General features: G+C 39.4%; 5 protein-coding genes across 6 annotated transcripts; 4 read left to right on the forward strand and 1 right to left on the reverse strand.

Moving 5' to 3' along the window:
* Nucleotides 1-1029: 1029 nt before the first annotated feature.
* On the reverse strand, nt 1030-133223 carry GFRA1 (GDNF family receptor alpha 1). The gene is made up of 9 exons (XM_038140289.1): nt 132555-133223; nt 131167-131451; nt 129841-129924; nt 50882-51221; nt 32934-33043; nt 27705-27839; nt 24444-24622; nt 2807-2863; nt 1030-2092 (listed from the first exon to the last, which is right to left on the reverse strand). Exons 1-9 carry the CDS (start codon nt 132592-132594, stop codon nt 1931-1933), a joined length of 1392 nt encoding a protein of 463 aa, XP_037996217.1. The 5' UTR covers nt 132595-133223; the 3' UTR covers nt 1030-1930.
* An 18239-nt stretch (nt 133224-151462) lies between these two features.
* Nucleotides 151463-170311, forward strand: CCDC172 (coiled-coil domain containing 172). Its single transcript, XM_038141644.1, has 8 exons — nt 151463-152136; nt 152305-152390; nt 155535-155651; nt 157028-157193; nt 159102-159203; nt 159925-160027; nt 169362-169449; nt 170279-170311. The coding sequence occupies exons 1-8, from the start codon at nt 152058-152060 to the stop codon at nt 170309-170311; spliced, it is 774 nt and encodes a 257-aa protein (XP_037997572.1). The 5' UTR covers nt 151463-152057.
* Nucleotides 170312-191655: 21344 nt separating this feature from the next.
* Nucleotides 191656-204379, forward strand: LOC119702884 (pancreatic lipase-related protein 2-like). The gene is made up of 12 exons (XM_038141546.1): nt 191656-191704; nt 192827-192981; nt 193957-194082; nt 194952-195086; nt 195578-195686; nt 196418-196537; nt 196627-196749; nt 198964-199079; nt 200029-200158; nt 200773-200884; nt 201915-202079; nt 203291-204379. Exons 1-12 carry the CDS (start codon nt 191656-191658, stop codon nt 203352-203354), a joined length of 1404 nt encoding a protein of 467 aa, XP_037997474.1. The 3' UTR covers nt 203355-204379.
* A 5398-nt stretch (nt 204380-209777) lies between these two features.
* Nucleotides 209778-226839, forward strand: LOC119702845 (pancreatic lipase-related protein 2-like). Of its 2 annotated transcripts, XM_038141478.1 has the most exons (14): nt 209778-210266; nt 214014-214111; nt 216582-216630; nt 217434-217588; nt 218601-218726; nt 220278-220412; nt 222333-222441; nt 223036-223152; nt 223233-223355; nt 224249-224367; nt 225060-225189; nt 225382-225493; nt 226021-226188; nt 226680-226839. In XM_038141478.1, the coding sequence occupies exons 2-14, from the start codon at nt 214109-214111 to the stop codon at nt 226741-226743; spliced, it is 1410 nt and encodes a 469-aa protein (XP_037997406.1). In that variant the 5' UTR covers nt 209778-210266; nt 214014-214108; the 3' UTR covers nt 226744-226839. The 2 variants fall into 2 exon arrangements, with proteins under 2 accessions (XP_037997406.1, XP_037997407.1); XM_038141479.1 differs by lacking the exon at nt 216582-216630.
* A 2616-nt stretch (nt 226840-229455) lies between these two features.
* Nucleotides 229456-241009, forward strand: LOC119702753 (inactive pancreatic lipase-related protein 1-like). Its single transcript, XM_038141323.1, has 13 exons — nt 229456-229533; nt 229911-229959; nt 230705-230859; nt 231317-231442; nt 233421-233555; nt 234598-234706; nt 235801-235920; nt 236169-236288; nt 237701-237819; nt 237952-238081; nt 239050-239161; nt 239491-239658; nt 240870-241009. The coding sequence occupies exons 2-13, from the start codon at nt 229911-229913 to the stop codon at nt 240931-240933; spliced, it is 1407 nt and encodes a 468-aa protein (XP_037997251.1). The 5' UTR covers nt 229456-229533; the 3' UTR covers nt 240934-241009.
* The last annotated feature ends 7555 nt before the right edge of the window (nt 241010-248564 follow it).

Below are 248564 nucleotides of genomic sequence, written 5' to 3' on the forward strand. Positions count from 1 at the left end.
TGTATCTCTTCTCCGAAAGCAGCTCTGCTGCCTTTGAAAGTAATTTGCAGTTTCTTATCAACACAGAATTAAAAAGCAATATTGTCTAATTTGTTATGTTCAGTGGCACAGAGTATTGTAGAATTCTATCACATGCAAATCGCTTTGAAACCTGTATTATGTGACCATAATCAAGAGTACATAAATGAATTTCAAAATTTATGAAAGTGTTTATTATTAGCCAAGAAAAATCTCAAAAGACGAACTTGTCAATAGGTTTAATAGTCTCTTAGCAAGATGTGTATTTTGCACACTCAAACCTCAGTGCAGTTTATAAAATAGTAATTCGTACTTTATAGTTGTATTGCAAATAACTGGTCTGGACATTTCAGAGCAGGACAGGGCATAATTGTGTAAGTCTCAGAGTAAATCTGTACATTCAACGTGATGAACTCCTTGCTTGCAGAAGTTATCTTCTACTTCCAAGAGGAACCAAAACTGATTACTGTTGATCACTTAGACATAACTGCTTGTAACAGTCAACAAGCCATCACAGTAAGGTATAAAGACAGCCCTTAGGGGAAATGCTGCCTATCTGATGACATTTAAAGCTTTAAAGAATTCCTTCCAGATACTGCAGGAAATCATCATGAGCCAGCACAGGCTGCCAATGCCACCGAGTGGAACCAAGCCATTAAATCATGTGTACTGGTAACATTGCCATCCAAACCATTAAATTAATTTATGGAGCTGGTCTTGCAAACAGTTCATCATGTCAGCAATGCCAAGGTCTGTGGTAGGAACTACCAGGGTGAGAAAAGCCTATCACATGGGTACATGTGCATGATGGTGCCTTGCAATTGGATCAACCTTCCTTTTGTGTTGATTTTGGCAGTTCTAAGAAATAAAACATGGTTTAAATGATATCCTACTACCTCTTGTTCCTCTACAATATTTTGATAAGAGAAGTAAGGCATGAAGTTCCTGTAGCTGTTTGATCTGACATTATCAGGTGTGTATAAACAGATGATGATGTTTTAGCAGAGCAAATAAATTGTATGTCATTTTTTATTAAACAAAGAGTATAATAACTGGACTATATTATCACAATGGAAGCATAGAAGACCATAGACTGTACAGCTGAAACCCTGTAGCAATATTTGTTCCTCATATTTAAAGAAATGTATCTTTATCAAGCTTTCACAATGGCTGCATCTTGCTAATGTAAAGAATCTTCACTCTTGTTAAGGCTAGATGATTATAATTAAAAGATAAATGTACTGTTAGAAGGTTCTACGCCACACTCTATGAGAATTTAACTGAAAGATATACATTATACCTGTATGTGAATTATAATGGCTTCTCAGCAGGGAACGCAGAATCACTTACAGTACGTAAACATTTAAAGAGGAAAATGCTAACACACTGAAAGAGTTTAACATCAGTAGCGATTTATCAAATGAAGAAGTTTCATAAAGTCCACTCTCTGGGAGAACATTCACCATTAGACAAAAGCCTGGCATCCTTGGTAGTCTGAAGTTCAATCAATTTGAAAACCAAAACCATTCAATGAGATAAACAAGATTTTAAGAAAACCATCATCTTCTTTCTCAGGTAAAAGCCAGAATTAAAATAATAATTATTAAAATAATCCAACCAGGTCGCTTTACAGGCAAATTTACACACTGTCTCTTTAAAACACAGCATGCCCAAAAGCCTTTTGGGTTTGGAATGTAGCACTGCACCAAGTATTTCACAAAGCCTCTAAATATCACAAGAAGCTTTTTTTAGAGAGAAAAAAAAATAAAATTCCAGCTGACTGAGACTGTTCTAGCAGGAGTGCCTCAGCTTAGCTCCCAGACCTGGAATTCCAGATAAACAACAGAGGACAGCAAACAGATTTTTTTTTTTTTGATTTTTTTTTTTTTTAACACGTCCTTTTGTAATGCAGCTACAAGATGACTGATGAGCTTAGGGACAAAGAGAGCGAGAGTGCAAGTGCCATCAGGGTGAGCTGTGTGCTTAGATAGGAGCTGGTAGGAAGAGCCAGGGAATTCTCCGCGGATATGTGACTGGTGGAGACTCCCGCTGTGTTGTCCTTCCCCAGAGCATTCTGCAAGACACAACACCTTCCTTGGTCACCAGCACAACATTTTTATTGCAAACCATTCAAGTTCTACTTCACAAAATTCATCTTTCGTTTGCCCATGTCCCTCCCTCCACTGATACCTGTACATCCATCTCATAAATGGAATGACAGAAAGGTCATTAAAACAGATGTCACAATGACAGTATTTTCAAATTAGTTAACACCAGTACTGCACACTTCAAAAAAGAGAAGAGGATTAAAAAATTATTACTTTAGCAATGGTTCCATGTATAAATGTATGGGGTTTTTTTAGGGATCTGTGTTTGTCATGCCAATTTACTTTATAACAGCAAAAGCAAGACCCCTAGAGAAACTACAACTCCTGTACAGTCAACAGGACAAATTTGTTTGATAAGTTATTTCTGGATAACAATAAATAAAATTTAATCCGTGGGTGCAGATTATGAAGTAAGTATCCTTGCTAGGTGCAATGGTGTTTACTGTGGGATCTGCCTAAACATACACCAGACAGGTACTGAAATATCAAACCAGCAGAGGACACTTTGAGCCCAGCTCTGAACTTCTAAGTGAGATCATTCTTTATTGCACTATGATATCCAAACATAACAAAACTGACAAGACAAGCATGAGGTAGCCTATAATAATCTTGACAGACTTAGAATGTCTTTTCATATGGGGAGGCACCTATGCTGTGAAATATCCAAGATCAACACTTACCTCATTAAGACAGAGCTCTGTGTCTACAGATTCATTGGATTTTCGCTTCTTCTGTGCCTACGAAAAAATACAAATGTTATTCCCTGTACAATTTATACTTCCAGCAGCACAAAGCACTTAGATAAATTTGCATCAGTTGTCAAAATCCTATAATTTTGACAGCAATTTGCACATTATTAGCAAATAAACTCCAAATGTAACTGCATGTTTTCCAATATTCATATTCTCATTTGAATTTACAACAAAATTTCCAACAGTCAACTAAGAGTACCTAGTAATTACAATGACGAGTGCCATCAGCTGCAGAGAACATGTTATCTCTTCTATGGCCCCTTAAAAATGCTGCTGGACATTCATGAGAAGAAATGAAATATGACAGTTAATAATTACCATAGTACCACTGCATATTAACAAATAATCTATGATATACCTCAGTTTTAGGAAAATATACAACACAGGAGTATTTTATCCTTAATGATTCTTGCAATTTTCCAACTATTATGATAAAAATATAAGTATTATTTTAATATATGTCATGGTTGCCAAAGAATCTCTTCTACAAAGCTGCAAAAAGAACACTGACTCAAGCAAGAAGCATTTCAAGTGACATCATCCAAAATGGAAGCAGCAGGCTGCACTCTGTCCAGCAGCAGGAGGTGTTTAATATTTCCATTCCTCAAGTGAGCAAGTCCGGTCTGCGTGTTTTCTGCTTTTCTACAAGGGCACTACTAATCCCCACGGTGAGGAAGGTGCTCTCAATAAACAGTGCTGTGGCTGACTTGAGCCCTTCAGTGATTCTCAGTATGAGTTCTTTCTTTTGTATATTCCAGAAACAAACCAAGCACCCTTTTATGGGAGGTAACTGAGCTGAAGCAAATCAGTTCTTGTAAGAGAAGACTTGGGTTTAAAAAACTACTGACTGCACTGGGCACATCTGGTGCTTCCACCTGGGAGTTTTGTTGGACCTGCAATTTATTTACTGCAAAAAAATGAAGATCTGAATCTCAGAGAGCTGCATTCATTTTACACTGCAGAATCTCACTGGTTTAGGCAGTGATGGCCTGGACTAAAGCAGATGTGAGAAAGTGCTGAGCAGTCTGATTTTATACCCTCAAAAATTCAGTTCCACATACTGATATTTATTTCATATCTGAGTGCCACTGGTTCTGCCAATGGATACAAAACAGTCTTTGACCTAATTACTGATTTTAGAATTCAAATGAAGAAACTGAACTTCTTATTTGGAAACATATTCTCTGCTTTTGACGATACATGAACATCTTACAGACAACTGAAAAAGTGAAACAGCTGGGATTTAAGAGAAAGACAGCTCAGCTATAGTAATAATACATACGGAATATATGTTGATAGCTTTTGTATATATGACAAAATAATTGCTCCATTTATTAATAAACACTCCCCGTAAAATTTCCTTCTTGCATACCCACTCTACTAATTAGCACCATTAAAGTGGTTATGGTAGGCATATATTTACCTGTCTAAACGGAAAAAGAAATGTCTGGAAGTAAATTTACAACAAAAAGAAGCATCACAGTGAAGCCTTTGTGCCATGTTTGTAGTGGATAGAAAACTTCTTTTAATGGCAACTTGGTATCTGTCAACTCCCAAATGGCTAGCTTCAAGGAGACAGGTAAAGAAGGATATAATAGATTTAAAACCTGATTTTCTTATGTCCATAACAGCCATACTACCTTATTGGAATTAGAATGTGAGGCTTCAGATAAAGCCTCTGGATCAGAGGTTCAGATCCTGACAGTGTAGGCTGTGAGGATCATACAAGCCTCTTATTTCTCAGTCTGTCACTTATTGCTAACTTTCCTATTCCTACATGTGTTTGTTTATTTGAAACACTGCTTTGCTGCTTACACCTGCTGTGGATTGAGAGCACTGTGCTAACTACAGGTCTACGCCTGGTAGCTGGTCTCAACACCAAAGTCAGAATTTATATGCCTTTTGTACTGTGTTTATCAAATGAGTAAAGAGAAAAACATCATTATTTTGCCTATATGCAGTCTTCCTTTACTTCATTCAGCCCGAAAACAATGTTGTGCAGCAGCTAAACCATATTTACCTCTGAGAACACTATTATAAGGGTAAAATCAATGGCTAAAAAAAAAAAAACCACCATAAAAAACCTCTTTTCAATCATTTTGATAAACATTCTTTGGTTTTCATTTGGATACTTCTCAGCATCCATATACTTACTGTAGACATTGTAACATCAACAACACTTATTCACATGCATCATCTATTAAAATGTCCTCCTCTCTTAGCACTGAAAAGCAATTTTAATAATCAGGCAGGCTTTTCCCTTATCAAAACAGAAAGGACAGTATCTTCTATTTAAAAATACAACAAAAATGCAACCTTTTATTGGGAGGAAGGCAAACAGAAAGAAAAAACTGTCATTCTGAGGATGAGATGAGACATTATATGCCAAGTTTCAAATTGGAAGAGTACATTTTTAGTGTTGAGTTATAAACCTGTGAGAATGGGTTATAATGGAAATACTGGCATAGGCTGCACTACTGGAATACAACAGAGCACCGCTAAATCACAAATAATGGGGAAAAAAACCAAACCTACATGTTGAAGAGAGTGCTTTAGTGAATGTCCTTTACTTACAACCAAAGGGGAAAATTCTTCCTGTCTTGGGCAGAAACAGCTCTACACCAAGCAGAACTCTTTCTTTGTGCTACAGTGAGTGAACAACTTATCAGAGATTAAAAATAAAATCAGAGTTTAGAGGTTATGCTGATAGCCCTGGTGGAAATAGACCCAGACTGGGAGATGTGCATTTGAATTAAACAGGATACCCTCTGCTGTCAGATATTTACTTTCTAACGTCTTCCATTATCCTAAAAATTTAAACAAGAGAAATGAGTGTCCATCACGTACAGCTGCAGACAATTCTGCAATAACTACACCATCAGTTAATTTGGGAATTGAGAGTTGTTCATTATGCAAGATGCCAAAGATTCACTGCCAATCCCATCTCAGGTATCCAGCTTGCCTACCAAACAGGCAAGAAGGTGTTTTCAAATGTTCTGGAAGTACCTAACTCCACAGGAGTAAGAGAGCACACACAAATGGCTAAGTTGCCTGTATTCAAATTTGTATTCTTTTAAAATTTTAATACAAAGCTGTTTATCTGGTGATAAACAGCTTTATATTAAAATAAATCTATGGGGACTGTATCATTAAATTAAAAAACAAGCAGGGCTGGGCTGATAAAAATAATGATTTAAAAAAACAGGGAAGGAGAATCAGCTCAAAATAAGTGGCTAACAAAGATGTATGAGTTCTTTTCTACTGAGGAAAAATAGCATTTGCTAATGACTTACTTAATGACACACTGAGCTGTGACATATCTCAGTCTGTAAAACAAAGTTACATAAATGGGCTGACACTTACTCCAGCTTTGCAGGGAATTGTAATTCATTAATGTGAGCTACTCTGGCAAAGCTGCGTCCATACAGCCAACAGGCTTGACCTCACTTAAGCTTTTATGTTTTCTAAAAATGAATACCTCCTTTCCCAGAGAACCTCCTCACTGTAGCAGCACAAGCAATAAGTGGTATTTAGAGATAATTGTATTTAAGCACCTCCTGATGAGCTTCAGTATCATGTCTGCTAGTCACATACAAGCCTTGTTTTGGTCTCAAAACCCTTTAGTTTTCAATATCAGAATTATAATATTGGACTTGGTCAGGGGCTGGTGGAGTAACCAACAGCATGTCCAGGAAAGAAAAAAAAATCTCATTATGAGAAGCAAAGTTTTACTTCTTTCTTTCCCAGAAAGAGAATTAAATCAGGATCAGCAGTTGACCTAGTGGTTTTCTGAAAAGAGAAAGAAATATTGCTTACAGAGATGTTTCTCATTCAGAAGACTCTGTGAACCTCCCATGTTTCCTTCTGATCCTATATGAGTTTAATTGTATGTCCCTAATTAGTCTTCCGTTGCCCTGCACCTAATAATTATCACAAGATCCTCCTAAAACAAGTCCCTGCTTTCCATCTCCCAAATCCCTCTGGATCCGTGCTCTGTAGACACTACAGCCCTGAATTTATGCCCAGAAATGCAATCTTGCAATTATGCATCCAGCTTTTGCAAATCCCAGCACTGCATGGTTAATAAAAGCATTAAACACTGCAGCAGTGTCTCACCAGGAGTCAGCACACACACTCAGGGCTTGTCACCCAGCAGTATTTTCATATGTTCACTACAGCACCAATTTCTGTTACCCAAAGCAAGGAAAAGTTCTGACTGGGGATGTCTCCATATGGACGGGAGCTTTCATGGGAGGGAGGGAAGGGAAGGAGAAGGATGTAAAGGGAGCTGACTGCATTGCTCTGAATGCAAACAGGCACAGAGTGAGCACCCAAATATAGAAGCCAGCCCCTTTCTTTAGCTAGCCACTTTGGGCTTTATGAGCTTTATGGAACATATTACTTGGACAGGGAGAGACAACAGAAGCATCATTAGGACAGATATCTGCTAGGTAGGCTGTTTATACAGCTAATTTTAATGAGTGAGCCCTTGTCCTCTCCTGAGATCCTGGTTAGTTATGCCCATATTAACAAGCCTTTCTGAAGAAGAGGGACAAATCTCCCAGAATGCATCCTTCAAATGACCACACTTCTAAAGTAGCTATAACAAATGAGTGTTTGTTCTTTTTGTTCTTCTCCTGTGTTGATTAGAGAGATTTACTATGCAACTAACCTGCTTTCCCCAACAGCAGGACACAAACAATAACCAGAGAAATATACAGACTGTAAAAATGCAATCAGTTTAACTCTTCTGTGCTCACTAAGTGGATGGGGCATCTATCACAAGTGACAATAGTATTTTCTTATTAGCACAGGAGTACTCTGCCACACTGGAGTATAATTACTTTCAACACGGAAGATAAGAAAAGTGTGGGTCAGAGACATAGGCTAGTGAAATAAAGATCCAATTCAGCACAGGGTAATTCTGAAGCCCATACCATCCAGGCAGAGTGCAGAGCTATTCAAGCTATAAAAACAAGCAGCTCTGCACTGTCCTGTAACAAAGCAGCCAGATCTTTTTTCTGCTTTGTTTTTTTGTTGTTTTTTTTTTTTTTTTTTCTCTCTGCTGAATCAACCCTCAAGATACAAGCTCAGGGCATGAAATTATCAGTTGTCATTCTGCATAAAAGCACTACAGTTCTGTCATGACACTTTGTGGAGAGAAGAAAGTATCTTCTAGAAACAAGCATCATGAAGACATTACTGCACTACGCTCCAGAGCTACACAGATCACATCCAGCACAGAAAGAAGCAAATCACAAGATTTTCAGCTGAGACACATTGAATAAAGTAAACCAAGCATCCCCTGGTGCCCAAATATGCACTGGGAAAACACACACTGAGGGGATTTTGACAGCATTCCCCTTATCCCTCAACTTTAATAAATTCTTGCTGGATTTGAGGACTTAAACATGAGAAATGAGAAACAGAGAGTGACCTTAAAGTAGCGAAGTTTGTTTTCTGGCCAGGAAAGACAAGGTCTCTAGGAATCCTCTGGAAGAGGGGCTGGAACAAAGCTAGGGCCTTGTGCTAAAGCCAGCTTTGCAGCTCTGCAGTCACCAGGGAAGGAGAACCACCCAGTCACTCTGGACAGGGCCAGGTGGGCTGGGAACAGCATCTCCTCCCCAGACTGCAGAGGAGGAACAACTCAAATCAGCTCTGGTCTCACAGACACTGCAGACACTTGGGGCTACTGACAGATGCAGATGGAAACACACATAGCAGGAGACACCGCTTCAGAAATCTAAGAAATGGGCAGAAGAGATGATAAAGTCTGATATGGATAGAGGGAAAACTCCCTTCAAATTCTTCAATTTGCAAATTGTTAGAAAATTTGATTGAAGGGATAAGAATTGGAAGTAATCCTCCCAAAATGGGCTGAAAAGAGTGTGGAAGGAAGGAAAGATGACCTATATTAATTATTGCTAGACCATTCCCAGATCCTTATGTTAATAAACATGAGACCTCATTAAGCTCCATCTCTCACTGCACTTCTTTGGCTGGGATAACATGGCACTGAAATTGCCTAACAGCAATCTTAAAGGTTTTATAAAAAACAGATCCTATCAAAACCACCAAACTGATCAAACAGCTTACAAGGACCAGACATGGAGATCTTCAAATATTTATTTCAAGCAATTAGTTTCCCAGTGAGCACAGCACAAAATATGACATCCAGCCAAGACAACTGAGCTGACTTACCTTTCATGGCAGTACAGTAACTTGCTAACAATTTTGTTTTCGTGTTCAGTCATTCATTTAGCTGAGTAAAATGAATTTCTATAGTCCCAGATTCTTCCTTCCTATTTTTAGGGGATATTATGCAATTCTCCTAATATGGTCTTTTTATGGATTTGCTGCAAGCAAATATTTTTGCATTAAGAAAGGCAGAGGAGGAAACAGAATACTAAAAAGCAGAGGCTGAATAAGTTTTATTAGGTTAATATCTCAACATCTTGGGCTGCCTAGGTTGTTGGGTTTTTTCTCTAGTTATAAAACTAAACATCCATGTAATCCAAAGTTGAGTTGTTTTGGATTTTATTATTAAAATGCATTTCTCAAGTGATTCACCACAGAGATCAACCCAGTGCCATGGACAGCACGTACAGGTAGCATCTGGCTGCTGCACGCTGAAAGCACCTGAAGAAAAACAGCAGGAACACAAAGGCATTGTAGTCTCAGTCAGAAGAGGGGAATTTTGAGGGAAGGTAAGTAGCTGAAGCACAAAACACTCCTCCAGGCTGGAGCGTGTGGCCCCACGTGTCCGAACACAGGAACAAAGTTGTTCAGCTTGGCAGCAGGTGAAGCTGCTGCCTCCTGGATTAGCCATGGTGCCCTGGAGTGTGGCGAGAGCAGCTCTGAGCAGCTGTAAGCCAGGGCTACTGCAGGACCCCAGCAGCTCAGCCAGAGCAGCACAGCCCTGCCCGCTGCTAATGAGCCTTGAGAAGAGGCATCACACCCATGCAGGGCAGCAACACCTCCAGGTGTGCCCGGGCAGGGGCTCCAGAGCAGGCAGAATTCCCTGTGCCTGCTGCTTGCTGGAGAGTTTCCCTCTCTGCAGTCACACACCAGGACAGGGTGCAGCCAGGACTCTGCTGAGGGAGCCTCCAGAGCCAAAAGCAGAGCTGCAGGAGGGCAGCTCAGCAGGGATGCTCAGCGATGGCTCGGCCTCAGGAGGCTCCCAGCTGGGAGCTGTGAGAGGTGAAGGGACGGAGCAAACAAGGTCAGGCACTGCCTCTGTGGCCCGGCAGCAGGAGCAGGGCTGCTGCTCTGGGGTTCTGCAGCTGGAAGGGAAGATCAGGCAAGCCTGCCTGAACAGCAGGCTGAGCCTCAGCACGACAGGAAGGTTCCTTTCGTGCCACGCCAACCTTGAGCAGCCAGCATTACTGCTGCTCTTCTGAGCACTGCCCTCACTCATAAACTTTAAAAGGGAAGGCAATGGAACATCCATGAACATCTGCTTTTTGTTAAGCGCCTCAAAATGTTCAGGACTTTCTGTTAACAACACGTGTATGCACGTGTGCGTTGTGAGTACTGGCATGGTTACACAGAGACAAAAAATGCAGAAAGCCTTAAAAGGGTGAAAACACTTCAGGTAAAAAGTGACTCTTCCTGAAATTACGGAGAGGTAAAGGCTACAATAAAGTAACAGTGAAGTAGCCTTGCACAAAAAGGTAAAAGAAACCAGTTATCTGAGCACCCACCCTGCATCCATCCCTCCCTGCCTCTGTTTAGTTTGCACGTATCAAGCCCAAGGTATTAATTCCCACAGTTGTGTAGTGGGGTACCCAAGTCCCACTAAATCATAGCATGATTCAGAGGCTACTTCTCTTCTTTTAAAATAATCCACTCTTGAACAGCTGTGGTTCGGATTAATTAGTGAATTTCGCATTTTTGGCACAATCTGCTCTCCAGAAGTGCCACTGCAATAAAAAATTAAAGCATTCACTCCCTTCTCTAATCCTGTAGCTGAATTTTGCAGGTGCACAGATGCAGCCTTAGAACTGGCAGGGCTGCAATTGTAGTGAACTTGCTGCAGTACTTGTCTCAGTCCTTTCTAGCACTGACAATACCATTTAGAGTAAAAATATAGAAAACTTTTTTTTTAATAGTGGAATCAAATCTAGCAAGGTGATTATATAAAAAAACCCTCAGGTTATGGTGTATTGTGGCTTTGATAGGCAGCTATTCCTCAAGAATTTAGCTAGAACCACACACATAACGTACAAATTTTCACCCAAATAATTAATGTTTTAGATCTTTTCTAATATGAAATGTAAGACAACTTCAACTTTAAGCACAGCTTCTAGCAATGTCTATGACAACCTATTTTTATTTTCATTAGAATAAAAGCCTTTAGAAGTCTGTAGAAAGTTGCTCAAATTCACTACTATCAGTCCTGTTTAATAATTCGGGAGGCATTTTAATTTCTAAAAAAAAAGTGAATTAGTATCATACAATTTGGATTACGGGCATTTTTATTTTCTAAGACAAGCATATTTTTCAAAAGATTTAAGTCATGACTGAAAAAAAATATCCAATTGGTCTCATTCACAGATCTCCATTAGCTAAGCTAGACCTTGGTTTGTCCTGTCAGCTTCCTAAATGTTATTAAAAGGCCCCTGCAAAATGGATCTTAAAACTCAATACTTGTGAAAGACTTTGATGTAGCATCCAACATTCATTCTCCCCTTGCTGAAGTGAGTGAGGGAAAGAAAAATCACCCGTTCTCAGAAATACTATCAGTGAAACCCTGACAGTAATTCTCTTTAATGGGTTATCCTACAGTGGACCATACTTTAATGGATGGTATTAGAGTGGCCTTCTTCATATCCCTGATTTACACATGAATGATGCTCTCACAAACAGCCACACTGTAATTAATGAAGCTATTCAAAAAAGCACAGAAACTCTTGAAAGAGAATTCTGCAGAATCATGGCATTATTTGAAAGGTGCCTTATTTTTGCTGCCCTGATCCCACCACACTAACAGGAATTTTTCCACTTGTCAGGCAGCACCAACTGGAAATCAAAAGCAACTTCCCAATATCATCAGCATATATGGCCAGAAATTTGAGAAGTAATAAGCATGGAGGATTTTTTCCCATCACTGAAAAAATTCCTTACGCACAAAGAAGTGCTGTGAATGTTAGATGTTTAACAATAATAACCCCACTAAAACAAAACCGTGTCTATAATGACCAGATTATGCAAATGATTACCAGATTATGCAAAATTGTATTCACAGGATATAATCCTGCTTTGTTTCATCCCACAAATTCTTCACAGAAGGACAGAAGGCTCAAACTTATGTTTACATTTAATAAGCTGGAAAATAAAAACAGATGAATGCTCATAATGTCAGTAATGCAGATCAACATCACTTTGGGTATACTTTGAAATGTTTCCCTACTAAACTGGAAGTAGCTTTAGGAGCTCAGTTGGGAGTAGTCTGCCTCCTTTTTGAAGAATTATATTGTTGTAGACTGGATAGTTCAGGGGATTATAAATGGGATCTACAGACTTAAATTCCAAGGTAGCTTGTTTAATCTAGCTCAGGTCAATACTGACAACTATTCTGTAGCAGTTTTGAAATGAAGAGGTGGTTCTGAACCACTTCTTCTCTCAACAGGACAGGTTCAATGCACAAAAGTGGCACTAATTTGCACCTCAGGCAGTGCACATCATCAGAGACTGGGGAATTAATGGGGTATAGGTTTATAATGTTGCAAAGCATGCAGAATGTTTTCCTATGCCCTCCCCACTTCCTTTTCTGTGAGATGAGCTGCTGTGTTAAAAAGGGACAGTCCCACTCTAGCCTCAGATTTTTCTAAATTTACTGCAAACACTACAAGAAAAATCTTGAAGGTGCCTTGTGCTACCAAATTTTAATATCCTTTGGTGGAACTCAAGAGAGAGAGATTATAAGATTTCACCCAGAAAAACATCTTAGGAATGCTATCTGAAGAGAATCTTGATTGATGATGGTTGGCAGCAAATATTTCCCTGAATGTATAATGGTTTTATTAATAGCTCTGGACTGAGCTGAGGCAAGTAGAAAACAGACCACGTGAAGGGTGTTTTTTTGTGATCTACCTACTCAGATGCATCCAATCCCTCACTAGCATCAACTTTGTCTTCCTAGCAAGTTTCAGTGTCAATACATTGCCATCAAGTATCTAGAGAGGAAGCACTAAAAAGAACTACAACTGTGTGTGTGCCATGCACAGCAGCAGTCTGGTTTCTTGTGTTACTCCTACCTAAAGGTCAGAGGGTAAAAAATCACAGGATGACTGCATTGCTAGAAATGAGGGATGGGTGTGATGCAGGCAGTACCTACTGTATATTAACATATGCTGTTGTATCTGGACACCAGTGCTCATCCTGCACTACTGAGCTGTCCAGTCAGAAGTGAAGAAATGGGCTGAAATGCCATGCTCAGTGGCCAAGACAGGCTAAGCCTCTCCAGTGACTGAGAGCAGCATCCTCAGAAGGGATTTGGGGTATCACTGTGCTGCTCCCATTCAGTGACTGCAGGAGGCATGCCACTGCTGGGCTGCTGTGCCCAGATGAAGGGAGCTGCACTCCAGCAGGCTCTGCACAGAACAAAGGGCAGCAGATGATGAACGAGGGCCTGCAGAGCACATAGAAGCAGATGTGTCTCGCTGGCGTGGAGAAGATGTGGAGCTGCAGCTTTGCCATTTGCTCTCTCTAAATGTCCATGGAACACCAGAGTCCAGTCCCCCGTTACAGGGACATAAGCCAGCCTGACTGGCATTTTAGGGGCTGTCCCTGAGACATGGACCCACTTCAGCTCCCAGAGGGCAGAGCTCTCTCTCTACTGAGGGCACTTACCAAAGAACTGCACTAGTACTAAATATAACATGAGCCACCAGCCTGAAGGTGAAAAGTCTCTGCCTAATTAATTATTCTTAAGTATTCTCATTAGGCTCTTCTCTGGGTATGTGGTTTTTTATCTAAACCTGTTTAGTTGTGCCTATAACAATATGAATTTCTTCTCTGCATACGCTCATGACTGAGTCCTTAGGAACAATCAGGAAACCTTAATCAAAATTAACACGGGCTGGGAGAACTCTTGATGAGAGCAGGATTCTGCAAACAGTTGCAAAAATTTCTCAAAGTTCAAAACCAATATGAAAAAAAGGATAATTATTCTCCACTGCATTTGCATTTGGATTCTGAAACTGTAAACAAGCAGCTAGGTCCCTGCAGGAAGAGACCCCTAAATTCACCCTGAGGACCAGACAATGGCAGTGAATCTGTGACTGAGCTGTGCAGAACAGCAACACAGAAATCACTATAGACCAGCAAGACACATGCGACTGTTAACGCACTACTTTTCCTAGTGAAGATAAGCCTTTGTAAAAACCATACTGAACACTATTCATCACAATATTTCTGATCAAACAATCTTTTTTACATTTGTGAAGGCACAAATTTAAGAATGGGTTTTCACAGATTCTTGTAACTGCTTTGCTTTTGTCTGTGCACACCTGATTTACATGCCCATTTATCCAACTCTCTGCACAAATCAGGTACTTAGGGCTGCAGGTAGCTTTTTAGAGCCTGACTGGTACATGCCTTACCTGCTACAAACATAAAAAATTCAAGGATGAATTCAGAACAACCAAATGTTTAGGGTCATGTGTAACTTGCCTTGAATCAGAGGTTTCTTGAGGCTTCTGAAAATGTCAATCTGGAAAACTATAGCACCATGTCATGCAGTATTTAATTAATTACTGCCTGAATACCTAATTCTGTTTTAAGAAAGACATGAGGGAGGATAATCCTATAATTCTTTAGGAAACATGCTGAGTGAACCTATGAAAAATATTCCGTGTTATGCATATCAGTCTGTTTACCTGTGACTCATAAAAAGAGCTAAACATGCAGGAGGGGTTTAACCTGAGGTGGGATTATTGGGCCAAGTTCACTGACTGGGAACAGAATTTGGTGTGAAACAGTCAGGCTCTCCTCCAAAGTACTGACTAAAATAAACATTCTGAACTCCTATTGATTTTGACAGCAAGGAACTGAAATGGGTGACAGTGCCTCATGTTCTGGAACTCAACAGCAAATTGAAAAATGCTGTAGAGTAGATGGTTTGATGCAACATAAAGATCTATTATTCAGGTAAGACAGCTGATTAGGAGTCATGGGCATAAAAAGCAGGAGATAAAGGGTGTGATTTATTTCCAGCATTTGATTGCTAATGTACAGTGAAGACTGTAAGTAAAATGAGCAGAAAGGGTAAAAGCAGAACAAAAATTTCTCTTCAGCTGTTTTGCTGCCTTTTTTTTTATTAAGAGTACAGATTAGCCAATTTTGTTAAAAGATTGTGTTTAATTTTCTGTCCTATCAACTTGGTTTGATTACTTGAAAAATTAATGAATGCTATGGAAAAGATTCCAAATTTTAGCTCTTGAAGATTGTACTATTTTTGCAGCTATGCTGTCTCGTCAGCAATGTATGGGTTAGAATGATTACTTATTATGGCATTCTAATTTCCACTGGGCTTTTCTATATTTCATTTGCTGGTGGTAACACAGAATAATCTTTTCCTAAAAAGTCTTCTTTATTATTCCTGAAATGATTTTGATCGTATCTGCCACATGGCAACTAAGAGTCTGGGTAGTTTATTTTTTAAGAATGTTAGGTCTCTGGGTTACATAGAAATATCAAAGAATGGTGTGCATACATGTAAGGGGTAATGGATAATTACAATGTACACTTAAGGATAATTGCAATATACACAACTGTGGAGTTATTCCCTTTTTACAAGTGTATAAACAAAAGCAGAATTTGATTAGGTTGTGTGATTGCCTCTTTAAAATCAAATTACTTTATATGCATAAACATACTTCAGGTACTTGGGTTTGCTGTTGGCAGAGGAAGGCAATGCATCCTCCTTAATCAAGGATTAGGAAGCAGGGCTGATTCAGACATTCACCCAAATCAAAATGCAGACTTACTCCAATCTCAGCTGCACCCCAGTAGGGCCACAGCCCCCCTGTGCCCTTCTCCACTGTTCCTCCTAGGGCAGCCCAGCCCAGCATGGACACTGCTCCAGGATTATACAGGCTCAACACCCTTCCAGCTCAGTCTGGTGCAGATTTTGGTGGTTTTTTTTTTTCCCCCTGAATCTGCATTTAGCCAATAAATCATGAAAGGAAACACAGAAAAATAATATAAATAAGTTTCACAGCAGATTAAGTCTATGAGGCAGTTGAGTGTCCAAACCTTACAGAATGGATCTGCAAGAAGAAAGGACAAAACAACCCAAATGACAAGGAAAGAAAACAAACAAACTAAAACCACACAAAAAGGAAAAACAACAAAAAGAACAAACCAAACAAAAACAGACAGGAAAAGGATCTATTGAAGACTAATGGCAAACTGGATGTGAGGTTTCAGATGTTTCAGGTGTAGATATGCCAGTGAACATAAAACCATAAACTCCAATCAACACTCTTCTGTAGGATTACACAAAATTTGATTAACCACTTGTCCCAAAAAAGAGCACAGGTTTGCTGTGCTCTAGGATATAGACAGCCCTTCCATGGAAACAATGTGCTGATCATTAAGATAGCGTCCACTAGTGCCTGCAAGACTTCAAGAGCCACCAAGGGTGACAGTAAATGAGAAAACTACAGCACAATGTGAACGTAGTTCCCATCTCTGAGCTCTTCTCATATACCCAGGGAGTCACAGAAATCTTAGGGAACAACATTTTTGGGCAAAGACTCTGGGGCAGGCAACCCCACATCCCTACTCCGGGATCTAGGAACATTTCTCCCACCTCTGGGGATTTCAGGGAACCAGAGACAAGGCAAACCCCAGCACCAGGACTGTGCACAACTCATCAGGTCCCTCTCTGTTAGTGAGCCTTCACCCCCCAGGGAACGAGGAGGTTGTACAACAAATTGCTGTCCTGCTCTCCTAAACTTTCACCCCCTCTGCACCATCCCCTCCAAGACAGAGAAGGCAAGTAATTCATAAAACTCTATGCATCTGTGACTAAAATGCTCCATTACCCAGAATTATTCAGCCTCCACACTGTCATTTGTCCTAAGCCATCATACTACAAAACAAAATTGTCAATACCACTTCAATAGAAGTGTTTAAAAGTACATTTCAATTGTAGAAGTCTTGTGAAATCCTTCTGCTTACCTAGGAAAGAACAACGCTTTGCAAAAATGGCAGAACTGATAAAGATTTTATTTGTTAAATTTTGATCTGTTCTGGCAACTGCTGAGCTATTTTCATAACTTAGCAAGAAACATCTCCTATTGACAACTGTATTCATTATCTCATGTATTTATATCTGATAAAGCCTTTTACTTTGGTTTTCCTCATGAATCTTTGTGGATATATTTTTTTGAGGATAACCTAATGCACTAACATAGTTTATAACAGTAAAGTGTTTATTGTTTCTGAAGCACTCAAATACACTATGTGTTTTAAGAACAAGTAGAGGCTGTACGGTGATAGCTGCACTGAAGTTAACAGCAATTAATTGTGTTTTTAAGGTCAAGACTACCTTTTCATTATGAGTTTCTGGAATAACTAGTATGATGAGATTTTGGTGTATAATAAGGACTCCTTGAAAGCTATTTCTGTTAAAAAAAAAAAAAAAAGTATTCAAGATTTCAAGGCTTCTACTCTTGATTTCTGTTCCATTAAAAACCTGGTGGAAAAATCACTTTTGCCTACTCTTGCCTGGGAACAGGGTGAGCCTGCTGGCATAACCAGAGCTTCTTTCACTCCACCAAGTAGAGATGGGAGCAGAGCCATGACTAATACCTAATATTTGCTAATAGCAAACAATATGTCTTAAACAAAGCACTTTGTCAGGTCCCATAAAGGCACAATATATTCTGAACTCTACTTCCAAAGACAATATGATTAAACATGCACCATCACAATGCAATGACCTAGAATTTTTATTGGTAGTAGTTATGCCTTAAAATTAATTTATAATACTGTACTCCTTTTTATGGCTGTTTTTTGCAGACTATAGTGAGCTATCTGTTTTAAAAGGGAAATACATGATGGACTAGGTATTTGATTGAGAACTAGAGTTGGCTGACATTAGGAATACCTTCAATATGATGAAGAACCACATAAAGTCATAACAAGGGCTATGAATAGTTTGATTTGGCTTATCTGATGAGATCCAATTTTCTGATTCTGGTTTATTCTAGCACTTTTTATTTCTGTTGTATTCTTCTAAGAGGATACTCATGTGAAACACAGAAACAACTGTAGCTTAGGGGAACACTGCAAATGCAAATCTGCTTTTAGTAGCAATAATTTGCAAAATTCTTTCTGAGGATAAAAACTATAATCTCTCCAAAAAATTTTCAATTTTCTGTAAAAGTGTGTAGAGCATTTTCATAAAGCTGTATTTTTGTAAGTCGTTAAATTGGTTTTTAGTAACCTCATACTCATTTTCAATTGAACAATTATTAAACTATAAAACAAAATTGCACAATTCCTAAAACTGTAGTCTGGAGTTTTACAGTCTGCTATAAAGTGCTGTATTATTATAATACACTAAAGACACTCAGACTATTAAAACTTTTTTTTTAAATGAACCATAAAATATTTTATCATTGATGAAATAATCCTGAAGTATTATGCTTTTCAGCAGTATACAGGCACAATATTTTGGTCTCATGAAAAGTATGCTAATGAAAAACCCACAATTTAAACTGTAATTCTAATGTGCAACATAAACCATGTCACTGTCTTTCAGGAACAGGAGTTTATTGCACCCAACTTCAAGCTTTAAAAATCAGAGTATTGATCATTAAATATAAGGTCCAGTCTTACAGAGAGATCTCCATGCCAAAGAGACTGAGTGTTAAGCACTGGTGATAACAACAGAGATGTGATTACTTTCTTGTTGTAAAGTTTTAGCTTTTATTTCACTCCACAAATCTTAACTGGTTCTTGTAAGGGGGCCTGATGATCAACTCAAAAGTTCAACCAAGCCTGGTAAATGAGAACAATTTTTTCTTGCCTACTGATGGCTGATGTCTCATGGCAGCACTGCCAGTGATAGGATGTGTCTGAGCTATCGGGTTTGATCCTTGGCCACATCCTCACACTCCTCCTCTCTGCTCAAAAGAGAGGAAAAGGACTCCCTGCACTCAGACATTCATCAGCGGGATGAATCGCATCTTTAACTTCTGCAGGATTTCAACAAACTTGAAAACAACCTATCTTGTGTGGTCCTGCAATTCTTGGGCAAAGAAGAGGTGTGGTCCCCTCACCTCCTCTGGATCCGGCAAGAGTCATGCAGTAAATGACCACAGTCTCAGGGAATTGGACATCCACACTTTCTGAGGACCCACTCCAGCATGGTGCTGAAGAAAACAAGGATTAACCTCCCTGAAACCAGTGTCAATGAAATCAATGGACACAGCAGTATCTGGTGTGGCAAAACAGAACTTCATTTAGTGCTCCCTGAATCAGAAGTGTAAGAGTAAAGATGAAACTTCAAGTTAGCTCTGGCTGTCAGATCTTAATCTGTATACACAAAGCACTCCAGACTTCTTTAGGTACAAGGGACTTGCCACTAAAGCAAATTAAAGACATGGCTTTTTTAGCAGAAAAGCTGCCAATAAGTGTTCTCTAAATCACTCTTACCAGCAGGCTGACCCCATTATGTTAGCTAATCCTGGAAATACAGGAGGTAGATTTAAATCTTTTCATAGAAAACATTAGGTCTTTTTTTTTTTTTCTCCTCTTTTCTTTTGCTTCTGGCACAGCACTGGGAGTTTTATATTGTTGTCCATCTTTTGCCCCAGACTTTATCTTCCAGTGTAGCTGGAATGCCCAGAGGAAGAGGTCCAAGCAGGACTTTCCCAAGGGATGGAGCAGGCAAGGCATTTGAAAAATCAGTGCTTGTATATCACAAAAAGTCCACAGGTTGTGTGAGGGACGAAAGAGGGTGCCAGGTGTATGGGTGAGTTAACAGTGGTGCTCAGGGGATAAAACAAGCTTTGTCTCCACCCCAGGGCTCCATCTCAGCAGTTGTGCCATTCCCTCACCTACACACTGCCTGTTCTTCCTGCTTATGCTCACCCACCACCCAATTACCAGCCCGTGGAGATCCACACCTGCTGTGTCCTGATCCTCAGAATGCTGCACTGGAGCTTTTAACCCTCTCCAAACATCTACATTATGCTTTGAAGAATGTTATTTAGCACATGGGAAGCAACATTAAGCAGTTAGAGAGGGTACTTAACCCACCAGATCAGCAGCTCCCTGCACAGTGCTGCACAGATCTGCACAGACAGATCTACACGGCAAAAGCAGAGTCATTTTTAGTCTCAGTCATGTTTAAGTCCTGCTCTCCTCAGAGTAGTGTGAGCCCTCTCTCCTGTTTTTGCCCTAGGATTCATCATTATTAAGTATTTTTTTAAATCACAAGTAATGTGTGAATTTGTGGAAGAGCAGCTTGCATTATGATCCACATCTGCGATAAACACTCACTAATCTTACATGCAAATAGAAAGAATCCATATATTTAAGTATCCAGATTGCTTTTTCCAATGTTCCCCACAAAGTGCTTGATATTTTCAATTTCTATCTCATACTTTTTTAATTTTGCTCCTGAGACCACAACAACATTTACATCCTGGACTTGTTTCAGTCCAAAGGGCCATGTATCTCAATCATGTCTGTCCATTGCTACATTCTTCAAAAGCACAACAACCTTAATTTCTCTTTGAATGCTGAACATCCAAAGCAAGAGCAAGCCATCATAAATATAGAAAAACAAAGTATAGAGCTAGCCAGCAAGACTTTGATGCATATATTCACTTAAATGTCCTCAACCATCTTGACTTCTACAATTTTTGTCTTTTGCAAAACATCCTTTAAAATATTATAGAAAACACAGTGTGGAAGTCTATTTTTTAAATTTATTTATCTCTGCAATGATTCAGGAACAACTAGTCCAATCTATCACTTGAGGTTCATTTCATTATCATCCTTCAGTCTATGAATCTCTCCTAAATGCAAAGGCAGCCTTTTTTTGAAGAATACGTGGTGTGAGTGCACATCCAAACTCATTCTTTTGTCCCTTTCAAATAATCCAACATGATGGTTCAGGCCGTGGGGGTAGGACATGAGACTGGAAGACCAGAACCATTTTTTGACTGGCATACTGAATGCAAGTTATGACTGAAAATGAAGGATTAACATATATGTCAGTTAAACAGAAAACATTAGAGTGAAGCTACCAGAAAAAAAAAGACAGGGTTGGCAATTACTTAATAAAATCTGCCTATGTAAGGAACATGCTGTTGGGATTCATCTTCCTTTTTGTTCACAATATTTTATGTTATTTTTATACGGTGCTAAGGATTCTTTGCAAGATGTCAAGCACTTCAAATATACTTAAATTTAGCATTTCATATAAACCTAACTACTATTTACTGTGTTTAGCAAATTCTGTTAGAAGTCCAGTTTGTAAAAGGAGTTTAGAGGATTCTTGAATAAATTAAACATCTTCCTGGCAAAGATAGAATGCTGATTTAATTGAGGGACAGAAAAAAGAGTAATCTTAAACAATCTGTGCATATGTAAACATTAAGTAAGCAGATATCAGAAATAAACATTTTGCTGCATCAATATGAAATAAGACAATACCCCATAATAGGATGAATTGCAAATTCTCATAGCAATGATAAGTTCAAATGAAGAGCAACTTCTAAGCACCATCACTAAAATAAACATTGTTTTAAATTCCAAATCTTCAACAGGTTTTTGAAATAAATATTGAGTACAGGTAAACAAAGAAAATCTCATATTTTCTTCAAGCATTCACCACCTTTCTGATTCCCAGGTTTGCTTGTGCAGGAGAACAAGGCACGGTAACAAAACCATGGGTGTACTCCTGCTCTTCGCATGATCAGTCTGAACGAGCCACAAAGAAATGTATCAAAAATTGCTCAGTCAGTGGTGCTCTTGGCAGACTGGGTTAGTGCCCTGTATTTTACAGCCCCTGGAGGTTGGTATTTGCTCATTTCTGTGGCATATTATACTAATCAATCACTTCCTGCTCTTTCTTCCCTTGCTGTATTTCTTTCAATGGCAATTTATACTAATCAATCACTTCCTGCTCTTTCTTCCTTCACTGTATTTTTTTAACCCACTAACTAGAATATGCAGCCCTGTTGCATCCCAATGACCACTTCCTTAGCTCTCCTCTGCCACTGTCGTTTTGTGCTGAGACTGATGCTTGTAATTTGACTTTCCACAGCATTCAGGCTATACTGCCTTTTTGAAACCTTTCAGCTCAGCTGCTAAGCATATAAAAAAGCTTTTGGCTGCACTAGTTCATGTTTTGAAAACACTACAAAGGCGTATTTTCATGGGAGGAGAGGCTTGGAATGAGTACCCTTCTCCAAGTGCAATATGAATACCAGTTCTTTTATAAAATTTGCATTAGGGTTTAAGTCTTACATGCAAAGTGGCACCATACTGTCCAAAAAAACATAGGTTTCTTTTTAAAAAATTGTGGGCTTGTTTTGGCTCTGTTTGTAAGTTACTTTTTGAAAAATGCATTAAAATATTAGAGCTTTGTTCTTTGTGTTTCAGTTCTGACAGAAGGAAGTGGTAGGCATAGAATATTGTACTTCACAGGAATAAAACTCCTTGGTTCACATAACTTCGGTGACATTTTAGTGCAGACTTTATCTACAGTTTGTACCAAACACTAGAGATCATTTATTTAAGGGAACCTATTTTCCCCACCAATCTTTACTTCTTGTGCCAAGTACATGGGGGGTACCCTTGAAGTCACAGCACAGCTTTAAACCAGAGCTGATAAACTCATGTGGGATGTGACTTCAAAATACCACAGTAACAGGAGGAAGGACGGGGAAGAATTTAAGCCATTTTAAAAACACAAGAACATCTATTCAGGCTTAAGGAATATTTGCAAATTCAAGTGAATCCAATGGGATTTGTGATCACTTGCCATTTCTTCAGTTCTTTATTTATTATGTGTACTTTGGTAGCATCTGGAGGCCTGACTCTACAGGGGGCTGTGCAAGCACTGAAGGAGAAAGTGATCTCTCCCATAAAACAACTTTTTAATATAACATGAAGTGACTCAAAAATATCCCATCAAGGTCCTGTTCTAAATGCAAGATATTCCAAGTTTCAGGTTTAAAAGGCTGTGCTTCTTTCAGCATATCCTATTTATTTAAATGATTATTGCAAATAGCAATGTATGCCTCCAACTGTCTCTCTTACCAATAACTTACAAAGCTTAAATAATAATGAATGCACAGATGAGACAAACAGAATTAAAACAGAAGGACCTAAACTCAGCACCCTCTATCATTAACCCCCTACACTTTGAGACTCTGTAATGTCCCTCAAGCTGATACAGATACAACTTTCCAATGCAAAATAGATGCAGGAACTGGAAAAGGATGAAGGAGTGAAAGCGGTGCAGGAAAAATTAAGAAGCAAAACATACTTCTCAGAAATAAAATATTTCTGGTTCAGTGGACATGGAACCATTTAATATTAAGAAAAAAAAGTGATTTTTTTAATAGGAAGTGAAAAATCAATGCTTTAACAGTGAAATCCAGAAATACAGAAAAAATTATCTTAATACCAGCTGAGACCTTAAAGCTTGGACACATATTTGTGTCACATAGCAATTTTCCTTCTGTACAGACAAAAATAAACAAGACAAGCTGATCTATCCCTGCTTGACCTAATTTTGCATTTAAACCACCAGAAATTTTTACAGCCTGATTCCAATCTGGCCTAAGGATGTTTTCATTTTACATTTCCTACTACCTTCTTCCTGCCTTGATTCTGCTGTCTTCTTCTGCTCAAGTCCTTCAATCTTTGAAAGAGCTGCAAAAACTGTGTTCAGCAAGTGATGAGCCTCTAAATCCAGAATCAATGATCCACCTTCAACAGCCTAATTTAAGTGTCAAAGAAAATCACTACAGCCATTGGCCAAAATCACATCATGACCTCGACCTCAGTTCAGGAGAGTGCCTGATTCAAAACAGTTTTATCTTTGTCCCAGCTTCTTCAACATGCAACTTGCAGCACCATATGTTCTCTAATATCCAGACCTACTCAGCCAAAAAACCTTCTTGAGTTTAATGCCAATAACATAAGAAAGAAGGCAGCAGGACATGCTAGCTCACATTAAGGGTTCCCTCTGAATTAGGAGTGCTCAAGGGATTAATTTAATCTGACATATCCTGGCAGGATTTGGAGAGTGCCACATTCCTATTCAAACCTGTGATAAGAAATTAAATACCATCCCCTGTTTCTGAGACAGCGAGGCAGTAAAGTCCACTGTGAGACATGCAAGTTCCTGATTTAAAGTAAGAGTGTCTGACAGCTCACAACATATGCAGCCTGTAACTACACCATGGGAATAAACAGATATTCCACTTCAGGCAGGCATCTAGTCAGGCAGTGCGAGACTCCTCGACAGGTACCTATGAAAAACTTTCATTTATGCACACCAACAAGCACAAAACTCTCTTACCTGCAGGTTTGCACATGCTGGTGAATCATTGTGGGAGGGTATTTCGTTGTTGGTGGTCTCTGACCCTGTGTTTCTAAGTCTGGAAGCTGTCGTAGTTGTGGCTGTAGTGGTCTGTACTGGTAAGATTGGCTGCCAGACATTCACATCAGTGCCATTGCCAAAGGCCTGAATTGCATTTTCTGTGAAAATAAATTACAGGCAATTTTCTATTTCTAAAAAAAAAAAAAAAAAAAAGGCAAAAAGCAGAACTGAGTTGTTTTTTATTGCCGTTATTATTCTTATTATTACATTTTAAATGTGTATTTGTAGAAACTCAATTTCATGCTGAAACATGTGTCTTATTTTTGAACCTATGAGAAACATGAACTGAAAATCTGGGGTCACATAATTATTTGGTGCAGCCTCTTCTTGGTAATGTTTCCAGTAATTCTTGACAGAAGCTTTAAGACTTACCATAATCATATTTGTTACCATCCAAAAGACTCAAAAATTTACTTCAAAGATTAAAAATACAGTTTGAATGTCATGTCCTAATTCAGGCAGGTGAAGTTACAGAGCAAACTAAAACCAAACTAAAAACAGAGAACAGGATAAATATTTATTTCTACAGCTTGTTGTAGTAAAACTAATATGCCTGTAACTACAAAATAGTTTAACTAAGGCAATCTTTTCCTTACCATTTTCAATCAAAATCTGCATAATTGGGTGAGGGAAACATGGTTAAATGAAAACTTTAGAATATAAAAGTTAAAAAGCTTATCACAGTTTCACAGGATTAAAGAGTGTGTTTATAGCAAGAGTAAATTGGTTGGAGTTTTTTTATAAACAAATAGAAAAACAGTTCTTAATCAGGTCTTTGGGGATTCAACAAGGATTTGGGGATTTCTTATTTCAAATTCTTTGTACAAGAAATCAAACCGTTTCACTGGGGACTAATATGTGGAAGTTATTAACACTTCTTCTCAGTGCCATTCCTTGCCTTATAAAATAATTTACATGTAATTTTCTTCTGAAAGATATGTATTTTATTCTGATATTAGTTCTCAGAACTTCAAGATGCAAAGAGAAGAACTTGTAAAAAGCACCAGAATGAGCTGCATTAATGGAGACAAAGTGAGAAGACGGATATGAAAAGTTTTCTTGTGTTTCCATTAATAAGGCAATATAAAAAGCAGTATTTCCTAAAATCACAGTAACTCTTTGTTTCCACTGTTGCAAGAATGGCCACAGAAATACCTGCAATCCTTCCAGTTTTCAAAGTAACAAGTGGCCTTTACAATTAGTCTTCAATTATTTCATACAACCATATTCGATGATCCTTATGAGTCCCTTCCAACTTGAGATATTCTGTGATTCTGTGACAGAAGCACCGAATTGTTTGGGTTGAAGGAACCTTTCAAGGTCTTCCAGTCCAATCCCCCTGCAATAAGCGACTTCAACTAGATCATTGTTGTAAATGTCCCAAATAACAGGTTTATTTTCTATTTTGAGGGGGGAATACACTGAAAAACAGACTAGCAAGACATTCCTAATTTCTTCCTATGGCGGAAAAAGAAGTTTTTGTGTTGTATAAAAGAAGTGGGAGAATTTTAATGACATTTTCTCCAGGCAGTGGAAGGCTCACTAATGAAAATAAAAATTTTTTTAAATTCCAATTCGATGTAAAAGACAAAACTTTGTAGAAAATCCAGAAACACCTTTAATTTCTTCCTGAAGAAGACATTATCTTGCAGCTAGGATGACATAATTTGTCTCCCAGTAACCTCCAATGTCTTTGATTTGTCTTCATTAATGCTTTTGTACTGATGGCAAAAGAAAGGACAAGGAATCGCTCTGTCTTTATGTTCCAAAAGGAACCTGCAACACTCTAGAAATTAATACATTCACAAATGAATAAAATCTGAGGTACTGCAATAGATATAAATGGCAACTGCCATTAGGCTTGAAGGTCTGATGGCATATTGTTAAATTTTACCCCTCATAAAGTTCGAACTCTTTTCTCTTTTTCTTTTGGTAAATGATCTTGAGTAATTGATTCATTCTTCCAAAGCTTAATAAATAGTGTATCACAGAGCAACTCAGGTTTTTGTTCACAGATCTCCCTGTGCCTTCACTGCAATGCTGCCTCTTGAGAAACTACCAATAGGGATTTTCAGACCCTCTAGTAAAATCCTGAGCCCTGCCCTAGCATCAGCTCAAGTCTGTGGGGCTGGATGGGCCAGTCTGGATCACTGAGCTCGTTTACTGTTTTGGAGAGAAGCAATGATGTCTGCTTCTTTGCATAAGCTGATGAAATATGACTTTTAAAACCACTTTTAGCCTCAAAACTCCTGCTGGAAGCCTATTTCTTAACTTTAGTCTGATGGTTAAAAATTTTCCCATTTCAAGCCTAAATATATACAGCCAATATCTTCCTTTTTGATCTTATGCCAACATTGTCCTGCAGGTGAAGTAATCCCTTCTCCTCCTTGGGTTTGCCCTGCTAATGCAATTTCAGAGGACAATCACGTATCCTTTCAACTTCTGTTCTGCTAGGCTAGGGAAGCCAAGCTCTTTTGGTCTCCTCATTTATCTGAAATTAAAACTCTGATGCACACTCCACATCATCCAATTATGCTGCTCCAGGCAGACAGGAAATTTGAAAAGAGAACCTGCCAAAATCGACTCCACTGAGCCATTCTGAAATTTATAATAGTCCCTAATTTGGAAGTGAGTCCGACAGAAAAAAAAAAAAATCAATAATTTAACAAAATCTTTACAATAGTTACTATCCAGGCTTGTGTTAAAAACCAGGCATCTGAGATCCAATATCCTAAAAAAAATGAAGCTGGCTGTAAACTGCAAGCACAATCCAATTTATACTTACTTACGGCAAATCCTTCATATCCTAAACTACATGTCTTTTTTATATGAACTTCCTAAATTATACAGAAACCCCTCAGGTGCTGCAATTCCATGGTAAAGATGCTGCCTGACTGTTAGGCTCCACATATGACCTGTGATGTAAACATATTTCAATATCATACAACTTTGAGTTCTAATTTTTTTCCCTTTTCCAAGAGCTTCTTGTGTTTGAAATCGTAGCCATAAACCACAGTATCAGGCATGTTTGCTCATTCTTTTAATTTTTAGACCTACAACAGAAGCCCGGTCGACAAAGCGCAAAGTGACGGCCTCGATGTGTCGTAACACACTTAAGCAGCAAAGGAATTCCAGCAAACACTCTGCAACACGTTAAAAGACACCTAATTTTGTACTCACTAAGGCATGTGTTGTCCTGGAAGAAATTCAGGAATTTCTTGCACTCCTCTTCATCGTTGCCACTGTTGCTGCAGTCGCACCACGGGGCCACACTGAGGCTGCTGGAGTCGATGTAGTTTGGTGTCATCACAGTGCCTGTCACCAGAGAGAAGCACAGCACTGTCAGCAACCTCTGCACTGGAACATTCCTTCCACCCCAAGATGGCAAACAGCCCTTGGGAAGTCATGCATTTGGGGCTGGATTCACCACACAGACCCACAGCAGGGCTCTGAGCTGCAGATTTGACACCTCCTGGCTCCTCTCAGCCTCTGACACCCAGCCCTGTGCTGTATTTCACGCCCTCTGAGGTTTGAATGCAATCACTTTAGGGGCTGTAACACAACTCACACGCTGAAGACACATTTCTTCCCTCCAAAAAGGATTCCCACAGAGAGCTGCATCAGCAGAACTGACAGGTAGAAAACAGTGGCAGAGGGAGGGATGGGCTGGGAGAAGGTGAGCACCACTTTGAAGGACTTTCCTGCCAAATCAAACACTGTGTCCTTAGAGCTGCACTTAAAAATCTTTCAGGATTTTCCTTCCTCGGTTGTGTTTTTTCTCATTTTAATTCTAGCTGCAAATAAATGGCTGAAATGGTACCCAGACCTGTGCTTCCTCCTTGAGTCTGCAGCAAGACTGGAAAAACATTTCTGAAATGCATGAGCAAGGAGAATGCTGGTGATGCTGAAGGGAGCCCTACCACTTCTTGGAGCAGTGTTAACCCCAGTGTGCTCATGAGGGACCTGCCAGCAGAGTGGGTTAGGGTGATGAACAGAGCAAAAACCAGCATGCATAAAAAGGTACAGGAGATTCTTTGAAGGTAATAAATTATTATTGATCCCGCTGTTTCACTACTTCTTCAGTAAAGTGATTATTTCGTAAAAATTGTCAACAATTTTCCAACCACAGGGTCATTCTAATTCTGTTACAAACTCTCGGGTAAATATTCTCCCATTTACATGCCAGCTCAAGGCAACCAAGAATTAAATGAAACCAAAGCAGGCATTTTGTGTCCTCAAAGATGTACAGCAAGTGTTCATCACTCATCTGGATCAGGAAACTGTTGTATGATGAGCACTTGCTGAAGCCAGGAGTGTCACTGAATGCATACCCCAGCAGGTCAGGTATTTCAAACTTTCCTATGGATTGAGAAGTTCCAATCTTTATTTTATTTATCTGACCAAAATGGAAAAATTAAATAAAAAGGGGAAGGTATTCCAGACCTGAACAGCTGCCAGCTGCTTCAGGGAACATGTTCCTCACTGGATAATTTGCAACTCTAGGACAGGTCATATATTGTGAGGAAATGTGATCACATCTCCTCAAAACTGACATCAAAGTAGTCATTAAGAAGATGGAATAGATGAAGGACAAATGTTAGAGACCCAAAGTGTACACTAGGAGAGAAAATTTGGTCCATAGGTCCAGGGTCCAACAGTCTGCAATAACAAATGGGAAAGGGCTATCAAACATTAAGCTAAAAAAAGGAACATTAGAAATAACACAAATCACAGAGTGATGTCTAATAGCCTTTCAGTCACCAGGCAGTGCTGGGAAATGAACAAATCAACATGCAAACTGCCTCATATGTGACGTGGGAGACAAAGGACAACAGGCACTAGGGCTGGCCTGAGGAAGATGGTAATGGATGTGAAAATAATGTGGTACCATTGTGAGAGTCACAAAAAGCATCTTTTCTCTTGTTTTGGGATATTCTTAAATTTGACTATAATCCCATACTTTTGGCATCCTGCAGCTTTTAACATATAGTTGCACTAATAACTGCCTGAATTCTACATGAGATTGGTACATGAGTAAACAGCATGGTTCAAAATTCATTAAATGGAGACAGAGAATTTAACAAAATAGGCAAATTTAATTTGCATTGTTAATGGAAACTGGACAGTAGATAAATAAGAAGAGGAATGATGATAAATTAAAATAAAACACATTAAAATGTCTCTCCCTCATCCACGTGGTGGTTCAGAACACTATTTCAGCCTTGCAACATGATCTGAAAAAAAGTGTGAAAGAGCGAAAATCAAGAGGGTTTTGCAAATGGAAAGAAAATAGTAGGCTGGAAAAAAATTCTAATTAGCAAATGCATAGTGAAGGGTTGAAAAAACAGAAAGGTACTGAGGAAATTAAAAAGGTCACTGAGGTAAGACTTTCTTATCACAAAGAGGTAATAAGGTAATTAAAATGGGTTAAGATAGGGGTTAAAAGTGTAACAGACACCAAGGTACAATTAGGGTTGATGAATACAGGAAAGACAGGACAAGGAAAGTGTGTACACAGCACACAAACTGTGCATCCAGCAAAAACAGAGTGGCTGAAAGAGCAGCTAGTAGAAAATCAGTCTGTCATTTAAACCTGGGGGCAGATGTGAACCCAAGCAGATTATATGCTTGGCTTCCTGGGGTGGATTTTCTTTTTTTCCCTGCAACGTGTGTGCCTTTCCCTTCCCCCCCTCTCCACTAGCTGGCATCTTGGAAATTCTGCTGATGGACACTAAGGGATCAGAGAAACCATGGTAAAATAGGACATGCTTGGCGTCCCGAGCTCTAGGTATCAAACAGCTCTGGGATGGTCTCAAAAACCAGCAGTGAGACCTCCACATTTTAGACAAAAGCAGAGTTGGCCTGAACACAGCCCAGAGGTTGCTCAAATTAAGGGTGAATTAACAAGGAGATGGATGGTGAGTCTAGGAGAAGGGAAAAGGGGCTAAAGAAGCTTTTGGGCTTCTTTGGCCCAAATGCAAGTCCAGCTCGTTCACACAAACTCTCATGGAATTCCTGGGAATAACAGGGAACTTGGATGGATTTTGCTTGAGACAAGAGAAAATGTGTCAGAAAGTGAATGCTAAAGCAGATCTTTAAGTCAGCACTTAGAGCAAAACTTAATTCATATGGGAGTGCAGAAGGTTGAGATGGCTTAGCCAGGCTTTAACCAATGCACTGACTCAAACATGGCTATCCACAGTCTCCTTTTACATTGATTTTCTTGTATTTTTCTGATAATTAAAAAAAAATAACTTATCCTTATGTTACACTACAACAAGGACCCTAAAGCAATGAATTGAGGTTTTTCAACTTCCTGTAAAGTGTACACATCTTTAAAATGATATAAATAACACCCTGATGCAAATATTCAGGCAGTGTCTACAGAACGTTTTCCATTTTGTTGATAAAGCACCTTATACAAAAGCTGTGACTGCTCTATTTCCATTTAAGGTCATTAATTTTAGGTGGGATTCCACTAATTTCAGTGAAGTTATCCTCATTTACAATCCCTGTATTTGAGGGAAGACTCACATTCACTGTACCTTCCATAGAGAAGCCTCAGTTTCCTGCACAAACTCTGTGGAGGTGCAATTTTTGCTACATTTAATGAAATGGCTATATGAAATAATATTTTATTTTAATGAGCAATAGTTCATCTTAATTAAACAGAGAACCTGAAGCTCTGATGGACGAATAGATCTGTACAGCTTCTTACCAGTCTAACTCTTCTTCCTGTGTTTTATATCTGTTAAGCAGACATTTGAAAGATTATACTGCTGATTTCTGCCTTACTCCACTTTCACAGCAGATTGATATCAGAAGCAGGAATTTACTGCTTCAGCACAAGAAACGTTTTGGTCATTTCTTGATTTAACAGAATTACTACTAAGAAGCAGTAACACCAGTCAGCTCCTCTTTTGCAAGTCTCCAGGGGATAGCAGGAAGGAAGGAAATGTGCCTTTTTCCCTTTGAAAAGTAGATCTCCTTTTGATTTGAACTCCTTAGGCCCCCATTCCCCATTTCTGATGTGTGACAGTGTTTTGCAGCATGGTCATCCCCAGTAACACAAGAACACCTCACAAGAAGAACTGGGTCATCTTTGGGGTTAAACTGAAAAATGAAACCAACAAAACTGCCAGCAAAACTCTCTAGGTCCAGCAAGAACTTGGCAGCTCTTAGCCAGAAGTATCTGCGAGTTACAGTTGCTCCTTGCCAGCAGCCAGACTTCTTAATCTCATTGACAAGATCAGATTTCAAGGCTGTTCAATTCTGTGTTTGAGAGTCAAATGACAGTCTGTCATAACTGCTCAGATGTTATAGCCTTTGCATACTGTCTTAATCTCTTCAGTGGTAGAAGAATATCCTTTGAAGCCATCACATCTCATTTTACCCATTGCCACATGGACTTACCTCACTTGTTAGCTGCTAGGGTAATAAGAATGGTAACAATAAGCCACTGAGGATAGCTTTCAGTCATTTTTCAGCAAACCCAACCTATTCTAGAAATATTTTCATTTTGATCTTATCTCCAGAGACATTCATTTAACAGCAGGATCAGCTTCAGGGCCTCAGCTGGCACCCTAATGCCCAACAGAAGGGGATATTACTGCACTGCAGCAGGTGCAGGCTGTAAGCTTAAAAACATTTTATCTGGTGGCCTTTCAAATTTATTTGTTTCAGAGTTTTGACATTCACTTATTATTTCTTGCCCAACTATGATATTTCTACTACACATTCAGCTTCTTGACATGATCTCTCTCTTTCAGGAATCAAATACTGAGGGTGGCATGTGGAATCTGGCTTCCATAAAGGCATCCTTGTGCCTCTCGACACTCAGGAAGGTGACAACAAACGACAATAACTACGTTGGGGAGGGAAGAGGATTTCAGATTTGGTCTCAGCTCATCTCACTGACAGGCATCTCTGAAAACACTTAGAGTGGACAGAAGGATATAATGGAAAGAATAGCAGCTGGAATTGATAAAAGGCTGGATTGATCTATTGTTTCATGCCTCAGATTCAGGTGCCTTTCTCTGAAAGTGTTTACCCAAACTTGTGATGACAGCTGCAATAACAACCAAGCTGCACTTCCACTTGTTAACTTCCTACTCCTCACTCCTGTCTACATTCAACCCTCTAAATAAGCTTTACTTTTCAACCTTGCACTTATTTCAAATTCTAGCACCTTTCTCTCCTTACCTTCCATCCTTAATTTTCTTGTCATGTACGAGCTTACCCCAAGAATCTCTGTAAAGCAAAGCAGGGCCACTCCATGTAGGTGGAGAAACTGGCCTAATATCATACCATACAGTATTATATTCCAGCTTTTACTTCACACAGCCCTTCCAAATGCAGTTTGGGGTTTTCTTCTCATGAGCAAGCCCCCACCCTTCCCTGCCCTCTTACCAATGAGCCCCGAGTAGGCAAGCAGGCAGTCAGCATAGTTCTCCTTCAGACAGCCACTAACAGAGCGTGACTCAGGCTGGCAGTTTGTGAAGAAATCTGCAAGGCGAGATCTGCAACAGGAAGAAAAATGCGTATCTTTAAAAGTCAAGCCTGAAGGCATTCTCACCTTTTACACACTCTGTTTTTGGGAAAAGGCTTAATACTCTTTAACTAAAATGCATATTGGACACATTTTAGCTATTGAGAGTCTCTTTCTAAGACACATCTCTTTCCAGAATCTGTTTTTGAAGTTGGAACAAAAAAGTGTAACAAAACAGTAAAAAAGGAACAGAACAACAGGGAAATGCCTGCCCTTTACTAAAAGAAATGTTCTGCATTTTCATGCCAAGAAAAAAATACAAAGACTGATTTTATCATATGAGGAGTCATTTTGACTGGATCTGAACTCTAACTGGAGTCTTTTATTCAGAGTTCAGCACAGTTTCTCCTGTTTTACTGATTACACAAAGCTGTATGTTTGTGCTCACAGAGCAAGCAAAACTCTTACTGCAAGACTGGAAGCAGGACCTGCTTTGGTGGTGTCCCATGTTTCCAGAGTGGGCTCACCCTGCTCTGGCCTGGCCTGCAGCAGCAGCAGCTGGGGCAGAGGTAGGACCAGCTGGCACAGCCTCCTCACCCCCAGAACCACAGCACTGAGATCTATTTGTTCTTGTAAAACCTGCATTTATCCAAACTCCAGAGTACTGACTCCAGGGCTGAGATGAAAGGGAAGTGTGCTCTGCATGGAGTTCTGCAGCTGAGGGGCCACTTTATCTTCACTCACTTCAGCCAGCCCATGGCCAAGGAGGGGAGAGCACTGACTCCATGCAGGAGGTGCTTTAAGACCAGGAGTGAAGCTGTATTGTGATCAACTGATCACTACCAAGTTGGAAATTAAAAGGACTAACAGGATCCCTTCTGGTTATTTGTGGTTTAAAGGCCACATCATGCTCCCATACAGGACTGTAAAATTTGCAAGGCGTTGATGAGGTGGGTCAAGGTCAAACATCCTATAATCACTCCTCTGCCCATCTTAGCCTTATAATCTTGGAGTAGTGATTTTGTTTATTTACGAAGTGTTATTTACTCCTTCATCTATGAAAAAAAAATCACCTCCCTACTTCAATCTTCTCTTCTGTGAAATAGGTATAAAAATGTTCTTTTGCATCTGACAACCCACAGTAATGTCTCAGGATAAGATGCTTAATCTTTGCAAAGCCCTCTCAAAATCAGAATAGTATAATCTATGAATTTTCATTACTGCTCCAGCATTATGCAGATTTGCAATATAAATGCTCTTTTTCATTTTGCAACAACCCCACAAAAGTTAGCAGAAACAAGTGATTTGCAAGTGATTTACTTTATTTGTTTACATGCTCCAGAGACTAATTATCTTTGTTTGCTTTATTGTTTTACCTACCCCAGAATGGGACTGGATACACATCATTAATTGGCCTGAAAGTAACGATGGGCAAACATCAAAAGGTTTAGAGGCTTAGTTTGAGAAAGCATCCTATAAATAAACTCCACACAACCTATACCTGAATTTATGAGAGCTGTTCTCATGGCCTTATTTTAGTTCCATCTCTAACTGTACTGACACCAGCAAATCCATGGTTGCCTTCAAGCCACAGTCAACCCACAGTCCCTCTCTTGCCTTATTTAACCAGTTAACCTTGAGATGGAAATCTGTACCCAGTTGCCTTAAATAGCTTTAAAAAGTCAATCTCTCTACCAAACCTTCATACATACATGCATACATATTTATACAAATATATGTGTCTGTGTATATATGTATGCATACATATATTTCTAAATTTGCATAAAATCCCTACTTAGCTGGTGAATAGATGCTGTACCTGCCAGGAGACAGGCTGAGAGGAAATGGGTCTCAAGATATGAAAAGAGATAAATGGCAGCACCATGAAGAAAATCTGGGAAAGGAAACCCTCTGTCACCGCAGTGATTCCTCTCCCAGTCAGTAATTAAGATAGTGGCTCAAGTCCAGCTTTTGGATCAATTGGGAACCAAGGGAGTTGACAGTTTCCAAGGATTTTTCTAATTCTACTAAGACCTAGATGAAGTCAGGTTTAGAACAGAATAGAGCCTATTACATCTATCTAGTATGAAAAACCTCTGCCATGGTAGAAAGGGCAAGCCTTCTGCATACACAGTATTCTTGTATTTCTAAAACAAAGTAGCTCCTCAGATCTAAATTTCATTATTTATGTGATAACAATTAAATCTTTTTGGCAATGGATTATACAATCAGCATCTTGATAATCCTGAAAACACTTCTTGCATTCATTTCATCCTTCTTCAATGTCCAGTTCTCCCTTAGGTTATTAGGTGCACTGGTCCAGAGATCATTTAATACATTCCTCTTCTCTAAATGTTTTTAAGGACTGATAACCATGGAATAAACCCAGTCATTTACTACCCAGCCTGCTTAAAGAACTTATTTGTTGTACACCCTAAAGGAGGCTAAAGATAGCTCTGCTGATCTCTTTTGCATACACCTTGATTTCCATGTGAATTTCTGAAGAATTTTTGTGGTCATAAAAAGTAATGATGTGACAACATTGCACATTTAAGTTTTCATAAGTCAAATACAGTTCAGATAGCTCTGGTCTGAACATTACTGGACATTATCACACAACCCTTCCCTAGCCAGTCATCCAAACATCACACAACCCAAGCTCTCACCTCTCCTGAGCTGTTAACTCCACCTGATACTTATGTGGATTCATTTGCACTGGAGATGAAGTTAAGGCCAGAAATAAAAGCAGAGACCTCCATCTGCCATAAAATACTGCAATACTTTCAGTGAAGATCTGCTGATTAACACCCACTGAAGATCTACCCCCCAACATTTCCAGCAGACTGGCAGTGATGAAAGTGTGCTCGTCAGTGAACACCAAAACAGTGGTACTGCTATTTATCTGGAGAGAGAGACAAATTAGCCTAATGAGAACCATTAATCCCAAAGTATTGCACATGAATATTAAGAACTGTTTGGGTAAAAGAGACAATCCTTTTAGGGATAGAGAACCAGAGCAATCTGACAATAGCAGTCCTATAAAAAAATATGCACCATGTTGAATTAGTGCTCCTTCAGCAGGAGGCAACTTGGAGGTGGCAACTTGAGGGTTTCTAACCCATGGCTGAGCAGTTTTGTTACCCAGAGAACAAATAGAATTTGCCACATGTACCTTCAAGTGTGCACAGTTTTACATGTGCAATGTACACAGATGTATCTCACTGAGGGAGAGAGACAGACAGTTTTCTATTTTTCATAACATGTAGCAGGACCTCATCTAAAAGGAACTATTAATTTCTTCTTCTGTCACAAAATCCTCATTGTGCACAGCCACATTTATGATATGTTCCCTTTTCCTTGCATAAATAAGGGGTACTGCTCAGAAATCTTCCTCCCAGGAAGAGGAAAAAACCAGAAACAAAACAAAAAAAAAATCATCTCTTTGTAGGGCAAAAACCCCACAAATTAAATTAGTCTTATCTTAGCCCTGGTAAACCTGCAGATGTTCTGAAAAGCCTACTTTAAATATTTTGTATACCACTAGATGGAAAAGTAAGAATAATCCCATCAGCAAATTCAAAGAAAATCTGTTCAAACAACAAACAGCCTTTCTGAAAAGAACAGAAAAAAAACCCCAAACCTGCTATTCTCTAATGCTTTGTATTAGTACCAGTAAAATAATTTGTAACAGTTAAAAATACAAAGGAAGCAAAGTTAATTTGCTCTCCTTATGATAGTGGCTTTTCAAATACTCAGTTGGATAATTCAAAACTTTCACATTTGCTTACAAATAAGCTTTTTTAATAGCAGTATTGTATTGAATCTGCATATAATTTTTGAAGCAATTTGATTTTATATTAGCACAACCCGTTGCATAGGCAACATTGATTACGTTTTCACTACTTTTTGTTCTCAAGGTTCCGTAAAAGTTCTTTGATGTCCTGAAGTTATCTTTGATATTTATCAGTTCTCCCTCTTTAAGATTGGTAAATTCAGCTTTAGCATTGGTGCAATATTTAAAAGTATGATAAGAATTGTGAAGTTGCAGAAAATTTTTAGAATTTTTAGTCTGGATCTGATGCAAATAATGACCTACTAGAAAGCAACGCTCTGAACCAGATTCCTCCTCAACAAGCACCCACCTCACTGGGTGGTGTTGATGGCAGGTGTTTATTTCTCTTCTATTTTTCTCTCTGACTGTATTGTTGGTACACAAGGGCTGAGCCCTGAGGAGAGAAACCTCCCTCAGCCTTGCCTTGGCACTGGTGATGTTCACACCAAACACGACACTGAACTCAGGTCTCCTGCTGGCTGCCCACACACAGGTTGTGATGTCCAAGTGAGTGGTTACAGCCACTTGCCCTGTCAGGAATGCAGAGAGCGCCAGCGCTCCCGTGCCACACCTCAGGGATGTCAGGTGAGGTCTGGACATGCTCACTGCCACCTCTCCTTGCATTGCTGCTTGCGTTTAGGTGCCTATTTATAGCAGTAACATAAAGAGTAGGTAAATGCCAGAGCTGAGAGACTGAGGTGACTACACTAATTAGTCAGAGCTGCTCGAGCGTCTAGACACCATTTGGCAGTGCAGTCACGTAAGGGAAGTGCTGCATCAATATTCAAAACAGAGAAGAGGTATAAATCCCACACTGAAAAAAGCCAGACTAAGTCAATGAATGTGTGTCACAGTGATGAATGGCACCATTACAGAAAAAAACAACAAGTCAAAATACTTGTTCTTCTTTCGTGGGGGTCAACTGCAGTGTCCTACTCTGGCTACAAACAGCTTCCCTATGGCCAGAGTGGTGCTGCTTCTGCTGGGATGCAAGAGTTGGTCGCAAGGGCTGGTATGTGGCCAAACTAATGTTGGAGGAGCATTTCATTTTCTCTTTCTTTCATAAACAGTGAGAAAATGAGGCAAAGGCCACATAAGCAACCCCATCAACCAGTGGGATGAAAAAAGCCTCAGAGGAACTCCATAACGAAGAGATGACTCTCCCTCCACGTAGTAAAGTAGCTTTGATCCATCTTTTTTCATTAAAGGGCACTAGAGCTGTGTAATATTAATACATCTTACACCTCCTTAGCTATCTAAACACACTGTTGAGCACCTGTGTGCAACTACAAATTTTGACACTTTTATTTAAGAGGTCACTTTCCCAGGTATTTGTTAAACAGCAACCCCCCTAAATTTTTACAATCAAAAGGCTGCTTTGTGTTTGGTTGCTACCTTCCTTCTCAAAAAATGACAGTGTCCAGGCCCTGAGTCACTGATGATCCTGCCCTGCCCAGCCATGGGCCCCACAGAGCCAGCTATGCCCATGGGCTGATGTCCCATCCTGTCCCCATGCCCAAGCTGGGCTGGTGGGATGAGCCCAGCCTAAAAGGTTCTGTCCTGCCTGCTCCTGGAGGCCCCAGGAAGCCCCCATCCCATGCTGCCTCCTGACATTCAGCTCAGCCTTTGTACCTTCTGGGGAGTGGGAAGGGTAAAAAAGTAAATTTCTGCTGGCAAACATTTTCCTCCCAAGACCTGAATATTGAAGGGAGTTTCTCTCACAAGAGCTGATCCAAATACTTTCTAACAGTGGCAGAAACCATTACATGCTTTTAAGACCCAAATACCAGCTACTAACTGAAAGAAGATGGTTTTTATCTGTTTTTGCTGCTGTTTTGTTACTTTAAATGTCTGGCAGCCTAAACTCAAGCAAATATTTGATTCTGGGTTCAACTTGCCTCTCAAAACTGTGTTGTTCATCTGGAAGCAAAATATGGACAATGCCCAGTTACACAGAGGCCGCCTGTTTGCATTGTGGGATAACTAGACCCAGGAACAAACACCAGGGACCACGCAGGATTCACTGAGATGCCTTCCAGCAGCAGGAGTGCTTGCTCAGAGCATCAGGCACAGGCACAAAGCCACCAAGGCTGGTCCCTCCAGAGGAGCACCCACACTTGACCCAGCTCTCTGCCTGAACCATGTCCCCACCACATCTGCCAGCATTTATGTCACTACTCAGGCTTTTTATTTACCAGAGGCCTCCTGGACATTTAACACCCCAGAAAATGGAGATCTAAGTCTTTGAAATTCAGTCATGCAAAATGAAAAGCATTTCCACCTATGCACATCTGTATTTTAAAATGAAAAGTACAAACATTGTATTCTTTCTAGTCTTCTATTAAGAAATTATTACCCTACACCCATGTTCTTTTGCTGTGCTTTGTGGAAAGCAAAATAAAATAAGTTCTATACCATTTTCTGTTAATATTATCCTTCCCCTTTGCTCTTAACATCTGCTGGAGACCAGTTAGATCTTTTTACACAGTATCTGCTACAGAAAATCAAAAGAACTTAACTAAACACTAATGCCATAGTTTATCAATGTTAATTAAATCCTCTAAGTGACTCAAGATCATGCATGAGAGTAATTTTAATTTAATATATTAGGTCTCCTTTGGGTTTAAGGGAAACTACTAAGCTCAAATGTGATTCTAAACAAGTATGATTTATTTGAAATTGGGTTATATAAATATTTATATACTACTGACCTTTTGTGTAATAAAACCAATTTTGAAAAATATGGTGAAAATCCTGAGTGCAAGGTAATGTAATAAAGAATTAGAACACTGATTCTCAGATGCTGTGACACAAAACAGAATTTTCTCTTTCTGTTTGCAAAAAAAAAAAAAATTACCTCACATCATTTTTTAGAGGCCTGTTGGAGAGAACATCTGGAAAACATTCCACAGGAAATCAAACCTATATTAAATATGTTTTGCAGGGCTCTGTTTCCTTGCATCGACCTTAAGCATTCATAATGTGTTTCTGTCTTCCCAGCTGCAAAGAAAACACTTCTGTCAGAGCCCTCTACAAAATGACAGGCTGAATTGTCAGCCAGTGATTTTATCAGGAGATGCTGGTAAGATTTCTATTTAGTCTACCTGTCTCTGTACCAAAGCTCTCCATAATATGAACAAATCCACCAGCTGCTTTCCAACTATCATGAATTTGTATAATGTTTAATTTCCTTTATGCTGTTTAATTTGAAGTTTCAAAATAAAAATGACTGGCATTTTAAAAGATGCCCAAGCCTCAGTGTCTCCTGACAGGATGTTACTCAGGAAAGAACTACTGCTTTATGGGGAGAGCTGTTCTCACTTCATTAGCTGGGCAAGCAGAATAGGCTTTGAATTACAGGCTGGTAACCTAAGAAAATCACTGTCACTCTCAAAAAGCAAGCCAAGGAAAAGTAGTGCCACTGCAAGTCCTTGAGCGTGCCACTGGACGCTTCAATGTTTATGAATAACTATTTTGTGAGTGCACACTGAAAGGATGTGCTTCCAAGTACCTGAGAAAGACATCCATGGCAATAATGTTCCCTGTAACCACTTGAATAAACTATAATAGACCATTACTAGCTCAAGCATGAAACTGATGGGAGTTTGGAGATGGAAAATAATCTAGAAAGTACAATACAAGTTCTCTCTTCACCAGGAAAGTTTCTGTTGGTAGATGTGCTGGAACATCAGGTTTCCTGGGGTTATGCAGGGATGCTCTTTGCCTCAGAAAATCTCTCAGTGGTACGTGTGGTGACATTCCTGAAGGAAACAACTCCGGGTCCCCTTGTCAGAGGGGTGGCTCAAGGAAAGAAAGAGTGTCCAGAGTATCCTTGCACTCAGCTGAGCAGGATCTATGGGCAGCCAGCATGGCTGGAACCCATCCTGGAGCTACTCTAAATACTGCTCTGACCTTGGAGTAAGACAACAAATACAAAATCAGAAATACAGCAGATAAAAGCAGAGTAGAGTCTTTTTTATGTGGATCCATTTTTTCATGCACAAAACAGCCCCACCAAACAGCAAGTCGAGAAGTTCTGGAAGCAGCAAGACAAGAGAGCATTGATCTTATTCAGCATGTTTTACTTGCTTTTAGAAGCAATATGGGTATATAATGACAGTAAAGAAAGCACTGATTTGTAGTGTAAGAGTGCAAAACAAATAATTTTCACCAGTTAAGGATGATGTGCTGTATTAAGAACTTTTTTTTTTGACTCCACTCTCAAAAAAAAAATGTGAACACACAAGACAGAAAAAAAAATGTGAGGCCAGGAGTTGACAGCCTGTGATACACCCAGACATTTACAGAGGCTGTTCTGAAATGAACTGTCCATTCTGAAAAATATTTTGCAATGCTGCATGATGGCCAGTTACTGAGATGTATCTCCAGCATTTGAGAATGACTAATTGGCAAAGGGAGCATCATAACTGAGGACAACCACTGTGATTTATGTTTGAACTGGAACAAAAGGAAGTTAACTAAATATTCAAATAATACAGCTTGAGTTTAACAGAGTTCTTAGTTGTTATATGCTTTATAATAAAAAGCTTCCTTTAATGATTTATAGAATGTACTTGGAAAAAATTAATGTAAGCACAAACATTATCTTTTGATGTAAGGTCATCTCTCAATAACCTTAGACAAGGGTCACAGCCAGCTCACACAGAAAATCTATCATCAACAGTAAACACACACCAGAAAACCCTTCTGTGTCACTTGTTTTAAAGCCAGCAGATCATTAAAGCATAGGAAACAACCACAGGAAACAACCAGCACCTCTGCTGAGAAGTCTTTGCAGGCACTGCCACACTTACATCTCGCTTCCACTTAGAGGAGTTACTTCAGTAACACTGTAGTGATTATTAACATAAATAAAGCAATGTAATTTCTATTCACTAAACATGAGGATGCTAAAATTTGAAGATATGCATGTGGCTGTCACTTGCTCTGTTGAGAAACAAAGTTTTATTTTTAGCTCCAGTGCTTACATTTTCTTGCAGCTATTTTAACAGATGAACTGCCACCAGAAATATTCTCTCACTGGGCCCTGATGTAGAATGATATAAATAACCTTTACAAAGTCCAGCATAACAGAATGGTAAAATCAGTTGACATTCTCCTAATTAGCACTGCCTGAAGATTTACCTACACAGAACAGGAAGAGCCAAAATCACCCCTGGAATAAATCCACTGAAGTCACTGATGTCAGAGGAAGTACACTGGGAATGGACTGGATAGAACAGATCTGTTATTTACATTAAACACAGAGCAGCTTCTTGCCTGTAGCATATACATGGCTTGAGGTAAATGAAAAAAGCATTTTGATTTATTAAAGAAAATGCTATCGCATTATATATACATCCTTTCTTTGCCCCAGAAACAGCAAGTTAGCCAAATGTGACTGGGTGTACATGACAGATCTTCTCTAGACTACATCTAACAGATCAGGGGGTAGAAACTACTCATCAAACCAGTGGATGCTAAACTCCTTTCTACAGAAATCTCTCAACTAACAATTCAAAAAATCAGTACTCCTAGTGGAACCCCATCCAGCAAAGCAATTAAGTGCTTGCATAACTGTAAGGACATGAGTAGCTTCAAATTTAGATCTCTATTAAAGTTTAATGCCAAATTTAACTGTCTAGGATTTCAGTATTTTTGACTAAACACATGTGAAACTGCTTAATTAGCATATGTAGCTTAATCTCTCCCCCCTGCCCTGATAAATCTACTGTCGTGGTTTGAGAGGAAATGAGTTTTTGGGAGGTGGTAGTGGTCAAACCAATAGGTGCCCAGATGTGGATATTGGCACCTGGTTTGACCATTGAGGATATGGATCCGCCTCTGAGAACACAGGGGTTAAAGCGAGGAGCTCCCAGGGGATCGTCCTCTTTTGGTTCCGGTCGGAGGAGAGTTCAGACCTCCCCTGCCCAGCTTCGGGCTGGGCGGGGGAGGGGAAAGCCACGCGGCCGAGAGAGGTGGGCCGGAGCCTTGGCAGAGGACGGGAGGCGATGGTTCAGTCAAGAGTGAGTTCCCCACAGAGATGGAAGAACTCAGAGAGGCAGCGGGCAGCCCCCCTTTCTCAAGAGAGAGAGAGAAGGAGAGAGGTGCCAGTGCTATCTTGAAACTTGATAAGCACCGGCCTGGCCGAGGAAGAGAAGGGGGGGGGGGCAACAAGGGAAAAGTGCTGAGCGGTGTGGGAGTTCGAGACGAGCAGAGACTGTGATTTTAACCCTTCTGTGGGACGGTGGAAACCTGGCAAATGCTGAACCTCCGGGAGTCGAAGGAGGAAAGAGACGGATGAGAGGAAATATGGAAGTGTGATGCAGAGTTGTGCAAGTGAAGAAGGACTAGGAGAAGTTGAGAAAATCCTAGGTGGAAAAGATGATGGAGTGGCTTTTGGCTGGACTTTTTCTTGTATAGCCATGAATAGAACCTTTCCTGTAATACAGAGACTGCATTTTAGGGGGAGGCGGCGCCAAAGGAGTGATGTGAGTGGAGACGACAGGTGATGAAATGATGGTGAGACCCCTCAGCCCCAGGGGGTGAAATATTGGGGGGGACTAGTGTCCCGAAAAGGTGAGAGACTGTCGTTCTCTTCTGGAACTGGGCAAGGCATCCTTAAAAGGGGAAACCCTAAAAGCAGCTCTGGTCCATGTGCAGTGGTGAGAGCACTAAACGAAAGGAAGAAGTCACGACGTGTAGTTGCTGAGTGACGGAGATTTACCTGTAGTGGCACAAGAAGGGCTCCTTCTCTCCTTAATGAAATGAGAGGCGATTGTTGAAAGGGTGGAGATGGACTGTGTTGATTATTGGAAGAGTGACAGACTGGATAAAGAACTAAGGTTTTGTGTTATTCTATGAGAAATTGAGTGGGGGGAGGAGAAATGTTTGAAAGGTTTCCATTCTGCTCTGTGTGTTAATTTTATTGTAATTGTGTGATAATAAAGGTTTTTTTTTCCTTTTGTTTGCAAGTGGAGGCCTACTTTGCTCTGTCTCTGATCACATCTCACAGCAGACACCAGAGAAGATGGGTTTTCATGGGGGCACTGGCATTGAGCCAGCGTCAAACCATGACATCTACAAAACAAAATGGGTCACATTAGCCCTGCTGCAACCCCCACCCTGGCTCATGTTCCTAACCTGTAGTCTTCTTATTTCTTAAATTATACAGGCTGCTTTTCTTTTCCCCTTAAATTAACAAAATAAGAGTTCTCAGACAAAAGGAACACTCAGGGCAGTGTTCCTTATCGCTCTCTACAACTACCTGAGGAGGCTGTAGCAAGGTCTTCTTCCAAGTAACACATAACAGGATGAGATGAAATGGCCTCAAGTTGTGCCAGAGAAGGTTTAAATTGGGTGTTAGGAAAATCTTCTTCATAGAATGAGTTTTTAAGCATTGGAACAGCTGCCCAGGGAAGTGGTAGAGTCACCACCCCTGGAAGTAGTTAACAGACCTGCAGATGTGGCACTTGGGGACATGGTTTAGTGGTGGGCTTGGCGGTGTTGGGTTTATGGCTGGATTTGATGTTCTCAATGGTTTTCTCCAACCTAAGTAACTCTCTGAAGGATCACATACAGATACAAGTGACCCAAGTTTCTGGAGCTGAAATGGTCACAAGGACCTCACTCAGCTCACTGAGTCATTTTCTTAGAAAGAGACTAACACAGAAGCAGAGTATCTAAATACAGCCAATAAAACCTGAATCACTGGCATCCAAGTTTATTTTGTGATTGTTGCATGCTCAGACATTCACTCTTTATTCCCACTTCCACTTCTTCAGCCCTGCAGAGAGGTAATATGGAATATTCAGTGCCACAGGTTATTTTTAACCTGATCAGCAGAGGATCTACCTGACTGCAGGGATGCTGCCTGGAGAGTTTGAGCTTGCCTGACAAGGGACCTCAGCGTGAAATACTATCTAGTTACTGCTTCTTGGAGCATGAACTCTCTGCACTGCTACAGCACAAAGCCAAGGGAAAGCTGGGTGCAGGACTAAAACTGAGCCATTTTTCTAATTACTGTATCCTTGTGTCTCTCTTGCTTTTGGAGAAATGTCAATCACCCAGCAAGCTTTTAATCTGCAAGCTCCTCCTAAGCTGACCAGAGAGAGTATAAATGAGAGCCAGCCAGACAGTTCTGGGCACTGCAGAATGAGATCCATGCCCACTTCAAAAGGGACAAAGCAGTCTTGTTTTGCAGGATGTTTGGATTTTTCTGATTCCAAAGGGATTCATGGATATCTTATAAGGAAGAACTGCTTGATTCATTTTGAGTTTTATTCAGCTGGAAGAAATTTAAAGTTACCTTTGTTTCTGAGAGGGAAGGGAGAGCAATATTATGTCTATTTGCTCTGCTAACAGAAGACATCAAAGTAATGAATCATCTAAAGAAAGGGAAGAAAATAATACAATATTGCAGAATTTTCTATCTTTACTTTGCCTTTCTTGAAAGGTTTTTGCTTATTTTGCAGAGACTGCATTAATATTTTTTCCAGGCTAGCAGTTCCACACACACATATTCCACTACACCATCAAGTTTCCCCTGCAGAATACACCAGCTTCTCTCCCACCTCCCCTCAGACCCCATTTTTTGAATTTTCTGAACTGTCACCATGCCTCACTATTAGTTCATTAAAATGAATGAACACCTGTTTTGTCTTTTTTTTCCCACTTAAATAAATAAACCTCTAGCAATATAGAAATGTATGCATACATTTACATGCCTGTATATACAAACATGTATAAAAATCACTCTTCAAATTCAGGCTATGTGAGGTGAGCTGGTTGGCATGGGCCAAAAAGCAGACTTACAATTCTTCTGCCCCACTTGGTATTCTAGAGACACAGGAGCTCTCCTGAGTGCAGGGGCAGAGAGCTCAGGCTCACCTTTCTACACTGCAAGCATCCTCCACCTTCTGCAGGGTGAGTCAGGTTTTGCACCCACTCCCTGACTCAGTCTCCAAACACACAATGCAGGCACACCCTGCACTTCCCTAGAAATCAAGAGTGTCCTTTTCTTAATGTCCTTAACAGCATTACAGAAACCACACTGCTCCCCTGGTTTTGTAGAACCACAGTAAACTGATCATCTCAAGGAGCTGCCAGAGTGCTCCAAGCGCCAAATTGATATAAATGCCCCAGAGGGACTCAAACCCAGCTCTGTTCTCCCAAACTGTGCAATGCTACTGTGTCCTTCACAAAAACACCCACCAAGTGCCCTTTTAACATGCACAACTAGAGTCAGGCTGAGAGGGAGCACTCAGGCTTTTATCTGACCAACTGAATTGTCACCTAGATCAGCTCCAGGGCTCAGAAAGGGAGGCAGCACCTCTGTTTTCCCTCTCATTTGCTGAATTACAGATGATCACTGGACCGTGGCAGGATATTGAGGGAGGAAAAGCACAACATGCAGAGAAGCAGGTGAGGAGGCACCATAAGTGGCTGTAATGGAATTCAAACGTGTCAGAGAGGCGGTGAAAGTCAGATAATTGCAGGAAGATCTGGGAAGAGGAGATGAAAGGAGACTAAGCAAGGGGAAGAGGTAGGAGCGGAAAAAAAAGCAAGGGAAAAAAGAGAGAAATGAAGGAGAACTATAAAGAATAGAAAATGTGAAGAAAAGGGCAAATTTCTTTTTCACCTCTTCCATCTCCTCCTGCACATCCTTCCAGTGCACTGCTCCCTGTTAATCCTGGAACTGAGGATTGCTATCCTGGAACTGAGGATTGCTCCCTCCTAGAACAAGGTTGTGGGCTCCCCCCATCCTGGAGCAGGACAAAAAGGGCTGCCTGCACATTTCTAACATCTCACCACAGGCCTGTCACTAGTGCTGAAGCACGAGGGTGCAGGGTTTGCAGTCAGCAGTGGCTTTTGCTGCAGGAGCAGTCCACAGGACTCACACAGAGAAGCCACTTTTACCAACAGGTCCCAGGTGTAAAGCACCTGCAGATTTTCACATGCCTCACTGAAAAGGAGCACAGACACAGTGACTCCCTTCCCAAAGTAAATTATCATTAAACGTGTCTAACAGACTATCAAAAGGAAAATTATCTCCTTGGCAAGTTTCTGATGTTTTCAGGAAATGCAGCAAGCAGCTGAGCTTGTTCCAACTCCTCTCTGCACTGACAACAGTGCTTGCATATCCTCACAGAGTGCTCTGATCCCTGCAGAAGCAGACATCCTTCATGCAGAGCTGAATGGGGGGTTGCAACAAAATTGAGATTGGAAAGGACAGGTGACAAAACCTGGTCAAGAGGTAAGAACACACCAATGAAAGCACATTTATAAAGATTTGACTCTCTGAACACACAGTGCTGGAAACATTTTTCACTGTATTTTCAACGAGATGACCCATGTACTAGAACCTAATTGGATATTTCATTATTATCCTTCCCCTATCCCACATGAGGAACTTATTTAAGATTGTTAAGCATATTTTTCTGGGCTTTTTTCAGTGTCAAACATCTTCAGACAGTAATATGTACCTTTTGCAGAATTAAGGCAAAAAAATTAAGAAGACAACTGTCCTCTGAAATTAGTTAAGAACTAGTTTATGGCTATTTGAGCTTCAAAAATGGACCTCAGAGATCTGACCAGATTTTTTGAGTATAATTATTGTGAAGGACAAGAAACATGCTCCCACCAGTTTCTTTTATTAGCAAAAAGTTGCTGCCCTTCTTTTCTGATCTTTGTTGCACATGAATGGATTGACAGCATTATTTCAATAAATAATGTGTCTATATCATTATCATTCTGGTCAGTGTCTTCTGAATATATCCAGGAAAAAATCCTAAGTATTCAAATTCAAGACACAGTTTATTAAAAAGACCAAACTAATGACTCACACTTTCATTACTCAAGCAAAATAGTATTTGCAGTACTGTCAAATGTGATAGTGGCAAATATGAAGCACCCTGCCCTGCATTTACAGCAGGATGATATTCTTAAAACATGCCAGTCAACTTTCTGAAGACTAACTGTTAGCTGAAGTGATCAGATCACAAAGTTCTTTAGAAGTTTGTGCTATTCCAGGACATCACTGGTGAAAGTTTTCGATGGTACACTGACTTTTCTTAGAAGATTTGTTTATGCTCACAACAGAAAAGAACTCTAATGGCTTCTTCTTGGGTTTTTTTGCTTTTCTTTTCACTGAGCATTGACAGACATGCCTGAGAGACTACAATTGTTTCAAAGCTGGATATGGACTGGGGTACAAGCAGAGGCAGCAGACAAATGATAATTAAAGTGAACCATTCAGCATTCTGATGAAGTTGAAAATTAGGACTGTTTACATAAGTCAGAACTTATTTGCATTTTCTGACATTTCAGGTCTCTTTGTCCCTCAATTGAGAAATTCTTATATAACAGATTAATGAATTGAATAAAAAAATAATAAAAAAGCAAAGCATCCTGCCATTTTAGTGGTACCTGCAGTTTGGCCAGATTGTTTCCCTGTTCTTAACTCTTCTTCAAGAACAAATCTGGTGATATATACACCAGGATAAAGCTTTTAAAGAGTGTTCAAAACTGAATGTTTAAATACTTTACACAGGTCCAGCTGATATTTTATACAGAGTACAGGCAGATTCGAATCTTGCATTTCTGAGTAAGCAGCATTCATAAACCATTTTATGAACATATTTTCAGAAAACCTTTAGAACTTGTACCCCTTGTCTAAACTAGCATTATGAAAAGGCTTTAATAGGTGTAATAGGCATGCAAATAACAGCTTCTAAATTATCTGGTTTCACAGTAGGCAGACCATATTTTCAAATTATTCTGCCATTTAGATTCTCTGATTTCAAAATGAAATAGAAGCTATCAGAGTTAGAATTACATACCTATGACTACTGCTTTTAGTTATTCTAAACGTATCTGGAATTACTATAAGGACGGATATTTATCAGGGCCAGCAGTTATAATAGCAAGGAGATCTCCCATTTCTTTCCTGCCCTGCCCAAGTCCCTGTTTTCCTGCAGGACTAGGGGAACAAATCTCACCAATTTCCTGAAAGTGCACAAGTCACAGAGACAAAATGTCTTTCCCTGTCTGATAAGCTGGGACAGCTTTGGTGCCAATTCCTCCCCTCCATGAGAGCAGGGAGGGAAGGTATTAAACCACCAGCAGTTTAGGGAGCCCAGGAAGTTGTAGCACCATGTGAGGTGACCCTCAGCAACACACCAAGCTTGCTTTACCTCCACAGGACCTAAGTGCTGCTCACACTGAGTCTGCCCCAGACCCTGCAGGCATTTGCCCACCCACTCCCTTGTACCAGTGTTATCCCTCACCCTCATGGCCAAGTCTCACTGAGCCTTGGAAGAGGCTCAAAACTTTTTAATTTTGATGTTATAAAGCAAGGGAAGCCACAAATAAATCCATTTTCGTATCAGTGCTGGCTGCAACTTCAGGCAGAGATTTTACCAAGCTTTCCCCTGCAACATTGCAATGGACAAGGAGCAATACCAGACTCATGAAGTTAAATTAAACAAAATGCCATAAAAAACTTAACTGCTGAGACAACATTAGATCAAAGCTGACCAAAGAAAAACACAGTCATGAGAGAAGTAATGGCATTAATTTAACAAGTTAATCCCAGAATACTACAACCCAAATAACAGGGAGAAGTCTCTCTATAAAACTCTCCAATTTCATTGGCACTGTAACACACTGACAGTTTGGCAGAAAACACTGTAAAGATACTGTAACTCTGCTAATTAACAGGACCTGTGTACAGGGAAGGCAACACATAGAAGCAAAAATACTAATGGAGCAACATGGAAACCGAAAATACATTGTTCTGAGGCTTTCATAAACTGCAGCAGCATCAGCAACGAAGGTGCTGAATGCAAGTCAGACTGCTCTGATTACATCTGCTGCTGTTGTGGCTAGCAGGAAATGTTTCTCCAGATTCCCCCAAAGCCATGGAGGACAGGGCACTGCTCACCTCCTGCTCACCTCCTCACCTCTGAGCAACACTCAGGCACAACTGAAGTGCTACTGCAAAAAGCTTCAAACAAGCAGTGGAAATCTCATAAACAAACTTCAAAGTAAATATTTTACCAGGCATAAGTAAGTACTTATTAAGATTTAGATGGTATCTTCAGTGTCCTTGACATTTTACAATAGTGTTTATCTCCCTTGTTTGCTAATTCACAGAATTGGATAATCTACAAGAAATTTACACATTAGAAACGACCAGGATTCTCGGGCACGACTTCATAAACATGACATTAGCATAACAATGTTCTAATATAAACATACACAATGCTAAGTAGGAGCAAAGCATTTCCTGAGAGCAGAGGAGGGAGGGCCTGTTTGCCACTGAGTAAGCTCTGTGTGAGAACCTGCAGGGACCCCAGGAGGGGAAAGGACCCAGCTTGCCCCGTGGAACAGGGCTCTGCCAGAATACTCAGGGAGAGAGGCTGGGAATTGGGTCAGTGAATCAATGACCCCCAGCTGCATCAGCCCAACACTTTGCTCAGAGGAGGGGAGATGAGACAATTTCAAAGCTAAACCAGCTCTGTGAAGATAGTGGGATTCTGTCTACAATGTGAACTCATTTTTTTCCCAATTAATTAAAAACACATGAGTAGTCTGTGCATTGTGACTACTTATAAAGTCCAACATGAAGCTTGTATTCCCAATTATAAGTACTCACATGTACGATGAAAATAAATCCCATAATAACAAAAAAATTCTATTTTCACCTGGTCACTAATGGGACATTAAAATCATACTGAGACATTATTTCATAGAGACACACAACATTTCCAAAAAAAATCTGTAAAAATTAAACTGGGGGTTTGAAGACTCCTCCATAAGGAGGAGGGAGTAGCTGTGACCAGTTTTGGACACACATTGTAAGCAAATGAGGGCTTTTGTTACTCTGTTAAGGATGTCAGAGGCGTTTGCCTGTTTTCCCTGACTCATCCTTTTCCTTAGGGGGTACTCTGACCCTTAGTCCTGGCAAATCCATCAGCACCAAAAAAGTTCTCCCTGGTACCTCATTAATCACTCCCCTGCCGTGTGCTATCTTACCTGCAGATGTAATTCTTCTTGCAGGACTCTTGTAAATTCAGGCAGTTTGGTTTCTCCCTGTCCTCATATGAGCACACAGGAACAATAGTCTGCCGCCTCCTCTCAGTACAGGCTACGTCTCGACAGGAGCAGAAGAGCATCCCGTAGCTGTGCTTTGGGGGGACCTTGTCAAAAAATAGCCGGAGGGCCTTATGACACTTCCGCTTGTTACAGATCTCATTGGACGTGCTGCTGGTGCAGGGGGTTATGTAAGCAGATCTGAACCTCTTGCAGGTGTCATTTAGGTTACAAGCTTTGGCTGCATCCAAGCAATTGTTCCCCTTTGAAAGTACTGGCTCCACTAGAAAAAACAACACAACAGCAGTGAGAAAGGCGTCACATTTACACTTCGTGCTTTGCGGTTATTTCACTGTTAAGAGAGCCTGAATACATTTATTTGTTACATACAAAGCTTTCAGTGCCAGGAACTGGGACCAGTCCTTCTGTTTCTCGGGGTAATGGTTGAACAAGTGAACACGAGCATGGGCATGCTGTGAGGGCAGAATGCTGGTGAATAAATTACACTCTGGGCAGGCTGTACTTCATCTTCTTCGCAGCAGACATGCAGGGTGAGTACTGGGTAAGACTTGGTCTCACTAAACAGCTCTTAAAAACCCTGGTAAACTGGAAAGCATACGTCTGGCGTAAGAACACAGTGAGAACATGGGCTTCTAGCTCTGGTTTTGTAAAGGTTTGACATTTCCTAGTTCTTTACCTTGAACAAGTTAAATGACATGCCGTGCCTACCCCAGGTGACCACATTTAAAAGTAATCTGAGTATAGTGCAGAAAGTAGACATGCCCATTGCTACATTTTTGAGGTCTGAGGATGGTCCACCCAGAAAGGAAGGAAATCAGGTGCAGCCTCATGTCTGGGAGTTCTCTAAGGCCACTCACAAGTTCCATGCTTAGGTAAAACACTGTTATGAGATCTACAGATGCCACCTGAACCCCAGAAAATTTATCAACTTTACAAGCTTTGAAGAAGCTGACATAAAATTAAAAAGTGACTGTGAAACATTTTAAAACAAGGATGTACCTTTCTCTCTCTCTCTCTCTCACACACACACACACACACACTCTACAAGAAATTACAGGAAAAATTAAACTCAGATGTAAGTTAAGGCTATAATTACACATTTAATTTCTCAATACATTACCCAGATATTAAAACCCAATAGATGCTTTGCTTGAAAACTAAGGCAACTGGCATCAGATTGCAAAATTCAATTAAGAAAAATTGTAATGCTGCTTTGGATGTTAGGATTGCCAACATCAGAGATCCAAGAAAATACATTAATTTCCCACTGCTACAGAATTTGCAAGCTGAACAAAACATTTTGCAAGTATCTGAAATCTGCTGCAACCTCTTGTGGGGACTGGCCAAAGATAAAACATTTTAAATGATCCAAAGCTTCAAATTACTCTCACAAAAAGCTTTTTTTTACCTAGATCTTTCACCTTTACCCAGAAACTCAGTCCAAGGTCCTTCTACAACTCACTGCCACTCATCTCCATTCTCCTACCACGCTGCCTGCCATTCCCAGAGCAGGACACGAACCTTTTCTCTTTTTCCACAGCAGGAAAACATGGAGCAGCTTGGCTGAGATGCTGCACTGAGGTGCTGCAGTTGTTTGGAGCACACTGTGCCCAAGATGGGCCTTGGCTGCTTGCACACACTTCCCATTATTCAAACAGATCACCCGCAACTGTCCCATGCATCATACCTACCCAAAAATAACACAAAGCTAAGCACTATTAGATTTGTGTTTCACTCTAGCAGCGTGCTGCAGCTGTGTTCAGTGTGTTTGTACATTTAACCTTTGTAATTTAACAATCACACTCCAAGTCCTTCCCAATCTCAGCTGCTTGCACAACAAAATGGCAACTTTTGCATCTTATCTTCATAAATTACAAAACTGTAAATATGCAACATTTGACTATAAATTAAGATCCCAGCAGTTCTTATAAGAGCAGCCTACAACAGATTATGCAACCCCAGATGCAGAAGAGATGAGACACCCAAAACACAACCCTCTCATAAAATTGTAACATTTTTATATAAAATATTGTACTATATTAGCATACAACTATAATATTAACTATGAACTCTCCAAGTTTTTTTATATAGTATATAGAATTATATGTTTAGTACAAATATAATTACTATGTAATCTGCAGGGCATATAATTATGCAATATATGAATAGTATATGCTAATTACTATGTGATTGCAGAGTAATTACATGGTTATTTGTGCCTGGGAGTCAACTGCTGAATTCCACTATTTAAAACAAAATTCTGTGGAACAGCTCTGAATGGGGTACTGCAATATGAACAGACTTCAGCTTACAGTATTCATATATGCTGCTGCAGAATTAAAAAGCACTGTGAATACAAGCATCTCAAAAATCAGAAAGGACAGGTTAATCAATCTTTTTTCAAAAGGCAGAACATAAGCCAAGTCACTGACAGCGCAAACAGCAGTGAGAGTTATCTTGGGTGAAAGTTGAATTAGGTGCAAAATCTTCACAAACTACAGTTATGCATATTCATACCTGTCATTCAATTTATATCTGCCCAACACTCACATTCCTCTCTACACATCAACTCTGAACACAGCCTGATTTGGGAGGTTTTGTTTTTTAAACCGGCCCTGGCTGTAACGTGCCCCCTGCCTTTGCTGTTTTGATACATATGTCTCTAACTACTGTTTCTGGCATACCTGTAATATTATACAAATTATTTTTATCTTTTAAAAGCAAGACTAAATGTAGAAGAGGAGCATCAACTGCATCTGAATTAAACCAGACTGTCTAAACCAACTCTTCTCATTAATACCAACTTCTCTTAAGCTTATAAATCATATTTGAATGCAAAATTTACAATCTACGACACATTTAAAGCTTTACTTCTATTTCAAAAGTGTAGAATTATTCCCAAGTCCTGGGGTAACTACAAACAGTTAACAATACTGGGAGTATTCCTGAGGATTACTTATGCAGCAGTAATTTATAAGGTCAAAATTTCACCCAGCTTCTGTTCTGCAAAGCTTAAATTATTAAGACAGGCAGGAGTTTGGCTCTTACCAGGTACTGACTACTTTAAAAACAAATGGATCTTATCCAGGGCTACTTTTCATGCCAGAATCCTTTGAGAAAGGTTTGTGTAAGGAGATCCTTCTTCAGTTCTCCTCTCTCTTGGGGCATTAGGATATGGACTGGGGGCAGTCAGGGCAGGAGCCTGGGACAAGTAAAGATTTCTCTGCACCATTTCTCTGCTCTGATTTCTCAGAGCTTCCTCTCTCCCAAATGCGCTTTGCCTGGGCCCATTCTGGAAATCTCTGCCAAACCTCAGAGACCTCCACTCCTGCCAAATCACCAGAGAACCCGTGGGAAGTCACAGGTGATGAGTGGTGCCTCCTGGCTGGGAGCGAGGCGCTTTGTCCTGTCTGCAGCACGGGGCCAGGAGAGCTGAGCTGAGCTGGAAGCACCAGGATGCTGCTGCCTCCCAGCAGGAGCCTCCACCCAGCAGCTGGGGACGCTGCCCTGGTGGGGTGCAGGCAGAGGGATGGCAGAGCCAGGCGGAGGCAGGAGATGTGCCTTGGTGGCACAGCAGCAGTGCTGGGATGCCTAAACCCCCCCTCCCAGCAGGCAGCACAGCTCACACACAAACTGGGGCAGGACCAGGGGGCACTGACACTGCCTTGCCTTCACCTGCACCCCCAGCCCTTCTACTGCACATGTAAGATGAGTGGCATGTTTTCTGACCGATTTTACTGGTGAAAAAGCAGGCCTTGGACAGCAGTGCAACCACTTTGGCGTTTGTTACCTCCTGCATGCCTCCACCCTGGCCCAACATTGCTACAGCTGCAGCAGTCCTGGACTCAGCCTCCCACAGACCACGGAAAGGAGAGCCAAAAGGCCCTGTCTTTTATCCAGAGGTGCTCCTAAAGTCTTAACAGGGCTCCCTCCACCCTATCTTCCTCATGCTTCATCTTCTTTCACAGTCTCTCCACCCTCATCTTTCATTTTCCTTGCACCTCCATTTCTATTTCATTTCTACCTCCTGTGTCTCCTCCACTGCTGTTAACCAACCCCACAGTACTCAAAAAAGGATTCTCAATGGGTACTGGGAAATTCTTATTTGTGCTCCCACTAGACAGAAGGAGCACAAGGAATATTAGTTGTTCTGTAAGATTCTTATTAAGCAGCAAAATGGACATTTACTTTTCAATTTTCTTACAGCATATAAAAAACAATTTACTGAGGTTGTCATTAAAATTACCATTACTATTTGCAAGTAATTAGCATTAGTAGGTTTTCTAGTGGATATAGGGAAGGGAATGCTGTAAAGAGAGCAATAAATGCTAATGTGATGGAAGGCAAAATTACAAAGTGATAGAGGTGACCACATGGGTATGGGCCTACTCCAACACAGGTGCAGAATATGGCATTTAGGAACCAAAACCTGACCAAAATTAAGAAGAGAGCCATGATCCCACTTAAACAAAAGTAGTGCTGTGGGGTTTACCAATGTACTTTTGCTTTGTAAGAAGAGCAGATTAGAAAGTAAGGAAAGCATAGCAAATATTGTCATCTGTATGAAAATAGCATACCGTTTTCCTGGACAAATTATTTCTGATCCCAAATGGAAGAAAAAAAATAACACTGATAGTGTTATTCTGAAGCTCTACTTCTCTTCTGCTCAGCATTTACTAAACAGCTGGCCTATTTCAAACCTTTTCCATAATCTTGATAAGCAGGTGACTTAGTTTTTAAATTAAAGCTAATTTATTATCAGCTATGACCAGAGCATTCAGAATACTACCACATACAACAAGATTCTTGTTGAAATTACAGTTGATGGCAGCAGGTGACAAAGATGAGACTGATGCCTGTGAAAGGTACAACCAAAGCTACAGCAACAGAAAGATCTAAACAAACAAAACTGCCTAAAACGAGACTTCAGCTTCCTAAGACCAAAGCTGGAACATTTTACATTCCTGGTTAGTCATTAAGTCTTTGATCACACAAATTGCCTAGGTCCCTAGAATTCTTTTCTGAATACCCCCATAAATTTACTGGAGGAGGTAAATAATGTCTCCTCTCCAAGCCATTTAGAGACTGGGAACAATCATGCTGCTTAGCGTGAACCAACAGGCATGATTTGGAAGAGCTCATCTACCATGTTATGCTTGGAAGTGTTCAGCTACTGTGTTATGCACAGCTGCTGTGTCTGAAGTCTCTCCCAACACACCCTGGCCTTTGTTTTTGTGAGACTCTGCTGGTGAATCATCAGCCAGGGTCTTGCAGACTTTGGTTCAATGCCTTCCGTGGCATGAGAGACTCAGAAACACTGTTCTCATTTCCCAGAAGGGCTCTCAAACCATCTCACTGCAGAGTGTTCTCAACAAGGAAATGGTACATATTGCAAAACAAAGAGGGAGCAAGATGCTTCAGCCCAAGAATGAGAGCTCTCACTGGAAGGCAGGCTGCTGGCTGCTGGCCTGCACCCAGGAAGGAGAGTTACTTCTCTTACAAGAGCAATAACTGGAAACCTTCCCTGAAGAAGACTCTACAAGCCTGCAGAGGCATGATCCCACTTGTACTCGCTGCTTCTAATCCCTTCAAAAAATACACAACCCTTTCTACAGCACATCTCCTTGCCTTCCTTCCAGACCCAGGTACTGCGACACCCACAAGAAGGGTACCCTCCCAGGCTTTCTGAAATCCCACAGAGATGAGCAGAGAGCAAAGACATCCCACTTCCTCAAGGACTGCTCTGATCACTACCTTAGTGGCTGAAGCACCACGACCCCTTGTGCTGGGTGCCCATTCCATTTCTGGCTGCCTGCTCCCAGGAGCACACGCTGACTGCAGTGTGGGCAGATGCTCCTGCCTGAGGCTGGGAGTCTGGCTCCTCCAGCCCAAAGCCTTCCAACAAAGCTCAGTTTCTGTATTTCCAGACACCTTTCACTAGACCAGGTTGCTCAAACTTCATCCAACCTGGCCTTGAGTATTTCCAGGGATGGACCATCTGCAATCTGTTCCAGTGTCTCACCACCCTCACAGTAAAGAGCTGCTTGTTCCTTTTTTTCATTTGTTTGCTTGTTGTTAAAACTGTTTTCTCTGTGAACTTTAAAAAGATTCTGAGCTTCTTCTAAGGATTTTAGGTATCACCTCAAAGCAGAGGCTTCTGACTTACAGGTGGATACATTTATCTCTTGGTCTGCTCCTGGAAGTTTAATTCTACTAATGGGGCCAACATTCTCTAAATGCTGCATTTTTTATTGCCCAAGTTCACCACAGGATCTGAGCCCTAATACTCGACAGAGCTCTTGCCTATATTTGGACTTAGATCCTGCTTTAGTTAACCATTACCTGGTGCATTTCACAGACACTGCAAATAAAGGTTGCAGTGAAATTGCAATTCCTAAGCTGCATATGTATTGATTAAAAAGGGGGAAATTATATCTTACTATTTTCTTTAACACTTAATTTCTTTACTGGGGAGGAATGCGGAAAAGCTGAGCGGAAAACTCCAAGGTGGCTGAGCCCTGTGGGTTAGCTGAGAGACATCTGCTCAAATTACAAGTTATGTAAGAAGAAGGTCTTATAAACCTATAGTGATCTGGTTTAAATTTTAGTTCCACAAGGGCAGAGAGGGAGAGGAAACCCTGCTCCCCAGTGTTAAAAATACTGCGGCATACCCTGCTGAAATTCTGTCCTCACTCACAAATATCCTGATCTATCACCTTTCATTTCTGTAACAAATCTAATGAAAGGTGATGTCAGGGTCCCGAATTTTCTACATGGCACTGAGGACAGCAGTTCTACATTATATTTATGCCAGCACAGTTATTTTGTTCACTGCAGCCATTCTGAATTTTCAATAATTTAAGTTATGAATTTGGCTCTTTAAAGCTACAGTTAGTTCTGTCCAAAGTATCTCACTTAGGAGGCAGAAACACATTAATAAAGTCAGAGACTTGCTAAACAAAGAAATCACAGTTGTTGCAAACTGAACCAGTCACTGTTTCTCACATTACTGCACCACTGATTTCAGTTCTACCCTAAAGAGTTTTAGGGTTTATCTACACTAGGGTTTAGGGTGTATCTACACTACACTAACACCGAGGATGGATTATGCATGACTGGGGCCATGTACAGCATACAGTTTTTTCTGTGAGGGATTCAGTCATCCCACACACAATTCATGCTCTGTACTGAGTGAGAGGCTGGGTTTGTGATGTGGAAGGCTATCACCACAGTTTCAGCTGAGTTCTTCTAATTAATTTCCCCTTAAAAATAGAGTGCAAACGTGTTACTGCATGTGCTCTCATCTTATACAGTTCAGTATTTTTTTATTAGCTAAATACTAAGTCAACAGAATTAGGAAAGAACCAGCAGACACGGAAATAAAGAATAAACCTGTGAAAACATTCAAACCTACACGGTTGCCACGAGAAGTGATTTACTGCCTGCAAGTTCTGAAGACACAGTGAGGGACTGTTTTGCCAAAGTCATGCCAATTTACAGGGCAACTTTCAGCATTTCTTTTTATTACTACAGAATTGAATTCACAACTTGTTTCCTCTTTTCCTCAGACTTGATTAATTACCATGTTAACATAACTACTATTCTCCTGCTTATAATGGGCTCCCTCTAAAGTGCTGCCCCAGCAAAATAAGCCAGGAGAAAGCTTCTAGCTCTTTGCTCTAGCACTGCAATCCTTTCTAATCTCACTATTTTTCAAATTTATGTTCCATTCCAATAAAGCTTGTGTGAATATTACAGCAAATCAGATAATACAAGGTTATGACCCTTGTAATTGATCCTTCAAGGTTCTTTTTGCCTTTTTTTTCCAGTTGACGTGGTAAAAACCACATTTAGCTGTGCTTGTTGACACTTGAGAATTCACTTTGTTGGTCATATACACTGTGTCAGAGAGATCACATTACATAATGATGTATTTCTAGTGCTTCATTTCTTCTATACCTACAAGCCCATTAAGCTGTAAGCAAACCTCCCATGGGGCTGTAAGACTGCAAGTATCAAGGGGACAATGCTCCCATCCTGTTCAGAGGGAGCATGGCTGGAAGAGTGTATTATGTGAGGACACGGGGTTAAACTACTTCTTCTACTTAAATAATTTCAAATAAATAAAAGCAGCTTAAAATAAAAAGTTAAAGTTCCATTTATAGAAAAAAAAACACATTTAAATGAACACAGACCATATATCCCAGCACTAGGAATCAGTTTTCTGGGGCAATGGTTTCTGTATCACATGACCACTGGAATAAAGTGATTAATTGGACTGTCTCAGTAAATGCAATCATTACACTTTTAATTAACCTTTTCAACCTCTTACACCTTTTCATTTTGTTATGCATTAGATTTTTACAGTTTTCCAGTTATTATGCTTGACTACACTTAAAACAATGTGGAGCTCAGTGAGAAAGATAAGAAAAACAATTGAAACAGCTCTTACTGCTCGTAACAGGGAAATACCACTGATACTGTCATCATCAGAGCAGTTATAAATCAGGTGGAGGACAGACATTCTGAACTCTGTGGCTACGTTCCCACCTAATTTTTGTTTTGGCAGCTCAATGTTATTTAATGACTCTGGCTACCAGGAAACTAGCTTTTGAAAATTCTTTCTCAACCTAGTTATAATTACTCCATATAAATCATACAATGATCAATTATAATAATCTCAGCTTCATCCATTATTTAAACTTAGAGTCTGAATCTACACAGCAGGAGTGCAGGAAATTCCAAAGACCCTTCTCTGCTCTCTCACAACTGCTTTACTCCTGAAGCCATGCCAGCTACAGGAAAGAAGGGGCCAGATATGCTCTTATCTATGACATCCAAACCTGAAATGACCACAGATTCCAGACAAGCAATGGTTTCTGGCTTGGTTTTTGGCTTGGTTTTTTCTAACCACAATATCTTACACTTGGTGAAACTAAATTCAACATGAGATTTTGCTTTCTTTACAATTGGTGGACCAGAATCAGAGGAGTTCTGCAATTATATAGACTGATGCATAAAATAGTCTTACTTTAAAATGGCCTAGGTCTTCCTCACATGGATGCATACAGACACATTTGTATAGACACAGATGTACATACTAGAATGTCTCAGTACTATTTGGTTTCACGTGTCATTTCACAAGAGCTTGAGAAAAAAATCCAAATGTTTGTATCTAACTTAAGGCTGATCCTAAGATAATTGAGCTCAGTGTGATATGAACTCCCAAGTCTGACAGGAGGAGGAGAAAAACTTAAAAGAAACCAACTTTCATGAAGGATCCAGCAGAACATCCAAACCTTTTCCAGAGAAACTTCTGAACTTTAACTGGATTTTGAAATAGTAACAAGGATTTTCAGAACTATTTCATAAACTGACTATATGTTTTTGATCATGCAAAATATTTAGCTAATTGTTATTAGCTTTCTGCATCTCGTTCTAGTTCAGTCTCAGCCATAATATTTGCTATCCAATGTAAAGACAGGGTCTGTTTTGAGGTTCAACATTTTTTCATTTCCAACACATATTTTAATGTTTCAACTACATGCCAAAAATTCCTTTGTCAATAGAGCTATATTTTTCTGTGCTTCTCAGCTAAGTTTGCCCAAAGCCCCCCAAATTCTGCAGCATTTAGGCTGAAGCAGAGAAAGGAGATGGCAAGGAAGGAAACCTTGTCAGGACAGGATGGAAATTCTAGAAATACAAGGCCATACATGTGATAAAGCAAGTATTCATATCTGATATCAGAATCACAGGTTTTTAAGTAACTCCACAGCCTCTCTGAACAGCTATCCAGTATTCCCAATGCATCCCATTAAAATTTTTTCATGGTATGTTATCTAGCACTTTCTGCTAGATAATATAATTCCCCTGTTTTCTTCCTGAATTTACTCCTTGTCTCTAAACAATGGCTTTTGAATTTCTTGAAGACTCTAATTCTCCCATTACTTGTCTTTTAAGTTAGTCCCCCTCATATTCTTTCTTCACCTCATAAATACATTTTCTGGATATCCAAACTCATGCTGTTTATTCTCAGATTTGGGAAAGAAAAAAACAAAACAAGAGGTTACAAAAAATAAACCCCAAATCATTGACCAAGAATTTCTGTACAAGTTGTACTCAGGAGATTGCTACAGACAGACAAAACCTGTTAATTCAAGAGTTGCTGAAGCATAGCTTACTCCAGCCTCAAGCAATACCAGCATAGGTAGGGATGGTTTGCACACATTGACTGCTTGCTGCAGGAGTATATATTAGCTTATCTTTGACAGCAGCTTGCTCTTGATGGCTATAACCTGAAAAAAAAAGTCAAAGTATATAAAAGCTTAGTAGAAAAAGTATCCTGCTTATTCTGCAGTGTTCCTCTTTCAGAAGGAAACTGAGAAAGGACAGTGGGCTGGAGAAGTGATTGTGAATCCAGTCTGACAAGAGCAGCTGATGGGATAACTCAGGGAACAGTTAGAGGCAGAGAAAGATCCTCTCTCCAGAATAACAAGAGGAAAGCTCCACTGTTCCTAGATGGGAGAATCCCAGATGTCTCACTGGTCATGACAAAAGTCCACCAGCACAAGAGAGAGAAGAGGCTAAAACCACAGTGAAAGCAGCCGTGACAGACACAGGGCAGATGCTCAGCTAGTGACAGCAGCAGCAGCAGGGGTGGGGCAGAGGGTGCCATCATGGCATGGAGAGAGCAATACAGACAGAGAACAACAAAACCCACAGCAGCTGGGGAGGCACCAGCTCAGCCCCCCTCTCCCTGCTGCCAGTGAAAACCATTCGGGGCAATTATCTGGCCCATCGACCAAACAATATGAGCCTCATTCCATTAATCCACCACCAGCTGCTCCTCTTTTCCCTATCACTTGGTCCCAGTGAAATCCTGTTGGATACAAATAAATTCACCACAATATGAAGAGCACAGCAGTGGATACTTTTTGTTTGTGGATTTGGTTATGTGAGCTTCAGTCACTGTGCTGCTGCTGACTCCATCTGAGGTCCCACTGCTGAGCCCCAGAGGCGGTGACAAGGAGATGTGTGCACTGAGGCAGGTGTACCTAATGGATCAAGGGAAACAAGATACTTTGGAAATAAGTCACTTCAATGATACTGCCCTGGAGAGTTAATAATGGTTATGATGGTCCCCATCCTCCTGTGTGCCCAGAAGATAAAGCAGTACAAAATGAAGGTGAGGCAGCCGTGTATGATATATGTCACTTACCTACAGTGCAACTGGGGGTTTGTTAACTTGAGATCATTATGATATTTAATAGATCACACCACACTAACAATTAGACCACTACCTACTGTCTAATCTAAATTACCTGTCACTTTCATTCATGCCATGTGCAACACGGACCAATAGACAAAAAGCTCCTTTTTGCTTTGTCTTCATTGTTCTTGGCTTTCCCCTGTTCCCCACAGATCCCTCTCCTGAGCTAATCTGGTAACCTTTCCTTAGCTCTTACAAATGGCCAATATCTCTTTTTCTTTCCAAATGTAAAAATGTGTTTCTTTCTGAAAAAAAGGCAAAGAGGAAATAATTTTATTTTGACTTGTTAAGTACATTTAACGGTACTTGTGTCTCTTTTTTGAGGTGCTGCCCCTACACTGAACACAATATTTTGACTTCCATTTACTTCAAAAACATCTGAATCCAGGTTTTATGCCCAAATTTGTCTTGTCTTTGAAACCCATTTATATCAACTAACTATTGATTCTGTGCTATGGTAACCTGGGCATCAGCTTACACTCTCCTTAGCTCCATTTTTAACTCTAAAATACATACAAAATATATTGTTTTTTATTTGGCATACATGTTTGCAAATCTGTGAATGCACAGGTACACAAGACAGAAGTAAACACAGTTGGAAGAGAAAAGCAGCGTTATAACAAAATTGATTATTTTAGTGTTCAAATACTTAAGTCAAATGAATGTCTTCCTAATTAGCGAGGAGTGAGCCTCACTAAGTAAAATGACAACACTATTTACATTTAAATAGTCTGTTTTATTCAGAGTCACTTCACACACATGCACACTACTGAAATGCAGCCAATTCTGCAGTGGAGAATAATAATTATGCAGCACCAGCAGCACTGTCCAAGAGACACTGGAAGGACATGGATAAGAGATGAATCAAGAGTGTATAATGCCCCTGTAATCAAAATTATAACACTTATTTAAAATTCTTTTTTCAACATTCATACTCCTGCCTGATCAGGTAAAAAGTGTTACTGCTGCCAGGAATTCATACCTCAACACTGAGATCCCAACTCACATCCTGCTAGGATGCTTGCACAGTGTTGACTAAAATGGATGGGTTTAAAATAGTAATTGACTAGTGATGTGTGGCTTCCAAATAGGCAAATTATGTTGAACATGTCTCAGTAAGTGAAGAACCCATTTCAAGCCAGCATTAGTATTAACACTGTTAATGTTTTAACACATTCCCTTCCTGAGGGTGCAGCCAGAGCAGTGCTGCAGAGGCAGCGCAGTGCAGCTCCCAGGAGCTGAACAGTGTCACACATGACACTGCCCACTGGTCACTCTGTGACATGGGGACACGGAGCTCTGCCCCTCCTTGCCCAAACACAGCTCTAGTTCATGACTGCAGCTCCCCCTGAGCCACTGAGGCCGTGGGTGCAGAACCTTCGCATTGCTAACTTCTGCCTGCAGACCTTGATGCTTAGCAAACTGAGCAGAAAACTTTGATAACTTTCAGCTTCCCAGTCTTGTCCTACTCTTTCTCTTGAAGAATTGATTCAGTAACTCAGCTAGGAAAATGATGAGAGATGGCTGAAGTAGTTAGAGTCAATGCCCCGCACAAACAGGCTGATGAGTTTCTTAGTCCTGTTGGAGAGAGGGGATCAACACCATTCCACCGTTCCACATGTATTTGTTCTTTGTTTTTATTTACTCCTTTCTTCATCCTCATCTAAAACACAAATGGATTTGTTTGTGTACCTGATTAGTGTCAACAGCATTATTTTACTTCTGAATACACTTACAAATGCATATATTCAGTTAAAAATAGTACTCATGTTAAAGCCTGAGAGCATAACTAAACCTGCATCTTGAAGCTAGAGATGCTCTAATACTGTTGCCATGTGTTAGAGAGACATAAAATAATAAAGCCCCAATTCCAGAAAAAGCACTATATATGGAAGCACTGAGGAGAGAACAGAATCTCAAAATTCATTACACACTGGGTACACACACATTTCTCAATCAGCAGCAGCTCCTGCTCTACCACTGGGAAAACTTTCACACGTCCAACTAAGTGCACGTCCAATACAATAGCACAGCTCCCTCTGTAATTCAAGAGCATAAGAAAGAATGATTAAGAATGCTATTGAAATCAACACCAAAACTTCAAATAAAATGAATCATGATTAGCTGTTGAAACTAGAATGATGTAGAAAAGCGAAATATCCACAATACAGCAGTGCACCGGTAAATAAATAAAGCACAGAAGTCCCACATATTTGACATTCGAAGAACAAAACTATCCATCAATGTCTTGGCACAGATCGATCAAACAGAATGCTGCTGACGAAAATCTAATAGTATGATGGTAATAATGTAGCCATAAAGCCTCTACTCTGTAATTGACTGCTTCCACTTCAAGCTAACATGTCTAAAAGAGTGACTAATGTTCACCTAAAGATTTCACTTGCGTTGAATGACAATCAGCTACACCTCGTGCTCTTCTCCATAGATTGCTTGTGCTGGGTAATTGCTGAGGGAGAGGAGCCAGAGAGGAAATAGTCTTCTTAACTAAGGAAATTTATGTGAGGAATGGTATGATAATCTCAAAGGAAAAATATAGCTTCCCATCTGATTTTAAAACACAACACAATACTCCAGACACTGCGCTTCTTTCCTAGAGCAGAAGCATCAGTGCTGACTCCATAAACAGGGCAGAGTAGGTTTTATATTTAAAATGGGTATTTAAACTTTCAACAAGATATAAAAAATACAATTTTTGCTTCCCAAAATTACAGCCTAAATTCTTTGAGTAAAGAACACATTTCTGAGGGGCTACAGACAGATTGTAGTCTTTGGTCAGAATTTCCATTTCACTGAAAGTCAATACAGTTCACTAGCATTATAAACCAAACAGAACCATACCCTTCAATGACATGACTTCATAACTTACTTTTGTGATCTTACAGGGCAGACTATTTTACAAATAATCTGAATTATTACACAGTTTATGTAGTTTTAATTCAGGAGAATAAAATGAAATTAAGCACATTTTTGTACTGTCCTAAACAAAACCTGAAAAACTAAAGAAACCGTTTGATAGGTTTTCCTGATTTTTTGAGGCCCAGAATGAGAAATTTAAATTTCCTTCCTAAGTCTCACTAAAGATAAAAATAATTAAAATGTTTGGAACTCTTTAATGGACCATGATTGCTCTGTCGCCTTTGATATATACTTAAAGGTAATTGGCCAGTCTTAGTGATGTATTTTTAAAGAGCTACCTTATTGATTAATAATGTTTCAGTATTAATATAACCACTTTGTGTGGATCAAGAAACATCAATAGCAGAAACTCATATTTATCCACAAATTAACTGGATATAGATCTGTTGCTTTAAGCAAAATGGGGTGCATTCACTCATTATTTTACAAGAGTAATGAGATAACCCTAAGAGTGAAAATTAAAGCAAAATTTGGGTTTATATTTCAGTTGCACACAATAGATAAAGTTCTTTTTTTTTCTGCTCTTGCAGAATGAATGAAAAAAGGACATAAAAGCAGAACTTTCAACTGCAGGAATTGGTGACACTGTAGTTTCATACTTTTGGGGCCTCCAGGTCAAACACTGGACAAAATGAAATGTGCAGTACTGACAGAGGTGGATTTTTTTTTTTTAATCCAGTTAAAAATGGATTAAACCAGTAAATGATCTTGTAATTGATCCCTATAACCAGGTCTCTTACAGCCCCACTCATCTCACTGTCACCCAACAGGTTCCGTAAGGACTTAAGAGGTTTGATTATTTATAGAGTTATTTGAAAAGAATGCCCTGGCCTGTGCTGAAGAGCCAGCATAGAATTATAAAAACCTGCATCAGTTGATTTGCATAGGAAATGGCAGGAAAAGAGAGTGCTGTGCCTTCCTACCACAAACAAGAATAAATAAATTAGGGAATGACTCATTGTCAAGTATCTTACCAAGCAGTTCAAAACTTGTGCACGGAAATTTTAGGAAGATCAGGCAAATTCAGGTCTGAGAGTTGTAATGGCTATTCAGTTCATCCTACTGTGGCAGGCCAAAATAAATCCATCCTTTGCAAATCATCTGTCCCAGTCTCCAGTGGTTGCAATGCTACAGCCTCGACAGTATTCCATACAGTATCTGGTTATCTTTAGATTTCTTTTCTCTAATATCTAACCTAAACACCACATACTACAATTCAGAACAAATGACAATTACCCTGTCACAAAGGATATTACACTGCTTTGACATTTGTTCTTAATGAATCCACACTGACCCTCCTGATCACCTTACATCCCCTAGATACTTTTAAATCATTTCTTTTAATACCCTATTCTATCATGCTTCCAAGCACTGTGTTTGGGAAATGGATCATAATTCCCTCGGATTTTTTTCTAGGTCTGTTTTATTGATGGTGTGTATGTGTATATATATATATATATATATGTATGTGTGTGTATATACATATATATTTTTTTTTTAATGAAGTAGGTTCTATGTTAGTTTTTCAGTAGCCCCCTTGGGCTTCTTTTTCCTTCCATGAATTCTCAAATTGCTAATGGCTTAGTGAGAGCTTCAGTTTATTAAGTACATTAAAATAATTTAATCAGGCCATAAGAAGGAAAAAAACCTCACATTTCTTGAATATTCTTCTTCTTTTCTATTGAAGACAAAATTTAACTTGAAATTACAAAGGTTTTTTTTTTTTTAATGCTACATCATGTCATGACATACCACGTTACAGGTCAAACAGCTTAAAACTGCCTTCCTAAATTGCTTGCTGAGTTATGTTGCATAGTTTTAGATAGCCTTTTATCAATACAGAAAGCAGTTCTCATGGACAAAAATCCGTCTTTTCACCTCCAATACACACAGGTCACCAGGGGAAACACAGAGATGGGAGTGCGGCCTAGGGGGACTGGCAGACTCTGTCTGTCTGGGGTGGTTTTGCTACTCTGCAGAAGGAAAAAATCTTTCACTCCAACTGAGAAGTCAAGCCAGATTTCTGGTAGCTTTGTCTCACCGTAGAAGCATTTTGATAAACCAGGCCTTCATTATCATCAAGTTGGCCAAAGCTTCACTGCTGTTGTTTTCTTCATGAACAAACACAAATGTTTGTGAGACATTTCTCTTCCATGACCTTTGCGTTCATGTCAACAAAACCCTTCCATGGCAAAACCAGGATCTTTAAACGTGCACTCACACCTCCAGAGCCTGAAACCCCAAGCTCTGAGCATAATGTCCTTATTGAGAAGAGATCACAAAGCCACTGTTTTAGGACAATCCATCCACCTCCCGTGTCCTGAATGCCCTCTTAAACATGTACATGACCACCAGGAGCAATAAAAAAAGGACCTCTTGAATCTTAAATGCATGGAGCTGCTTGCTTTCCCATTTTCCTGAGCAGGAAGCTGGAATCTCTCTTTATCTCTCTCCTGGTCACCACCGTCGAGCTGGGGCAGCAGCAGCTGAGGCTCTTGCTGTAGAGAACATGATGCAGCCAAAAAAACCAGCAAATCCAGGTTGAGACAGAACAATGGGAAGCAAAACAGGACAAAGCAGAGTCCTCACTGCCCACAGCAAAGGGGGTGCCTGAGTCAGCATCCCCAGTGCTACATCCAGCAAGGGAAGGAATTCTAAAACGCATATTTGACAGTCAGATCAGCAAGGGGCTTTTTCACAGCATCTGTCCCCAGCAATGACAGTTTGTTGAGCCTGACAAACAGGGGCTGTTTTATCTGTTCAGGAAAGCAGTGAAAACTGGACTGGAAGGGCTGGTCAGCTCCCCAAAGCCCTACCCCCACAGAGCTGTCAGGCAGCCAGAGCCTGGGGAGCTCCAAGCCCACTCTCCTACCATTTCCCATTCATCTATAAAATCGCAGGGAGCCAGTGAAGGGACAGTGCCAGGAGCATCAGTTTCCATTTCTGAAGGGCTCCTGGAAGAAATGTCAGTCTGCTCAGCCTTCATTCCCCGAGTTGTAGGGAGCTGAAAAGAGATAGAACCAGGGAATACTGCACGAAATGTAATCTGTGGCCTTCAGATGAGGGCCACAGCCATTAAATGATCCCCTGAGTGTGAAACTGCAAAGCCTGGCTACAAACACAGGAGATCTAGTTCCTGGCTGAAGCACTTTGTCCATCCCTAATCAGTAATTCTTTTCAAGGCAAATTAATGAAGAATAGAGCTACTGGTATGATAGAATGACTATTAGAAGAGTTTCTTCCTCTGGGTTTGGAGAAGCTTAGAATAAGCTCTAGACCAGGCTATCAACTCCACACCTGCCATTCCCATTTCACAGAAGGACCCCTCAGGCTTCTGAAGCAGCAGGAGTAGGAATGGGACAGTAAAGGAAGCACAATTTATCACAAGCAACAATTTACTGTGAATTTGAATGCTCTAAAGTTGCAGCAACTGCAGAAACAGTGTAAGGATTATCTGCTTCAGCAAACACACAAGTTGCATAAATATTCCCATTATTATTTGTTTCCTAACAATAATTCTAAGGTAGTTTTTGTTTCATGTCTTAAAAAAATTAAATAATCAACTTTTCTAGTCTGTCTTTATCCAAACAGATCTCCAAAATTCATTAACGACTGGACTGCTTCTGAAGAAGTTTTATTTGTATGTAAAGCTTGCTGCAAAGTAAGTTGTGAAGAAGTAACACAGCACTATAACAAAGTTTGACATTTCCCTACCTTCTTTTAATCAGCCTCACACGATGCTTTACATTTTGTTATGATGTGTTCATGCAGTGCTAAATCTCAAGTAAGAATGACCCACCCAAATTTCCAACAAGTTAAGCAGATGCACAAAAAGCAATTCAGAAACAAGCAGCAACGCTAAGAAAAAAAAGCCATTAAACATGAAGAGAAAGCTTTTACCAGGGCATAGGAATAGGTCAAGTTGTGCAAAGGGGGAAATATAAGGAGCACTTTAATGGCCTTAAATGCATCAGTAATTTTACAGCATTTATTTTCTTTTTCTTTTCTTTTTTTTTTTTTAATAGTGAAAGGATGCACTCAATTCCTAAAAGCTACTATATTTAACTGGAAAAATGAGTGACCACTGTTTACTACTACAAAATCCATATACTCGGTCCACAGGAAAAAAAAAATATTAGTATTTACTTCAAGTCAAGCAGCTAAAAGGCTTTCCTATATTTCAAATACATATTTTTCTGAAATTTCATCCAAGATTCGTCACTGTCATTTTTGAGAAATTACAGCAAATTACTAAGGGTGTCTATCCATGGTTGAAAATATTTTTTGTATAACAATGAAGTCATTACTCTTTTTATTCCTGTAAATTCCATGAGAGCAAGAAACAGAAACACAATAAAAAATCTTTTTCATAACAGTTGATTAGAAAATATGGCCTGCAGAAGTCTAGCTCTCTTTGCACTTCGCACATTAAGAATCCAAATACGTTACCAAAGCTGAGATTTTAACCCCCCACAGCTTTAGCACAAAGAAGCACATTAATAAGATACAATTTAGATTTGCATTTTTTAATAAGCAAGGGGATCAAAGAAAATATGAATGCTGAAGGGATGTTAAATCATGTGCAAATTCAAACATCAAGGTATACTACAGATTGAAGACACATTTGCACTAAAGCAAATGTAGTAAGGCTTTCCAAAAGTTATGGTGAACAAAATGAACTCTTTTTGAATTGTCTGCAGGCACCCAGTGAGTCTAAGAGAGGAGGAGATACATTGAAGTTGCACCAAATATTTTGTGTATTTGATTCTGAATATGGTAATGGTTGATTGCAAATTAGCTGGGATGATAGAGGACCAGCAATGAAAGGATTTCTCTTTCTAATAACCAGTACTGTTCTCATTAAAGACTCTGAGCTGTTTCTACATGAAGATATGACTATTTTAACAGACATGTATTGTCATGCAGACTACAGGGTAGCTCCTCTCAGTGAGGTGGCCATAACCATCAGTCTGGGCAGCCTGAGCACCATGGGCTGGTACAAAACTTTGCTGAGGCCCTGTCATGAAGAAGGGCTCTGCCTGTACTTCTTCACACCCCACGAGGAGGCTGAGACACCTCCCAGCCTGCAGAACGCAAACCAGCACCAACATTTCAGCTGCTCCTACCCACCCAGGGCAGCTGACAGGTACATAAAGGGACACAGAGTTGTTGAAAAGGGCACCAAGAAAACAAGAGGGAAACAGCCTTGACAGGCTAATGACAAACATTCTTTTCTGTAAAACTGTTTTACATTTTTTGAAGAATTGAGTTCATAAGCTGAAGCTGCCTCCAGGCGTGACCAGCATTTACTCATCAGATCTCCACAGGCCTCAATGACCTTGGCAGTCTTACAAGGATCATATTTTCACATGGATGAACTGTTCCTGAACAATTTCTCCGAACAGGATTTCTATCAATGTCAGGCACACTTCTCTTTTCATTCTACTTCCCTTTCCTTCATTAAACATATCTATAGTGGACATTAAAGAAAAGAAAGCTAGTGTTCACCAACATGCAGATCAGTAAAGTTAAATCAGAACTAAACCAGTGTCTGCAGTTATCACACCCTTCACTGCAGTTATCACATCCTCACTGTTGCACACTCTGTCCCTCTGCCCATCCTGGTGATTTACTTTGGAAGTTCATCAGGACAGGGTTTATCTTGCAGCAGTGTCTGTGCACAGCAGAATGGAGCCTTGTTCCCAAACAGCTCTTGAGCATTATGTAATAAACATGATTCATGTGTGGATCATCTCCATCACTCTCACAAAGAGTGACAGAAGATAATACCTTCGGAAGGAATCACTTTCAACACTCCAGTGTCAGCATGCAGCAATGCTTATTTTAAACTTCCAGCCTAGGAGTTTCCCAAGAATTTTGAGGGAAAAATGCTTTATGTACTTGGTGTATACAATGAACTATATTCTCTGTTTGCAATTAGACTCAAAAATTCAGAGTAACTCTGTTTTTCTAAGAGATGTCAAGTTCTGTCTCATTTCATAGACTTATCCTATCTTTAGAAAAGACCAACACAGAACAAGGAATCTAATTTACAGCTCCTTAAGCATCAGACTGAGAAAATGAGGATGGTATTTATTCTTTGTCAGTATAAGCAAGGCACAACAGAAATCTATATATGAAATAGAGAAAGAAGTCTGTTCTAGTGCCCATGGAGAAGCCTCTACTCAAACCCAAATATTGAATTTATGAGCAGAATTCCAGATTTAGTTCTTAATTAGCATTGTCTGCACCTGTATCAAAAGCAAATTGATTTGATCCCATGTCACATACACATCTTGCTCCAGTGAGTTCAATGGAGAGGAAGAAAGTAAAAAATGTCCTGAAAAGCAGCTTTTATTGGTTGCTGTCAGACAGGGATAGATGGACAGCTGCTCTGATTCACTGCAGAAATCTTTAAATTCCTAACACATGCATAAATCATAAGAGGCTGAACGGAGCAATTACTCTGTCTCTGAACAATTTTTTTCTTTTTAGTGGAAAATAAACGTGGACAAAACCATCACAAGAAAAACTTTTAAAAACCTGCCCTAATGATTGCTGTTTCCAATAATATATTTATTAGGTCATGTTTTCAGTCATAAAAATACAGTAACAAATGGACAAACTTTCCACTTTGAAAGAGACAAATAAGTTAAATTTCTCAATTCAACAACAGGTCAGCTGGTGCTGTGTGCAAATTTTAAAGCTTGGCTGCCTGACTGTGAGATGTCACGGGTATCTCATGTCTGGTGTCACACGGCACAGCAATCATCTGGATACAAACTTCTATCACCCACTGGGACAGACCTGCCAAGCTTTAAGGACTTGGTACAGACAAAGCTATAAAAATCAACTTGGGTTTAGGAACTTGGCCCATAAACAGTAAGAAATATACATTTATGCAAATCAGTTTCCAGTACAATAGCTGAAAACAAGCAACAGACAAAAAAAAAATGGTGCTTGACCTAGTAGTATTAGATATATTGTCTAATTCAAGAATTGCTCCATTTAGCTGTTGAAACAATTCTGTAAATTCATGTCAGATCTTAACAAAAGCTGGTTTAGCTCAGCCAAATGGGAAAACAAAATTTGTAAAGCACTATCACTAGATATAGAGCATGAATACTGAATTGTAAACTAACTAGAATAACAAAAGCACCCTTTTAATGAATGTAATTCATCATAACAATGTCAATGTGACTCACGTAATGGGGCCACATGTCCGAAAAAAGGAAATTACAGGTCATTAGGGAAAATTAAAATTATGTAGTGGATTTGAATGATTTTCTTCATTTTTCTAGGAATTTCTCAAAATTTTCTTCTAATATTTTAAGTTTTTCTTTAAAATATCATGCCATTCTTCAAGACTCCAACCAGCTTTAGCTTGGAAAGTGACAAGCATGAGTTGTAGGGCTTTGTCTGATTATGTAACACCTGTATCAATAAGAAAATTAATGAAAAACCCTCATGAATCTACTAGGAAAAAACCCCTTCTTTTTGTTAATATAACTATACACACAAGTCGTTTTTTTTTACCATGGATTTTTAGTAAACATACTGGGTAAATTTTGTGCCTTGGAGATACAAACAAAAAATAACAAGCAAGACAAGGCACAAGAGTTTACAGGACAAAAACGAAGATTTTGTAGGCAGAGGAGGAAGCTTAGGGATAGTACAGTATAAAAGAACAAAATCAGAACACCATACAAAAATGTGATTTATCCTAAGGTCTTAGTTAACATTGCAAACAGACCTAGGCATTGTCCCAAGCCATAAAAGAATGCCCCAAATATTAGAAGAATTATTTTCTGTGGATCCCCAAATCCAAATTCTAACAAAACTTTTAAGGTAACTTTATGCATTGTTAAGAAAACTCTTTCATGCATTTTAGAGGAGAAATCCAACCAGTCTTGAATGATGTCTGAAGTAAGTTTGAAACTTTTACTTTCATCCAGTTAGTAATTCATCAGTCAAAGCCATGTCTCCAGTCTGACAGAGTTCCCAGCAACATTTGCAGAGGAAGCCAAGGTTAATTTTTTTCAAATGTGGACAGTTCAAATTAACCCCACTGAAATCTTTTCTTCTTAAAACGGCCATGACAGTTTTTTGAGGAAACAAACTCAAAAAGGCTGAACACTTCACTTGTCAGTGGTAAAACCATAAACTCATACACAACTTCATACAGCACAGCAAAGACTACTTTTAAGCCTACTATGCTGTAAGAGCAATAATTCTAAATGGGTTATAAATCAATGGCCATTGTACACTTTTTGAAAAAAATACCCATACCATCTTTAGGCCACTGTACATTTAGAAATTTCAGCATGGTATGGACCACTAGGCATTTAACCATACACAGATTTAGGCTACTCTTATGCCTACTGTTTTTAATTCGTTACTATTTCAACAGGTTCTCTTTGAAAGCGCAAAGGCATATGTCAATAACAACCATGAATGATTAATTCTGTTACAGGATCTTAATTTTCTAAGCAGGTAACATGAATTTGTGTAAATTGAGTCCTAAGAATATTATGAATGTTAATAGACGGCCAGGTCACTGTCTGCTTTTGTTTGATAAACATGGTGATGGTTTTCATTATTAAAATGTGGTTCCCTGAAGTACAGATTTTAAAAGATGAAAGAATAAAGCAAAGAGAGATAGATGAGATTCAGCTTCGTGCTGCACTGCATAGAAGTAATCTCAATGGCATGTAATCCAGGACTGCTTCAGAAAAAACAGATGAAGTATTTGAGTGGAATAGTGGAATTTGAGTAGGAATAGTGGAATAGGTAAGGTGAACTCCTCCTTCCAGGTGTGCATTGTAGTGAGAGAACTCCAGGGAGGAAGGAGTGGGGCACAGGACATCTGTAGACATCTGTGAAGCCAAACTGCAGCAATAGGTTAATCCCAGAGACAGGCAGAGCCCTGCCAAGAGGTCTGGTGGCATCAGGTCTGCTCTGTGAGTCTTTAATTATTATCTGCAGCACCTAGAGAACAGTCAGTGCTCCAATCAACCAGAGACAGAGAGTGCATGCTAAGTGAAACACGGCCTCAACAGAACAAAGATATGCAACATTCATTAGCATCCAGGAATATTATTTCACTGTCTTTGGATCCTGTAACAACTCATAAGGAGCTAATCAGATTCCTATTTGCCACTGATATTCTTCTTTTGCAATACTACTTAAGAACTCTCTTTGTATGCTCTTCAGTATTCCAGCTTGGAATGACAAGTTACTTTCAAGAATAGTCTTTCAAACAAACCTACTCTGAGAACTAAGGCAAACCACTTTGTGGCTGAGATGGGACATAAGATATTTCCATCCATGACCAAAACTCATGGCTACAGAGCTGCCCTTTTTTTGAGATTGTTCAGTTAAGCTATCCTTGTATTTGGAATAAAACAAACAAACAAACAACCCCAAAACTTTACTGGCCAGAATAGCATGTTTTTACCAAAATGATTTAACAGATCATGTTCTTGTGCATAAATGCATCAACACATGGAGACATCCACACAGACAGACACTGGGTATCCAGTGGAATGTGAAACTCAACACACTCCTCTAAGTAGCATTTTGTAACCAGGATTAAGTGCAGTGAGACTTACACTGTTCAGCTGCTACAGAAAGTGAGCTGATAATGCTGTTCCTCCACTCCCTCATGAGAATGTAAGTACCAAAGCACAGCAGTCTCTGCTGTAATGTGGAGTACAGAGGGAGACTGAGAGACAATTGGAGGGAGAGCATGGAAAATGGCAGAGGGCACTTAGTAATGAATAAAGGAAAAAAAACCAATGCTGCTAATTTCCCAAGGGTTGGGTATATTTAACTGTCACATCTGGAAACCATGTTTAAGTGTCATTAAGGGAGCTGGTTTTCAAAGAAGGTTATAAACTGAAGTGTTCTGAAATCACTCTGCAGCACTGTTTACACAGCAGAGTGGCTGCAGGTTTTACAGCTGTGAGTTGGATCCCGACAGCCACAGGAACCAGAAACCCCACAGGGATGCTCACACTGATGTTCTCCCTGCCTGAAAAAGGGATGCTCACAAAAGCAAAGCAGCTTAACACCAGCCAAGGAGATTGAAAGTCTCAGACACAGCTCTAGAGCCATTAGAACAGCCTCTCCCGGGCCAAAACATCCCCACCTCAAAGCATTGCTTTACAGATTCTCATCATGGTAACTGCACTTCAGGCAAGGGAGTGGCTGAAAGAGGCACAAAGGACAACAGGAGGAGTTTTAGATGTGGCACTTGAAACACACTTCACATACACAACAGTCTGTTTTCAGAGGTCTACCAAAACGTAGGTCTCCGTTTAGTTAAGAAAATTTTTACTCCAAAAAACATCTTCTAGAGGCATTCAAGGTTACTGGGAACTCTGAATTGGTAGAAAGCCTCAAGACTCAACGTTTACCCATCTGTGCCTATGTGCACTTCACACTGAATTCAAAAGCCCCCAAAACAAACAAACAAGCAAACCTCAGTAGGTTTTTTTTTTGTTTTTTTTTTGGAAAGGTCAAAAGCTCTTTGATTACAGACAGCATTGGTGAAGTGCTTTGGACTGCTAGTGTGAACATCTTTAGCGTTATGGTAAAGATGAAAAGACAGAGAGCGGCAGACAAGGTACAAACAAAGACACTGAATGTCTTTTGCAAATGCATATGTGAGTTCTGCATGTGCTAGTTTGCTCTCAGCTATGTTAGGTCATGCTGTGTGACACGCATTTGATTTGATACAGGATTTAGAAGGACACACCTATCAAAGTATGTTTATAAACTGCCTGCAGAATTAGTCAACTGAATTTTGCCTACATTTGAAGTACATGTGGGATGTTTATTTGTAGACCCAAAGGCTAACCTAAGCCAATGAACGTTGCTGGATTCAATTTTTTTTTTGTAGGAGAAACAACTGGTGTTCATTGTATTACCACCATATTTATCACTATTTTGTCTTAAAATGGAGCTTGGATATCAAGACTATTAACATAATACAATGCAACGTATTTGCTTAATTATTGCTTTTAAACTGTAACATGTCAGAGAAAACAAGATGAATTAAACCCCAAAATGAATTGATCTGTTTACATGTGTACACAGGAATACTGGAACGAATGACATTGCCATTATAAAACAACATTTACGCCTGAGTAAATGAGGTGCTGCACTCTATTGGAAGAACAGATGTATCTTGGAGAGCACTGTTTAAAACAGCAGCACATTGTTTGTGTTTACAGAAATTCATACTTTCATTTCCATCTAGTAGTGCATGGATCTGTACCAGCCAATTTTTACCTGATGAAAAGGTGCTCCCAATAACACCTATGAGCTTTCATCTGTTTAGAGACTTCTTTTGCATCAATGTCTTCAGAAAGGGGACAAACAAACAAACAAAAAAAAAAGTATAAGGATTGGAAGGGATTACTCCTGTATAAGGGTATTTTAACATACACTCCCATCTTCCTTTGGTGTGGTATTCTAGTCTGGATTGTGTCCATGCACCCAAGGACCCACAAACCCCATTCCCTGCAGTATTTCAAGAACGAGGTACCACACACAGCCATGCTGAAGTTGAATTTCTCAGGCTGCAAGAAGAAAACATGCTCTGCAGGTGATGTCTGATGGGTGAGGGTAATCTGTCCAATTTTAATTTAGTTGACATATCAGGTTAGATTTTTAATTCTGTGTTTATCTGCAGACAAAAGACTACATTCTTAAAAACAAGCCTGAATTGTTCAAGTGAAACAGAGATCGAAATGCTAATTGAGTCTTCTCCCAGAAAGGTTTTGCTTAGATCTGTGAGAATACAAAAGGCCAGTTAATCGAAATATATGCAGTAAATTTTGTTTATTCAGTTCAAATCATATAGACAGGTTAATTAAAAATTCACAAAGGATTTGTTTTCTCTGTATCAAGCCTAAGGGTTCTTAGTGTTGTGTTTAAACAGGTGCATATAAGAGCAATGAATATGATATGTATCCTGAAACAGGAATTTTAAAAGAAAATCAATATCCCAGGCAAGAGAATAAATGGAATTTATCACTCGTGCATGCAAATGAGAGGGTAGTTGGGATAAGAGCTAATGCAAATTTCTTATTCCTTTTGTAGTGCAGTCCATTCCGAGATTTCAAATTTCAGCGGCTCTAATGAGCTGATAAAGATCTGTATCATGATGTGCTGGGTTTGGCTCCAGAACACACCAGCAGCATGTGACAGGTTGTGCATCTCTCCCAGGGTGCAGAGAGGCTGCCTTGCCAGGGGACAGGAGGCCAAGGGCCAAACAGAGCTAGACTCAATCCCTACTGAGCCCAGAGAACAAGTAAGGCACTGCCAAGGAACAGGTAAGTTCGGGCAAATTCCTTTTGGAATTCATCTGGGATAACAGAACAGCCCAATCTGGAAGTGACCTTGAAGGATCATCTGGTCTAACCTTACTTAAGCATACAGGGGACTGCAGTGAGTGCCACAAAGGGACTGTACCTCCCAGAGGTACTACAGGTCTGACACTGAGACCAGCTCCAGGGGAACTTGGGATTTTCACACCCCGAAAACACCTTTTAAATGCAACTAAGTATTCTTATTTGAGATGTGTGGCTATAAGTAATTTTCTTTTCTTATGTCCTGATCCAAAGCATGTAGGCTCCAAAGAGGATGAAAAAGTGGGGCTGGAACTCGACTTGCAGGTACTTTGTTTGACTGAGGCCCTGGAGTTTAAGCTGATTCTCACCCAAGCCAAGGATATTACAGATTTTATCAGTAAAAACACTGATGTGCCATTGACTTATATTTTCTATTTTTCCACTGCCGTAAGAGGCTGTTTGATACTCAAATTGCTCAATCTAAGATAGGAAACACTTCTAGCTGGCAAACTTGAACAGCTCCGTCCTCCAGAGAAGGAGAGAAAGATCAGCTTTAACCACCAGAAGGCTGGTGGTCAAAACAATTTTTGGCTGACAGATGATATATTTCCATCCATGAGGGGGAAATTTCCACCCCTGACAAGGACCTCTGCAGAGGCAAATGCAGACAGCAGGGCACAGCTCACAAATGGAGCATGGAAGAAGTGTCTCCAGTGGGAACCGCCCTAAGCAAGGGGCACCATGTCAATATCTAACTGACCCTGTTAAAGCAACACTTCCTGCATCCATGCTCTGGAATTCTCTATTCCTGACAAAGTAACTTAGAAGAATGGAAAAGGATGGCTCGAATGCATTTACAAATGAGATAAACTTTGAAGAACCAAGTTTTTTGGGATGGAGTAACAGAGGAGAGCTGATGAAAGCAGTAAATGTGTAAACATGTGCTGACCTAGCACAGAAACAAATGGAAAGGAACAGGTGATGGATCACACAATATGAGTAATTTAGAAAAGTATTCAAATAATATGCAGAAGCACAGCCTAGAAGGTATCTAAAAATATTACATGACCATTTTGTTCACATAGCATGCTGAGTATGAAAATATGGTTTATGGAAGATGTAAGAAGTTTTCAAATCATACCACTTTTTCCTCCCCTTTTTCACAAGTACAAAATTTTACTCTATAGCACCCACTTTTTACAATTTCTCCAGACACCATTACAATATTTAAAGAAAGCAAGCAAGAATAATTACTATCTCAGCAAGCACAGACAATTCTGCTACTACAGGCTGAGCTGCAAGCTTTCTTTTTCAAGAGGGGAATTGTGACCATTAATTCTTTCAGAATATAAACTTTAATGAAAATTAAGAGCAAAATGGTACCAGGTTACCTTATATCATATTTCTCAATAACAGCAATGCTTTTTTTACATATATTCAACAAACCAAGCTCATCTTGAGTTAGTGGTAGCTGGGGAAATATGACAACTCTGAAAATCACTTTGTTCTGAGTACCTCGAGAGGAACTGAAATGCCTATCTTCACAAACACAGGCTTGACTAATTTGTCCACTCTTTCCCAGCCCTTTAGTTACAACAATAACCTCCCAAAAGCAAAGTGCAAGTAAAGCAAATGCAGAATTGCCTTTCTGAAGCAGCTGGGGTGGAGGTGTTTAACCCAAATCAAAACCCCAACCCAAAAAATAATAGAGGAAAGCATACAACCACCTCTCAGCTATTGCTTACAGCTTTTAACTTGGGAAAAAAACCCTAAAATTGACAACACTCCTTTCACAACATGGATGCTATTAAGAACTAAGCAGGGCTGCTGCAAAGCTTTCAGAAGCCATGCCATTTTCATGCTGCTGTAAACGGGGGAATCTCAGAACTGAAGCACAGGTTAGCACTAGCTTCACTTTTTAAAGGAAAAAACTGCCGCAGAATTGGAGCCAAAGGAGTCTGCAGTAGCTGGGACCCCTCCTTTCCAGCTCCACAAAATAAAGCAAGATTGAACATTAAACAGTAGAGGGGTTGTGATCTTTACCCAGTCCAGAAGGGCTGAGGAAAAGGCAGAAGTGTGAAGGCAGAGAAACAACTGGAGAAGGACACTTCACCTTCCATTTCAGGAGTGAGTATGCGAATCTGACAATACAGACAGAAGAAAGTGCAAAGAAGCAAAAGAGCTGCCAAAAGAGGTGTCATCTTTTAGAGATTAACACTTAGAAGTTTGTGTCAAATCTAGGCTTAGAGGGAGCTCATGAACAAAAGCTGCATAAGTTACAGATGCAAAAAAGGAAAATTACATCCCCTCTGAGGCGCTGTCAGGTCAAACTTTCGGCCCTTGGGTTTCTTTTTCAACTTCAAATGCAGTTCTCTCTCAGCAGACATCTAGAACCAGTTTTCCAGCAATCTTTGAAGCACGTCTGTGCCGGCTTTTAGCTGGAAACTAAGCACTTTATCCAGAATTACCAAGTTCCAGACCCCTGCTCAGCTGCTACTTAAGAGAGCCACAAAGTCCATAAGCACTTTATTTACAGCTCCAAAGTTTTCCAGTGTTTGAGGCTGGCTTGGGCTTTTGGTCATGGCCAGACTGCCTCTCTCATGTTGCTAAACTGCATTCCAAGTTCAATCTCTGCACTTGTCCATAACCTCACTGCTAATGGGCAAAGCAGCTTTCCATTTAGTTGATAACAATGTCCCTCAAGATCCACAAAGGAAATATTCTCTCTCTCAGACCTAAGAAGCTTAAAGTCTACTGGAATTTATTTGAACTTGCTTAATAAACTGTGCACTGTTAAAATGTGGTCATTTTAACACGGCATTGGGACGGGAAATGAGATAGTGACAGTCATCCAATTCAATTATTTCTGTTAAATGCAAAAGCAATTCTTGGAGCAGAACTGGAACTGTATTCCACTTCCCCAGGAGAAGGCTGACCACTACATTAGAGAATCATTCTCACTCTTACATCCTCTCATATTCTTTTTGTCACAGGGTCCAAGTCCTTATGTGGTCGTAGGGCCTAATTAATTTTGCTGCTTTGATGTAATATCAGTGTCCAAATATGTTTATACAGTTTCCAAGTAAGGGGAAAAAAAAAATTTAAAAAAAAAAGTATTTAAAAAAGGAGGATACTTGAACCTAGCGAAACTACCCTCCCCCTCAAGTTCTTGAACTGTATCCGTCACAGCACTGTCTCAACACTTGAGGGCACAAGAAAATCCTGATGAAATGCACAGGGCTTGGAAGAAATCCAAAACATCAAACCCCAAGCTTAGTTAAAAAGTACCTACTATTGTGTAGGACTTATTCTCAGTGCTATGCAGATCTTAAACTAAAATAAAGACAGAATTGTACACTGCTTGTTCAAAAGAAAAGACCTTACTTTTTGAGTACAAATTGTATGTGACTTTAATAGTATGAATTCTGTCAAGTTGTCCATAGAATAAATTTGCACACAGTTCAACATAACATGTGCACATTAAATAGGATTTGGCATAAAAAGACCCAACATTGAATGGAAATCGAAAATAAATGCCCACATTCTCCCCAGAAGACTATTCACCCCAAGGCCTTAGGCATTAATTTAAGTGAATGAGGAAGCCACTAGGGCAGCTGTCGGTAGCTTATTTGATTTGTGAATAAACAATGGCTTCATTTTAAATGCTATTTACTCCTACTACATACTAATGTCAGAATCGAAAACACAAAAAAGAACAGACTGTTCAAAACCACACATTTTTAAGAAATCTTTTATATTGCAAGATTCTTCACTTCAACATGGCAGGAAAATAAAAATATAAGAACTCCTGCTGCATTACTGATTTTAACTGCTGCTAATGCTAAGAAGGCCCGAGATTGTATCTTATACTTAATTGATATTGTGCATTTGGCTGTATATTAATGAGAACTTAGGGTATCATAGGTCATTCCAATAAAATCTTTGGGCTTGTCAGCTTGAATTATGTATCTTTACATCTGCAGAAAACAGTGGCAACATGATAATTACAGTAGTTGATACATGTTGTTATAACTTGTTAGTACAATCAGGTACATCATGTCCAAAGCGCAGATGCCAATCCAGTTTGGCACTAATAATCCATCAAACAGATTATTAATTAAAAACAGTTTCTATGCAAAGAAGAGCATTTAGCTGCACAATGAATTTTCAGATTGGAGCACAGCAATTTCTTCCTGATATTATGAAGACTTAATTACAACACAAAACCATCTCTCTGGCACTCCAAGATGGAAATGAAGACCTTTACCCTATACATCCATACAAACAATGCTGAATTTATGTGTAGGTGTGCCTGTGGGTTTTCAGATAATTACACACAGAACTTCATTCAACTAGTCAGGTTTCATCTCAAACATCCTCATATTACCAGGATTCTTATTTATATGTAGCTTTTGTTCTGGGCAGGGTTCAGAAAGAAACTGCCTACAAAGATGCAGTTCTATCCAGCCCTTCTTGAGCAGAACATCCACGCTAAACACTTCTAACTTTGTGATTTAAAAGACAACAAAGTCCAGCTGCCCCTTCTCAATTTCTATTTCACATATAGAAAATACATACACACATATCTTGTCCAGTGATCAGACTCTTGCTTGACATGGAGTAGAGGTATGGGAGTCTAAGTAAAGACAAGGAATTTACATAAAAGGAAAGGAACTGTTCCAAACAATAAGCAAATTGTATCTGCTCATGAATGCAAAATCTGACTACAAAGCAAAGCGAGTGCACAAGTTAAATATGCCTTTGTGCAACTGGCACTTACAAGAGCTGATAACCCAGGATGAAGCTGTCACTGAAAGCGCTGCACAGACAACCTATGGATAAATCGTTCATGAACAATTTCTCCAATATACATTACGCACTAAAAGGCTCGTTTTTAACACACACACACACACCATTCAAGTTTAGTTTTCTTAGTAAATATGAATATCAGGCTAGCAAAGAAAATGGAAAAAAAAGTCCTACTGAGCAGTTCCTATGCTGATCTCTGCTTCTAAGAGGCAAATCCAGAAAAACTGCACTCAAATCCAAAAGGTGCTCTGAATTTCCACTCTGTATAGCAGAAAAAAAGGCTATTGCCTCCAAAGGCCTGAGACCCCAGACTTACTACATAGGAGCAAACATTTTTACATTACTCATTTAAATTCACTCAGGCTGTCCAGCACAAAGTATCAGGGTCTAGAGAAAAAGAAAAACTACAAAGACAAATTGCAGGTACTCGTGTCCACGTGCAATGAACCAGCCCAGCAGCTCAGGGTATTTCCACACACAAGTCAGCTGTGCAGCACATGTGGAGGGAGGGAATCCAGCACTTCCCAGTGGCTGCTGTGCATGGCTGTACCAGACCTCATGTGCACACCAGTTCCAGCTGGGCTGCCAGATGTCTGAGATTTATGGACATATGGCAGTCCACATGGTAGCATCTAAACTTTTAGGACTTCCAAAAAACCCAGAGTAATCTTTTAAACCCCTGCAATCTATATGAACAATACCTCTGTGTGCAAAACGGAATGTGTCCAGGAGCATGCAGATGACTGGTGCCTGACATGGATTAATGGCCCAAACTATCTGCAATCTTATATCCACTGAGAAGTCATGAACCCCACTATTTTTTTCTTTCTGAGTTATGAAGCAGAGCTCACCAGGCTGTAAAATGTTGTGTTTGATATATTAACAGCGTACTGGCTGTAAGCATGTTTTCTTCCTCAGGTATTGCTCAAGTGTTTCCACATTACCTCCTACATGGGCTGATATTTAGCAAAGGAGGTGCAAAGGAGCCCCATTTCAGCAGAGCTGGTGTATTACAGGCAATAAAGTTGCTGTGTCCACAATAAAAGATGAAAACAAGGAAAGAAGGTGGAGTGAGTTGCTTGGACAATTTGCCTCTCATCTATGGCCTCAGACTTACCCTTGTGCTCACACTACACAATGTTTTTCAATGCTGGTGAGCCCCAGTCCTGTCTGGGGGCACCCTCTGGGGAGCAGCCTCAGAGCAGGGCAAATTCCATCTGTCCTTAACTTTTGAACCACAGCTTTCTGGGCCAGGCTGCAGAGAAACACAGATCACAGCTGGGGGAGGAGTTTCTGGCCACTAACAGGACTTACCAGAATGATGCTTCTAAAGCATCTGTGTTTTCATTTCCTATTTTGGTTCAAGTGTTTACAAAAAAGAATTCTGCTTCTGGGTTCTTGGATTCCAAACATTAAGCACATTAATACAGTGAGTCTGTATTTGAGTACCTAAACAGAGCTGGCCTGTTTCTCAGCATCATCAAAGCTGTACACTTTCAACCAGTGCTTTTTAAGTTCAACTCTTCTTTCCCAGTCTTCAAAAATTATTCATCATTTTCCTTGCATAAAGAATGCTCAGATTAATAAGACAAGGAAGAAATGCCCTTGTAAAAGAAAAAAGAGGGATGAACATAAAGACACCACACTCACTCAGACCCTAACAACAGACCTTTTCATTAATTATCTTCCTAATGATGCATTCTTGAACAATACTGCAAAATTTCCTCCGAAAATTGAGCTACTCGCTGGGGAAAGAGTGTATTTTATCTTGTTCCCTCAAGAACTCTGAAGCCATCTTCCTCATATTTATATTCTAATCTTTCTATGCTCACTTGTAAAAGCTCATAATTAGGAAAGCCTCTTTGATGGCCAGAAGCTGCACACTATTTCTGTGTGCATGGTAACAGCATGAATCACTGGCTGCACTAATCCTGTAAGAGTGTTAAAGGTCCCATGTGACACTTACCCTGAATGCTAAACCTGTCCTATATTATGCTATTTCACACTAATCCTGAGAAAATTAATGTTAATTTATCATGAAAAAAAGGTTAATTATACATTTACTTCTGATTTAGCCACATTACACCAGACTCACAAATAATACCGGGGGCTTTTGGTTTTTATTCTTTTCTTTTTTTTAATGGCAGTTTTCTCTTTCAGCCTGCAATCAGGGACTATATCCCAAAATCATACCAGGCTGGGAGGTAGTGTTGCAGAGGCAGGACAACGTCAACACCCACTGGTAATTCTAATGACCCCTCTGATTCAGTTTGTAGAAACTTTAGCTTTTGTTCCTTAAGCAAAACTTGCAAACAGTATCTGATTCACTGTTTCTGCTGGTGGTTTTCAAGTATACATTGAATGCCAACTCTGGTTCAGAGAACAGATTCAAGTTATTTAATTGCCTATTCATTGCTTATTAAAGTAATAACTTTTGGAATAAAATTTGCTCCTTTAAGAAATACTTCACTGTAATTAAACCACAGCATTTACTTGAAAATCAAAAACCCCAACAATGACATCCTACATTTTGAATGATTTATTAATATGAGTAGACTCTAATCCCTAAGTACAATCCTGGCGTTTTACCCAAAATCCTGCAATAGCTGCATTACACATTACTATACAAACCAACTCTGAGAGACTGCCAGGAGACACTACCAGTGGCTACCCCACTGCTTCCAGACAGAAACCCACAAGAAAAGCAATAATGTACATTACTAACACTTCTGTTACAGAAGTTAAAACTCAATTGATCATAAATGGGAGAAGTCAGACAGGCATAAAGTATGCAATTTACATATATCTCAGTGTTCTCTCTGGAAAAACTGAGCTTCTCCTACATCACTATTTATAATTAAATGCATACTTTTACCAACAGGATGTGGATGAGGTCAAACTAATATTACTAAATCAGCATTTACATTTTTCTTATTTTTATATTAGATATGCTAACATAACTAGTGGTGAAAAACCATTTCAAATTCAGCTGCTTTTCAGAAAATTTATAACAACCAATTAAAGACAGGGTCTATCCCATTTCCTGGCTCTTCCAATACCCTTTTGAAATCATTTCTCTGCTTAATACCCTATAAATTTTTCTTAGAAACATTCTTCAGTGTCTATGATAGAAAAACTGTGCTGAAAATCAATAGTCTCCATACTTATTTGCCTGCAATATGGTATATATCAAAATCCTGTTTTATAGAAGTCTAAAATGAGCTAAAAGAGATTCAATTTTAAGATTCAGAATTCAAACTAATAGGTTTTAATTTAAGAAAATATCTGACACTGTGAATAGGCAAACAAATGGATTAGATTCTCTGGTTTTATTCCTTAGGCCATAAGTGTTAATCTCTCAGCAGAACCAACATAACACACCAATATAGATTATCAAAAGTGACTATTGCTGCCATGAATTATTCATTTGAAAAGTTATGCACCAGTGATAATATGAATTATATTTGAAAAATATTCACATAACATTTTAATAAGCTTTAAAAATGATTTCTTTCCCAATGTTTAAACTAAAAATATTATTTAGTATCTCAGAAGGAATTATGGATTTACTGGATGTATTCAGCAGTCCTCCCATAAGCTATCGAAGACTTAAGGGAACTGATCATGTAAATGCTCTTTAAGATGTACTTGCTCCACAAATTAAAGGAAATATATGTGTATTTCTCTCAAAAGCCTCTAATCAAATTATCTCCATGCATGTAAATAGCTGGTCCTGTTAAAATGTATTTACAAGACATTCTAAAATTGAAATCAATATGGTTTCCTTTCCATTTCTGCATTTGGTCTGCGGCTGAGCAATGTAACACCTCCTCTTTCCTACCTTAGATGCCCACTGCAGGAGTTGACACATCCAAGTTTTCTTTTTCTTCCTTTTGCTTCCATTGATCTCCAGTGGAAAATCTCAGCCAGTCTCCTCCTCCCTGAGACTCCTGTCTCAGCAGGTTCACCTGCCCTCAGCTTCCAGCACCATTCTGACACTGATGAATCACCAATCTTCACTCGCATCTCTCATTTTCCCTATGTTGCAGGCTATCTCCCTTCTCTGCCTGCTTCTCAAACACACAATTTTGATGTCAAAGTCAGCCTCTTGAAAATTGAACTTCTTATCTTTCCTTCCAATTCTCCCCTCCTTGCCACTGCTGCTGACAACATCACTACCTTTCTCGATTCTCGAGATTTCAAATTTCATGGCCCATTCAACACTTTTCTCCATCCCTTGATCACAGCTCAAACTGTCACTGTACTTCTCTATGATATCTCCAATATGCACTCTGTCCTCTCCAATCCTTCCTCTAAAATACTTGTCCAAGGTTTTGCATCACTTGCATCAGTTACAGCAAATTCCAGTTTCAGGTCTTATTCCCAACACTCCAATACATCTAAAATACAGCTGCCAAAAAAATGACCCCCCCTTGCCTTCACTGACCATTGTAACTGGCCACTGACCATGACTTTTAATGGTCACCCATTAAAAAAAGAGTTACATAAAAGTTAACCATTACTTTCTACATTAAGCTCAAGGTTCTGACTCTTCCAAGGTTTAGTTCATCTTCCCTGTTACTTATTTTTTCTACACTTTTTCTTCTCCTGTTTCTTACAAACTCACTTACTCTTCTTGTTTTTCCCAAGGCCTCATGCATGCCACCACAACACTGAATATACAAAATTATCTTTGTTTCTTTCCTCCCAAAACAAAGCTCTCTGTTATGCTTTCTCAGGAATCTCTTTTAAAAATGCTTCCTTCAACCTGAAGTGAGCCACTGGAACATAATCCTTGCCTTTATTTTGAAAAAGGAAGTAAGCAACCTAATTCAGCCAATTCTTATTCTGTCTACAACAGTTTTGCCTGGAGTTTTTTCCTTTACAAAATATAAGCAAATCATTCCACGAGAGCGACACCTTCAAAGGTTTTTTAAAAAAATCTGCAACCAGACACAAAAACCACTCAAAACCTTCCCCGCCTAAACAGAAATAATCAGTTTAATTCACTGTGTATCTCATTGAAAAATCAATGCTTACTAACAACTAGAAATCAATATTTCTTTAGATAAATCATGAGATGGTAACATGCAAAGCAAAATTTAAATCAATTATTCAAATAGAGGCTACATTAAACTAAAATGATTTAAACCAAGATTGATTAATTAAATTAATCCACTCTGTCCCAATATATTACCATAGCAGGTTACTTCACCTCCATAGCATTGTACACATTCAAAGTCCTTTTTATGAACTTGCACACATGGTTTGTCCTGGAGGAAAGCTGAATTTATTTTATTCCCATCAAACAGATTGATAAACTGAGGCAGAGAGAGCAGCCAGTGAATCAGTGGCACATCTAAAGCTTTGAGCTCAGGTCTGCTGACCAGCCAGCTCTGCCTCCCTAAAGAACAAGGCTGATGGTCACCAGTTGAGCCACCTCAAAGATTGTGTCTTTGGTCTGCATTTCTGAGCATTGCTACTGAGCCAAAAACTAAACTTGTGAAATCTGAACAAAGACTACAGGAATGGGCCAACTTCACTATCATGTAGTCAACATTTCAGATCAGCTATTTGAGCAAGGATATACAATAGTTCCAGAAACAGAGTTCCATGCAACACATTCTCAAAAATGAGATGCTTCTCCCCCAAAAAAATTCAACTCCAGGATTTTGCAAGATGATAGAAAATATGTAAAAATAAATTTCAGTACGTTGGTCAAAATCTCTTTTCACACCACAAATGCAAGTAAGGCAATAAAACCTAAAGTGTACTGCCCTGCAAGTAACACTTTTACTATTTCATTATTTCATAGGTACAACCCCAAATTTTAATACTACAAACATTTAATTCAAAGGTTTTTCTGGCTATGAGGACTCTATTGGGCACTAAAGCAAGAAGAAAAACAGATCTAAACTAAAAGTGCAATGAAGTGATTATGATGGTTATGAATCAGCCTTCCATTATTGAGCCACTTTAGCAGCATGTAATAGATTCTGATTAAGCTCTTTAAGCTGAATTACATTGTACTATTAGAAGACTACTCAATTAGTATTTTTCAAGGCCCAGAAGCTAATTTTGCCAGCATCACTAATTTTTACCAAGGTCTGATCAGACCTCACCTCAGTAGGCTCAGCAGGAGCAATAAGCCAACTCCAGCTTTACCAGACCTGCAATGAAAAACCTCAGGCTGACGTCGAAGCTCAGAGCTCTGTCACTCTGGGAACCTTCACCCCATGTCACAGGTAGGAATCCCAAGATTCCCCGAGGACAAACAGACATCACCTGCCAGTAAGAGACAATTCACAGACTGGATTTTGCCATTTCAGAAGCCCTGTACCACTGTAAGGCTGTTAGATGCCACTACAAACATTCAGAAGCCAAAACAAGAACAACTCAGTTTTCTAAGCAGTTTATAGGTGCTCCTGGCAATGCAAGGTGTAATCACAGCATACTGCTGCTCCCTGACTGCACAATAGATTTTGAAACACTGCAATCATTCATGTTCCTGTTGTAAGACACACTATTACCTCCTGTTTTCACCGTATAAGCAGGACTATTCATATCTACTAAAAATGGCAAGAGCTGCAAAAAAGAAATAAAAATAAAAGGGGGTTAAAAAAAAAAAAAAAGCAGCACTGCAGCAGCTCCTTCTACAGAAATCCTGTGTAGGATATGACTTTGTCTACCTTAGAGACAGCAAACAGCTCCTTCTGACCTACGGATCATGTTAAAATCTGGGAGAAAAAGAGGTTTCTTCCATGAAACTCCTGAGAAGTTATCTCACTGTAACATTGTAGCTTAATTAAAAACCCAACGATTTTCATCCTAGCAAACATTATGAATTCTTAGTGTAGGTACTTCATTAATAAAAACAAGCACACTTTCCACAGAATGCTTCAAAAAGCTATTTTTTGTATTGAGAATCATGTAGCGAAGACAGCACAAGTTTAGCATTCGAGAAAGGTTTTGCTCCATGTTCCCAGATGTACTTTTGTAGTATGGAGTATTTCACATGCCAGTGAGGCTCCATGGCTCCAAATTCCAAATTTAATTCAAATGTTTGCACACTGAATGCAATGTAGACACAGGCAATCTAAGCCAAGAGGTCTCTCAGATAAATGCACGAAGGAGTGCACAGTCATGTGCCAATTCATGTGAGACAGATCATAAAATCCCTTAGCCTTGTAATAAATGGGGCTCCTCAAGGAGGTCTCTCTACACAGATTACCCATAATCATCTCTGAAAACATACTGAGGAGAGTTTACTTTTCCAATCTGCTCAACCATCATCTATTTCAGATAGTACTGTACTTATTGTTCATGAATTGTACTAAATAGAGTCTTTGGAGTCAGGTTAGCCAGGTTCTTCAGTTGGAGGGTTTCACTTCGCTGCCATCTTTTTTTTTCATCTTGTCTCTGAGAAAAGTCCATTTTAGTTTCTGCTTATTATCAGTAATTGATAAAATATGTTTCAGCATCTCCTTTGGTTTATAGCATTTTCTTTCCTGGCTTTTGTTTCACATGGAGCAATAAGTAGCAGGTGCATTTTCTCACAGTCCATAAATATTTATGGCTTGTGAATAACAAAGTGCACAGGTTTTAAAAAAAATCCTCTGTCGTATTTTACATACAACAGGCGGAAAAGGAAACTTCCCCTCCAGAGCCCAAGTGTGGGAGTGAATGTCTTGGCACTGTGTGTGAAGGAACCACCTGAGACCAAGGGTTATGTCCATATTCTTACAGCAATCCAATTATTCATTTATATATGTATGCATGTAAGTCCATTACATCATGCACCTTTAATACATTTCCTATTAATTCAGGCAGCTGGTCTTTACGTCAAGTAAAGAAATCCCACCAGCCTGGAGACAGTAGGAATCTAGAGCAGATGAGCATGCTGTCCTGGGAATTTCTGAAGTCCTACACTATTATTTCAATATTTTAAATTTCCATTAAAAAAAGAATTGGAAATAGTTATTTTACATAATAAACCCCAACTTTACTGCTGGTTTAGTGCCAGCTAAAACTTGTAGAGTCCCCAGATATTCACGGCTAAACAGTGGCTGGAATACACCTCAGGTGATCTGCACTTCCGTAGCACTGAGACTGTCTCTCTCTCAACAAGAGCTTTCTAAACATGTATCATCCACTGTGGGGTAAACCAGCGAAAAAGGAGCCCAAGATGCCTTTGGAAATAGTGCAACCTACTCCCTGAAGGTGTTACCAGTAAGTAATGTGAAGTTACCACTGAGCAATGTGCACACTTGCACTAAGGACTATCTGTGAGCTTCCAAACAGCCTCTGGAGTTACTGGTGCACTGCAATATCCTAATGTGGGCTCCATATAAATAAGCTGCTTCACAGAGAAATGGCTACAGTGAGCAGACTGAAAAACAGAGTCAACCAATTTTTTTTCAAGGCTGTTGTTTGTAAATCTGAATAGATGTAAATATCCCAAATCTGCTCTGCAGTGTCGTCTCCTCAGCATGGAGGGCTTTATGTGGCTTTACCAGATAAATGGTTTTATCTTCATTTACCAGAGTTATCTGTCACTTGGGTTTTTTGTCTTGCCTAGACTACAGACATGGAGATCTTCACCACCACCATTTTTAGTGGAGAAACAAGGCTGAGTCACCCACAAAACGTTCAGCACTCTCCACTTACACATCTCTCTGAAGGAAAAGGAAAATTCTCCCACCTACTCCAACTGAAGACCACAGGTGGGTCACTAAAATGTGGATATCACTGATACAGAGCTGCTGGGATGTTTACAGTAGCTTTGATTTTAAAATTGATCTATTTTAGTAATATTTTAGTGACTATAGTGACTATTTTAGTAATAGTTTAGTCGAGATTCTGTTCTTTATATTAAAATTATTATAAGGAACAGAATAAGCTTCTAAGCATGAAATATAAATAGTCTCATACAATGTGCCTGACCCTAAATCTGTCCATATGGATGTCCTGTCCTTCCTTTGGCTCTCAGTGGAAATGCAACTACAGAGCCAGTGAGGAGGGCCACGCACAAAGTGCTGCTGCACATAAAACACACTCTGGAGAACAGAGGAGCTGTGTCCTCAGAAAAGGTGGCCTGCAACAGCACAGGTCTGCACAGACACCCTTTTGATCTGCAAAGAAAAGGAAACTAAACCACTGCCATCTCTCAGGACTGTCCACCTTGCTTGCAGCCCAGGCTCACAGCAGTTTATGATTCCTGGGGACTGACAGACAAAACTTCCCTTTGCTCATTCTGCCTAGTGCATGAACAGCTTTGAGCTCAGAGAAGCCCGTCTGTCAAAAAGTCACCAGCAAATGGCTTTCTACTGACCTTCCAAGCAGGTTTAAATACAAACATTCCTTTCAAACAAGAAAATTTTTGGTTCTAAAATGCATGCTACCAAAACTGTATGAAAACTAATTACATTGAACACTACATGGAGGAGGCTGCTTTGCAGATGCATTACATCAAGAGCAACCCCTCCCATCTACCTACTGGATAAAAATACATGTTTGTAATTTTAAGTACAAACCCCCTTCATTTTGTAATATTTTAAAAATTCTACATAGACATCTTGAAGTGTCCAACTGTGTTTGTACTCCAGGACAGATGAAATGTGGTATGTGATGATTTCCCCCTCCCCCCAAATATCAAAATAGCAAGAGGGAGAAAAAGTGTTATTCATTTACAGACAGTGACAGTTTCTAATTATCGATGCATCACTAAGCAAGGTTTTGCTAACAGCTAAATGAGCTATTGCACTTACAAAATGAGGGCACGTGGCATATCTGATTAATTTTTCTTATGTCTGTGATATTATGTAATTCTAGAAGGTTGGTATGTCTTTATCTTTTGGAAAAATGTGCCACTTAAAGGCATTAAGTATCATATTGTTTTCAACCCAATAACGTTTTGTTTTCAACATGCAAATGGAAAAATGCTGAGTGGTCATTTAAGTCCTATGTATTATCATAATTAATTGAGAGGTAGCTTCTGCTAGTGCTTGTCATATACAGAACATAAAAGAAATTAAAAATTCTTGGCAAAAGAAGGTATAGTATTCCAAGAAATCTGCTTTTTGCAAACTAATGAAACAATTTTTAACAATTTTTATTACAAGCATCTGTGAGCTCCCACCAGGCAGGAGCACCAGAATTGTTTCTGCTTATATTGCTCAGTTCCAAGCTAATGTCCCCTAAAGCTGTTAGGCCGAATGCCAAGAGAAGATATATCCACAAAGGGACCTGACCCTTACCCCTGCAACTAATAAGGTCTCCTGGAAGTTTTAACTTAATAGTCTATGTGAGAGTCTTATTAGTGAAACTTTGTCTTTTTTTCCCAGCCATATTTAGTAAATTATACTCTTCAGACTGTAGAAATCATGGAGTCATTTAGGCAGGAGAAAACCTCTAAGATCATTGAGTCCAATCCCTAAAACAGCATCGCTAAGTCCACCACTAAACCGTGTCCTCAAATGCCACATCCACATGGCTTTTGAATCCTTCCAGTGCTTACAACCCAGCATGTGAAGAAATTTTCCCTAATATCTGGTCTAAACCTTCCCTAGGGCAACTTGATGCTGTTTCCTCTTGTTCTGTCACTGCTTTTAGGGAGATGAGGCTGAATCCCACCTGGCCAAACCTTCCTGTCAGGCTGTTGTACAGAGGGACAAGGTCCCCCTGAGCATCCTCTTCTACTGGATAAACAACCCCAGCTCCCTCAGGCACTCTTCATCAGACTCATCACTTACAAAAACCAAACACTGGCATGAAATAAATAGACTGATGGAAAATTCTCCAGCTACAGAACATTTGAAGTCTCTTAAACAAAGGACGTCAATACCCACATTTCTCTTTTCCTTTCTGTTTTTACTAAAACATGCTTTTACTTCTCTGCTTACCAAAGCTCAGAAGGTCATCTCTTGACTACTTGTGTGCCTGTGAACACTATTCTTAATTTCTTTGCTCCCACACTTCAGATACATGGCAGAATCTTTCTGGAAGCTATTAGATAACATAAGGTCTCAGTCACTGGAATACCCCACTGGCCAATGCTTTGACCCTTATCAATGCCCTTTTCCTTGAGACAATTTTGTATTTCCACTACTCCAACCACAAAAAAATGCTGGACAAAACAGCATCTGTACCCTTAGTAAGTGAACCAACTGACTGGGAGTATTTGACTTTACAGTGGGTAATGTATGTGTAGTTGAGTCTCTGAAAGCTGGAAACTAAAGAGGAAATGAAGCCAAAGAAACCACAGAGGTCAAGACTTCTAGAGAAATACATATTTAAACACTTAAGCAAATAGTTGGTTCTTCTACAACAACTTTGACCTATACTTAAAATGAAGGTAATTACAAGTTTCTGGTTGCTGAGTTAATAGATGAATTCAGAACAGAATCTGGATTGGTGACTCTGAGGCCAACATCCTATCTGTGGAAAAGCACTGCCTAACCAGGAATCATTTAATGCATGAGTGACAGTTCCTCTCACAGAAATGTTTAAAAAGAAAAAGAGGGGGGAAAAACCCAGTAGGAAAAGGAGCTGAAAATATCAGCTGCCTGAGCCATTGTGATATGACAACAATTTCAAGGAGTGGATCATTTTCTAACATAAAGCATTATTTGTAGGTAAGACTTTTCCTCTGAATACTGTCTCCAAGAAGGTCTGCAAGAAAAACTCCTTGTCCCAGTGTGCAATAAAGGGATGGAACAGCACAGCCCTCTCGGGAGTTGCTCTTTGTACCATGCTGTACTGCAGAATACCTTGCACAGGACAAGGATATTTGTCAAGAGTTTGAAAATGATGGTTTTCAGAGCTGGAGAGTAACTCAAAACTGCATTTTCAGTATGTGAAAATTAATGCAAAGGACTTCCAACAAAGTATATTACCACAGATTTCATATGTATGGGATTACATAATGTGCAAATACCCGCTCATCTCCACCTCTAAGTTATTACTGTGTTTACTGACAGAGATCACATGGGAAGATAAAACTGATGTTATGAATTTAATGCAAAATATATCTTCCAACTAGTTAATATATGGCAAGTATACTTCTAGAGATTAAATAAAATGCGCACCTGCAGTTCTAAATTACTTTGTTTGCTGGAATTTTAGGTGTGCAAGGTCTAGGAAAGTGGGATAGACAATCTGTGAGGCTCTACAGCTTGCCAGGGCTGAACAGTAGCTTATTCATTACTTGATCCTGAATAAAATCTAAATTCAGGCTTAATTTAAGGGATCATTTATGTTCTATGTTTCTTTTTAAAGAAAAGCTCTTAGCCCACACTAAAGAATTAAGAGATATGCATAAAACAACCACAAAAACACTTTTATAGAAGGCAGTAACATTACCACCTGAGTCTCTGCACAAGGCTGCATGTGAATTTTAAAACAAACCTAACTACTAAAGAGGAAACAGCTTGGATATAATGAAGGACAGTTTATTTTTATAATGATCTGATTCCAACACTAAACATTCCCAAAGGTACAAATGTCAAGTCGGCACCTGAGTCATCTGTGAGTTTTCAAATTTTTGCTCCCCTAATTAAACCGAGATCACCCCAAGGAAACAAAGGAAGATGTGGCTATTTCCCTTTTGCTACATCCTCATGAACACAGATGATAAAGATCTGATAGAACAATGGGAATGTTAAGATTTAAAGTTTGTTCTCTTCCCATACAGTAAGAGAGCAAGTGCTCTGTGCAGAACAGTTTGGCATAAATGAAATAATTTCTGGATAGTCGCCAGTGCTAAGGTTAAAATGCAGGATTACAACGCTTCCATGATGACAGCCTACAGGGAGACATTTGTTGAAAATTGCTTTACCTATCATTCAGTCAGCAGAAATAACAGGGAAAAAAAAAGCTTTGCAGTACTAGTTACATTAGGGGTATGTTGAGTCTTTATCTATAAATGATACAAATTGTAAGCTTATAAAGCCCCCATACAGGTGCAATCAACATAAAAGCCTAGCATTTCTCCTCGTTCCTTTTGTATCACAAAGCTCTATAGATTTTCACCATATGCCATTCCAGTAAGTGTGTGTAATTATAAAGGAAGCATGACCTAAGATTTAGATTCAAATTTCAAAAATTAAATTGACTTTTTTTTTTTTTTTTTGACAACAGGCAATAAAGTTTTCACCGGTTCCACAGAGAACAAGCAGAAGTCTTAAATCTTGCAGCATCATGTAGAACAACATGCTTTAACCATACTCTTTTACTCTGCAGGAAATGACAACTTAGGCAGTGCAATACTACTAAATTGTAGTATTTTAACTGCACTATACATGTCTGCCTTTGAAAGTCCACTGAATACATGAAAGTCTTCTACAACAGTTTGAAAGAAATAAGAATAAAGAACTAAGTCTCAGATTTTCAAAGAGGTCCATACAGACTGTCATTTGGCTCTCATCTAAATTAATAGGACTCAGTCAGCTGCTTCCCAGAATATTGCTTCAAAAACACAGGCCTAAGTAGTCAGAAGGTTTTTCCAATATGGTTAAAAAATTAATATTCATATTCTACAACAGCTTTTATCTTTATGTTATCTGTTACTGACAAAGAAAAATCAGAATTCTGATCTGTGTTTGGGTATTGCTAAGTGATTCAAGAATATATAATTTGTAGTTTCCTTTTTTAAGAATTAGCAGATCTGTTGGTGAAACAGAATTTAAAGTGATTCTAACCTGTTACTACTGGGCAAGTTTATGCATATACTGCATCAAAATATGGTTCATTTTGCAGCTTTTCATATTCTTCTGGACCAATTCTAAGGCAAAAAAGTGTGGTTTTGCAACAATTTCAATAATCCAACTGTTTACTTGTATCCATGGAAAGCCTCTGCAGTTGAGTGTTACCGCTGGGGACCCGAAGTGTGTGTCGATCTTTTTGTGTTTGTTTTCTTTCTTTCTTTTAATTTACTTCCTACCTCTTTCTTTAGAAATTACTATTTTTCCTAGAAAAATGAGTGTAGACAGTCTAATGATGAATTCCTAAGTCCACAGAGATTTCATAGCTCTGTCACCAGCTCCCCTCTCTCAAAGGATTACTTAGAAAGATTCTCTCCGAGACTTGACTACAGTAAAGTAAAGCAGTAAAAACTGTTATTTGGTATGAATAAAGGATTACTTTATATTAGATGGATTCATCCTTGTGACAACTGGGTAAGTGTTCAGTGTAACTCATCTAAAGCCAACAGAAAAACTATTTAGCACTTCAAGCATAAATTGGTCTCTTAAGCCAAATTATACTTGTGCATGTCGTATTTCAAATAAAGGGAAAGACAAAAATGGTTGTCTGATGCTGGTCTCAAGTTAATATCTGCTCACATGGTATAAGAGAGAGTCTGGCTCTGCGGTAGCACACACTATAAATTTCCTGTAAGAAACAGGAATCTCTAATAGTGTTGGGGGTTTTTTTACACCACTGGTAGAAACTACACTTGGAAGTTAAAGCAATTAGTTTTCTTATTACATACTTATGGAATACAAATGGTAAAGCAATTTGGTAGAATTATTGCAGTTTGAAAATAATTATTTTTCACAAGACTTTTGGGTTCTACTGAAACCTCCCATTGCTATGAATCCATACTTTCTGCATTCATAATTATGAAAAAAAAAACCAAAACCCTGCTTCTGCAATTAAAAAAATATTGGTATGGGTTATATTTGAGTTTAATTCATATTCTTTTTCAAGTGTTTCTATCTCGAATTAATTTGTATACCAAAGTCCAAATTCAACATAGTACACATAGATAAATATATGGTGGTGTTTTATTTACATTTACACAAAGTGATGTTGATCCTAAATTTGACCTCTCCTATCATACCAATCAGCCAGTGACTGTCAGCCTTTTTTACTTCCCTAAATGCCATGAAAAAACCCCAAACGTCAAATCAGTGCCACCATCCACAAGCTGACTAGAAATGGCTACAGAGATAGGGGCAGAAATGCTACATGATACTGACAAATTAAATCAAAGGGAAAAAAACAGTCCTAACATTTTATGTCGAAGAGAAAACTCTAAAATTAGTTTTGTACAAATAAACCCCAACTTGACAAGAAGTCAGCCAAATCTAGCTATAGTGGGTGACATGCAGCCATGACAAAATTCCAGCTAAGTTTATTTAAAGAGAAGTGAAAACATTTCCCTTTTTTTTTTAGTTGAGCATCATACAAATACAAGTGAGAACAACCTTTTGGGCCTTTGGGAGAATCATTCCTAGTGCTCTGTGAGGCTGTTAACTCCTTTGCGTGGATATCATCACCTTCCACTCAGAAATGTCCTTTTCCATAATCTTTTTTCCAGTTGGCTAACCTGATTTGGGTAATACCACTAATACAAAAACCCAAAGAAAGTTGTCGTATGTCCAGTTTTTTCAGTTAGTTTGGGTATGTAAGCCTTTTTTTTAGAAGGAGTACTGAGAAAGAAAAATGTGATGGAAAGAGAAAGGTAAGTAATGGGCAAAAGCAGGACTGTGGTGCCAGGGAGGTGCAAAAATAAAGGAGGGAAACAACTGCTGTCACTCAGCTTGTGGAACAGAGTTGCAGAATTATCAGATGTGACATCAGGATATTGTTGATATTAACCAAGAAACTTTATACAGAGAGGCTGTAAGGTCAGAGACCCCAGAGCTCCTCCCGTGAGGAAGCAAAGCTCAGTGCCGGGATTAGGTAGGCTTCAGTCAGCATGTGTAATGTCACAGAGGGGTGGAGCAGTTGTGGAACCATGACAAAGCTATGCCTGCTATGTAGAGACTATGCTGGGGCACTGGCCAGGGATTTGTAATGCTTGTAGGCTCCCTCACTGCTACTGCCAGCCTTCTCAGCATCCTCACCACTGGGAAAAGAGCTCCCATGGAAGTAACTAGCTCTCTACTGCCTGCACCTATCCCATACCTCCAAATGCTGCAACTGTGATATTTTCCATACTATCAACACTTGCACTTCATGGGGAAGAGGGACTGGATTTAGTCCAAAGGATGTTACATCTATATGCTTTTAGAAGGATGAAGTAGGTATCAATTTAACTCTGACCCCTAATGTCATAAAAGCTGTCACCAGAAGATATTAAAACCAGCTACATGTAGGGCAACGGGCAATGAAAAAAACTGAAAACGGAAAACCCCAAATTCACCAATTGAATACATAGGTACATACCTTTTATTACTTCAGAAAACACATTTCTGAATACATTTCTCACTGGTCTAAAACCAGAGAAGGGCAACAGGGAATGGTGTGAAAACCCAACAGCCCTTTCTCAGTGAATGCAAAATGGCATCTCTAACAAATGCAACTCTGAAACTTACGGTCCACTGGCCCCAGCATTTAAAAACCAATGGCAGGGAGTTTGAGAAGGATATGGATCATGAAAGGATCTCTGACAGCTTGGCAGAATTTCTAAACTGAAGAGACACCGGGATGTTATTTATATTCTACAGTGAAACACACACAAACACACAATTACAAGTAAATACTCTACAGGCACCATAGTTAATATAAAAATGAAAGCAAATCACTGGCAGGATAAAAACAGGCAGCAGGGAAAAAAAAGGGAGTTCACTTACTTTTTACTACTAAAATAAATACCAATGAAATAAAGTGAGAGGAGTAAAAAAAAAAAAAAAAAAAAAAATACTCCCTTTTCCAGATCCTTCAGGCCTTGTCTCAGCAAGTGTTTCCACCCCCTGTAAAGGGAACTAAGCATACACAGACTCCCCCCTCATAATGATAGTAGTAGTAGGAGACAAGACAACCCCAAGCACAGAGCCTCTCGGGGAGAAAATCGGGAAAAAAGAAAAACCAAAGTAATCACTGATATTTTCCATGCAGGCTAAGAGATACAGCTACAGCTGTAAACAGAATTTCAATGAAACAACAACAAATATTATTCAACATCTTGCTTCTCCAGCAGCGCAAAGCACAAACCCGCCAAGCCCGTCCTTTTTCACAGCAGCAGAAGCTGCTCCGGGGATGCTTTTGGCCCAGGCAGGGTTTCTTTGCAGAGTGCTCAGCACCAAGCACAGCAGCAAAGTCTGGAGCAGAGGGTACCAGGTGGCACCAGGCTGCCCGACAGCGAGGGGAGCGCAGATGCCAAGCGCCGCCGCGTGCGTCCTGTCTAGCGGCCGACGGAGAGGCATTACCAGCAGCCTCACAGCCCGCTCAGCCAGAACACTGGCCAGAGGGCGAGTGCTGGTTACGGCAGCTGTGAAGGAGTGTGTGGAAAGGGGAAATAAAAATGGGGAAACATGGAAGGCCTCGCCAGCCAAAAGAGATAAACACACACACGACACACAAATAATCGCTGCAGCTCTTCACAGCCCGCTGGAAAGCGGCACCGGGCTGTGGTTTCTGGATCTTTCTGTCATATTCGTAATACTCAGAAATGGGCATAATGGAAAAGATTAATTTCAGAGGATTTCTTAAGTTTGCAATATTAACTGGGGCGAGAAGAACGAAAAAGCCCTCACAAAGGACTACTGTAGGACTTATGCAAATATTTCCATCTGGGTTTAGAATAAAAATCAAAGCCCTGAACCAACCGGCAGACAGTTTCATGCACTGCTAATGAAGAGAGAATTCAATTCTCCTGTTTGCTGAAATGAATATTGAACTTGTATCTTAATGTTTTACGAGAATACGGTATGTGTGTCAAAACAGGAGTTTCACAGACAATTTCAGGAGCACTGGCAGCTTCTCTTAATGTTTAAGGGCTGGATCACAGCTTCAGACTGAGATGTGAGTAAAGGACATTGAGCAGCCATGCCTCTACCTTGTAATATTTGAAATTCATACAGTAGCAGATGAGATGGCTGGTCCTAGTCTGCCCTTGGCAGGGCCCCCTTCCCTACTAAATGGATGATACACACATACAGAATGGGACACATTTCACAGCAGCACAAGTTAACCTAGATGCTAACACATGCTCTGGCACCTGAACCTGCCAGCTATTTTCCTCAGAAAAAGGATGGGGAAGAAGCTGAGCTGCATGGAGCCCATCCAGCACCTAGGGAGAGTGACAAAGGGCCAAGTTCCCATCACTGGGCAGCAATGGATGAGCGGGAGCATGTTGCTCCTACAGCAGCCTGGAAACAGACAGCAAGGGCAGGATTAGAAAAAGGAGGGGAAGAAATCTGTTGTTCCATAATGGTGATAGAACAACCAGGGGGGAAAAAAATGGTAGGATGATAGATGACTCATAAAAGCGTTAGACTGGTGCCAAAAGCAGTAGATTTGGCAGCGATGCAGGACATGCTGCCTCAGGAGAGTTGAGCTCCAGTCCTTCCTGCAGTGGGGGAGCGAGACGCATGAGCTCCCATCCAGGGCAGGCTCCTTCCCTGCCACGGACTCTGCCCCACCACCCTGAGCCTGCTCCCTGGAGCACCAGGGGGATGGCACCAGCCTGCCTTCCCCTCCCTGCTCCCAGGGCTACACAACACTTCCAGCAACAATTTGACAGTAAATTAATACATGTATTCCTACACCGCTAAGCCTGAAATGGTTTATAAATTCCATTTTTTCCCCCTTGCAACATAATTAAAACTCTGCTTTCCTTCCACCCTCCTTCACTGAAATCTTTTGTCAAAAATTTTGTCATTTGTGGTATGTGAACTTGGGGTGGTTTTCTCCCCCCACTCTGCCCCATAACTGTTCAATATATATCAAAAAACAGGCATTTGGGAAATAAAGGAGATCTGAAAAACGAGAGAGCTGAACTCTTGGACATATGCCAAAAAAACCCTCAAGACAAAATTAAGGCTATAAATACGTATTGATTACTCAGGGGAAGCTTTTTACAATTTTTTTTTTCCAAAGGTTACCTGCTCCCAATCCTTTATATTCTAAACTCTGATACTGCTAAACCACCAAGTGCCTCAGCATCTGTCCACTCTTTAAATAAAAGACTACAAACCTACTCTTGCTCACCATGGGCAGGCAAACAACTCAAGCTATTGCTTTGCTTCAGATGCACATATGTTGACTGCAAGAGTCACTCACAACTTTCTCAATCCTTCCTTCCCCCATAAATGCAGGTTACTGAAGCACTGATACATTAGGAGACCCTGGAGTATCAAGTTCCAAATCTGTTATGTGTTTGGAACAGGCTAATAACAAAAATGTTCATTCATATCAAAACACATTTTACTATCTTTTTGTAACAGGCACTGCTTTGGCTACAGGGCTGCAGAAAATGCAGCAGAAGTAACATTTCCTGCTTGCATTTGAGAGCATAACTTTCCTCAGAGTCTCTTGAAACACAGTAAGCAAATGGTTTCTTCCCGGTATTCTGAAAAGGTGTTTTAAGGTAAAAACAGGCACCCAAAGTGGGTTGATTGTTCTATGTAAGTCTAAGGATATGAGGGAGACACCTCCAGGGAGTCAAGGACAAGAGAAGCTTCATGTAGCTTCCAGATTCAGGGAAAGAACAGGTTCACTTGGACTCCTTCATCCACTTGATGGCTGTTGTATAAAGGATATTAACAAAAAGTTCAGTTTACACATATATTTATGGGGTCTCCCACAGCGTTCTGGCAACAGTGCCTAATTGAAGACTTCTTACTGGCATTAGGAACATCCCCGCTTTGGCTGGATTCCTGTTTCACACTCACAATAAAGCAGAAACCAAACCAAGCCACCAGCCCAGAGAGCTCTGAATTCAGCAGCTGCAGTTAGGAAGGCTCAGCCGCTGCCTTGCCTCTGAAGTAAGAAGGAAGCAGCTACTGCAGCTGAAAGTGGCATATGCTCACCACTTTCAGGGAACATGAACATTGATATCACAGTTCTGCAGGCTAAATTCACCTTTTGTGTTGTTAAATTTTTGGTACTTCCATTTTGAGCCAAAGAAAAGTCTTCAAAGTGACCTTCATGCTCTGGGGTTTCTAGCCCTGGAAAACTCCAAAACAAACACCCTACATGCCCAAGTAAAGCAATACATAACTCCAGCAATTATGCACACGTTGACAATTACAGGCAATCTTCAAAATTCTCAAAAAGCAGTAGTCAGGGGCCTGGCGATGACCCTTTCATTAAAACACAACCCCACCTCTCTTTCTTGCTTTCCTGATATTTCGTCTCAGAATTAAGCTGTCACTACATAACAAAATTCAGATTTTATGTGATACTGCCAAACATCCAGCACACAACTGTTCAATGTGTCATTCAGAAAGCAATTGTATTTATAACTTTTCCATTACACTTGCTGAACCTAACACCAGCTTTATTTGGGTTGTTTTTTTCAATGTTCTAAGCAAAGATTGAATTAAAATAGTGAGAGCAATAAACCGTATATCAAGCCCAACAACTCTAACTGCCTTGCATCCCAAAAGAGAAGAAAACCATGACAGAATTTCTATGCTTTTATATAGCACTGCCTTGCACAGAGTAAAAATTTTTAGAATGTTTTTCTTAGTGTTTGTAGTGTTTCTTCCAATAGGAAAACTGCTGTCAGATAATCATGGGAGAACGTAACAGTATAACAACAACTGTTCCAGTGTATAAAAAAATGATACTGACTTTCCAATTATGAGAAATTTTCAGAAGATTATGCTTAACAGCGTTATCATGTTACTGACTGGCAAATCCTACCAAGAGAATGGATAATTGTACAAAGTATGGCAAGCTATTTAGTAATAAACCTAAATTTATTCTTTGCACTTCAGTGGTGCTCACAAATTACGCACTTAGATTTCATCATCGTAAGTGATAAATCTGTCTTGTGCTTTGCACACAGAAAGACTTTCACAGCACAAACAGATACTGTGGTAACATAAAAAGTACAGTCTACCCTCCTGGTTGTGGTTATTTCTAATTTATGAAACATGTACTAATCAAAGCTGACTAGATGGCTCAAGCCAATTAGAAAAAGTCCCAGCAGATATGCATTTCCACAACAGATATTTCATTAAAAAACAAGCCTCATCCCCTTTTCAGTTTTGTTTGTTCAACCTCAACTAACTTGAACTTCTAATGCACCTCACAGGATATTGGGTTATATACATTACACAGAAAGTCTCTGTTGGTAAAAAAAAGTTACTAGATAGCCTCTGGAAATAAATTATGTACAGCCTACAAACAGTAAGCACCTTCTTTCCCATGCCATATTCCCCAGTAATCATTGATACATCCTGACTTTCAAGAGACAGACAGACAACTGTGCAAATAAATAGACTCTAGGAACTGCATTTTGATAGCCATATAAATGAAGAGTACTTCCACTATTTAATTAATCCAATTAACGTACCAGCTTCCCAAATCTTTGGGAAAACATCAACATGCCTACAGCTATCCATTCCCAAAATCTGGTATTTCATTTATTAATCTTAAAAGGGTGTTAAAAAGGGATGTCACAGACCTGCAATCTTCACCACTTGCTGGGTGGATCAGTCCTTGCCACCACAGCACACCCCCTTCCTTGAGGGGTCTCTGAAACACAGCAGATCAGTGGGAAGAGGAGAACCACAAGCCATCCCATCCTTCCCTGTGCCTCTTGCCCGCAACATCCTTGGAAGGCACAATGGAAAACACTCAGGCCCAATCTGATTTGATAAAATGTTTTCTGCCCATTGTGCACAGGGACAGGGACTCCATAAAGCAGAAGGCAGCAGAGACTATGACTCATGAATTGTGAATGAGAATTCTGAACCTCCTCTCTGCGGATGGCAGGACTTGCAGTGACTTTCAGCCATGAAGAACTGGCCTTCTATTACAATCTGTTATTCATACACAGAGTGAAGCCATATCACAGCATAATGAGATCTGTATATTACACCCAGATACCATTTAGGAAAAGCAGTTTTGCCTTATTTAACAAATGCAGTATACACATATTCGCAAATGTTGTTGATTGTTTGCTCATAAAAATCATAGAGTAACTCAGCTTGGAAGGACTCTTGAGGTTTGGATACAAAGCACTGCTAAAAGCAGGATCAGCTGCAGTATCAAACCAAGTGGCTCAGGGCTTATCCAAATGTTTTGAAACTTCCAAGGAAGAAGTGCAGACTTCAGTGTGTACATTTTATAATCAGTTTGCAGGGATATAAATTAATGCACATTACTCTATATCCCTGCATCTGGCTATTTATATGTTTGTACCTATGCATCTGGCTTAGCAAACACTCTGCCAGAGAGTTTGCCAGTGAGAGTCTCCACTCAGCAGGAGATATGCTGGGCAAAACAGCCCAGGAGACAAATTTAGACCCTGGGCCATAGGACCCATTTCCTTCTTAATGGCCAAGTGCAACTTCCATCTCTGGGAGATGCTGCCTTGCCTGCTCTGTGAGCACTAAAGGGAGTCTCAATTTTCTGTGTAAAGGTGACACTGGCTATAGATTGACATGGCCTGCTCCTCAAAACCCAAAAAAGCCTTTAAAAACATCAGAGGAACAATTCATTCTACAAAAGCACATTTCTGCTTTTACAAAAATATCCCCCTGTTCACAAGAAGACCCCAAAATGTTAATTGTGACCAAATAAAAAGAGCACAGCTTTTCTCTCAGGAGCTCTCTTTAAGTGGGCACTGAAGTAACCCCAATCCATAAGAATTTCTCCTCTGTTCTCATGCAATAATAATATGGAACTAATAAATGGAACTAATAAATCAGGATTCATTTGTCCAAAGATCCATTATTGTATCAATAAAGCTGGTCTCAAACAAAGGAGACAGTACAAAAGCATGAGCACAAGCTTTTTGCACGTTGAATAAAGCTTCTGAAAATGGTTTTCTCTAAAACAAATGCTAGCAATGTGAAATTTGATGACCTTAGCAGCAAGGAATCATAGGTAACACTATATGGAACATGAACTCTAGGCCTAGGGATATGGGTCTTTTGAAGACAAAATATCCATTCCTGGACTCTTTCTCAAGTTGCTGTAGTAGTAGTTGTAGTAGTTCCCAAGTTGCTGTAGTTGCTGTATCAAGAATTCTGTCTTTACATATACCCAGCAAAACACAGACAGCTGTCTACAACACTGTTACAGGATTTTTTAGGTTTTGTGGAGTTTTTCTGGGCTTGTTTTTTTTTTTTTAATATCTGTTTTAAATTTCCTTTGTCTGTTTCAGATATATTTTATCAGTATAAGTTCACAAGTTTTTCATATTTCCATTTTCTGCAAGAACTTCCACTCTCACACCTTCACATTCTGCCTCTGGCAATTAATTTTCACTCCCTCCCAACATCTACTAATTTCTGTAACAATCAAGACAATAGCCAAACACTGCAAACTGCTTTATCTAAGAAAATTGAGATTTACCATGACAAAATTTTAGAGGTCATTCATGTTTGGGAACAGAGATGCTGTTCTCAATGAACTCCAGCCTAGATCTGGTTTTCTCTGTCCTATACAAGAATCCTCACAGTGCAGCTCAGGAGAGATGACACATGATTTCTACCAATTTGGTCGAAGAGAAAAGGATCCTCTCCAGTTTTGAAAAGATTTCAGTAAATTGAGTTGTACATCTGGATACCAAACTCTCTGCCTTAAGCCACACATGATCCAAGAAGCTGGAGTAGAAAGGGAAGAGCTCTGCTGGACAGGAACACGAAGCCAGTTCATTTGTGTGTCAGATGAGTTTGATCAGATGAACCAGGAGACTTCCTTGCTGAAGGAGTGTCTCCTCCTTCCATACTGCAACCAAGCAAAGCTCTCAAACTTCTACCCGGTAAAGAGGGGTATATAAAACAGACAAGGAAGAAAACTTTCCTCTTTCTCTAAACTGATGTGAATCCCAAACCAAGCTTTCCCCCTGCACTTTATCACTTCCAAGAATTGCCCTATTTTGAGTTTACACAACTGACATAGTTTCACATGCTCTTTTACAGGATCTACTTCATACCATGCTTTGTTGCCTCTACCACAAAATTATTCTCAATTCTCCTTTTATATAAGTCAGAGTTTAATCACATTTGCAAAGTAAGCAAGCATTAAGCTGTATCCCTGGGTGAGTTTCTAATGCTAACAGCATGCAACAAAAGGAGAATCCCATCACTTTTTTGATTGTCTCCACACAAAAGCCAAAACCTGATTTAGCATGAATGGAACCATTTCTTATGTTTAAAGGCTATATCAAAATGAATGCTTGTACTGCATCCATGCAGGATCTGGAGAAAAGAGGATCACATTGCTCAAATGCATAAAGTTAAACACAAAACACATTAAATCTATTTCAAAAGTTCCCCAAAAACTGGCTAATTATTTGACTGTAATGTGGGAAATCAACTAAAAAGATACAAAATGAGATGATAAACCATCTTCCAAAATAAACTACACTCATTAGAATATTAATTTGGTTAGTCCACTTAGGATGTTGTATCATAGAGTGCAGAGCTATAAAAGCTATAACTTCAGATAAAAAAGCCCAAGCAAACCACTTTTCTTAGAATAAACCAAAAGGTATTTCGAAAATAATAGCATAAGAGCATCAGCCTAATGCTTATTTTACACTTGGATGCTTTCTAATATCCAGACAACCTCAGTGTGAGAACTGGTGTAGTTCGCAAACTAATTAAGAAGATAGGATATAAAATCAAGACATTATAAACATTTTAGGCAACTGATCAAGCTTCTTCATCTTTTCTTAATAGGTCTGTTCAACTATTTTCCACCCACACAATCATTCTGAAGAAAGATTATGGAACAGGACACATTTAGCAACAAAATAAAGTAAAAATATGAACCCCAAAAGACAACCATGTTTTCAGTTCATTTTAGAAAACAAGATTCAGCGGGAAATAATACAAGATGACACAACGGAGGAAAGATCGCCCTTTTGCAGATCATTGCACTACGATTTTATGGGGTTCATGACAGAAATCAGTTGTATTAAATGGAATTCATTGGTGATGTAATTTAGGGATGAGAGATAAGGGGCTGTGGACAAGGGGGAGAAGTGATTTCACATAGGGGCATGGCTGATTACAATACTTAACACTATCTCACAAGAAGTGATTAGCATATTTTATCTCTGATGCAGACACCCAATTCCTGCCTGCCCTGTGCCCTCCTACTGCCCAAGCAGCAGTAAGCCAGGCAGTGTGGTTGCAGAGGTGGTCAGCTCAAACAGATGTGCTGCAGGCAAAGGGCCCTGCCTGTCACACCCCACTGCCTGCACCCTGCTCTGCTCCCAACGTGCCTGTGGCAGCTGGTTATGGATCTGCAGATGGATACAGATGAGGGGTATGTATAAATATATACACACACAAATCAGGGTGGGGAGGTGGGGGGGGAGAGAGAGACTGAAAAGCTCTGTGTGCTGAATTACTGAATACAGCACCCCACAAAGTCACAACAAGCTCTTCCCATAGACACAGAGCGTGTTATACAACACATCCCAGCTTCACTGTAACTGGCAGCCCAGGAGAAGAATCTCTGCTCCCCACAGTAGGATGCAAAGCTCTGCCAGCCTTCAAAGAAGGCCTAAACACACTTTAAAGCATTGCTCAGGATGTGTCATCTGTACAAAAATAAGTCATTAAGTAACCTTATTCCTTTTCATATCTTATTTGGAAGAAATCACATAAATTTTTATGTGCTTTTCTTTTGACACAAAATCTGTCCGAATGAAGAAAGGATGAAGTTGGATCTCTCAATGTGGATCAATGCAAAAGAAAAGAGTATCAGTGCTCAATATCACCTTACAGCTCAACGACTGGCAAAGCACTCTGCCCAGCATTTAAAGCCCCTACTGAGGGTATTCAGCCACAGGAGCACAAGGACATGCTAAAGCAAAGTCAGGACTTTTTACAAGGCCACGTAGCGATAGCACAAGAGGGAATGGCTTCAAACTGACAGAGGGCAGGTTCAGATGGGGCATTAGGAAGAAATTCTTTACTGTGAGGATGGGAAGGCCCTGGCACAGGTTGTTCAGAGAAGCTGTGGCTGCCCCATCCCTGGAATTGTTCAAGGCAAGGCTGGATGGGGCTCTGAGCAACCTGGGATAGTGGAAAGTGTCCCTGCCCATGTCAACGGGCTGGAACAAAATGAGCTTTAAGGTCCAACATTCTGTGATTCTTCCTCTGGGTACTCAGGTCTCCTTTTGTTCTGCCTCATGGAAACCAATTATGACAGTACTGCTCATTTCTTCCCTGCTGAATTATCATGTGTTTTGTTACATGTTGCTAACAGATTTGCCATTATTTTACTTTCGAACTCCTTTCATTTTCTATGATTAGGAACAAGCCTCTACCTGCCGTTTGCTTTGCTTTGGCATCCCTTCTATCTCCAAGTATCCTGTACAATGGAAGATGTTTTCCATTATCTCAGCCCAGTGCTGTCAGGACTCATTTTCTAGACATTTTGCTAGCATCCCTTGCAATTCACAAGCTTCAGAATATCAGACCCAGATCATTTCCCATTTTCAATATAATGCAATACACAATACATACATAGTTTCATCTTTTCCTTTTTCAAATCTTTACAGTATGATTCTCTATTTCAAGAGCTATAAATGCTAGCTGTGCTTTCAAAGTATTGTGGAGAAAACATATGACCAAAAAGAAATTTCACATACACTTGTTCATGTTGAATGATTGCTTTTTGTGGCAATGCTTTATAGCTATGATCTTTTAACAGATTATATATATGTAAAAACAGAGTAATAAAGATAGCAGTGAACTAGTAATACATTTACAACTTTTATGGAAGGCTTTCATTGTTATGGATCATACAAAATTTACAAGACAGCCCTATTTAGTGGTGGTGTTTTCAAATGAACACATTGGAGTGCAATGCTCTTTTCTGTTCATAAACTATAAACCAAATTCAGAACCAGGCATAATATTATTAGAATTATGAGTATACCACAATTTATATCTATTTAGAATTTCTGAAATTGAATTACTTTTTAATTACAATACATGCAATTCAGGCATAAAGAATTCAAGTATTATTAAACTCTCTGGGCAATAAAAATATATTAAACTCCATCCCTCTAGCAGCTACTGATGACTTATCTGAGTCTAGCAAAGCAATATATATTACTTTTCTTCCCAAATACCTTGGCAAGGTCACTTGTTTGAGAGTTGAAATGTAAATTACTTGTATTACAGCAGTATTCTCTAAAGTTTTTCATTTTTTGCATTAGCTCTCCCTCATTCCATCTGTGCTATTTTAGGACTATGAAGTCCAAACTGACTGTTTTCATAAAAAGACATGTTAGGGCAGCACTGAGACAACAATATGGAAAGTGAGTTTCCCTTAATGCTACCAATATTAATCCTTCTTCACCGTTCTTCACCCTTGCCCTACAGAACTCGGTATTTATGAACAGTTAATCTTCCTTTGCTCCCCGTGGCCCCTGTTCTTCTCATCTCCCAAGGTCACTGCATTTCTGGCCTGGCCACACGACCACTCCTGACCCATCTGGTTTTGTGTCACCAACAAATTTGATCATGGTTGAAACTGCATCAAAGGATCAACCAACAAAGAAGATGTGAAGCAGCTGCAGATCAGACAGAAAGGCAATAGTTTACAGTTTCCATCATGAAAAGAGTTTCTGTAAATGGAGTTCTCCAGAAGAGCCAAACACTCTTGAGAACCAGTACAAAGTTCACATGTATAACAGATGCAGCACACCAGCATGGCCTGTCATGAAATTTGTCTGCAAAAAGGCATGCATTGTGAGTCAGATCTTTCCCAAAGTCATACCACTGAAAAAAAAAAAAAAGTTTCATTAAATAATAAACAATGTGACACCCCCCATGAAGACAAAAACACATGCAAAAAAGCCAAACCAATATAAATATGCATTTATAATAAGAACATCTTCTTTAAGCACCCTGTTCTTTAAAACAGATATTCCATTTCTTTCTCCAAAACCACAGGTCATGGGCACACACTTCTGCAGCACAACTGATATGTCCCAAACCAACAATGGATTCAAGTTGCTGAACTTCACAGATGGGTTTTTTCCTAATTTTCTTTCAGCTGTATTTACAAGACAGCTGGTAATTAAATCACATCTATATATTCCCTATGGAGAATACAGGAGTTATTTCAGAGGTCCTAGTTAGTGTTTTCAGCAAGTTAGCCCTCAAATCAAATAGCATGGCAACCAAAACTGCACATCCTGTCTTAGCCAGAATTTATTTCAACACACTATTTTAAAAATAAATCTAGAAGACAGCAATCATCACTATAATAAATTGGCACCAAAATATTGCATAATCAGGATCTCTGGATGTGAAATACAATAAAGCTTAGACATTGATTCAGTTGCTAGTATTGAGTCCTTATTGCCATGCTCTGTCCCTAATCAATACCCAGAAAGTTTTACTGGTTTAAATGGTAACAGTGTTGATAATGATTTTATACTTATCTTTCACATTTCCTGCAGAAAAATTCTCAGTATTTTACCAAACACACACACATTTAATGGAAGAATCAGTTTATACATCAGATACCCAAGCATTTTTCAAGTGGATGCAGGTGATACAGTCCTGCTACATAGCAACAGGTCTAAAATTCAAACAGCTGCATGAAACAGAGGTGGAAGATTCCAAAAGACAGAATAAAAACCCACACAACTTCATTTGGATGAGACACCACATCAAAGATTTCACAGAGCAGGGAAATACAAGCTGATGGTCACTTTAGGAAGTTTAGCAGAACCAGTGAGTAGTTTAATTTTTTTTTTCTGTTGAGTAAATTCTCTGTCCAGTGCTACCACAAGATGCAGATGGTTTCAGCAAGTGTGTGGGAAGATGATCCCCACAATCTTTCATGAGACCAGCTTTCTTTTCCACACTTACACCATCACAGCCCTTCCTGAGCAAGGAAATACCAAAGACAGCAGCAGCTAAATCTGACTGCTAAGAAATCCCTTCTTTCCCCATCTGTCCAAACACTGGCATCTCAGCCAATAGTTAGGTTTCAGTGAGTTCTCCTTGCATCTTTCTTTCCTATTCTTAGATGTTTACACCCTAGAACAGATTCTCCTTCTAAAACTGGAAACTTAAGGATTTGTTAGTAACAGCAATAATGGCATTAAACTCATAATATGGCCAGTCAAGTCCCTCGGGCATTTTAATGCAGTTCTCATAAGCCTCTAAACACAAACAGCAAAATGTGCTGGCCCTGAAAACAAAACAGAAGGAAAGAACTGGAATGCAGATAATGCATGTGCCCTTCCTTTGTTTCATTTGTTTTCCAGTCTATGAGAAAGAAATATTTTTTTGTGTTAAAGTGTTTAAAAAATAAAACAGACATCCATTTTTTTAAACTTGGAAACATTTCTGTTTTTGCCTAATTCAGTCAGAAGTAAATACTAAACATGGCCATTTTACAAACCTTTAAAAGCTGTTCTTTATTCCTGAAAGCAGTAAGTTTTCCAAATCCTAGGAACTATAACATGCTCAATTTGTCCACATCAGTTACATTGCATGGCTTTATGTGGCAAGGCGTGAGACAATGTGCTCAACTACACAGCAAGCAAAATAAATGCTTGACAGAAATGGAACATCTCCAAAAGCAGAGATGAGAAAGTAAAAGCCTAAAAAATGATTTCTGAAGTTTTTTGGTTACAAACAAAGACAGCTCTGGAAGTCACCAGACAATGACTGAGAAGATCTGGTACTTTGAAAAGGGAAAGGTTTTTGAGTATCATAAATCTGATACAGTCTATAGCAGTGATTACACAAAGTAATAAGCATTGAACACATTATTGATGAGTTTTATTTAGCTTAATATGGAAGCAAACCTCCTTTGAAACAATGCAAAATACCTGAAATCTCAATAGTATTGGCAAAAATATAATAATAATTAAAAAGTCAGCAGAGGAAGGAAATGCAATTGCCAGGTACCTCAGAGAAAAGCACTGTGGTCCTTGTGCTTGGGAAGCTTGATCTGAGTCAAGCCTGGACAGAACCAGAGGTGTTGGGGACTGTGCAGTGACAGCCAGAGCTGGTGCAGGCTCACTGCAGACTGTGAACTACAGGGGAAGCATTGACTGCACCTCCTCCTCACAATTAATTCGCTCAGATCAGCGTTTCATGAAGAATCCTCATCCCACCCGTGGCACCTTTCCTCAGCCAAGGGGCTGATCACTGGAATCAGTGCCCGCTGCTGGAGGGTAATTCCTACAGTCTGCATACACCATAAACTGTGGCATACACACAAATACACACACTGTGTAGGCTCTGCTGTGCACGCTGTTCATGGCATTGTTTCAAACAATTCCTAAACAACCACGGTGCTCCTTTTCAATTAGATCCTGTAAGGGGCTACATTTAATTGCACTCAGCCCCTTTATTAAATATAAGGCCTTGGCACCATAGGGTGTGTCTATACAGTTCAAATACACATTGAGGAACTCGTTAGCATTTTTTCTACTCAAATTAATTAGCCCTGCTGAAAAGATGCATTTTTCCCCACAGCTTGTGATTCAAGTCTGACTTCTGACTACAATTTCAGTTAGAGTTGAATAAACAATAATAGGATGCTATAGGCCAGTAAACTTTTTTTCCAATACATTTTTTTAACAGAGAATTATTTTATTTAGACTCTAAATGGTAATTAACTTAGGAGTACACTCAGCAGTTGTAAAATTGATGCTGTTCTGCACTTGTAGAGGTACAAAAGGTCCCTTGTTTGCAGTACTATGCTGGTCAACTCCTGTGGTAGAGCTGTTGAGTCTCTGCATGAGTTTTCTCAGATAATACATAGCCTTTTAAATATTGGTGCACAGGGTATTTATAAAGCATATATTTTCCAAAGCTGGGCAAAGAAAGCTTATTGACTTTGATAATTTTTCAATGTTTGATTTAAACTTTGTAATTTAAATTGAATATTTTAAAATAGTCAAAGTTTTATACTACGTATTTTTCAATTATGAAGGCAGATTTTATAATTACAATAATAATTTTATAATTACAAGAATGACCTGTATCGGAGAGAAATATATTAAAAATGGCATTTATAAACCGGAAATTTGAGGTACCTAAAAAGCATATTTGGGATAAATACACTCAAAATTTGCTTTACCATGTCAAAAGTAATATTGTACTTCAGCTGACTGAAGCATCTTGAGCTGAAACAGCCATAGAGCTGTCTTAATTTTCCTTTGGGTGTGTGCCAGCATAAAGCCAGGCAAGAGTGACTTCTAAGCTGCAGTGTTTTCAGAGTGGTGGCATGAAAAGTGCCAACACTATCAATTAAACAAAGATGGGAATACTGCTCTCCCAGAGCATCAGCTCTGGATCTAGCAGCTGCTTGCTTTACAAATATGAGCAGCTTGTTCTGTTTCAGAGCCTTCTAACTTTCATAAAGTAGATGGTTTTACAAACAGGACAAGATGTTTCTGAGGTTCTGGTAATGAAGGAAAATACATCTGCTCTCTGATTGCTGGGCTATAAACTGAGTTTTCCACATAAATAATCCTCTCCATCTGTAGCATGGAAGTGTAGGTGAAAAACATAAGGCTACCAATTCTGCTCTGTAAAATTCAGGCATTGCCTTTATAAATGAATTTCATACAAGGTCTCAGTTCTATTTGCTCCTGACTGAGCAAGGCATATAGCTTTTATACCATAACTGTCTAAAGCTTGCTTGCTCTCCTGAAATGAATACCAATTTTAAGAGTCAGATGATGATCACAGCAGTGCTTAAAACGCACACAAGATGGATGACAAGCATCACAAACAACACACTAAAGTGCTCCATTAAAACCTGTCTTGTTTCTAAAAGGGTCTTTGAGATTTGACCATTGTGAGACAGAACATGAAGTGAGGTACTGAGCAGTGGCACACACGTGTTACTATCAGGTGAGCTTTTATCAGTGTAAGGGAGAGCATGGAGCATCCTACATATTTTAAATAACTACAGAGCTTTTAAGTTCAAGAGCTACCCACATGGAAAATCTCCTTTACTTGGAAAGAAATTTTCTTGCCTCTGCATGATGTAGTCTCCTTATCAGGTTGCTCAAAGCAAAGTAGTCGTAATGTGAGAATAATTATCAAGAACGAGTCCTGTTTTGTGGAAGGTATCTCCTAAGATCATCTGTCAGAGGCATCAGACTACTGCATAAAAGCCTATATAAAAATTCTTGAGAGCTTTTAATCCATATTTTCCACGAGTAATGAAAAATAACATGTGGAATTAGACCAAAGGCTGAAAATGTATTTTTTAAAATGTTACAGAGCTTAGATATGTATTACAGAGGGCAAACACAATCTTCTTTCCTCACATAACTTGAGAGGGAAGGTAATAGCTGTGTCCCTTTTTATGCGTGAATAAAGCAGGCAACAACACACATACAGAATTCCAAGAGATGCAATTAATCAAAACATCTCAAGGTCACACAAACAAGCTGTTTTCAACCTAGAATACACCGAGCTACATCATTGTTGAGAGTGGCTATATCCTGCAGTTTGTTTGGGAAAGCTCCATGTGATCCTAGCAAAAAATTTTGCCCAAGGAAGGACTAAAAATCTGATCCAGTGAAGCTGATTTTGATGGAAAAAATCTGATGGAAAACAACTGGAGACTCAATGGTAGCAGAGGGCCTACAGTGCTCGTAATACACCCTGATAATAGAATGTAAATGGTATCCTGTGACTAAAAGCAAGAGAAAACACTGCTACAGTTAACTATAAAACATATTTGTCATAATTTAATGCTATGAATATGGGTTCTCCAGCTTAAAACAAATTCTTTCCAGATGAAGCAGCAAAATAATACAAAATGTATTTTGCTCCAGTGTTCCACCATACATGAATAGAAAAACAATGAGAAGCCAATTTCACAGTGGCTGATGCTATCCTCACAAATAAAATATAATCTGTAATTAAAAGAAGTAATTGGCACACTACTTAATTACTGCAAAATACATTCTTCAAATAACAATGTGACCTGATGAAATAAGCAGGTTTTAACATGCAAGCACCACTTTTCTCCCTCTGCCAAGTGTCCTTAAGAACCATTATTTAGCTTGCAAAATAGCTGCTACGATTTGACTGGTGTTGGTCTAACCTGGTTTCTCCTTAATGTATCTCCAAGATTCCCATTAGCAGCCAACTGACAATGAGTGAAAACAACAAACAGAAAAACATTTATATTCCATTACACATCAGGAGTGACTGCATAAGAATATAACATAATACCAGAGTTTGTGGAATTCTGCCAGGTGAGAAAACAAACTGGTCGTTTCCTTCTCTCCAACACCAAACAGAGGCACTGCACATCCTCCTCCAGGAATATGCTGCCAGCTTTCAAGTTCTGGTACTCAATGGAGTAGCTTTTTGATACAAATGAAAGGAGAGTGAAAACAAACAGAGGATTTTCTGTTTAAAGATGTATTTTACAATACCTGAAGCTCTCCAGTTCGGAGTTTGACACATTTTGGTTTTATTCACACGCAAGATGTTGTCTTCTTCCCTTCTACTTGTCTGCCTCATTCCAGATGTTACTTCTCTAAAATTATATTTCAATTGATTATTCAACATTTACTTGTCACCAGTGTAGAAAAGAAACTGCCAAAAATGCAGGTATTTAAATTCTAAGTACAGCATAAAAATTAATGCTGTATGACAGCCATCACAGGATACATCCTCTAAACAACAAAAGGCAGATTCTCCTCATGAAGCAAATCCAACTTGCTTCTTCCATGTTTGTTTTATTAAATAAAACTGTGGCATGGTTGTCTATCTGAAGTACAATTCACTTTATTAACTCTAATAAAATAAATGGCCTCTGAATGCCAGATGTGAGATGGGCCTCGTACATTTCTGTTTCTTACCAACTCATGTCCTTGAGCTGATTTCACTGTGAGGCAGCAGATACAGACAGAAGAACTGAGAGCAGGATTAAGCAAGATTGGGAGCAGTTTATTAACTGTGATATGGGTTTAAAGAGCAACACACTGCTTTGAGAATATTTGGCTTTATGATGGTAGTGCCTTTAAACACATGCTGACCCAAAATCCTATGGTTTTTCCCACACTGAATTACTAACAGAAAGGTTTAGCTCTTCACAAATTGCACACTGCTGGCCAGCTCTGTGAACAGAAATGTTCACACATCTCCTGTACAGAACACACTGCCACCAGAAAACATTTTGAAAACTTCTAACAGGAATTACATGCAGTCTCACAGAACAACCAACCCAGAGTACAGTCAGGAAATTAGGATAACTGCATTTTTTCCAATGGAAAAGAGCTATTTCTGGGGAAATGTCTGGAAGTTTACACAATGAGCCTCCTAACCTTTCTCTCAGTAAACCTGCTGTGGAATGATTTATGAAAAAAAACCTTCCAGTCAGCGAGGCCCAGAATTCAAGGATGTGTTTCTACCTTAACTTTCCCTGTCATGCACATATTAGTCAGATTTTAACTACATCCCTAAAGGTGATCCTAGTCGCTGGTACTGCATTTCACAGAATACTCTGAGTTGCAAGGGACCCAAGAGCACCAAGTCTGATTCTTAAGTGAATGGCCCATACAGAGATCAAACCCACGACCTTTGGTGGTGTTAACACCATGCTCCGACCCACTGAGCTAAAATCAGGGTCATTGGTTCATGAGAAGGGCCTGAAGTTGTGTCAGGGGAGGTTTAGGTTGGGTATTAGAAAAAAGTTCTTTCCCCAGAGGGTGGCTGGGCACTGGAACAGGCTCCGCAGGGCAGTGGTCACAGCACCAAGCCTGACAGAGCAAGAATTATTTGGACAACACTCTTGGGCACATGGTGAGGTTCTTGGGCTTGCCAAGTACAGGGTCAGGAGTTGGACTCAATGATCCCTGTGGGTCCCTTCCAGCTCAGCAGATTCTGTGATATCACATCCTGGAAAAGAAGTGTTTGAATTCAATTTCAAGCCAGCATCAGAAAGGAACTGTACAGGAGAGAAAAAGCTAAAGCTTTAACTCTCTTGACCTCTAAGTTCTTGTGTCTGCCAAATATACATTAGCTCTGCTTTTACATTTAATATGAAAAAACCTGGAGTCCTGTCAGCACCTATTCACTCAAGTCTTAAAACAACTAAGGATAAAACAGTCAAGAGAATGAACTCAGCCACATCCTCTGCAAACCTCACAGCTTCTCATGCTGGTGCTGGATGCAAAGAGAAACAACCTGGGTGTTATAATGTGAAATGAATAAACACTTTCTTTGACAATTAAAATGAGCATGATCTTCCACAGCAAATACCAGCACACCTCCCCAACCTTTCAGGTGAACTCAATAATTTCAAACAAATCGGGGATGCTTCAAACCATACAGAAGAAATGTGAACAGCAGGAGTCCCCCAGTGGTAAAAATACTTTAAAGAAACCTTTTCTTCCTCCCAAATACCACTTTGTACAGCACTTTGGGCAGCTAGCCAAAACCTTGTCTCTAAAAGTAGCTGCAGAGTGATTTAGAAATGTATTTTAATACTTTTACCACTCTTTAAAAATCAACAAAATAATACATTTATTGCACCTTAGTAATACACATCTGAGAAGTTAACACCATTAAAAAAACCCTTTCTAGCTTTCCTGTTGTAGTATAATAAATCATTCCAAATATGCACAGTAATTTCTAGAATTTTACTAAAATACTTTGCTGCAATTGGATCATTTCACACAACAGAAAGTCATTACCAAGAATTAGACCACTGCACTCAGCTACAATCTGGGGAAAAGCTGATTTGTAAAGTAATACTCTGAAGTCCCAATGTTTTCCGAGTTCGAACATTTTTCAAATTTTAGAAAGACCTTCAAAATTCTGAAAGGCACGAGGAAGGATAAGTGCTAAACCTTAATTCTCTCTGACAAGCTCCTTGACAGTCTGATCTTGTTCAACATGGAGCATTTGTACTTAGGAACATTATGAATTGTCACCCTAATCTATTGGCAACACTTTTCCACAGAAGAAGAACAACCTGCTCAGGAGACAGAGGAGCCATCTATCTGTTACAGGCATTATGCACATCTCCCATCCTGACAGCTGCAGTGGGCAGCAGCTCTTCTTACCACAGACCAGGTCCAGAATTACTTATTGTATTTCCGAGGCTGGCTGAAGACAGGAACTAGACACTTTGAGTTTACTACAAGCCTGAATATTGACTCTTACAATGCAGTCCAATTAGCAGGCATCACTGCTCAAGGGGAGCTGACTGTTGGCTCTATATTATTCTTTTTACAACAGAATAATTCATTCTGCGACTTGTAAATTACATTTCTCCTCCCAATCTACACTAGATACTGCATACTGCCTGCTTTACAGAAATCAGTGATTTTTTTTTCTGAAGATCCTACTAGAAACAGCTCTAGAGAAAACATTTGAGATCAATTACTCCTGCCTTCTGTTAGTGGCCTAGCTACAGTCACTTACTAATTACCTTTTAAGTGATTTTAATTTTATTATGTCTATGTAGGATTAAACACATATTTAAAACACTGAGTTAACTAAAAACAATTATTAAAATCAGTATATACAGTTGCAATGCTACAAATACAACTTTGAAAGGCAAAAATAGAATAAGGTCTCCTGTTTTCTTAGCCTGACAGAGTGCTGATATTGAGAAGATTCTTATGGTGACACTTTCCTCCTTAAAGCAGGACCAAAAGTTTGCAACATTTAAATCCTTGACTTAACGCACCAGGAAGGAGATAAATCTCTTTTTAATAATCTGAGGGGTTTATAAGCTTACTTGCAATTAGCATAAATGAAAGCTACTATCAGACTGTGTAATTACTGCCCAGCAATGCAGTACCTAAGCCTAGAAATGACAGTTCCACAAGTGCACCCATTCTCTGCCCTGCTGAGTGATTTAAAGCAGGTAAGATCAGTGCAGAGTGGCTGCCTGCAGTGGTGTCACAACAAGCCACCTGCTTTCAGAAATATCCCTGTGACCTCTGGAATACCCAAATGCCAACACGTTTTTAATAAATAAATAAAAACATAAAGCTCAAGCATCACAGTTACTTGCCATTTGTAGTTATGCCATTAAGGACGTCTTTAATATATTGACAACCTCACCTCTGAGTCACCAGCTCAAACACAGAGGGAAATGACTGAGAGGACTTCCACAGCTGCATGGGGAACTACACACAGCAAGCTGGGGAGAGAGGGCAACGTTCAGGGATAGAGAACTGAGCTACAGAAATCCTTTTTGTAATTGGCACCTCCTGCAAGGAGGAGAAGGACTGAGCAGGGAATGAAAAATGAACTACTTTCCTTCTCCAGGGCTACCTGAGCCTGTCTCCAGCAGCAGGGCTCCCTGCTCTGCTCTGCCACACTGGCCATGTAGGACTGACAACCCCAGTTTGCAGAGAGCTAAGACATGTGGTACCGTTTTCCTTCAAATAGGAAAATACTAAATTTATTCTCATTTATGCTTTTGAATCTTACCACAGCTCTCAGAGAAAGGTTAAGGGCATGCAGAGAAGATATTTTTAGTTATACAGCAGAAATGTATTAAAAAACTAAATGCAGCCTCAAATCAGATTCAAATATCTCTATTTACCAAATTCAAAAGCACTGTATACCTTTCTCTCTAAACATTAACACAGCTGGAGTTAATAAATTCACTTTCTACCCAACCCAAAAAGAGCTGTCTAGGTATTTTTAAAATGTGCAAAAAAAAAAACCAAAAAACAAACCACCCAAACACATCACCAAACCCTGTGTTAACAATTCTCACAGCAATTTATAGACAAGATTTATACACTAACACACCACATTTCTTTGCAAGTCTTCTTTAATTTTCTGTTGCAAAGGTGGGATGTTTGGCATGGGGAAGAGACACCTCGCACATCAGCAGCCTTGGGGAATGTTTGCTTAGAAACTCACACAGTTTGACCTCTCAGAGGATCAAATCAGTTTACTTCATCAGGTCATGAGTGTTATCAACCACTGCAAGTTTGTGTCTCTATTTCACTGCTTAGGAGACTAAAATTAAGTAATAGATGATGAGAGAAAGAACTGACACCATTTCTCAGTCTATATGGGTTGATTTTAAAGCTGTAATTTTCATGACTTTTTTTTTACGAGAACACTATAGGCAGTTCTTACCCATGCAATCCTTTAAAGAAATCTGACAAGCAAATTCATCAATTTCTAATAGAATTTCAAATACAGCTGACACCTCGTTGTCTTCAATCATGTCTTGTTTCATAACTGTGTATGTGGAGAAAAGACATGTCTGTCTGGGGCCTAATGGATAACATGATGTACATTCCCATGGCAATAGAAAATGAACAACAATAAAAATTATAATTTACTTTGCTGTCAGGTGCTGATCCTGTAGGTGTGAAGGAAAGCAAGTAAAGCAGGAACTGATTTTTGATCTGGTATTGTATTTAAATATTCTGTAGTTGAGATTTAATTGCATCTAATCTGCTCAATAAAATCATCTTTACTGTTATTAATATCCCAGACTTGTGTTATTATATAATCCTAACCTATTTTTTTATACAGAAATGTTAATCTGCTGCTTAAGCACTCATTAATGCAAAGCCACTGCTGTGGAGAATACATTCCACTCTATTTGCAAGAGGCAAGAATTCTTTGGAACTACTACCAAATGCTAGTGCTGTCTTACTTGACTTTGTTTATGGCCTTATGACAACAAACATCAGCAAAACTTAATCATGAATCCTAAAAATATTCCATCTGGAAAAGAAGATGACTCTACAAAGTGCAGTGTCATTTGTAAACACAATGTGGTATCATCCAGATAGTCAAATGCAATACATGTGTTCATATATAACAGCTTTTGGATGGCTTCTTTCTTTCCTGTTACATTTCTAAATCTGAATAAATAATCTGCATGCCAGCTAACCTAAACGATGAGTTATTTCCCATGCAGAGAATCCTGAGATGCTCAATTATCTCACACAACTGCCAGCCATCAACTGTACTTAATTGCCTGTATGTTTCAAGTCCACTGCATGTTTATTTATATCACCTGCATGACACACTAGATGTTTTATGAGACCAGAATAAGATGAGGTATGTCACCGTCTAATGCTTAGGGATATGACAGGAGCTGTATTTGCTTTTTTTAATCATAATTTTTCAAGGAAATCTAAGTAAATTAAATATCAGTCTCTTATCTTCTCTACACCCTGCAGCTCCCAATGATTTCTTAACCCATAGGACATACTTGAACGAATCTGACAGAGCAATGAATATGAAGTTCTTACAAATTTTATGAAAAAAATCACAGTTTTAGACCTGGGTAGACCTGACAAAGCAGGCGTGCCTCTGGGTCTGAGCCATTCCAAGAGTCCTTCAGTACAGGTGTAACACCCAGGCAGCTGCAGCACCTGCTGCCCTGCAGAGCAGAGGTGTGGGACAGAGCTGAAGACCAGGGGAGGAACAGAGGAACACGTTTGTTTGGTGACAACCACGTCACAAAAGGAATGGGAAAAAGTGCAGCCAGATTTCTGAGGAGCAGCAAGGGGGAAAGCAGAGCCACTCCATGCTGCAGCAACAGAGAAAGAAACCCCCAGAGCCCCTGCAGGTGGAGGGGATTTGGTGTGGGAGTTACAAAGAGAGAGGAAAGCCGACAATCCAAGAAGAGAAGGCAGTACATGGAAAAAGTACATCAAGGCAGCAGTGAGCTGGGGTTCACAGCTCAGGGCAGCAGCAGCGCTCAACATGAGCCTGACTGCCAGGGCTAAACCCAAAAAACACCTGCAGAGGGATGGAGACTGTGGGACTGGGGAGCAGGAAGAATCCTTGTGCTGTCTCCAGCAGAGGAGAACAAGGAAACAGCCATTTCTGGGTTTGCTGAACTGAGCTTTGGTACTGAATTTAGGGTGCAGAATTTAAAAGGAAGAGCATGGAAGTTTTTAACACTTTTGAACCTCATCAGCTGCACGACAAAATGCTAATGGGAAGAGGCATTTTATGGACATCAGAAAGTGATAAAATCATATAACCACTGAATGCATAAATTCATCTTTATTTATGGGTTTCTATTCAAAGTGTTTGATACCTTCAAGTCTCTTTACAGCCTATCATTTCTGCAAATTTCTATGCAGCAAGAGCTATCTCTATGCCATTACACTTTGTGTCATGCCTCTCTCATGTTAAATTTCAAGCTGAGTGCAGATTGTACAGGACAATAGCCTGACACTGGGAAAAATTGTCAAAGCATCGCAGTAACTAAAGAACTGTTCCAAAAATAACTTAATTGTGGTAATGCTGTAACTATACTGACAGCATTATTGCTGCATTAGTTTCATCCATGGAAAATGCAAGAACATAAAAATACTACAAAAAAATAACATAAATTACAGAATTACATTTCATGAACAAAACCAGTCACATTTCTAAAAATCAAAGCTGTAAACATGTTCCCTTCTAAGATTAAAACAATAAAATGTGCATCTTAAAATAAGAAATGTTAGATACTTATCATAAATAAGTAGCTGCCTTGCAATCAGAAATCATTATTTCATCACACACAAGCATTTTACTCTTAGCATTTTTCACATACTGTCAACTCCTGACAGAAAGCACTGGCTTCTCGAAGACTGTCAAAGATACCTCTGAGAGTCCAATACAAATATGGTTATTGAAAAAAAAAAAGTTTAAAAATATCTTCAAATCTAAAGAGACAGTGTGCAGAACACCTGCCATAAACTGCACCTTGCTGTGCCATCAAGAGACAGAAAGCTGCAGGATGCTGTTCTTTTGGTTTCACCAGGGAAAACTGCTGTCACACAAGGCATTTTGGGAGCCCTGCAAGGAAGGCTGCCATAGAAATCTGCCCACTCAGTGCAGTCCTCTCCTCCACCCCCACACCACCTTTATCACGGAACCAGCGACAACAGTGGGGTCACCACATGAACCAAACAGCCCACGCTCACTCTCACCACGTCACACCTCCAGCTGCTCCCCAGCAGGCTCAGTGTGTCCCACCACTCACCCTGAGACACAGCAGTCTGCAGACACCTGACAGAAGAGGGAACACAGCCAGCTCTGTGTGTCTGAGGTGCCCAGCAGACCATGCCTGTTCCTACTCACTGCATCCCTGGAGTGGTGCTGCCTGTCTCAACAGACAACTTGATTCTGCCTCCCCCTTCAGTGACCTGATCTCTTGTAATCCCACCAACACCACTGGCAGCTCCTCTGTCAGAGAAACTCAGGTGCCCCTTAAATGAAACATAAAGCTGGCCTGTAATGGGCAGCAAGAATACACAGTTTGCTGCCCAAAAATGAATATACATATATGTTCATGTAATAGCTGACCCACCCCACCATAATTGAGGCTTTCCTGCAAAGATGCAGATTAAGGGATGGCAGTCCCATTCTCCAAGGATGTTACTCTAGAAAAGATGGGGCTCACTGCATACATTATATTAGGTAATAAGGTAGGCACTTTATTACCAAATGGTGGTGCTTGTTCAACCAGCTATACCCCAACACTTCCTTTGAGGCTCCAGAAAAAAACTGCCCAACACTGAGTTTCCTTCAAGACTTCAAACTATTCTCTCTTACTACTGTTGGTATTAAAGGAGAGGCAGAATATTCTTGCATAAATGCTTTGTGGTCAATTAGGTGCTTCTTCCTCCCATGGAATGGATTTCATCTTGTGTCCTATGTTGAAACAGGTTGGCAAAGCCTGCCTGGACTAACAGGACAAGCAGAAACAATACATTTGCTCAAAGCTGTGCATTTTAAGTACTTGAGGAACAAAGACCTTATCTTCTGTTTTACAGCTATTCAAAGACATTAGCAAAAAGGTTCCAATAATCTTACCAAGGAAAGCAACATGGACTAAACGGGGAGTATTTACATATTCCTATTTTCAAAACCTGCTGAAGGTAAACAGTGAAGGCACTGCCTTTATAGGCCAGTCAATCAGTTACTTCAGCAAGGTACTTAATTCCCCTTTCATAATCAGATCTAGCTTCAAGAAATGCAGAAAACAGGATATTCAAAGAGCTCCTGCAAGCCAACAGCCACCAAAGTGATTTTCTTTTGTGTGAAGTCCAATCTGATTATAAAAATGCAGAAGTGGAAATCAGGAACTGGTATCTATGCACCCTTGATAACTTGTTATCTGCCTGGAACCCAGCCTAGTTGCCTCTGCAAAGAAAATCTGCACTCAGAAATGTCAAACAACACAAACATTGTACATGCTTAGATTTATTTTTGTCAAACTATTTTCATTCCCTTAAACACAGCTAAAATAGGCACCTGGTTTGTCTTGTTTGTTTGTCTTCTTGTAACAGGACACAAATTCTCACTGGGGAAAAATAGACTTAGACTGGATTTGTGTAAAACCAGTATTAAATATTGGTTCAAGGGCTATTATTTTAATGTATTACCTTATAAATAAAAATATAGTTGGGTGTGACAATGTAGGCTAAATATAAGAAGTTTTTATTTTCTGTTATCAGAGGGCTCAACCTCACATCAGAAAACCAGAACTAAGCCAAAAAAATACAACAGGAAACAGAATACATCATAATGAAATAAAATTTTGATATGTTATGCTTACTTCAGTGGGAACAGAATCAGATTGCAAGACTCCTATTAGCCTAATAAGATCTGGTTTATTGTTTGTGAACTCAGGTGTATGCACAAGGTAACTAACGTGAGATATCTCAACTTTTTAACTCAGCAGCAATGATAAGGGGGGTAAGAGCTAATAAAAGCATTGCAGAGCGTTGACAGAAATCAACATTTTAAATATTTCTTAATTAAAAATATTTTGAAACTGCCTTTGTAGAAAAGTGGCATCTCATATAATCTTACAGAAATTTCATAAAAAGACATAGTGTTAAATTAGAAAAATATGTGGCATTTGAAATACATGCAGATTTAGGAACAGAAACAGGATTAGAGGCCTCAGGCAACAGGAATTGGAGATGTCATACAGTATTAATTCAGGGAAGAAGCCACTAATTCACATGGCACAAACCCCAAAAGGAAAAAGCAGTGAATCTGTTGGCTAGGAAAGAGATTCTAACTTATCTGTTTGATAAACAATCTAAAAAAAGGCTATACATGGATTCTACAAATGAAAAGTCATTTACCAGGTAGGAAAAAGAAAAGTAAATAATAATTAAAGTGTCAGGGACTTGTTACCCAGAACACAGCTATTACATCAGATCAAGAATTACAAAAATGAATAGGGAAACCCTCCATTTTTGGTTGAAAGAATTTTGGGGATATTAATTCACTATTCTAATTCAACAGAAGAGCAGGAGGAGAAGGTACAAGGAGAAGCACACAGACAAGGAAAACCTCTATTTCTCTGCATTGTGGGAATTCAGATTGAAAAGTCCCAACCGTCCTCCCCCACCTTTGCTGATGGCAACTTTTCCAAGGAAACACCAGCAGTTCATTCTCAGTGATGTCCCTACCCCATCCTTGAGAAGAAAAATATAATGGGGAGGGGGCAAATAGGTGCCTTCAATACTCAGAGCAGGTTTTATGCTGGGGAGAGGGAATTATTCCCTTCTAAAAGTCTGTCCCCTCCTCAAGAAAGTGTTTTGCACACTGGATTCATTCTTTCTCCACAATCACTCAGTGGTTTGCAAATAAATTATACAAGATGCCTAAAAGACTTCGAAAAACTCGAAGGAAGTTAGAAAAATTATTGATCAACCTATTCTCCTTCTGAGCAAGGGAGAGATGCTAGAGGAAGACCCAGAGCCATCCTTGTGCATCCTACAGAAAGAGTGTAACAGCCTCCAGCACACGCACACTCACCCCTGAGATTCCAGCACTGCTGACTTTTTACACACAATAAAAAGCCACCTTACTGACCATAACTGCTTCTGTTTGCACTTACACCTTATTCAGTGGGCCAACCAAACCTGGTTACTTCATGTCCTGAGCTCTAACAGGGAATGATACACTCCAGTAAGAAGCCTGCCATGCTGTAATGTCTACTGAATTCTTGGTTTTAATTTATAATTTTAATATAATAAATATAAAACACACCCTTTTCTAAATATGAGCTTCCACATACCTCCTACAACAAAAGATTCCCAGAGATTTTAGATCAGGCAGCCTCTCCTGAGAACAACAGAACCAGAACACTCCCTTTGACATGAAATCAGATGAGCCACTTTCTTTCTCTGGTTTGCTAATGATGCAAAAGGAACTTTGCAAAAACAGTTAACTACACTAAGAAGAAATAATGGCAAAATAATTAATTTTTACCAGTCCTGTGTTTTAGCAACTAGAAACAAGGTTTTTAACTAGTAGCATGTAACCAACCAATTCTTCTCAGATTCAAACACACTGTGTTTTAACCAATGTTCTAATTTATGTAGCCTGTTCTTTTAAGATTACTTCTGAACATAATGGATGTAAAAGAAAGAAGATTCAGAGAGCTGAACAATGGGATGATAAGCCAATGAACAACTAGGCAACTCAGAAGTGAATCCATGGGAGGAAAGGATTTTGTCACCCCAAATGCATTGATCTAAATAGCCAACTCTTTTTAGCACTGAGTATTCTATTTACACCACTTCACAGACATGGCTTAAGGCATTTTATTCAGATGTAGTGGCTCTCCCTTTTCTGTTGAAATGAATGAGACATTTCAGAAACATTACTTTGTTAAATATTTCTACAGGTCTGTGAAGCTACATTTGTTATGCAAGATATTTTCTTACAAGGTGCCTGAGCTGACCACTATACTGTATCAGCTAATACCAAAATAATAACATATCTTCCAGTTGTAAAGCTCAATGTCAACTACAAATGCAAATTTAAGAGGCAAACTGTTCTCCAGGTAGTAAAAAGCCAGAGATAGCTTTAAGAAGTACTAATTCAAGCATCACTCCTTAATGCAGTGTGAAGCTCAATTCTGAAATCCAATCAACAGATTTTGCATTCACTGTAGTTGTGACAGAAGTCAATGGCCTTAAAATGTTTTCACCTCTCAAAAGTTGCAAAGGCTCAAGCAAAAATGTCTGTTTAAGCAAAATCTATACATCATAATAGCTAACCCAAATCTGTTACCCTCCAAAACTAACACACAAGTCTTCAGCAATTTGAAGAGCTGTTTAACGGGAAGAAATTCACACCCTTGAGGCAGGAGCACCACATCTGACATAGCAGTTATAAAAAAATTTCCAACCTAGATATACCCAAAACAAAAAACAAGACAGCCCAGTCTTTCAACTAGAAAGACTCAATCTTTGTAACAGGTTTAGCCATATATTCCTGATTTTTCTCCTAAAACAATACATTGATGCTTGAAATAAAGAAAATGTGGCGTCCTGTCTTCATAGGGGAAGCAATTCTGAACATCTATCAGAATAGAATTACATCAACTTTAACTGTTTTTAAAAACTGTCCTTCATTTTTCAGGCTTATGTACACTACAAAAGGCTTATCTGACACACAACAGTCATCTCAGCCAATGATTTCCCCTTTTACATACCACAAAAGAAAACTATTGTGATTTTCTGTACTACCACAAAAATAAATACAAAAGGCGGCAAAGACATTACACTTGATACAAGCCCAAGTAATACAGGACCACAGAATGGGTTTTGCGGCATGAAAGGGTTAATTGCTGCTTTTAATTGCACACAACTAACTTTAATGGGAGTGAACACTGCAGCAGCATCTACAAACATAATGTCCACATTAGCAGAACACCAGTTAAGAAACCCCTGCCAACACTACTTGCACAGGATTGTTTTGTTTGTTTTAATCAAATTTTACCAAGTTCTGCTATATTTGCAGAGCTCTGCAAAAAACCCTGTAAGGCTGAGGAGCTTTAAAGAATGTCACATGCAATAGTAACCATGACAATAAGAAAAATGCTTTTGCTAATCTTTTTCTTTCAGCTGACAATACTTTCAAATCCTGGTGTTTTTCCTCTAGACGACAACTTTGGTTTGTTGCTCACTATGAATTCTAGGACTCCCATCCTTGTAAACCTGGAACTTTTGACTGAAGGAGCAGCAGTCTGGGGTGCACTGAAGACATGGGATGAGTCCTAACTGTGGTAGGATGGACACCATCTGTTGGCAACTATATCTTACTTCATTGTTGCTCTGAATAGGTGCATTAAAAATTATATTTTTAAGGTAATTATTCTGCAAGTAAATGGGGAACCTAAAAAAAAAAAAAAAAACAAAAAAAAAAAACAAAAACAAAAACAAAAACCAGAAAGGCAGAACGCAGATATCCTCTGGACATCACAAAACTGCTGAGGTATGTTAGAATTTGGCCCCAGGCAGGCTGATCATAAGCTCCTAACAAAACAGCCTGGAACTCCTCTGCACTGATTTTGCCTTGGTTTTATATTAAGTTGGAGTTTTAAGCAATAAAAAATAAAAGAAATAAAGATTCTTCAGAGATTTATCTTTGCTGTCTACCATTTCTCCAACAGGCTTGCTCACCAAATAGGACAGTGCTTTCAAAAGATGTATGGGATAAGGATCTGAAGTCACATATTGAAAAGTGACTAAAGGGACGATTTTCAAAGGCATTAAGATACCTAAAGATGCATTAAGCACTTAAAATTTTCAAAACTGCCTGGGCATCTAACGCCTATTTAAATCACTTAGTCCTTTCTGAAAATCCCAATGGGCAGTTATCTACATTTTATGTGTCTATATGCCTTTGAAAATCTGTACCATTAAATACTTAACAACCTAAGTACCCCTGGCTTTTAATGGGACTTGGAGTCCTAAAAACTGTAGTACATCTGAAAATTGGTCAAGCCACTCTCTTTGGTCTTTTTTCCCCCTTTCTTTGAAAGAGGCATCTCCTAATGCTTATCCACAGCACATCAGCTAATAGAGCTTCAGCAGTGTCCAACTTACACACTGAGCTGTGCACAGTTGATTTGTTTAATGGAGCTAAACAAATAAAAATCCAGAGAACACACTGCATCCTCAAAAAAAGACTTTCTGAAGCTCCTAAAAAGAAATGAAATTCCAATCTGCAAGCCCAGTGAATGCCCCCAGAAAAACAAGTTTTCAATAAGCATGACCCCACATGAGAACAACTTAGGCTGGTAAAGATGCAACACCATTGTTTAATACCCATGCAACATATTCAAAATATCACAAAAAAGTTCTGAAAGGCAGCCACACAGCAACAAGAAAAAAACAGAAGAAGGAGGAAGTTGTGAATAGGCTCTTTAAAAAGGCAGCAGTTCCAGAATAGAAGACAAGCTTTAATTCTGAATTTTCTTTTTTTAAAAAAACTGTATGAAACTATAAAGCATTCCCTTATGCAAGTATTTGAAAGATGTATCTTCTGATCTTCTGTAATGTCAATAGGAGGCAACTTGCACTGACCAAGCTCCCAAAAATGAACTGATTTGTAAATAGGGAACGCAGGGAATCAGATTGCCACCTACAGGAAAATTCAGCATTTATTGTCAAGAATGACTCAAAAAGAATACAAATTGCCATCCTGCCAAGCATTCTTTCACTTCAAAACCAATTAGTCTTCTCTTTTGTGCAACTATATCATGAGCTTCTTAAATCCAGGAAGCCATTATAATTTCTTTTTATTTATGAGTACTGCTTGGAAGTTCCATAATTCAATTACAAAATCATGTGCCAGTTAAAGAATTTTAAGTCTGCTTACCTGATACCATTGGTGCTAGCCTGAATATGTCTGATAGTCTGCTGTTAACTGGCTCATAAGGGGAATCTTCAAGCAAGTCATTTCCTAAGGACAAAAAAATATTTGGATTTTTTTCTTACACATGAATTATGGACAAGATTTTTTTGTTTACTTTTACTCCACACCAGTGAAATGTACACCCCTTAAATCCCTTTAAAAAGTTTGTATAGCTACTTCTTCTCAAATAATTACTTATAAAAACACCTGAGAGGAGCTAATTGTTTATCCCTGTCACTAGAGCTCTTCTCTCCCTCCTCCCTGGGTAAGGTCATAATTTGCAGAGACAGCCTGTGACATCACAGGGACTGTCCCATCTCATGCCAGCAGGAGAGAAGCTGTAGCAAGGATGCTCCTCTTCATTCACCATAACAGGAGAGCTCTTTTTTTGAGAAGCTCAGCTGACAGCCAAAAGCTAGCATCTTTGGTATGAAACATTCCTGACAAGATGCTGCTGGAAGAGAAACTTTCTACGATGTAGGAAATGTCTGTTATTACCCTCAGCAAAAAAAAAATACATATGGACTCATTAAAACATATGTATAAATGAACAGAAAGGGATTGTTTCCCTTTTTTTTGCAGAAGCAACTTTCAAAAAAGTTAAACGGAGAGCACACTGAAGCGAGAGATTGCACCTTCAACTCCAGGGCCACAGCAAAACAGGACCACAATTGATGTCTCTCATATGAGGACCTGACTGTTCTCAGCAGACTAAGAGAGATTTGCCTTATGAATATGAATAACAGAGCAGTCCTGAGTCAATCACTGTCATATCTCTTCTAACTGGCCCATCTACATGCTGTAGGAACCATAAACTTTGGGGATTTTTCTGCTCAGCATGCCCAGGGAATACTGCTACTAAATACAGGGAAGGAAAAAAAATAAACTTTTGCTTAAAACAATCTTCTCTTCGTATTATATTTATTATATTTATATTTTATTTTATTATTTATATAAGTATTATATTTAACTTTCAGCAAAAAGGCTAAGAAACTAGTTCCAGTGTCCTCTTTTCCTGTTAGGTGAGTCCTAATTAAGAAGTTTTAACATAAACGTCTCCAAATTACTGTTTTTGTGGCTCTTGCACATGCTCGTGCCCCTATCTTTTGACTGTGCTTTAGGAAGGTCAGCTGGGTCCCCGGAGGAAGCTCTGGCTGTCGCTTTCCCAGCCCCGCAGCGGAGCCGCAGCTGCCGGGGCGGACGGGGCTCCTCGGGCGGCAGCTGCCGGCCACAGCCAGAGCCGCGCTCGGGGGCAGCCGCAAACCCGCACCGCTGCGCTTCGCCACGTACCCTGCAAGCTCTGGTACATGCTCCAGTAAATGCGCAGGCAGTTCTTCTCCTTCTTCATGCCCCTCTTGCAGCGGCAGTTGTACAGGGATTTCTGCTTGAGAGCTTCCATGGCGCTTCTGCACTCGTCCTTCGCCTCCAGGCCCGTGGCCCGGCTGAAGTTGCTCTCTTTGCCGGCTACACACTGCCTCAGTGTCCTGAATTTAGTACTACAGCTCTGCTCCTTCAGACACTGATCGCTGGCTTTCACGCAGTCCAGGCGGTCCCCTCCAGGCAGCCCGCTCACTTCTGCAGACAAAAGTACATCTATGGAGAGGAGACACAAAGCAACACGGGCCCTTTGGGGGAGCAGGGTGCGGGGAGCCCGAGCTCCAGAGCAGCACCTGGGAGGCACGGGGCACCTCCTCACGCTGCACATGCGGCCAGCCCCAGGGGCAGCACCTTGCAAACCTCCTGGCTTCATGCTACGCCTTAGGAAAAAGAACACAGGGTTTCCATGGGCTTAGATCCACTTTCGGGCGAGTCCAAGGAAACAGTATTTTTTAACCCTGACGGCTGATTTATGAGAAACAGAAAAAGGAAAGAAAACCAGGAGGGATTAATGTGCCTGATAAAGCAAGCATTTGTTATTCCATAGATCCGCTTTGGTGAAACAAACCAGCTTTCCATTCCAGGGTTTAACTAAGGGGTTAAATATTCAGCCTCACTTTCCACAAGAGCTTTGCTGTAATTTCACTTACATCCAGGAACAGCCCGCTCAGAGAGATAAGTATCCTCACTGATTGATATTAGCCTGTCTTTGCGTCAGTCACTTTTTAAAGGCTGTGCACATTTTTGCTTATTCTATATGCATAAAGGTAGAATTTGTTACTTCCCCCCCTCCCCTCTTCTCTCCACGTATGATGCTTTTGCAGGAGAACAAAGCAAATTGCATTAACTCTCTCCTCTCCATCGTGCCCCCGTCATGCTCCCTCAGAAACATGCGGATGGAAACGCAAACCTCTCCTCTGGAAAGGAAACCAGTTTGGGCTGCAAACCACTACCAGTCGGGCGGGCTGCCAGGTTCAGGTGAAGATGTAATCCTTCAGCTGGTCTTGTCATCCCCCACCTTCCCCAGGCAGCCTTATTTTATTTAAATGAAAAGTTTCCCTGTAACTTGCGAGAACCCAATTTAACAAGAGGCTAAACAGGCAAGTACCGAAGTCTGTAAGCGGCAGAGCTTTAAACCCAGACCGGGCTACCTGATGTGAGGCAGAGCCATAAAAACTACAGGAAACTTCACTGTTCTGCCTAAACAATAGACTGACAACCATCAGGCTCCCGGTCCCATAAACCCCATGCTTTGCTTTATGAAGCGATGTGCAGACTGAAATCAGGCACCAGCAACTTACCCACTAAGGGCAAAGCGAAGTACAAGAGAACGAGAAACATCTTGCTGTCTTCGGATGGTTTCCCCACACGACTTGATGTGTCACAACAAAGATGATCAGCATGTAGATATTCCAATACCGCCGAGGTCTAAAGGCTCCAAGTTCAGATCCATTGAATTCAAGGGGGAAGAAGAAAAAAAAAGCCGCCAAGCAAAAAAAAAAAAAAAAAAAAAAAAAAAAACCAACAAAAAAACACAACCCCCTCTTCTCTTCACCGCTACCACCACCGGCGGCAGGAGCAGCGACGCAAACGCTGAGCTTTTCCCTTAGATTTGAGGTCTGAGCAACCTGCAGGCACAAGCACTGACTCCAGTGCGGGAGCGAGAGGCGCACGCACGGTGTATGTGTGTGTGTCTGTGTGATGCGTGTGAGTGAGCGAGTGGCAGCGGGGCAGGAGCGCTGGTCGCCTCCTTGGGTGGGCAGCGCCTGTTCCCAGGGAGGGACCGAGAGCGCACGGGGGGCGGGAGGGGGGTGCACACACGAGACCCGCGGCGCCCGCCCGCCCCCGGCCCCGCAGCCGGGGCCAGCCGCTGGTGTCAGACCCGCTGGTGTCAGACCCGCGGATAGCCCCGCTGACAGCCCCGAGCCGCGGCTTCCCGAGCCCCCCCCGGGGCAACTCGCCTCTTCCACCCCCCGACCGCAACTTTATTGACGCGCCGGGGCGGTGCGCGGGGCCGCGCAGGCTGCGCGGAGCGCTCGCCGCCGGGGCGGAGCGGGGGTGGCCGCGCTGCCGGCAGCCAAAGTTTGCCAGGGAAAACTGGGACGGGCGGGAGGCGCGGCCGCTCCGGTTCCGCCGAGCAGAGCGGGGCCCCTTCGGCCCCGAGAGCCGCCCCGGCGCTCGGCGGGAGCGGATCGCAGCGGGCGCCGCCGGCACCGAGCGAGCCGGGGAGAGGCGGCGGCCCCGCGGGGATGCGCCGCTCCCCGCCCGCCCTCCGCGGGGCTCGGCGGTCGCGGCCTCCCCCTGCCGGCCCCGCCGCCCGCAAGGGAAGTCCGGGGCGTCCCGCTGCGGCCCCAGGGCGGCGGGAGCACCGCCCGTCGTTCCCGCAGCCTCCGCGGGGCGGGCGGGTCCCGCATCCCTGCAGTGCGCGGTGCGGTCCGGCCCTCGGCCGGGGCCGAGCGCAGTGTATCGGCTTCCACTTGGCTCCTGAATAAACAAAGCGAACATATGTCCCATATTCGTGACAGATGGTTCAAACAGAGAACTATTTAGTGGTTTTCCCACAGTTGCTACTATGTACCACTCCCCCGAAACCCAACGAAATGCAATTAGCCTAAAATAGCTTCAGCTTCCAGATTTCCTTATTTTCATATGTGGAAAATTTGATTCAGGTGATTTTATGTTCTGGCTGCAACCAAATGTGTTAAGTTGTTTCGAGTTTATTTTTTTTTTCTATTTTTAAAAGAAGTCAGCGTGTATGTTCCTTGGCAGTTTTGTCAACAAGCTATTTGGCCCATTCGACTCAAGGAATTTGCTTCTCCTTGCAATAAATTTTGCCTAAAGGAGTTTGAGTCGCCTCATGAGATGGGAGATGATCAGGCTGGCCACTTTTATAGCAAAAACTGGATGGCAGATGGAGCTAAACTGTTGAAAGGTACTTCAAAACACTTATTTAAAAGCCTAGCATATGCCAGGATATACAGAGAGTACAACATTCATAGAACCCAAATGGAAAGGGCTTATTTTTGTTTGCTTTGCTGTTCGGGTTTTGTTTTTTTTTTCCTCTCTTGCCACTTTTACTAAACAGATGGATTTGCATTATGCCAAAAAAGAGCCCCAAACCCCATGACCCACAATAAAAATAAAACAAAATCCAACAGAACCCGAAAAACCTGTGTAAAGTACTGGTTCTCTCAGTGAAATTGTAATAGTGATACCAACTTGAAACTGATTAAGTCACAAGTTTTGTGGTTTGGTTGTTTAATGTGAGGAGTCATATACTATTACATGGTCACGAGGTCTATTATCTGCTGCACATACAAGGATGTAATTGGAGGAACAAAGCAATGACCAGATTTCTGGAGTATTCCAGGGTAATTAGAAGGTGCTAAGTTGGTGATAGCATTGACGATTGGAGACAGCTTCAGCTTTTCAAATCGCTGGTATTTAATGAAACAAGTTGGTCTTGCAAACACTTCAATAGAAATTGAGCTGAGTGATACAGAGAGATGATTACTTCTTCACTGGTAATTTTGACATCATTATGGCACACGATAAGCTCTGTATAGAAGTTATCTGTATATCTAACACAAAGGTAGCATAATTCTCCTGTCATTTAGAAACCTAAGTCAAGAATAGCTGCAAGATTTACAGCAGAGGATAGCAACTGAAAATCAGACTGAAATCCAGGCCACTCTTTACAAAAGCATTAATGTCCTGAATACATACATACACACATACAGATGTACACACAAGTTATTTGGCCTTTAAAAAAGCAACACACTGTAAATCTCTGCATTAACAACTACTTCTGCTGTTACAAAACACAGCTTTTGTGGGCTGCTTCCTGTTACAGTAAAACTGAACTTGCATTTTAAGTGTTAAAAGTTGAATAAAATGTCGTTGACAGTTCAGAAATAACAAAACAGATGGAAAATATGCATCCAATAATTCTGAATACTATCTAAACACTCCTCTTGCCAGTATTTTGACTCATCTCTGGAAAACTACCACCCAAAGTGAAAAAAGGTTAAAAGGTTTTAATCGAGAAAAAAAAGTTTAAAATGCAACCATGCTTGAAAGTCAAGATCCAAGAAGAAAGTCCATGCTGCATACAGTTGCTCAGAATATCCAGCTGCTACACACTTTTTACCAGGACAGTAGATGGGAGACAGCTCCTTACAAACCACAAGGACATTTCTCCATAGCGGAAATTCCTTTTTTTTCTCTCTTTTTTTTTTTCTTTCATATATGGGATTATTTATAAATTTCTGTTACACAAAACCCCATAAACCACTCTGGCTGGAGTCATAGTCCTTTAGGTCTTTGGACAGTGTTTTCCAATTGCCTTCTACTTGCCCTGGGGTAAAATTAAGTCATTGAATGTTTTGCTGTTGATTTCAGTCAAACCAAGGTCTGCCTTACAATTTGTATCTGTCAAACACTCAACTCATGAGTCTCTTCAGATAAAAGAAAAATAGAAGAAGAATAAGCCACACAGAAGTACTTAATGCAAATATTTTAAAGATATTTAAGCTTTTTCAAATATTCTGCTGGTCAAGTTTTATAAAAAAGTTTCAGAACAAGTAATACAACATACCATACAAAAGGTGCAGCTGGTAAGGACAAACACTTCATTACCGGAAGGATGATGACACAATCACCACTGGATTACTGTTTAAAGGCCATTACAGTATAAATAATGTGGAAGGCAGAACCAAATACTCCAAGCTAGTTGCTGCCAGCATTAACTGCCAGTACTTCAGTCTTTATGTAATTGTAGTTACTGGTTTCTTTCTAGTTGGAAGCTGTTATGCAATAAATAGTTGGTTTTCTTTCATTGGAAACTTTTCCCAAAGAAAAGGCAAAGAAATGTGGATAGTGGGGTTATTTGACACTAAAACTTCAGTAAAATTAGTGCTTCAAACCCTTTTCTTTACAAGTAGGTTGAAGTAAGTGTAACCCCTAACACTGGGCAGTTTTAAGCTTCCTGTCACCTTGCAGCCTGGGCCCAAATGCTCTGAATGCAGCAACAGCATCAAGTGAGAGCAGCCAGTATCCATCCAGGCCATCTGCTCCTGGAGGCCAGGCATGCACAGCAAAATCAGAACTTTGCTGCATTCAGTCCTGCTGATGTCCTTCTGCCTCCTCCTCTGCGTGTAAACTAATGACAGCAAACTCTGAACAGCTGTCACATGCAGAGGTGCCTCCCTCAAAGGCAGTGGATGTGGTTTTGCAGCCAGTTCCACTTGCAAAGGCTGCAGTGTTGGAGCAGTGTTGGGTTGGTCTGGCTGGCAGCAGCTCGGATGACAATGTACCCCTGAGCTGACAAGGAATTTGAAGTAATCCATTGCCTAGCCCAGGGTTAGCCTGCAGGTTCCCTTTGCCATCTCTGCCACAGACCTCCTTTTAAAGAGTGAACCCTGCAAGAAAATATTGGAGTTGGAGTCACTGAGCCCAGGGAACATTACACAGTATTATCTGCAGTGCCGCTAGGTATGTGGAGAGAAAGTGTGCTGAGAATAAGAACAGTGCCGTGAACTTTAAATGCAATTCTTAGGGGAGTGAAGAGGTGAAGCAAAGCTAAAGTTGAACTAATGAGTCAGATCTAGCAGGTGGGGGAGAGCAAGCTAGTGATGGGAAAAAGTCTGTGTGCCATGGGAGCACAAAAAGTAGTGTTTACACAGGAGGCTTTCTTCAATAATGAGAAAGAGAGAATAGAGAAGTTAGAGAATTACTAGGGACTGGGGGAACAGTCTGAACTGCATTTTTTGTCTTACATTTATCTGCTTACCATGAAGTCAAAGTGCCTTTTGGTGGGAATAAGGCAAGAAGGATTTGCTCAAGGCATTAAAGTTTTGTAAAGGGCAGATTAAATAACAGCGCTCCAAAAATCAATTTTGAGGGGCTTATGAAGCCTTGAATGGGCTTTTGCAGCACAAAAGCAAGATTGAGTTTTTACTGAACCTGTCATTTATTTGGGTTTAGAGCTTTCAGTAAGTATCAGAAAAAAAAAAAAAAACATAAAACAAAAGCAAAGTAAGCAATAAGCATTCACACAGCAATCAAAAAACACGTGGAGGTGCAATCCAGATTACTAAGTGACTTAATTGCTGCAAAAGTATAAGAAAAGAAAGTCACTGTTTCACGTCTGCCATCCCTCACCCCCTCTCCCTGTGCTTTAGTCAGATCTTGTAGTGAATTCCCACAGCTCTTCTTCGCCAGGAAATTTTTCCTAAACTCTTGTGTCCCTTTCCTCACCAGAGGTTGTGCTGATATACTATCAAGCCACCTGGAAGGAAGAAAAAAAAAGAAGAAAAGAAAGGAAGAAAAGTAAAGCTACAAAATTCAATAGAATAGACACAGGAACGCCAAAAGACTACAATGCAAGTCAGAGCTTGTAGTTAAGAAACACAACATACTAGTTACCCCTAAAAACATGAAACTGCTGATGGAACTGCAGCTACTTGTGCAAGTATCTTATAGAAATGATTCCGATTAACTTTAAGTGGTGATCTAAAGGCATAGGCTGTGATATTTGCCCAAACTGGTAAGAAAAGTGTTGTTAGGAAAAGCCAATCCCTGGATCCCTGGATTTGGGACTTTTTGCTTTAAAAATGGGGTAACGCCGCCCCCTAGCCGCTGATAGGGACCGTGCAGGCTGACGTGGGCAGGGATTCAGGGATTCCTGCCTCCGGGAAAGCAAGGCGCAGAATTCCATGGCACAAGGGGATCCAGCAGCACAGAGACTCGATGTGGCACACTAAGTAAAAGCATAAAAGATGACCAAAAAATGAAATATCATCTGCTAAGCAGTAGTAATTCAGGTGCCCGGCGAATCTAGAGCAGATGCTACCACAGCATCATTTGAAACTTTCTAGATCAGTTGGTCAGAGCACGGTGCTTATAAGGCCAGGGTTGTGGATTTGATCTCATATGGACCATTCATTTAAAATCTGACTCAACGATCCTTCTGAGTCCCTTCCAACTCAGAATATTCTGTGTGGTTCTGTGAAATACTTCAGCAGCATCAACCTTTAGCATCCCCTGGGCATTAACAACCAATGTGATTCAACCAAGGCCACAGTTTGATTTGGTAACTTGGAATCTTCCTTTTGTCTTTAAAATTTCAATGATTACCACAGCTTGGGCTTGTGTAATCCATTTGATCCTGAACCACAGGACAGGAAACCCTACCTTATACTACATAAAATATATTTACATTAATGAACCTACCTCATGGTTTTTGCAGAAAAACTAGAGCTAGGATATTACTTATTCTAATTGTCTATTGCTGTAAGAATATAGCATCCACACTGCTTTAGAAACATAACTACATGAGCATTTCAGACTGTTGAAATCAGATGCTTGATCTGAGAAAATCCATGTTAAAATCAGAATGTTGGTATCTTGTATTTGCATCCTGCTTCACTTACATGTGGATTCATTTCCCTCCTGTTTTTAATTGAAAGTGATGAAAATTCTGAGTGTAGAATGGTGTGTAAAAGTGGTGAGATTTTCTGTACAAATATGCACAGCTCTAGTGATGGGTATTCAGCTTTCACTGTTCATGCTACACCGGATACACACACACCAACAGAGCAAAGCAAGTTAAATCAGAGAGGAACATTTTGCTTTCACTTACTGTACATATCTTCTTCTAAATTGTGGAACAAAATCTGCCCTGACACCTGCCCTGTGTAGGGAAGTCAAAAAAAGATGTATGGAGGTTAAAGCCATTTTAGAATTTAGTGACCAAAGGCAAAATTATCATCTTGGATTGTCAAAGTCGTATTTTCTGTACATTTGCTAGAATAGCCCTGACGAGTGAAATAAATTTTTCTCCTGATGGTATCACCAAAATTGTAATTTTATTGGAAGTTTCTCTAAAGGTTAGTGACTCTGTCAGTGTTAATTTCTGTAATCTCTGTTTCATCAGTCTTCCTCTGAGGTAAGAAATTTTGGGGACAAAAAGTCACAAGATATTTATATTGGAGGTGAAAGGATATCAAGGAGAAATGGAAGTGGAAAAAACTAGTGTTGTGAATGCCATGAGAATTTTACTGAGAAACCAAGACTGTTCTCAGATACCTGTAATCAGCTGCATGTCACAGTACCTCTAGTAAAGGTGCAGCAATATTGGTTGGGCTTATTGTTTGTGTTGTGGGGTTTTTTTATGGGGAAAGTGGGGGGGTTTTGTGCCCTGTTGGGATTTAAGGAGGGGTTATGTGTTTTTATGAGTTGCTTTTTGTGTTTGGCTTGTGGTGGAATTATTTAATTTGGGCTGGATAGGAAGAGGAGTTTGTTGGTTTGTTTCTACAATTTTAAGAATAGCTGCAAAAACTTCAGAAAAAAATGAAAAAACAGATAGAATTTGAACTCAGAGGTTTAGTCATAAAAGATATTGAATAAGTATGGCATGAAAAGACAATATTTCTTGAATCAGGAACATCTCTTTAATTAACACCTTTTTTTAATATAGTTTAGGAAGAACCTTATGATGAGATAATTCTCCTTTAATCCAATTAATTATCAGATGGAAACAGTGTTGAAAATCAAGACCTGTTTGTTCTATTAAAGTACCCCATAATCCCATTACTTGGCTTCTCTGCTACTGCTGCCAAATTCTGAGGGAGCAGTGCACACACCAAAGCAGTAAACATGACAGGCCACTCTGAAAGCCAGAGTCCCAGCTGATGGTATTTGCAGTTTCTCCCCTTTTCTGTGAGCACTCATTGCATCAATACAGCTCTGTCTGTTCAGGGAGTTTCCCTGGTTTAATCATGGGATGCACAATTAAATCTACAGCACTTGTTTTAGATGGATGGAGTTACCTGCTGGGAACACCAGGAAAGGAAACTTTTTTGCATGTCTGCATCTGTCCTGCAGTTTCAATGGTAGGCATAATTCATGTGAAAAACAACAATGCAGACTTTTAAAACTGGTCCTGAAAGTCATTTACATGTATTCTGAATATCCCAGAATAAAGTGTATCCTAACTCAGCAGTAAAAGTATCCACATGCGAAGGACTCCACACTCTCTCTGTCCCTCTGTGAGGGATATGGATATGGAATTACCATTTTCTCCACACTAAATCCATCCCTGAGAAACATTTCTAAAGGCCATACTTGTGAACTCAGCAATGGCAGCGGATATGAGCAGTTGATATGTGTAACTTACTTTATAAATGGCAAAAAGACTAGGAATCTTCAACCCCAAGTAAGGAAAAGAAGTTTCTGATGAACTCATTTTCATAGGAATTTCTGAGTTATTAATTTATGAAAGAAGAAAAACTGTTTGCAGACAAAATGTTAAGATAAAATGTAAATACTTTCAAGTAAATTTAAAGCTATAACAAATTACCTATATGCTCACAGTGTGACCCCTCCAAGTTCTGACTTGTTTAATTATCCAGTAGAACACTATTTATAACAAAATAATGCAAACTTGTTTAAACATGTACAATGATGGCACCTTGCCAGTATGAAATGTAATCATGATGTTCACAGAATTACAAAAATCCAAAGCAATTGAGATTAATATCATGGTTTCTGAATTTGATTATATTATAACCTCTATGACTGGAGCTAATCAGTTTTTTTAGTTTTTTTCTTAAATTCTTCTAATTCTTAAAATATTTTCAGTATGGTAAAAAAAATTAAGATAATAGTTGTCACTATCTACAAGTTCCATGTCATCATCAAAGCCATGCCATTTCCTGTGATTTTCTAATTTGCCCATTTTTTGCAGAGCTTCAATAAAAATCCAGTTAATATTTCAAATATCAAAATTATATTCTTTCTGTAATTAAAAATAATATCATTCAACATGTTATGTGCTTTCTGACACTTGTCCATACCCACTTTTAATCTACTGTAAACAGATTGAATTAAAGTGATATGCCAACCCTAAAGTACAAATAGCACAAATTTCAAAATTATTGATTTCTGACAGTGCTTGCAGACATTAAGCAGTACTTTTTCAGACATTTAAAATAGCTCACTTCAGCACAGAGACACTATATTGAAGAAAAGCTGAAAATTTACTGACTGCTCAGTCAATATTAATTTGAAATTGAGGTTTAGATCTTTGCTAAAAGTGAAAAAAAAAAGAATTAAAACTCCTTTTATCCCATGGGATACCCTCTTCCTCAACCCAAATCACCATGTTCTTACCATATTTCAAGGTCTCAATCCAACACTTTCGCAGAGGAACCCAGTATCTTGTAATTACAAGGGGCAGGGAAATACTGTGCTGACTCCTTGGAGTTAGACATAGTAGAGTTTGCTTTCCATCTTGTGGCTGGACTTATAAATTCAGCCCCACTCAGATTTCCTTGAAAGGGAGGTGACCAAACGCTTTGCTGCTCCATCTGAGGTGGTCTGGGACACTGGTGCAGCACACAAGTAAAATCACACGAAGGTAAGTGACCTCCTGCCAACAGAGGCTGGGGTCTGCTTAGCAGCAGGACTTTGTTGATATCAGGAAACTAAGGCTTGAAAGCACTGATGTCAGAGTTTTGCTGAGGAATAAAAGGAGAATAAATGTTTGATGACAATAGCTTAGACAACAACAAATAAGAGGCTGGGGCACGTAGTAGAGGAGTATTGCAGTATCTAAAATGCGTAAAATGAAATTGCCTTCAAAAATCCTGTGTTTCTGACCAAAACCTAAAACAAGCCAACTTAAAATGACCGTCCTGGTTTTGGCCATGTAGAGTTAGTAGCTGTTACAATGCTGAGTTTGGATTTAGGATGAGAATAACATTTATAACACGCTGATGTTTAGTTGTTGCTGAGCAGTGCTTACACCATACAAGGACTTTTTTTCTCTACCCCATCAGTGAGGAGGCTGGGGGTGCACAAGAAGCTGGGAGGGGTCAGAGCCAGGACAGCTGACCCCAACTGACCACAGGGATATTCTATACCGTGGCTCATCATATAAATTTGGGGGATAGCTGGCTGGGGGCTGCTGCTCAGGAACAAGCTGGGCAGAATTCTGTCTGTGGGAAGCAACAGTTTTTCATTTGCATCACTTATTTTTTGGGGTGGTTATTTATCTCTTTTTGTTATTTTCCTTTTCATTCCAAATTATTATTTTGATTTTAGTTTTTAAACTGTTCTTTTCTCAACTCACAGTTTGCTGACTTTTACCTTTCCAATTCTCTCATCCCACTCGGGCAGGACTGAGGAAGCAGCTGTGTGGTGCTTAGTTGCTGGCCAGGGTTAAACCACAACAATGACTCAACGAAAGTTTTCAGCTTAAATTTAATCACACAGTTTATTGGTGGTGGTGGGGGGATGCTAATTGCAACTGGATTTATGTATCAAAGATGATAATGAAAGGAGTTTAGTTTATTTTATTGCTGCTCCAGATGGTACTCAAAAGGGACTGAGAAGCGTGGGAGAAACCATTCTCTGTCTATGAGGGTTTGAATTTGGAAAGTTCTGTATTCCAGGCAAGTGCCAACTATTTCTTACAAGGTTCCATGGCTTGTAACTCTGGGCTCCTCAGAGACAACAGTGTGAAGAACAAAGGGAAACTAATTTGGTGATTTTGCAGTTTGCATCACTAGCAGACAACTAAGTATTTGTTTAATTCACAGAAAATTGCACAACAGGATTTTGGAGGACTGGAAGGTTTAGAGACATTAATTTTCTATAGATGTCTCAGGCCTAAGGGTGAGTTAAGGATAACTTACCTTCCAGTGAATATTTATATATAATATTAATATTTATAATGCCTTTATAACATTTTTATAATTTGTCTGGAAACTTCATTTACCAAAACAAGACACAAAAAAACAGATATAGACTTGATTTGACCTGACTTATGAATCTGCTATTTTCTTTGACAAGAAATACGAGAGGGAAAGACTGAGTAGCAGTAGATTACACTGTCATTTAGTAACCTTTGCTTTAAAAAAAAAAGCAAAAAACCACCCCTCTTAAACTTCAGCCTCCCAGATTGCAAGAGATAAACCTCATCTCGGAACTGACACCACTGTAGAGCTTATGAAAAATGAACTGCATTATTTCAAAGTACACTTATTCAGAATCAAAGAAGCAGTATGGAGATGAACCAAGTACCTTGTTTTTATTAGTTAGCAAGAAAGATGTCAACCCAACCACTACAAGCCTAGATATGGATGTCAGTAATTCTCACTGAGTTACTCAGTAGATTTTTTTATGCAGTTATGTCCTATGTTGCCTACAGTTTGAGGGCCCATATTTGTATAAAAAGCAGTCTTTAGAATTACATATTATAAACACAGTACATTTACACCCCATCTGATTGTATCCACTTAACTATGACAGGTGAGTTAGGAGCCTAATTGCTGTAGGGCCCCTGCACATTTAATGAGATAAAGCACTGCCATTTTCCAAGTATTTCTTTCCAGGCAGTAGTTTTCATGCCCTCTTAGACAGTTTATGTTAGAGAGGAATACAATACCCTCCATAACCCCAACCACTATGATTTGGAGAAGAAAAACTTCCTAATCTCAATCAGGTGATCAGTTTAATCCTGATCATATAGGTAGGTTAAATTCAGTTAACACCTGACATCTTAAAAAATTGCTCAGTTTTTGCCTGTCTTCTTACCATTTAAGAAAGGGCAGTCCCCTTCTCCTCTACTTTGCACCAAGAAGGAACATAAAAGTCCTGGGGAGTGCAAAATAGGAGGGCTGGCATGTGGACCAGTTAGAAACATTTCTTTTTAGGGACTGTATAAAGAAAGTACACAAACAAGTTTCCAATTAAGCTTCCTGGCAATGTCAGTAGGTATCCAAAGCTTTATATCCCAAACTTTATATTCTGACACATGATCTCTTCCCCATGTCACACATACTCTTTATTAATTTATAAATTTCCATCTGGAAGTAGTTCAGGTCCCTGCCTCCATGACCTTGTCTGTAAGCAGTTCCAGAGCTTTGCACAGATTGCCAAGAACCTTCTTTTAAATTTCTCATTTATTCATAATTGTTTGTAAGTATCTGATCTTGAAATAGTGTTATCCTTTAACACAAAAGTCGCCTTGCCTCACGTCTACCCCCACACATACTTATAAAGAAAACCATATGCCCTTTCAAGCTTTGTTTTGCCAGATAAGCTATTTCCATCTCAGCTGCAAAAACAGGTACTGCTTTCCCCTAAGCAGCCCACTCTGCACCTGCTGTGCATCCATGTGGGTCATGAGAACTGTAAACAATATTCTGAGAGTTGTCTTGCCAGTGCCTTGTAAAGCAAAATTAACACTTTGTTAACAGCCTTCACTGAAGATTCTTCATCCAATATACCCTGAAACTGCTGTATGGCCACGACACAACAATGGCTCATGGTCACACCACAGCTGATTAATGCATTAAACCTCTTCCCCACGCTATTGACACTAATTATCAAGACACCAGGTTATACTAAAACAACATGACATTAATTCCCAAGCACCTCCCTCTAGTTTCTGTACTATTATATTTCCGTTTTGTCTTTCCATGAGGTCATTTATTTTTTCCTGATACACTAGTCATTCCAATTTTGTGTCATCTCTTAATGTCATACCCATTCTCCTTTCTTCATCAAGTTCAAAAATACCACTTAAATCAGTGCCAAGATCAATCCCAGAGGAATTCTGCTAGCAAACTCCTTTCATTTTTATATCTTCATTTTTAAGAAAACCACATTGTAATATGACCCTTCACTCAGTTCCTCTTCCACCTTCAGTGCCTGCATTAAAGCTCATGTTTTCCACCCTCAGTAACGTCCTACACCAAACAACATAATGCCTTATTTTGATCAAGGTAGATTAGGTCTACTGCATTACTCTTCTGTGGGACAATTATCTTATCAAATAAAGATATTAAGTTAGTCTGATAGAATCCTTCCTTGATAAAATCATGTTGTAGTTTTTCCCACTTTCCATTTACTTCTAGGTTCTTGATAATTTTTTTCATTCAAAATATACTCTAAGACCTTGCTTGGTGTTGAGGTCAAACCATCACACCTGCATTTTATTTGGCCATCTCTTTTCCTTTTCATGAATACAGGGAATAACATTATTAGTCTTTAGTTGTACTGAGGTAGCCCTGAATTGAACAGGTACACATAAAATCCCTACAAATCATTCAGTGCAAATCAGCATTGCAGGATTCTTCCAATGCCCTGAAATGGGCATTGTTTAACCCTCTCCATTTTTTGGCAAAAAAAAGAGGCTTTGTTCAGCTAATTTGGAAATATGAGCTAACAGTTCATTTGGAAAAAAATTCCATTGTTCTGTTTACCTTAAGCACCTTATTTTTATTCTTCTTCTTTTTTTTTTTCTTTTTTTTTTTTTTTTCAGCACTGGGAAATCTAACAGCTTTCACAACCAACAACTGGTTTGAAACTGGCATTTAAGATACATTTATTTATTTTAGCAGTGGAAGAGCAGGGTTAAAAACACCATCAACAGTAGCCTCAATACAATAGATATTTTAAAAGAAAGAGGAATAGGCCAAAACATGCATGAAAACACAGGAAAGTACTGTGTGTTGTTCACTTTATAAACTCTGCTTTCTCAACTATGGATATTGATGTTGTATTCAAAGAACTGACTTAGTGCAGATATTTTAAATACTCTGATTTATTTTGCAAAATGAGAAAAGAGTAATTATTTTTAAAGGAATAACATTTCTGCCACTTTTTCCAGTTCACTTTCCTTCTGTTGTCTTTTTTCTCAAAAGACAAGCTGTAAAAAGACAAACCCAGCAGAATTATTTATATACTTTTCACACAATCTGTGAATAGACATGTTTAATGCTTCTGGAAAGAAGTGACTGTAATACAATGCAAATTATTAATTTATGAATGTGGCACAATTGATAATACATGCTTACTGCAGCTGTGACTTTCTACTCTACTTGAATGGAATGCTTTTATTATCCTGCCTATGCTCTGAGTCCTGGCAGATGTATGCAGATGTGTGCCATGAAGCCTTTGAAAATTTCAGGATTAAAGGTAGCTAATCTTCCAGAAGCATCAATGGGAGGGAATATGGAAGGGATAGAAACCAACTCTGGGTTCTCTTTTTTATGCCACCTTTAAAAAAGATGAAATTACAGCATAAACACCCGGATCAATAGGCAGTAAAGTTTATGTAATGTTATTTATCATTGTTAAGTCTTTATTAAATATGTACCTCTGCCTGCAAAGGGCTGTGCAGAATGAAGAGGGCCCAGTTTTATAGAGATAGAGTCATAAGACTGGATTTTACAAAGCAGCTTGTAAAACCTGCAGGTAGAACATACATTTTCCACAATATCCTCAAGGAAATAAGTGTTCTGAAAACTGCTCAGGATATTTTGAGGCAGTAGGGACAATACCTTTTTTTTTTTTTTTTTTTTTTTTTTTCCCCAGAATAAATGATTAGAATTGAAACTTTCTTAGAAAATGCTTTGTCACTAAAAAATACCATCTGGCCCTGTTTTGATAAGAGGTTTTATGAGACCATGCAGTTTCCATGTAGCAAGTTTTCAGATTCAGGGTCTAGGTTTTAGTCAAACTGAGACAGCCCTTCCTTGAACTTTCTTGGTTGGGGCATTTGCATGGAATATGGAATAATTTCAGCTGCTGCCTAGTTCAGCCCATGGACCTGTATCCAATGCTTCTGAATGTCTACGGAAGTTGTTATGGGTTTAGAAAGGAACACAGATGGAACCACAAAATTCATCTTATTAAAAAACTATTAACATAGAAGCCTAAAAGTGTAATGGACAACTCTTGGTTTCACATGAGAATTATTCTTATTGTGCAAGAAATTGATTTGGCTTTAATGCCTACAGTGGAAGGATAAAAGTTACCTAACTTCATACTAAATAACACCCCTGTTATGAATAAAGACAATAAAGCCATTTCAGTCATCTGCACATACTCTTTTTCCTACAAGTGCAGCATCAAGTAGAAATAGAGCTTTAAGAACAATTTTTTAAAATCTGAAATATATTAGAAGAAATAATGACAGCTGCTCACCTGATAATTTAGCAGGATTATATGTGAACTTCTGAGAACTGACTGAAATGGAAAAAAAATTTTTCTTTGATTAACTAACTGTAAAACTATTACTTTCTCCTTTGGTGTTTATTAATATTTTTCTATGATTAAGGTAAAAATTATATGACAAAAAGAGCAAAGCTGGCATACTGGCATTATAGGCTTATTGGAAATATACCATAATTAAGCAATTAAAAAGATGTCTTTTCAACAGATTGTTTAATGCATTTCAATCCAAGATTACTTTCTCACATGAAGGTCTCAGTCCTCAAAGTGTTTCTTTAACAGCCCCTTTTTCAGAGGATTTAATGCTACCACCCATCTTCTTATAGTATGTTACAATATAATGGGTAATTTATTTATATTTCTGCTAATATCAAATAAAAAAAACCCTCTTTTATAAATGTAAGATACAAACAATTATAATGTAAGAAGTATTTATTCACTGTTTCTGTTGTAGCTTCCATTGGGTGCCAACTTAGGGGTAACCAATATTGATGTAAAACAAGCTACAATCTCCCATATAAAGAATTAAGAAAATTTACTATGAAAATACAAATTCAAGTCTGTGTTTTGTACTGTGATATGGACTGCAGATCTGAAAATTTTTTCTTCATTAGGCAACTTACTACCCTTATGCCAAGATAAATAAAAGCTCTGATATATGTTTCAAAATGAGAGCCTCATTTATTGCTTATCCAAATAGCAGAGTATAACAGAAGAGCAGAGTATAAAAGTTTTAGGATAGACTCCCTGATCCAGTAAAAAGAAACAACTGAAATGTATTTGACTCTAAACCACAGCAGAGGAACAATGTGGATCCCTGTACAACAGCACAGTTACCAATCAGCAAAGAAAGCAGGTGGTGTGTTCTGTGACCAAAGAAAATAGAAAACTTAGATTCAAACCCATCAAAGAATAATCTTTGCTTTAGTAAGCTGAAGGGATCCAGTGAAGCCTTTCCAGATGGAATTAAACAAAATCTTGGATATAAGACTCAAACAGAGATATCACAATGCAAATAGCAGGCTTTGTCCTTATAAAGAACATCTGTTGTGGAGTTGTTTACATTCCTACCAAAGTGGAAAAGGGTATCACAAATTCTCCATTGCAGCCAGGCATGTAATGGGGAGTACAAAGTTACTGCTTAATATTTTGTAATAAACACACAGAGCTTCTCACTAACTCACTTTTTTTTCACCTGAAAAAGTAAATAGGGATTTGGGCAAAGAGAAATATTCTCATTTCTCATGTTACTCATTTCCATATATTTTTCCAGGGATTTATTTCTCAATTTCCCATTATTTTATATTTTAGTCCATGAATTTTGTAGTCTATTTCCCTCCTGTTACAAGGAGGAAACAGAATGTCCATTCATGACTGCCTTGCTGAGCACTCTACTAGAAATGGAGAGCTTCCAGCCTGTGGATCAGCAGTTTGCTCTCACTCTCCCAGAGATAAAAACTAGACTGTTCTCAGCCTGAGTTCCTCAGGAAATTTGAGATAGGCCACAAATTATAGGTTTTTACTGCATTTTACTGTTTCCCTTTTCTGTTGTCCTGCTGTAGGTTTTCAGAAGTAGTTGAGGTAGTTAAGTAGCCAGCAAGAGCAGGAGAACTAGCCCAGAAAATGTTCTTCATTTACATTGAAAACACTTTATTTGATGTCACCGAGTTACACGGCTCTCTGTACTTTAACAATTTCAACAAAGTTTTAAATAATAGAGTTAAAACCTTGCTGTCTAGAAGTCACATTATAAAATTAATTTTTAATAAGTCTGATTTTTTAATGCTGATTTATGATAATTACTAGGTTTCTCACTGTTTGTGGTTTCTCTCCAATAGAATTGCTGGTCAGCATTACATTCCAAGTGGTCCGAGCACTCTCATGTGCATTTTTGTTTTTAACATATACACACACACGTATATATAGGCTATTTCCTGTAAAGGAAAGCACTTCAGCATTGAATGCAAAATGGCAGCTGTGAACTTGTGCCACAGAACAATTTGACTTTATTCCTTCATGTGAGGTAGACAAAAGTAATTGCCAAATACAAAGACCACCAAGAGCAAAGGAAGACCAGAGAGATATAGGTTAGTAAGAAGGTTTGCTATAAATAAAACCATTCAAAAGTAAGCAGTGTAGTTTTGTATATGGAAAAAATAATACTAACAGTGCCTAAGACCAAAAGACAAAATTTATTTGTAACTGTAATCCTACAATTTCTAGTTCTTATTATGCATTTCTTATGATGAAGACCATATTGCATCATCTGACTTTTACCCTGCCTCTATTTTTTTGGCTTTATGAAACAATCTGAGTGTATATGATTTAGAAATAAGTTACAGCAATAATTTTTTATAGTGTCTTGAAATTACAAGCAAAATCTTTCTTTTCTTCTTCCTACACAAACAAGAGAAGAAACTTGTAGAAGAAACTTTACTATTAGCACAGCAGCCTGATTACAAAGGGCAATTAGTAATTTTGAAGAACACTAAAAAGACATGACCTGATTACAGCACAGTGATTAAGATACAGATATAGATTAAGATTAGGATGTACTGATATGACCGACAGAATGAAATTAAAGTCACCTTTCCAGCAGCTAGTGATCTACTAAAGATCTTGTGCTTTGCGGAAGTTGGAGTTGAGTGAATGCACGTTTTACTTTTATCCTGAAACATTCAGGTTCGTGCCCTTTCCATGGGAGACAGCAACTGCACACCTTTGATCCTGGACTTGATCCTGGTTCTGAAACTACTGGTATATGTTTCACATGTGTGCTTAAATTTACATAATCCCGAGTTATTATTGTGAGTAATTTACCGTATAAAAATCAAGCGCATAGCAAATAGCTGCAGGAGTCAAAAGCTGTGAAGCTTAATGTCAAATACTTGTCCCACTGAATTTTTTTCTAAAGGGAACTCTTGGAGAACTGTTAATCATGCTGAATGGTCATTCTCAGACAGTGAGAAGTGAAGTTGGAGTCAGACTCCTCTTTCTGGGGAGAACAGCTCCTTTGCCATAATTAGAGGCGCTGAAGCACCCTCCACAAAACACAGTAGTTCCTTTAATAAGTAACACTGAACTCTATCCCAGCCTACAGCAGCCTTCTCAGCTTCAAACACAAAAGCAGTCAAGTCTCAAAAACTTCAAAGAAAGCTTTTCATTTGATTTTCTCCTTGATCCACTGATAGAGCAGTTCATTTTCTTGAATTTTGTAAAATGACTTTTCACTCATCAGACCTGTGTAACAAATCACTGTCTCAATCACCAAATGTTCCCGTTTGACTCATCTGCTTTTCCTTTGGCCTTTGGGTAGGAAGATTCACTTCTGAAACATTTTCTAAATTCACTTTAGTGAACTCTTCCCCCTCAGTTGCACTTTGTGCCATTTTAGAAAAATAATTGCATTTCCTGCAACATAATGTGCTAGTTTCAGGGTTTTAAATTTCATCAGAACCCACATTTTCTTTCTTAGAGCAATGTCTGTCCTTTAAAAAACATCATTTTCTAACACACTACCAGCTGTAACATGGCGCCTTTTAAACAGTAAATGCTATAAGATTTTTCCAGAATTCTGTTGCAGTCTGCTAACTTAGAACAGGCTTTTCATTAATGATACATTTGTACTCTCATGTATATTGTTTTGGTTTTTGATGGTCAAAGATTTTCCAATTTCTGAACTTTGCTGCTGTAGTCTATGCTAAAACAGTATCTCCTCTGAGGAAAACTGTAACACAGGACTGTCAATAATCCTAATATTTTTCAGTGTTAAAAAGGCTGGAAATCTATAAAGTTTCATTCCTCCAGGCTTTTTCTGCCTCAAAGCAAATAGGCAAACTTCACATAGTTATTCTCTGCAGGGAATGTAGTCAATCCTTCCCAAGATGTAAAAGCAAACCCTGTAATGTGAATTATATTTTCATCCAGGTGCTTACATTTGCAGGTGTACCATCCAGTAATGTACAAACCAGAACTTTGCAGGAATTCAGAGCATTGTAAATTTTTACACAATTATGCTCCAGAAGAGCATAAAATGGGCTGTGTTGTGATCTTTCCTTACTGAGACTAACTGGAACAGAAGCAAAGCCCACTTTATGCTCATGGTGAAATGCAGCCGAGCTGGGCCTGGTCACTCTAAGTTCCAGAGAGTCAACTTGACCATGTTCTCCTGTGTGACAGCAGTTTTTATTTCCTTAATTTCTCAGGTTAGACATTAGTCTTCAAAAGATAGGTAAATCTGAGCAGATGTAACATTTAGAAAGGATGGTGGTCACTCCACAGAAAAAGGAAGTGGTAGAGAAAAATCACCTTCTGAATGACAGAAAACTAGCATGGAGCACATGGTCCTAGAGAACTTAAAAAGACAGAGTTGTTTGACTAAAACCCCCCAGATCCTGAGTCAGAAACAGCTTGACAGATGTGCCCATGTTTGACATGATTCAGTGTCATCTTTTTCCTTACCAAACATCTTCTGCTCCCACCGTGCTGCCTCCCTGCCTGCCTCCCTCCCATTCCCTGTTTTCCATGTGGGTTCCCCCACCCAGTCACCCACATTCCCCTCTGCCTGAGGTTTGCTCTTGCCACCCTTTCTGCAGAAAGGGTGGCAAACTCTCACCTCCCTCCCTGTCCCTGTGTCCCCTCAGCCGTGTCCCCAGACCTCAGTCCCAAGCCCAGGGAGGCCGAGGCCGGGCCCTGAGGGCAGGGCTGTGGGGACCCTCCCGGAGCCCTCACAAAGAGCTCGGCCCACAGAGCCCACAGAGCCCCGGGAGAAGCCAGGAATGAACCTGAACGCTTTGTTCCAGCAAATACAGTTCACGGAGAAGCAGGCGAGGGAGAAGAGGAGCTTCATCCAACAAGGTCGGCCCCATGGGCCTCCCCATTCCCACAGGCTTGTCCTGAGGAGACTCATGCCAGGGAAAGCTTGGCAGAGCCAGCATGGCTGGTTCTTGCCACCAGCACATTTCTGTAAGGATGTCACTTTTACAAACTGAGCACGTACTCTTACAGGTTTTTGTTGTCTTGCAGCTAAATGTGACATAAATAGAAGTTATGAAAAAATTAACCAAATAAAAGAAGAGCTGAGCGCTGCAAAAACTAACTTAGAAACCAAGGTGAGCGGGCATATTTATAGTGTACATAATAATGAAATACATTATGTTTACAAATACTCAACCTATTCTTCCAGGAATAAGCACTTTCAAGGAGTGTGCTTCACTTGCTGAGTAGCCCAGCGTGGAGGAAACCTGCACTGGGCCTTTCTGAATTAAAAATGTGTCCATCAACATCCTTCCTCCCACAGATCTCACCCTTGGGGCTGGCCCTGGCTGTGTCAGGGCAGGCTGATTTTTGGGCCATACCCTGTTTCAACAATCCTGCAACTTGTTACAGCACTTTCCTCCAGCGTGCAGGACACATCCCTTGGTTGCCCAATGCCATTTATTAATGGCCTTTCACAGAAAATATATGGAAACATTCCCTGTATTTATTTCACAGGATCTTGAGTCATATAGTGCAGATCTTCCTGTGAGCTTACAGTTAAGGCTTACAAGCCCTAAGTGTTTTTCTGGGGAGGCCAAAGACAGAGGAAAGTTTCTGAATCTTTTTAGTGATTTTATTACTCTTTCCATTTAATCAAACTGCAGATGTATTTTCAGATTAAGCCACCAGTTTTGCAGAGTTTTTCACCAACAACACCTGTGGTTGCGAATTATTTAAAAATCCATTTGCTTGTGTCTGAAAATTAAGTCTAAATACCCTCCCCTGTGCTCTTAAGTGTCCGTGCTGACAAAATGTGTGTTCACAACAGGAAAGCATGTGGAGCCTCCTTTGAAGTCAGAGCTGTTGGATTCTATCATGTAAATAAACAACTTCAAGAACTTTTGGGAGATTGCCTCATCTAGTTGTGAAAATAAATGTTTGGGGGATGATTTTCATCCTTCCTAAAATAGTCTCTTCTGCCTTCTATAATGGACTATATAATATATATACACATGTATATGTATATCTATACCAACATTGCTGTGAAGGGATCAGAATAGAACTCATTTACAAATATTTACTGGTTGCAGATTGAGACTATAATCATGCAGGCAGTTATTCAGACACTCACAATTACGCATGCCACAATCTCAGAGCCCAGAGGTGCTTTAAAACAGTATCTTATTTATCCAACACAGATTATATGTGGATTTTGCTTGTTAGGTGAAGTCCTCAGTAATCTTACTCATAAGTTTATTTATGAACATCACAATTTTATGTTTATGCTACTAATTTGTTATTGATGCATTGTGATTTATAATCAAAGTTTATGTGGTAGGTGCAGGAGGTCCCAAGAGTAGAACCATTATTGTAAATGACTAATGGGAAGAGCTGAAGAACTACTTCTAATTAAATTTTATGTGCTTTACTGACCATTATTAATGATATTCTCACTGATGTCCACAAAAATACATTTTACTTGCTTGCCTAGTCTGACATTGATTCATTTATAGATAGGAAATGATACAGAAAAGTAGTGGAATAGAAAAATGCATTTCAATCAGACTGCATTTAGGTTTAAAGATTATATAGTTATTGACATTATTTAAAGTAATTTATTTTTCACTACAGGAATTAGCTTTACATATGTCTGCAATAGTTCATATAATTCAAATAATATTAAATAATGCTGTTCAGCTAATGCTGTTCAATTTATCCCACTCCAAATAACTGCAGTTTTTTTACAAGCACACATATCCAACCACATACATGCTCAGCAGCTGATGCCTGACCAAGATGATGAGACTGAGTTCAGAAGTTTTTTGACATCTATTTCACACACACTGCCTGTGGTCAATCAAAGAGTCCTAGGAAATGCAATTTTTCCCTCTCTTCTCTAAAACCAGGTAGCATGTAATTAGAACCCAAATTACAGCATTTTGCTCTTTGTAGCTCAATGACTTCTTTAAAAAACTGATTGCAAATGCATAGATGAATTTTGGCATCTTGGAGAAATTACACTAAAGCTAGTTATGTACAGTATCACAAATACAGTGATGTAAGACCATCTCTTTGAATTCATATGTAAAATAAATTCTGAGCCAAGCATGACCTGCACACTTTGCATTCTGGACATATCAGGGATGAGGAGAAAATCTAGTCCTTTCCTTTCCAACTCTCACATTGCAGTCTTTGGGCATTTCATTCCACTGTCTTCCTATTTTGATCACATGCACTTTATCTGTGCCCTCTCCACGATCATATGCATTATTTAACTTTAAAATGTTTTAATTTTTACCACTGTAATACCACTCTTATTTGGCTTTTTCTGCTTCTACACACACAAACACTTGTGAATCAGCCTGACTGTTCAATTTAATTCCTGATACTTACCCTGTGCCTTTACTCTCTGCGGGCAAATCTTTGCTTTCCCTATTCATTGCTCTGAGTCAAGAGAACTTGACACTCCGTCAAATAAACCATTCCCATCCTTTAAGACTTTACAACACTTAGCTTCTTCCTATTTGTCATTGTTATAGTTTATCCCACCACATATCTGCACTTTGGTTAGATGATGATACAGTAGATGTGCTAGAAAAATGAGAAGTCTTCAGCATATTTTAAAAATGCAGTGGTTGAACAGAATACCCTTCTACCGGATAAACTAATGGTTAAAAGTAATAAAACTCTGAATAAACCTAGGTGCAAAACTGAGGTTTAGGGCTTGGGGGGTTTTGTGATCAAACTGTCAATAACCAGTGAGCTAATTCCCATTACTCTTCCTCAGCTAAAAATTCCAGAAATTGTGCTCAGAAAAACATCCTGCTCTGCTTTGCATACTCCGTAGTAGCATTGCAGAGTGGATGACATGTACAGCCATTCAGCCAAAACCAGGAGGCTGGACCCCTGTCCCAATGATATTATTCTGATATTATTGTCTCATTTGGTTTGTGAGATGGAGGACAGTAGATTAGGTTGGCTAAAGGATCCCATGTGGTCAATATTATTCCTGGAAAAAAACTTGCTAAACCTAGCAGATTTTAAAATGCCATTTTAGATGGACAGAGCACCATTAAATGAGTCTTTCACAGAAAGGAGACTTTTCAACATCTTAGCAGTATACTGAAAGGTTATTGAGGGAAAAAAAGAGCTGTTATGCTTTTGTTAGTCCAGCAGCTTTGCCAGCTCTTTTTAAACTGGATCAAGATCCTTATGTACAATTTCAGAGTATATGAAACAATTAAGCAATAACTTTATTTTTTTCCCCCTCTTGGAAGGTTCAGCATCTGTCTGTAAAGCAGTTCAATGTAGAAATTCTGAAGAAACGTGAAGACAGCTTAGAAAAACAAAAAGCTGAACTTATTAATCAAAGAACCAGTCTTCTTAAAATCATGGTATGTTTCCAGCTGTGATAGTCACACAGCTCTTTTCTATTGTACAAGAGCAATCAGCTTTAAAATTTGAAAATCTGGAAAAGCTAACATATTAGTCAGGAAATTTTTATTGGTTTTTTATATTAGTATATGTAACAACATAAACTTAGGTAAATTCTCACATTTCATTTAAACCATGATCTAAGGTAGTGTATGCTGCATTTTCTCTCCAAAGCTGATTTTATATTCTTGACTTAATTTTTTAATGTTTGCTATTGTATGACTGAACTCCAATTCTGACAGATTATTTCCTTTGTAAAAGTAAGCTATGGAAGCCTCACCTTAAATTGGATTGCCTCATCCACAGTGAAAAATATTGAAAAGGATCAAAGGAAAACCCCAGTGAGGTCCACACCACATTTTAGCAAATGTGGACAGTTTAGCAATCCTGACATAGCACACAATCTCTTTGATGCCAGACACACCTCACTACCTCTTCAAAGGTAGCTACTTACAACAAGTTTTCCAGTTCTCTCAGATGCTAACCTGAATATTGCCTTCCTCTTAACTTTGTTGAGGCTTCTGGGATCTGTGCATATGAAGAAATGCCACAGAGGAGCAGTCTTTTCTGCATATGTATTTGCCCTTTCAATCAGCAGAGCTAAATTTCAAACATTCACTACAAATCAACCAGTATTAAACCTAAATCTGTAGGCAGATATCTTTTTAATTTTAGTCATAGTTCTGCATCACCCAAAGTATTCCCAGTATATGTGTGAAGTTTGATATATAAGTTATCTTTTCTTTTTTCCTGTATATAGGGGTAATTTCATTTTATTTAATTTAGCCATCAATTAAGACTTCTTAGAAGAAATTTAATATAACCTTATTCTTCTGAATATTTTTTCCCAGAAGATTGAACTTTGATTTTCTATCAACAATAGCATTCTTGGTGGTTATAGAGGGAGTTAAAGTACGTCTGCATTCTGCAGAGGGTTAAACAACACTTTCATTTAGTTAATACCAAGCTAAAGAGCTGCCTTACTGTGCTAATGACTTTAAACAGAATTTTCTAATTTCAATATAAGAGTTGAACTGAAAATTTGCTGGTTCAAGTCTATAACATAATGTAGAGTTTTTTAAATGCTCTGTTATCAAGAATAGACCCTCCATTTTTGCAGGGAAAAATTAGGTTTAAAACAACAGGCATAATGATAGAGCTGTAGCTCTTATAAGAAAAAGTGAATATTTTCTTTACATTTACATTTTAAAATTTTATTAACTTTCCTACAACAAAATTAAGGATAAAAAACAACAGTGTGTTTCAGTCTGCCTATCTTAAGAAAGGCTTTCATTTTTTTCACTTGAATATTCAGTCTTCCCTTTCTTTTTTTCAGGCAGATGCAAAGAGAAAAATTACTGAAGAGGAAGATAATTTTACCAGAGAAATTACAGAGTTTAACAATGAATACGGACTAACAAGTAATAGAGATCTTTATATTAAAAAGAAACTCAAGACTGAAATAAATGATTTAGAGAATGAGGCAGCTCTGTTGAAAGATGGTAAGTCTTATATTAAAACAGTTTATCTTGGATTAACACACATCAATAAAATACAGCAGTTTAGCCCTGAACTGGAAGAGTGTGGTCTGACATACCAAGCATAATTAAAGGCGCTTCTGTTCCCTATCCTCTTCAGCCTTTTTGATGTGAGCACTGTGAGGAGAAGGAACCAACCTAAAGAGGCAGCTCCCAATGTCTAATTCAGCCAGCACAGAGCTCATGGTCCTCCACAGCCACTGAAGTAGGGTTAGAACCACCTGTGGTTGAGCATTTCCTTAGTTTCTAAAGAATTATGTACACAGATGGCCTGTAGGATTGGTTCTTCACTGCCACAGTGTAGCTTGATTTTCAGTTAAGGTACAGAGTATTAATCTCTCAGAGCACAGGGTCACACTGCAGGGCAATCCTTCCGCAAGGAATTCGGGGTCGTCATGGATCACAGACTGAACATGAGTCAACGACATCAGAATGCCAACACCACACTGAGACACAAACAGAATTCTGACCTCTAACACATGAAAATAATTCCTCACTCTATTCGGGGCAGTTAAGCTCTGAACTGGAGTGCTGTGCATCTCATTTTGATCTTAAACTTTAAAAAAAAAAAAAAAAAAAAAAAGCGTGGACCAGCTGGAGAAAATCCACATAGGCCCAGTGAGTGTGATCAGAGTTCTGAAGCACATGAGAAGGAAGAAAATGAAAGAATTGTGACTATTTAAGCTATTAAGGAAAAGACTGATGAAAGATGGATATCAGTCTTCAAATTGTATAAGCTTCCTGTAGAAAGGAAATAAATATATTCTCTATACCTATAGTGAATAAAAAGTAACAAATGTAAATAAGGGAGAGAAGGGAGAGTCTGTCTGACAGCTTAGGAATCTTTTTCTAAGAACAGTGAACAACTGAAGCTCTCTGTCTTAGAAGATTCCATTACCAAAGGAATTAGGAGTGTCCATTACCAAAGGTTATCAAAAAAAGGTCAAACCAGCATTTTTCAGAAACAAGAGGTACAGCTGATCCTGCCTTCAGGAGAAGAAGGCAGTAGGTGACCCCTCAAAGTCTATTCCAGCCTCATGATCTGTCAAGCAACAGCACTTTCAATTCCCCGTATCTGCTGTAAAAATACTGAAAAATGACTTTCCACTGGAGCTTGCACTTGGTAACACCTTCTTTCTTATTTCCTATGGCTGAGACACTTATCTACAACTGAAAAGTCTCTATTTTGTGTCAAGTGCTACTTTTAGCATTTAATTGCTACATATTCAGGCAGAGCTGGGCAGTTAAATGATCAGTAGTACCTGGAGGGTGACCAAAATTCTTCTCTAAGTTCAGTTGCCATCTCAGTTTCATCCTTTAAATGCACAACTTCTTTTAGTTTGGTACACTCCTGGGCACACTGACGACTCTGAAGTGAAAAGTTTAAGCAACTCATAACAAGAAAATTATGTGAGGACCTCCAATTGGTAGAAAAACAATCACAATTAATTCCAGATGCTGTCTAATAGTAAGGTTCAAATATATATAACACCAAAAATACTAAGAAGGGCTTTTTTTTTTCAGTCCTGCTGAGACATGTCTGTTCTCCACCTATTCAATCAGTCATCTTCCTTTCTTTATAGCTGAATTAACTGTAAAGCAAAACATTCTTTTTATGCCCAGACAACAAAATATGTTGAATAGCTCAATAACATTAAAAAAATCCTTTACTTTCATGGCTATGAATACATTATATGACATAATTTCCTGTTAACTGTGTTAGATATGAATTATTTTAGTTTTTTTTTTGGTTTTATATTTCAGGTTCTTTTGACTAGCTGAAGATTGGTAGAAGTAGTTAAGAATATTTAAGATTGCATCATGAATGCTAAAACTGCAATGCATTTTAATTTTAAATGTATTTTTTCTTAGAAATGGAGTCAATGGAACATAAAAATGTTCAGTTAAATGCACTCCAGCTGCAGAAGAATGAATTAAAGCAGGATTTATTTACTCTCCAAAGTGAGCTCAAAGGTGTGCCTGATAACTATTTCTTGTGATAATTATTTCTGGCTTGACAAATGCTTTTGAAAAAAGTTTTCTGTCAATTTTGTCTTGCAAAAGTAATCATAGTAACAATATTTTAATTTATTTTTACAATATGTAATACATAATTTTTAAACATGATTATAACAAATATTATGGATTTCAATGAGTTTTAATTTAAATGTCATTGATACTGAGGTCCAGAGATCTGCTGAATCATGAGCTGTAAATATCAGAGAGGGTTTTTCTTTTGCTGGTAAGTCATATACTTAAATGAAGAATTTAATGTTTCAAGGAACTTAAAGTTAACATAAACATTGTTTAAAATCTTCTGTGTCAAAGGTGATCACAGCAATAGGGAATAATTTGAAATCTGAATTTAAATAATGTAAATGACTGCTTTAGTATCTTTTGTTACTGATATCTAAGTAATGTATCTAAGTAACAACTAACAATATCTAAGTAACAGTAAGAGCTAAGAAAAGTAGTAAATATGGTCCTAAATTGCTTGGGAAAAGGAATGAAGTTTTCTAGATTGCGATATGTGACTACAATAATTTTAAAAAATAATTTTGTTTATTTAGGTGCCTTTACCCTTCAAAAATTTTCATGAAGAAATATTAGAAAATATAAATTTAGAATATGTAGAAGGTCTTTGAGTATAGATGATTAATATGTATTTATATGGTAATTCTGATTTCATGTTTAGACCTTGAGAAAGTAATCAGGGAAGCAGAAAGAATGACCAAAGATTTAGAAGCAGAAAAAGTCCAAGTCACTGAAAAACCTCAGACTGATCCTGAATGTTTAAGGTAAAAGCGTCACATTAATTAGTTCTTAATTCAATTTTAGGAGTGTAACTGCAGTCTGTTCTTGGTAACAATGCCTATTTTACCTTTCATATACAACATTCCTTCTGCAATCAGCAGAACCATTCATTTTTTATTAGTCAGCCCCAAGTCCTGTTTTTGATTGCAGCGTATCACCCTTACATAGACACCCCAATGAACTCAAAACTGCAAGTGTTTGCAGGGGTGTCAGTCAAACCCAGAGCAAGAACAAGCTGCTGCTGCTTGGGTGGAAGATCAGTTCCTGAGGTCTTGTAAAAGTGGTGGTGGGGCACAAAGCACCGATGAACTACCCAGTGCTAAACTTATTTCTGCTGCCTGGCTGTGCAGAGTCCATTCTAATGAACTGGGCTGGCTGCAGTAACCCCCTTGGGTAGCTGGGGCCTCTGTTGGAGCAACTAAATGCAGATTTGTTTTCTCTCTGTTCTCTGCTATCTAGTTCACCTTCTAATTAAGCTGGTTTAAAAAAATTTTTGAAGACTTAACCAAGATAGAAGAGTCTATCCTTGCACAGTCTCCCTTAACAGTGAAGTTTTCTTCTCAGGAACTGAGTGGTGACAGTTCATTTCTTGTCAGTTTGCTTAAATGAAACACTAAGTTTTCACTTCACAGAAAATAATGTAATTTTTTCTTTTTTTCATCTCCGAATGCAGAAAGCCTCATATCACAGAACTCACCACCTTTTTCCTATTTTTGATAGTCCAGATGGAAGTGCTTGGGAATATTTAAAAATAATTAATATACAATGCAAAGGAACTCCTCTTTAAAAAGCAAACCAAAAGATTCTCTAACAAAAATTAAGGAAAACACAACTTATATGACCATCACAGGGTTTATTCCTATATATCCCTAAGCTTTTGAAAAAATAAATAATAATAGTGGGGATTTTTTTGATCTGAAAACTTTCAATGGAAAGTTACAACTTTTCAGAGAACCCTGAGAAATTTTCTGAAAGACGATTTGGTAATGACCCATTTTTTGCTGAATATTGGTTTTTGAAAGAAAATGATATATCAGCCCTATTACTAACTCTCTTCAACCTCTTACACGGTGTTGAGACATGGCCAAAATCCCCTCAGCATAAAAATTAATTAGCTCACAATCCTGCATACAGTAGCAAAAAATTTGCATTCAACATATACATAGAAGACACAGTGTAAATAATAATAACAGTAACGATTCTCCAGGACAGCACATTATATTTCACTCCTTTACATTATTCATTCAATCATGATATATTGGGGTTGGTGATACACGAGGCTGTCAGCTTCCTTCCAACTAACATACTTCCCTTGGAATAGTTTACTGCCATGATGCCACTGAATATCCAAATTTGTGTAATTAGTTTTCTAGAGTAGGTTTCCTGTGTGGAAGGTACAGAAGTAGCCAATATTATCATACTTTTAATCCCCAGCTCTGCCACTGAGATGCTAAGGATCAATCAAATCCATGTGTGTCTTTCTAGGCAGTGAAATTTACTCACAGCTCTTCAGAATGACACTTTGGTTTTCTCTGGGTGTAAAACTGGATGAAACATATTAAATTCTATTAACTGCAAAATCAGCAAGTGTCATTTACAACCAAGGCAAGAAGGATGATGAGATTTTCTTATTTCATGAAATGCCTCCTTTTATGGTCAAGATAAGCTAACATTATTTGATAGTTGCATGTAGTGCAAAATTTAAAGTGCTCCTATGCTATCACCACTATCACAAAATGCAAGCCCTTCTTGAAGTCTAGTAATATACTGAACACATTTTCTTAAAATTGAAACATTTTTTTTAATTTCAGATACTGGAAAAAATTTAAGACAGATTTGCCTAAATCATATTTTTATCTTGCACTTGCTTTTGATCAGAAAAGCTCAGTGCTTCACAGAGAGAGATAGCCCTGAAAAAGTTAACTCAGATGCCAGAAGCAATAGAGCTGTGCTGCTGTATTTCCATGTCAGCACTAATAGATTCTGCTTGTCAGTGGAGCCAAGCAGACAATCCTCATTTGACTGCCTCTCTATGTCACTGCTGGGCTCTTTAGAACCACCCCAAACTTTATCAGACTCATACAACTCCAGCAGTTGTTTGGTTTTTTGTTTCGTTTTTATTTTTTTTTCTATTTAACAAAGCCTACTCATCACTTCTTGGTTTGAACTACTGAATTAAGAGAATGAAAGGGGATTTAAAGTATTAGACACTGTAAATTGTGCAGCATACAAATAGTCCCCTGGAGGGTATCTGATCACCTCTGTATCATCAAGAGGATGGAGCCAGAATCTGCACAGTGCTACACAGCAAGAGAACAAAAGGCAAAAAGCAGAAGTTAAAACAAGAGGATTTAGAGTGAATTTAAGGGAAAAGCATTTTTATCATGAGGAAAAGCATTTTTATCATGCTTGGAGAAGTTGCATAGTTCTCATCCTTGAAGATTCTCCTTCTCAATATATACTCATATACTGGTGTATGTCTTAACAGGAGTCAGTTTTGGTCATGTTAAAATCAATGTGATTGAACCTTCTGTGTCTGAGAAACAACTCTTTTTAGCCTAACAAGATCAGGGTTTTTATCCCCAAACAGAGTTTATTGCATGAATAGAATTCTAGTTTTCACTGACAATCATTTTTATTACACATAAAGATGATCATATTTTGACACATGTAATGTGGGGCAGAAATATTTTTTTTTCCTATGAAATAGCACAAAACCTGATTTTATTTTTATAGAGCTGGAAACCACACCACTCTGAGTGGTAAAAGTACCTTTTTTTTTGATGCTTCTTTAGAACAAACATGAGAGACAGTCAGCATCAATAACCTGATATATGTAGCTCCCAGATCACCCTGCAAGTCTGTTACTGTATCACATCCCTAGTCCCAGCTTAAAAATCAATATCAAAAGTAGCTGGCAAGGCAAGAATCTTCATTGCAATTAAGTATATATCTAAAAGTAAATTGCATTTCAGCTGAACAGCGTAGCCAGCTAATTCAAATTACAGCAATTCATCTTTGATCTGAGAAAAATGCCCCATACCACGTCTGCAGTTTCATAAAATTTCTCTCAAATCCATCAAAGAATTGCAAAGGTCATGAGAAGCACACACCAGTAATTCCAGCAGCTGTTGGAGCTGCTGTAGAGGCTTGTCCTGATCCACACTGGATGAAGAAAAAATCCAACCAGAACTGGAATGTTAAGCACTGATGTAATTAGCTGGCACCTTGCAAAATGCAAGACTCGTGATACAAGTGTGTAATTCAGAGAAATTTTAAAGAAAATGGGGCTATTTATTTTTCCTTTTTTTTTTTTTTTTTTTTTTTTGTTTTCTTTGGGTTTGGGTTTGTTGGGGGTTTTTTTGTTTGGTTTTTTTTTTTTTTTTTTTTTTTTTTTTTCCCTAAAGAGAGCTGCAATTAAGATCAAAAGCCTTGTTTTAATCATCCGTTCTGCCAATGCCATCCTCAACACAAAACAGCAGGAAAGAACTTTGGCATCAGCTCTCTGGAGTCTAGTTTCCCTGGCAGGTAGCAAGTAACATCACTTAAGTGGAGCAATGCAAGAGTCAAACAGACACTAACTGATACCAGTAAATTCCTATCTATGGCATTACATTGTTATATTTCTTGTAATTACTCAATTAATTATTTATCCTCTTTCACATTTTAATTTTAAATGTTTGTGTTGCCTTAAGTAAAACAGCCTAGAAATAATTCTAGTTGAAGTTCATTTAGACTAAAACCAGAGCATTTCTACCTAAAATACATATCTTTCAACCTGTTTAAAAGGTAGAATAAGAATAAAATGCTTCTTTGAAACCTGAATTTCTCTTCTACTTCAAAAAAGAAGTAGCAGAAAGGAAATGCATGAAATCTGCTTACTTTGTAAATAGTTCACAGCTTTGTATACATGTCTAAATCCTAAAAAGGTAGTATTCCTTCTTATTTTTCATAATCCAGAAAAAGAAACTCTATTACCAAAATTAGGAAGGAAAAAGTAATTTTTTCTTTCATACAAGTCATACAGGAAATATATTCTTTAGATCTCAACAAACTATTCATGCTAACAACAGACTGCCTAAGCCCCATGCATTATTCTGGTGGGTTAATTTTTTTTTTTGCAATTTAATTTGATGTTAAATTTTATAATCAGAAAATATCAGTCTCTGGAGTAATATATGTGGTTCAAAATGAGTTTTTCAATGGCAATCTCCTCATTGATTTTTTAGCTTTTCTTTTTAATAGCAGTGCCTAGTGGAACTATTACAGCTTGAATTATGTTAAAATAGCTTTCCATTATGAATTGCAGAATGGATTTACAAAAAGCAGATCAAATCTGACTAATGATGCCTTTCTTTGATAAGACTACAGATAGGTTAGACAAAGAAAATTCCAATACCATTCATCTGGATATTTATAAAGTATTTGATGCTATCCCCCATGGAAAAATATTAGTTAACCTAGGGAAGACATATTAAAAAAATTAAGTAATGAAATTAGTTATAGTAACAACAATCATAGGTCTGCAATTTAAAGTTCTGGGACTCAAAGGTAACAACAGTCACAGTTGGTCTTGCTTAATGTTTTAATTAAAGACTATAGAATAGAAAGTGTTTCAAGACAACATTATCTTAAACAATTAAACTATACACCTTGCAGAAGAGTCACTAAAAAGAGGAGGAATATAATTATGTACTATGTAAGTTTATCTACTTACACACAATTAGGAACTTCAATAACAGGTACATGGGAGCAGAGAGGTCTGAGCATACTGTGTGTGCAAAATACAGCTATAAACATCAAAAGAAAATATAGCTGTGCTTGAGATAAAAGAAGGAGTTATTTCCTAAAGAATACCAGGAGGGTGTAAGAATACTTTGTACAAGTCTCTCACCTACTTGTCAAAAAAGATTCATTCAACCTGGAAGATGAGTAGAGCATGGAGAGCCCATAAAGCAGAATGAAACAAGGACAATTCTAAATCCTTTTTAGCTGAGTCTATTATACACAGGAAGAAAGCAGTACATAACAGAGACACTAACTTCAGCAATAGAGTAGCCCTATTAATATGCCCAGATTAAGATCTTATTTTCTCTGTCAAATAGAAAAATCAAGATAATTTAACTAGAAGAACCATTGACCCCCATTTACTTTCCTGCTTTTCAATAGGAATCTTATTGACCCTTAAAAACACATTTCATTTCACATCTCACATACATGCTTGTGTATTTTTTCTTTCCTATGTAGCTCTTTCTTACAGTTCCAATGAAAAATAATCCACACAACTTTGGTTTGCTGTCTGCACAAAAAGCAAATCTCATCCTAGCTGTACAATTTACTTTAGTGTGCCTTAACCTTTCCATGTTTATTCACCTATTATTATATATTCCTTAAATATGTCTTGTGATTGTTTATGCATTTGGAAAATACCACCACACTTTTCAAGACCTCTAACTACTCTTATGAATAGGTGCCTGAAAGCATTCACAAAATGCAAGCTTTAATTAAAAGAAACTATGTATTTTACATTTAACATTTTATCCAGGACAGCAAAAGCAGAAAATGTCATATTTTTCCTAAAATATATCTATTTCTTTTAATTTGCATTTGATTTCCATTGTTATATTGTCTAGTACCTTCTTTGTGATCATGTTTCATCTTCTTGCTAGACTTTATTATTACTATTTGATCACTTGCTTAATTTTATTATCCTTCTGCTCCATCAAGCACAGACTTTTAAATTTAATTGTGTAACTCAAGTACTTGACTTTATATTTTGGGATACTGTATTCCATTTAGAACTTGTTTTTTTTTTTCCTCTTCCTCAATCAGTTGATAATAGTCTGAAATTTATTGACTTCTCCAACTGTATCAATAGCATATTCTGTTTAGTAGTGTCAGCAAATTGTAAATACCAGCAAAATCTTGCTCTCACTGTAGAAACACACACGTTATTTAAACCCAGTCTTGAACTGACAGAATTACCTCAATGTCTTGCCTCTACTTGAGCTTGAGACAATAACCTTAAGTCTTCAATACTTTTCTTCAGTCCCAATAAAGTCTTAAAACATTGATAAATGTATCTCCTGATGTTCACAATGAAATCCCAGAAAATCAAAATATGTACTCTCAAGTTACAAATAGCTTCTTAAGGAATTTCATTTTGTACCATTTACTCTATGCCCTGTATATCAGTGTCAAACAATTCTGTTTTATAACACACCACAATGTTTCCCCTCCAATTTACGATTAAAAAATAAAATGGTGGTCATAAACAAGGCAAAGACAAAAAGGAGAATATGGAAAAAAAATTGTGCTTGTGTCAGCTAAACACAACTAAGAGACAATCTGCTCCTCCTGCAATACCAACAAAAATTAGGTAGGGTCTTTCAGCCCTAAAAAAAAGTACTCACATATTAACCCTACCTTCTACAGAAATTATTTCTCCTTTAAGACCACTTTACAGAAAATTATTCTTAGAATGCAAGTTTTGGATACTAAAGTCTTGATCCAGTAATTTGAATCTGTGGATGATTTGTAGAGAGACCTGTTTGACAATAACATTATTTTCTTCATAGTTCAATTTATAATACCAGCATGTATTGATTTCAAATTATTTTTCCTCTTTGCCACGTGCATATAGAGCTGAAATTTAAGAAGAATGTGTATCAACCACAAATGCCAATGACATTTAATAGCTGGGCTCATTTCAGGGCTGCAAAATCGATCATCTTCAGTGATCTCCTCCTTCTTCATCTCTGTCACTTCTAGCATTCAAGACTAATGGAAAATGGGCCATTGATAGCAGAGCTTGGTCTAGGACAAGATAGCATCCAAAAATGCTGATGTTGTTTTCCCACCTACTTGATTTAAGGCTAGGTTTAGCTATTGCAAATGTGGCATTTCAGCTCCAGCTGTTCATTAGAGCCTGTGATACTGTGACTTGCCAAGACACTGTTAGTCCAGTGCAATGACTTATTTTGAAGCTATATTTTATTGTCAGCAAGGAGAACAAAATGCTAAAAATAAAACAAAACCAAAGGACATGGGGAGCCAAATGCTAATGTGATTTTTCAGATTATTTTTCCAAGAGATCTGTCTTTTTTGCATGGTCATAAAAAGAGTATAATTGTCAAATTAATCCTTGTTCTAGCAAAAGTTACATCTTTTTCCATTTTCAAAGGTGACAGAAAACCTGCCTTCCATCGAGACAGTATAGTTTCATGAGTAATTGGTTTGCACATTCAATCTGATAATGAAAAGATGAATATGAATATCCTGCTTATCTTAAATGTAAAAAGAAAAAACTGAATCTGCTTTCAGGTTAAACATTTTTTTTTTAATAGTTCCATTGTCTCACATTCCTTCTGGTAAAACTTCATCATTTATTCAGTAACTCAGGCGTCTCCAATGCATTAATTTTGTAGACTGTAACCTAACAGACAGCTCTTATTTTGTGAGTATATTATTCCTGGCACATACTGTAATTATCTAGCTTCTAAATAAGAAAGAAGGAAGACCTGAAAGCAGAATCAATTGATTAATGTAAGAATTAAACACCACATTTGAAGGAATGTCTTGTATCACCACTGCTTGATGCCATGTAAGGAATTGTGCTGTCACTACCATTAAAAGTCTTATAAAATATTTGAAATAAAATTTTAAAATACATACACAAAACGTTAGTTTCAAAGCACGTCATCAACAGTAATTAATTCACAATCCCAAGACACAAAAAAGCAACTCTACTGCTGATCTTCTGCTTGTTCTGTCCCTGATGTGGACCTGGCATGGACTGGTATCATTCCTGGCTAAAAAGTGGCAAACAGGCTGTGCATCACTTTTACAGTGTGACAGACCAGCAGACTGTCTTTTCCTAAAGTAAATTAAACTAAGTAGGGCTTTTGTTTGTCCCAAGCAAATTAGGGTTCTAATATCACGCTAGCAGAGAACACAGAGCAAAATAATGCAGAGACAAGGCAATGAAATCAAGCAGATTAAATCAAGATCACAAGCTGATCCTAGACCTTGAAGTGAACTTCTCTCAATGAAATGGACTGAAAACTAACAATGTATTATGGTGCAGTGAAAATTTCATTTCTTAAAGCATAGTTCAAAATTCCCTTTTTGGTTCTTGTGTTATGAGAAATATTTCTGAAAGAAGAGACTTTTACTCCTTTATAATACAAGCACATAGAGCTCATGCTTTTTCCATATTGATGGTAAGATATTTGCATTTTCCACAGGAACAGCAAAATTAACTTCCAGCCCATTCTTAGTCTGTTTTTCTAAAGCTGCACAGTAACTAAGCTATTCCTCTATTTAAAGATACATCTTTTAATAAAGTCATTTTTGTGTAGAAAACCAACTCTCTTTGCACTAGGACAGCTAAAGAGGTACATCTCTATAGCAAGGTCAAATAATTTATTGTCTATTATAGTATATAAAAGCAAAAATAGTTGCTACCTTCTGTTTCAACTTCAGAAGAAACAAGGTCCTGCTTTAATGCATCGGTTTAGCTATTTCATGACAAACAGAATATTTTCAGTCTGTTTGGATGTTCCAGAACATTCAGATTGTTTCCTGAAACTGTATTAAGGGTAAACAACTTTATCTTTGTCATTATGCTTTTCTTCTGACAGCCATGAAAAGACCCAGTATAATCTCATCACCTTGTATTTATCAGACTACTGAAAGCTCTGTCAGAGATTTCTCTGGGCCTACCAAGTATTAATTTAAACCACTACAGTCATTGATGTGCAGAGCAGAGGTATCTCCTTTTAGCAGGACTAAACTGTCTTTTGAATGGAGAAATATCTATATTAAGGTAATCCTTACTGCAGAAAAGTTGGAGAACTCCTGGCCGAGAGTATTGGGAAATAGTAAGTGCTGAGGAATAGTGGGAGCAGAGGGGAGAGAAGAGGAACAAAAGCTGGAGTTTGTGGAGGGGTGTGGAGCAATGCTGGCACAGGGGCAGCAGAGCACCCATCTAATCCAACATTCTGTCCACAGCAGAGGCTACAAAAAGATACCCAGGAGAGATAAGAACAGTAACAATGGTACTTTCTAAGTATCACCATTCCAATTCATGTGTTTAAATAAGGAAAATGATGACTAGTGAGGCCATGTGTCTTTCACAGTTTATGGAAACGACACGGTTCAGAAATTTGTCTAACTAGCAAACTTAAATCCTGACCAGGAAAATAGATCAATGAGGCTTTTCTCACACAAGTCAAATTGAGAATTGGGACCAAAGCTGAAACGAAGTTTCCCAGCAACAGTTCTCTGACCTGAAAATTTATTTGTTTTTGGACCCAGACTTAAGAAAGAGTTGGAAAGATGCAAAGACGATAGTTGGGAAAGTGTCTGTGAGACTCTTCAAACAGAAATTGAAATTCTGCAAATGGTATGCCATTTTCATTATATATTTTAAGTGTTTGATAATTTTAAAGGCGTCCTCTAGGATGATTGGCAGTGGTTTTAGATAAGTAGTTTTTTATACTATGCAGATGCCTTGATGTCCTCTTGATGCAGACATGCTCCAATATTATTTTGTTTCAGCTTATTTCCACATGTCCAGGAATATAATTTCTACAGAAAAGGAAAGCACAAAGAAGAATGTAAAGATATGCTTTTAGCACAAGAAAGATGTACTGGGGGGGGACTTATATAAATTGTTGGTTTATTGAAAGCTGCAAAAGATTATGCATTTAGGAGCTAAATTAATCTTTACCTCCAACTGCCAGTTAAATGGAAGATGGGAGTATGGAGAAATAAGATGATAATAACATCCTTTCATCTAGTATCTTATTTTGTCCACTCACAAATTCCTATCAAAATCTTACTAAAACATGTTTTTCTCTGAATGTCAATCCTAACTTCAAATTTCTTGATTGTCAGTCTGTGTCACAATACAAAGAGAAAAAATATTTTGAAGTCCCTTTTGGGAAACAAGGAGGTTTTAAAGGTTCATTTTAGAGCCCCTGATTGAGCTGTACAAAGGCACAGCTGCCATTACCATCAAGCAGAATGACAGTCCTGAGAAATTTGCATTACTCTTATAATCAGTTTCAAGTTTCTGTTGAAGTAATGTAACTTACTTGTAATTTGTTATTTTTTTCATTAATGTTTTCAGAAAGAAAAATAAAACGGCTCAATGTTTAAAAATTTCTCTGTAAAAAATACTATATACAAAATATTTAATTTTCTACAATTTTATTCTTTTTCTTTTCCAGAATTTATCACAAAAGAAATCTTCAGATAAATGAATGATATGTGGCATATAATATGGAGTGTCATAGAAGCAAGCCTGAGAATTTTTAAATTGTTGTACTCAGGTTCTATCAGATTTGCTTCTATTTTCTGTTTGGTTAATTCACACTTTGTACCTACCTTTACTTTTCATTAAATAAAATTTGATTCATTTAGAAGTGAGGGAAGGTTTGTGTTCCATCTTCACATTCAATAGCTGTTCCTCTATAGGTTCCTCTTTGTGGCCCATGGATCACAGCACCTGGTAAACTACACATAAAGCTCAGTTCCTACATTACTAGCTCTATTCTTTAGGTACTATTTTTCACATGAATGGTCTCCTATTTTTAAGAGTAGTGGCATGGTCTTATTTGAGAGGAAGACTGCTATTACCATCAATAACACTCAACAGGAGCTGTGACTATTTCATTTATTCCTCAACAAGGTAATTCTGTAATGAAGTCCCTGAAATAGCTCAGCTCCAGCGACACAGCTTGACAGTCCAGAAAAGTTTGCAGATCTGCTGAGCTCTAGGTGCCTCCAGTGGTGGTAAGCCACACTATTACTTAGCACTTGCCTTCTGATAACAGAAAAATCATTTCTCCCTCTCCCATGACCCACAAAATACTGGGTGCTTAACTTCAGCACGTGAGAGCAAAGATAAAACCTTATTCTAAATGGAAAGTCCACATTACTAGAGGGTTGGTGCAGAATTTGGGTGAATCAGAATCCCTACTCACTCCAGCATGTAGGATGTAGAACTGTAACAGCAGTTCCCAGCCCCACAGTGGGAACTGACTTCATTCAGGTGCTTACAGTAAAACCATGTAAGAGCATTCACTCTGCTCAGCCTCAGTCCTCTCTGTGGCCACAGTCATCACATCCCACTGCATGTGCAAGTATTTCTCAGTGCTTCCCACCTGGGGCTGGTTAATTGCTCTTTGCTAGTTTTTCTACACTCTGAGCCCTCCAGGCCACAGTGAGTGTCAGTCACACATAAAACTGCAAAAGATGTTTTATTAAGAAGGGAGGAATAAATCACTTTTGGAAGCTGACCAAAGTCTGCCTTAGATGGAGAAAGTTTTTCCTCGTGGGATACAGCTGTAGTTTGAAGTTTGGCAAGGTTTGATCTGCAGCGCTGGTATCAAAGAGTCTTCTGATCCACTGGGTTAGCTAGCATAATTCCAAGTGGTTGGAATTATCATTCTTAATAACCAGTGCTGTTGAAGCTGACATCCCTATAAGACTTTTTTTTGAGAGATCCTCTTAGGATTGCTTGATTTTAAACAACTTAGTCCTGCAGACTTCTACGGGATCATCTGACTTCTAAAGTTAGGCAACTGCTGCTTGTGGGTTTTCATCAAATCCAAAATAATACAGTTACATACCAAAACATCTACAGACAGCTAAAGCAGTGCTTTTTTTCTGAGTTTAACTGATGAAACATAAATCTGGGACTTGCTAGAATGGCTGAGTTTATTTTGATTATTTTCTTCATTTAAGAGAACTTGCTTATGTTAAGTGTATTTGTCAGTCAACCAGGAAAACCATCTTTTTAAACTTTGCTTGTCTACTTATAGTTGTTTTTATTTACAAAAATCCTTGAATTTCTTTTGAAATGGTCTCATATATTTTTACAGCTCTTTGGTCCATATAGATTAAATATTCAGATGGGACATAAAGCTGAGCTTACTGGCATACCTCAAATGTATATTTGAAATTTTGGTCTAAGTGGGATGAGCAATAGTATCCAATAATTACCAATTAATACTATAGATTAATGTCCCTGTATCCCCTGAAAAATCATCTGGAAAAAAAATGTGGTAAGTTCTTTTGAGAGACTTCAGATTCCAGCAAACCAGTTGAAAGTTTCATTTTTTTGTGTGTGCATAAAAGTCTGTGAAAGTCTGACTTCTTGATTATTGTAGTAGGATTACAGCATAAATATAGCAACATTTGTAATAACCCAAATGGCTAAAGCTTTCAGAATCAATATAAGAAAAAAACCCAAGAATAAAGATCACCAAAAAAAAAAGAAAAGTGAAACAGAAATCAATACAAATCCTATTGGGCTAAACAAATCCCTCAACAGCTCTGGAAAAAAGTATGCCAGACTAACCCAGTCGTTGCAAGGTGAATGTAAGACATACTAATTTTTCCAAGTATAAAAATACATTTGTCACCACTGTCTTGGAGTAATGTGATTTTGGACAAACACAGTACTTCTGTTTTTAAGACTCAAAATAAAAATTAAGCAAAAATTGGTGTTCTGCAGAATTTTTTAATTGTCAAACTGAGTATGAGTAATCTTGTAAATAATGAATGCAGAAGAACAAAATATTTTGTTATGCTTAATAAATACAAAAAAAGGGGGAAAAAAAAATAATTGCTGGGTTGCCATGAAAGCACACAGACGTTTTATGAAGAAGTGAATTCTTTCAGAGATGACATAATAAAAATATATTTTTAAGTGCAGGTTGCATATTATATGCATGTAGTTGTCCCTTTTTATGACCAAAAAGAAGATGAATTACAGACAAATAAATACTTGAAAAAGTTAACGAGGAAGAGGAAGACAGTACAAGCAAAATGTACTATTTTTATTTATTATTATTATTCCAGGAGGGGGAAAAAAGGCTTTGGGAAAACTAGCTATGCTTCTGTGTTGGACATGGGAAGAGTTGCTTCTTAGGATTAACAGATAAACCATCTCTCACTTGTGAAGAGAGACAGAGAAATACTTTATTTACTTATTAGGAGCTCTGACAAGCAGCAAGTCCTACCTCCTCCACAAAAAGGGTGTTAAGTGCAGCTTCAGCTCTGGCTTCCAGTGCCTCTGCTCCTGTTACCATGTACCTGAGACACAGCTGGGCAGCCTGGTTTTATCACCAAATCACAGCTCCCAGCCATACTTTGTGAAAGGCTTTCCCAGCCTAATGCAAACAGCTTACTGCAAAGGAAAAGCCAGGATCCTTTTGAAAAAAACAGAACAGGATTATAATCAGGCCAGACCATGAACATGAGCTTGGAGAAAATCATGGGATTTCCAAAAGAGCTTTCCAGCCAGGATGAGTAAGGGCCAAGTACAGGGCCCTAAAGAGGCTTCTGTTGAACCCTGAATTTTCAAGATCACAGCTTTAAGACTCTGGAAGTATAGCAAGGAGAAGTCAGGAGCCAACGAAACTGAGTTACACAATGACAAAGTCATGGTCAGAGATCATGCTGAAGAGCAGAAGACCCAGGAATCTGCACTCCCAACAAGCTAGGACACAGAACACAGACCATATGGCTTAACCGTGTAAAAACTGCCCCCATGACCTAATGTTATTTCTCCAGAGGTGAATCTCTTCTTGAAGCAAGGAACACCTACAACAAGGGGGGGTAAAAACCCATGCAAATAAAAGGAATTAAAATGCAATTATTTTGTATCTTATTGAAGAATGATTTAAGCTATTACATTTTCATGTTACTTTATTCATTATTATGAGCATTTCAAAGACTAACAAGAAAACCACTACAATACCTGACCACAGAATGAAATTACAGTTAGCTAATGCAACAGTGCCCACACAAATTATCTCTAACTGGTTGACATTAATATGATTGAGCTGCTGATAGTGCCAAATTAATGTCATAGAATGAAGAACAGAAAGAAAAAAAACTCATAAAAAACAGTATCCGTAACTGAATGACAGAATGAGTTAATGAGGTTTTTTTGGTTTTTTTTTATGTGACACAGGGAAAAATACATCAACTGAGGTCCCATACCCTTCTTTAGCTGACCCAGCTTATGGGGTCCTCAGTCACAGAGGGAACTGACAGTCTGCAGCTACAGTTGCCTGCTTTGAGCTTGACAGTTTGGTAGTTGACTAATCTAAAAAAATTAAACACCAAGATCTGTGTGGGCCTGTTCAGGTGCTTTCTGCTCTGATATCACAGGATCCACCCGAGTGGTTTTGGATGAAACTGTGGGTATCTCTCTCTATATTGTCATGCTGCTCCATGTTTACTCAGCTCAGGTGCAGAGCAAGTCAGCTGGCTTAGCACAAGTCATCTTCTGTTTGCTAGGGCTTTGTAACTTAGAAAAGGATTTCGCCACTGACTGAGCTGGAGAAGGAGATAGGGGAATATAAGAAATCTCCAGGTAATTTCCATGAAAAAGATAACAGGCTTAGCAACTATGCTACACACCCATTTTCAAGGATGACAATGCAATAAGCAAATACTGGCTAAGGAGGACCAGCAAAATAGCTCCAGTTCTGTGAAGGTAAACGTGGCACTACAGTGGAGTAACTGGGCAACAGACCAATGTTTCAATCAGACAGATCAACAGATTCAATGTCTAATGACCTGTCTCTTGCTTGTCAGTAGAGTGTTTAAGCAAGTAGTAGCTCTGCTTCTTTTATGGATTGCAGCTGATGTGTAGTGTTTACATATTGTAGTTATAGCCCCACCTTCCAAATTCCCATCATTCTTATTTTTCTGTTTAGGATTTGTCAGCCCCTTATCCAAATGGCTTTTGCAATTATTTGCTTGTTCAGCTGGTGAATTTTTAAGGCTGAGTTGATCAGGTTTCTAGATGCATTTTTTAATATTCTACACCAGGCTGCTGTTAGTAGCCCTTTGTGTAGCAAAGCATCTGTATTCTGGGCTGAAAACCTATTATATTTACTAATACCTTCTTCTGCAGAAGGACAGTTTTCACCTGGCTCACAAGTAAAGCTCCTAAAGCCCAAACTGTCAAAAACATTACAGACTCTGAGTTTCAAGGTGGGGACATGCCAGCTCCCATTCTCTAAAGGGCCAGACTCAAGGCACATACAGACATTTACGGTCACCTCAAGTCACCTTACTGATATTTGTAGGGTTTGAATGTTTTCAGCATGAGACTGGCATCAGCAGAAGGTTTATATTTCTTTTAATTTTTGACTAAAATTTTATCAGAGAGCATATTTCTTTATCACTTTGAATTTTAAAATACTATGCTATATACCCTCTAAATTTCTTCAACAAGACCTACACATTAATTCCATTATTTTATCAGTTTCACCATTCCTGTGATCATTCCCATAAGCCACTCACCCTGAATAGCTGAGGGTCTTAAAAATTTCTGGGAAAATGTGAAATGAGAGCTGATTTCTTTCTGCTCACTTAATGCCTTGAGTACTTAAAGGCAACATCTATTTGTTTGGAAGAAACAGCTTCAAAGTGATCAATTTTACCTGTAAATAATTTATTATACAGATGAAATCCCAGAAAAAAAAAGTCTTTATAAATACACATAAATATTTCTTGTGTCTTACTGGAACAGTAATTCCTGTTATTGTGTTTTAATAGAATTTGAGGCAGTTTTGATGCCATGTGCTAGTGAAAAGAACCCATAGCCTCTATTTCACTTTCAAATAGAGAATTGCTGTTATTAATTCAACTAAATTACTCTAGCAGGAAGACAACAATGCCTAGCCAGAAATCCATGTTCTAAAGAGGATTTAAAACAATTTGGTACAGATTAAGTTCCCCTAAACAAAGCCTCCAAACACTTAAGTGCATAAAGATAATGCAGATAATCACAAAATAAACAGTGAACAGTACATTATGCACAGTGAAGAGAAAGAAAGAAAACTCCTCTCATGTAATATCAGAATTTTATGTCTCTTAGATTCTTCATACTGTGGTTCACCAATTCCTTTTAGCCTTGATTAAAATAGTTGGCTAATGAGGCTGTTGGTCAAAGTGAGAATTGTAAAGGGATGTTTCAGTGCCATCTAGTGGGTTTATCATGTTAATAAAAAAAGTTCCCTCTTGTATGACAATTTTTATTTTATAATCATAATCGGAAAACAACTTTTACTGCTGCTCTATGCTTCCTTTTTCTTCAGTTTTGTATATAACTATGTTGCACACATAACCATTAAAATATTTGTGTTTATTACTCCTAAGGCCATTCTGTTTCTGTGCAAAAATAAATACCATGTAGGGTGGGAGTGTGCTGAGCCATATTGTGTACAGGGAGGAGGCATCATACATTGAGTCCAAGACCAATAATCAGCCTAGCGAGGCAGCCCTCCATCATTTGGAAAGAAACAGCTTCAGCTTGAAGATTCCAAGAGTGGGGACGTATCAGACCTGTTCTGCTGACTAATTGGCATCTTGATCTTCATCTAACTGAGAGCTGAATATGTTTGCTGGAGCTTCTCACCCTTGCTTTTCCTTATATTTTCTTCTTTGAGGTAAAAAAACCTTTTAATATGTTTTCCACATGTTACTACTTCTGTGCTACAATCAAGACTTACCTTTTCAGAGTCCTTTTCGATATACTTAACAAATTGCATTCATTCTGTCCTTCACAGTAAAGCTTTTTTCCCCCAGCATTCAGATAATCTTTGTGGCTTTCTTTTTACACCTTCTCCATTTCTTCCACTGTCAGAAACACTTGACGCCTGACTTGTAAGCAATATTCTAGCACTGGCTTCATCAGGGCTTCTATAAACAAAAAATTACCTACCTACTCCTACACACTGCCTTCCTGAATAGATTTACAAATTCACGTTAATCCTGTTTGCCTCACACATTGCATTAGAAGTGTGTGTTGACTCAAGTTGTTCAAGATGATTTATAAGCACTTTTCAAAGTTGCTGTTTTCAAGGATACCATCCTCCCCTCCATAGTTACAAATTTGATTTTTTTTTTCAGACATACAATTCAGTACGTGAATATATTAAAACAGAGCTAATTGCATGGGTTTATTCTGTTTACCAAACTATCCATGTTACTCTGTGCAACTTCAGCATCAATATCTGTCATGCTGTCAACCTCTGTGTCATTTGCATATTTTATCTGTGGTGATTTTATATCTAAATCAGGTTATGCATAAACTAGCATCACTTTCCTTTGAGCACTCCTCTTTGGAAGACACAGTTTTAAGCAGCCTCACTGGAGGCTTTTTTCTCACTGGCATTATTTTTCTAACCCATCATTCTCAGACTGTAGGTGCTACAGTGGCAGCTATTTTAAATGAACAGTACCACATTGTGCTTGCTCAATGTCCTCTAGCAGTTAAGCATATGGTATCAGCATGTATGATTACATCTGTAATCTCTCAAAGACCTAAATCAAGCCTATTAATTGTATTCCTGTTGTTTAAATCTTTGTCACAAAAATCCTCTGCCCTTCTCCACTGTTTTAGCTGGATCATATCTACGAGGTTATCTACAAGTCCTTTTTAAATGCTTATAAGTTATTCATGCCTCTGCAATTTCCTCAGAACTCCAAAATTCATCTCAAAGGCTGCTGGTGTACATGAAGTGCCTCAGCCAAATGTGTTTTCTTTATGGATTTTCAGGTGTGAATAATCCAGATTTGATCATTTAAGAGAAATCATCCCAAGCAGATGATAAACTTCCTCCTTACATATTAATGAATTCAGTGGAATTTATGCATTATCACATTTTGTTGCAAGCACAAGAGAGGAAAAATATACTGAAGCTCTTTACCCTTTTTGCATTCTTCTAAATAGCTGAAACACAATTCTCTCTGAGGAGTCCACTTGAAATGTGTGTTTGGGAGCATGGCCCAACATCTCAAAAAAAAAATTCACCTGAGCTCTATGGCCATCAATCACAAACTTTCACTCCTTTAAAGCTCCAATAGTTAATGCCTAGGCACACCTGCCTGCCGTGGAAGCATGACAGAGAAAGCAAAATCAGAGACACCCCATTACAGAAAGAGCCACTGCTGGTGTGGTGGGCAAAGCACAGCTGATGTTTCTCTTAGAAACACTCACTCTGTCAGAAAAGGTCAATACAGCTTCTAGTGATATACTTGCAATACTACAGCTTGTAGTTCTTAAATAAACTGATTACATTCTGCTCATATTTGAGCCCCTTCCAGACCCAAGGAATTATCCATCAAGTACCAATTTGTCCCTTTAAGCCTGTAGCCTCAGCTTTGAACACTTAGCTTTGCATGGAGGCAAGATCCCTTTGCCCAAATCACACTGGAATTCCAAATTAGTGAATATCCTCAGCTATTTATGTGCTTACAGAGAGATAGATCCTTCTGGTCTCTATAGATCTGAGTTTCAAATGAAAAGGACACAAAAAAGGAGGTCTGAAAAAAATGCTTGCTTATTGAATTCAAGTGTATGTAGTTCCCTCAGAGTTTAGTTAATCCATAACCAGAACTACTATGAACGGATTTGTTTTATTTCTTTATATGAAATAAGTGTATATTCTGTATTTTTGAGCAAGGGCAAATACAGCTAGAAATAGAGAAAGCATTTTTCAGAAAGTTCTGCTGAACACTAAGTAAATTCCCAATATATTTTTCCTATTGATAGAGCATTAAGTGAGTTTGGGGAATTAAACATAAAAATAAAATATCAATTTGTGTAGCTTCTTTTTAAAAAGTGATAATATCCAATTGTGGTATAAAATAATTAATGGAGACAAATGAGGATTCTAATATAAAGAAAACTCAAACATCAAAGTCCCTTGTAAATGGACAATGGGTTTGTGCATTCTTTTTATAATATTATTATTTTATGTATTATTACATAGCCATAGCAAGGAGCAACTCTATCTTTTGCCCTTATGAATTTTATTTAAATAATTCCTATATAATTGGAGAATTTCCATTGGACATACTTTTTAAAAAATACATTGTTTCATGAAAGAAGTAGAATAGCACCAAAGTAATAGCTATACACCAGGAATTAGCAACATTAGCTGGGTAACCCATATTGTTCTTTGTTAAAACCAGAATCCTAATTCTTGTGAACTTAGAGATTTACTGGGGGTTTACATACCAGGGCACATGAGATCAAGACAATCTGCCCTCCTTTTCCAAATCACACTTCAAATATTAACAGGGTGCTTGTACAAAGCAACCACTGTTCATTCATATAAACCCACAGCTGCATAATTCAGCAGGGGTGTAGGCGTGTACTGTTGTGCTACAGAATGATTGCTGCCTTAAAATTGCTATATACATGAGAGAAAATAGGCAGATAAAGCATGGAAGTCAGGGTACTATTTACAGAGGACTTACAGGAAGAAAACCCATTGTGTTCTGTGTCTGTTGCTTCCATTAATATAGAGTTAATGTTACAGTCAATAAATACCTCAGAGAGATTAATTATTCAGAAGAGTTTATAAAAAAGAAAGACAGCAGACAGAATAATGCTGCTGCATTGGAACAGGAATTGCACTAGGTGGTAGTGTGAACTTGCTCCTCATGAGGAAGTGGTCGAAGATTAACAGTGATGGTTGCGATGCTTATTTAAAAAATCTGCTGCTTTCTACCACCAAACATACTTCACCTAGGAGATGTTACTAAGCTGAATGGGGTAGCAAATATCAGGAAATGTAGAGGTTTTTCAGAGTGAACTTTCAAAAAAGCCCCACAACTTCACCTTGTCTCATATTCATGCCTGTACCTCTATAACTGAACACATACCATACATCTTATTGCTTCCTTAATGCTTACAAAAAGGAGACCAAAACAATGGGTTCTGTTCTTTTTCTCAAACCCTGAATCATTTTTTCACTCCTTCAGAAAGACTTTTTCAATCTGAGTTTTCTCATCTTGATCACTTAGTTAGGGATTTTTTCCTCTTTGTTTGCCTCATGTGCCTGTATCCTCAGCACCATCTTTCAGGTGCTCACATTAGCTGGTTTTTCCAACTTGCTAGAGAGCATCACCAGGCTCAGAGAAACACACTAGATTTTGAAAATCTACATGATCACCAAAATGACTCAAATTTACCTCTGATGATGGCTCAGTTCCAGCACCTCCTTGCAGCACTTCTCTTGGAGGCTCAGAGACTTTACAGCTAAAATGCTCCATTAGAGCTAACTGCAAGCATTGGTATTTATTTACTTCCAGGTGCCTCATGGCACAAAAAATTACACAGCATCACAGAAGAGCTAAAAATCCCATTTCAGCCCCAGCAGGAAGAGCAAGAGCCTGATGAAGGCAGGACCAAGGATCACCTGCCGTGAGGCTCCAGCTGCCCTGGGAAGAGCTGAGGGCATTGTTGTGATGCTCACCACAGGAACCCGAGCTCAGGAATGTTTTGCAGGTGATGTGTAGGAAGGAGAGAAGAGATGACAGCAAGCTAGGCTCAAGTTCTAGGACTAGGAGTGGCTCAGGAGGAGGATCTACATCCACCACAGGAGAGGTGAACAAACAAACCAAGGCTGGCATTATTGGCTCAGCAGGGATTGGGGCGGTGCAAAGAGCACAACAAAGTTGTGAAACTAAATAAAGAGTTCTGTTAATTCACTTCCCTGAGGTAACCTAGCATTAAAAAATGAAAAAGCATCAATAAAAAAATCCAAACTATTTGGCTTTCACTGAAGGATATTTAGGAGTATCAGCTGTTATCCATCTCTCTGTAACACTGAGAAATTGTAACTGGCTCCTGGCTCTGACTGAAAGCACTCCATCAGTGTGCATTCCTTCTATTTTATAACACAAAATAGCACAAATAAAAAAAAATAAAATGTAGTGTGTATAATCATTCTCCAGTCTCTAAACTACCTCAACTACTAGACTTTTTTTTAAAAGTAACACATTTAAATTACTGTTAAATCCTTTTAACACGGTTGTCTTCAACTGTATCTTCAATGCAATTATTTGAACTAAATGTTCAGTTTTATGCTTCTCAGAAGATATTCAAGCAAATATGATATAGACATCTGACAAATTTAAATATCCTATTACTCCATGTCTGGTTTATTCCTGTGGAATTGAATGTACATAAATAGAACTTTTACATCCTTAGAGGATTCAAATAACATAAATTGCAATTCTCCACCTGACAGAAGATACTGGAATATGCCAACTGTGTGGATACACTTTAGGATCTCAAATGCACTGATACACCCTTATATCCTAAACTCTGATAACAACATGCAGCTGACATTGTAGATATATGGTTGCATGCAAATACTGCCATCCACTCCCCAAAATTCCCAGATTTTATATTATTTTGTTCATGGTGCTTCAGTAGAATGTGAGCTCCACTGAACAGCACTGAGATGTTTCCAAGCAGTATCTGATTCACTGCTGGAAAAGTGGTTTCTCACTGTGATTCCTGCAAGGAAATAAGTCATCATGTTTTTATTCACTCATGGAGAGCAGGAAGATGCAGTTCATCTAATATAAGAAAGTTCAATCAGCTCTAACATTTAATATATAAAACACAGGTACAAACTAGAATAAACTTCACAGAAGGAATGTCATGAAGCAGTAAATATGAAAGGACAAAAATATCAGAATAGCTGTCATGTCTGCTTCCTTTAAATCCTTCTAAGGGATGCTGCAGCATGGTTTTACCTAGAGAATCCCATTAACTCCTGGCAGCTGTGGGGAGGCAGCAATGACTGCTGCCAGCTGTCTCAGTCTTTGCTTGGTTCATCTCTGTCGGGCTCTGCTCCCTCCAGCCCTCCTGCTCCTTTCAGCTGTTGCCTCATCACGATCAGGATTGTCACCTTCTGTCTCCGTGTCCCTCTGGGTATTGCAGTGATGCCACTGGCAGCAAGGGTGGTGGAAATGACTCTGAAGTGGAGTTAAAAGGTGCATGCAAATCTGCCCTCAATGTTACAACCCTCTCTATTACCTTCTGAGCTTTTTTCTTCTGCATAAAACATCTGCATTTGATCGTGTCCTGAGTAATAAAATGCTAGCACTGTTCAGGTGTTGCTACAACTGTAATAATATTTATTAGCTTCATAGGAAACTCCAAGCCCATTTGAGACCCAGATCATAAAGTTCAATTCAAGAGTTTCTTTCTCTGATTAATACATGCCTGTTGTAATCTTTTATCATTTCTAAACTGTCATGGAGTGTTGCAGTACTTCAAGCCCTTAGATAAGTTTTGAGATTAATATCTGATAATAAAAGTACTTGGAATTTATTTTAGGTAGATATTTTAAAGTCTTTTCTTTTCCCCCTTAGACAGGTGGTGAATTGATCTGACAATGCCAGGGTTAGTAAAGTGATACGTCTGTGGCAGTCACAGCATCTCACAGCCTGAGCCCATGGAGTGCCATCGTGTCTCAGGTGGGATCTCTGAGCTAATGCAAACTCCAGAGGGAAGAATTGCTCACTTAGTTGTTCTTGCTCTGATTTAAGATTAGCTGTAAGTATCTTGACATGATTCTTGTGCAGTGCCTGGCGTTTTGCATTCCTGGTTCATGCAAGGCTTCCTAGGCACACTGGTAATGCAAATTGGTTGTAGAAGCAGCACATACTCTCTGTGCTACCATCTCACACACTTCATTTATCCTACCCTGAACATCATCAGATGCCCTTTGGTCTGAACACAAGAAATGAGACCAAGTTTGCCCTACACCAAAGCAAGAGTGTTTTCAAGTTATCTCTTGATCTACTGTACAACAGGAAATGCAAACAGAAAAGTGATGTTCCTAGGAATTTACTTTCAATCCTACTGATAAAATGCCTGCATATATCAGTCTAATGGGATTAACTAATGAGACAAGCTGATAATTAATGTGTTGTTTAGAGGCTATGCTATTTCCAGGCAGTAATGAACTGCTCGGCAATGCAAGGCTGGGCTTTTTTATCAAGGCTGGGTTTTTTTCATTTAGGTTGAAGGACTGGGGAGGGGTGGTGCCGCACACAGCTCCCTGTCCCAGCTGACTGCAGTGTGAAGGGGGTGGTGCAGGTTGGGTCTCACCCCTTGTACAATGAGAGCTTTGTCAGGGCACAGACCCCAGCCTGAGAACCAGAAAATGTTCCTTCCTGGGGCTGGTGGAGTAGATGAATCACCAGACATAATTAGGGACCAGAGTGTCTCTGCAAATCAGCTGAAAATAGAGGTAGACAGAGATTCTGGTATTTACACATCCACACCTGGCTGATTGTGGAAGAATGCTTCAGCTTTTCAGGGAACCCTCTAATAAAATGAAATCCTGATTCTTCTTACAAAGTAATCATTTTTTGAGATATTTTATCATTCCTTATCAATTCTCTCGATGTATGTATTGCATCAGTTTGAGACTTATGAACATTTATGGCCCAGAAAGGCAGAACTCGGGGCTTATTCCCTCTCCCAGTTCAGTAACTGAGATGGCCACTCCCCTGTTGCTCACTGTCCTGATGTTGTTCATTGCTGGACTTTTTCTTTATGAATAGGGTAGGGGGAATGAATCATTAATGAAAGAAATAAGCTTATCTTATAATGGGATACCAAACATGCCACGACTTTTTGGTCTTTGTGAATGACAGTCTTGCAAGTGCTCCTTGCAGATGGGGAGGGCTGTAATTGCTTCTATTTGAGACCCAGAGCTCCCTGTAATCAGCACTTACACAATGGAGAAGGAGGGTTGTGCAAATCTTGAAAACACATACCTAACTCACTCTCTGTCTATGGATTCTGTGCTTGTCTGAAGACAGTTCTCTTTTATCACTTGAACAACTTAATTTCAATGGCATTAAAAAGTCTGCCCAGTAAATATCTGACTTGTGTATCATGCAGACTCACACAGAGTGCAGCAAGTTAAAAGGCACCCATGTACACAGTGCATAAGAAGTATTAATTTAGATTATTAAATTTCTACTGTCTGTAGAGTATTGCTGCAGGATAAGAGAAAAGCCTCAGTATGAAATCTCTCTGGCATAAAGGGAGAAAAGCAGGGAAAATTTCTAAAGGCCAAATCAAAGAATCCTGAAGTGACATTTTTGCTGTATTTAAGATTTCATGCCAGTGATGGCACTTCTAGTTATTTTAAAAGCAGTGTTATACTAAAAAGACTATAAAGGCCTTTATCTTCCATGTTGCATTTATTCTGTGTTATAAATTGCAAATTAAATAAAAAGTATTAGCCTACTCCATCTGGTAAATTTTCTATTTTAAAGCAAATAGAGAATTATTACTTAAGAAAGAAACATCAGGTACAAGAAGAACAATCCCTTTGATATGTGTTTTCGAGGCTGGCAGGAAGTTTTTCAGAGAAAAAAAAAAAAGAAAAAAGCTGGTTTTCTCAGAACCAACCCATGAAACTGCCTCAACTGAGATGAGGATGGTGTTTGATTTCTTGTCCGAATGCTACATCTTTTTGGGCCAGGCTCTGATGTCCAGGCTCGGATCTGGAGGCAGTGGAGCAAAATGTCTGCAGACCCCTTACTTTTTATTATCTCTGATGCAGGCTCTGACTGCTTTTCATATAACTGGTAGCCCCCAGGATTTTGGCTACCCCTGGGCTCCCAACACCTCAGTAACAGCATGTTCTCATCCCGAGTCAGTGTTCAAGGCTCCCCTTGTCATTTGACAGCCCAGGTGTCATTGGACTCTCACCTCTGGTAACTGTCAATAATTCTAGCTTTGACCATTAGGTGTTTTTCATTAATCTCAACAAAATTAAACTGTAGTCTAGCTGGTAGAAAAGCAGATGATAGTTGCTTAAAACACGTACATACATTGTGCATAACTAGTATTGCAAATTCCGAGAATAATCAGTACTTCCTCCTTTGCACATATCAGCATTGCTCAAATCACTTCATGGTTAGCAACTCCACAGCATGTCACATTGTTGTTACAATGCACTTTAGGAGGATGATGTAATTTCTTTTCATAAGATGTAAGTGTTGAATAATCCCAAAACAGGCACAGCTTCTTGAAAAATCGAGGCCTGCATGCTGCAATCACCTACAAGTGATGTGCTCACAAACAACCCAACTGGTTTTCAGAAGCAGGAAGCCCACACAAAAACCAGCCCTAAAGCTTTTCACTCTCCAGTTGTTCACCCTTAGCATTTTGTGCCTGTCCAGTTACAGATCACTGAAATATCCCTGAAATCTGACAGCTTTTTCAGACATTTGCATGCTCTCAGGTTCAGCTATATACACCTTGAAACAGCTGCATAACCCTGAAATCAATACTGCACTGCAGCCTGGTACCCTTGCTTGTTGAAAACAATGACAATCACTTCAGCTCACTTAAAAAGAGGCTGGGTTGGACTCATATTGTGAAATACTCCAGTTCAACTTATTAAGTCTAATTGGTGTGGTAATGTTGAGTGCTGTGCTGCTTGCAACATCCCACTCCCACATTCCTTAGGCTTAAATGACTTCACGCTTTGCAGCCCTGCCTCGTAACTCTTATTTAGGGGAGCCCTTTAAAAAGCTTTTGCTGTTCCTCATGATTGTTTTCTTCAATTCTTTTTAAAGAAGCAATGTTCCTTAACTTCAAAGACAAAAGGCTTAAAATCAAAATGATGATGCTCAATTTTTCTGAAGTCATTTTGAACGTGATACTGATTTAACTGGCCTGCAAAATAAGTGGATGTCATCCTGTAGCTTTTCATTACTTTATTTACAGAAAGATGCTATAAATGAGATACTTTTCATTACTTCATTTCCAGAAAGATGCTATAAACTAGATACTTTTCATCAGTCTACCTTTTCATCTATCTAGTATTAGCTGGCCTCTCTCAAAGATGTTTTGCAAGACCTTCCAAAAATAGCAGAGGGGGAAGGCAGTGCTTCATTGAAACCGACCTACTGGGTTTAATTCCAGCAGTGGCCAGCAAATTCATGAAATTCTGATAGTATTCTCAAAGTATCCTAAAAACTGAAGTTGCCTGAAGAAACAGTAGTCAAAAGCAAAATGAAAAATCCCTCCTGCTTACAAGTCAGCCTTGTTGCTCTTATCAGCAAATATGATAAAAGAGTATTCCCTGTGCAAGAGCCACCCTTTTGTTCAGGGAGTGGCAAAGCCAGTGAGAGGCACCAAGCAGACTTTGGGAACCATCCATGTGCTGATTCTCCTCATGTCAGCATTTCCAGAAGTTCCTCTGAGGAACAAACCTCTAAATCACAGCTCCAGACTGAAACCCCCTTGCCACACATGACACCAATGGGGCACAAACACAAAGCTGTGGTCACAAGGGGAGAGGGTACCACAAAACAACACCAAGTTTTATGAAAGCACCACAGGTGTTGCCACACCACAAGTGCTTAAGAATATATTTACACTGGCACAAATATAACAGTGCCCTGATGGAAACTTCCTGTGCTAGACTGAAGGTGGAAATGGGATTGTGATGGAACAGAGCCAGTGCCTGCAAAATGACAATTAAATTCAACAAGACCAGGCCTCATATCACATCCAAGGTCTGATGTGGAACCATCTGGGGTTTTTCTTATGTGTTGCCATTTAATAGTGACTGGCAGCTTGTATAAATCAATGTAATTTCTTATTTTCATTTTTTGCACTGTAATTTAGTAATTTGCATCCCAAAAAATTAGATCAATGCACATAGTGCCCATAGAACTCAAAATATCTTGCTGCAGATTTAAAATTTTCTGTTTATATCACATTCTTTAGGTCCCTATTTTGGACTTTTTAATTCATTTTTGCCCTCAGAATATGCCCTGAGTACCAGAGTGTTTTATCACAGAAAATGATGACCAGGTAATTCACCTGGAATTCTCTTTGATGAAAACTAAGGCGTAACTGCAGGAATAAATGTATTTTCTTTATTAGGATACAAACTTCAGACCTTACTCCATGTAAATCAGAAAAAGATTTGGGTTTACATGAAAGTTACAAATAAGTCATGCAACAACTGTTAGTTTAGATGGTATTAAAATACAAAGTAAATGGAACTTAACATTTGGTACTCTTTCTTTAGATAAGAAGCATTTTATTCTATGATTCATCCCATTGGGACTGGCATCAATAAAAGTATTAGCAGCTGGATCATAAGAAAGGCACAGCAGATATAAATAACAATCCCTTCATATCATTTTCAGCAGCCAAGCAGACTGGAAGGAATAGAAAACTACTTGCTGGTATTTAAGATTTTTTTAATTTAAATTTGTAACAACTGATACATTGGAAAATGTGACCTTTAAATTACTGATACTATCTGTAATATTCACACATTATTCATACACACCAAACTGAATTATACACCCTGCAATGTGCGTAGATAGGCAGGTCCCTGCCCAGAAAATTTATTCTCTAGATCAAGACTTGACAGTGGTGCAATTGAAATTGAGAGAAAAGAAAAAAATAAATAAAATAACCAGCCCTGGACAATAACTTGCCTGAATTATTCCTTTTAGGCCTTTTTTGAATTGTAGGATATTCTATGCACTGTACCTCATCATGTAAGATGATTACAGATGTTACTAAAGGAGAGAGATTTTAGGAGAGAATGCACAAAGCTGCATTTTAGCTGCAGAAAGAACCTTCTTCCACATTTGGCCCCTTCATTCCTCACAAAAACACATTCATTGATAAAACTTCAGGACAGAAGGAATTTTGCTTGCTGGTTTTGGTAATGGAGAGCAAAATACTAATGTCCATCTTGTGCAGCCTGATGGAATAAGCAATCATTTTCCCATGCTGGCACATAAGAGAAAAACAGATTCAGCCAAGAACAGAGGTGAAGGTATGAATGTCATCTGTGAAAAGAAGAGGATCATGGAGAAGGCAAACACAAAATGCCTTGTTCCTTTCCTTCCACCCTAGTGACAGGGGGCATGAAATGAAGCCGGCACTGCACAGCTGAAGAGAAAGGGAAGGAGATGATTCTCCTCACAGTTGCATGATTCCAAAGTGCTTGATACAGGATGCCGGGTGTGCTAGAGCTGTGCGTGAGTTCAGGGACAGCTTGGACAAGCTCATGGATGAGAAACCCTCAGGCTTCTCATCCAAACTTCTAAGGGATGGAGAGTCAGCATTTTGTGTCTTGCTGCTTCCTACTCCGGTCCCAGATAACACCAAAGCAGGTAACCCCATTTAAGTGCAAAGATTTCTAGAAGCCAACAGAGAAGTGCTGACGTCTGACAATGCTGCTGAGCTATGAGCTTCCCTGGTATTAGCAAACTAGCATAGAAAACCCATTTCATGCCTGTCAGCTGGAGCAAATCCTCTGAGTAATTTGTTACATATATGAGGATACCTTGCTCTCCCAGTAACCTTGTCTTAAACACTGGAGGAGAGCTGTGGTGTCTCACTGGCTGCTGAAAGGCAGCAAGAACCTTCCTAAAGAGTCACTTCGTGTGTTCTGAGAAAAGCCTGGGTAAGTTAAACTTCATTTGATTCTCAGTGTTGGCTGGAATTGAGCTGTAAAAATTGCATAGCACACGTTTACACCTGGGTTGTGAGACAGTAATGGCCTCATCTTGGATAAAATCAAAAACCCTTTAAGATTTTGTTGTTTTCATTTTAACTTGGTGAAGTCACTGAATCTTGTAAGTGATCTGAAATCTGCACCACCAGATTGCAGTTGGGTCCATGCTGCAGCAGAGGGTTCGGGTATGGTTTGGGACTACAATACCAGGTTTGAGAAAGGCTTCTTAATGTAATGACTTATTCACATTTCTTGAGCTCCCCTGAGAACACAGGCACCAAAATACACTGCACAGGTAAAATCTATGAATTCAAATTATTCAAGAATAATTTACTGAGTCAACTAGATTAATTTAAATGTTCAAGCGACCTGTTTGTGCAGTAAACTTTCCTTCTGAAGTGTGAAGAAATGGTGAGGATAGAATGAAATGAGGGTTTGGTCCAATATTGTATATAATAGAATTAAATCAGAAGGTAAGATTAAATGCTAATTTTCTGTGGGGCCCTTAAATTCTAATGAATCGACCTTTCTTTGTCTATGAATTCTCAATGATATAAAAAACAAGCATTAAGTACTTCCAAATGTGATGCCTTATCAGAGATCTGAGTATACCACACATCACAGTTCTGAGTTCTATTACCTATCACTGAAGACAGTTTTGTCCAGGATGATCTAGGATAACTTGGAAGCAGATTTTTTTGTGTGTGCATCTTTTAAACACTTCTTCATTTTTGTTTACTTAACTTCTGTGGGTAACTGGCTAACTAATCACTTTGCAACCCAACAACAGACTTTAATGATGTGAGCAGAGGATAACTCAATTTTAATGTGACTAATTCAACACTTTACTGGACTAACTTAGTCTTGAAGAGATGAATAGGAACTCCCTGAACTTCATACTCGCCTTGATTCTTAATTTTCTCTTAGGGACACAGAGTTGGAACCTAGATTTACTTCTACAATATACAGCTGAAGAAATCAACCTTTCAAGGCTAACTTTATAAAAAAAAAAAAAAGGAAGACCTTGAAAATGCTTTTGTACCTAGCATTTCTAAGATTCTCACTTTAACCCAGTTCATATTTGTGTGCGCAAGATATGGAATAACTCATCAGTCAGTGGAAAGGATTATAGCAAAAGGGAGTCTCCCCTTCCTGTACACCCTTGTCTTAGGAGGTGTCAGTAGTCACCCTTTTACTTAAAGGGTTTAACATTAAAATGTGGAGATGCAGGTTTCTCATTTGTGTCTACACAGAATCATAGAATCATTTAGGTTGGAGAAGCCCCACGTACACCTACAGGAACAAAGATTGCTGGGAAAGTCTGATCAGAAATGTGAACATAATAGAATAACAACAATATAGTACTATGTGAAATGACATTATTATCAAAACACTAAAAAATAAAATTACTGCAATTAATACAATTTAATTATGAAGATTCATGGTGATTGAATGTGGTGACAATCTGCCCCAGGAACTATTCTCCTCTCTTTAAAAGCATTTCTATCACCTTTTCAAAGAAAAGTCAGGTAATTCATCTGGTAGCAAAATTAGAGATAAGAGATCTACAAAATGAACAAATAACAAGTGACAGACTAAACCATTTAAATTTTTTATCATTTTTCATACTTCTTTCTGCATTTTCTCAAGTGACAGTTTGAACCTGGCAAACATATGCTAGCTCATCCTGGAACACCATGTTTGTGTCTTCATGCTGCAACAGTAGACTTAGATATCAAACAGAAATTTGAAAATTTTGCCTAAGACTAAGTAAGTTATTAAGGACAGGAATCAGTTCCAGGAAGGATAGTTTTGCTATTAAACTGTGGGGTGGAATGCAAAGGATGGGGGCTCTGCCACTGCCATCGGTGTGATGTTAAGTCACAATCTCAACTCAGCATCGCACCAAGATGAGCGACCCCGCTGATCCTGAAAGGCCCTGTGTTAGTTCAGTGTTTACATCACATTCCCCAGCAATTTTTAGCTTGAAAAATAATAACCAATGGAGGGCAATAACAGCCTGTTTGAAACTTTGCATTAAGTGGGTGGAGTCAAGCAGCAACTGGTCGGACCTGGTTGGTGTTATCTCGGATGAAGGCTGATAGAGGGAGATCTCTTTTGGCATTACCCAACACTGCCACAGATGCAGCTGGGAATCCAAGCATTGTGGAGCAGCAGAGGGTGAGCATCCCTGTGCCACATGCCCTTGGAGGGCAGGCACAGAGCTGTCCTGCTTCTCTCCAGGCTCCTCAAAGAGTTTCTGCAAGGTTTGCCACAAGCAACTGAGAGGTTGACCCTGAGAACTTGCTCTGAGCCTTGCCAAGGTAAAATGGGATGCACTGGAGCCAAGAACATCTAAGGAACTGAAATAAGGATCATGGTCAAGAGGGTATTTGGTGAGTGGCTGGAGGAGAGGAGATGGAAGCAGGATGTGCTTGAACCTGCACCTGGTTTCACAGGGATGAACTCTTTGGTCCTGACAGTGTGTTATGGATTTCAGGGGAGCAGGGCTCTGCCTGTGCAGCACTGGTTGGATGATCTGGGCATTACATTAGATTTTTAAAGAATAATCTATTTTCCTTTGAAGATAAGTTGCTCATGGTAGCAGTGAGACTGACTTAAAAGACTTTCCCTGCTTCACCTTGGAGCAAATGATGGGTTCCATTTACCCCCGTGCTTACCTATCAGCTGGTGATTAAGTGATCAGGCAGATGAGGGCTGATAAGCATGCATGGCTGATAGCAGTGATCAAAATGAGTTTTCAAGACCATCTGTATGATTTATAAGCACAAAATAAGTTTGTTCTTGGGTTGTTTTGTTTAAATGCATTAATCATTAATGATTGCAAAATCATTGTAGCAGTTCTGTGAGTAACTTTTCTATGAAATCCTAGGACAAATTTCAGTCTGTAATATGTTGTTGCAAGTCCTGTTAGAATTTAATTTACGTGCCCATAAAGTGCAGCTCTACAGAGAAAAAAAGTTTCTGTTTGTCAAGGACAAGAAGATGATCTTTAGGGATTCCCAAAGGATATCCTGATCATGCAAAATCTCCATGGCAAACAGAAATAATCCCAAAGCTATTTTTTTGAAATCTCACTATTTTTGAGGAGGAGTTGCTTTTTTTGGATCTAACTCAGTAAATGACTGAAATACTGAGTTTTGAGGGGTTTTAAGGGGTTAAGGGAGCCCTTAGGTGAATTCCGGATTCTAATTTCAATTACGTTTGAATTGTGTTCTTCTTCACTTCAGATGCTTGCAGTATGGATCACTGCTCTTTTTCTTCTCAGTGCAGCCAGAGGTAAGACATATAATGAATCAAGTCTATAAAGAGTAAAAATGATGTGCAACTTACACCAGGATACCTGCATTCTAGAAAAAAACCTCTTCATTTGAATGGATTTAACCTAGTTCTTCATTAGGACCACTGAGTCATGTCTTTACCACGTTTAACTCATTACTTTCTAATTCTGTAAAGGTTTTTTGCAGCTAGTAAACAGAGTGGGAATCAGAAAGGTATTTTTATATGCAAATTGATACTGAAATTCTTCCAGAACATTTCCTACCCTCAACTCACTCATGGTAGCTACAACCCTGGTAATGAGAGCCTAGGCACCTACTCTTCACAGTGCTATGCAGAGAACAAGAAAATAGTCTTGGTCCAAAATACCTCTTTAATGACAGGAAAGAATGGACTTTTCAATGGCAATAAAATTTTCTTGGGATTTCACAACTGTTGTGCTATAACAGTGTGGAAGGATGACAATTAATGGCAACACCCCCATGTCATATTTGCACCATTACTGCATTAAATGCACAATAGAAATTGTGAAACTGGTCCTTCAGGCACAGACCACACATCCTGAGGCTGTGCTTTGCTCTAGGCTTCCACTCAAATTCCACTTTATTGCTTCCACTAAAATCTTATGGTGATGAAAAAAATAAGGGAGATGTTTAATGCCTGTTGTGGAGCAAGCAGACGTATCTATTTTAATGTTTTTGTTTCTTTTTGCTCCCTCATGAGCTGTTGCACAAGAAATAACAATTCAGATAATCCCTGGAGTTTAGGACTGATTTAAGGGATTACTCTGTGCTGACAGCAAAAGCTGATTTCTTCCCTGAATCAAGATTTTATTGTCTTTTTCTAAGGGCTGTGTTAACAATATGTAGAACCAAACATATCCTGAGCTCACCAGGCTGAGCTCCAGGCTCTGTTTGCAGCAGGAAACACCCCTGAAGTTCAAGTCCTTGCTGCAAACACCTGAGCACAACTGAGCCCCTTAATGAAAAATGCTCAGAAGTGCCATCCCAATCTAAATCAGGCTTGTCTGGCTTTCCTGGTGTAAACCCTCTCCTGCCAGCTTCGTGTGCAGAACCTGTGACACTCCCAGAGCACAAATATCTCTTTCTTTGTGCACCCCAGGAAGGGAAGTTTGCTACAAAAGGCTTGGATGCTTTTCAGACAGCCCCCCATGGGCTGGGATCCCGGGGAGACAACTGGCAGGCTTGCCCAGCTCTCCAGATGCTGTGAACACAAATTTCCTCCTATACACCAGAGATAACATGGTGAAATACCAAGTAAGAAAATGCTTTGTTTTGAAATACTGACAGTGTACAATACATTCAATAAATTGTAGGGACAGTTTCTTTTCTCACATATTTTGCTCATATGACGGCTGGGAGAACCTCCAATTCTATGTTAGACACATGATAATTTTCTTCCATCTTTTTTCCTTTTTCCTCATTTCAGCTCCCTGAGGAGCCAGGTATATTTACAACATATTAATCACAGCCCTCTAACACAAGTTATTACAGGTAAAAGGCTCCAGAATTAAGGGGTTTTATATAAATGGCAGTCACAATCAGTGGAGGTGTTTATTCAGTCACTTCAGAATAAGTCCAACTCCTCCAGATGAGAGGGCCTATGAGGTTTTAACAAATCAATCTTTCACTGAGGGTGAGATGTCTGCTAATTAGTTCATGCCATCCTGCTTTTAGGTCAACAAAACCATAAAAAATTTGTAAGAGCTAATACTCAAAATTTCTTTTAAAGAAAATAATGTCTTCTTTCTCAATACACACCAAAATACCTACAGCTTCTGAATTTGTAAGCCTCGTGGGCTTTCCCATGAAATATAAATGAAGCAATTAAGGTCTTATCTTCAAATGAAAAAAGTAAGAAAAATAGGTATAGTTTCAAAGTCAACCACCTAATACCTTTCCAGAAGATGCTATCTTTGCATATCTATTGCCAAGTTTGATAAAATCTGGTATTTACATGGCATGTTGTACCAGTGTATCACAAAGCATTGTGCAGAAGATGCCAGTATCATTAGTTCAATTAACCAGAGGAAGTGAAGCATTTGTTGAAGTGATTAATTGATTAAATGAAACTTGAAAGGCAGTTTAGGAATGAGAAATAAGAACCATCTCCTCCGGGTCTAGAACTATGCCTTAACCATTGGGGCACTCTGCCCTTTTTCAAAATGTACAGTGGGATGGAACAGTCATATCCCTGTTGTGTTTGTTGGTTGTTTGGTTCTTTTGGCACAGAAAATTTCAGCTACAAATCCTTCAACTATAAAAGCTTCGAACTTCCAAGTGCACAGGAAAACTCGTTTCATTATCCACGGCCACCTTGCCGGAGCAGATCTCCCCTGGATAACAAGCATATGCAGGGTAGGTATGACTAGTGTTTGACAGTCATTTTGCTTGTATTTGAAAGTCTAAATATCCACATCTGGCTTAAAATTGCCATGTAAAATTTGCACCTCTGTTCTCTTGTTAACTCAGGGAGCACAAAAGTCAGAATGAAGCCCGGTTCCACATGACCACTGTCTTGTTCCTGGCTAGGAGAATAGTGCACTTCAGCCTTCTCCTTAATGCCCTTTTGCTGCATTCACCCCCGCAGGGAAAGCTATAATAAATTGATTTTTCAATTCCTTGCCAATAATAAAGGGGGAAAAAAGAGTGAGTTTTCTCACCTCAGCAAAAGGTCACAATAAACGTGTCAGTTTGAGTGACACATTTGATCTAATAAAACCAGAATGCTTTGTTCAGCAGATTGGTTTCATTCTACTCTGGCACATTTCAAAAATGAAATTGTTTCAAAATAAAATACAAAATCAGAAAGTTCTATTGGCAGAAGTGTCTAAATAGAATATTTTGGTTATAATCTATGAACTTCACTGCTGAGCAATTCAAGCACAAATTTGAGAATTCTTTTAGATGATCCAAGCATAAAAATTTTGAAGAATAAAGCTTGGACCTATTTTGGTAACAGGGGTACTGTCATTAAGAGAAGTTGGTACCTTAGAGCCAACCAGGGCATCTAGAATGGAAATAAAGCTGAAGGAAGCTTGTGAGTGTCCTCTAATCACTGGTTCCACTCTGCCTCCTTGTGTTGATCTTCAGCATCAGTAGGAATTACTAGAGATGTGTCATCACCGGTTACACAAACAAAACAAAATACAGTTTACATATGCCCTGCTACAATTGTAATTAATGCCTGTTCCCTTCTCCTCTGTTCTTTTCCTGTTCTCCACCAGTTCATGTTTCACTCTGAAGATGTGAACTGCATTTTGACAGACTGGAGGGGTGGCTCCAGTGGTCTGTACACGGACGCCGTCAACAACGTCCGCATTGTGGGGGCTGAGCTGGAGTACCTGGTGAACTTCCTGGAGGTAAAAAATATCCCTGGAATGTGCACAGTCCACATAAATGTCGTGCTCAGAGTGGCACCTTTAGGTTTGATTCAATAGAGCCAGGAAGAACAAGAAGTACCCAGTAAAGTAGGTCCAATCCCTGGGCTCTAATCCCACACAAATGAAAATATCTGCTTCAGTGTCATAACTGATTTTGAAAAACTGACATGACTTTTCAGCAGTTCAGAAGGTTTAAAAATCTGAAGTGAAAAATTAAATCCCCTAGATATAGTGTATCGGGATAAGATGGTAAATAGCCATGAACACCCTGAAAATGAAGAGGGATGGGATAATTGGGGAATTGCTTCTCTTTAGGTAGAGATCCCATCACCCAGAACTGTAACTTTCCACCAGAACACTCATCTCCATTGCCCAGTGATCTGCCCATGTCCTGGCACTGCAGGGGGACATGCTGCAGTGCCACTTGTATACCCACACTGTTTTTTTCTCCTTTCCATAAACCTTCACAGAAAGAGTATGGCTACTCTCCTGCCAACATCCATTTCATCGGCCACAGCCTTGGAGCGCACGTTGCAGGGGAGGCAGGGAGGAGGAAGCCTGGCATTGGAAGAATAACAGGTACTGCAGCTATTTCAGCTGATAAAACTTTCTATTTTCACTCAACTTAAGAGATCTGAAGAGTCCCTGCTGCTTTATAAACATACAATACAGAATGCAATGTGCTGGTTTGTCATAAATAGCAGTGTCCAGCCAGCACGGTGGCACACAAGTCGTGACACAGTCACACATTGCTTTCTTTTAAAAACTCACAATTTTCTGCTTTCTTTCCCAGTCAGTTCTTTTCTCTGCATAGACATTGCTTTGTCTAAGCCATGCACACAGTGAGCAGTCACACGAGCAACTCAGGGAAACTGGGGTCAGAGCTGTGTTTCTTTATCTCCAAAGAGACCTCACTGACACTGAAGGGATACCATTTTCAACCAAGATATTCTGGAAATAAAAATAGACTTGTTGCCAAATAAAAATTCATAAATAAATCTATGTGTTCAGAGTAACATATGAAGATTTCATATTTTCCAATAAAATGATGAAAAAACACCAATAAACCAAATCTCTTCTTATATCATTGTTCCCAAAAGTAAACCAAGCAGCCAGCAGCATTTTACTGTGCTGCAATGCCTTCAGTCAGCTTTCTATTAATACCTTGCCTGTTTTTCTAGCTGTGGACCACAAAATGGATTTTTTTAATGTTAAGGCAGAAATGTAATCACATATATAGCATACATAACCTGTGTGTGGTGATATATATAGTATTATTTACTCAATCAGATGTCTCTCCATTCATTTAGGTTTGGATCCAGCTGGGCCCCTTTTCCAGTACACTCCTCCAATGGTTAGGCTGGATCCTTCAGATGCAAAATTTGTTGATATAATTCACACTCATGCTGGTCATCTTTTCTTTGACTTTGGTAAGTTTTCGTTGAAAGGCTGCCATTGGCACACAGGTTGGCTACAGAACACCTGGGATTGATCTGCCAGGATCCATTGTGCATTTCAGCTCCAGGGATTCTTCAGACTTGTGGCCACCTGGATTTTTACCCAAATGGTGGGAAGAAGATGCCAGGATGCAGGCAGCTTCGTGTGCCTCCTGCAACTCGGGATATCAATGACCTGATGAGAGGTAAATGTATTTTAAAGAAGCAATACCTCATTATAAGTTACAGGTAGAAACAAAGGCTAGGATAAGGTAAGACCTTTCTATAGTTCAGATTTGGGATAGGAAGACAATACTCAAAAATGGAACATTTAAAGCTGCCTCTGAAATACCCTCCAATATTCATTTGCACTAAACAAGGCAAATTCTAGATGAAAACTTCAGTTAAAGCAGGCAAAATTGTGCATCACAAGCTTTCTAAGAGCCTGCTACTGTGCTGACAGGCTGAACTCAGTGGGAATTCCTCACATGAAGGACTGGTAACATTTCATCCATGGATAATCCAGAAATGAGTGTTTTAAAATCGGAGCTCTTCTTCTCCCTAGGAAGATATTACTCCCAATATTAGTGGGATTCATGCATGTCATCAAGCTTTAGTCTCTTCAAAGGGAACAGCCCAAGGTCAGAAATATAAAAGATGATAAAATGACTGCTCTGTTAGTAGTTCTTCAAAGAAACTTGGACATTTAATCAGAATTACCCTGGGATCCAGTACAATAGATCCACAAAATCCTGTCTTCTGATCCTAGCATACAGAAATGAGAACATCTGTTATTCACAGCTAAATGGTTTGAAATCCCTACCACTAGTTAAATAATTTGCTTTCAAAAATGCTCTCCCTTAGAACTGGTCGAGAACTTAGTAACAAAGAGCACTGCAAGCTGGCTGTGCTCAAAGTTACTTGGAACAAAAACACTTTCCATTTGGAATGCATAAAAATGTCTGCCTTTAAATCAAAAACATAAATATTTTTCCAGAGGCATTTCACAAGGCTCTTTGCAATGTTTAGGCATGAAGGAGAAACTCAGCTCTATTGAACACAAGCAGATGGAGTTGGTTGTTCAAGAAGCTCTTAAAAATAGAGACAGCCTTAACTCCCTCTTCTTGGTTAAACCTTACTTTGTTTGGTAACCTCTCTATTGTTTGCTAATGTTTACATTTATGTAGTGGTTTTATGCATGAAGTGCTTTAGAAATAATATTTAGTGACTTTTTCCCTACAGTTTTTGATGCAGTAGAAAGACTATAGGTGTTAAGTGAATTTGCCACTAACATAAATTGAGCCAGCTGTAAGAGCTGAGGGTTTAAAAGCACAAACCCTTCTGAATTAAAGAAGGAGCTACTAAGAAAACATACTCAGGAAGCCTTGTTGATGCAGATTATTTCCAAGAAAAACAGACAAGTACTTTTCAGAGAGATTTTAGTGTGGGGTTTCTTTTCTTTCCTTATGGAAGGAACAATGTGTCAACTGGTCAACACCAGCTGGTCTATCTTTAAGATGCATAAATATTGCCATTGGGGGAAATTTTGATTTCACTACAACCTGTGCTAGCTTGCAACTACTTCAGTGCCTCCCAGACTTCCCGCTGTGGTTTGGTGAGCCCCCACCACACGCTGAAGTGGAATAAAGCACATTTTTATACAAACAACCTAACTTGAGTATATGGATTTTTGATAAAGAAGAGACCTCGGAATCAAGGAAGACAACATTTGCTATAAGGGACGTGTAAATGTAACCCAAACAGCACTTCCTCCTTTCCTTACTGGCTGCTCGTAAATTTCAGTCTGATGGGAAATGTACTTGTTTCAAAGAGTTCTGACAAAATCAAGGACACACTGCCAAATATCCTGCTTTTCAGAGGATTTCATAGAATTGCTATCAAATGATTGCAGATTTTCTAGTGCTTAAAAACACCAAAAGCCACTGAATTTATAATAATTGCTAAAATTACCTTTAATTCTAGAAATCAGTGGAAACTGTGATTTTACAGAATACCATGTTGTGATAACTGTAAGAAAAGGAAAACTATTTCATTGTAACTACTACATGCTTTACAAAAACTGTGGCTATGAAATATTCCAGTCTTTGAGATATCAAAGGGGAACATCCCCAAATGCTTCTTGTTTCACCTTGTGCATCTCCATCTCTGTTAAAAACTACCTCTTTCCAACAGAAAATAATATATGTAGGCATAAGTACACTGCCTTACTACAAAACCAAATATTTCACAACTTAAATGTCTTTTAATCATTGCTATTTCTTTTACCTGAGACATCACTATATGTGCTTTTGAGGAAAAGAGACCCCAAAATGTTTCTTTGGCATGGATTTTATGTTAGTGTATTGCTTTAATCACTTTTTCCCTGCTGGGTTTTTTGGTGGTTTGGATTTTTTCCCCAGCATACAGATCTTTTGGATGTGGACATAAAAGAAGCCTCAGGTATTATGCTGAGAGCATCATCACTCCAAATGGATTTGTTGGGTACCAGTGTGACACATACCGAGATTTTGTGTTGGTAAGTACCAGGTCTGGATTTATCTGAGGGCCTACAGCCCTGCCCTTCTTCTTTTAATAAATCCTGGGACAACTTCTACATTCGGGATTATGGGATGTGGGCACAGGGGACATTCAGAACCACTGACTACCTTCATTCAGACCATACCCAAACCCAAGCAATTTCCCAATGGAGAAGGGATGATGATAATTCTGCCTTTTTAAAATCAAATACACAAATAGCCAAAGGTCCACAGTTAGAACAGAACCTCCCACATATCAATACTGAACTACCTAAATACAGCAGAGCTATTTTTTCTGACTGCAATTAATCTGCTTTCATGCTCATCTTTTTTTACCTTTTTTTTAAAAAGATGTCAAGGTCTTGATCTGATTGATCTGTGTAGGTAGATTGAATTCATTAAGGCTCTGCATGGGAATAAAGGATAAAGAGCTGACAGAACAAATCCCAGATGGAAAGCACAACCTTCCTAAATTCCTAAATTCCAGTGTTCCTAAACATAAATGTTTTTACCATATGAGTGAGATATTCAGCCAGACCCGCTTGGAAACATGGTTATCCATCCCATAACCAGCAGAAAACCTTCCAGTGGACCCTATGAAAGATGAATATATTACCTGGATTTTACAGATCAGGTAGCAAGGCACCACACTCTTTATGGTATTTACTTATGGTCCCTGAAAGACCACAAGGAATCAAGCCAGATTTCCAACCTGTTTCTCTCTGATTTTCAACAAGAAATAAGATGACTGACCACCTCAACTCCTGTTTAAACCACAGTGATAAATACTGAAGATATGATCTGAACTGAGAAGCAAGGACCTACAAAAACCCAAACAAACAAACAAAAAACTGGGAAAAAGCTGAAATACCCTAATTTCCTAAAATTCAAGAAGTGAGATTAAAATAGATGAATGTCTTATGACGCACATTTTTATTTTCCCCTCAGGGAGACTGCTTCCCATGTCCAGAAGAAGGATGCCCACTGATGGGTCATTATGCTGATAAGTTTTTACATAAAACTGAAAAAGAACAGCAAAAGGTTTATTTAAACACAGGGCCCTCCCCTCCATATGCTCGTAAGTGCTCATTTTGTGGTGTGTTCTAAAATAGCAATAAATTATGTGTGAAAAAGGACCTTACACTTCTGCAGAACTGCTGCAGTTAATGAGTTGCACTCAATAAAACATCTAGAATTTTAGGTGCTAGGAACATGCAGTACCAGCATTATTTGGGAAAGCTGAGATAATTGTAAAAACAGATCAAATGATGCTCACCCTTGGGTTAAACTTGATAATTACATGATGGCTTCAAAAATTCTATAAAGCTGAAATTGGGAGGAATTTTATGCTGGAAATGCATAATTTCAATTTTTTAAATGTTGCATTGTTTTTATTGGCAAAATTTATAAAACTGGAGCATTTCAGGATATTTTTGCCAAGCTTATCAAGTCAAAATGGCAGAGAGCAACAAGAAATACAATTTTAGTTATGATCAATACAAAAACAGCCACAGGACTGGGGAAATAGGAAAATTAATAAATGAACTGCAATTTATCACAGGTGTTTTTTGCTTTTAAGTGTGTTTGTGCAATCCTTTTCTCTCTCTTAGAGACACTGAAACATATAAGAAATTTAACCTTTAGGAAAGAAATCTCCTTACAACTGTAATCCATTTGATTTTGCTTCCCAAGGCTGGCGAAAAGAGATACATGTCAAAGTGTGTGCAACAGAAGCCATGAAGGGAAATATAGATGTAGCCTTGACTGGAACTAATGGGTTCAGAAAAAAATATACCATTGACAAGTAAGTTTAATGTGGCTGCTGGAAACGTGGCTCTACCACTGTTAGCACATGGAATGTGTGCACAGCTTTTTTTTACATGCATCACCTTGTTCCGTGTGGTCTGTGATTTACACTGTAATAAAAGCAGCTGATAAATGATGGAAGCTCCCTGTGCTGCAGACTGTGGTAAAAATCTGTTTGCTGGTCCCTCTTGCTCTGTATTTTCTTCTTTTTTTTTTTTTTTTTCCTGAGGTTGATGGTAGCCCAGCAAAGTGGGCAAGAGCTCTGTGGCTGCTGCTGGACTCAAACAGGATTTGGTGATCTCTGAGAATACAAAGAGTTCAGTGCTGAACAGTCATCCAATTATCCCCTCCTCTGGGGAATATGTGAATAAGAAAGTTGCAGCTTGCCCTTGAATTGTGCTGGAATATGAGATTCCTGTCCACTCAGCCTGGCCTTTTCCAGTAAATGTGAATTTAAATCTCAATAAACAGATGCTGGTCAGCATCCCAGCTTCAATATTACAAAACCAACCTCCCCTGTGTTTGGACACAGCCTCATTACTGGTCTGTACCAGGAGTACCTTTGGCTATAAATACACCACTGCAGCAATAAACCCACAGATAATTTCAATGTTAATGTCACATTGCAGTGTGTGTTCTGTTGGAGTGAACAGTGATAGCACAGAAGGCACAAATGTAAACTATAATTTTCAATTTCCTTCATGGTTGAGAGCAGCCAGAAACACTGAGAGAACTTTTTGACTTGGATTTATTTGAAGATAGATCTTATTTTTCAAAAGTAATGTGTAGAATAAATCATGGTGATACTGACAAAGGCTGTGCTAACTGATATGTGTTTTCATCCTGAAAGGCATGGGAATTTCAGCAAATCTATAAAAAAACCTCATAAAATTGCAGCAGTAGTATTCAAAGCCCCAACTCTCATGGCACCCCTCAGCTCATCTCCCTTATTCCCTATAGTCAAGTTTTCTTTTCCCCCTCATTTGTGTAGAACATTGAGCATCACTTCTGTGCTTTTCTTTTGGCAGGGGAACTTTCAAACCAGGCAACACATACTTGAACTACATTGATACAGAAATTTCTGGGAACATTTCAAAAGTTGAGTTTCTCTGGAAAAAGCAACTAGGTCATGCAGACAGAGGCTGCATGGGAGCTGAAGAAGTCAGAATAATATCTGGGGAAACTGGAAATATGTAAGTACATCACCTAATGATGTAAGGGTTGAAGTTTTTCTCCTAAATTGAAGTTTCATGTGCCCAGCTCTCCATTGGCACATAGCACAGCACAAAAACACAGCTCTGCAGAATTCAACCCTGCACCTGCCTGGGCAGGGTGCTTCATGCTGACTCCAGCCTGAGCCAATGGGCTTGGCAGCCATAGACATCTGCAGGACATTGGATACACTTTTGGAACATACCTCTTGTTTAGTGACCAAAATTAATCCAGTTTATGCATCCACCTTAATGGATTCTTTGCTTCTTTTCTGCCAAGGTCAGGATTTAATGTGCGAGACAGTATTTCTTGTTTGGACTCAGATGTTTATAAGTTCATATCTATGTTACAATCTCACAAGCTGTGAGCTCTACAGTACTTTACTCTAACAAGGTAAAAAATGGCAATGCAACTCTCTCTACAAGGCCTTTTAAGGATAAACTGTCCAATTAAGAAATGACACTTAAATTATTTTTATTTTCAACTCAATAACCAACCACCCGTGCCCGCAGTGTGGACCTTTCTATCCAATTACACAAAACCACCCAAACCCATGGAAAATAAGGAGAAGAAGAAGGAGAAGGAGAAGATGAAGAAGAAGGTGAAGAAGAAGGACCAACCTCCACCCTAAAACCTCCATCTTGCTTTATATATTACTATATTCTAAAACCTTAAACTCCAAGTTTTCCACCCTGTGATATTACACACATCTATTCAAACTCCACACCCACAATCCCAGTTCTGCCATTCCATTTTGGAAGCCTTCCCCTCAGCCTCAGGTCAAATTCAATGTTCTTTTGATAGTCAGTGCCTGTCAGCACAGAAAGTCTGAAATTCTCAGCAACCAGGGTTCCAACACACCCCACTCTGTCATGTAAACCAAAGTGTGGTAAGTGGGAGAAATGGAGGGAGCAAATCCCTTCAAAAGCACTCTCCTGCCCCAGATGAAAATGCCAAGGGAGCCTGATCAAAAAGGCAAACACATCCTAAAAGTTAATAATTAGTCATGAACTAGTAAGTCTTAAAAAAAAAAAATTGATAACACACACTCTATGTTCTCAGTCTACTGGAACTTGTGCTTTGACCTAACATGAAATAAAAAACAGGGTTTACATTGATTCTGTTGGCTAGCTGCTATGAAAATGTCCCATTTTACTGACAAATATTTCCTTAAACTCTCTCCCCTTCCCAGGTCTGTGTTCTGTGGGTGTGGAGCTGTGCAGCCCAGAATGTGGCAAGCCCTGGCTCTCTGCTGAGGGCCAGGAATGCCTGGAGCCCTGCAGCAACCCTCACCAGCTGGAAGAGGACACTGCAGTCAGCAGCAAAGGGCTAACGAGGCTCCCTCAACAGACTTTGAGAAATTTATCCAGCCCTCTATAAAAACTCAATTTCCAAGTTAGTGCTGTCACCTTTTTCTCCACGCGGGGCAGCTGGAGAACTACGGCTGTGAACTACGGCTACAACAACAGAAAACACATATGTTACTAATAACCAGCTGAGACTCTTCTACAACTGAATCAGGCATCTCCTTTATCAAAACTGCATTGTACTACTGAGCAACTTGAATTTTCTGGCAGCCTTCAATAAGAAACTATTTTCTCTTTGCCAGTGAAACTGAATTTTCCACCTTTCCTTTGCCTTTGTGAAAATGCTGAAGTCAGACTTGAGCTACATCATTTGGATTAGCATTGCCACTGCAAATTTGTCAGCATTTTGATTGTACTGGTCAGCAAAACCACTAAGAGTTATCAGCATCAGCCAAAATAAGCTAAAGTTCTTTTGTTTCAACACAGGCTACCCACAAAAACTCTTTCCTTTTTTAATTACCAGCTGTTGTCTGAGGCATGCAACAGATTTCTGCCTCTGATGTGAGGTTTATTTGGGTGCAGAAATTAAGTGTATCAATCACATTGGGCAATTCTGTTGTGTCCCATCCTGGCAACCAGCTAGTCCAGAATGCTCCCAGCGAGGTTCCCCAGAAGGGGTTGGTGTGTTACACAAGGCTGAATGTGGCTGATGAACAGGTGTGTTTCAAATTATGCAGCAACACTTTTGAGATGTCAGAACCCTGTCACCTCCTGTGCAGTTTGCTGAAGGAGCTTGCTCAGGATATTTGATAAATCAGGTGTCTGCCTTCTCAGAGTCACTCTTCAATTCCCTTTATTTATCATCTCCCCATGAGCAGGGTGGGACCAGAAACCGTCTTGAGCAGGAAATTCATCCTTCTTTACCCCTTAAGGAAACTTCTTGGCAAGATTCCCTTCTTGAGCAAGAAGGGGCTCCCCTTTCATGTGCTCCCCTGGAGATATAAAAAAGCCCCAGGTACTTCTACACAGTTTGGAAATATCTGTAACTGGTAATTACAACATCTTGAACATCCTCCATAAACCACGCATGGCTCTGCCCCAGAGTTGCACAAATTAAGGAGACTCTATTCTTTTGCCTTTCTTACAGTCAGGAACTGAAGCAAAATAAATGGAAATATTTTCCTCAGGATCATAAAAACCTGTGCATCAGGGACAGGAAGTGGGTTTTATGGCAATAACAGGAGTGTGATCAGTGCCATGTAAGGCATCACTCTTCACAGGAAGGAAACAAAGTCCTGTTGGACTCAAGACTTCTTTACAGCCCATCCTCTCCTGCCTCCATACTTGACTGCGCCCCTTTTGCAATTCTGAAAACTAATTTGATGTTTTTATCAATAATAAATAATATTCTTTCAAAAATACAAGTTTCACTTTGTTTAATTTTAAGCTATAGATGTCAACAGCGTTCTGACAATTGTGACAGCTCATTTAGGCTGCTGACTTGTGCTACAAGCGTGGTACAGCTGATTAGACCACTTAAAAAGATGGCTTTTCTCACCCAACTTTTTCAGCTAAAACTAGAACATTACATTAATTTCTTCCCCTTGTGTTGTTCTGTTTTCATTCTTGTCGTGTGCTATTTCTTGAGTTAATTTTTATTCTTTGGTATAGTTGACAGCAACACTGCCCTTCTTTGCTTATATATTTTTAGACAGAACAAGAGAGATTTATTTTTATGAGATAAAGGTGAAAAAACACACACTGACAGCACCTGAGTGATGCTGGTGGCAAATAATCTTCCTCCTTGTTTCTTGTATATAAAATTTAAAATTCTTCCTAGTATGAAATTTTTGGATATTATCACTTCATATTAATGGTGCTAGTCCAAATAATGCAAGGGTTTGATATTTCATGAGAAAATCTGCCTTTGACAAAGCTCTGGACAGGCAATTCCTTCCTATCTTTAAAACAAGGCAAGCCATCTTTTCAGAACAATTTAAATTGAATCTTTAAAATGTCAAGCGAGACACACCACTCCATATGTTTGGCTGTCATGTGGAAAGGTAGTGCTTTTTAAAATCAAACATGCCTCATTTCTCCAGGGGTTTAAAGGACATACTATGATTTGCATTCTGTCTTTTACATTACTTAAATATTGTGCCAAACTATAGGTGCTTCAGAATTACAATACAAATTTAATTTTATACTCCTTAAACATGTGTTCACTACAAAAATTATGCCGAAGGTAAATTGATAAGAAAGCCATTATGAAGCTTTCAGCCTCAGGCACTTTGCTCTCTCAGGGCACTCTTTTGACAATGGGGTAACATAAAACAACTACACAAACAAACCTCTTAAGTCTTTTATGGAAAAAGGGACAGCAATATTTAGCAATCCAAAATATGAATTATCTGGTCCACTTACATTATCTTTATGTACTTTATATGTTACAAAAAAAATAATTTTGGAAGAAAACACGTTTGTCATAAAGGCATATATGCAGGTGAGCTGAAGAGACTACAAGGGCCATTTTGGTCAGAATTCTCTGATAACAAAAATAAAATACTCTACTGCATAGCACAGCAGCTTCTCTTCTTTCCAAAATCACAGCCTATCAAAATGCCTCTCCTAAATATTTGTGAGCCCAGAACTAAAATAACAGCAATAATAAAAATTAACTAAATAGGAACAATAGACAGAGACCTCAGCGTTCAGATTGGGCAGTTGTCTCTTTTCCTACTTTTGATCCTATCATAATCTGTGACTTTTTAGATTTTTTTTTCATGCTACTCTAATCCACCACAATAAATTGATTAAATCTTTGCAAAATAACCAGAAGTTTGCAGGAATAAGCCTTCCAGGATCTTCTGGTCTTTCATCTTTGTTTTGTTTTTTTCCTACAACATGTTCTAGTTCTCAAATATCTGCCTGTTATACTGAAGATTAAAAAAAAAAAAAAAAAAAAAAAAAAAAAAAAAAAAAAAAAAACCCCCCAAAAAAACCCACCAAACCTTTGGAAGGTAACTTTTCAGAGACTTTAATGCAGTCAGGGTATTTTGTGAAGCCCCTGGGTCTCATAGTTGTTCGACAGGCTGCTGGGACAGAAGCAAAACCAAAAATCTTTGCGCATTCCCAACATTTATTTGAGTTACTCTTCCATAACCAAAGCTGACTGGAGTTGGAGTTGCCACTAAACAACTGACCTATCTCTGACCTATCAGTAAATCTATCTGGGTGCAGTCTCCACAAAACTTGGGGCTTTCTTGTTGTCCTTTTGTCATTGCACAGTGTCAGGGACTTTGTAATTTCAAGTAGTCTCCAAGCTGCTTTAAGTTGCTCTGTTTCCAGTAATTAGGGAGCAGAAGTTGATAGCATGCCCAAATCTATTTCTGTGGCATATTTCCAGGACAAAACAGAGCCAATAATCTTTATCTTCAAATATCAAGGATATAAAACTTCCAGAAGGAACATGCCTCATCACCAGCCCTCGCACAAACAGAGCACGCCCACGTTGCTGTGCTGAGGAGCACAAACCTCTCCCAGCTGCCACAAGGGTCTTGCAACACAGGAAGCATAAGCAATATGTGAACATACAGGCTGGCAGTGGTGTCATCCCAGAGTTTTTTCCTTTTTTTTTGACGCTAGGAATGCTGGGGGCCAAATGTTGATGTTCAGAGCTCTAGAGGATTAGCTTTGTTCTGAGCCACTGGGCCATAGGTGAGCTGCTCAGAGCCACGCTTTTCTCAAAATACATATTCAAGATTTGCATCTGCTTTTCAGTTTCCAAGGCAAATCTATACTTATTCCCTTTATCTCACCCGATTTGTTCAAATAAGTTCAATACTCTAGCATTAATAGGAGATAAAGCATTCAGAATAATGAACTTCACTCTCTTCCCTTAAAGTCTGCCCATTACTTGTAAAGAAAATCTGACTGTCCCTAAGGACCCCCCCGTTGCCTTGGGTTACTTTCATCATCTGCTCTAAAACTCCCTTTTCTGTTTGCTTCAAATACTATATATCAAAATACTATATCTATTTGCTTCAAATACTATAAATCTCCAGCTCACAAAACCAATAGTTAATATTAGCTTTGCTTGCTTTGAGTGATTTAATTAACAGCCAGCATGTATTATGGAAAATCATAAATATTTATAACTTCCAAAACATTCTTTTATTTGCTGCTGTGTGATACTGGAAAGGACATACTAAGGTAAATTGGGTTTGTCTCAATTCAATTTAAAATTTGTTCCCTTGACCAGAAAGAAAACACTGGAGTTAAACAATGGAAATATGAAGCACATATCTTATTCTTGGCTCTGCCACTCAAATATTGCAGGTAAGATTCTCCAGTGAGCTGAGTGGTCTTTGTCTGTGCATATTAGCAATTCTCTAGAGGATGGAATGCACAAAGCTACTTCCAGATGACCTCCATCCAAGCTAAGAAATTCATTAACCATCTTCAATCTAAAATTGAAATGAGAGCAAGAAAAATGTTGTTTTTACAGTTTTATACACTTATCCTTCTATGAAAGCCACAGTAATTTATATATTGCTGCACTTGAAACACAGTTTCTGAGATTACTTTGGAGAACATGATTCTCAGTGAGTGTTTTGATTCTCTTTTTCCTACCTATGTGAATGCCACTGCTTCCAAAAAGGATTTATGTCCTTGATAATTCTCAAGCTGACATTTATAAAACCACTGGATGTGTTCACTTGCACATTGTCAGAGGCAGCTGCAAAAGCCAGACTTTTCTTCCTGCCCACTAAAATCTGTTTTCCTCTTAAGACATAGAAACAGGCTCAGAAAAAAATTACCATTCTTAAAAGGAGCTGCGCCTCAACAAGCCTACAATATGGGTTAGAAATTACTTTTGCTATTAATTCTGATTTCTTGTACTAGCCTACATTAATTTAATCACACCACTGTGTATTCTCTCTGAAAGACACAGGCAGTGAAACTCAGTGGCACTGTTTCAGCACTCACACACAAAGACTGACTCTGTGGAAATAACAGCAAAATATGTGAGCATATCCAGAAATCCTGGTCCCCTAAAAAATGTTTCAAAGAGGTCTGATTGCCACACAAAGATGTCCATCAGATTCCAAACGTGTCTCATCATAAACAGAGGCACCAGTTTCAGTGGCTGCTTTGCATTTGAGTTTCATGCCAGAATTTTGACAAGAGGCACGTGAGGGCACAGGACATTCCTTATCTCTTTTCCTTGGCTCCCCAAACTCATTCCTCCCCAGACCTATCTAATGAGCTGGATTTTTCTGAGCAGGACAATGAATGTGTCCCATAACTGCTGCCAAGCCTCCATCTTCCTGTCAATGAAAGACTCAAGTGTTGAATTTCTTATTAGCTGCATCTCTTCTGTCTTATCTGAAATTACACACACATTGTCAGTGGAAGCTGAAATTAAATGCGAGATGCAGTCCCTTACTGGCCAGGGCTTCCTCTCAGGGTTCTTTCTAATGATTATTTTCATATGTGGCAGTGCCTTGCACCACTGTGCAGAACCAGACCCAGACCCAAGCATTCCTGTAGGTGCCATGTGGAACAGGAGTGACAGACACTCCTGACTCAGTTTTTCCAACGCCTGGCAGGCTGATTGCCTTACACACAATTCAGTATATGGAGAAACTTTTTTTTTTTTGGTGTAATTTCTGAAATATCTTCTTTCAGGCAATGCACATATCTCAGGACCACAAATTGGCTCCTCATGTGAACCACAGACCCAGCCCAAGTTACTTCCTGCCCGCAGGCACTTGCACCACTCCCTGATTAAGGGTGAATGTCATTCCTACCCAGGTGACTATGGCAGCACCCATCCTGCAGACAGCACTGTAGGGACTTGAGGCCTTGCTGAGGAACTGAAAGAACTGGGTTCTGACATGGCTGTGACTCACAATCTCCGGAGCACAGAAGAGAATCTGGGATTTACATGATGGACAAGGCATGAAAAGATGAATGACATGATTATCATCACCCTATCCTTCCCCTGGAACAACTTTGAATGAAAGTGCCTGTGGTTTCTCTGATCTAGGTGGATCACAATAATGTCAGTTTACACCAGTTATATCCAGAGCATGCCAGCTGATAAGAGAGCTTGGTACAGAGACACCTAAAGTGTAAATCCCACATGGCCCAAGAGGACATAGATTAGACAAAATGGGAGTGGGTAGACTGAGCTTGAGGAATTTCACTAGTAAAAACTCAGATACTTATATTGCCCCTTAGTTATAAGACTACTTTCCCTATTCCTTTCTTTTAAAAGAAGCTAGTCTTCCCTTATTTAAAAAAAAAAAATATATAAGGAGGTTTGATTGTATGAAAATGTACACAGGTTTGCTTTGACAAGGCATGTTCACCAGGCAGATAACAAAAAGACAGCTGGTGGCTGCTGGGGGGGACACAGAGCAGGGAAATAAAGCTCCTGCTCTGAACAGCCCAGCAGTGGAGGGTCAGTCATTACCTGTACCTCCAGCTCACAACAACCAGGTAACTCAGGAGAGCACCAATGTCACACACAACAACCCCTCTGAGGGGGCTCAAACAGCTTCATTTTGCTTTTCTTCAAAGTAACAAAAACTTCAGGAGGGGAAAATGCTGCTGAATTACACACAAGGAGAGACAAGAAAAGGCAACATCTGTTACAGCCAGCACTGAGGGGATCACTCTTAGGAAGGCTCTCGCTCACCCACACCAAGCCTGTAATTAGACACCGTGTGGGCAGGTCTGCACCTACTGTGGTGGCACTGATTCCAAGTGAAAAAGGCCAGCAGCCACCAGGATCTGACAGGGAGCTGGCTGAACAGAGCCTGCAAAGCACCCACCCCTTCTGCCTTCACAGTGGTAAGTGCTGAAAAATTGCTGGGGTTTAGGGATGGGTGTCTGTACGAGCTGTAGCTCGGGACTTCAAGGATTCCTCAGCTTAAAAATAGCCAGGCTGAGTGGTGTGGACTGAGTGAACATGCAAAAAGCAAAGAGCAGCACTCAGAGAGGGACCTGGGCAGCAGCTAGGAGGCTTAGGACTTTTCAATTCCAGGAAATCCCAGTAGGGGATGAGAATTTCTGGGCTGTGACAATGCAGTGCAGCTAGGAAAACAGGGTGGGTTCAGTGGGGCTAAGGTAATCTGAAGCTGAATGTATCCCTGTTTTTAAAGGAAGAACACAATGACAGTATTTGCAGATGGTGGCTGGATTTCTTTCATTTTCAAGGGAAAATGCATTAAAACACGAGTAACAGCAGAAATGAAAAAGGAGGATAAAACAGGCTACCTATTTAAGCATTATTAGGAGCACTGAAAATTTAAAGGGAGAATGGAAATGGGGAAGAATTATAGAGCTGTTTTGTGGAAGAATGTGAAAAATGAGACTTTTTTTGGTAGACTACTGTGCACAGGGGAACTTGAACTAGTCACTGACAAGGGTTATTCTACAATTCAGAAATGGACAATAAAAAGACAATAGTGTTGGTCTTGGAGCTGACTAAGCTTAAAAGCAGCCTAATCATGGAGATGAGCAGTGGAGATCACCCAGGGAGGACAGACAAGTGGCCAGGTGGTGGCTGCAGGTCAGCTGAAGGCTCCCTGGTTACTTAGAATTGGCACAGCCACTTCCCCAAACTGAATCACTTATGTTGTTAGTTTGTTTTGGGTTTTTTATGAAGCTTGTAGTCAGATTAAATTATCGTAATTGTCTCTGTAAACTGGAATGTATGACTACCATGTAAGGTCAAGGTGAGAACCCTATTATTTAGGAAATCTGAGCAAATACTGCACAGTAGGAAGCCAGACTTGTTATTAAATATATTTTCTTCACTGTTATCCTACAATTTCCTAAGTTGTTCACCAGTTCTAAGCAACTGACCTAAACAACTTAAATCGTACTGCACCTGCCAACATACCTACCTAACCTTTTATTGGAGCTCTTCCCACATTAAATGCTTAAAGAAAATAATTTGCATCACTATTCTGAGTCATTCAGGTCAATGTCCTAGTCCTCTGTTTCAGATTCAGTTTAAGAGGTCAATTGGCACCCAGAAAAATCTCCTACCCAGAGCAGACAATGTGTGTGAGCCCTGCCTTGCCATGGTTATTACTTTGTATTGGGTGGTTTGAAGGAAGAAAATTTGCAAAAGGTTCTGCACATCTTTGCTCTGCCACAAAATTGATTTCTCTAATGTTAAATGTGTGGGTTCCTGAGCTATTCAATCAAGGCCAGTACCTTCCTGCAGAGCTTCACTGTACCTAAAAGCTGGTGAGCAAGCAGGAAAGGAGGCTGACCAATGCCAAGATGATTTTTACTTGTCATTGCTCATTTGTACTGAAGCAGTGTCAGAACCTTCATCCAGAACCCTGCACTGGGTCCATGGGAAGGAGCTGGAGATGAAATAAAGTCTTTAACAATTATGCCAATTACTCTGCTATCTGAGTTATCACACCATATCACCAGCATTTTCCTCAGTACTCTGCACTCCAGTTTTGAGTATTTGATAGTTATTTGATAGTCTGCTCAAGTGCTGTGCCTGAGCCACTGACTGTGGGCTGTGCCTTGGAAAAATTGTATTCTTTGTGTGCTTGTATAGAGCAGGCTGAACAACAAAATCGCATTCAAATAAACAACTAAAAATCATATTGTACTTTCAGGTATTCACATATATAATAAAGGATAAATACGTACATGATCCCCACTATGAGGCCTAAAGATACCATTGTCATTTTTTAAAATTTTCTTTCTTTTACCATTTAAAGTAATGTTCCACACGTGGGTGTGCAAGTAGTTCTCTAAATGCCTCACACTCAAAGCCATGCAAGAACTTGCTGGGAGAATGAGAAATTTAACCTACAACTCCTACATCTAAAGCTTATATGTTAAACTCTGGATGGGTTCTCCTCCTTTTATTGATTTGCAATTTTAACTGAATGCTGAGCCAGACTGCTGAAAAATAAGAAAGCAATAAAACAGAGAAAAGACAGAACTGCAAAGATATTCTCTGCTTAAGGACAGTGCTAGTGCAGGGAATATAGGAAATATAGTTGCAGTGGTAAGGCAAGAAAAAAATTGGAAAAAAAAAACCAAAAAAAAATCACACATCAAAAGGACCTGAAAGAAGGGAGAGAACCTAAACTTCAGTATTAAAGGGGATAAAGCAGACCTGAAAATTGGAAAGGAGTATTCCCCCAATTTTATGTATGGAAACAAAGAACAACAAGTTCCATGGCACTTCAAAAGTCACTACTAATACATTAGCAAGACTTTAAAGGTCTTTGCAGTTACAGCTCCCTCAAATGTTCACCTCAGATCTGCAAACATGATATGCAATGTGGCAGCATTTGATTCCCCAAACACCAAAAAACAATCCTACATCCAAAAACTGTAGTTTTTTTACACACTTTAGCCTAGATGTCAGCATTTTTTCAGTCTGAGCTCACGTCCAGTAATATCAATGCTGAGAGCTGGCATTCAGTGCAATGCCAGAAGCTGATTCCTCCAAAACCTTTGTCAGTGATGATCCAGCATGAGCAGCGAGTTAAACAACCCCTGAAGCAAGAAAGCCAAAAAACCAAAATCACACCTTGATCGTGGTAAGCTCTGATATATGATATGATAATGATATGATATGTGATAACATATTATATGTAATATGACAGGATGGTTCACAGCAGCAAGAACTGTATTTGTAAACCCAGGAGCTGCCCTCTAGTTCTTCCAACTGAAGCCTGAAATGCAATAATTACTCAATTTTTAATCTACTTAATCCATGCGTTTAATTTTAATCTACTTAACTGTTGTAGTATTGCATGTATATAATTTTACTTTCTTAATCAAAATGTCAAGTGGCAGAGATCTTCCTAAAATCCAAGGATCATGTGGCTTAAAATGTTGATCTTCTAAGACTGTCAGTTAGTTTGTCATGTCATGTAAGTGAATTCAATTATACAATTTAATCTTTTAACAGTTCTTCATGATTTTTCTTTCATGAATGAGTGGAGAAACTCCCCTGTGGAGAATTTCATTATTCTGCTTAGGTTGATGCTGGACTGAAATTCCACAGGTCTGAAATTCCTCAGGGTATCCATCCTAGTTTTTTACCTAATATCATATTAATTTTCTTCAAATTATGTATCTGGATTTTTCCCACAGATCAATATCTTAAAAAAAAATTACCAATAGTTTTTCTGATAGTTTCTTTTTTTTTTTGAAGAGTGTATGAGTTACTGAAGTTCAATGTTTTTTTGAATTTCCAGCTCCAACAGCTATTCTTCATCAGATCTAAAACAATTGTCTGAACAGAGAATTAGTGAGAATTGTTTTTTCCCCTGCTGTGAATTCCACCTGGTTTTGGTAAAGATAAACAAAAAGACATTGTATCTTCTTAATTCTTTCATGCATCAAATATTTTTCCTTAATTTCAATGCCCATAAATTATACACGTTGATGTTGTTATTTTCCCTCTGAAATCTGTGTAACTTTTAGTCATTCATTCCCAGTTACCAGTATTACTCTTTTTTGTCTCCCTGTTTTCTTCTAATTTCTTCCACTTTACCAAGTTACCCATAGGTTTTTAATTTATTTTCTATTACTTTTATTTTTCAGCATAAAGCTCTCCAATTTTTATTAAAGAAAACAGCAGCCATTTTTGTACCCTGGTACTGCCCACCAGAAAAAGAGATAACAAGTGCTATAACAGAATGGTGAGTAAAATTCTTAGTAATTCAATACATAACAAATGTTGTTTAAAATGTTTAAAAAAATCTATTTATGGCAGTGAAATCATTGGGTTAAAATGCTGATAATGAGAACTCCTGAGATTTGTCCTTGCTTCTGTGTGTCTGCTTGTGTGCATGTCCAAAGAAGGTGTGTGGGTACATGTGTGGGACTTAAAAATACACTGCAGACAGTCATTATGCAGACTTTCTCATATCTCCCCAGCCCCACTGTGGCCCATGAGTCACTCATTGAGCAACAGTGTCCTGAAGGTGACTTGATGTCCTGTTGTGAGGAGCCACCACTGCTCCAGTGGAGCTTTTATATGACAGGATGGCAGGCTAGGAATATTTGCAATTTCTTTTTCTAGGCTGAACATCAATTTAAGAATATTTGGTGCGGGTTTTGCACGTTTTCTGTGCATTGAGATGCTACCTGAGCTCAGCACAGAGCAGCCTCCTGCCAGCAGCACTGGGTAGGCTGAGCTCACAATCACAAACAAGTCGTTCCAGTTCCTCTTGTTCAGCACTACGCCTCCTAAATGCCCAGTGGAAGAATTTTCAAATTGCACGCTGCCTGAGCTCTTTTTACATAGCTTTTTAACCTCTTTGCAATCTTTCTGTCATTAACGTAGGCTGACACAGAAAGGTTTCCCACTTAAAAATTATCTTCTACCCAAACTAAAACCCTCTTAATAACAGAATGTTTCAACATTCCACAAATGATAAAATTTCTGCTACTCCTTTTATTTCACATGTCCATTTTTATTTTCTTCCTTCAAAGGAAGATCCTTTGAAGGAAATTACTGATCACTTTTATTTGGCAATGATCTCCCACATGTCCTTAAATCATTACTTGCCTTTCAAGCTTTGGGTCTGAAAATTCTACTCTCCTTCCTGCTGTAGTTCTCCTGACAGGGACTGTACATCTCCTGGGTGTGATTAATAATTTTTTTATTTAATTTTTAATTTTGTATTAATTATTTATTAATATTAAGAAATCCTGTGGAGTTCTCCAATTCATTTGGTGAGCCACATCAGCTGTGATTTTCCTGCACTGTCATCAGGTTCTCATCAGGATGATGGGCACCTTGACAGACATTCCAGCTGAATGGAGCTGCTCCTTTTGGCTAACAGTTGGGACTTCTCTGTTCCTGCCCTTCACCAGCTGCTTAGAATAGCTCCTGATCCTTTTCTCTCCTATTTTACTGCCAGACTTCCTCTCTGCTTTCCACTCTCCTCGAGCAGATAGTTTTCCTCTCTGGTAACAACATCAATAAATGAGGTTTAGGATCAGAACTGTATTTCTGATTAAATTTCATGATTCCTCTCAGCTCTGCACTTTGCAGCTCCTGCTCACTGCTGAGATATTCATCCTCACTCCTCTGCCCTAACACACAAACAAAACAAGCTATTACCAAACAGGGACTTCAGAGTTTATTAGAGAGTGCTCTGACCTGTCCCGTTTGGCTTTGTGAGGAAACCATGTCATTACAGCCAAGTAATCCCACTTCCATCAAAAACAAGCACAGAGGTGGATCACACATTCCTCCTGTCTGACACGTGTCACACAAGCTTCAATTCTGTAAAATTCCCAATTGTTTCTTCTTTGTTTCTGAAAGCATTTTGTAGTGTCAGGGGCCTTTGGGGTGTTGTGTTTCTGGCTTTCTCACATCTGTAAAAACGTCACTTGGAGACTGCTATGCACATAGACAGATTATAACTACTGAATTTCCCACTTCTTCTTAATATTTCTAATGAGCTATCCCAGTGGCCGGGGGTGCCAACTCAGATTTTTGGTTTAAAAGTAAAGCAGTATTTTGGAAATGGAGTGTGGGTGCCATAGGAAACACCTAAAACAGGAAATTAAGAACAGTGACTGAGGCAAACGAGAGGGGAGGAGGTGAAATTCATGGAAGATCTGACACAGAAAAGACCAGTGAGGAAAGTGTACAGGAAAGGAATCTGACCAAAGCTTTTCTTGCAGTGAGGGACCTAAGCTGCCAAGAGTGCAGACTGCAACAAGTTACATGCACCACTGTGCTTGTTGTACCACACCTCTCACCTCTCCCACCACAGCTGGAAAAAAAAAATCAGGATCCTGTGATCTGATTGACCCCAGCAGCAGTCAGCATGCAGTATTGTCCATGCAAGAGATGCAGTGAACAGCAAATCTGAGTGCTGGGGAAGGATCCCTTCCCTCATCCTGCTGGGAACACAGCCCCTCAAGCAGCCCAGGTTGCTGCTGGCTGTGGGGCACATTGTTTTATGGTCATTTGGTGTCTGCCAGGACCCCCAGGCCTCCTTCTGGCTGATGGGTCTCCTCTGTGCACAGACCACTGTCTGAGGCTATTCCTCTTCAGGTGAAGGTCTTTGCATTTCTCTTTGCATTACGCTCTTTCAAAAAGACAAAGCACTCAAAATAAACTGCTTAACCTGTGTATTCAATTTGCTTTAGGTGCTTGGAATGTGGATTGTTGCATTTTACCTCCTTGGCAGAGTAGCAGGTGAGAACTTGTATCTTTAAATACTGCCACCAGAAAGTGAATTCAGATGAACTGGGACATGGCAATGATGACTGTTATTTTCCTTTACATTGGAATTGTAGTATGATTTTTTGTAGTATGGGTCATTTGTAGAGCAATGTCTGTTACAGTGCATGGAACTAATGCTAAAAGGCTCTGCTATGTTTAAAAGTTATTTTTAAGAGCGCAAGAGACATAACTCTCTGCTGAAAATCCACAGAGAAATTCAGAATTGTGTGTCCTACTTCTATCATGGCAGTGCAAGATCTTTAAAAAGAACTGATCAGCAACAGGGTGCTCAGCCCACCAATGCTAAAACATAAAAGTTGAGTGTAAGAGAGCACAAGACCCACTTGATCTAGAAAAAAATACTATTTTGAAGGAAATATTCACATCATTCTTTGTACAAGGTTACCTCATTCCCATGACAGAGACACAATGCTTTGGAGTAGAAGGTATACAGGAGCAATTCTAACAAGCATTTCTTACTAGGCTGTTTTTAAAAAGGAACTGAACTAATTCTTTACAAGCCTAGAAAGTGGTGTCAAAACACTGTGTGGGTCTTTACTTGGTTTATCCTCCTCTACTTGGTTTATTTAGCTCTGCTTGTGTTCCCACTTGAGGCAATGCACACAAAGGACATATAAATGACCTTTAAAAAATTCATTTCAAAATCAATCATAAAATTACATCCTTAGTTTTTTGCTCTTCAAACTGCTTTAGTCTCAAATACATCATCAAGCAAGAGAGTCATTCATGTAAACAAGTTGTTTCTTCTGCTCTAGGTAAAGAAGTTTGCTACCCCAGGCTTGGCTGTTTTACAGATGACCCCCCCTGGTCTGGGGTACCAGGGAGGCTTCTGACAGGTTTGCCTGATTCTCCAGAAGAGATGAACATCAGCTTCTCTCTCTACACCAGAGAAACAGGAAATAACTCACAGGTGACATTTATTTTCAACATTAAAAGCTGACTGAACCTAAAAATGTTTGTTAACTTGTTACAAAGTCTGTGTCAGTCACCATAGGCAAACAAGTCAGAATCAGAAGTTAGTTTGCAGGTACACTAGTGAATGCACTTTGGGGTAAAACACAAAAAAATTTTATGAATGAACTGTAGGGCACAAGAAGTTTCCTGGTATTTTCCTGAAATGTAGGATATAGGTTATGGCAGACTACCTTTTGCATGTATTTAAGTCCCTGAGAAAGGTTGGAGTACATGGGATACACTCAGCAGCAGGTTGCTCAGCACTTCTGGTGCTGATAAAATAAATCAAAACACAGCTTCCACTACTTCTCATTAAACCTCAGCATATCTATGATCTAGGGCACAGCCCTTCCACACCCAAACTCCCTGAGCTGACATCACAGCCCCTGTATTTGTCTGAAAACAATACAGACAAATAACATTATCAAGGAAAAATAGATAATTAAGTAGCTTGCAGCTTGATCTTGTGTGAAGATCAGCTTCACCCCTGCTGCATGCAGCCCTTGCATGAAGTTCTTCCAGCCTTTCTGGAGTGGCTGATGAGGAAAACAGGCTGCAGCTTGGAAGCAGAGCAGCACACTGGAGCCAAAGGTCAGGTCAGCAAAGGGCAAGCTGGAGCAGGAATTGTGGAGCTGGCGGGCTGCTCCCTGGAGAAACCCATCACCTCAAGCCAAGAGACACCCTGTGACAATGTGGCACTTTTAGGTTGCTTCATATCCTGCAAAAGGGGGTTCTGCATCATCATCACTCTGCAGAGTGATGGGAGCAGCAATAACCACAAGGGCTCCATTTCTGTGGAAACCATAGTGGAACTGAGCAAGATGATATCCTTGGTCCCTGAGTTCCAAAAACCACAGACTTTGTCCTGTCAGAGTCCCTTTAGTCCTGAGGGTATGACCTAGCAGACTTTTTTAAATGTTCAGAAGTAGGACCAGATAAAACCTTTTTTTTTTTTTTTTGACCTATAGGTGATCTCAGCGATAAACTCCTCGACCATCCAGAAGTCACATTTTTCCTCACATAGGAAAACCTCCTTCATCATTCATGGATTTGGCAGCACTGGAAAAACAGGCTGGGTGGTAGAAATGTGCTTGGTATGAGACAGTATCCCCTGGTTCCCATCAGCTCTCTTGCTCTCCTTTGGGCAGTAATACCCACCATGCATTTTACAGTTCATTAGGGGGTAGAAGATATGAACCAAGAATTAAATTTTACACACACCAGTGTTGCCACTCAGGAAGATGCAGCATATCAAGGTCCCTTGGTCCTCTCTGACATTGTTTTTCTCTAGTTTCCATTTGCAAACCCTGCAGATCAGACAAAAGCAATAACTGAACAGAGCTGTCCCCAGCCCCTACACCCATGTGCAGACATGGGATTAGACACCAAATCACAGCTGCTCCCAGTAGCAGCAACTGAGCCTTCCTTCAGTCCAAGGGCCCTCCTGACTGTAAAGCTCAAGTTTCAGTCTATAAATACAACCCTGCTGCACCACCATTTGTTCTTAGAGAAAAACAAAACCAACCCAAACAACAACACAACCCAAACAAACAAACAAACAAACATAAGAGCACCACCAAAATTTTTGCTTTTTGTTTGATTAGAGAGTCCAGTGGAAAACCCATTTCAAATACGAAATGTGGAAGCTCCCACAAAACCAGCAGAGTGTACCTTGGCTCTGGCAGACAAGCAAGATCTGTTCTACCTGCTGCTGCTTCTGTGCTGGCAGGGAAAAGGCCAGGCTGGGAAAAGACACCACTGGATACTAAGTCACAAATTGGCAGCACTACTTCTGTTCACAAATCTACGAACACTTTTAATCTGAAATTAAATTTCAGATTAAATTTCTTTCTTATTTTTTTTTTCAATTGAAAAGAAGCAGCAATTCTTTCTGGCTCTCTACGCTACAAACTTATATTTGTACATAACTTATGTTTGTACAAACTTATGGTCCCCACAGGAGAGGAGTGAGTCCAGGATGCATTATAGTTCCACTTCTGTTTTCCTTTCCATTCACCTTTAGCTGTTTCTCATGGATTAATTTTTGTTACCACTCCTTGTTCTATCTCAAACCTTAAGTGAGCCTTATTCACAGAAAACTGTAACTGCAGACTAACATGATTCTTCCCTGGAAAAATGACTATCTCTGCAGGACTGTGCCCAGTACCAAAGTGGCCAATGCTTTCTTTGCTGAAATAGAACCCTTCTTCTCTCCTCCAATTTTTTTGAGTCTGACATTTGAGTCTTTCACAGTTTTAATCCCAGTTGGTAAATAAGACAGTATACTTCTTATACAATTCAGTTAAACTACCAACATCCCTCAAGGAAAGTCACAATACTGTACATAGAATCTACTGTGCAGTTGTATGGCATTTCAGAAGTATTTCAAATATAGAAATGGTGTATAAAGTAAAATATTTTTATTACAGTTTTCATAATTGGTATTTTTTTGAGGAATGGCTTGTTACATTCTCTCTTGTAAGATGTGTTTCAGTGTAGTACAGGCTACGGTGAAGAGCCCCATTTAGTAAAGAATGAGAAACTTCATTATTATGTTACATTTTAATCCTTAGTCCAGTTTAAAGTGAATCTTTGATTGTTATTTTGTTTCTTTAAATACTTTGCTTTGTGTGTTCCCCCGTCAGCTGTTACTGGAGGTGGAAAACATCAACTGCATTGCTGTGGATTGGAAAGAGGGAGCAAAAGGCACCTACGTCAGTGCAGTGAACAACATCCGTGTGCTGGGGGCTGAGGTTGCTTATTTCATAACAGCTCTGCAGGTAAAACACCCTGCTTCACCAGCCACTGGCTGTTCCTCAGTGCTCCTGCTGGGGCTGTGACCCTGCTGCCTGGGGTTTGAACCTTGGCCAGCATGGTCAGGCAGGGCTGTCCGGCTGAGATCCAGCTAATTATGCTAATTACCGGCCCTGTGAGGACTTCTCACAGCCTCAAAGGACACAGATGAAGCTGAGACTGAGGAGATGTGCCTGTTAATTAGAGACAGTAGGTGGCAACATCTCCATACGATGTTGCAGGCAAGCCAGCATTCCAGGGAAACGAGGCAAGTTCAGTGCTAACCAGAGCTTCCCAGTGTTATACAGCCGTGCCAGAAGTGCATTAATATCTCAGCACCACCAAAACAAGCTGCCTTACTTGATAATTCCATGTTTGCTGCCTACAGGCACCATGAACTGAGCAGTTGCCTCCTGGCTGCGAGCCTCCTGTTCCCAAAGGCAGCTGTTCACTCTTGCACAGAGTGCAGAACCGCTCACTTGCAAGGTTTGTGCAGCAGCATTTCCCACTGATTTCAGAAAGACTCAGGGGTACTTGGAGCAGCTGAAAGTCAGAATTTTGCCTGGACTTGACCCTGGCACTGGACTTGACCCCGGCCAGGAGTTGTTCATCTTGAAGTGCAGCAAAAGGAAGTTCAGAGCCCATGAGGAAACGTGCCAACCTTGCAAGAACCTGAGGCTCAAAGAACACTTTACCAAAATCTACTGTTCCTTCCCAGGAAAATCATGTAGCCTCACACATTTGGCTTCTGGATCTTTCTCCTCTATGTAGAAATATCAGGTCATTTAAAGATGTGTTCAGTTTCTTATTTACTTTCTCTCTTATTGCATCATGGGCAGTCTAGGGCACCCTTTCTTCCCTTACAAAAATGCATAAATGATACTTAGACTTCCTTGTCTTTTTCCTAATTAAAAAATTTCTAGAGTTTTATTGTCAGAAAAGTTCAGCTGCATTGTAAATGGAAGCACTGCAGTAAAATGTTTTCAGAGGAATCTGACACCTAACAATAAAGGCACAGAATCACAGAATCACAGAATTTTTAGGTTGGAAGAGACCTTTAAGATCATCGAGTCCAACCCATGTTCCAAGACCTCAACTAGATCATGGCACCAAGTGCCACATCCAGTCTTTTTTTAAACAAATCCAGGGATGGTGACTCCACCACCTCCCTGGGCAGATGATTCCAGTATTTGACCACTCTTTCTGTGAAAATCTTCCTCCTTAATTCTAGCCTGTATCTCCCTTGGCGTAGCTTGAGACTGTGTCCTCTGAATGGGCAGACAGGCCCATTCTCCAGATCTGCTTTAATTCTGGTACACACATTACAAAACTTAATGTAAAAAACTCAAGCAGTTAGCAACTTTGTTGGTTTTGGATGCTACAAAACTCAATGAAATCTCAGCAGTGTAAGGCTTGTACAGGTAAGACCTGGCTAACAGGAGAATGGATGTCACCTCACCTGAGCTTGGCAGTGAAAATCTTATTCATTACAGGATCACATATTCTAAATAGATATGTGACCAAAAAAAAAAAAAAAAAGGCTGCATAGTAGCAGAAATAAATGAAAAAGAAGATCATTTTTATGGAAAATTACATTAGGGATTGATCCAAATGGGAAAGATGGTCCATATTTTGTCACACAGGATAATGGAATACAGCAAGCATATGCCAACACCACAACAGGGAACCCTTCATCACTATGCATGTAAAAATCCAGATGGGATCATTTTTCTGTCAATTCTTAGTGTAATTTAAACAGCAATTAACTCAAGGAACTCCCCCTCTGTTTGCTATGCAGAAAGTCGGCCTAGATGTTCCCAGAGGCCCATAATGTCAGCCCTTCTCTTTGCTTGTTATTCAAAGCCTGTGTTCTTATCTCCTACCACCACCACCACTTTAATGATCAGAAAATGTTCGGGTACTCCCCTTATGAAATCCATTTAATTGGCCACAGCCTGGGAGCACACACGGCAGGAGAGGCGGGAAGAAGGATCCGAGGCATCCGACGGATAACAGGTAATGGATAACTCTGCTCACAGAGATGCAGAGCTAGCAGCTTGTGTTTAAAGGAAAAAAAAACTTGCAACAGTCAGTAGACTGGAATTAAATTATTGGCAGTGCTGGAGATACCTGTCATGAGAGCAGACAAAATTTATGCTTCTCAGAAACAGGGTAATTATTGCATCTTCTTTCTGTGTTTAGGTGAAGTACTCTTTAGTGGAAGGACAAGCATAGCTAACATGTTTGTAGCATTACCATCATTCTCTGGGTTACATCAAGCCAAAGACAAAGCAACAAGAGCCCTTAGTTTTCCCTATTTACAGCTTTAGAGTCCAGTAATAAGTCCATGGGTAATAAATGCCTCCTTCCTAGTAATATAATGTGTCATTATATAATCTATTGAAAAAAAATAGTTTACTTCTCTTGGAATAAGTTTTCAGAAAGGTTCACAAAACCATACTATTTGCATATTTTTTAGAAATTCACATCATTATTGAGCTTGTCTTTTGCAAAACTAAACATCTGATTTCATGAGTTGGTGAAAGATATATTAACACGTGCAACACTTCTCTCTCTCCCTCAACCACTAAATGTGGGGGTTTCTTTTAGGTTTAGACCCTGCTGGGCCCTATTTTGAAGGTACTCCTGCCGAGGTGAGACTGGATCCTACAGATGCAAACTTTGTTGATGTTATCCACAGCAATGCTGCTCACTTCCCTGCAGCAGGTGAGTGCTCCTGTGCCAGGGGGCACCTGCAGGGATGGGCATGGCACCAAGACACTGACACCTTCCCATGCATGTCTCAGGGTTTGGAATGTATAACACCACTGGGCACCTGGACTTTTACCCAAATGGAGGAACTGTGATGCCTGGATGCGCTGATTTAATTCCAGAGATGAAACAAAGTGATTTTGAAGCCATCATTGCAGGTAAACATACAATTCCAACACAATTAATATTTTATTTTTGTTCAGTTCTGAAACATGAGCTGTGAAAATTGCCCATTGGAAGAAAACAGGAAAACAAAATTGCTTTTTGCCTGAAAGGAATAAGAAACAACAAAGGCTGGAACAGAACAGTGCTCCACAGAGAGCTCTGCAGGGAAAGGAGGTGTCATACATGCCTAAACCCTGCTTCTGTAATTTGAAATCAGATACAAACCCCAAAAAGGCAGGAAGCAGGGGGTCTGCAGGTCCAACAACCCCAGCAGGAGACTTTCCAGGCTGAGCAAGGCCAAATCAGCAGCATGACAGCACCACCTCTGGTTTCTTGCAGATGCTGTAAAGGGCATCCAACACTTCTAAGGCATGAATTAGGTAAAAGCACTCAGTGTTTCCAGGGACTGTACATGCCTCACCTCTGAATCTGAAACTTCTCTCTTTTCAGAGATTTTGGACAGTTTGGTGGATTCTCCATGCTCTGTTAAGTCCTTAAAACTGTGACAAGTGTTATCTTGCTATGACATCTCATATATATATATATATATATATATATATATATATATATATATATATATATATGTATGTATGTATGTATGTATATATGACTGTCTTCTTAAAAGGCACTATTACACCATAGCAAACCAATGCATCTCACTGGAAATCTTAGGGTAATGGTACACCATTCTCTAGACAAAACCCAAAAAACCAGCAATTTCTCCTGCAACTAGAAATTCAGACCAAAAAAGAAATTATTACAGGCCCATTCTGCTGTTCTGTTGTGTGCCTGAGCTGTTTCCATGGTGAGACAAGGGCAACTCTTGCAGAGTATTACAGGAGGTTGTTTTATCAGAGCTCATAAACTTTAAACTTTTTTCCAACAGATGCTACACTCTTTGGGGGGTGCCACCACTCACGCAGCCACGAGTATTATTTTGCAAGTATCCTCTACCCCACTGGATACCTTGCTTATCCCTGTGGCTCATATGAAGACTTTAAGAAAGTAAGTATTTCAGCCCAGGAAGGCTGAGGTGTAAAGCAAATACTCCAGGTCTCTGGAGCAGCCAGCACTTGGATGCTGGTGGCTGGGTAGGAGGAAGCACAGCACACAGCAGTTCCACTATTCCACTCTGGAAAAGGAATCCTGAAGCACAAATGGTGTCACCAAAATACTGGGGACAAAAATGAAAGCTCGTGGAATTCCCACCCCAGACCTTCATGCAAAGGGAATGTCAGTTAGGTAGATGTATCCCACTAATTCCTACTTTTAGAGCCTCCAGAATCCTTGACTGCTCTCTAGTTTGCATTGGGCACTGATTAGAGCACCTAAATACTTTTATGAACGTGGCTCCTTTCATTTTCCCCCATTTGTGAATGCAGGCAAGTTCCCCTTGACTAGGAGGGTAAAACTGGCCTGTATTTTGCACTAGAATCTAACTGGAAAGTATTTGAACTAACAGGTTTCAGGCTATAACCATACACAGGCTCATTATTACCAAACCTGCTCAATCTGCACCCTCTTGGGTGCAGGAGCCATTATCTAAAACAAGTTTGTCAGGTTTTGGTGTTAAGTTATGAAAACACATAGTACTGCCACAGCTTTGCAAGATCAGAACAGCATCTGGAGCCTTAATTTCATAAGGGCTAGCATGAAAAATAATATTCCTCAGTAACTGATGCTCTTATTTTCCCTAGGGAATCTGTTTCCCATGTCCACAGGAGGGATGTCCAATGATGGGGCACTATGCTGACAGATTCCCAGAAAAACTGAAGAGGGTAGACCAAAAGTATTTTTTAAATACAGCAGCAGATGAGCCTTTTGCTAGTAAGTGGAGAAGGTTTGTTCCAGTCGCTCACAAGTTGGAAAAGTGCTTTGATGTGATTTACAGCCCTGTACCTGTGCTGCTTCTATAAATAACTGCTAATAGTCTGCCAGAAAATGCTACATTACTTGTGCAATGTAGCATTCAAGCTCACCAATGATAGTCTGGATTTATTTTTGGCTTTATTTATGCAGCTTGGAGACAAAAAGTATTTGTCAAATTGTCTGGTGTAAAGAAAACAAGGGGAGACATAAACCTGGTTTACTACGACACACAGGGGACCTCAAAAGAATATGAAGTTGCCAGGTAAGTTTAATTAATATTTTCCCTACAGTATTTAATGCTGCTTGCACTAATCTACATACTTTCCACATATTTAAGCAGTGCTAACACTCATCCTGCATTGCAAATATTCTGCTTCACATCAGATAGGAAAGAAGTCATTACTTAAGTAAGAACCGTGAGGGCAGATGGATGGTTGTAAAAAAGGAAGTGGAAGGCATCTCCATTTCCATGAGTTCTGTGTTTCTGAACTCCAGGTGAGTGATCCCTGCAAACTCAGCACACAAGGGCTCTGGGGACAGCCCAGTCTCACTCTTGTCACCTCCCCATGGTCTCCTGCCATGGGCACATTTAAAGTGTCCTGTACTGCTTTTCATCCTCTCCTCATTCAGAGCCCTGGTCCAGTGCCCTGTGCTCTTACAAAAAACACCAAAAATGCAAATTTCTATTGTAAAAAAAGGGAAAACCTGAAAATACATGGAACGTGTGATTAATTTCAGTGATCTCTGAACTGTTAAACTTAGTGATGCCATTTTTCCTTCTATTTGCAGTGGAGACCTCTCTCAAGATGATGTTTACACACAGTACCTTGATGTTGAAATCAACCCCAAAAATACTACAAAAATTGAATTTCTCTGGAATAAAGCCATATTCTCCCTGCTCTGGGCAAGACTGGGAGCAGAAACAGTCAATATAATACATGGAGCAGATGGCCATAGGTAAGTGTATCCCATTTGGAGGTCAGAAGGCATCTGAGAGAAAAGATGGAGAAATGTCTTAAATTTGACCCATGGTTTGTAATCAACAATGTGAATTTCAATGAGCAAAAGGACAAGGCATTGTGCTTTGGACAGAAAAAAAATCAGAAAAATCAGATGTTTGACTATGCACCAGGGAATAAATGTCTGAAAAAGAATACAGCAATTAATAATTTGAAATGTTTAGCTATTCCACAGCGAAACAATTACAAACCAAGACAAAGCAATTAAACCTCAAATTTTACAGCTGGTCCCCAAAAGAAGCAATTCGCCTTGTTACTGTTAATAGCAGATGTTAATAATCTTTGCAGCAGGCTATTAGGAACCTTCAGTGGGATTATGGGTTGGACTAACAGCCCTCAAGGTGACAGCTGGCACCCTTTCATTTTTCATTGGGCAAAAAGAGATAAAACTTGAATCAAGCCTTTTTTTTTTTTTTTTTTTCATCCCAGGTCAACTTTCTGTGGCCATGGAACTGTGGCATATGGAGATCCTCAGTTACTCACACCTTGCTAGAGGAAGCCAAGGTCTGTACATGGCAGCTGAGCAAACCCTTAGTCTTGTGCATGGAGATCTTGGCACAAAACACAATTAAAGCAGATTAAAAAAAAATTGTTGTTCCCTTTGGGTTTTTTTTAGTTCTTTGCAAACACACGTCAATGTTTCTCATGTTTGAGCCATGTTTATTGTGCTTGTAACTATGGAGCAACCAGAAATCACAGATGCTAAAATCCATTTCAAACACTGCACAGTCTCACTCTATCTGTTCCTCAAGGCAAGGACTGAGTCCCACCACACTGACAGATAAAGCTGGGATGTTATCAAACACTCTCAAGGCAACACGTGTCCTCAGAACGTCCCTGCAGGTCTGAAACACCTCCTTTGTGCAGCCTGTGCTGCTGTTCAGGGTTTTGCAGCCCCACACAGGAGCACTGCCCTCAGAAGACACTCTGGGATGAGGCAGGAGCAGCTCAAGGCCAGGCGATTCCTGCAGCAGGTGAGCCAGCCCTTTGTACCTGCACCTCCCTGGAAAAGGCAGACCAGGCAAACCTCAAGTGCCCCCCACTAAACACTGAATCCCAGCTCCTGGATGCTGTTTAACTTCAAACACAAACATTCGCAGTGGCCACTGAGAGTCCTGAAGAGAAACTCTGAGTAATCAGGTTTGCAAAACCTGGGACTGACCATTTCACATTTAAAATGACCATTACTGCTCTGCAAAGCTCAGCATGAGTGAGTCTCCTGCAGCTGTAAGAGACCAAGGCAGTGGATATTTTTCCAAGTATAAAACCCAAACTCTGAGCTAATGAAGAAGGAGAAAGAGTTAATAATTTATTTACTTCCATTTCCCCATGTTTGATAAATGACACACAAGCACTTGGGCAGATAAAGTTCCAAGAAATAAGAGCAGAAATACTATGAGAAAACATTTATGAGTATAGACTTCTGGATGGTTTTTTTTTAAAGAAAAACCCCAGCCCTGTTGTATCCTTGATTAAACACAAATGTCAAAAAATTAAAAGCTTAATGAAACACAAGTCTGAGGTTCAGCCAGAGAAACCTGCAGTTCTGAGTCCTGCAAGTCTCCTGGGGAACTGACACATGGCAAGGAAAAGTGAACAATACTGGGAAGCTCCACAGTGTCCCAAGAGAGGGCCACAGCATCCTGAACACCATTAATCCAGTCCTCTCCTCTGCCTGTTTCCTATTCCAGACTACACCTTCTTCAGGACTGGAGAAACTTAGCTGTGCCTTAATTTACTACTTTTTTTTTTTTTTTAACCCATCCCTTTTCCAAAGTCCCCAGCTGTGAGGCCCCAAGGGCCAGAGCATCTCCTCCAGGCACGGAGCAGCCTGCATTGTGCTGAGGGACTGCATCCCCACCCTGCCCAGCCTTCCCAAAGGAGAAGCAAACACCTGAAATCCAACTGACCATGGCCTAAAAAATTGTCCATTTATTCTGTCTGACCTGTATTACTACAGTATTGAATAAGAGCAGCAGATTAATGGATAAAATCCTAACTCAAATCTTTTCCACCAGCTCTTAAATCAAGTAGGAAAAATTGTTACTCCCCTCATTTTGAACAAGTGTTAAATCTTGTCAGTGCACTGGGGCATGTACTGATTCCACTGATACAATCCTATTTACAAACCAAAATCCCACTTCAACTAAAGACAGGAGCACTGAGCTCTAAATCAGTATCAAAGGCGGTATCTCAATAAAAATAAAATGTAGCTGTTTAAAGAAATAAACTCCATTATCACCAGTGATAGCAGTGGAACACCTGGTATCCATTTGGTCATTCCCAGAGGTGGAGATCAGGGAACATCAACTCTGCAAACATATAAGGCCATAAAGCACAGCCAAGCTGATGAAACTCCCTAAGTGGAGTCAGCTCAGGTCTGATGGCTTCTTGAGTTCACTTAGAGCCTTCTCCTAGAGACAAACAGGTCCAAGGGGTTGCCAGACCTAGTCTTGTGCATTTTGCACAGGCTGCTTCTCCCCTTTTAGTTGATGTTTCTACCAGAACAATCTACAGAGCTTTGCAGCATTCCAGCCATATCCCAATGTCTGGGGGAATTTTGTATGTTATTTGTATTTATTTCCAGTGTGTTTGCTCTCAGTTCATCACTCAGAACTTCTCTCAAAGCTTGGGTTTCATGGGTAGTATAGAAAGGATCCCAGTGGTTACACAACTGTCCTACATCTACTTAATTCAGTAAGGAAATAAAGGGATGCCTGGAGAAGGTCAGACTCTTTCACTATGAAAAGAATGTACCAAGCCCACTAAGAGTTGTCTAAAAGGGATAAGCCTTCATCAAAAGACCCAGAAAACACAAAAGCACTTCACACCTGAAGTCGCTTGATACAGGGCAAGGACTGGAGCTTAAAAGTGATGTGGTTCCCTAATAACTCCCCCAGTAAATCTCCTACTCCCCAGCTATACAACACCAAAAATAAAAGCCTTCCCAGCCAAGATACACAGATCCATATCATTATCTTTCTACACAAATCCATGTCATTCTCTTTCAAGGGCTCTTTCATAATGAGCTGCTGCCTGGGAATTACCAGCCTCGGGAGCTCCAATCATATTGTGGGATCCAGCTCACTATTCAAGAAATCTAAATCCATGGATTTTGGAGCTATCAGAGAAACCAGCCATTTAAGTTGTTCTCCAGCTTATCTATAAACTATAACCTGAAACAAATATTCCTATCTTTCTAGGAAACTTTCCAAGGATAAAGCAGACTATAAAAGTACCTGCAATGTTCACACATTAATGCCAGGAGCTTCAAGGCTGCATCGTAAGTAGTTCAGGTCTGGGGGTTTTTCCTTGTACCTCGTCAGATTTGTGGCTTCTCACAGCACAGAAGTGTGAAGGGGAGTGGCAGCTCATGTTCTCAAGTCCTCATGCCATTTCTAAAGTAGCTCCTGTACATCTGATTAGAAGGAAAAAAATCAGCCTGGATTTAAGTTATGCTTTTGAATATTTATGGTCTCCCAATCTCTCATGGAGCAAGCAAACACAAAGCTGACTCACACCTGTCTGGCACACGCAGTCAGGGATCCATCCTGCAGAAACAACAGGGACTCTTGAGAAAATTCAGCACCAGGGGGCTGAGTTTGCTTGCTAAACAAGTGGGTTAGCAAATCCTAGATGCTTCTTTTTCTACTGTTCCAGATGCTTGGAATTTGGATTTTTGCCCTGTTTCTGCTCAGCGCAGCAGAAGGTAAGCATATGGGGTTAGTGTTCGTATTGCCTTTCTATGCTGCTGTATTTTCCACCTATTTTCTAGGTATTATTCTACAGCCTTGTCCCCTAAAACTTACTGATTCAGGTTACTGTGCTTCACTTTTCCATACAGGAATGGTGAGATGAGAGTGTGAGTGTTGTCTTTCTTCTCCACTCTGGGAGTTCTGCCCTAGGAGTGAGCAACAAAAGCTGATATTTCCTATCTCAGAACAAAGCTGCTGCTCTACTAAACATAGGGAATTATTTCTTGTACTCTTAGTAATGATGGAAATGGAAAAAAAGCCAGGGCAAGGTGGGGAGGCAGTCCAATAAGGGCATAGCTTTGTATTCAGCAGAAGAAGCTGACATGTAGTATGAGACTTCTCATGTGCAGTCAGCACAGTCTCAATTTATTGCTGATTATCTGCAATATTTTGGCTTGGCATTAGGAGAAACTCATCAGCTGTCTCTGCCTTAGGCAAAGCAACAGCTGGGGGAGGATACCCAAGGATACCACAGGGGAACTCCTCTGAAGACCTTTTGGATGAGCAATAGGGTGGCTCTCTCCTTGGGGTAAACTGCAGCCTCTCAAGGTCTAGGAAAGGGCAACTGCTGGTCTTGCCTTTCTGTAAACTGTGGGATTTTCTAGGGGAAAAAAAAAGACCCCCAGAGAAGCCATGCTCTGAGTTCTGACTGCTCCGTTTCTCTGCTCACACATTATCTTTTTGGTCTTCCTTCTACAGGTGATGAAGTTTGCTATGAAAGGCTGGGGTGCTTCACAGATGATGTGCCATGGTCTGGGACCACAGAAAGGCCAGTCTACAAATTACCCTGGAAACCAGAGAGTGTAGACACTCATTTCCTCCTGTACACCAGAGAAAACGCTGATGACGCTCAAGTAAGAACTGTCATGGTTTAAACATTAGTGAATCACATGCAAAACTCATAAATAAACACAGACTCCAGCTGTGCTCCTGAAAAGTGTTAGAAAAGGCCAAACTGCCACTTTATTCAAAAGACCACCTCTTCCAGCTCCTTGGCAGGGTCCCCACTGAGAACTACTGGGAAACGGAGCATTTTGGGGTAGTTTTTTTCCACAGATAAAATCAAAGCACCCTGAAGTGTTGTCTGCTCTAAGATGGGTGTCAAAGCTTGCTTCGAATGGAGATACACATGAACATTCATGTGAATTCTTGCAGATGAGTTCAACATTGCAAAACTTTTAAAAATCTGCACAGATAAGCATGGTTCAGGTCTTTGCAATTTTGCAAACTTATTTACAGAAAGCAGATTTAAAAATTTATGTAGTTCTTATCTATGCTAATTTAATTATTTTTAAATCTACATTAATGTAGGAGCTGTCTGCTGTTGATAAGTCAACAATCGAGATCTCAAATTTTAATGCAAGCAGGAAGACCAAATTTATTGTACATGGATTTGTAGACAATGGAGAAGAAAACTGGTTGTCAGACATGTGCAAGGTAGGTACCACAGGGACACCCTTAGTTTGCACTTATAAACACAGTCATGTAAATTGTCTGTTTTCTCTATTTCTAACCAATTTTTCTCATGGTATTTGTAGGGATAAGAAAACAAAAATTAGTTTGCATTTTCAGATTGTTACCAAATTGAATATGTAGCTTTGCACCTTGAGGAAATAACGAGGTAAAATGCATTCAACTCTTCTCTTTAGTGAAGTGAGTGACAAAAAGATTTGACTCAGTCAGTGCCCTTTTCCTTGGTAAAAAGAACACAAACCCTGGGGTAAGATACTGGCTGGGATCCGGTTGATTCCAGAAATAACTGCAGACTCAAAGCTCCTGCATCCTATTTCTCCAGCCAAGAGAAGGTTCCTAGATGTGGGAGGTCTATCAGGAAGGTTTGGGCTGCCACATGGGTGCAGGAGGCTGAGCACCTGGGCTGGCCATTGCCAAAAGCAATAAAGACATAAAAATGTACATGCAAAGGGATGCATGTACCTCAAAGGGAGCATTTGGAACAAAGCTTTCAACCAAGGACTTGTTATGAGCACTGAATGTAGTAAAGCACTCTGCTTTGATGATTTTTGTACTAATTCCCCAAATTATTTCTTAACCCTGTCCCTATACCAAGTGCAATTCCAGCTTGTGGTTTTCTCAAGTTCTCCAAACATGTTTTTAATTGTTGCTGGAGCTAATGAAAGCCCCTGGTCATGCAGCACAGAGCAAAATACCAGTTGATGGCACTTTGAGGATAAGGTTTCTCAACCGTTAACACAAATACCATTTTTTAAAATAATGCATTCCTATTTTACTAATGAGAACACTGTGGGGAATAACGTGAAACCAAAATCAAGGTATTTAACGTTTATTGCATCCCCACTGCCTGCTTCTTTTTGATGCTAGATCAAAAGAAAAGAAAAACAAAGGAGGATTGTTGGATTTGTCAGTTAATAATTTGTTTCAAGTATCAGAAGCAGATTGATGTTTTTATAATTTTCTCTCTTACATTTTGCACTTTAAAATAGAGGTTTGTTTCCTGGAACTTCACTGTCAATGAGGTAGCTCACAATTTTTTTCAGCTTGTGCCTTAAATCCACTTGATCAATTTTCCAGGATGTAGAGGCATGAGATAAATCCTTAAATTCTTCATCTATTATGGTAGCCTGTGTTTTATCACAATACTCTAGTTTATATTTAGAAACAAATTGGTCTCTGAATCTTTTCAATAAAGAGTGGAGCATAGGGGATTGTGAATGCATCAATCCTCCTATGTGTATCTGTTACTTGCTTTCCTTCCCATTAAGCAATGATCCTATCTGCATATTGATTTTTACCACTTCTAGTACAGTTACAGACACTTTTATTGCCTTTTTTGTCCTTTGTCAGTTGTTGCCATATACTAAACTGCTAAAACAAAATACTTCTAACCAAACTATCCAGCTCAGTGGAGAACAGTAAAGCTTCCGATTCCGTGGCAGTCTCTGCCTGCATATACATATTTCCAAATAAAGCCATAAATCTGAAATGAACACCAACAGTTTATAGACCATCTTATAAAAACACATTCTCTTTCTTACAAATCTGCATCAGAAAACCACTGTTGACTTCTACTAGCAAAAATATTCTAATTGAATTTGAGTTAAAGTAGTACTTTTAAATCACTGAATAGGTGCATGAGTAGAGCTCTTCTTTAGATTTACATACCAAGTCTGATTGAAAATAAAAATTGAAAGTTTCATTATTGATACTGGTTTCCTTTCTGTAAAAAATACTGCTCTGGGTATTTGAAATTATTACTACATTACATACCACCCTCTTTCAGCATTGTGTGATCACACAAACCCCTCTGAACACACATCCATGCTACAGCTTTGGTTTTCAAATCACTCTCATACAAGTTCTCACAAGATTTAGTAGCTGAGCCACAATGATCCCATACTGTATTTACCACGGTTTTTACTTTTGTTTTACAAAACAGAGGATGCTTACAGTGGAGGATGTGAACTGCATCTGTGTGAACTGGCAGAGAGGTGCAATGTGTCAGTACACCCAGGCCTCGAACAACGTCCGCATCGTGGGCGCTGAAATCGCTTATTTTGTCAACGTCCTCGTGGTAAGAGTCTTTCTAAAGCTATAGTATAATACTGATTTGAAACAAATACAGCTCTGGAACTTTCACAAATGCGGATGTAACCAGCAGATGATATTGGCCTCTAGTCCACGATCAGTTGTGCTGAAAACAAACAGCACAATTTTTTTTAAAAGGAGAATATTACGTGATAGCAGCAAGGCCTGACAACTTAAGGAGGGGAAATTCTGCAAGAAATTCTCACAGTACAGCCAAAGAGTTACTCTGTAGATGTTAACAAACGCAGTGTAAAACTAAATAAGCAGAAATAATAGATACGGCAAACTTCTTTTTTCATGGAGACAGAACCAACGAGCTCACAAGAGCACCAGAAAACCAGCTGGCATCACTGGCTGGGGACAAGCAGGACCCACCAGCTGCCCCACGGAAAGCTGTGGTGGACAGTGCCCAAACCTACAGGGGGTGGCTCCTTTTGCAGCCAGCTTCACATGGCAAGTGAAGCTTGGTCTGAAGCCTTCTCTAAATCGAGTTGCTTTCAACACAAATTTCCCATAAAAGAACTATCAATAACTAAAACCAGAGAGTGTGTTGGGTCTAGCAGTGTTCTGACCCACCTCTCATTCTCCACATCTGCATTGCAGCTACTGAATTCCTGTCCAAAAAGGCATCTTTCATCTTTCATCTCATGGCTTTGCGTGTAACTAAAATGTAACTCCACCAGATGTAACTCCAGCCAGGAGTAACTAAAAGTTCCTGGCTGGCTTATTCTTCTTCAGACAAGCATTCTGTGAACCTTAATGGACCCTCTGGAAGGATACAGAGCCTCTCAGGACTCTTGAAAGAGCTGCCTGGAATTATAACACCCCCCAAACCAGGGCAGCAGCTGAATAAGGAGGTTTGGAAAATCTATGTGCTGGACAGAAGTAACTGGCAGAGATACGCTGAAATCCTAGAGGAGTTCCTGAGCCAGCAGGCAAATTAAAAGTAGTTTCCCAGCCCCTTTCAAATCTTCCCTGTTGCTGATGCAAGGGGCATAGCAATGTTTGTTTTTTTGCTGTTTTGTCAGGATGAATATGGATATTCCCCAGCTGATGTTCACATCATTGGCCACAGCCTGGGAGCACACGCCGCTGGCGAGGCCGGCCGGAGGCACCCGGGCATCGGCAGGATAACGGGTCAGTGCTGCAGCCACCCTCCCAGCAGAGCCACCACAACCCCTGCCACCCACTCCGGACCATCCCACTGGGATTGCATCTGTGGGCTGCAGCACAGGCAGGGGCAATTGGAATATTATGCTCCTTTCACATCATACCCCAAGAGGGCTGTGCTAAGTGGGGGGAAAAGAGTGTGATAATTATTTTGCTTGCACATGTGTTACACAGCAAAGGGATTTTTTTTTTAAATTTTCAGCACTTCCAGAGGGTAAAGCTGTGGGTTTGATCTCCTTATTCATCACATAGGCAATGCTTAATGCACAATGCCCTTGGCAGAGTGGCCTTTCACAGATAAAAGACAATTTTGGACATTATTAACAAAACCCTTTTCAATTGTTGTTTCTCCTCAGGGATTTCAGGCTTGGTGAAACTTGGACTAATAGTCTACAAAATTCAGTTTAAAAGCAAATCCAAAATAAGCTGCCTAGGGACAAGAAGAGATGCAAGTATAAGGCAGCAAAAACTGTGCTATTTGCAAGACTTTACAAGTGCCTGAAATTGCTGCAGCAATTTGGGAAGCAAATTGATTCCATTTTCTGCTAGATTCAAAAGCAAAGCTCGTTGCTTCAAAACTAGATGTTTTTTCCCAAAATCTGACTGGAGCCCGACGTGGGCAGTCAGGTTTCAACACCTCCAAGAAGGGGGTGCTATCAGCACAAATTCCTCTGAGTACTCTCAAGCAAGGGACTACAAAACCATGCAGATGGATCGGTTCCGTGGGATGCATACACAGTAACCTCATTTTGAGCAGTGTTATTAAAGAGAAGTTCAATTTTTTAAAAAAAGTTAGTTCCATATGTTGGCATTCAGTATTGCTGTAAGTAGGTAAAGCAGTAAAAGGTAATAGGCTTCCCACAGGTGACTTCCTGGGAGAAAAGCCACTTGGTAAAAGATAGCACACATCCTCGTTTTATTAATGCCTATATTACTCAGATCTAAGAACCATGGGCAACTATTTTTGTGACATTCATTGTGTACAATCAATCAGTGACATGTAACATGACTCTACACCTACATTTCTTTATTCACACATAACACCACTCTTTTCCTCTCAGGACTGGACCCTGCACAACCTTATTTTCAAGGCACTCCACCTGAAGTCAGACTGGATAAATCTGATGCAGACTTCGTTGACGTTATCCACACAGACTCAGCTCCCACAATCCCCAACTTAGGTGAGCATGCAGCTCTACTCTACTGATTGTTAATTATTTACTGTACCGAATTATTTATGCCCCGTGACACTTCAGTGTTCTGATTGTTCACCGAGGCTGTTCTGGGGCAGAACAGAACAAATTCACCACTTCAGTCACTAACAGCTGCTGTCCTAAAACACTGTGCACAGGTACACATGAAGCCAGCAGCTACAGCTATGAGACAACATTAATTTAAAACGTGCTTACCCCTGTTTCAAATGCTCCAGGTTTTGGCATGCGCCCAGCCATAGGACATATTGACTTCTATCCAAACGGAGGAGAGGAGATGCCCGGCTGTGCCAAGAACCCTGTTTCACAGATCGTAGATCTCGATGGCATCTGGGAAGGTAAGTGTGTTGTTTGTATTACAAATTCAGGGGGAGCCCTCAAAGTGTAGCCGCTTATCTCTCCTTAATTCAGGTGTTTCACATTAGCTCTTGGTGCATCCACCAGCTGCAGACTGCAGCGAAGCTGGTAAAATGCTCAAAACACACCGCTTTTCCAGAGCTTATTAAAAAATAAACAAGACGAAGGGTTTGCCTCTGGAAAACGTGGTTTCCTTTAAAGGATCAAATATCTGAAGCAAAAGTTGCTGGAGCTGTGCCCAACATTTTGAAGGGACTTTTAACAACACATTGCATTTTGTGTCTAATTGCCCAGCAGCAGCACTGGAGGAATTGGGCAAAGATGTTCACAGCCACTCCTTGGAGAGTGTCTTCGGCTGAAATTCTTCCGAGATAAGGCAATTAATTCGATTCCTTGTTAAGTTACAGATTACAATCAGAGTTGCATTGAAGTGATCTCATTGTGGCTATTTTTAGGCAGCTAAAAAAAAGATTGGCACGTAGTTGCTCAAATACACTGTTCTTTGTTGTTTTACTTGGTTCTAATAAAATCTCTAAGTGTCAGAAGGTTCCTATGTATCTTTCTAAAATTAAAGTGCACATAAGATTAAAAAAATAAATTAAAAACCATTTAAGAACATTTCTGCTGTGGGGATTTTTCAGTACACTAACTGAGCTCTTTCTTACTCTACTGCAAACAACTTAAACTCTGGGAATCCATTATCTGATTTGTGATCGCTAGCCTTTTACTCCAGCTTTTATTCAATGCAGCTGGAGGCATTGCTTTTTCGTTCTCACCCCTGTTTTTTGGGTTTTTTAATAAACTTGTTATCAATAATGAGGAATTAAAGCACAAAGAAATAACTGCGTAGTATATGGTCTTCTTTTTAACCTGAAGTCAGGAAAATACAGGCAACACAAAGGAAAATAATATATTCATTATTTTAATTTTAAGAGTCTCCCTTTCTTAAGTACCCCCCAAATAATAATAATTTTGTTTTGAAGCCCTCAGCTGGAGCAAATCAGCACTGCCCTAGGAAGTTCACTGTTAAATACTTTTCATTTGGTTTTCTTTTGTTATGGTAATGAAACTGTTGCCTACAAAAGACCTGCTTCAGGCAGCTCTGGTTTCTATTGTTAAACTCGGTCAGATTGCTTGAATAAGTGTTTTTTTGAGGGGCAGGGGCTGGGCTGAGCTGCACAGTCGGTCTCCACACAGCATTTCAAGTTTGCATTTTATACCTGTTGAGCCAGTGACATTCCTTAGGGTGAGAGCATCAGGAGCAAGTAAGGTTCCAACCTCACAGTTGATTCTCCAAGGCTTTTGAGGAGGGATGATGCATCCCAGTGACACGGGTTTCTTTCCTTGAGTGGGAAGAGAAAACGAGAACCAACCTGGGGGCATCTTTTCGCAGGAACTCGGGACTTCGTGGCTTGCAATCACTTGCGGAGTTACAAGTATTACTCGGACAGTATCATCTACCCTGACGGATTTTTAGGCTATCCTTGTGCTTCATATGATCTTTTCCAATCAGTAAGTATTTCTCAGAGCCTTGGGATGGACCCGATTGAAAACATTATTAAAAATAAATCCTTTGAATAATTTAATATTTGTTCCCTTGTCTGGCTGGAGAATGTTATTAATAGATATATTTGTTTTCACTAGGGAAAGTGCTTCCCATGCCCAGAAGAGGGATGCCCAAATATGGGTCATTATGCAGACAAATACAAGGACAAGATTAAAAATGATTTCATGAAGCTTTACCTGAATACTGGAGAGGCCAGAGATTTTCCTCGTGAGTTTTGAATGTTTCCATTGCTACACACTCCTCGTAAAAATTTTATTTTCCTTTTTGACAGTTAACTTTAGCAGATGGACAGGTCTCATCACAGTGCAAAATCTCTTCTGTTCTTCATGCTTTTTCTTCTTTTGCCCCACCACTAATGCCAGTTTGGGGCCCTACAGGACAAGAAAGCTGCTGACAAATTCTGGAGTCTAGTGGAGGTTACTGAGATGTTCAGAGAACTGCAAGGTTCAAGGAGGAGGGAGGAGAGCCAATGCACAGAAGTTGCAGAAAGGGGATTTCTTATTAAACAGTATGGAAATTACATCACAATGGCAGTGGTTAAACGCAGGAAGAGGGGCCCAGGGAAGCTGGGGAATCTCCATCATTGGAGATGCCAAAAAGTCCATTTGACAAAGGCCAAGAACAAGCTGATCACAGCTGGTTTCAGAGCTGGTGGACAAGATGAGCTCCTTCACAACCTCAGTTATCCTAAATGCCAGCTCTCACCACACACTGCTTAGTTTGCCCTTGTAAGCACAAATCAGAATCTCCTTGAGCTCTTTTTGCTAATTGCACTCTAAAAGGAAGTTCCCACCCACAAAAATAGTTTTCCTGGAGCTTCAGAATTCTTTCATGCTGCTTAGATTCTGTATCTGTACTTATCCCTCACATCCCTTTATTTCAGCTTCACTCTGTATGAAAACCTTAATGGCCAAAATGCTGAGATCTGTATTTTGTTTACTACAATATGGACCAGTTTTCTCTTTTTTTCTCTCCCAGAAAGTAACACAAATGTCTTCATTTCTCATGTTGATCTCATTAGGACATAACAGATTTGACTCACTGGTGTTTTGTGTTTTCTGCTCTCAATTATACTGTATAGACATGAAGGCAAAACAAAATAACCCTAGAATTTGATATCTTGGGGACTGTTTCTCCCTGGGCACAGTCTAAGTAATTCTATTTCTTCTGTGTAGTTTGGAGGTACAAAGTATCTGTGACCCTGTCTGGAAGGAGCAAAGTGAAAGGATATGTAAATATTGCCCTGTATGGCACTGGTGGGAACTCAAGGCAGTACCAGATCACCAAGTAAGTTAAAAATTCAATAGAAAAGAAACTTTTCTTCTAGAACCCTTAATTTGTATTTGTAATTAAGAATTCTCTTTAAATTGATCTTATGAAGAGAGAAACAAAAAGGCAGCATATCGGGCCCACCTGCCTTTGCTGCCTCTGAAACAGTGATTCGGGATGAATTACATCAGAAATCTGGCAATAATGTTGCTGCCATGTAATAGGATAAATGTTGTCTCTCTGCTAAATTTCTACCCTCTTGCCACCACAGCAGAGCCTTTGACAAGACTGGTAATTCACTGTAACTGTTGCCATGCCTCACATCCAAAAAATGCTGTTTTTCACAGGGGTACCCTCAAACCAGACAACACTTACACGGCCTACATTGATGTAGAAACTAATGTAGGAAAAATTACCAAGGTTAAATTTCTTTGGAACAACAACTGGATAAACCCAACTCTTCCTAAACTGGGAGCTGCAACTGTCACAGTCGAAGCTGGGCAAAATAGAACAGAGTAAGTATACCCATTGTGAAAATCTTGAAAGTTACTGGAGAAGATAGGTGGCAAAATAAGTGGAGTGGAAGCCTTTCCACAAGAAAAGTTATCTAAGGCATAAAAAAGAAAAGATTCTCAAGATTCTTTTCTTTCCTTCCTTTCAAGACACTGTTCATCCATAGTTCTATTCACTACTACTTCAACCCTTTGCCTTAAATAGCCTCAAAGAAAAGCTGAAAATGTCTCCAGGCTTTGGAAGAGCAAACTTCCTGTAAAACTCTTTGGGTGAGAAAAATTAATGCTGGCTTGGATTGTCAGCATCATTCTTGCCAAACTCGTACTGTCCACAACAACAGATTATTTGTGGGTCTGGTTCACTGTCAGCTGGAACCAGCCAAGTATTCCATTGGTATTGATGACCTCTAGGGTCATGATTGACTAAAGAGGATGGTGATAATAAATCCACCTTTCCAATGAGGAACACTAACACTTGGAGCCTGCACTGAAAGGCTACATATAAAGCTGAGGGAAAGAGGCTAAAATTGATTTCTCTAGACTTTGTGAAGTATGGCTTGGATGTTCAGATTACAGAAGCATGGTTTACTCATCCAGTTTTACTAATTTTCCTAGACTTTTAAACATTAATTCCTTCATTTTCTTGGTCAGTTACTTTATCCACATCATGGGTTGGTATCTAGAACAGGAGGTACAGTTTAAATTTTATTTATTCTATTTTCAAATTCACAGTTAAAATTCCGTCACTTAAAAGAAAACATGGGAGGTGGAAACAGTTTCAAGCAAAGTGAAATGATTACAGTCAAGCAGCACTTGAACTCACCTGAAAGCAGAAGTTCTAAGTCTGGCTGTAGTTTCCAGTCACCAAAGCACCTTGCTGACAAAGTGTATTTCTTTAGATAGAAACTCACCTTTCTGCTGACTTTATAGCCTTTGCACAAGTAGTTGTGGCCATCTCTATAGAGGTGGTAGCACAAAATGTGGGGAAAAACCCCAAAACTGTAACATTAAAGGAAGGTGAGCAGTGAAGCAGAATGAGCACAGTCTATCAATGCTTTCCCCAGCAGTTACCCTTCAAATTTAGAAGCTCAAAGTTTGTTCTGTTCAGTTGCCTGAAATGACAGATCAGGTTGTGTTACCATCAAAGTAAATCCACTTGTATAATTTCAACAGCTGCTGACAGCTCAAGGTGCTCTCATCTCCTTTGTCCTCAGGTACCGGTTCTGTGGCTCTGGCACTGTGAGGGAGGATGTCCTGCAGACTCTGACTGCTTGCTAACAGCATGTTCAGATCTCCAAATCCTTGCTGCCAATAAAAGCTACTCATACAGAAAACACTGCAATCTGCAGCTGCAGTACGGATGGTGTGTGTTGTTTGGGGTGGGGTTTTGCTGGTTTGGGAGGCAGAGGTTAAGTCTGTGGATACCTCTCTATAGACAGAATTTTTGGAGTGGCTTTAGGAGTGAGTGTGCCAAAACCTGTTGAAGAATTCCCCTGCTTTCAGCCTGTTTCAAAATAATTTCAAACAAGAGGAAAGGGGGAAGGTAACAGAAACAAATTCATTTCTGCCCCCATCCTACCTCGTGTCCCTCAGCTGTTCTGCTGGACAAGGGGGCTGTGTCTCCTCTGCTGCCCGAGGAATCTCATCCTCACTGATAAAACCTCACAGAACTGCTGGGGATCTGCTGCTCCACACATCTACTGTTCCTGGGGACCTTCTCTCAGTTTCTCCTGACATTCCCCAGACGGGGAACTCTGCTCCTTTTGTCTCTCTGTGTGACCTCTCCTCACCCAGAACACCCTGTTCTGGAGACATCAACCCCCCAGCAAGGCTTTAGATTCTGTGTAGTGGTGGAGGTGGAAACAAATTTATTTTGTGTTGGTGTACTACTTTTCTAGTCTAGAGAAAAAAAAAAAGTGGGTTTTGTTGTTGTTGTTGTTTGTTTGTTTTTTTAATTGAGTGCATTCTGCCAGCCCTCACAGGGTGATGGGAAGGAGATAGGGGATGTAAATAACAGACAAAGAAACATCAGCACTGAAGATTAGCAACCCATGGGCATGCTCTGGGCTGAAGTAAGTTCTTTATATAAAAGCCAAAGTGCTCCTTGCTTTAACACAACTAAGAGAATATCCTCCAGCAACTTCAGTTTCAGTCAGACATGCAGGCTTGCTTTTATGTTTAAAATCTTCTAAATTGCACTTCCGCTTCTTGCCCAGATTAAAAGGCACTGTTTGATTTAGATAAGATGGATGGAAGAAGTCTGTATTACAGGAATGTTAAAACTGGCCCAGGTTGCCCTGAGAGGTGTTAGGTGCCCCATCTCTGGAAATATTTAACACCAGGCTGGTTGTTCAATTTCTCAGGAATTTGCTGAATTCCTGGAGTGTTCCCCCTGTCACATTCCTTCTCTCTCAGGCAGCAGCAAGTGCAGCAAGCACACAGCAGAGTTCTCTTGGTGTGTTTTCCTCCCAGCCTATGCTGTCCAGAAGGACACTTAAAAGCTGACATTTATTTTGTCTCCAGTTTTTCCCAAATGGGATCAGTCCTATAGTGGTAGAATAATAGAGTCAGGCCTAATAAATACAAGGATTTGAGTTCTTTGTCCTGCATCAGGCTCTGCTAAGTCCAGCTCTGGGTTGCTCCTGCAATGCCTTCCTTGGCTTTCCATGGCTGCATGGCCACAGTTGGGCAGGAGGAAGAGGATCCAGCCACAGGAACAGAGGCTTTCGCACTTCATCCAGTCCTTGGAGGAACACAGAAACCCTCTCCAGGAAGACAAATAGTTGCAGGTTTATGAATAGCCATGGATGGGAGAGCTGGCATCTGGTGCTGGGTTTTCACGTAGCCCCCATCCCTTTGGCATCGCCTGCTTCCTTCTGCCTTCCCTGTTTGTGTCTCCTAGGATTTGGTGGCCTGATCTCAATGCCTCCTGCTGAGGAAACCTCAACAGGGTTATTAACTTCCTAACACTGCGGAAGAGTTTCTCCTTTGTCTTTTGTTCCATTATCTTGGAATAAGCAGGTTCTTGCCTACACAATTGTTTTGACAGTTATGATATTCTCAGCATTATCCTTTGCCATAGCCACTTCAGCAGCCCATGTAATTTTAACAAACACCTAACAGAATCAAGACGTTAAAGTTGACAATAGCATAATAAAAAATCTCCTTTTAATAATGAACTGGAGCTGCCGTCATCCTGTTTTAGCAGAGTAAAATCTCTCCCCCCCCCCCCCCCGAACACTTTACAAAGCTATTACATAAAATGCAATGTTAAATGAACAACAAATTACTTTCCCTTTAGCTAGCTTTTAATGCTAATGGTGCTATTTATTCCTGACCTTTTGAAATATTAGATTTTTTAAATGACAACATAAAAAGAATTCTTGTTTGAAAACGCGAGCGACTTTAAACCACATGTTATTACTTGTAAGTACAGCATGCACATGCATCATTCATTTCAGTGTCCCATTTAGGGCTAATTGGTATATATTTCAGTTGACATATATTGTTCTCCTGCAAACGTGTCAAATTCCTTAACGATGGCGGTGACAAAAGCAGAACGCTTGAGATATATAAATTACGCTCTTTACCATATAATCATTCTTATCTGTTGGGAATGGTATTTGTGACAAACTATGGTCAAAAATACACAGCAAATTGATTCTTTTTTTTTTTTTAACTTTAATATCACACCATTCACGGCAAGTCTTTGATTGCATCCTTAAATGTAGAAATGTTTTGATTTTTATCTGCATCGTTTTGCGGCTTTTGAAAAGCTCACTTTATTTATTAAAGGAAGAGTAGCGCAGCGAGGATCTTAAAATGTATCTTTTGTTATCAGCGTAAGAGAAAAGAAATGGGCTGTAATTGTGGATATAGAGTGAGTAATTTGGTGAAAAACGCTTTGTGCTATAGTTAAGGTTTTATAATTCCTGCTAGAAATTACTATTATTTTGTTGGTGGGCAGCATTGCAAGAAGAATTTTAAATATTTTAAATATGGGAACAACCTGGGCCACGTATTTCCATTACATTTCAGAGTACTGCGTGCAATGCATTTTCCTCCTTTATTACAAATCATCTTAGAATTAGACAAAAAAAAAATTGAAGATTTCATGTGACTCTAATTATTACAGCAGTGCTCATTGTTGTCTTTAGACAATGCTGTCCACAGTCATTACTTTGCTCCATAAATCAGTAGCATAATGAGGTTTCTATCTTTCAAGAAATATTTGAGTGTATCTTAATGTGGCATTGATGAATTCTCCTTCCCGAATCTCTGGAGGGTTTTTTTTAATCTAGTTTGTCATGTTAGAGCTTTCATCACCTAGCCCCAGCTGACAGTGTTATGGCTGTGTATTTATTTCCACACCTTCCTGAGATGTGTCCTCAGAGGTTGCAAATAGGAATTTTATGATGTTATGCCTTGAAGGCTGTTTTTCCTTGATTGGAGTGTAATTCCCAAACTGTTTTGCCCCACCCTCATCCTTCAGAAATATATACCACGTGTGGTTGTAAAAAAGTGTGGAAAAAGAAGGTTAAATTTGTTAACATCTTGTTGCTGATATAAACTGGGGGCAGTTTCTTTAATGAAAGAAAAATTCACTGGAAATAAATACCATTTTTTGCCAAATAAATTATATCATAAGTTCAGATACCATTTTTCTTCTAAAATTTGAAGGCAAGAAAAAGGTAAGTCAAAAAAAGGTCAGCAGAGGGCAGAGGAAGAAAGGAGAGGGTTGATGTGATGCTCCACAGCTCTAAATCAAAAAATACTAATAGTGCCCTACGTGACACTTACTTCTAAACTGTGCTTGCAGACAAACAGAAACAAGAAGCAGAGTACTCTTTAAATTAGCCTAAATGTTGTGTTCAATTACACAGTAACAACTGGGTGGCCACTGCACTTGCTATCACTTTGGTGACCTATGTTTTGTGAGACCCAAAGACAAAAGTTGCATTCAAGTCCCTCTTTGTGCTCTGGCCCATGGAATTATTTTTGTGTATTTATCCTAAGAAAGATATTACCTTTAATTGCATTAAGTAGATAACGGCTTCACATCTAACCAATTAAGGAGGTGAAGGGGAAAAAAAGGGATCTAAACCTCCACTGTAATGCATTAGTTCAGCTAATAACTCACACTACTGTAATTTAGCATACAATTTATATAACCTAAGTGTCAATTCCACATGAAAAATAACAGTAATGAGCATTACTGGTGGCTTGGATGCCTGAGCTCGGGTGTGCAGTTTCAGAGGATGGATTCTCTGGGAGTCCTGATTATCCTCTTTGGAAAGTGAGTGCAGCCCTAAGTGCAGCACCATTTCTCATTCAGAAGAGGTTCTTCATGGAGGAGGAATATATACAGTCATCACCTTAATTATATGGGATGCAAAACACAGGATAAGCTTGTCCTGCCTAGGGTAATGGAAGAGCAGGAGCCACCCCTTCCTTCTCCCAGCACAAAGCACTCTGTCCTCCAGCTACAGCCCAAGTCACACTAGAGAAACTACCACAGGAGCTGCTCAAAAAGAAATTGAACAACCTCTCTGTCCAGACTAACCTTTTCTGTACCGTCTTTAATTCTTTACCCAAACACCAGCTTCCTCTCTTTTGATGAGGGGAAAAAATCATCAGGAGGGAAGAGCACAAGGGCTCTCCACCACCCTCAGCTCTCCCCAAGGTGGTCTCAGTCCCTTGGGGGATTCTGTGGCCTGACCTCACATCTCCTTCCAGCCTTCCTCATCTCCCCCTTGCTTGCAGTTTGGAAATCAGTGCACCCAACCATTTTACAGCCCTGCAGAGGCACAGCGAGTTCAGCAGGGAGTCAGAGAGGATGTGTTTGCCCGTCTGCACCCTCCCTCTGCCATCACCCACCTCCAAACCCCAGGCAAGGCTTGGCAGAGGAGGATTCTCCCCTTCATTGAGGACAGACCATAGATCCTCACGCCTTTGCTTTAATTCCAAATGACCCAAAATATCTTTGCTGGGTCATGAAAACCAGCCTCTCATTGCCTCCCACAGAACCTGAATTAGGAAGCCTCTCCCAGCGGCAGTGACAGAGGGGACATTGCTCATGTGCCCTCCCTTGCTGGGTCTGGAGGGATGGCAGCACAGCAGCAGCAAGCAGCATATTTGTATTGCATAGGACCCTCATGAGGTAATAAACACTTCCTTTTAACCAGGGAAAAATGTTAAAAGTGGAGAGCAGAGTGACTGCACCAAAGAATAATTCTCCTTTTGACCCACAGAGAAAGAGGTGCCTAATAAAAGTATATGAGCACGGACAGTGTGAAGATAACTGTCTGATCAGATAATGGAATTGTTTTCAGTGATAAGAATGAATCCATTACTAATGCAAATAACTATAATAATTATAATTTGCAATACAGTAAAAATCACCTAGTCTACCTCCTCCTCTGACAGGAGACTGTATAATAAATTATAGGCTGAGAAAAAAAAATCAAAGGGATAAAGGTTAAAAGATTAAAAAAAAATCTGAAACTTAAATGCTTAACAGGGAAGTCAAGACCTGAAAGCAGAAATTGGTGCTATTAAATAAAGCAATTGTGAAGAATGAGATATTATGGAATTGATTAACAAACCAGAAACCAAGCATTTCCTCTTGTCACAGATTTCAATAATTCTGAAAGAACAAAAAATTAAGAGTTGGCGTATAACAAGGAAATTAATTATTTAAATGTAGGTGAATATGCTAATAGTACTCTGGGAAGATGAATATAACTTCACACACAAAAAGCCCCCAGAAGGTTCAGTAAATTTGAGGAGTTTCTCCAGTTGCTTTTGCTTTGCTTTAGAATCTAAAACTGTTCAGGTGTTCCCAACCAGGACTGCTCATCTACAGGGCAGATCTTTCAGGGTTTTCTGGGCACACCAACTTGCTCATACCAATCCCATAATCTTTTTTGTTCCTGTGAGGTATTTTGGGCGTGGAGACTGTAAAAAAATGCTTTATTTCAGCTTTGGAGGAGTAGAAAGAACAGATGAAACTAATCCTGTGTGCAGTGTTTGCACAACAGTGAGCTGTTTTCTTGTTTACAGCACCTCTGCTTTCTCCACTGGTTAAGCAGAGAGGAAATAGTGATGCACAAGGCTTATCACTCACTGTTGGCATCAAACCATTCATAGCTTTAAGTGACAGAGCACTGGGAATCTCCCAAGAGATCATGTGATTCTTCCTCAGCCAACAATTTGAGTAAAAGAGCTATTAAACAACTGAGTCTAAAGCACTTCCAAAACTCTACATTTTCCAAAGGTCAGGATGTCCCATAACAGCCCCAGAGAAAAGCCAGGGATTTTAATAACAGGGGTGTGTGTGTGAGGGAGATTTAGACATCCAGAGGTGCTGACATCTAATCAAAAGTAGGAGTGACTACCAGATTAAATTAATCTTTATCTCAGAGTGGAACCTGATTTTCTGTGCTTGGAGTATTTTCATGCATTCTAAATTCAGAGTAAAAAGCTCAATGTACCCTGCCAAAACTTCCCCCCCAAGTCTTTCATGAAGTCAGTGATTTCTCACCCTCTTTGAAGTTTTTCATTGCTGCACTTTTCCTGCAGCTGAAAAGCTGGACACACTTCAGGCTGCAAAGGGCCAGCAGTTCATCAGAACCTCCACAGTACAGGAGTTCAAGGAAAATGCTTTAATGATGCAAATTCTAAAAGCACTCTAGTGGAAAACTGACAGTCTGCTTCACAGCCATGACTGGTGGTTACCTCCTAAGTGCCATTTATCCAAAACACACCCAGCCAATAGAACATCAACTCCTGCAACAAGCTCCTAGGTTTTAAACACATACCTTTCAGCTTAAAGGCAGGAAGGCCTTTAATCAATGTTTGCAAAAGACAAACCACAACGTGCCTCAAATCCCCACGTCCCATTTCATTGTTTGTTGATGCTTCACCAGGGCTGTTTTGGAGAGGGATGCTCCCAACACGAGTCCTTCACGTGTGTTCCCACAGAACAACTTCAGCATCAGTTTCCAAATCTCCTCCCAGCAATAAGATGCTTATCTGCCAGAAACCAGCATGCACTGCCTAATCCTCAAAGCTCCCAAGAGAGCCATAAAAAAGATCACAGGTCTGTAAAACATGATTGAAGGACCTGGGATTTAATTAAATAATTAGATATGTCAAAAGCTGTCAGGGCAGGACTGAGATGAATTGTTCCCATGTTCTCTAGGGGTAGGACAACCACAGAGAGTCAAAGCTGATATTATGTAAGACTTCAGACAGATGAGGACAGTGAAACAAACAAACTGCCTGAGCAGGTAACACCATTTCAGAATGGTCAGAAGTTTTAAACATCAGAAGTTTTAAAACCAGATTAAACAAAAGTTTGGAGTAGTTTAGGCAGAACTAATATTGTTTTGCAGCAGAAGGTGATATATGATTGATACCTGAAGTCCTTTCCAGCTACATGAAACTGCTGTGATGCTCTGACAGAGCTGCAGTTGCAGTCAGCAAAAATACTCGATGGATCAGAAAAAAGAAAAAAAACCTGAATAGGTATATGCTACTTGACTCTGAAGGGGAGAAATCAAAATTCCTTTGGTGGGATATGATCAGCCTAGTTTGTACATCTCCTCAGTCCTGTAACATCCTCAATCAGTATGTGGTATTTTTGATCTTCAATCTCACATGTTTCACCCATAAGACAAAACAAAAGAACTGCAACACTGATTTTGAAGTGTTTTGGAACATCCTCAGTGATGTTACCTGATTCTTCAGCTGCCTTACACAATTATCAGGCTGAAACGTCGACCTTGTTTCCTGAGTAGACAAATCTATTCTCCTGCCCACTGTGTAAGGAATTTCTCATGGACAAGGCTGTGTGTTCACAACACCCTGCAGACAGTACTGCTATCCAGACCTCTGCCAACACAAAG

The sequence above is a fragment of the Motacilla alba genome, chromosome 6 (genome assembly GCF_015832195.1).
Source record: "Motacilla alba alba isolate MOTALB_02 chromosome 6, Motacilla_alba_V1.0_pri, whole genome shotgun sequence".
Classification (NCBI taxonomy): Eukaryota; Metazoa; Chordata; class Aves; order Passeriformes; family Motacillidae; genus Motacilla; species Motacilla alba.

What these genes read in the sequence shown, in the direction of transcription:
- GFRA1 (XM_038140289.1), bottom strand. Translation starts at nt 132,594, where the DNA reads ATGTTTCTCGTTCTCTTGTACTTCGCTTTGCCCTTAGTGG. An exon ending in CATGTACCAGAGCTTGCAGG is followed by an intron (nt 129,925 to 131,166) that starts GTACGTGGCGAA and finishes TTTTGTCCTTAG; the next exon opens with GAAATGACTTGCTTGAAGAT. An exon ending in CCAGGACAACACATGCCTTA is followed by an intron (nt 24,623 to 27,704) that starts GTGAGTACAAAA and finishes TTATTTTCACAG; the next exon opens with AAAATGCAATTCAGGCCTTT.
- CCDC172 (XM_038141644.1), top strand. Translation starts at nt 152,058, where the DNA reads ATGAACCTGAACGCTTTGTTCCAGCAAATACAGTTCACGGAGAAGCAG. An exon ending in GAGGAGCTTCATCCAACAAG is followed by an intron (nt 152,137 to 152,304) that starts GTCGGCCCCATG and finishes GTTGTCTTGCAG; the next exon opens with CTAAATGTGACATAAATAGA. An exon ending in AAATTGAAATTCTGCAAATG is followed by an intron (nt 169,450 to 170,278) that starts GTATGCCATTTT and finishes TTTCTTTTCCAG; the next exon opens with AATTTATCACAAAAGAAATC.
- LOC119702884 (XM_038141546.1), top strand. Translation starts at nt 191,656, where the DNA reads ATGCTTGCAGTATGGATCACTGCTCTTTTTCTTCTCAGTGCAGCCAGA. An exon ending in ACCTGGTGAACTTCCTGGAG is followed by an intron (nt 195,087 to 195,577) that starts GTAAAAAATATC and finishes AAACCTTCACAG; the next exon opens with AAAGAGTATGGCTACTCTCC. An exon ending in TCATCTTTTCTTTGACTTTG is followed by an intron (nt 196,538 to 196,626) that starts GTAAGTTTTCGT and finishes TGTGCATTTCAG; the next exon opens with CTCCAGGGATTCTTCAGACT.
- LOC119702845 (XM_038141478.1), top strand. An exon ending in AAACAGGAAATAACTCACAG is followed by an intron (nt 217,589 to 218,600) that starts GTGACATTTATT and finishes TTTGACCTATAG; the next exon opens with GTGATCTCAGCGATAAACTC. An exon ending in AGCAGATGAGCCTTTTGCTA is followed by an intron (nt 225,190 to 225,381) that starts GTAAGTGGAGAA and finishes TTATTTATGCAG; the next exon opens with CTTGGAGACAAAAAGTATTT.
- LOC119702753 (XM_038141323.1), top strand. Translation starts at nt 229,911, where the DNA reads ATGCTTGGAATTTGGATTTTTGCCCTGTTTCTGCTCAGCGCAGCAGAA. An exon ending in GGGCATCGGCAGGATAACGG is followed by an intron (nt 234,707 to 235,800) that starts GTCAGTGCTGCA and finishes TTTTCCTCTCAG; the next exon opens with GACTGGACCCTGCACAACCT. An exon ending in TCCCACAATCCCCAACTTAG is followed by an intron (nt 235,921 to 236,168) that starts GTGAGCATGCAG and finishes CAAATGCTCCAG; the next exon opens with GTTTTGGCATGCGCCCAGCC.